The 245435-nt window shown below is 47.5% G+C and overlaps 4 protein-coding genes across 5 annotated transcripts; 2 read left to right on the top strand and 2 right to left on the bottom strand.

Annotated features, from left to right (window-relative positions):
* Window positions 1-62836: 62836 nt before the first annotated feature.
* LOC135810646 (uncharacterized) lies at window positions 62837-65188 on the bottom strand. The gene has a single exon (XM_065324137.1). The coding sequence runs from the start codon at window positions 65186-65188 to the stop codon at window positions 62837-62839; it is 2352 nt and encodes a 783-aa protein (XP_065180209.1).
* A 444-nt stretch (window positions 65189-65632) lies between these two features.
* On the bottom strand, window positions 65633-67402 carry LOC135810645 (uncharacterized). The gene has a single exon (XM_065324136.1). It carries the CDS (start codon window positions 67400-67402, stop codon window positions 65633-65635), a length of 1770 nt encoding a protein of 589 aa, XP_065180208.1.
* A 7376-nt stretch (window positions 67403-74778) lies between these two features.
* LOC135810644 (uncharacterized protein K02A2.6-like) lies at window positions 74779-78837 on the top strand. The gene has a single exon (XM_065324135.1). It carries the CDS (start codon window positions 74779-74781, stop codon window positions 78835-78837), a length of 4059 nt encoding a protein of 1352 aa, XP_065180207.1.
* Window positions 78838-80071: 1234 nt separating this feature from the next.
* On the top strand, window positions 80072-208586 carry LOC135810916 (fibrillin-3-like). Of its 2 annotated transcripts, XM_065324305.1 has the most exons (7): window positions 80072-80398; window positions 107518-107706; window positions 109957-110070; window positions 144926-145060; window positions 177526-177639; window positions 190914-191051; window positions 207433-208586. In XM_065324305.1, the coding sequence occupies exons 1-7, from the start codon at window positions 80368-80370 to the stop codon at window positions 207705-207707; spliced, it is 996 nt and encodes a 331-aa protein (XP_065180377.1). In that variant the 5' UTR covers window positions 80072-80367; the 3' UTR covers window positions 207708-208586. The 2 variants fall into 2 exon arrangements, 1 of the variants encoding a protein (XP_065180377.1); XR_010552458.1 differs by lacking the exons at window positions 144926-145060; window positions 177526-177639.
* The last annotated feature ends 36849 nt before the right edge of the window (window positions 208587-245435 follow it).

Genomic DNA, 245435 nt, shown 5'->3' with positions numbered 1-245435 from the left:
TGCACCATGGAACGGTTCTGTCATTGTCATGCGTTTCGTTTTGCTTTGTTGACGCGCATGCTCATGTGCTGCCATGATGTTTGTCATTTTCTTCAGTTTCCAGTTTCCCCTGTTGTGTCTGGACTTCTTTGTTTGTCCGTTGCCCGTCTCCGTCTTGTCGAATAATTAAATTATGTAAAACTTTAGTTCAGTTTTGTAACTTTTGTTGTTGTGTATGGCGGGTCGGATAAGCAGGGAGGCTGGGCACCTGACGCCTGGCAATATGTGCGGGAGCAAAAAAGTGCTTTATCATTCCAGTGACCCGTCAACGTCTCACAGCTCGTCTTCTTTATCCAAAATCCCATTGCTACATCACTGCTCTTGTCTATCATTATCTACGCAATACAACCAGCTTGGACAATCGACGCGCCATGATGCTCCTCTCAGTTACAACCCCTGTAATTCAACATAGTGTCATAGTTCCTTCTGCACACTAGTAGGGGTAAGCAGATTATGCTCAGAAAGTGACCGGATTATGCTGTAGGGGATGTTCGCAGGATGCTCGAGAAAACAGCTAATTATGCTTTTACGTGCTTCACCAAAAAGAACAAAAACAAAACAGATGACAATAATGAAAAAAGGACTCAGAAGAAAAAATGGATTCAGACCAAAAATATATAAAATAAAAGAAATTATTCCAAATCGACAAGAAGCGCTATGTACATGTATTGTCCTTCATTAGCAGGTGTGTATATAACAGCCTCATTGGGGATCTGCCCTGTTTTCGAATAACCCACATTATGGTATCATAAGTATATGTGTGGAAATAGAGGCGAACTATTCCACTTCATGAAGCTACTGGTGTCAAGTGCTTTTGACATGTCGAGGCCAAGGACGTGGCAATCCCACACAAAGTGGGTGGCTTTAGCTGAAATCCAGCGCTGTGTCCACACCACATCGGCAGTGCCACGGCCAGGCCTGAAACCAGACAATGACAGTGTTACCAAGTGCTCTCTACCCCCATGCGTATTGCCCAGTGCCATTTTGCAGAATTATCAGAGTTTTCCGTACTCGATTTTCAGGTCAACATTTTGACTGATTTACAGTAAGATCGGGCGCCGAAGAACGCAGGGGCTCGAGCGCAGCCTAGGAAAGTTCTTAAATTTTTGATTCTAGCCAGACCGTTCTTATTCACACGCGCGCGGCGAGTCGAGTGACGTCATGACGTTTGTCATGTACATGTACATGTACATGTAGTGCAATGTAGTTCTAAACTAGTGGGTATCGTAAATGGGAATGACTGTACATGTAGCAGTTACTGTTTACATGTGTACATGGCATGTACTCACCTCCCATACATGTACAATGTAGATCTACGTGCAAATTTTTAAATGTGTTCTTAAAATCTGATAATTCTAGCCTGGACTGTTCTTAAATTTTGCCGGTTTTCCAGCCTGGGTGTTCTTCGGCGAGGTGTTCTTCGGCGCCCGATCTTACTGTAGTTCACTTGTGAAGCCTACGTAAGAATTCAGTACAATTTTCAACTTCATCTGTTCATAACTTTGGTCTACTTCGCTTGATTTTCACCATCTAAAGCTCGTTGGAAAGCTCTAGGCAGGGTCAACGCCAGAACGCCAAGCTCCATTATGAAGCCATAACAAATCAGGCGCGGTAACACAGCAAAGTCGTCTCCAAGCCTAATATGCAAGCAAATCGTCCCTACAACACCACTCCACTCTCCTTCTTCACGGAACGCTCAAATGTTCGAGCCGATTAAAAAAAATCTTCAGCCGGCTACATCATTATAAAGTGTTCAGTTGCTCAAAGAGCATGCAAAAAGGGATCCCCCCCAAAAATGGCGAAGAGTTCGACCAAAAATTATATTTTGACAAGGTAAGAATGCCTGAATACGGCGCGCGATATCTCTTCAGCCATTGTTTCATTGGACAGTTTGGAGTTTTTGCTACCACTTAGACTCTTCGATTGTTGAATTTGCACAAGAAACGATGGAGTTACAATGGTTGTAGAAATCGTTCATATACATGATCGTTTGCGGGATATTCGATTGACATCCGTACTGCGGACAAAACTTCGTTTTCCGTACAAATACGGACAAACACGGGCGGTTAGCAACACTGCGAAGTGAATCGAAACGAAATACGTGGTGAAATAACTGAACACTTCTGTACCAGGATACGTTCGCGCCTTGTTAATGATAGGCTTACAATGTGCGGAATGAGGTTTTGGGTACAGTGAGTGGGAGAGCTAGAGGTGAGTTCAAACCGCACAAGGATATTGAGTATTGAAACAGTTTCCGATTCTTTGAAGTGATATGGCAAGAGCGAAGAAACTTGCTGTTGCCCCAAGGTGAAACGGAAAAAGACTAACTCAACAGAAAAGAACAAGATGGATGTCATGTCGTGGTCGACACGCGGTGGTCTGGGTGTGAGCCCAGAATGGCGAACTGGCGAGGTACTACGTATGGAACTGTAAGTGAAAAACGAGGAGAAAAAAAAGGTGAAGCCAGATAGCGACTCCTGTACATGTAGTAATATGATGACTTGTATTGCATTATGCGTATAGCTGGAATAGAATCACGACACGCGTCGTGACAATCCCCCCCAGAAAGACGGGAACGAAGTTACTACAGTACATGTAGATGAAAATAAGAAATTGGGAGACGGTAGATGGAAAGAGAAAGACAATAAATTTTTTAACCATGATGCTGGCAAACAAGTCATCTTCACAACTTGTCGCTGTTGATTAGCTGCTGGAGTTGCTGGCGTTGCCTTGCAGCAGCTGCACGCTTCGGACGACCAGGCGGCGGCGTGGCGGCGGGTGTGGCTGTGGCAGCGGGTGCGGCGGCGAGTGTATCTGCGGCTTCGGCGGGTGTGTCTGCGGTAGCGGGTGCGGCGGCGAGTGTATCTGCGGCAGCGGGTGCGGCTTCGGCGGCGGGTGCTACATCCTCGCATTCCAGAGGATACAGAAGACGCAATGGGCGTTTCAGCTGGCATTCGTCTGCAGTGATGATTGTCGCCGACCGGATGTGACCGTCGGCGCTAACCTTGAGATCAACAATCCTAGCGAGCCTCCAGGTAGCTTTGGGTGCGTCATCAGCCAGCAAGACAATTGAGCCGACTGCTGGAGCCGCTGTGGTGGCTCTACCACGCTTTTGAAGTCGCTGATGGCGGTCACGCAGTTCCGCCAAGTACTCATTGCGCCACTGTTGCCAGAAGGCATTCAGCAGGCGCTCACCCTTTGCCCAGAGGGTGACCAGGTCGTGTGCTGGGGTGGCGTTCGGAACGTACTCCGGGTCGTCCGAATTGTCCGGCGAGGGCAGTGGTAGAGCTGTCGTAGTCCGGTGACAGAGAAATGCCGATGGTGTCAGCACAGTCTCGATGTCGTCACCGACGTATGTCAGCGGTCTCGAATTCAGGACTGCCTCGACTTCGCTCAGCATCGTCACCAGCTGTGACAACTGAAGCCGGGCGTTGCCGAGGGTCTTGCGCAAGCAACGCTTTGCAAGCCCAACCATGCGCTCATAAAACCCGCCCATCCAGGGCGAGAGAGGCACGATAAACCGCCAGCGTATCCTGGCAGATGTCAGAAGGTGCTGAAGGTCGTCACTTCGCACCGACGTCTCGAATGCCGTGTCCAGGGCCGTTTGCGCCAGTGCGAACTGAGGCGCGTTGTCGCACACAATGAGTTTGGGTGCGCCACGTTTTGATATGAAGCGCCGGAGCGCTAGCAGGAACTCAGACGTTGTCATGTGTTCAACACACTCCATATGGACAGCTCGTGTCGTCATACATGTGAACAGTGCCACCCACACTTTCTGTGGCTCTGCTTGCCAGAAGACGTACAGGGGGCCAAAGTAGTCCAGGCCGGTATTGGTGAACGCAGTGGCTCTGGAGACTCGTTCCATTGGCAATGGCGGGAAGTCGGGCGTCGCAAACGGCAGTCCTTGAACGCGCTTACACGTCACACATTTGTGTATTGCTTTCCTTACCGCGGCGCGACCAGTGGGTATCCAGTGCTCCGTGCGGACTCGCGCGAGCGTGTGCGCGACACCGTTGTGTAGCACTTTCTGATGCGCTTGCCGGATGACAAGTAGCGTGACGTGGTGCGCGGGGGGCAGGAGAGCGGGAAACTTGGCGCTGTCTGCTAGGTCAGCGTTCTCCAAGCGCCCGCGGCAGCGGATGACGTCATCGGGGCCTTGGAAGAGCTTGAGCTGCTGGATAAGCTGTTGCTGCTTTCCTTGGCGTAGAGCGGTGAGGACATTGGCGTACTCTGATGCCTGCACGTGCTTGATCCACATGAGCTTGGCTTGTTCTTGCTCTTTGACAGTGATAGGACCAGACAGTGACTCGGCTTCACGCAACCTGCAAACAAAGCGCAGACACAGAACCGAGACACGCACTAAGGACCCGAGGGAGGAGAAATGAGTGCAATCAATGCCAAATGGGGGCAATACCTCTTTGTATGCATCAGATTTTTTGTTGTTTTGTGACATGTTCACCAGGCACCGGTCACCCGAACGTTTCGGAAACTCTGAAAGACACTCCCCAGGCGGCAGTGGTGGTACTTCATAGGCGCGGTGGAGCCAGTTGGGGCCATGCCACCAGAGAGACGACGCTTTGAGAGCTGCGGCAGGGATGCCACGGGACCGTAGGTCGGCAGGGTTGTCTGCCGAACGGATGTAGCCGATTGCCACATCAGGGACAGACTGAATGGCGGCAACTCGGTTGTGAATGAATGTTGGTGGGCATTGGGTTGATTGAAGCCAGTGTAGAACTGTTGATGAGTCGCTCCAAAGGACGGTGGTAGAGAAGTTGAGTGGCAACTCGGTCCGCAGAAAGGTGATCATCCTAGAGCCGATGACGGCAGCAAGAATGTCCAGACGGGGAATATTATGCGGCTTAGTAGGTGCAACTCTTGACTTGCTGAAGATGATATGAACGCTGGTATGTTGAGACGTTGTAATTCGTAGGTAGGCTGCCGTGGCATAGGCCGCTTCGGAAGCGTCCGCGAAGACATGAAGCTCGTACCGGACGTCAGCAGCGTCTGGCAGACAGCCGATGAAACGGGGAAGCAAAGCAGCACAGGTGGCATCGATGTCGCTGGCGATCGGGAGCCAGCGGGACAAGATATCAGGAGGAAGGAAATCGTCCCAATCGAGATTCAAGAGCCAAATGCTCTGGAAGAGAATCTTGGCGGCTACAGTTACAGGTGTGATGAGCCCAAGCGGGTCGAAACACTTCGCGATGATCTGTAGGAGCTGTCGCTTCGTGTTGATGAGTTGAATGCCAGCTTGAACTGGATTGATGGCCAGTGTGTCTCCATCGGGAGACCAGAGGAGGCCAAGACAGCGCTGACGTGATGTTGTGGACCGGTTGACACGGTCAACTGTCAGGAGAAATTCTGGGGAATTTGAAGACCACTCCCGCAGGTTCATTCCTGCTGATGCGAACAAAGACTTTGTATGTAGGTACAGCTGGGTTGCGGCCAAGACACACGTCGTGCCGGTGATGAGGTTGTCAACGTATGTGTTGTGGAGGGCCTGTAGTGCAGCCGGGCTACCATCTTGGCGCAAATGGTGGTCCAGGGTAGCAGCAAGAAGAAACGGGCTGGAAACAACAGCGAACGGTACGCGGCAGAAGCGAAGGCTACGGACATTGTCGGCTGTTACAGGCTGATTGATGTCATTGAGCCACAGAAACCTGGTGATGTCACGGTCGTCTTGGGCCAGGTTTAACTGAAGGAATGCCTTCTCCACGTCTGCGATAACAGCGATGGGGTGAATGCGGAAGCGGAGAAGTATGCCACACAGGTCCGGCAGAAGGCTAGGACCCGAATGTAGGCAGTCATTCAGACTGGGTGCGCGCGAGGAGGACTTCGCGCTGGCATCATATACAACACGGACCTTCGTTGTCGTATGTCCTGGCTTTATGACGCAGTGGTGTGGAAAGTAGTGGACCGGGCTGCCAGTCGGTGGGCCGGAAGGAGCGGACTCGATAATGCCAATGGCAAGCTGGTCCTGCAGCAGGGAGTGATACTGGAGCTTCCAGTCAGGATGAAGTTCTAGTCGCTTGACAAGGGAGCTGAGACGGCCTAACGCGAGAGGTTAGTTGCTCGGTAGAGGTCCACGTGCAGAGAGCCATGGCCAAGTGACAGTGTAGCGGCCGTTCTCAAATTGAATGGATCCGCGGAACATATCGAGAACGTGTGCGTCATCATCTAGTGGGGCGGCAATGCCGACTTCTTCTACTGCCCAGAACCGACTGATGTCTGGGGGCACCGGCTCGCAAGACAAAACAAGAGCGGTGTCGTCGGCTTCCTGTGCTGATTGCACAGGACCAGTCAGAAGGAAACCCACTAAGGATTGGAGAAGAAAAAAGGCCGTCAGCTAATTGTAGGCGTTGGTCGCCAACAATTTCGTAGTAGAAATCCAGTCCAACGAGGACGTCTATCGGTAAGCGGCCAGTCGCGGTAAGCGGTTTGGCAAGAGGTAAGGCACGGAGGATAGAGTCGAGCTGCGCGCTCACAGGCCACTGCTTCACTGGTGATGTAATGTTAGGCAGTGTCCGCGCGATTAGTGTACGAGTTGTGTCGTCGAGCTGGGTGAACTGGATCTCAACAATTGCGCATTTGTAAGACTGTTGTCGTTTGTCACCGAATCTGGCGACGGAGATGGTATCGTGTCCGATCACCGGAAAGTTGGCCCGCTGGTGGAGGGATTCAGTGACGAATGTCTTAGTGGATCCAGTGTCAAACAAGAACCGGGCTGCCAGTTGGTCGCCGGCGGTCAGTGGCACAAGCGCCGTCTGCATGACTGTCTCGCAGTGTCCGTGGTCGCTGGCGAGTTCAGATAGCTGGTGCTGCTCAGAAGCGAAACCTGGGGCGTCTGCCCGTAAGGAGGATAAAGATGGTGATGATGCCGACGTCGCTTCGGCGGCGTTGACGGACGCTTGCGGCGCTGGAAACTTGGTTGGGCAGAGACTACTGTGGTGGCGTTTGCTCTTGCAATAGTAGCAAGAAAAAGTGCTTTTGCAAGTGCGTGCATTGTGTCCGTTCCTCAGGCAGATGTAGCATCTGTCTTTGCTATGCTGTCTACGCGATACGGCATCTGGGTACTTTCGACATTCATAAGATGGATGTGATTTCCCGCAGAAGGCGCATGTCCGAGCGCTAGTGGACGTGGCGGCCAAAGAATGCGCGGATGATGCCGCGGCGGTGGATAGACTGTTGGTGGTGGTCGGATCGGCATGTGCATGCGACGACGTCTGTCGAACGGCAGCTTCATGCGCGACAACGTAGTCTCGTAGACTATCGCACAAGCTCGCGACGGACCAAGGCGTGTCGCCCTTCTTGAGCTCCAGCTGTGTCAGGGCGTGGCGCAGAAGTTTACAGGTGATGATGGAGACAAAGATGGCCTGGCCGTCGGATTCGCCAAGTGCATCAAGACTGCGTAGATGCATCGTAATGCGATCTAGTGTCGCGCGGAGGGATGACGGATCCTCTGTGGCCGTTGGCAGGTCGCGAAGCGCTGCGTAGTGCGCATCCACGCACTTCTACTTGTTGCCGAACTGGGTCTGCAGTGTTTTCCACGCGATTGCATAGTTTACATCGGTTATTTGGAGGCCGGTGGTGGAGGCAAGAGCAGCACCGGACAACAAAGATTTCAAATAAGAGAATTTGTCGACGGAAGACAGACACCGAGAGTCGTCAGCAGACACAAACATATCACAAAATTCAAACCATTTCAAAACATCACCATTGAATTTCGGAATGGACAGCTTTGGCAGCTTGGATACTTCCGCTTTGGGAGCCAGGGGTGCAGGATTGTGTGCAGGTTGTGTGGACTGCTGTTGTGTGGACTGCTGTTGTGAGGACTGCTGTTGTGTGGACTGCTGTTGTGTGGACTGCTGTTGTGCCTGTGCATGCTTCATGTACTGCTGTTGCTGTTGGTTGGCTGTGGAGATGTCGATGAGGGTTTTCAAATGCTCCTCCAAACGTGATTGGGAGCTGGACTCCACACTGACTTCCGATTTCACTGGAGCGGACGCCGGTGAGGGACTCTGGTGACCCGCAAGGACAGGAGATCGTTTCAAAAATGGAATTTGTTGGTTCCATTGGATGGAACGGTCCAGGTACTCCGATATCTCCTGCTCCTTGGCCTTATCAGAGTCCTCCACGTCCGGGTTACGCAATGCACTGGCAAATTCGTCACATGCATCTTCAAACGCACACAAATGATACTCTAACACGTGGAGTAGTGTACTTAGCTTTGAGTGCTGGTCACGGGGTTGCGCCGAGCCACGCTGGTCACTGCCACTGTGAGTGTCAGGGTCATCGGCCCCGTGGTCACTTGACGTAGCTGCGTTGGCGAGGGCTTGTGCTTCGGTGATACAAGCATCGATCACGGCGCCGAGTTTCTGTAGTCGGCTGCGCCGAAGGTACAGAGTACCAAGACACTTTTTCTTTGGCATGACTAATACGACTGTATACTAGTCTACGAAGTGGGTGTACTGAAAATCTACAGTCGACTGTCATTCGCCGGAATGACTCGAACTGTATGACTATGAGCACGAGCGGAGAAACTTCCTAAGGAGAGCTTCAACAAAAATACTAGAAGAGTTTGAAAGGTTTCGGCACCAGTTTGTGCGGAATGAAGTTTTGGGTACAGTGAGTGGGAGAGCTAGGCTGAGTTCAAACCGCACAAGGATATAGAGTATTGAAACAGTTTCCAATTCTTTGAAGTGATATGGCAAAAGCGAAGAAACTTGCTGTTGCCCCGAAGTGAAACAGAAAAAGACTAACTCAACAGAAAAGAACAAGATGGATGTCATGTCGTGGTCGACACGCGGTGGTCTGGGTGTGAGCCCAGAATGGCGAACTGGCGAGGTACTACGTATGGAACTGTAAGTGAAAAACGAGGAGAAAAAAAGGTGAAGCCAGATAGCGACTCCTGTACATGTAGTAATATGATGACTTGCATTGCATTATGTGTATAGCTGGAATAGAATCACTCCCCCTTCTTGGGAGACGATAGATTGAAAGAGAAAGACAATACAAATTTTAACTATGATGCTGGCAAACAAGTCATCTTCACAACCTGTCGCTGTTGAAGAAGCATGTAGGTCTTGTCTTTTTTGGTCTGTCAAAAGCGTTCGATACAGTCTGGCATCGAGGCCTACTTGCAAAGCTTGAGTACATTTTTCTAGTACGTGGTACAGCTCTGCAGTGGCTGTCGTCATATTTGTCGTCCCGTCATCAAACTGTCCGTGTCTCTGCTTCCTTGTCCGATCCTTTACCTGTAGTGTCTGGTGTTCCACAGGGGTCCATACTGGGTCCACTCCTTTTCCTAACTTATGTGAAAGATCTGCCCTCTCTAGTTCCAGACGTCAGCCTTTTTGCTGATGACACTGCACTGTTGTGCTCTGACAGCTCGCCGTCCAACCTCGTTCCCTCCGGGCAGACCGGCATTAACTCCACCATAGCATGGATGGAAGCTTGGAAGCTGAGGCCCAACATCGCGAAGACCGAAGCAATGTTCATCAGCCCATCGCCGCCTACTCAGCCGTTGCACTTTCCAGGAGCCAAAGCTAACGTTAAAATTGTTCATGAACACAAACACCTTGGTGTTATATTCGACAGCCATATGTCCTGGTCCCCACAGGTCCAGTCAGTATGCAAGCGAGCTAGCTCCTCCCTTGGCATGTTGCAACCTCACTGCCACCATTTAAATGACCATTGCCGAAAATTGTTCTTTACGTCGTATATTCTACCTATATTTGATTACTGTGACAAAGCGTGGTGCGGTCTGTCTCAGGCCATTGTTCAAACTTTGGAAATGCACCAACGTCTGGTTCTAAAAATCCTGTTTCAACAAAATCAAACACATGATCTTATTAGACCTCGCTCCAAAACACTTTGCTAAGTATAACTGGTTTGTGTCCACCAGATCAACACGTCATTCCTTCTCATTACCCCATGCCAATACCTCCCTGTTTCTGAAATCTCCTATCTTCTCTGCGTACACTCTCTGGTCTTCCCTGCCAACTAGCCTTAAAGCATGCACAGACATTAAGGAGTTCAAGCTTCAGCTTCTTCGTCCTAAATAATCTCACCATTTTTGTCATGCCTCCCCTTGCAGTACTCTCTTTGTTTCTCTCCTTATTATTCAGTTCACCGTGGTTGGCTACCACCCGACTTCTCATTATATTGTCAGTTTTCTGACGAGCGAGGAGATGTTGAATTAATAATAATAATAATAATAACACCTTTTGAGTTACATGTTTTTGCTTTTCTGGCTTTCTGAGTTTGCATTAAATTTGTATTACATTTTCATCCATCATGCTTCTTTTCCCCGTTAAAAAGGCTTCATACACTACTCCCGTGGTAACGGGGATTTCAAACAAACTCACGTTAAAGTCACTTTTTGTCTGATACAGAATGTTCCGGAAAACTCCATGGATTCACCTTGAATGTCCCGTTTTTTCTTCCAAAAATTACAGTGCGCAATCGCACTTCGAACTGTACATGGCACTTTCAAGACGGGACCAGCCTAGCCTGCAAGATCTGCACTTGCAGGCGCGGGCACTGACTGATTGAACTGCACTGCAGGGTTGAACAGTATTGTACGGATCTGCAGTTTATGCCGTCAAACCTTTTTTTGCCGTGAAAGCTTTTTTTCACTTGTTTTCGTGACATTCAGGGATTTTGAGAGAAATCCAGGGATTTTGTATGTCTTGTCAAGGGATAGAGATTTAGGTGGCTGGTCAGTATCGAGTTATATCCGCTTTATTATTTATTACTGCTTGTTCTTTGTGGTTTCTCCATGTGTTTCCTGTTGTCATTTCGTTTGACCTTTGTTTTCCATGCTCCTTCTGCGCCTTCGTCATTTTTTTGTTATAATATAAGAACATGTTGGACGAAAATCGAAGAATACTTCAATGACGTTCTCACCAGCAACGACCCGCGTAAGCTCACGATGAACGTCTGGCTCCCGGTATCCAGCCATTTCTGTTTACCAGGTGGTGAGCTGCAAGCCCGCCTGAAGAAGGATGATCTGGTCTTCTCCATGGTTGACGGAAAAGAGACCATTTCCATCGCAACTGAATTCATCACGAAGAACAGCCGTGGTGGTCTCGCTGGCAAGGGATTCCAGTCCAAAGGCGTTATTGACGATGAGCAGCAGGTTGCCACCGTGAACCGGTACGTCAGCAAGCTGCATCCTCACATAGATCGGCTGTTTCAGCGCGCCCGAGTTGCAAAAGGTGAGGTCTTACCCCTGATATGCCGTGCTGGTTTATCAAGAGCCCACTGTCTCACAATATGCTTGGAATGATGATGAAGATGATTTCCGAATCTGCTGGCTTGTCAACTGTGTATACTAATCATTGTGTACGCGCTACGAGCATTGTTAGGTTGCGTGAAGCTGGCTTTGAAGATCGCAAAATCATTTCTGTTACTGGCCACAGGAATGTACAATCACTGTCCTCTTATGATTCGCTCTGTACGAAGGACTGCACTAAGTTCGCTGCTGCTATTGACAAGAAGCCAATCTCAGCTTCCTTAGATTCTGCCTCTGCTAGCCCTGTGCAATCATTCACAGCTGTCGGAAAGGAAAATGCCGCTCCCGCTGGCTTTGTGCTGCATGCGCCTGGCGCTAACTTTAGCAATGTCACGTTCAATGTTGCTCCCCTTCAGCGTAAGCGCAAGCTTTGCTTATCTTTGAAAGAGCAGCGCAAGCTCAAGAGCCAAAAGGAGTGAATATAGCTTTCATTCTCTATTAGCGATATCGCTCATTTTTCTGCTTTTCTTTGGCTCAGTCGTTATTTTTTGGATGGTTTTCCTCAGTGGTGTATATACCTCCTTAGTGGTGTATATACCTCCTTAGTGGTGTATATTGAACAGTGTATATGGAAATATATAAACTTCATGTGAGATCTGGTATATGAGTGTGGGTGTATATGGAGTGAGGTATAAGTGGTCAATATAAGCGGTCAATATAGTTATGCTGATATTTGACCGCTTAGGCCTCGGTCACACTACGGCAAAAATGCTGCGTCAGCGTCAGAATCATGAGCTTTTCCATGGCAACTGACGCAAACGCGGCAAGTTTGAGCGTCAGACGCTGCTGCGTCTGACGTGGGGATATCGGCTGCGTTGCCACTGATGGGAGTGACGCTTGGCGGAAAAACAGTGTCTTTCAAGTAAAATTAGTTTCAAGACAGTTGCTCGAGTTGAGCAGTCATTCGACATTCGTCTCTTCAAGGCTTGTTTTGTTTCCTCTTTTTTTCGAGATGAGTCCGTGGACCTACGAGGCCGAGGCTGCTCTGCTCCGAACCTGGCGGAAGAGCGAGGCGTTTTCTGAGAAGAAAATGATGTCGAGAAAGGACCAGTTGTTTTTGAGTGGGTCATTGGCCAACTGGAGCCTGTTGACTTGTGAGTGTTGTGTTGTCGCCAAGAGCCCCAAAAAGGACAACCAGCATGACAAAGTCAGGAGAAACACAGCTGCGATGTGGACTTTTCTTGCCTGATCCATGACACTACAACTGAAAATGGCTTCAAATTCGGAAAGAAACAACAACGATCTTGCACGCGCATGGACCTTTCGTCTTCTTGTAATCAAAAATCAATGAAAAATTTGAAAACTTTGTCTGACATTTTTTTGTATAATAAGCAAAAGGCCAGTTTCCGTTGGAATCCGTGTCGTCATTGAGTCTCCCTGGTGATTTTGTGACGTGGACAAATGCGCCAGGCCGCGGCAGTCATGAGCTGCAAGAAGAACAAAACACTGTGTGACCCCGCGTCTGGGTCAAGTGCTGCGACTTGACGCTGCGTCCAGCTTCAAACTTGCCGTAGTGTGACCAAGGCCTTAGAAATCACAAGTTTCTGTGGGGGTCAATAATAAGAGTGTTATAATGCCGTATTATTACATGGCATGTGATTGTTGCCCGTACTCCAGCGAATCAGCACCTTTCGCGCCGCGGGCAATAATATGCGATATTGCCCCCCAAAAAAGTTTATTTGCCCGCAAAAAAATAGTTTATTTCAGTGATCGCGTGACTACGATGACTCTGTAGACTGTACCGAGTGTACGACTCTACGACGTGTCGCAGTGTGGCATTGAGACGATAGATGGAATTCTTTTTGGAGATGGACATCCCGGCAATGGACATGGCCTCGGGCGTCTGCCGTGTGCTGCTTGCAGGGATCATTTGTTCAGTCATGTTGGCAGCCAGACCGTCGGTAAGCTTGTGAATAAGATTCAGTTCTGCTCGAAGTGGTATTGTGATCACAAACAATTATTTGAAAAAACACAAATTCAACTCAGCGTCGTGCGTTTTCAGATCCTCGCAAAGACACTGCCTGTGTGTGGTCTTCATGTGCCACGCAAAACTCGTACCAGGCTCATCTATCCTCTGCCTTCACCTTTGCTTGAACAACAAACACAACAATTCAGGAATGTTTTGCAATGAAGAGTACATCTATATGGAGCTGGAAAAAAAGAAGAAAAATTGTCCTCAGAATTACACACCAGGGAGTCGTCAAATACTTGCACTTGTTGCAGTACTGTATTTGACAACTTCTTGATACACATGTAAACGAGAAAAAACTCTTTGTGGTAGCACTCTTAAAAAAAATTCAACTGGAATTATGATTCTGCTGTATTTTATTGTTGTTGCCATGTCTATTGCTATGACGATGCGGTGCCGGCACTTTTTTCTGTCTCCGTCTTTCAGTACTGTATACTCTCTGATGGCCTGTAGCAGACTTTTTGTTAGGGTGTAGGAGAAATATCTTCATTTTCCTGTTTTGATAATGATAGCACATCAATATACATCGTGGTCATAACGTGTTGGCATTTGTGCTAATTTCAACAGCAGCCCAATGGTCTGCTCTGTGGGCCATGTGATAAATTTGTTATCGCATGGTTGCTGCGGGCCTTATGGCATATTATTGCCCCTCGAGGTTAGCCCGAGGGCCGTAGGCCCGAGGGCTAACCTCTCGGGGCAAGAATATGCCATAAGGCACTTGCAACCATGCGATAACATAAACTTATCGCCTTCTTAGTATCTGACCCCACTAATTTCCCTGATACCTAAGCGGTCAAATATATCGCGTATTTGACTGCTTACAGTCCGTTTCAAAAAGATTTACAATCCTGGCGATCGCCCGCGGAGTTTGGCGTCTTACCGTATGAGCACTCGAGCGCTGCCTGGAAAAACTCACTGATGCAATTTACTCACCGTGTGACGAAAATGACATCGACACGGACACATTCCCAAGGCCATGACTTGGCAAAGCTATCCGTGTGACTTCAACGACATTTTGAGAAAAGCAGACGCTTGTGAACACTGATAGAAGACGGCGTTGACTGCTACATTCAAATAAATTGGTGATCTTGAATAACTAAAATAAATCTCAAGAAGCTACAGCGCGATGACTTCCATTATAATTCACTCACACCATTGCAGTGTTGTGGGTGTGTTCACATGGCATGAGCCAGTAAATTGTCAGTCAGTTCGGCAGGAAGCGCAAGCTCCAACAAGTCGTTTGGTGCAGCCATCTTCTTTGTCTTGTACCAGCTTGATCACCAAAACAATGAAAAAACGTTCGACTTGAGGATAGGTTGGGATTTGAACTCACAACTTCATGGTCAGCAGACAGCATTCATAACCACATGGCCAAAAAGGAAAGGATAAATCGTGGGTTTTGATTAAAAAAATCGATACTGGCTTCCTGGGCAAATTGTAAACCATGGGAGAAGGCCGGAAACCTGGCCGAAATTCTAACTCCTTAACGGTTGGTCCAATTGTTCCGAAACCTAACAAGCCATTCTATGTACTTTGTTGTCCAATTTTCCCTTATCTTCATACTTTTAAGACCCAAACCTGATTGTAAATCTTTTTGAAACAGACTATAGTCAAATATATCGCGTATTTGACTGCTTAGTCAAATACACAATAATTATGACTACTTATATTTGACTCCTTAGAATTTCTTGGACTTAGAAATTTTCTCTCCAACGTAGAAAAAGAAATTTTTGAAGTTGGAGCAGTAATACACAAGATGGGATTTGAACCCACAACCATGTGAATCTCAGTCACTCTTCCTTACCACCCAGCCACTGTGCTACCGATGCTGAACCTAGTTTTAACAATGACCTTGTTCCTGCAATGCCGTACAATGCGGTATAGGCTATAGTATAATACTAGAATTACAAGGATATGTCGTATATGAAGAGAAACTATTGCGTGGAGAACACGATAAATAGATTATAGACCGCATAGTTGTTCTATACAGGATTTAAAGACCTCGTAAAAGACCTCGGGGGACCTCGGTCTTTTACTCGGTCCATATTTAGTTAACATATTATTATTATTATTATTATTATTATTATTATTAGGAAAGGTTTGCTCCCCACACCGGAGCTCGCGCTATTCCGCCGACTTTACTTGACACTTGACTGACTCACGACTGCCATCCAGAGCACACGAGAAGTCCATTGAACCTTCGACTCGGCAACCACTACTTCGTATTATTATTATTATTATTTGTAAGAAAAGGGTTTGCTCCCCACACCGGAGCTCGCAGGGAGTGGTGCTTTCTTGCAGGTTTGCCGAGTCGAAGGTTCGATGGACTTCTCGTGTGCTCTGGATGGCAGTCGTGAGTCAGTCAAGTGTCAAGTAAAGTCGGCGGAATAGCGCGAGCTCCGGTGTGGGGAGCAAACCCTTTTCTTACAAATCATCGCCGAAGTCGCAACCACTACTTCGTATTATTATTATTATTATTATTTTAATATGGCAATAAGTAGGACGAGCTGAAGCGACATGTGGACTACTTTATTAACAATGTAAGCGATGGAGACGATGCAAGAAACAACCTAAAGGGTAAGGAAAAATACATGTAAGAAGAAAAAGGGCAATGGAAAAAAAAAGATGATTCGAACAAGTTTTCGTACAACACTCTTCAGGAATCACCGTTGTACTAAAGAACAAAATGAGAACAAAGGAAATAATAATAGCAATCAAGGTAGGGTGACACGATACAATGACAGCACTAGAATATCGAGGTGCGATTTCTCACAAAAGTGTGCAGAAAACAAGGGTATACAAGTAAGAACTAAGCGTGACAAGTGTGTATCAGCAACAAAAAACAAAAAAGTGAGAACGAACAGCCTGTTCAAGATTAACGCGGGAGGCCTAGGAAAAACCCATCGCCTAGACGGCAGGATAGTTCCCTGCCGCTGTCTGCCGCTCCCCCTCTGACATCTGTGTTGGACGGGCTGGAGCTTGGCAGCTCTTTGGAGGTGCGTGCGGAACCGCCACTGGTGCAGCCCTCGGGTGTGCCTAAGTCTGTGCCTCTGGGTGCTTTGCATGGGGCTGTGCCTCGAGTGGTGACAGCACCTCTGCCTCCCCCTTACCCTCCTCCTTCGAGGTCTGTGTTGGTGGGGAGCACCCGCGGCGGTCGATTTGTCCCACCGGAACCAGAGCTGGATTCAACAGAAAGACCAACAACCATGGCTGCAACAACAACACCAGCTTCACATCCAACAACAACACCAGGTTCACATCCAACAACAACAACAACAACTAATCCACAAAACAAAGCAGCAAATGACAGACCACGGAGATCTACAGCAGATTACAACCGGACCTATGAATTCACGGTAAAAATACAAAGGAAACAATCGGAAAGGACGACGACTGACGTGAAGGCAACGGCATTCAGGGTTGGCGTGGGTGGTGAAGGTGAGACGCAGGACGATGCAAGTGAGGAGGAGAGTCAAACCGCGGTGGATGACGGAGCAGGTTCTGATTCGGACAGTGAGGGAGAAGGTGAGCTGAGTGAGGGTGAGAGTGAGTGTGAGGGTGTGCGCGTGAGTCGAGATTGTGTGCGTCCGTCTCGTAATAACAAGTCTTCAGTATACAATCATTTGGTTTCTAGTACTGACTGTTGTCGTACTTATTCTGATTCCTGTTTTTCTGTTTTGTGCCGTGCTCGTCATGGTTATCTTTTGCAGTTACAAGTTTTGGAAGCTGTTTGTCAGCGCATTCATAAGCCGAATTTGTGTGTCCAGAAAGATAGTGTTATTACCCTAAAATTGTTCGAATAATGTTCTGTTGTGTAGTGTGGCAACGTTGTTGCCACTTGTGCCTAAATGTGTTTTGTCACCTTCTTGTTTATTATTGTTATTATTATCATTCGTTCTCACTTTTTTGTTTTTTGTTGCTGATACACACTTGTCACGCTTAGTTCTTACTTGTATACCCTTGTTTTCTGCACACTTTTGTGAGAAATCGCACCTCGATATTCTAGTGCTGTCATTGTATCGTGTCACCCTACCTTGATTGCTATTATTATTTCCTTTGTTCTCATTTTGTTCTTTAGTACAACGGTGATTCCTGAAGAGTGTTGTACGAAAACTTGTTCGAATCATCTTTTTTTTTTCCATTGCCCTTTTTCTTCTTACATGTATTTTTCCTTACCCTTTAGGTTGTTTCTTGCATCGTCTCCATCGCTTACATTGTTAATAAAGTAGTCCACATGTCGCTTTAGCTCGTCCTACTTATTGCCATATTAAAATTATTGTCTCCTCGTCGAATTTTTAATTATTATTATTTTTATTATTTGCCTGTGTGGATTCACAGGAAGTGTGAGTTACGAAGTCTGAAGAAAATGTTGAACGGCCTCTGCTGGGATGACGACTACACCATAGCTCAGTGGTTAGAGCATCGCTGGCTACAAGCGGGGGTCCCTGGTCCGAGTCCTGATGGTGACAGTCAATTTTTTCTTCAGACTTTTCCCGTTTGTCTCTTTCCCTCAAACCAGTTAATATTTTATGACTTGGGGCTCCCCGCGTGCTAGTTAGTACGTGAAGTGTGTGGGTTAAAGTGAGGGCTGCGTCCCACCCGCCTGTGTGGATTCACAGGAAGTGTGAGTTACGAAGTCTGAAGAAAATGTTGAACGGCCTCTGCTGGGATGACGACTACACCATAGCTCAGTGGTTAGAGCATCGCTGGCTACAAGCGAGGGTCCCTGGTTCGAGTCCTGGTGGTGACAGTCAATTTTTTCTTCAGACTTTTCCCGTTTGTCTCTTTCCCTCAAACCAGTTAATATTTTATGACTTGGGGCTCCCCGCGTGCTAGTTTGTACGTGAAGTGTGTGGGTTACAGTGAGGGCTGCGTCCCACCCGCCTGTGTGGATTCACAGGAAGTGTGAGTTACGAAGTCTGAAGAAAATGTTGAACGGCCTCTGCTGGGATGACGACTACACCATAGCTCAGTGGTTAGAGCATCGCTGGCTACAAGCGAGGGTCCCTGGTTCGAGTCCTGGTGGTGACAGTCAATTTTTTCTTCAGACTTTTCCCGTTTGTCTCTTTCCCTCAAACCAGTTAATATTTTATGACTTGGGGCTCCCCGCGTGCTAGTTTGTACGTGAAGTGTGTGGGTTACAGTGAGGGCTGCGTCCCACCCGCCTGTGTGGATTCACAGGAAGTGTGAGTTACGAAGTCTGAAGAAAATGTTGAACGGCCTCTGCTGGGATGACGACTACACCATAGCTCAGTGGTTAGAGCATCGCTGGCTACAAGCGAGGGTCCCTGGTTCGAGTCCTGGTGGTGACAGTCAATTTTTTCTTCAGACTTTTCCCGTTTGTCTCTTTCCCTCAAACCAGTTAATATTTTATGACTTGGGGCTCCCCGCGTGCTAGTTTGTACGTGAAGTGTGTGGGTTACAGTGAGGGCTGCGTCCTACCCGCCTGTGTGGATTCACAGGAAGTGTGAGTTACGAAGTCTGAAGAAAATGTTGAACGGCCTCTGCTGGGATGACGACTACACCATAGCTCAGTGGTTAGAGCATCGCTGGCTACAAGCGAGGGTCCCTGGTTCGAGTCCTGGTGGTGACAGTCAATTTTTTCTTCAGACTTTTCCCGTTTGTCTCTTTCCCTCAAACCAGTTAATATTTTATGACTTGGGGCTCCCCGCGTGCTAGTTTGTACGTGAAGTGTGTGGGTTACAGTGAGGGCTGCGTCCCACCCGCCTGTGTGGATTCACCGGAAGTGTGAGTTACGAAGTCTGAAGAAAATGTTGAACGGCCTCTGCTGGGATGACGACTACACCATAGCTCAGTGGTTAGAGCATCGCTGGCTACAAGCGAGGGTCCCTGGTTCGAGTCCTGGTGGTGACAGTCAATTTTTTCTTCAGACTTTTCCCGTTTGTCTCTTTCCCTCAAACCAGTTAATATTATTATTAATATTATTTTAATATGGCAATAAGTAGGACGAGCTGAAGCGACATGTGGACTACTTTATTAACAATGTAAGCGATGGAGACGATGCAAGAAACAACCTAAAGGGTAAGGAAAATACATGTAAGAAGAAAAAGGGCAATGGAAAAAAAAAAGATGATTCGAACAAGTTTTCGTACAACACTCTTCAGGAATCACCGTTGTACTAAAGAACAAAATGAGAACAAAGGAAATAATATAGCAATCAAGGTAGGGTGACACGATACAATGACAGCACTAGAATATCGAGGTGCGATTTCTCACAAAAGTGTGCAGAAAACAAGGGTATACAAGTAAGAACTAAGCGTGACAAATGTGTATCAGCAACAAAAAACAAAAAAGTGAGAACGAATGATAATAATAACAATAATAAACAAGAAGGTGACAAAACGCTGTCCCGTCTATCTATGTTTGCCATGGAAGGGGCAGGAATCGATCAAAGTGTGTCACGCAGTCAAGTCTATCGTCCGTCGTACTTATTATGCAGTACATTTTGTGCCAGTCTTCACAACAATGCGTGCGTTCACGGTGCGGAAGGACGTCCTACCAACCCTCCACCTCAGTCATGTTATCTACAACTTCGAATGCCGACATTGTGCTAGTCGGTATGTTGGTAGGACTGTTCAGCACCTGAACGCACGTATCAAACAACACACTCCACTTCACATCCTTCCACCCAGTGCGCAATCTGAGAGGCCCAAACGCGGGAGGCCTAGGAAAAACCCATCACCTAGACGGCAGGATAGTTCCCTGCCGCTGTCTGCCGCTCCCCCTCTGACATCTGTGTTGGACGGGCTGGAGCTTGGCAGCTCTTTGGAGGTGCGTGCGGAACCGCCACTGGTGCAGCCCTCGGGTGCTTTAGTCTGTGCCTCTGGGTGCTTTGCATGGGGCTGTGCCTCGAGTGGTGACAGCACCTCTGCCTCCCCCTGACCCTCCTCCTTCGAGGTCTGTGTTGGTGGGGAGCACCCGTGGTGGTCGATTTGTCCCACCGGAACCAGAGCTGGATTCAACAGAAAGACCAACAACCATGGCGGCAACAACAACACCAGTTTCACATCTAACAACAACACCAGGTTGACATCCAACAACAACAACAACAACTAATCCACAAAACAAAGCAGCAAATGACAGACCACGGAGATCTGCAGCAGATTACAACCGGACCTATGAATTCACGGTAAAAATACAAAGGAAACAATCGGAAAGGACGACAACTGACGTGAAGGCAACGGCATTCAGGGTTGGCGTGGGTGGTGAAGGTGAGACGCAGGACGATGCAAGTGAGGAGGAGAGTCAAACCGCGGTGGATGACGGAGCAGGTTCTGATTCGGACAGTGAGGGAGAAGGTGAGCTGAGTGAGGGTGAGAGGGAGTGTGAGGGTGTGCGCGTGAGTCGAGATTGTGTGCGTCCGTCTCGAAATAACAAGTCTTCAGTATACAATCATTTGGTTTCTAGTACTGACTGTTGTCGTACTTATTCTGATTCCTGTTTTTCTGTTTTGTGCCGTGCTCGTCATGGTTATCTTTTGCAGTTACAAGTTTTGGAAGCTGTTTGTCAGCGCATTCATAAGCCGAATTTGTGTGTCCAGAAAGATAGTGTTATTACCCTAAAATTGTTCAAATAATGTTCTGTTGTGTAGTGTGGCAACGTTGTTGCCACTTGTGCCTAAATGCGTTTTGTCACCTTCTTGTTTATTATTGTTATTATTATCATTCGTTCTCACTTTTTTGTTTTTTGTTGCTGATACACACTTGTCACGCTTAGTTCTTACTTGTATACCCTTGTTTTCTGCACACTTTAGTGAGAAATCGCACCTCGATATTCTAGTGCTGTCATTGTATCGTGTCACCCTACCTTGATTGCTATATTATTTCCTTTGTTCTCATTTTGTTCTTTAGTACAACGGTGATTCCTGAAGAGTGTTGTACGAAAACTTGTTCGAATCATCTTTTTTTTTTTTTTTTCCATTGCCCTTTTTCTTCTTACATGTATTTTTCCTTACCCTTTAGGTTGTTTCTTGCATCGTCTCCATCGCTTACATTGTTAATAAAGTAGTCCACATGTCGCTTCAGCTCGTCCTACTTATTGCCATATTAAAATTATTGTCTCCTCGTCGAATTTTTAAATTATTATTATTATTATTATTACTAACTGGTTTGAGGGAAAGAGACAAACGGGAAAAGTCTGAAGAAAAAATTGACTGTCACCACCAGGACTCGAACCAGGGACCCTCGCTTGTAGCCAGCGATGCTCTAACCACTGAGCTATGGTGTAGTCGTCATCCCAGCAGAGGCCGTTCAACATTTTCTTCAGACTTCGTAACTCACACTTCCTGTGAATCCACACAGGCGGGTGGGACGCAGCCCTCACTGTAACCCACACACTTCACGTACAAACTAGCACGCGGGGAGCCGCAAGTCATAAAATATTAACTGGTTTGAGGGAAAGATCATTATTATTATTATTTAAAAATTCGACGAGGAGACAATAATTTTAATATGGCAATAAGTAGGACGAGCTGAAGTGACATGTGGACTACTTTATTAACAATGTAAGCGATGGAGACGATGCAAGAAACAATCTAAAGGGTAAATAAAATACATGTAAGAAGAAAAAGGGCAATGGAAAAAAAGATTATTCGAACAAGTTTTCGTACAACACTCTTCAGGAATCACCGTTGTACTAAAGAACAAAATGAGAACAAAGGAAATAATATAGCAATCAAGGTAGGGTGACACGATACAATGACAGCACTGGAATATCGAGGTGCGATTTCTCACAAAAGTGTGTAGAACACAAGGGTATACAAGTAAGAACTAAGCGTGACAAGTGTGTATCAGCAACAAAAACAAAAAAGTGAGAACGAATGATAATAATAACAATAATAAACAAGAAGGTGACAAAACACATTGGCTAAGACAGAAAAGATATGGACATGTCACCATCGATCCTGATACCACCATAATTAACATGACATCACTAGAGCTGACCACTCTTCAGAAAGAACTCCTTTGTCGTGGAACCGATTTCGGGATTCCACCAAAATCAAACAAGAAGGAAGTCATCATGACCGAGTTTGAGCTCTTTTACCGCAAGTTATTACGCTTCAGACCGGTGTCCGAGTCACAACAGTCCATTTGCGCCGCAAAGATCCGGGCAGAGGCCGAGGAACACGCTGATGCATTACCGGATAGAAGAACGTTCTCATTGAAACGCGAACATCTCAAAGCCCTGCATGAGCTACGTAATAACAAAGACATTATTGTCACGCGCCCTGATAAGGGTCGTGCAACTGTTTTAATGAATAAAACTGACTACATCGAAAAGATGTCCGTTATCCTAAATGACACGTCAAAGTTCCGTACACTTGGTCCAGTCAAGACCTGTGATCGAACTGAAAAAGTAGAAAAGGATCTAGTAACTTATCTTAAGAAGCTAAAGAATGAAGAACAAATATCAAAACATGAATTCGATCGCATCAAACCGACTGGTACCCTTCGTCCTAGACTCTATGGCCTTCCAAAAATCCATAAACCTACATGCCCTGTTAGACCAATAGTATCCATGACCGCCTCCCCTCAATACTCTATCTCGAAATGGCTGTGCATCTACCTACAGCCTGTTCAAGATTACTATTGCAAACGCACTGTGAAGGATAGCTTCGACTTTGTTGCGAGGCTTCGTGATAGTCCGGTCCCTCTCAATGCACACATGTGTTCCTTCGATGTTGTAAGTCTCTTTACGAATGTTCCTATTGATGAGACTGTTGACATCTGTATGGATGTATTGTACCGTAACGATGATGTTGATACTCCATGGGTATCGGAAGCGGCGTTTCGTCATTTGATGCTGTCAGTTACAACTGGTGTCGAATTTTCGTTCAACGATGTGATGTACAAGCAAGTGGATGGTGTGGCGAGGGGATCTCCTCTTGGTCCCGTCCTCGCCAATATATTCGTTGGTTATTGTGAGTGCAAGATTGATGAGTCGCTTTGGCCCGCGTTCTACGTGCGTTTTGTTGACGATTCGTTCACGCATTTTGACAGTGTTGAGAGCAGTGAATTGTTTCTCGATGTGCTCAACAGCCTACATCCTTCCCTCCGCTTTACTTGTGAGCACGAGCAGTCTAGTAAGTTGTCATTTCTAGACGTGCTTGTAGAGAAGACTGGCTGTGAAATGTTGACTTCTGTGTATCGTAAGCCTACGTTCACTGGTCAGTACATTGCCTTCGATTCATATTGTTCGTCTCAATACAAGGTCAACTTAGTTCGTAACCTCGTGGACCGTGCGCAACGTATTTGTTCGCCCAGTAAGCTGCAGGCCGAGCTCGATTTTCTTCGACCTGTTTTCTTGAAGAATGGCTATCCGGAATTCTTGTTGCGTAAGTTTCTGTCCATAGAGCAGAAACCGAAATCGGTGCTGATTGGTCCACCTCGCTGTCCCGTCTATCTATGTTTGCCATGGAAGGGGCAGGAATCGATCAAAGTGTGTCGCGAAGTCAAGTCTATCGTCCGTCGTACTTATTATGCAGTACATTTTGTGCCAGTCTTCACAACAATGCGTGCGTTCACGGTGCGGAAGGACGTCCTACCAACCCTCCACCTCAGTCATGTTATCTACAACTTCGAATGCCGACATTGTGCTAGTCGGTATGTTGGTAGGACTGTTCAGCACCTGAACGCACGTATCAAACAACACACTCCACTTCACATCCTTCCACCCAGTGCGCAATCTGAGAGGCCCAAACGCGGGAGGCCTAGGAAAAACCCATCACCTACACGGCAGGATAGTTCCCTGCCGCTGTCTGCCGCTCCCCCTCTGACATCTGTGTTGGACGGGCTTGAGCTTGGCAGCTCTTTGGAGGTGCGTGCGGAACCGCCATTGGTGCAGCCCTCGGGTGTGCCTGAGTCTGTGCCTCTGGGTGCTTTGCATGGGGCTGTGCCTCGAGTGGTGACAGCACCTCTGCCTCCCCCTGACCCTCCTCCTTCGAGGTATGTGTTGGTGGAGAGCACCCGCGGCGGTCGATTTGTCCCACCGGAACTAGAGCTGGCTTCAACAAAAAGACCAACAACCATGGCTGCAACAACAACACCAGCTTCACATCCAACAACAACACCAGGTTCACATTCAACAACAACAACAACAACTAATCCACAAAACAAAGCAGCAAATGACAGACCACGGAGATCTACAGCAGATTACAACCGGACCTATGAATTCACGGTAAAAATACAAAGGAAACAATCGGAAAGGACGACGACTGACATGAAGGCAACGGCATTCACGGTTGGCGTGGGTGGTGAAGGTGAGACGCAGGACGATGCAAGTGAGGAGGAGAGTCGAACCGCTGTGGATGACGGAGCAGGTTCTGATTCGGACAGTGAGGGAGAAGGTGAGCTGAGTGAGGGTGAGAGTGAGTGTGAGGGTGTGCGCGTGAGTCGAGATTGTGTGCGTCCGTCTCGTAATAAGTCTTCAGTATACAATCATTTGGTTTCTAGTACTGACTGTTGTCGTACTTATTCTGATTCCTGTTTTTCTGTTTTGTGCCGTGCTCGTCATGGTTATCTTTTGCAGTTACAAGTTTTGGAAGCTGTTTGTCAGCGCATTCATAAGCCGAATTTGTGTGTCCAGAAAGATAGTGTTATTACCCTAAAATTGTTCAAATAATGTTCTTTTGTGTAGTGTGGCAACGTTGTTGCCACTTGTGCCTAAATGTGTTTTGTCACCTTCTTGTTTATTATTGTTATTTTTATCATTCGTTCTCACTTTTTTGTTTTTGTTGCTGATACACACTTGTCACGCTTAGTTCTTACTTGTATACCCTTGTGTTCTACACACTTTTGTGAGAAATCGCACCTCGATATTCCAGTGCTGTCATTGTATCGTGTCACCCTACCTTGATTGCTATATTATTTCCTTTGTTCTCATTTTGTTCTTTAGTACAACGGTGATTCCTGAAGAGTGTTGTACGAAAACTTGTTCGAATCATCTTTTTTTCCATTGCCCTTTTTCTTCTTACATGTATTTTATTTACCCTTTAGATTGTTTCTTGCATCGTCTCCATCGCTTACATTGTTAATAAAATAGTCCACATGTCACTTCAGCTCGTCCTACTTATTGCCATATTAAAATTATTATTATTATTATTATTGACTGGTTTGAGGGAAAGAGACAAACGGGAAAAGTCTGAAGAAAAAATTTTGACTGCCACCACCAGGACTCGAACCAGGGACCCTCGCTTGTAGCAGCTTATTATTATTAATTCAACATCTCCTGGCTCGTCAGAAGACTGCCAATATATATGAGAAGTCGGTCGGTAGCCAACCACGGCGAACTGAATAACAAGGAGAGAAACAAAGAGAGTACTGCAAGGGGAGGCATGACGAAAATGGTGAGATTATTTAGGACGAAGAAGCTGAAGCTTGAATTCGTTGTCTGTCCATGCTTTAAGGCTAGTTGGCAGGGAAGACCAGAGAGTGTACGCAGAGAAGATAGGAGATTTCAGAAACAGGGGAAGTATTGGCACGGGGTAATGAGAAGGAATGAGGTGTTGATCTGGTGGGCACAAAGCAGTTATACTTAGCAAAGTGTTTTGGAGCCAGGTCCAATAAGATCATGAGTACAAGGATGCAAAGATGTTGCTGGTGTCGCTCTAAGAGGGGAGATACTGAAGCTAAACTGTAGAGACGTTGGGAGGAGAATGTTTGATTTTTGCGAAACAGGATTTTTAGAAGCAGACGCTGGTGTATTTCCAGAGTTTGAACAAGGGCCTGAGACAGACCGCGCCACGCTGTGTCACAGTAATCAAATATAGGTAGAATATACGACGTAAAGAACAATTTTCGGCAATGGTCATTTAAATGGTGGCAGTGAGGTTGCAACATGCCAACATGCCTGTATAGACCTCCTAAGGGCCGTTTCACACGAGGTATACATGGCTTTTCACGAATGGGCGTTGTAGGCACAGTACACAGCGCGTGATTTCACACGAGTGTCGCAACATGCTTTTCAAGCAGCAGTTGCCATGGCAGCTTTGACCTGCATCGCACAGAAGTCGTAAAATACGGAATTCGCACGCGAACGCGGGAGTTTTGAACACAAAATAATAATAATTATTAATATTAGTTTGGCAAGGAGATGTTCTCTCCCTGATTCTCGATTTCTTTGATCGCCACAAGGAGAGAAAGATGAACGGACGAGAGAGGTTGCAAAGGATGGCGAGGCGTAGAAGGACTGCATTGCCCTCGCTTGTTCAAAGTGTAATTTCAAGTTTTTTCTCTGGATTCAACCATCCTGAGCGGAACGCAGCATTGAATTTTTCGGCGATCTCCCTTTCCCTCACAATACGCTTCACCATCTGGCCACTTTTTGACTTTTGATAGTCGGCCCACAACTCATTAAGTCTAGCCTCCAGGTCATCAGAGAATATTTGGCGAGGCATTGTCCGAAACGGAAGGCACAACCAGCAACCAGCAATGAAAGAAAACAGAAGCAAAAAAAGCAAACACGACGACAGATCACAATGCAAGGAAAACGAAGTTTGTCAGTAGAACGCTGGGTATATCCTGCTTTCTACACCCCTCCTGGTCTTGCTGAAAACGTACACGATGCGTTTCACATTTCGCGCCAAAAGTGCTCCATCTCCTAGGGAACATAACCGGAAACGTGACATGTACGCGGTTTTGTACCTCGTGTGAAACGGCCCTTACCGGTCTATAATCTATACGTCATGTCATATCGACCGCTTGTATCGACCACTTAGACATTGTAATCTTTCGATTTTGGATCGACTCCACTTCAAAAAGAAATTTGAAAGAAAGAAGACAAAGGAAGAGAACAAGCAAGATTCGAACCCACAATAGTATGAATCTCAAGCAACCCCTTATACCACCCAGCCACTGTGCTGCAGATGCTGAACCTTGTTGTTCTTACAGTCTTGTACCCAAAATAGGCAACATCCTATGTAGAGGCAACGGTTTCAAATAGGACACAGGTTGCAAACCGGAACGGACTCAATATTCACTTTCTCTCTTGGTATTTTGATTAGAAAACATAATATGTCACAGTGAGACTACGATGTGTTATACTCCGAGCCAAAATTTCATGGCTCTGCGATGGCCAGAAGCGCCATACCAAGCAAGTGAGTTTTTTTACGTGCTGCTTCGCACTGCGACTTGAGTTTTACGACTTTCGAAAAATCAACTTCTTGTCCCAGGTAAACAGCGGCTCGCCTCTCGCCAATAAAGCACCTCATACCAATCAAAACTAATGAAAGCACACACAAGTCTTATTGTTACTCTGTACTGGCCGTCGTGGAGCGATAGCAATTACCTAATTTCAGACCCAGAGTGAATTTGACGTGCACTCTAAAACGTGTCCGGTTTGGAGCCATCTCTGATTTGAACTTTTTTGAAGCGAAATATTGGGCAACTTGGAGGCAATGGGTCAACACAAAGGAGTGGCTCAGTTCGATTGACTCTGGCCCCAGAGCAAACTTCAACATGCCAGTTTCCTTCCACAAACATATTTCAAGTGAAAAATCAACGCTGATGATCGGTTTGGGTCTATACAAATTTGGCTGTCAAGGCGTTCCGGTATCGAACCGTCTACTCTACACTATAGTACAAATGCTATACTAAAAAGGTTAAAATAGCTCCTAGCGGTTCAAATTTTGGGGTTGTGGCAACGGAATCGTGATAAAAAGGATCTTGACCTCGACTTCGGTCTATATGGGAAATATAGGCCTCGTCAAAGACCTCGGCGGACCTCAGTCTTGTATTCCCCATATAGATCTCGTCTTGGTCAATATCCTATACATATCAACCAAAGTATCGTTTGAAATTGTGTGTTCTTAGTTTTGCAACACACCTCATGCTTGACAATAGAAGAACAATGACGGAGACTAAATTTTACAGTGTTATATGTGAACTGCGCAACCTAACCCAGTTGCATATGAATCATGTTGTGGGTTAGGAGTCTAAGTTATTTCTGAAAACAAGATCTTGATTCGGCCTTCTAGATTAGAACCACTATGCAGACTCGGTGTTTTGTGCACTACCCGGAACTAAGCAACAACACCATTTTCCTGGTGGCTTGTCGTTTGTAGAGACTTGAGAAATAATCAGATCCAGACTCTAAGTGACGGTGTGTTCTCTGGTCTACCAAACCTCCAACTACTGTAAGTATTCTCAACTGCACCACTGAACGCAGAGAATAGTAATTATAACTGTGTGTATATAGAGTACTGCTGGATACGTGATGAACAAACCTCTAATATCTGTGAGTATTATTATCTGCTGCACTGGATTGAAGGGAACAGTTGTAGACGCTGTGTGTGAAATGCTTTGTTATGAAGCCTCTGATTCTCGTAAGTGTCAGGAACGAACGACCACACGTCACGAGCACAACTACTTTTTCTTAACGGTATATTTCACTTGATCGAACATAATAACTCAGTCTAAGACCACATGATAATGTATAGCATGCAAATGACAGCGTATACACTAAATAGCACACAGCGCATATAGCGTATACCATGCATGATGCTTCAGCGGTAGGGCGGAGTCGAAATACGTAATTCCTTGGAGAAATGTTTGAGCTAGGTGTCAGGTCTCCGAATGTCTCAGTACTCCTAGTCAGTTTTGTTCCATTTTGTCGCAATCGCTGATCGTATTAGATCTGGTTACGTTGATGGACAGTTAGTCATAACTCGTAACATTTTCTCCTTATCCTTTTTCACCATAACTTAATTGGCTCACGATCCAAATTGAATTTGCACACCTGATGAGCCGCCATGACCTATACAGCCAAACGTACGTCGTTTGGAACTACTTGTTATTGTACGTAACTAGTCCATCATACATGATAGTGGAGTTCAGTAGAATGTTGACGTTTCGGTTTGTTACAATTTTTCTTCGGTTAGCTTCCCCTTTCTACGTTTGTTACATAAACTTGAGCCTACCAAGTTGGGTGGTCTGTTGCATGGCGTCGTCGAGTTGTAATAAGGCCTGTATGTCCAACAGTCTTATTAGTTTTGTCATCATCCAGTAACGTTCGGCATTCTTTGTTGCCGTGATGCGTAGCTCGTGCTCTTTGCGCTTTCCTTCCCCACTTGGACTTTTCCGAACCTGAGCCTTCCAAGGTGGAAGGTTGTTAGTTTGCGTCATGGAGAAGTGTTGGAGCAAGGTGTGAGGTCTCCGAATGTCTCAGTATTCCTTGTCAGTTTTGTTCCATTTTGTCGCACTCGCTGACCGTATAAAATCTGGTTACTTTGATGGACAGTTAGTCATAACTCGTAACATTTTTTCCTTATCCTTTTTTCACCCTACTTTAATTGGCTCACCATCCGAGTTGCATTTTTCCTTATTCTTTTCTTTTCTTGCAATGGTTGGCTACCGCCCCTCTCTCGCACTTTGCGTGCAAATATTAGTCATGGACCACGGGTTGTGTGAAAATAATAAAACGTTCCTCTTGTATTATTATTTTTTGATTTGTTTTAAATAATCGACTTGGAGACAGTTGATAAATAATGGTGGTGAAGACACACCCGGCAATATGGCGGTAAACACACGCCTGCCCACACACGCTCTATAGGCTGCAAAGTTCTAGCACAGAGCTCTCCTTCTCACCACCACCACCATCAGTTCGCGCCTGGCGCCTGGTCAATGCATGGTTGGCGGTATCCGGCATAGCAGGCTGGTACATCAAGTAGCGCATGGCACATAGAAGATGACACAGCAATGACATAGCTCGATTGCGACGAACGTCCACACTATACTTTTCGCTATAATTTTTTTCAATCTTTTTCTGTTTCTCTTCTTCTCCCGGTTTTCTGATGCGTGAAGTAGGCGCGGATGCCGAGACCATTGGTCGGCGGAGCCTGCAGCACCCCATCACCACCGCTGCGTTGCATTTGCAGCCCCATTCAGTCAATGTCTTGTTAGTCTGTTGTTTTGTCATTTCCTGCTTCTTTCTTCTTTTACGAATTGGGTGCGTGGTTTCAAGTAAATAAAAAATAAATAAAAAAAGAACGTTTCGTCCCCGCTGGATTCACAGGCAATCTTCTTCTTGGGTGTCTTCATACGGAGCTTGACTCGGGAGAATGAAGTTGAAGACACCATTGCAGCTGTACTTATGGTTGATAAATATGGTGGTAAAGACACACCCGGCAACATCGCCGTAAACACATGCCTGCCCACACACGCTCTCTAGGCTGCAATGTTCTAGCGCAGAGCTCTCCTTCTCACCACCACCACCATCAGTTCGCGCCTGGCGCCTGGTCGATGCATGGTCGGCGGCATCAGACAATCTTCTTCTCAGGTGGTGGTCAGACGGAGAGCTCTGTGCTAGAACTTTGCAGCCCAGAGAGCGTGTGTGGGCAGGCGTGTGTTTACCGCCATATTGTCGGGTGTGTCTTTACCACCATATTTATCAACCATAAGTACAGCTGCAATGGTGTCTTCAACTTCATTCTCCCGAGTCAAGCTCCGTATGAAGACACCCAAGAAGAAGATTGCCTGATGAGTCTAGCGGGGACGAAACGTACGTCGCAATCGAGCTATGTCGTTGTTGTGTCATCTTCTATGTGCCATGCGCTACTTGATGTACCAGCCTGCTATGCGAGATACCGCCAACCATGCATCGACCAGGCGCCAGGCGCGAACTGATGGTGGAGGCGATGAGAAGGAGAGCTCTGTGCTAGAACTTTGCAGCCCAGAGAGCGTGTGTGGGCAGGCGTGTGTTTACCGCCATATTGTCGGGTGTGTCTTTACCAACATATTTATCAACCATAAGTACAGCTGCAGTGGTGTCTTCAACTTCATTCTCCCGACTTGGAGACAGCAATTAAATAATAGCAATAAAGAGAACAAATTCTGTCATTGCCAAACTACAACGAAGTCATAAAAGTTTACCAAATTTTTTTGTCACATTCATCAGTGGAAAGTCGTGACTGAAGAGTAACCATGCTTAACAATGATTAAATATACATTCAATAATGTGTTACGAGAACAAAATAAAGTGCTAAAAAGGAACGAGGGAGGGTGAGACAATAGAAGTGAAGTGAGAGCTTAGTGCAACGGCGGGTGAGAAACTACTAATATTTGTAACGCTACAGTCCATTTCAAAACTATAGACGCGTACCTAGGCAAAAACCGTTATGCCAGCATCTATATCACATAAAATCTGTGATCACTTTGTGCATAAATTTTTCCAATTTGGGCGTCTGTTATCCAATCATTTAGAAACTACAGTGTATATGAGAGTAATTGTGGAGCGGTCCTGAGCAATATTTCGAAAACTATTCTCAAAAGGTTCCAGCCAAATTTGATATAATTATTTCAAAAACCCTACGCGTCTATAGTTTTGAAATGGACTGTAGAACTGTGTAGTGAGACAAATATTAATATTAATTATCATGCTGTGCACCTACGAAAACAATCTTAATGCAACTACATGTTTCTCTTCAAAGATCAGGCTTATGCAAACGAATACAAACAGCCTCAAGTACCTTCAGCTGACTAGCATACCGTGCACGACAAAGAACAGAAAAACTAAAATCATCATACACCTGCAGACACTTAGGGTGAGACAACAAATGAAGAACAACGGCAGACTTCTTACGATCACAATCACCATTCGATTCCTCGTCTCGAACAACCGCAACCTCGTCCTCCGTCTAATCTTCCAACTCGTCATCAGTGTCGTCCTCCGTGTCATTCTCCTTATCAACACCGATCGGTCCCAGGCTCGCTTCATGTTGCTTAACCTCTGTTCGTTGACTCCTCCTTTGACCTTGATGATAAATTGTTACCATTTTCAAATCTTTATTCTCACGATTGACAGTGGCTTATAAGGGACAACAGTGTAAGAAAGGAGAAAGAGTGAGGAAGAATTGGGTGGGCAGAGCCTAGGGGTTAATGACTACTTAAGTGTACGGGCAGGGGTGGTCGCCACACGAGCATGCAGAGTTGTGCAAAAGCAGGGATATCTGGGATTTGAAGAGAGTACGAGAAGGGATTTCGCGAAGCTGGGTGGGCAAGCAATTAAAGTATTGAAGGGCCTTGTACAGGGAGAATGAAGACAGCGATCAGTCTGCGGAGTTGTCAAGTGCCAAGTACGAGAGCGACGTACATTATACGAAGGTTGCACACTGCTAGCGGTATGCAGCGAGAGTATATGTGGTGGGGCATAGTTGTGGCGCAGAGAATGTGCGAAGAGTATATGTTTTAAAGCGTGAAAATAATGTTGGCCATTTGATGCGATGCAAAAGGTGGGAGTGTTCTTAGTGTGTGTAAAGAGAAAGGTGGAGAAAATCATATTCTTTCGGCTGGAGTCGTTCTAGCCTGTCAAGGGCAGTGTGTGACAACGGTGTGAGAGCATTGCTCGCATATGAGAATATAGGTAGTATGTTTGTCTGATAGATGTGAGATAAAGAATCACCGGTGAGTGTAGACCTCAGTCTAAAAAGAATAGTGAAAGACTTGAGTGATTTTTTGACTATGTATTCAACATGCTCCGTCCAACGGAGGTCATTCTGAAAGATTCCCATTGTTGTTGTTCCTGTTGTTGTTAAACCTTTATTCCCAGTGTCTTCGCCGGTGCTTGTCATCCAGCACTGTAATAATTCATTGAATAATTAGCCGTTGATCGTCTAGGTCTTTGAATGTTGATCGTGTTGCTTTCTTTGTTGAATTCCGTTCCCTTCAGCCTTCTATCTCCTTGTTCACGTTCAGTACAAAATGTACCGCGTAGTAAGTTTGTTGTACAATTTTCCGTACCACGTGACTCATTGATAATGAGAGGTTACCTTTCTAACTCACTACGCGGTACATTTTGTACCCGTTTTCACAACTGTACGTGCGTTCACGGTGAGGAAGGAGGTTCTACCAACCCAACTCGCATCTAAATTGGTATACCAATTTGAGTGCCGACAATGCGGTAGTCGATACGTTGGTAGGACTCTTCAACATCTGAACGCGTGTATCAAGCAACACGTCCCACTGCATGTGCTGACTGGCTCGGCACGGGCACTGTGGCCCAAACGTGGCAGGCCACCTCAGAACCCTGGGCCACAGCCGTCGTTAGCACAATTGCCGTCATCGGCAATAGTGCCTCCATTACCCGTATCGAGAGCTTTGGAGAATGATAATGTGCATATTGTCACCACAACAGAATGTACAATAACAACACAAGACAGCACACCACAACAACATTCAGCTCAAGACCAAAGTGGACGCTGCGATGAGGTGATGCCCCCATCGCCGTCGTTCGCCCTTGCCTCCCCCAGAACCGCCACCTGCATCTGTCATCGGCAGTGCTGGGGCTGAGTCTGTGATGTTGGTGGCACGTTAAAATATGGATGAGGCAAGCACTGAACGTGAACAAGGAGAAAGAAGGCTGAAGGGATTGGAATTCAACAAAGAAAGAAAACCCAATCAACATTCAAAGACCTAGACGATGAACGGCTAATTATTCAATGAATTATTACAGTACTGGATGTCAAGCACCGGCGAATACACTGGGAACACAATATTTAACAACAAAAGGAACAACAACAACAACAACAACAACAACAACAACAACAACAACAACAACAACAACATCAACAACAACAACAACAACAACAACAACAACAACAACAACAACAACAACAACAACAACAACAACAACAACAACAACAACAACAACAACTAGTTGAAAGACCCCAGGATGAGATACTTCTCCTTGGCGACTTCAACGCCAAGAACTGCTTGTGGCACCCCAGCGACACCACCGATGCCTTAGGTGAGGACCTGCATTGGCTGTGCGAGACTCGTGGCCTCACACAACACGTCTCCTTTGCCACCCACCTACGCCAACACACACCTACATCGTGCCTGGACCTGGCCATCTCTAGCCTCAGCCGCCATAACATCACCATCACAAGCCTGCCCCCTATGGGTGCCTCTGATCATGTTGTCATACAAGGCAACATACGACCCCAGCAGCACACCACCCACAGAAACAATAATACAAATAATAATAAAAATGAGAGCAGTACTACACAGCAAAGCACCTCCAGCACATACTGGTTGTGGAGCGAGGAACGCATTGCGTCCCTGCGTGAAGCTCTTGCTACCTGCAATCTGCAGTACGATCCACATTCCACTGACCCTTAGCCAGTAACCTCATTCTGGAACTTCTGGAGAGACCAGATACTGAAACTAGCCGTGCACCACTGCCAAGTGACCAGAAGCAAGTCCCGCAAAAATTCTACGCCCACTCGTCCCTGGATGACGAAGGATCTCCTCAGCCAGATCAAAACAAAGCACAAGCAGTTCCGCACCTACAAGGCGACCCAACTAGACTCAGATTGGAAACTGTACACAGCCCAGCGTAACCGAGTAACCGCTCTTTTGCGACAGGCTAAGTCCGACTTTGTCCAGCAAACAACGTCAACGGGTACAAACCTCCACCCTCTACTGAAACACCTGAAAAAACCGCCTAAGCAAACAATTCCCACACTATCGACAGCCAACTCCACTGCAGCCACGGCTATGGAGAAAGCAACAGCTCTCAACAAGTTCTTTATCTCCCAAAGCCAACAGTCCATCGACAAGACACCCTGCACTACACCAGACATCAACACTACCCCTGACATCAGTCATACTCTAAATACAATCGCAGCAACAGTAGAAGAGGTCGAGAAGCTTCTATGCAGTCTAGACACTAGCAACAGCCCAGGCTTTGACAGTATCCCAACTCGGCTCCTGAAAGAAACTGCAAAGGAAATCTCCCCATCTCTCACTAGTCTCTACAATCTGTCCTTCAGAACCGGAGAAATACCACAGGATTGGAAAGACACAACTATTACACCCATCCCCAAGTCGGGCAACCCCTCCCATCCTACCAACTACCGACCCATCTCCCTGCTCAGTATAATATCAAAAACACAAGAAAAAATTGTCCACTCTCGTCTGTACAATCACATAGCACCGCACTTACCCTCCAACCAATCCGGCTTCAGGAAACAAGACGGGACCGAACTGCAACTCGCACGGATCGTCCACCAGATATCCACAGCTAGGGATGCGGGGAAGCAAGTTGTAACGTGTTTCTTCGATCTCAGTAAAGCCTTTGATCGTGTATGGCATAAAGGCTTGCTGAAAAAGCTGAGCCACTATGGTGTCGACGGCAAGGCTCACAATTGGCTCGAAGCCTACTTGACAGGACGCAGACAGCGGGTGCAGGTTGAAGGCACAACATCCGCCTTCATACCAATACCAGCAGGAGTGCCCCAGGGCTCGGTCCTGGGACCACTTCTGTTCCTGGCGTACACCATTGACCTGCCCACTGCCTGTGAAAATGCTACAACCTCGTGTAGCCAGTTCGCGGACGACACCGCACTAATTGCCATTGCAGGCAGCTACATTGAGTGTGAGGCTGCGCTACAAAGAAGAGTCGATGCCGCAGCAGAATGGCTAGAGCGCTGGCACCTGCTAGTCAATAAAACGAAAACCGTCATCCTCCCGTTCTACCATGCTAACCGACCCCATCCACGACTACCCGAAATAAGACTTGGCCAAACCCTATTAGAAACAGTAACACAACATCGTCACCTCGGCATCATCTTTCGACCTAAGATGGTCAGCCCACCTTGACTTTGTGCTGAAGAAAGCCGTAAAATCTTTTAATATTCTCTTTAGGCTCAAATCAACTCTACACACTAAATCACTCTCTCTCATTTCCAAAACGTATATCCTGCCTATAATTAAATATGCATGCATTGCTGTCACCCCGCTCTCAATCGCAGCCCTTGACCGTCTTGAGCGAATCCAGCGCAAGGCGGCCAGAATCTGCCTCCGTCTCCCCCTTTACACTCCTCTGAATCATTCAACACTGCTCCATCGGCTCAAATGGCCGACAATGTTCTCTCGCCGCAAAGTGAAGCTCACCCTTCATGCTCACTCCATAAAATACCAATATGCCCCACAACACATACGCTTGCTCAACACCCCCGCTCAAGTTACGGCCCAGTACAGCCTTCGACACGCACGCACTTGGCACCTCCCACCTTCCAGAACCGATCGCTGTAAAGACTCCCCACTGTACAAGTCCCTAGAATACTACAATGCCCTCCCTGCTAGCATTCGTGACGTCTCCTCCCGACCTGCTTTCAAACAAGAAATCTGCTCACTGCTGATTAACTCAATCTGCTCCTGCAGCGCTCACCCTCTCCCATACTTGTAAAGTTCAAAGTGATGTAAATCACTTTCCAACTGTTTAACCCACAATCTCACCTTCTCATCAATTTATCTCTTATTGGCGATGGTGCCATCGTGAGAATAAAGAATTCAAATTCAACAACAACAACAACAACAACAACAACAACAACAACAACAACAACAGCAACAACAACAAGACAAAAACATAAAAAATAAAAAATAAAAAATAAAAATTCCCCCCAAAAAAAAAAAATACCAATGTCAGTGAATTTGAACTTTCTCAGCACCAATGTGCGTTGCATATTCAACAAAATGGACGAGTTACTTACCTTTACCCGTTCGTGCTCTGAATCTCAGAACGAACTATCAGTCATTGCAGTCCAGGAAACCCGGGCTGACACATCAGACCCTGACAGTCTCTATGCAATCCCAGGCTACAAGCTGATCAGAGCTGACAGACAGGACTATGGTGGTGGTGTTGCCTTGTACATAGCGGAACGTTTCAACACAAGGGTACTGACAATACCAATGACAGCAGCAGAATGCATATGGACGAGAATATCCACCGGTAACCTTTCCCTCGTTGTTGCAAACATTTACCGACCACCCCGTAGCGATGGCACCCTCTTCTGTGCGGAACTGGAAAGAAGCATCAAAACCGCTAGAGCCGAAGGTGACGACCTCCTACTACTTGGAGACTTCAATGCCAAGAACAGTGCATGGCTCACCACAGACAGAACAGATCGCCTTGGGGACGACATACAAACTCTGCTACACACATACGGCCTCACACAACATGTCAGATTCCCTACTTACATCCACCGACAAACACCTCTCTCATGTCTAGACCTTGTTATCTCCTCACTCCACACCAATGATATTCATATCCAATCACTTCCACCGTTTGGCGCATCCGATCACACTACTATCAGTGGCCACATCAATAATCAACTGCCCCCCATAATTAACAACTCCCCTCCACGATCCAGAAGCACCACATTCTGGTCATGGACAGACAGCACTATCCACCTTCTTCGAGAAGCCCTTTCACGCACAAATCTCAACCACCATCCAAACCAACACGACCCATGCCCAGTTGACACCTTCTGGCGATCCTGGCGTGACAATGTCATGAGCATCGCCCAAGAACACTGCCAAGTTAAAAAAAAATAAAATAAAAAATAAAAATTCCCCCCAAAAAAAAACAATACCAATGTCAGTGAATTTGAACTTTCTCAGCACCAATGTGCGTTGCATATTCAACAAAATGGACGAGGTACTTACCTTTACCCGTTCGTGCTCTGAATCTCAGAACGAACTATCAGTCATTGCAGTCCAGGAAACCTGGGCTGACACATCAGACCCTGACAGTCTCTATGCAATCCCAGGCTACAAGCTGATCAGAGCTGACAGACAGGACTATGGTGGTGGTGGTGACCCAACGCCGGAATCTGGTCAGGTAGGCTCTCGCGTTGTACGTTTCCTGCAAGTGCTTCACTTCCTGGAGATGTGAATCCAGGCTTTGTGCAAAACCACGTCACAACGGCGTTCTACAGGGTTCCACGATGCCTCCTTGCTTCGTGCAAGGAGGCAAGAATAACATGACATTGTATAACAATAGCTAAGTGCAAGAGAGGAGACGTGTGCAAGAACCAAAAATGTCACCACGCAAGAGGTCAGAGTATCACACAAGCAAGACCAAGAATGCAGCAGAACGTACCACAAGAAGCCGCTAGCGCTGAACTATGGCACGTTGAGTGAGCGAGCTCCCCACGTCCCAATTTGGTCTTTCTTCTCCATGTCTTTCTTTCTCTTTCTTCTCGAATGATTGCGTACGTACATTCTGCTTTTCTGCTGACTGACTGCTCATATTCCAGTTTTACCTGTTCAAGAAGTTCCTGGAAATACCTCGTATCATTCTAGGCAATGATCACGCCATATCTCTAAATTGCGCTATAAAAGAAGCTCCCGCTCTCTCTTTTACTGCAGTCGAGACTCAGTCTCAGCTCTCTGTCTTGGTTTACTTTGAGCTCGGATTTGAATGACTGCTCACAACGTAAAACTAACAGTCTTTGTCTGTTGATCGTGTGAGGTTGAACTTGGACCAAGCCGGCTATATTGGTTGGCCTCTGGGTTGTGCTGGGCTTGTTGTGAGGCCACACGTCTATTCAGTTGCCGCTCGTAGTGATTCCTGGGTCCGGTCACTGAGAGCCAGGGATGCGACACATTAAATTTGCATTGCATTTTCATCCATTGTGTTTCTTTCGACCGTAAAAGAGGTTTCATTCACTACTACCGGTCCCGGGGATTTCAAACCAAAACTGACGTGTTTTTGTTTGATACAGAATGTTCCTGAAAACTCCATGCATTACCCTCGAATGTCCATTTTTCTCTTAAAAAATTACGCTGCGCAATTGCACTTCCGACTATGCACAGCACTTTCAAGACCTGACCAGCCTAGGTGATACGCGAAGAGGAAAGGGCATGAAGGAGGAGCGCCATCAGTTCCTACACAGAGAGGTTGCGTCTACCTGCGTAACGAGCAAGACTTTGAAAGAAAGTCAGAGCCCATTGAGAGAATGGAAGACGGTGTCCAGATGTCCAGAGCAGTAACTGGGTGCCGTCAAGAGGTGAAACCCTAATAGTTGGATGTAAAGGGTTACGTGCATTGGATACCCTGACAGCAGCGCACAGTAAATGGAACAGCAAATTTTCCAATATTTTCAGAGCTGCCCTACAGTGTCTAATGCAAAAATGATGTATCCCTCTATAACTTACAGATGTTCTGAAGTTTTAGGAAACGCGGAACGAAGATTATAATTAAGTCCTTTAGACTAATTGAATCCATGCATCATTCGCCCTTTGTGGATTATTCTCTAAAAAAATGACAGATTCTACTTGAAAAGCATTGAAATTTCCAGAACCTTCAACTTTATATCACGCACTTCCGTTATTTCTGCTCCAGTTTTTCATGTACCTAACAAAAAAGGGGGTTGCCAACATAACAAAATATTAACTAAACGAACCATAAAACGGGTTTTCTTGTACCTTTTCTAACGCCAGTATACGCCAAAGACTATGATTCCCTGGTGAAGTCCCCATTTCGGTATACTGTTTAACGTCATATTCAGTTCTCACGCAATTTTAACAATTCAAGCCAGTATCTTTTTCATGCTTAGGTGGGTCGTTATTTTTCTGCAATGTCAAAGTTACTTTAGAAATTGCGTTTTCTTAGCTTTGCAACAAACCTCATGCTTGACAATAGAAGAAAAATTACGGGGACTATAATTATTAACAGTGGCGTATGTGAAGTGTGCAGCCTAACCCAGTTGCATATGAATCATGTTGTGATCAGGAGTCTAGGTTATTTCTGAAAACAGGGTCATGATTCGGCTTTATAGATTAGAACCCCTACACCTAGGCTCGGTGTTTTGTGCACTACCCGGAACTATGCAAGAACAACATTGTCTTTTTGCTTTTTCGTTTGTAGAGCTTTGAGCTATAATCAGATCCAGAATTTAAGTGATGGTGTGTTCTCTGGTCTACCAAACCTCGGAATACTGTAAGTATCATCAACTGCACCACTGAATGCAGGGAACAGTTGTATAACTGTGTGCATATAGAGTACTGCTGAACACGTGATGAACAAACCTCTAATATCTGTGAGTATTATTGGGCGCTTTCGATTACACGAAGTAGTGGTTGCGACTTCGGCGATAATTTGTAAGAAAGGGTTTGCTCCCCACACCGGAGCTCGCGCTATTCCGCCGACTTTACTTGACACTTGACTGACTCACGACTGCCATTCAGAGCACACGAGAAGTCCATCGAACCTTCGACTCGGCAAACCTGCAAGAAAGCACCACTCCCTGCTCAATACACAGTGTTTCGGGGAATTCACCCCTCATCAGTTGAGCTTGAGTAGGCTGAGGAAGATTGTGCCTGAAGAGCACCACTTATATAGTGCTCTCCAGGCACAAACATCACCAGGGGTACAAACTTACAGAGACGCTCCATTTCCAGCGCGACAAACACCTCGTGAACACCAGATAACAGCGTGAGTCAGTGTCGCTCCTGGACGGTGAGACAGACGTCGAGGACAAGCTCAACTGATGAAAAAAACTGCAAAGACAACACATTCTCCTTCTGAACACAAAGCTCAGGGTCTAACTTACGTATGTACAAAGCTTCCAACATGGCAAGATGTAACAAAGACCTACCACGCGACAAAACAGAGAATACATCATCGGAATACCACTCACGACAACTAGCACTGCCCGACAGGTGACACTTGATTGCCGAGGTAGACCACGGAAGCAGGACAGACTGGACGTGGAGCAGCACACTGATCTCGACCGAGGCAATCGGAATTGCAGGGACGCAGGGCGTAATGGGAGAGATTCGCAAGCGGCAATATCGGAGGTGACAACGGCCAAGTCGTCGGGTCAGGGAAACAGTACCTCAGCAATCAAGTGTCACCATCAAGTGTCACCTGTCGGGCAGTGCTAGTGCCAAACAGACAGACAAAACAAGCTGCTACTAAAACAATTTCAAACGAATAATGCTGTCCTTCTGGACACACAGATTAGAAAGTCATCAGTGTATAAGCATCTTGCATCTCATCCTGATTGCTGCAAGGTGTATTCTGATTCTTCTTTTTCTGTTTTGTGCCGTGCTCGTCATGGTTATAAGTTGCAGTTGAGTGTGTTAGAAGCTGTTTGTCAACGTATTCATAAGCCTAATCTGTGTGTCCAGAAGGACAGCATTATTCGTTTGAAATTGTTTTAGTAGCAGCTTGTTTTGTCTGTCTGTTTGGCTCTGGTTGGCCATGGTGTCATATCTTGTGTCACAGTATACTAGTAGTCCTTACAAGTTCGTTAAGTGCTTTCGCAGTTTTTCCTGTTATTACCTTAGTGCTAGGATTATCATTTTCATAGGTGTTGTTTCTTCTCACTCCATTTCTCTTTATTAGTATCTTTCTGGATTGTTTTTCATTAGTACAACGCAGCTTCCTGAGGAGTGTTGTGCGAAAACTAGTTCGAAGTACAATTTTTTGTTCATCATTTCTTCCATATCACATTTTTTCTTTCTTCCATGTTCTTCACTGCCTTCGTGTGCACTCGTTTTTTGAATACAATAAAAGCCTTTGTGAAGATGTCGGTTCAGCTTGTTCTGTTGATTGCAATAATACAGGTTGCATGTCTCCCAAATAATGGGTGCCACGTAGGGAGGGCCCAAATGTGCTCAAAATTTCGCATATTATGCTTTTCGCATATTGGCCACTTGCTTCAAAATATGCTTCGAAATCACACAAAATCAGAAAAATATGCTCGAAATATGCTCGGAATATGCTCGAAATATGAACTGTTATCAGTGATAATTATGCGAATTCTTTGCTCCTTCTAGCAAAATATGCTAGATTTGGTACAATATGCTAGATTTGCTACTTTACGCGACCTTGAGTCGCGGACACTCTCTTCTCGGGTCAAAATTTTCGCCCCGTGTCTGGATGAGCCTTTTTCCTTCCGGGCTAAGTTTGGAAGTGTTCCCTGACCGAGCGTGCCATGGTTAGTCTCCTTGTCCATTTCCGCAATCTGCCCTATAATTATGCGAATTATTTGCTCCTTGAAGCAAAATATGCTACATTTGGTACAATTTGCTACATTTGCTACTTCATGCGACCTTGTTCAAAAGGACCAAAATATGCGAAAATATGCGCAAGCTTATTCGGGCCCTCCCTTGTTCCACGCATCTGTCATTTGTTTCATCATGAGATTGCAGCAGGAAGAATAGCATACGAAAAAACCATATACAGGTTGTAGCACATGACAAGTACATGCCTTTTATGTTTTACACCGATGTACATTTGTCAATGAAGTCCAGCCATAGCTTTTTGTCTCGTGCAGTGTCGAGGCAATCCTCGAGCGTGTGTCCGAGAGGGGAGATGTCGGATTTCACCACATCAATCCACCGAAGCCTTGGTCGTCCTCGTGGACGCTTGATCTTTGACGTGTCAATAGCCATGGTTAGCGCGCCATAGGAAGCCGTGCCCGGACCTTCCCGAACAACATGGCCGAACCATAGGAGACGTCTTCTCTTGCAGACCCTGCTGATTGGTTGCTGTTTTGATTTTTCATACAGGATTTGGTTGGATATGCAGTGTGGGTAGTGGACTCCGAAGATATAACGGAGCTTTCTTCTCTGCCATACATCTAGCTGTTCATTCTGTCGCTTCGTGAGGGTCCACAGGCCGCAGTTATACAGCAGCACTGGAACAATGAGAACCGAGAACATGCAAAGCCGTGAGTCCAGGCAATGCCGCTTCCATGCTATCGAGCCGAATGCTCGGTTCGCTGCACCGATCCTGGCTGCCACATCCTCCGTGGAGTCCAGCAAGGAACCAAGGGGTTTGACCGTTTTCCACGATGCATCAGTGCGGGAAGCAGTTAAATATCCGGTTTTTTGTACGTCAAGGTTGAGGCTGTCTTCTTTGAAGATCGGCTCACAGGTGGCTACCATGGTCTCCACAGCACTCCTCTGTCATGCGTGCATAGTTGTATCATCTGCGTATTGTGTTGAAGGTGAGGGTACATCTTGAGTTCTTGCAAGGCTACTAACTGCATCGATCTTCCGCATGGCTCCTTCGCCATACATATTGAACATAGTGGGCGATAGCGGTTTACCTTGCACAACTCCAATGTTCGTGGGGAAGGCCTCTCCAAGCTGGCTGGAAATATTTACTCTGGTGTTTGAGATCAATGCTGATACAGTCGATGTCTGCGCCCCGCCACCGTCATCCTGTCCGGTGCTGTACTCCTAACCAGGGTGTCGAATGCACCACTAAAGTCCAGCAGCGCTGCTGAGTATGACCAATCACCAAGCGTTGCGCGTTCACACAGCATTCTAGAATAGAACACACCGTCTGCTGTTGAGAGGCCTGGTCTGAATCCTGCTTGAGACTCCCTTACGTAACTGTCTGCTGCTGTCCGCGTTCGACGGTTCAGAATACATGTCAGCACTTTCCTCGCCCCAGACAATAACGTGATGGGTCGGTAGCTCTTTGGTATTCCCATCTGCTTACCAGGCTTGTAAATTGGCACCAATACTCCGCATCTCAAATCGTTTGGGCAATGGCATAGGATCGGCACAGCATTGAAGAGGTTTGCTAACCATGTTCCGATGATGTCTATGGCGGATCTCAGCATCGCTGCACTTATCCCATCACACCCAGCGGCTCCCTTTCTTCGTTGACAGAATAGCTGCCTTGACCTCCTCAATTGTGAAGGGAGGTTCAGACACCACTTGTTCGGTTACTAGGTCCGTGGGCAGGTCAGAGTTGTAGAAAACTGATCAGAAACACTCCAGGAACTTGTCCAAGTTCCACTGTGGACCTGTTCCACTGTTTGGTATGGCAGGCTGAACTCCTGTCATCTCTCGTTGTATCCCCTTGAAGAGTTCTAACTGTTCCAAGACAACTGTTTCAGGATGAATGAATGAATGACGCAGGAAAGAGTCCTTCGACGACGAGGACCGGTATGCAGAGTAGCAACGTTCAACGTGCGCTCGCTGCGAAGCAGTAGCAAGAAAACATCAATTATTCTCGACTTTGAACAATACAAACTTGACGTGCTTGGCGCGACGGAGACTTGGATAAGTGGCTGTGGAGTCGATGTTCTAGAGAATGGCCATACCCTGTATCGTTCTGGTGGCCCGTCTGCTCGCGCAGGAGTCGCAGTCCTTGTAAGCAAGCGACTCGCGACAAATGTTGTATCGTACAAATTTATTTCCGACCGCTTGGTGGTTGTCCGCATGAGAGCAGGCCCGCGTTCTGACAGCAACTCGATAGTGGTGGTTTGTTGCTACGCTCCCACCCTACAACGCTCGACGACCCATCCAGCGGAGGGAGACGCCTTCTACTCCAGTCTGAAGCAGGTCATGGCAAAGGTGCACCATTGTGACGAAGTGTGGATCCTTGGCGACCTGAACGCGAGAGTTGGCAGTTCACAACCCGGTACATACAGTCCGGTTGGACATTTCTCCAAGCATCTCCAGAGTAATGACAACGGTGAGCGTCTCATTGAATGCTGTGAGGAAAATGATATTGTACTTACAAACACTTTCTTCAAGCACCGCATGTGTCACCGCTCAACTTGGTTTGCAGACGGGCTACTGCACGCCAATGGGAAACCAGGAAGAAACATGATCGACTTTATTATCATGCGGCGATCGAATGTGCTGAAAGTTGTAGACTCGAGATCTTATGGAGGTTTCGTGACACGATCAGACCACCACCCCGTGATAGCAGATATCAAGTTTGAGTTCTGGCGGTGCCAACATCAGCAAAAATCAGATGCGCTGTGTTTTGCTAAATGCAATGCTCCAACCTCGGACTCAGCGGTGCAATTCCAAAATGCGCTATCGGAGAAGCTACCAGAATTTGAATCCCTGCCCACGGGAGATGCCTCGGCTGTCGACTGTGCTTGGGCCGCATTCAAGACAGCATTGCATGAATCGGCCTCTCAGGAATCCGGCACATGCAGTCGCCCACAACAACTGATCAAGACATCTGATCCTACCATTTGGACACTATTCGAACAACAGAAGCAGCTGCACATTTCAACAGAGAAAACAATAAGGACAAGAGACAATTACTGAAATCAAATCGGAATAAGGTGCTGCACAAAATTCGATCTCTGCTAAAGACCCAAGAAGACCAGTTCTGGCAGGACAAAGCCAACACTGTTGACGCCAGGAGACCCGACGCCAGATCCTATTTCAGCGCAATCCGACCACTGCGTGATCTGCGTGGGGGCAAGAAGTCGCATCGTATTCAACTGGCCAATGAGGATGGAGAGATCGTAACTGGTCACAAATAGAACCGTACTAAATTCCTGTTACATGGTAGAATTAAGGTGCAGCTCAGTTATCTGCCACGATTATAGTGCAGCATTAGTGATGCCTCGAGGTGGTCAGCTAGTTGCGGCTGTTGCTGGCTGGAAGTAGTAGCTTGCAGTAGCGAGAACATGCGCTCAGCAGGGGCTGATGAGGGCAGCATCGAGTACACAACTCTGGCCGCATTCTGCCAAGCAGGCAAATTGCCATGTACTTTCCACCATGCCAAGGGTGAGTGCTCTTTGTCCATGACAGCATCTTGGGCAGCAGCAAGATAGGCTGGGAGCTCCTCTCGCAGCTCGTGTATAATGGCGTTGTCAGCAAGCAGAAGAACATGGCGCAACTGCTCCACACTTTCTCGGCTAATGTTCAGGTTGAATGCCTTTTTGGGGCAAAGCATTCAAACTGCCTTGAACATCTGCATGATCGGATAGAAATCACCATCCTGGTGGTTCATGCGTCGGCGGAAGTAGCGGATTGAACCGGCGACATAGCCACGTGACTCAGCAATTGGAACTTGCGCTTGGTTGGCACATGCCAGCTTCTTTGCGACAGCCAGGGTGTTGGGGTAGGACGGCTCAGCCACGGAAAAGGTCAATTCTTGCAAGTGGTCATAGGCGTCAGCGATCACTTCGCCATCTCCCTCCATAACATAAGTCTTCTGGACAAATGACTTGCCTACATCAACAGTGGCTGCAAGTCGAAGCTGAAGAACTTGGCTCTCTGCAGGGTTGTGTAGGATGTCTACGAGGTGCTGGCGTGCTGCAGGTGAGTAGGTGAGCTTCTCGATGAATGGCTGGACATCACTGAAGAACTCAAGGACTTGAGCCAACATCCCAGCTCCACCACCTTGTCGGGCAATACGACTTTACAGCGCATTCTGTGCGGGTGCGCCACTCCATCTTGGTGGCTGGGCTGTGAGCAAACAGAGACACCCATCACTGGAGGAACGTTTCCAGGAGCTTCACTTGGACATGTTTCCCAACATAATCCAACGTATGAGACACGCAGATGATGTCCATCGCTTGTGGGTACATGATATCACATACGTAGCGCATTGCAGCACCATTCACAGCAGCTCCATCCCTTATTTCAGCCACAAGAGAAGTATCTGGAAGATGGTATTCCGTCGACAGGCAGGTGATGATCTCTCGAGTCAGCTGCTAAGAGGTCAGACTCTTCGACAAAATGCGGAGTCAGACAAGGCGCTGAGCTGCCTCCCAATTGGTAGTGACAAACCGCAGGATGATGACAAGCGCCTTCCCCAAGTGGTTGCTCCCATCAAACACAACTTAGCAGACTGTGATGCCCTTGATTTCCTCCATTAGTGCCTTCCGTTCTTCATCCAAAATGAATGGAATGCACTGGCCAAGGTGTGTTGAACGGGTCAGGCGGTGTGGACCATGCTCCAGTATAGTGCGCAAGGAGTCAATCTTAGTCAATGGCACCGCAGCCTTGAGGAAGGATGTGACTACGTTGATTCTGTGCAGCGAGTGCTCCATTGGCACAGCACCTGTCAAGCCAGTATCAGCGAGTGCCCTGTCCTGCGTGTGGCTTTCCTGGTACTGCCGGAACTGCTCAGCCACGAGCTGTTGCCCTTTTCCTTGCTTCTGCATGTCCTGCTTCCCTTTCGTGTGACGGGTTGACGACACGAGGTCCTTGACGATGCTCCTTTTCAGGGACACTTTCGTCTTGCACGCAGTGCATACAAGTTTTCCAACATCAGCAAAGAGGCACTCGCCAGGAAACGCAGCCACTCTTTGCGCTGGGTTAATGTTTACGGTTGTGCTGCCGTCATGTGCACTCCGATTTCTCTTAGCTGATTGCGAAACGGCGCTTTTCTGCACCTGTGTACTTCGTACTGTTGTGCCCAGCGCGGGCGTGCGACTAGCTGGTTTGGAGGTGATAGCGTAGTGAATGACCTCTACGTCTGTTCTCACCGTCCAGGAGCGATAACTGACTCACCCTGCTATCTGGTGTTCACGAGGTGTTTGTCGCCCTGGAAACGGAGTTTCTCTGAAATTTTGCATCATTGGTGATGTTTGTGCCTGGAGAGCAGTATATAAGTGGTGCTCTTCAGGCACAATCTTCCACAGCCTACTCAAGCTCAACTGATGAGGGGTGGATTCCCCGAAACACTGTGTATTGAGCAGAGGGTGGTGCTTTCTTGCAGGTTTGCCGAGTCGAAGGTTCGATGGACTTCTCGTGTTCTCTGGATGGCAGTCGTGAGTCAGTCAAGTATCAAGTCGTCGGCGGAATAGCGCGAGCTCCATTGTGGGAGCAAACTCATTTCTAAACAAAATCATCGCTGAAGTCGCAACCTTTACTTCGTAATATTAGAGCCCTAAAAAGAAATACTAAAGAGCAAAAGCTGCCTCTGAAACCGCCAGAGTGGCGTGAGGCTCATGTTGATCAATTGTCTTCCCTGGCATCAGCGCTTGCCTTGACTGCAGTGGCCAGGTTCGATTTCTGGCATCCACAAACACCAGTGACATCTCGTTGGAAGTAGTTGTGCATTGCCTGATATGGCAGGGCGTCAGAGGGCATCCTCGGAACATGACCCAGCATCAGGAAACGGGGGACAGAAACGATGTGCGAGAGTGGCTGTGTGCGTGCTCTGGAGTACAGGTCTTTGTTGGAGATGATGGCGGGATACCTAATTCCGAAAAAGGCTCGTAGTTGACGTCTATGGAAGGCGTTCAGCTTCTCCAGTGCAGCCTCCATCAGTCCCTTGGTTTCGCAGTTGTGGAACAGCGTTGGTAGGACGATGGCATTGCATAGACAAAGCCTGCTTTCCTCGGATACAAGCTGACATCATATCCAGAGCGAATATATGCAGCCATACGATTATTGATGCTTGGTCCATTCGTGCACTCAAGTCTTCCTCTTCCCCCAAGAGAGAGCCAAGTTGCTTGGATCTTCGCCATTCGGTGGTGGAGGCAGAGATGTGAACCCCCTCTGTTTGGCTGAACCTCATTAGACTGTGAGTTTTACAGATACTTCTGTCGAACGGGTCCTTTTCACTCAGCTCCTGAAATCCTCAGAAGTCAACGCGATACGTTTGCAAATCACAAGCGAGTTGTCTCTGTTTTGAGTTAAAATACTCTCCTCGAAAATTGAACGTCGCTTTTCAAAAAGCAAGAGAGTTGGTGGGAGAAAGTTTGCTGAGTAGTCAACCCAACACCAAAAAAAATATGGTCTCAAGTGTACGTGCGAGTGTGGTGTGATGTGTGACGTTTATAGTATGTGGTGCATGCAAGAGTACGCGATGTCAGAGTGTGAGAATCTGTTTCCGTCGCTGTGAGAATGACTGTCAAGTGAATGCTGAACATGCGCAGTGTTTAATTTGGTCTGGGAATGATAGTCGTGTGTGATTGGTCATTTGTTCTGTACGTATTGGTCCCTGATTGGTCATCACAATTTCCATACAGGCGAACCCCCTGTAAAAAATCTAAAAAACCCTGGGAAATCAACTACTACTCTATAATGTTAATCACGCACTGTTTTTTTCTTTTGGCTTGAATTTTTCCTTTTATGATTTTCGGGGTTTGCATTTGTTACGTCCCTGAACGTGATGACTGTTGCCTGATAGTCCTGTGACAGCAGGATCTACATAGTGAGCATCTTTGTGCTGAGCTGTCACGCCCTTTTTGATTTAGAAAAGCGACCCTGTCTGCTTTTCTATTATTGTGTTCGTATGGTAAGACCTAACGACACAGCTATTCAGACACTTTGTCTACCTAGCTACGTAAGTTTCTACGTAAGATACTCGGTACCTGGACCAGGGCCAGGGAGCTACTCCATAGCTTCTACCATCGAATGGCTGGCCGCATGGGTGTGCATGGCAGACTTTTTGTTGTTGCCTTATCGGATGTGCATGCACGAGGAACTACCTTCTTTGGAACTGCTTCTTGCATGAGCTGTTTCGGATATTTCGTCTCCTGGCTGACTTATTTCGTTTCGGAGCTGCTGAGACCTCCTTTTGCGGAATATTACTCAATGACAGGTGAGTTGACCAGCTCCCTTTGATTCATTTGCTTGTGTTGACTCTTTCATTTCCGAAAAGTGTGCTGATTTTGGGTGGAATGCAATAAATACTGGAAAAGTTGACAGGATCTCTTTTCTAAATTAACTTTTCCGCTGCCAATGCCTCCTTTTACGGAATACTCGATGACAGGTGATCTCTGAGTTGACCGGTTTCCTTCGATTCATTCGTTTATGCTCACCCTTTCATTTACGTAAGTGTGTGCTGATTTTATTCGGGTTTAGATCCAGTCGAATTTCTTTGCCCTTGCCCACAGTGTGCGAAGAACGCGAGTTCACGTTTTTGACGGTAAGGCTTTGTTGCTGCTGAGGCTTAGATGTGTTGTTGAAATTCTCGTGTTCATTGTACATTGGTACGTTACAAGCAGGCGCGTACGCAGGGGGGGGGGGGGTTTCCCGTTGCCCGGAAACCCCCCAAATGTTCCAAACGAGCAACGTTTTTGGGCATTTTTTGGTATAGGGCGCATGATCGATCTGGCAAGAATGCAAAACTTCAAAAGATCGTAACTCAGTCAAATCTCGCTCAAATCCTACGATCCAAATATCCAGGTCAAATAGAAAACGCTGAGCTGTCGGTTGAAACAATTTGCGAAGCGCTGCGAGCTATGTATCGTGAGATAAATCATTCGTAAGTTGAGCCGCGATCTCGGCAATTTCAAAAGCGCGCAGTGCGACTTGAGTATCGAGAATTTGAGATTTTCGTCACGCTAATTTGCTCAAATTTGCAGGGGCTTCACTTGTGATATTTTCAAGAGTACACAGCAAAAAAATCGAAACTCTGCGATCAAACCGGTACCGATAGCCTATCGCGCTGGATATGTACATGACTGTACTGTGTTCTGGCTATCATGGTCGACCTCTCCAGCTCCCTGCATGGTACCTTTCCACTTCCAGGAAGCCCAAGATAATGAAGATTAAGATTGAGTGAGTAGAACTGAAGTTATGATCCAAGCAACACGAAAAAATGCATAATTTTGACAATTTCCTAGGGCTCTTTTAAAGGGTTAAAACTTTAAAAAACTCATTGTTTGGGTTTAGGTTGGAAACCCCCCTACAGGTGACCCTGCGTACGCGCCTGACAAGTAAGGCACTGGTATTGCTTCCGGCACTCCGTGCCCCGATCATAGGCTAGAATCTGAATTTTGCAGTGGCATAATAATTATCGTTGGAAGTTCCCAATCTGGAGGGAAAGGTTCAAGGACGCATTGACCGAGTATGCAGAATATATTCGCATATATGTATCAGGGGAAATCTCCATTATGGAGAGGTTCAGTGACTTGTTTGCTTCATACCAAATAAGCCAATGGGTGCAGTCTTGTCTCGTGAAAATCTCGTACTTGTATGATTGGATTTGTTTACTCGAGTCTGGGCTGTTTGATTTGTGAGTACCGCCGAGATTGCACTGCCCCAAATAAAGTTGCGTGCCGCCAAAGCAAGAACTACGATTTGAAATCTGTTTGTAGTACCTGCAAGAATGTGCTGTACATGTATCGTATTTTCTCTGTTGCTGTTTCAGTTGCCGTTATGTTGCTAAAGAAAGATTCAGTGGCTCATTTGTTTCATACGAGACGAGTCAATGAGTCGATGTGGCTTACCATCTTTCGCTGTAGAAGATATCGATTCGTATGTCTATTGGAGAAATAATTGTATTCACTGGTTATAAAATAGGTTAATACAAACTCACAGAATAAATACAATCGGTCCCTTGGTGTTTGTCCTTAAGAGGTTCGACTGGATGTCATTCATACCCACCAAAAGATGTGTAACATTTTATTATTATGGAGTGCCTTGTTTATCTCTCAGTCCCTCCAACCAAAGCCTTGCCCCTTTTATCCTCAGGATCAGTGTAGTTGTTGGAACGAGGTGTCTGACTCAACAATGTATTTGTTAACATTTTAATACATGTTTATTGTTCCTCCTTTGCTGTGTTGTTTTAGACAATCGTGGACTAACAGCTTGAAGTCATTAAACTACTTCCAAGAGTTGTATCGACATCAACAGGATTATGATTTCAGTGCAATATGATGCAGGATGACCTTATCACGATAACCCATGATTATAAACAATTATAAACACAGAATCAACAAAAACATCTGCGACGCGCCCCTGGCTACATTTCTCAAGTAAATCTGATCGAGGGTGGGGAAATCTGAAATATCTGAAAGGCAAGACAATTATATAGTCATGAACTTCTGCAACAGCAGCATGCACAGAATGACCTGCGTATAAAAAATGTATCACCACCACTACCCACATGTTTCCCCCACAGAAGAACATGCATTATGCTAGTGGCATTTTCTCAATGCATATAATACGGTATTGATATGATGTGAAGGCCATCATTTACATACATGTAGGGCATTCCATTGATTGGGGACAGAAAAAACTAAAGAAATTATAGCAATAAAAACTGCTTTATGGCAGCTTTGTAACAGTCCAACTAACTTCAGTAGTCATTCTTGGAATCAGCAATGATCCTTGCCATAATGCATTCTTATATACATGAACAAGCAATGATGGACATAACACCTAACAGCAGCAGCGTGATAATAGCAGGTGATAAGTGTATCCTATTCCTAGTGTTAGTAGTAACAGTGAATCTGTTACACCATTCCCCCCTCTCAACTGTCAGAACAGTACCAATTCGAAGGAACAGTTATGGTGACTAATGATCATGCATGGATATGTGGAATGCATGGTAGCCGAAAACAACACTGATGAACTCAAGATCCAGTGCATGTCCTCTGCAAATAACGCCTGGCTGGCAGGGAAGCACTATCCTAATCATGCAGAATGCTACATTTCTATTGCAACACGTAGAAACTAGCAATACACCTGTGGCTGCCAATTAAATAGCAATTTTATGAAAAACGGTCCAGGTAGGTTTTCAGCGGAATAATAGTGTTTCCTGCTTCATCCATCAAGTATTCCTCCGGCTCCCAGGTGGCATCTCGGTAGCCCTTCCATTTCACTAGGTACTGCGTGCGCCGTCCTCTCTTCTTGTGCGACAACACCTTTTCGACAATGTACCGCGTATGGCCATCCGCATCGGTTAGGGGTGGAGGTGCCGGCTGAGTACGGCCCGGTATCTCATTGCCATGGTACAGCTTGAGGGCAGCAATATTGAACACTGGATGGGCCCGAATGATTCTTGGAAGAGCTAATCTGTACGCATTCTGGGCCACTTTCTTCTGCACCTTGAACGACCCATACCACTTGAGCCTTAATTTGTGTGAAGGCCTGTCTCGTTCCTCGGGCGTCAGCAGGAAGTCCCTGAAGACCAACACCTCATCCCCCTCCTTCAGGGCGTCCTCCACCCGTCCTCGATCCACATACAATGATTGCCGGGCCTGCGCCGCCACGATGGCATCCTGTGCCTCACGTAGTGCCTCTACGCGGCCATCCAGCCATGACAGCGGACCATTCGTGTCCATGCCAGCTCCAGCTTTCTGCTTCATCAATAAGCTCGAGGGAGTAACTGGATGGCATCCATGGTTGAGGAAAAATGGCGTGTTACCTTGACGCTTGATCGGCATTGTTGATCGCAAACTCACATAGCGATAGGAGTTCATCCCAATTGTTTTGCCTATGGTTGACGAAAGCTCTTAGCGTATCCTCAATGACACGGTTCACACGCTCAGTCATGCCATCGGTCTGCGGGTGGTTGGCCGTGCTCATTTTTAGCTCCACGCCAAGAATACTGAAAACCTCCTTGAAGAACGCCGACGTGAATCGCGGATCTCGATCACAAACTATCGTTTTGCTCAAGCCATGGGCAGCAAACACATGATCCACGTACAATCGGGCTGCCTCCTTAGAGTCAACATGAACAGTCGTCGGGATCAGGTGCACATACTTCGTCAGACGGTCCACAAAGGTTAGAATGGCGCTATGTCCTCGGCAGGTCAGCGGCAGTGCCATGATGAAATCCATGCTGATGTCTGTCCAGGGCTGTTCGGGGACTGGAAGGGACTGCAACAGTCCTGCCTTGGTCTGGCTACCCTTTACGCGTTGGCACCGGTCGCAAGATTTAACGAAGTCCTTCACAGTACTTCTCATGCCTGGCCAATAGAAGTATCTGCTCAGCTTCAGGTAGGTCCTGTCTCTCCCCGGATGGCCGGCCGTCAGGCAATCATGATTCTGTTTGAGCAGTTGCAGCCATACCGGACCGCGAGGAATCCAGAGGCGAGCATCGCCCGATGTTACTAGGTACAGCCGCCGGTCCACACTGTTCCAGACGTATCGCTCATGCATGGCGTCTTCGCTGCAAGCCATCAAGCGCTTGATTACTGGCGAAAGCTCTGGGTCACTATCATACCCTGCTGAGATCTGATTCGCAATTCCTTGATTCACATCCAGAGAGAACTCGATTCCATTCAGTTCCAAGTCTGGTCGACGTGACAACGGGTCTGCTATGTTACACTTCCCTGGCTTGTGATGTACCGTGTAGTCATAGTCGGCCAGGAATTCAATCCATCGAGCCTCTCTCTTGGTTAAGTTTGGTTTGGTCCTGAGGTAGACAACTCCCATGTTGTCGGTGTAGAGTTGAAAGTGGCGAAATAGGTAGACTTGCCAGCACTGCAGGGCGTACACTACAGCCAAAGTTTCTCGCTCGGCGGCCGTGTAATTCCGTTCGCCAGAAGACAGCTTTCGGCTCACGTAAGCCACAGGATGCCAGGACTGGTCCTGTGCTTGCTGCGTTAAGACTCCTGCCACAGCAAAGTCACTTGCGTCAGTCTCAATGCGGAAATCCTGACTGACGTTTGCTAGTCGCAACACTGGTGCATCCAGCAGAGCAGACTTCAATCGCTCAAATGCCTCCTGTCGAGTCTGATTCCACTCGAAGCGCACATGTTTCCCTGTCAGTTCCTCCAGGGGTTTGGAGATGGCCGAGAAATGGTTAATGAACCTTCGAAAGTAATTAGCGAATCCCAGAAACTGTCTTACGTGCGTGACCGTCGTCGGGACAGGCCAGTTATGCACGGCCTTGATCTTCTCTGGATCTGGAGAAATGCATTGGCCGTCTATCCGGTGCCCAAGAAACAGAACGTCTGTCCGGCCGAATTCACATTTAGACGGTTTGCAATATAGCTCATTCCTCCTGAGGGTGTTTAAGATGGTTCTGACATGATCGAGGTGCTCCTCCCATGATTTGCTGAATAGGAGGATATCGTCTAGAAACACCACAACGAATTTACGCAGGTATGGCTGGAGGACACTGTTCATCAAGGTTTGGAATGTTGCCGGGGCATTTGTTAGGCCGAAACCCATCACTGTGAACTGAAAGTGACCGAATGGGGTATTTATTGCTGTCTTCGGAATATCTGTTTCTTCTATTCGAATCTGATTGTAACCGGACCTCAGATCTAGCTTGGTAAAATACGCACTGCCTTGGACGGTATCAAAGAGGTCGTCAATATTCGGTAGGCATGCCTTGTTCTTAATGGTTATGCGGTTTAGCTCACGCCAGTCGCATACCATTCGAAGTGTTCCATCCGCCTTCTTTACGAAGAACACAGGGGCTCCGTATGGGGATTTGCTGGGCTGGATGAATCCTCTACGGAGCAGCTCGGTGAGCTGAGCTTGAAGCTCATCCATCTCTGGTTTTGGTAAACGATATGCCGCACGAGATGGCGGTTTAGCTCCTTCTTCCGTTTTTATCTCGTGATCTGCGCCTCTTCTGGGTGGCAGCTTGTTTGGAAGCTCATCGGGAAAGACGCCCCCAAACTCCTTCAGCAGGTCCTTGAAATCCTTCTGATCCTCCCTACCCGGACTATCCACCGTCTGTGGCTCGTCCGGATCTGCTGTCACATACGCTAGGATTCCTTCTGCGCCACCTCTCATTGCATGCCTAGCCTGCTTCCCTGAGATGAGGAACGTCTCGATCGGTGGGTTGGATTTGTCCGTGCCATCACTTTCACTCGGTTGACAGATGATGGATCCACCCTCCAGCTTGATTTCATTGGTACGAAAATTGATCTGTGGGTTCGTCCGGGTCAGCCATGGCTTGCCGAGGATCACGTCATACCGCGTCATAGGGAATACTAGGAACTGTTGGTGCTCGCTAAAGTCGCCGACTACGGTCTTCAAGCTGTCCGTTTTCGTAATAGGCTGTGAGCGGACCGATCCATCAGCAAGTGTGACGTTCAGGACGTCGCTACCGGTTGTTGTGGAGATGTTGTGCTTCTTGACAAGGTCAGTGGAAATGAAGTCGTGGGTTGACCCAGAATCCAGTAGCATGGTAACGCGACGTCCATTTATCTTGCCCTGGACGCGCATTAGGTCGTGTTTGTTGTCGGCGGAAATGCTCCCTGTGCTGGCGGTTACTTCATTAGGCCGGCCAACAGTATCAGGTGACGAATGCTTGACAGGCGAGGCTTGAATTTCGGTCTCCTCGAGGCGTGGTTCCTCATTTGCTAAGGGGCTGAATTTGTTCTGAACTTTGATTCGTGGCCTATTCCTGGGTGCTCTCGTGTTCGCCAGTAGTCGCACTCTCTTCCTTACTGGCGTCCATCGTTTAAAGAAGGCTTGCTTGTGGCGTTCCTCCCTCCTTCTGGACAGAATCTGGCAATATGGCCGGGTTTCCTGCAGGTGAAACACAGCCTTGAACGACCCTCTGGCTCTCTGGTTTCTCTCCCACCGGATGGTGTTGGTTGGCTTGACCAGGGTCCAGGCTGGCGCCTCTGATGCCCTGGTGCGCGCACTGCCTTGGCGTAGCTTGCTTGGGCTAGCCGCATCGACTGGTCGGCTGAGACCGCAGCTCGTATGGCTTGGGCCAAATGTTGCGGATGCTACCTAAGTACCTCACCGCTTAGGCCCTGAGCCAGCCCACGCGTGAACAAGATAGCTCTGGAGTGGTCATCAAGCTCGGGAACTTGTAAGCTAAGCCGCGAAAATTTGTTGATGTATTCGTCAAGAGTCTCATCTTGGTGAAGAGCGAATAAGTCGATGCGCGCCTGTTCCCTGTCATAAACCGGGCCGTACACTTCTCCCAGCTTGCTCTTCAGGTCTGGCCAGTCGGAAAACAGCGTGTTTGCCTCCTGAGAGGCGATAAACCAAAGACGAGCGTTGCCCTCCAGAAAACTCGCCGCGTAGCTCAAGCGCTCCTCCGCGTTGTCCAGCTGCAGGGACTTCATGGCGAGTTCTATGGCGAAGGCCCACTCCTTGAACTCTCTTGTATCTCCACGAAACACAGGCGGAGACTTAACATGGCGCATGCGTGGCCTCTCTCCGCTGGGAGCTTGAGCACGTCTTGGCGTTTGATCTGATCCATCGCACTGACCGAGTGCGATAAGGTGATTCAGACGCTTCTGAATCTCGAATATACCGTAGGCGACTAATGCGGCCACTGCGCATAGCCCGAACATGACGAAAAGAAAAACCATCCTCTTGCTACCAGTGTAACAGTCCAACTAACTTCAGTAGTCATTCTTGGAATCAGCAATGATCCTTGCCATAATGCATTCTTATATACATGAACAAGCAATGATGGACATAACACCTAACAGCAGCAGCGTGATAATAGCAGGTGATAAGTGTATCCTATTCCTAGTGTTAGTAGTAACAGTGAATCTGTTACAAGCTTTCTGAAAAAAGTTATTGTTTTCTAGTCCTGAGTCTTTCCCCCAAAAAATAAATAATAATAAAGTCGCTTCCAAACTGCCTTGAACTCCGTCTAAAAAGTAAGAAATTAACGAAATGTGATTGCCGAAAATTAAAATTTCACACAAAACCTCACAATAATCACACACAGGATGAAACGCTAGAAGACCATTTCCACTCGTGATCCTCCTTCCCATGCATGCATGTTGGTCCAGTACAAGTACAAGTGTCAGACTAAGCAAGACTTGTTTAGTGTTGAAAGCAGTATTTGATTGGCAAGTGTTGTGATTATTGTGAGGTTTTGTGTGAAATTATAATTTTCGGCAATCACATTTCGTTAATTTCTTACTTTTTAGACGGAGTCCAAGGCAGTTTGGAAGCGAATTTATATTTTCTATTATATGGGAAGGACCCAGGACTAGAACACAATAAAAAAATTTCAGAAAGCTGCCATAAAGCAGTTTTTGTATAATATAATGTGGTTTGGCCAGTGTCTTGTCCCAAGTGCTTAGCATGTAGGTTGAGCCACATGCGCTTTCCCACGTAGGTGACATGCCTTCTTGGCATGGCACATCATGTGACCCAACGCCGGAATCTGGTCAGGTAGGCTCTCGCGTTGTACGTTTCCTGCAAGTGCTTCACTTCCTGGAGATGTGAATCCAGGCTTTGTGCAAAACCACGTCACAACGACGTTCTACAGGGTTCCACGATGCCTCCTTGCTTCGTGCAAGGAGGCAAGAATAACATGACATTGTATAACAATAGCTAAGTGCAAGAGAGGAGACGTGTGCAAGAACCAAAAATGTCACCACGCAAGAGGTCAGAGTATCACACAAGCAAGACCAAGAATGCAGCAGAACGTACCACAAGAAGCCGCTAGCGCTGAACTATGGCACGTTGAGTGAGCGAGCTCCCCACGTCCCAATTTGGTCTTTCTTCTCCATGTCTTTCTTTTTCTTCTCAAATGATTACGTACATGCATTCTGCTTTTCTGCTGACTGGCTGCTCATATTCCAGTTTTACCTGTTCTTGTAGTTCCTGGAAATACCTCGTATCATTCTAGGCAATGATCACGCCATATCTCTAAATTGCGCTATAAAAGAAGCTCTCGCTCACTCTATTACTGCAGTCGAGACTCGGTCTCAGCTCTCTGTCTTGGCTTACTTTGAGCTCGGATTGAATGACTACTCACAACGTAAAACTAACAGTCTTTGTCTGTTGATTGTGTGGGGTTGAACTTGGACCAAGCCAGCTATATTGGTTGGCCCCTGGGTTGTGCTGGACTGGTCGTGAGGCCACACGTCTATTCATCCGCCGCTCGTAGTGATTCCTGGGTCCGGTCACTGAGAGCCAGGGATGCGACACATCAAATTTGTATTTCATTTTCATCCATTGTGTTTCTTTCGACCATAAAGGAGGCTTCATACACTACTCTCGGGGTCCCGGGGGTTTCAAACAAAAACTCCCGGTAAAGTGACGTTCTTTTGTTTGATACAGAATGTTCCTGAAAACCCCATGCATTACCCTCGAATGTCCCTTTATTTCTTCAAAACATTACGCTGCGCACTTGCACTTCCGACTATGCACGGCACTTTCAAGACCTGACCAGCCTAGCCTGCAAGATCTGCACTGACTTTTCGTTTGGCCTTTGTTTTCCATTCTCCTCCTGCGCCCTCGTCATTTGTTGTTATAATAATAGGAATTGAGACACAAACAAGAGTTCGCGTTGCTGTGTGGCGGGGGCCAGTGGGACAACAACGCTATTTCCATTTCACTAAGTCCCCATTCAAATAGCAAAGGGATATCCTGCTACAGCCGACAATCACAGGTGATACGCAAAGAGGAAATAGCATGAAGGACGAGCGCAATCAGATCTTACACAGAGAAGTTGCGTCTACCTGAGCGTAACGAGCAAGACTTTGAAAGAAAGTCAGAGCCCATTGAGAGAATGGAAGACGGTGTCCAGATGTCCAGAGCAGTAACTGGGTACCGTCAAGAAGTGAAGCCCTAATAGTTGGATGTAAAGGGTTACATGCATTGGATACCTTGACAGCCACGCACAGTAAATGGAGCAGCAAAATGTCCTACGTTTTCAGAGCTGCCCTACAGTGTCTAAAGGAAAATCATGACTGTAGTTCTATAGTTAAGGAAACGCGGAACGAAGATAATAATTATGCCCTTTAGATTACTAATTGAATCCATGAGTCATTCGCCCTTTATGGATACTTCTCTAAAACAATGACAGATTCTACATTGAAAATTCCAGAACCTTCAACCTTAAAGCACACACTTCCGTTATTTCTGCTCCATTTCTTCATGTACCTAACAAAAATGGCGGTTGCCAACATAACAAAATACTAACTACACGAACCATAAAAACGGGTTTTGTACCTTTTCTACCGCCATGATCCGCCAAAGACTATGAGTCTATGAGTCCCTGGGGAAGTCCCCGTTTAGGTATACTGTTCAACGTCATATTCAGTTCTCACGCAATTTGTAACAATTCAAGCCAGGATATTTTTTTTTTTTTTTTTTTTTTTTACTGAATACCACAGTACCATCAGATGCTGCACAGCGGGGGCGGTGGCATATTGGATGGAAGTGGGGGCGGGGCAAAAGTAACTCCTCCGACCAAAGGTCTCGGAATCATTGTTACTCCTGTGCGCCGATACATAGGAGAAAAGAAACATGTGCATCCAAGAGGGGAGCACTGGCTTTGCAAACGATAATGGGGAGAATTTGAGATTGGGATAGGACAAAACAATAGTAAAAGCAGTGCACCGTAGGAAGATGGAGTGAACTGATAATCGGGTTTTAAGGCTGAGCGAAGGGGATCAAAGAGGGGTAGAAGGGAGCTGGAGTGCGGTCAGTATAATTAGGCTGGTGTGTTGGCAGAGATCATAGCCTGTCTGTGGCCCACTCCCACTTGCTGCGCCGCAAGTGGTCGTTGACGTTTTTCTTGAACGTGTGCATGCCTCTGCGAGAAGGGGGAGACTGCAGAAGGGTAGGTGGGAGCTGATTCCACGTTTCGATGAGGGAGTGGGGAAATGAGCGGAGCGTGTTGTTTCTTGCCTGAGGGGGAAGGATACTGGTGAGTTGCGATGGATGATGTGTTGCAGATCTGGTTGTTGCTCGAGTAGGCATGCGGTGTTGCGGTGCGGCTGCTGATATATTTTCATGCTTGGGTGGTTAGTTATTTTTCTGCAGTGTCAAATAAAGTAACTTCAGAAATTGCGTTTTCAATCGCCTGAATCGCAGCGTCTGCCTTCGGAATGTTCAACATCTTTGCGAAGGCCTCTGGCCACTGTTTTAATAAACACCTACAGGACGCCTGCATGCCTATAATTATGTCGACGGTGATTGCATCTTGTCGGAGGACGGAACAACCCAGGGAGACCCTCTGGCAATGTACATGTATGCCATTGGCATGATGCCACTCGTGCACAAACCTGAACAAGCCGGGACTATCCAGTCTTGGTTTGCAGATGATTCTGCAGCGGCTAGTGTGTTGTGTAGGCTCCGTCGTTGGTGGGACATCTTGGCAAGTGATGGCCCAGCTTATGGATAGTTCCTAAATACATCAAAATCGATTCTGGTGGTGAAGGAGCGTTGCTACCGTGAGGCAGTTGAGCTGTTCAGCGACACCAGTGTCGTCATTACGTGTAATGGAGCTCGGTACCAGGGGCCAGCCATCGGCTCAGCTGACTTCAAGGAGAACTTTGTATAGAGTGGGCTGATGAGCTAACTCGATTGGCTGATTTTGCTCGCTCGCAGCTCCAGGCAGCATATTATGCATATGTCTCGGGCTTGAGAAGTTGCTGGGCTTTCCTATGCCGCGTTCAGTCTATTTCTCCGTCCCAGTTCCAGCCACTGGAGGACGTGATAAGCACGAAGCTTATACCAGCAATGACGGGTCGGCCACCGCCTGGCACAGTGTTGAGGGAAGTACTCGCAATGCCCTGTCGTTTAGGTGGCCTGGGCCTGGTCAGCCCGATGACTTTGTGCTCCCAGTATGAGTCGTGTGTCGCCATCACAGCATCTCTCTCCCGGCGTATAATGGATCGTGTTTCTGATATTGGGAATTCTCTGATTGGCATCCAGCGGGAGAAGGCGAAGAGGAGAAAGGAAGTACGTCATAGCCAGGCGGAGTCGGCACGGCGTATCAGCAATGATGCGTTGGACGCCTTGCAACACACCATTGTCCCCGCCCGTGAACCTGGCGCCTCGAGTTGGCTGACTTGCTGTCCATTGAAAAAGTATGGCTTTTCACTGAGCAAAGCTGAGTTCATGGACGGCTTGTGCCTCCGTTATGGTTGGATGCCGCCGAGGTTACCAACTCATTGCTCTTGTGGACGGGACAATGGTATTGACCATGCCTTGTCATGTCCCCTTGGTGGTTTTACCATTATCCGCCATAATGAGATCCGGGATGTGACACCCTCTCTCCTTCAAGAGACCTGTCAAAATGTCTCCATCGAGCCACTGCTGCAGCCACTCACTGGAGAGAGAATGAGATACAGGTCTGCTATTGTGGAGGAGCATGCGCGGCTTGATGTAGCGGTCAGTGGTTTGTGGGGATGTCGTTTTGAGCGTACTTTACTTGATATACGGGTTTTTAATCCTCATGCACGCTTAAATCGATCTGCAACACACACACAACTGTCTATCGGCGCCATGAAAAAGAAAAGTGACGATGCTATGAAGAGAGAGTGAGAGAGGTGGAGCATGCGACGTTCATGCCTGTTGTGCTGTCGGGAAGTGGTGGCATGGGAAGAGCGGCGACATCACTCTATCGCCGAATCGCGTTATTGAGAGCGGAAAGGAGGAAGGAGCAATACTCCCACGTAATATCTTACATCAGATGCCGTCTCTCATTTGCCCTGGTGCGATCATGCATCATGTGTTTGCGGGGTTCACGGGGTCTTTTCCGTGAGCGATCGGTTCGGCATCCGGAGTCTGCTGAGCTGGTTGTTGCTGAGGCCCAGGTTGCTCGCATGTGAGAATCTATAAATTGCAGCAAATTATTTTTATTATATATACTGGACGTGGATATTGAATTAAACTGTACTCAGTGACTGTTTACATTTTTCAGGCTACGTTTTATTATTATTCTTGGTTCACCGGTTCCTTCGCAAACCCACACTTGCATCAGACACAACCATTGGAAGCATCGAACTATTTAGAAGACTGTATTACCAAACATGTTCTCAAAACACCATTGAAGAATCTAACTCAAAAAAGAACAAAGAACGGAGAGCTGGGGACGCACGTACCCGGCCCCGTACCGGACACACAGCCAAGAAGGACGACACCGTAGCGTCCCCACGCTTGACTGGCAAAGAAAACAGCAAGCAAAGAAAATCGGCCAGCGGGCGCAGTTCAAACATCTCGAACGACACGCTTAAAGCAAAACACGTGACGGAAAATAATGCATGATGTCATCTGTACTCACGCGGACATGCAAAAAGGTCAAATCTACACAAAAGCGAGTGCCGCAAGAAACAACACAAATAAATAATAATTCAAACAGCGAAGAACTAGAAAGGCAGATTTCTAATTAACGTAATGTATCGTAGAATCCCAGCGCAACTGCCGGAGGATGCTGGCACCCACCAGACGGGTGGTGGTTGCCCCTGCCAGAGAGATAGAACGAAAACTGAAGCAGAGGAGCCACGTTACAAATAGTAAAAAGCACAAGGTAAGAATAATCGAGCAGTGTCCAATTACGACATACTGAGTAATATACATGTTAAACGAAGACAAACACTAACAAATGGAGAAAGTTCCAACATTTCCCCTCTCACGAACAACTCCAGACTAATCGGAAGTCGTGAGATCATCATACTGACCGGTACCTTCATCGATGGGTTCAACTTCCAACGGCACCAACTGCGTTATCGGCCGCTTGGACTGCTTGGCGCCAATTCTGATGTTCACTACACAGACCAATCCATCAGATCCGGGGAACACTTCTATCACTTTTGCTAGCGGCCAACGCCCTCTTGGAGTAGACTTGTCCATGCAGAGGACAATGTCACCGGGCTTGATGTTGCGGCTGCGTCGAGACCATCGCTGAAGCACATTCAGCCGAGGCACTATTTCTCGAAGCCATCGCCGCCATACCTCGCGTAGGCGCTGTTGGAGGAGCCGCCAACGACGCTGTGGGTGCAACTGAGCAACTTCTCCGAGTGGCAGACTCAGCTCGCACTGTCCAGCTAGGAAGTGCATCGGTGTTAGCGGTGCGGCGTCATCCACGTCAGTCCGGACAGCGGTCAACGGACGCGAGTTGAGCAGGCCTTCCGCACTCACCACGGCAGTTACAAGTTCCTCATCAGTGAGATTGGCCTCGGACAGAGTTGCCATCATTGCGCGCTTTGCTGCCTTGACCACACACTCGAATACGCCGCCAAAGTGCGGAGCGAGAGGCGGATTGAAGCGCCAGTGAACTCCTTGGCTGGCCATACTTGCGGCCACTTCACCAGAACCTAGCGCTTGAACGGCTTCTCTTAGCTCGCGCTCTGCACCGACAAAGTTCGTCCCGTTGTCTGACACGACCTCAGCTGGCACGCTTCTGCGCTTGCAGAAACGGGTGAATGCTAGCAGAAACGACTCGGTGTCCAGGCCATACGCCATCTCGAAATGACAGGCTCGAGATTGCAAACAAGAGAAGACACAGAGGTACCTCTTGAGCTGGGTCTTGCCACGTCCTTGTTTTGTCCGGAACGGACCGGCATAGTCAACTCCCACTCTTGAAAATGCCCGGTACGGTGGAGCTGTTCGGAATAGCGGGAGCGGTGCTATCTGCTGCGAAGCCACAGTGGCCCACTTCTTCTTGCAGAGCACGCAGTGTGCACGGCGAGATCGTGTGACAACCTTGCCACGGATGATCCAAAACCGCAGCATCAGGTTTGCCAAGAGGTGGTTTGGGCCAACACTGTGATCACACTTGCAATCTTCGGCGTCGACTATCAGCTGAGTAATCCGATGGTGCTGTGGCAAGATTATCGGATGCCGGGTATGCTCAGGTAAGTGGCTGGCAGTCTTCAGACGACCTCCAACGCATAGCACACACGGGTAATCCTTGTCGAGCACTGGATTCAGCCGTAGCAGCGGGTCATTCGCTGCAAGGGACTTCCCTGACGTCAGCTGCCGATACGAAGCGGGATAGCTCACTGCTTGTGCGATCGCATACCAGTGACATTCGGCACGCTGGAGCTCATCAGACTTCAGCTCCACAGAGTCGACTGCTGCACTCGCTGCTTCCGGATCCCCTCTCGTGCTAGCATGACGTCGACGACACCGGTTGATGAAACGGTAGCACCAGGCCGTCACTCTTACTAGTCGTTTCCATGACGAGTAGTTGTCGGGGTGGAGACAAAAAACCTCCGCTGACACTTGCCGCACAGCGAACTCCATCACTTGCGCTCGCTTTACCATTCCGGGCAACTCTTTTGGCACGGTTATCTGACGAGACGGCCACTCAGTGTGCTGCTGGACGAGTAACTCAGGGCCGTTCCACCATACTGCATCACTGGCTAGCTGGGCTGCTGTCAAGCCTCTGGTGCCCTTGTCGGCTGGGTTTCCAGGAACGTGGTTCCACTGGCTGCCAGCTGAATACTCTTGTACTTCAGCTATCCGGTTGCCCACGTCGACTTTAAACTTTCTGGAATGTGCTCTCACCCAGTGAAGCACGTTCATCGAGTCGGACCAGTAGGTGGCATCAGCCTGCGGCAGATCTAGCGCGTCATTCACTGTCTGGGCCAGGCAAACACCAAGCACAGCACCCTTCAGCTCCAGCTTCGGGATCGACATCTTCTTAATGGGACATGGACTCGCCTTGGCGAGTGCTAGCGTCACTCGCACATTGCCGACTGGGTACTCAGCACGGACGTACACGTTAGCGGCGTAGGCGGCATCTGAAGCATCCGTGAACACGTGCAGCGACAATGTAGCGACAGATGACTCGCGACCCGGACACTTGAAACAGCGCGGCGCACGGATCAGCGCCGGATCTCCCAGCTCGCTAAACCAGGATGTCCATCTCCACGTGTGCTCAGCGTCCAGTGGATCCTCCCAGCCCATGCCGAGGATGCACAGCTCCTGGAACATGACACGAGAGCGAATCGTGAAGGGAGCTAGTTGTCCACGTGGGTCGAATATAGATGCCATCTTACTCAGCACGGCTCGCTTGGTCAGCTTCTCTGTTGCGGGCGGCTTGAACTCAAAGGCGAAGGTACCATCCTCTGCCTACCACATCACGCCTAGCGTCTTGACTGATGGTAGCGCACAGTGATCATGATCATTGATGCTAGCTACGAGCTGCGGTGAGCGGTCAGCTTCCGGTACGCCGTCCATCACCTCCGAGCTATTGCTGAGCCACTTGCGGAGGTGGAAGCTGCCCTGCTCAAGGATGTCCTGTACTGTCTGCTGTGTGCGGATGGCTTCCGGTACGGAGACAGCAGAGTGCAGCAGATCATCCACATACATGTCTCGGTCAACGATCTGCAACATGGCTGGGTCATACTTGTCGGCTGTCTCGCGGCACACCACTTGTAGCGCCTTGCAGGCCAAGTACGGAGACGCCTTCATGCCGAACACCAACCTCTGGAACTCTTATACGCGTGAGTCCCACACAAAGCGATGATATCGGCGGTCTTGCTCAGCCAGCACGACTTGCAGGAACATCTCGGTAATGTCCGCCGTGAGCGCTACTGGAACCTTGCAGAACCGCAGAAGCACTTTCACTAGGTCATTCTGCAGAGCGGGTCCAGGGTACATACACTCATTGATCAACAATTTCCCGTTATACTTGGCAGCAGCATCAAAGACGACACGTACCTTCGTGGTGGCCTTGTCGTCTCGTACAATGGCGAAGTGCGGCAGGAACCACTGGTCGTCGCCATCTGCCTCAACCTCTGCTGCCGACACTGTGCGCACATAGCCTTTGTCAATGTGGCTACGGATGACCTTGCCGTATGCTGCCTTCAGCTCTGGACGCTTGTCCAGCGATTTCTCTAGCATGCGCAGGCGATGGTCCGCCATGGCGCGATTAGCGGTGACACCAGGCTCGCCGTTGCTGTGGACCCATGGGATTGCCATGGTGACTCGCTGATCATGGAAGCTGATGGATTTCTCAACGATCTCCTCAGCCACCTTCTCTGCAGGGGTGATGTAGGTGCCTTCGTGCTTCATACCGACTGCCTCCAGATTCCAGAAATTCTGGACAAGGCTGTCTATGCTGCATTCGCCGTATAAAGCATGCACGAAGTTGACAGACAACTCGTCATCACTGGGTGCACTGGGCGTTGGGCCCATACACACCCATCCCAGTGGCGTCTTGCGGGCAATTGGTCCACCGCTGCTGCTTCTGTACTCCGCGAGTGATGCGTGGGCATCAATGACGTCTAGACCAATCAGGAGGTCGACCGTGGTGCTGGAGATTTCGGGAAAGTCTATGAACTTCAGATGTTCATAGCTGGACTTGTACCAGCTCCAGTCGACGACCTGCGTCTTCTTGGTCACACGATCATATACCCATGCCTTGAGCGGGTATGACACTGTTTCATCAATGGATTCCATCTGCACCTTGACCAGTTCCCGATAGCCGGAGGTCTGCTGCGCACCAATCGTGGATGTGTTCAACATGTGAACTTCACCTGCCATGTCCAACTCATGGGCTACATCCTCCCGTATGAAGCTTGCAGTCGAGCCTGAGTCCAGCATGGCCGTACAGATTGCCGACTTGCCAGTTGGGCCAATAATCTTCACTGGCACGGTAGCGAAAGCGGTAGTCTGCGGCACACTGACACTAGCATGGTGAGAACTTTCCTGCCGGGGTGCCGTAGCTGCTGGTCGCATCGTAGCGGGATTCTGCGCTGCAGCTTGTGGCTGCACTGACTTGCTGTAGTGCAGAAGTGAGTGGTGCCTCTCTCCACAGTGGCAACGTTCCAGCTTCTGGCACTCACACGCCCAGTGTCCATGCTCCAAACAACAGCTACACAGCTTGGCACGCTTGGCCAGGTCCCAGCGGCGCTTGGTTGTCAGCGCCCTGAATTCCGGACACTCTGCTGTGGCATGGCTCTTGCTGCATTTGGCACACTGCTGAGTACTGAGCTCCACAGCATACACAGCAGATGACCTAGGCTTTGGCGGGACCGCAGGAGGTGTCTTGTTCAACTTCTCTGTGCCGACTGTCGCCAAGATGTCATCGGCTTGCTTAGCGTTCTGGACCCGTTTTACCAGCCAGAACGACAACGTGGTTGCGTTGCATTTGCTGTCTGGATGTTGTTCGTAAAATCGTATAACTACACTTCTGGGTAGCTTCTCCAGCGCACTTAGGAATAGCTCCCTACCAGGGGTCTCTCCAGCCAAGTCCAGGTTCATGAGCACATTTCTGAGCTTGACAGCAAACTTCCGGACAGACTCGGTGTCCCTGTCAGAGGCAATGCGTGGGTGATTCAGAATCTCTCTCTCTTGCTAGGCAAGATGGCGATCGGAACCACCAAACCAGCGCTCAAGCTCCGTCCAGGCTGCAGTGTATGCACCCGGACCGTCGAACATATCCGCGATAATGTCTTCGGCCGAGCTACCCTGCAGCGCCTCCTTCAGTCGTGCCAGTTTATATTCGTCAGAGACGAAGCGGTCCTCGTCCACGAGGCGCTTAATGTTTGTTTCCACCGTACAAACTGCTGGGTCCTGCCACTAAATTTGGGCAGCTCTAGTGGCTTCAGATGGTGAAAAGCGCTTACTCCATGTGGCGGTTGCATACTGGCAAGCCAATCGCTAACATGGGGGTCGACAGCAGATTCCGGTTGAGGAGACCACTCAGAAAGTCTACTGGCAGGAGCACTATAACCAACTGACGTCACACTTAGTCTGCTGCTCAGACTACTTGGCTTTGGTGGTGGTGTTGGCCGTGTGCGTGGTGCTGGTAGAGGTGGCGCAGGCCGCATGTGCGGTGGTGTTAACGTTGGCACAGGGGTAACCTGTTCTGCGACTGCTGATTGTTGGCCTGATGCCACTTGGCCAGAAACCGACTCAACAGGCGAATCTAAGATCGCCTCAGAAGCAGCCATCACACCAACACTCTCCTTATCAAACTTCGCCTCCCACTCGTCCAACTCATTCAGCAGTTGCTCACTCTCTTGGGATTCCAACATGCTGCGCATAATTTCTAAAACCGAATTCAGCTCTGACCGTACAAATTCTAATTCACGGACATCAGGCTGCAAATATCGGCGAGACGGCGACGAGCAAGCAATCAGAGTTCGCAAGCGGTTACTGATCCGCGTGTGGCGTCTACGGAGGTTTGTTCTGCGACAAATCAACTCTTTCCAGCGGTCCTCAAGTTCCTCAACAGGAGTTTCACCCAAGCTCGTACCATAATGGCGTGTCGTAAAACTACGAGTCACAAAATCTGGTGGTGGCGGAAACGCCATTACCATCGCTGACACTACCAGTCGAAACCTGTCGGATCCGGCTCGAAGAACCAAATGGTTCACCGGTTCCCTCGCAAACCCACATTTGCATCAGACACAACCATTGGAAGCATCGAACTATTTAGAAGACTGTATTACCAAACATGTTCTCAAAACACCATTGAAGAATCTAACTCAAAAAAGAACAAAGAACGGAGAGCTGGGGACGCACGTACCCGGCCCCGTACCGGACACACAGCCAAGAAGGACGACACCGTTGCGTCCCCCCGCTTGACTGGCAAAGAAAACAGCAAGCAAAGAAAATCGGCCAGCGGGCGCAGTTCAAACATCTTGAACGACACGCTCAAAGCAAAACACGTGACAGAAAATAATGCATGATGTCATCTGTACTCACGCGGACATGCAAAAAGGTCAAATCTACACAAAAGCGAGTGCCGCAAGAAACAACACAAATAAAAAATAATTCAAACAGCGAAGAACTAGAAAGGCAGATTTCTAATTTATCGAAGAACAAGAATGTATCGTAGAATCCCAGCGCAACTGCCGGAGGATGCTGGCACCCACCAGACGGGTGGTGGTTGCCCCTGCCAGAGAGATAGAACGAAAACTGAAGCAGAGGAGCCACGTTACAAATAGTGAAACGCACAAGGTAAGAAAAATCGAGCAGTGTCCAATTACGACATACTGAGTAATATACATGTTAAACGAAGACAAACACTAACAAATGGAGAAAGTTCCAACAATTATTGTAAAGATTTCCTTTTCATCTTGTCTCTTAGTGTTGTGATCTTTCCACAATATTGTGTTGCATTGTTTATAAAAAAAAAGTTACCTAGAGTTAACCAGTTACCCAGAGTAACCCAGTTCAAGAGTACCCAGAGTCACCCAGTTACCCAGAGTCACCCAGTTACCCAGAGTCACCCAGTTACCCAGAGTCACCCAGTTACCCAGAGTCACCCAGTTACCCAGAGTCACCCAGTTACCCAGAGTCACCCAGTTACCCAGAGTCACCCAGGTACCCAGAGTCACCCAGTTGCCCAGAGTCACCCAGTTACCCAGAGTCACCCAGTTACCCAGAGTCACCCAGTTATAGGGGATTCACACACACGGGTAAACCTGAGGTCACGGGACAAGGTAAAAGTTCAGACCTTCGGTCAACGGAGTGGGGCCGTTCACACCCGTGGTCAGTTTTGCCTTGGCCGCACGTTTGGCCATGAACTTGTGGCGGGGCAACTCAAAAAATAATCCGTACTGCATTTTTGTAGTACATTCTGTACTGTATCTTGCATTCGCCATGCACGATATTCCGATGGGCACTGTGTGAAAATGCAAGTTGCGATGCACTCGTACAACTAGGGTTCAGAGTTCTCGCCAAAGACAAGATCTACGCATGCTCGTCTTATAGCCATGGGATTTTTCCCTTGACAAACGCCCTGAGGCCCACGGCCACGGCTTTGCCAATTTTTTCCCGAGAGGTTCTTCCTTTCCCCCAGTACCATAGTTTCCATAACAACTTTCCCATAACCGTGATTTTACCCGTGTGTGTGAATCCCCTATTACCCAGAGTCACCCAGTTACCCAGAGTCACCCAGTTACCCAGAGTCACCCAGGTACCCAGAGTCACCCAGTTACCCAGAGTCACCCAGTTACCCAGAGTCACCCAGGTACCCAGAGTCACCCAGTTACCCAGAGTCACCCAGTTACCCAGAGTCACCCAGTTACCCAGAGTCACCCAGAGTTCACCAGTTGCCCAGTTACCCAGAGTCACCCAGAGTTCACCAGTTACCCAGTTACCCAGTTGCCCAGTTACCCAGTTACCCAGTTACGCAGTCACCCAGTTACCCAGTTACCCAGTTACCCAGTTACCCAGAGTCACCCAGAGTCACGGAGTCACCGATTCACCCAGAGTCGCCCAGTCGCCCTGTTGCCCAGTTGCCCAGTTACCCAGTTACCCAGTCACCCAGTTACCCAGTAACCAGACTACCCAGTCACGGAGTCACCCCGTCAGCTAATGGGTCTCATCTCACCCAGTCAGGTAATGACAATGCATATCGCCTTAACCTGCCGACAACCTTACGCTGCCACCCTGTGTTCAATGGGACCGCGCTGAAATCATACAAAGTGAACGCAATTCCTGGGCGCCGCCAGCCGCCTCGGCCGCCTGCAACTGATTTGGACGGCAACACAGAGTAAATTGTTGAGGAAATCTTGGATCACCGAGTATGCAAAGGCACACCCGAGTTTTGGTTAAGTGGAAGGGTTATGTGGAGACAACTTGGGAGCCAGAGAATTTTCTCAAGGACGAGTCCGGAAGAAATATTGCTCCACTTGTGTTCTTAAGTATTTCATTCTATTGTGTTTTGCACAATGGAGAGGAGGGGATGGTGTAACCTTTACACCTTCTTCTGCCTTCCTATCACTGCACACCTATATACGCGCCTGTCACTGCACACCTATGTACACGCCTATCACTGCACACCTATGTACGCGCCTATCAGTTGCATACCTTGTGCAACTTCTAGTACTTACTGCTCACGGCTAACATTGGCACCTGTTATTCTACTTACTGTATAAAACTGCTTCTTTACTAATAAAGAGACGATTATTCCTCAACTGACTAAGTGAGACGTTTACAGGGATGGTCAAAGCAGCGGGAAGCGTGTATAAAACGGGAGTAGCGGAGACAGATGCGGCATGGACATGATCATTCTCGACATCCATGTCCGCCTGCTGCATGCTGGTCCAAGCCACACCCTCGCACAGCTTCACCTCAACTTCTGGGTTCGTCATGGTCGTCAGGCTGTTCACTATGAACTGAAGTTATGTCTTGTGTGCCTTCGGCAAGACTCACCACTGTATCGTCTTCCTTTGATGCCGCCTCTACCTTCCGAGCGTGTCAACCCTGCTCATCCATTTGAGTTCACCGGTCTGGACTACTTTGGACCATTGCTGATCAAGCAGTCCGACTCCTCCACGACCAAGGTGTGGGTCTGTTTATTCACCTGTTTCGCTGTCCGTGCAGTCCATCTCGAGTTTGTGGATGACTATGAGCGTACCTCTCTTCTTCTCTTGGTATGATCATCTCAAGAGCTAGGTGGAGGCTCTTTGGGCACGCCCTTCAGCTCTCGGCGAACTATTCACCATTACTGAGCATGGGAGCGTGCTTCGCAGAGCCTGGTCCAGGGGGCTGGAGGGGACGACGAAGAAATACGCTGGAAACGCTACTCGTGATGAGATGATGCCAACCAGAATGAATTTTCCTTGTCAAGCATAGTCGGTCTGGAGGCGTTATGGGCCCTTACTGTTGACCGAAGCGGTGGGTGGGCTTCTGTGCCCGTGTGGTGTCGGCACCTTAGTTTTGTCTTCTTTTCGTCTTTTTCTGTAACTGTTGTGGACTTGTGTATCTATTTGAAGTGGCTTATGCGAACACTTTCGGCTGGTTTGCATGATTTGCACCATCTCCACAATTCAATTGGCTGTCTTGAAATGCTATGAGGTACAGACATATATAAATAAATAAAAGTGTCGAGAACGCCCCGCAATTCGCAACGCTGCTACTTCCAAACCAGCTTGTCGCGCACAGTACAAAGTAGTGATAGCGACTTTGGCGATGGTATTTTAGGAAAGGATTTGCTCCCCACACTGGAGCTCGCGCCTCTGCGCCGACTTGACTTGACACTTGACTTAGACTCAGGACCGCTATAATACCAGCGAATCTTCGACTGGGCTAACCTGCAAGAAATTCTGTTGTGCCTGGAGGTGAGGGCATTGTGAATAAGAGAGGGTTGTCGACGTCTGTTTTCTCCGTCCCAGAGCGACACAAACTCAGACTGCTATTTGGTTTTCACTAAGCATTTGTTATGCTGAAAAGTGAGTGTCTGAACTAAGTTATACCCGTGGTGATGTTTGTACATGGAGAGCACTATATAAGTGATGCTCTTCAGCACAATATTCTTCAGCCTACTCATGCTCAACTGATGAGGTGTGATTTCCTCGAAACGTTGTATAGAGAGTGGCGCAGGGTTTCCGAAACGAATTAAATGGCCTTCTCAAAACGAATGTTAAATGGCCTTCGGAAGTGCTGTGGATGGCAGTCGTGGGTAAGTCAAGTATCAAGTCACTGGATAAGCCCGAGCTCCAGTGTGGCGTGAAAATCCTTCGTGCCAAGACAAGATCCTTCGTGCCAAGACAAGGTATACAAGTAAGAACTAAGCGTGACAAGTGTGTATCAGCAACAAAAACAAAAAGAGTGAGAACGAATGATAATAATAACAATAATAAACAAGAAGGTGACAAAACACATTTAGGCACAAGTGGCAACAACGTTGCCACACTACACAACAGAACATTATTTGAACAATTTTAGGGTAATAACACTATCTTTCTGGACACACAAATTCGGCTTATGAATGCGCTGACAAACAGCTTCCAAAACTTGTAACTGCAAAAGATAACCCTGACGAGCACGGCACAAAACAGAAAAACAGGAATCAGAATAAGTACGACAACAGTCAGTACTAGAAACCAAATGATTGTATACTGAAGACTTGTTATTACGAGACGGACGCACACAATCTCGACTCACGCGCACACCCTCACACTCACTCTCACCCTCACTCAGCTCACCTTCTCCCTCACTGTCGGAATCAGAACCTGCTCCGTCATCCACCGCGGTTTGACTCTCCTCCTCACTTGCATCATCCTGCGTCTCACCTTCACCACCCACGCCTACCCTGAATGCCGTTGCCTTCACGTCAGTCGTCGTCCTTTCCGATTGTTTCCTTTGTATTTTTACCGTGAATTCATAGGTCCGGTTGTAATCTGCTGTAGATCTCCGTGGTCTGTCATTTGCTGCTTTGTTTTGTGGATTAGTTGTTGTTGTTGTTGGATGTGAACCTGGTGTTGTTGTTGGATGTGAAGCTGGTGTTGTTGTTGCAGCCATGGTTGTTGGTCTTTCTGTTGAACCCAGCTCTGGTTCCGGTGGGACAAATCGACCGCCGCGGGTGCTCCCCACCAACACAGACCTCGAAGGAGGAGGATCAGGGGAGGCAGAGGTGCTGTCACCACTCGAGGCACAGCCCCATGCAAAGCACCCAGAGGCACAGACTCAGGCACACCCCAGGGCTGCACCAGTGGCGGTTCTGCACGCACCTCCAAAGAGCTGCCAAGCTCCAGCCCGTCCAACACAGATGTCAGAGGGGGAGCGGCAGACAGCAGCAGGGAACTATCCTGCCGTCTAGGTGATGGGTTTTTCCTAGGCCTTCCGCGTTTGGGCCTCTCAGATTGCGCACTGGGTGGAAGTATGTGAAGTGGAGTGTGTTGTTTGATACGTGCGTTCAGGTGCTGAACAGTCCTACCAACATACCGACTAGCACAATGTCGGCATTCGAAGTTGTAGATAACATGACTGAGGTTCTTGTTTATTATTGTTATTATTATCATTCGTTCTCACTTTTTTGTTTTTGTTGCTGATACACACTTGTCACGCTTAGTTCTTACTTGTATACCCTTGTTTTCTGCACACTTTTGTGAGAAATCGCACCTCGATATTCCAGTGCTGTCATTGTATCGTGTCACCCTACCTTGATTGCTATATTATTTCCTTTGTTCTCATTTTGTTCTTTAGTGCAACGGTGATTCCTGAAGAGTGTTGTACGAAAACTTGTTCGAATCATCTTTTTTTTCCATTGCCCTTTTTCTTCTTACATGTATTTTTCCTTACCCTTTAGGTTGTTTCTTGCATCGTCTCCATCGCTTACATTGTTAATAAAGTAGTCCACATGTCGCTTCAGCTCGTCCTACTTATTGCCGTATTAAAATTATTGTCTCCTCGTCGAATTTTTAAATAATAATAATAATGTAATGTAAAACTGTGAAGACAATGTGCAATAAAACAATGAAAATGTGAAGAAATGGTGTACAGTTGTGTGTACAGAAGGATGGTATAATTGGGTTGAAATTGTTCAAGTAAAGTGTCATATTTTGTGCGGCCAAGCTTGGCCGTTAATTTTCTAGGTGTAATGTACTGCTGTTATTTGTTATCACTTTGTCCCTTTCTCTTCTTTGTTCATTTTTCAGTTGCAAGTTGTGATATCCGTACTAGTGAGCTACCTCACGTGATAGATCATTATCTTTCTACTCCTCTACTCTAAGTTGTATCAGCCGCGCATGCTTTTCCGTTGTGCTGCTGAGCTTCTCTGTCGTTCTAGTTCGACGTTCTAGCTTTGATCTTGAAGTCAACAGTTCCCCTTTTGTCTTGTCCTGAACTGCTCTGGTGTGATCATAATATTTGGCGACGAAGTCCTTGATTCAGCTGCCACGATGAGCACAGTAAAATCATTGAACCCGTTTGATCTGGAACCGCCTGAGTCGGTTGGCCCTCGTTGGGAGAAATGGCTGGCTCGTTTCGATAATTATTTGATTGCAGCAAACATCACGGAAGACGAGCGGCAGAGAGCCCAGCTCTTGCACGGTGGCGGTGAGGACGTGTTTGACGTCTACCTCACCTTTGACAGCAGTAGCATTACAAGTTACGACGACTTGAAGGATGCTCTGACGGCTCACTTCAGTCCGAAGCGCAACAGGGAATACGAGGTCTACTTGTTCCGTCGTGAGAAACAATCTCAGTCGGAGACCCTTGATAGCTACGTAACTCGTCTTAGGCGTTTGGGCAAGCACTGTCAATTTGCAGATATGGACACAGAGCTAAAGTCTCAGGTCGTACAGCACTGTGTGTCGTCGAAGGTACGTGAAAAGGCTTTCATGGAGAGCAGCATGTCGTTGGCAGACCTCCTTACTTATGCACGTTCAGTGGAAGTCACGATGTCGTCTGTGGCAGCCATGGCCGGGGCCAGCAGCTTCAGCAAGCCTGAACATCCCCAAGTCCATAAAGTGGAGAGGCGACACCCATCAAGTCGTGACCAGCCCAGTCCTTCCAGTAAGGCCGTTCGCAAATGTAGCGGATGCGGGGGGAAATGGCACGACAACCGCTCGGATTGCCCAGCATGGGGCAAGACGTGCAAGTCCTGCAGCAGGTCGAATCATTTTGCAAAGGTATGCCGGTCGAAGGCTGTGCATCAGTTTTCCGAGCAGAGAGCCCCGGAGTTCGCATCACCTGACCAGACGGCGGAATACAGCGCGGAGCTGCACCACACCAGTTGCTCTGGTCATGTGCGTTCCAACGTGGATCCTTATATGTATAGTGTGAGTCTGGCTGGCACCCCTGTTGTGTTTGAGATAGACACCGGAGCGGCAGTAACAATAATCAACAAAGCGGAGTACCAGACACTGGCGTCGAAAGATACCAAGCAGCAACTCCCCAGTCTGGAGACGAATGACCTGCCGAGCCTTAGGTCGTATGCTGGCAAGATCATACCAGTTATTGGTCGTCTCATCTGCAATGCCCGTCATGCGAAGAACTCGGCTCAGCTGACCATGTTTGTCGTCGAGGGTTCTGGTCCGAATCTGTTGGGTAGAGACGCGCTGCAGACGCTAAAGCTCAACTGGAACCGAGTCTTCAATGTCACCGGAGATCTGAGCAGTGACCTCCTGAGCAAGCATCCTGATGTTTTCAAGCCCGGACTAGGCACCTGGAAGCACGGCAGTGTCAAGCTTGCAGTCGACCGCAATGCTAGACCTCGCTTCCTGAAAGCTCGCTCTGTGCCTTATGCTCTACAGTCTGCCGTGGAGAAGGAGCTGGACAAACTAGTCGACAACAATGTCATTCAGCCAGTCGAATTCGCTGAGTGGGCAGCACCGATTGTGCCAGTTCTCAAGAGCAATGGCCAAGTCCGCATCTGTGGTGATTACAAGTGCACTGTTAACCAGGCAGCCAAGACAGATAAGTACCCATTGCCGAACATAGAGGATTTGTACGTGAAACTTGCTAATGGCTGTTGCTTCACCAAGCTGGACCTCAGTCAAGCTTATCTCCAATTACCACTGGATGAACAGTCTAAACTTCTTACCACCATCAACACCACGAAGGGACTGTTTGTGTACAACCGACTGCCTTTTGGTGTGTCTTCGGCCCCGAGCATATTTCAACGTACGCTCGACCAATTGCTAGCTGGAATACCAATGGTCGTGATCTTCTTGGATGACATCCTTGTCTCTGGCACAACTCGTGAAGAACACGACAAACATCTGAACATGGTTCTGGAACGTCTCAACGCAGCTGGATTGCGTTTGAACCGCACCAAATGTTCATTTGCAAGGTCCTCTGTGACATTCTTAGGTCACATCATCGATGCATCTGGAATTAAGCCCACCAAGGAGAAAGTGCAAGATGTCATTGATGCAAGGGCTCCTACCGACGTCCAAGAGCTGAGAAGCTACCTCGGACTAATCAACTACTACCACAAGTTCATTCCTAACCTGAGCTCAGTACTTGCTCCGTTGTATGAACTATTGTCTTCCAAGAGTTGGGACTGGTCTCATCGTCAACAGTCCGCATTCGAGAGTAGCAAGAAGCTGCTCATTGACTCACCCGTCCGTGTGCATTACGACCCTAAACTACCAATTATTGTGAGCTGTGATGCCTCACCGTACGGCATTGGTGCAGTTTTGTCGCATGTTGTCAATGGCGAGGAGCATCCGGTAATCTTCGCATCGCGTACCCTGTCGTCAGCAGAACGAAACTACGCACAGATTGAGAAGGAAGGCCTCGCCATGGTTTTCGCTGTCAAGCGATTCCACAAGTACCTGTATGGCCAATCATTCACTCTTCAAACAGACCACAAACCTCTGCTGGGTTTGTTCAGCGAGTGTCGGCCCGTTCCTGCTATGGCCAGCGGTCGTATTCAGCGTTGGGCGCTGATGTTAGCCAACTATGACTATGAGCTACAGTACAAGCCCGGCAAATCGAATGGAAACGCTGATGGTCTCAGTCGTCTGCCGGCACCAATGCCCGAATTCCAGGTTCCCGTGCCGGCTGAAACAGTTTTGTCAATGACTGTTTTGGACGGAACTCCCGTAACATCATCGAGCGTTGCGCAATGGTCTCGCCGTGATCCAGTGCTTGCATTAGTTCTTAAGTACGTCCAGGAAGGCTGGCCTAACGACGTGCATAGTGATTACCAAGTGTACTACCGTCGTCGAAGTGAACTCTCCATCATCGATGGGTGCTTACTGTTGGGGTCTCGCGTTGTCATTCCGCCCCAAGGCCGAGAAAAGTTACTGGAAGAGTTACATTTCAGCCATCCCGGCATAACCAGAATGAAGTCGCTCGCCCGCAGCTACGTCTGGTGGCCATCGATCGATGCCGAAATTGAACTCAAGGTCCGCAGCTGTGAGCCATGTCAAGCAACCCAGAAGTCTCCAGCACTACAGCCATTGCATCCCTGGGAGTGGCCAGGCAAACCCTGGACCCGACTGCACATTGATTATGCAGGCCCTGTGGAAGGCAAGATGCTACTTGTGATCGTCGACAGCCACAGCAAGTACATCGACGTGCATGCCGTTCCATCTGCTACGTCGACAGCTACCATTGGCAAGCTTCGTGAGTGTTTCGCTACACATGGTCTTCCGCAACAGCTTGTCTCGGATAATGGCTCAGTGTTCACCAGCTCGGAGTTTCAACAATTCTGCTCAAGTAACGGTATCAAGCATACCTTGGTTTCACCCTACCACCCAGCAAGCAACGGTCTTGCTGAACGAGCAGTTCAAACAGTCAAATCCGGCTTGAAGAAATTGTCAGGTGCTGGTGGAGACCTAGCGTCACGGTTACACCGCTTTCTGTTTCATTATCGCTTAACGCCTCAGTCAACAACAGGCCAGTCACCATTTCAGCTGCTTATGAACCGCACGCCACGTTCTCGTCTTGACCTGACGTTTCCAGATATATCAGCACGTGTCTTGAACAGGCAAGGTGCTGCTGTTGACCGTCGCACAGCTCGGGCGTCGGATCTCTGTTGTGGTGATGCTGTTTGGGTGATTAACTTCACATCGACGCCTAAATGGATGCCTGGTGTGCTGGAAGAATGTCTTGGTCCAGCCACGTTTACTGTACGTCTGGATGATGGTCGCATATGGAAGCGCCATGCTGATCACATTAGACGCCGTCTTCCGTCCGAGGGAGGAGAAATGCTACCCGAGAGTGCAGGCATATCCGACCGGTCATCACCGCCATCAACTTCAACTTCAACTTTGGCAACTGCACAGCCGCCGTCACATGCAGATGCCGAATCACCACAGCCGTCACAGCCAGAGGTTGCCGCCAGCCGCCAGGATGTGGAATCAACATCGCTATCCTCTTCTGCATTTGCTGCACCTTCTGCTGAATCTTCTACTCAGTCTTCTGCTATCTCTGTTAATTCTCCTAGCTCTAATCTGCGCAGGTCTACACGCTCAAGGAAGTCCCCTGATCGTATGAACTTGTAACTGCAGACCTGCTGGGTTTTGCGTTCAGCTCTCTGTTGATATTTGCAGTTCCTTAGTGTGTTACATTGAACTCGCTTCTCGTATCAGCAACAAATTATAGTGAACTCATTTCTCATACTATTGCTTATGTGTTCCTCATCTAATGGTGGAGGGATGTGATATCCGTACTAGTGAGCTACCTCACGTGATAGATCATTATCTTTCTACTCCTCTACTCTAAGTTGTATCAGCCGCGCATGCTTTTCCGTTGTGCTGCTGAGCTTCTCTGTCGTTCTAGTTCGACGTTCTAGCTTTGATCTTGAAGTCAACAGTTCCCCTTTTGTCTTGTCCTGAACTGCTCTGGTGTGATCATAATATTTTGTAATGTACTGCTGTTATTTGTTATCACTTTGTCCCTTTCTCTTCTTTGTTCATTTTTCAGTTGCAAGTTTAGTGTTAGTACACGCATTCGTTATTGCTCTCGCCTTCATTGATAAAATTCACACTTGTAAATTTCACTGCTGTTGTTCTTAGTGTTATTTCTCTAACTTAGATTTTCTATAATCGTTCAATTTTGCTTTCATTGTCCTTTAGTACAACGAAGACTCCTGATGAGTGTTGTACGAAAACTTGTTTGAATCCTCATTTTCTCTACACCATTTGTTCACATTTTCATCGTTTTATTGCACATTGTCTCCGCAGTTTTACATTACATGAATATAGTGTACACAAATGTCGATCCAGCTTGTATTACTGATTGCGGTTATCAAATAAGAATAATAAGAATAATGTCTCAATATCCTTGTTGGTTTTGTTTTTTTTTTGTTTGTTTACTCTATAAGTTACCGTATATTTGACTAATATTCATAACTGGTGACTAATTTGTCTTTTCTCTTTTTAAACTTTGAAGTAGGACACACTTCACGCTCTTGAACATTTTTGAAAGTGTTCACTTGTATTCTTTCATGCCTTATCCTCAGATGAGATACAGGCAACATCAAATGATCATGGACAATGGATTAAATAAAGTAGAGAGGTGATAGAAACGGTGCAATGAGGAAAGGCAAAACAACATTTCTATTTAATCCATTGTCCATGGTTTGATGATCAGGCATGAAAATGTATTTCGTACTAGTGAAAACTTTCAAAATGTTCACGCGCCTGAAGGGCGTTCTACTTCTAAGTGTCAGGCAGTTATGTCTTGTCAGTGTAGTGTTAAATCAAATCTCGTATATTCATGTCTTATGCTATCCAGTGTCAAAGTCCTGTGCACCTGGGCATTTTCAGAAGTTCGTCAATAACGGAAGCGTTGACTACTACTGCCGTTGTAATGAGTTCGTTCCAGTTATTACGCCGAATTGTTCCTCACCTGGATACACATGCCTGGCAAATGGACAATTTCCAATTTGTTTTGGATACACACAATGCGAAAAAGAAGGTTCTACTTACATTTGCACTTGTGAGAACGAATTGAGCCTGAATCAATCCTACTGTTACATAGCTGAAGACTGCCAAAACACAGTGGAAGACTGCGGGAATGGAAACTGCACCATGGATTACCCACCTGAATCCCGAATAAATAGTGAGTACCATTTGAGGGAAAGTACCATACATGGATAATTTTGGACTAAAAGTCATTAATTCAGGGCACTGAATGGGATGTCCGCTGATAGTAAGACAAGCTAACTACCGGTACTATGACTGTGCTATTTTACTTTACTTCATCACATGACCAGGTACCGATGCCTTCTCACCTGGTCTGCCTACTAGAAAATGGCGATGAACTTTAATGAAACATTATGAAAGAACTTTTCTAAGCACTCGCAGACTCCATGACAAGGGAGGCTTTATGGTGGCCAAGGGACGGAAACCTTCAGACTGCCAAGAACACTTGTTGACTTTTCAGGAACTGAGCTACTGACTGACTCGGACATGGAACAGGAGCAAATGGGTAACAACAAGAGCACCGACCGGCACATGACAGTTGGCGAACTCACCATATCGTATTAGATCATGACCAGTGTAGCTTTCTTAAATGTCTGTAGCCGAATAGGCCATTCACACGACGTGCAAACTTTTGCACGCGTGTGACCGAGATAACACTGGAAAACCGTGATCCAGTTCACACGGTGCTGGGCAAACTTTGCAACCGTCAATGTATCCATAGTGACCCCCTGAAAATGCCGGGAAATGTTCAATTTTGAATTTTCCCTTGTTCAAGCACTGCATTTGCAGTACGCACTTTCAACAACCGACACTTTTCCTGGCGTGCAAAGATAATCGCGAGCAAAAGGGCCTCGGCCAAGATAAAAAATCACTTGCACGCGTGTGTCCAAGTTTATCGTATCGGAGTAAATATCCTAGGAAACGGTATGATAAAAGTAAGTTTGCCCGTCGTGTGAATGGCCTATTAGATATCCTTAGCTAAAAAAACGCTAACGTAAACGCAAACCTTTCCGTACTTCGGATCGTTCAAGCTGACTTTTCCCTTAGCTTAAAGTACGTTATAGTTGAGACGAAGTAGTCGTGACAACTATGGCGATATGAATTTTCGTGGAAACAGGTGCGGGAAATTCAAAATTTTGAACAGGGATTAGTTTGCTGTCGTTCCGAAAGAATACCTTGGCGAGGTCTTTTACTCTGGAATAGCAAAAGCACGGCGAAAATGAGTTTTCGCTGTTCCCAGGTCCTTGGAAACCCTTTCCTAAACGCAGCACCGAAGACTGTAAGGGTTCAACTTCTTCAGCTCCAGCACGTCTGGGAGAGGCCGATGAATTTCTTCCTCAGGAGTGCCGTGGAACTGGTCCTTTGTTTCCCAGATGTGATAGAGGGAGAAAGGCACGAAGCAGAGGACGCAGAAATTGTCAACTGAAAGGCAAAACTCGCCAAAAAAGCTAAATGTCACAAGAGGAAGCAATCTCGACTCTCGATCTCACCTCGATCTGCACGACGTGCTTTTTATCTCCCGCCAGTTACAAAACAATGCGAGTTTTTGCATTTTTTGCAGAATTTCCATAACGAACGTCGGCCCGTTATTTTGAGCTCTGTAACGTTTTTCCGTTATCCGATAACGTCTTTTGTCACGGCTGGGAGTGAGTACCGTAAAAGTTAGCGTTATCGTACTTTTGCTAAGGATGTCTATTAGGGCCGATTCCCACTGCGGTACCGTGAGTGCCGTGCCGACGATTCGGGTAGGTCATGTGTACCCCACGGTACGAGCTTGAAGCTGAGAGTGATTTACACCTGTGCACAGTCATTCCGTGCATTCCGTTGGCAGGCCGGATCACCATTTTTTTAATCAATTTCTGACTTTGGTCCTGAGGGAAAATAGCGGGGGCCGGGAGATGACTGGAAAAAGTTGAAGAATCAACCAATCGAAAAGCCAAAAGCCAAGAAAAAACTTCGTACCACAAATACAAAAGAAAGAAAAAACTTCCTTTCGGGGAGTAGTAAAATACCTACTACTACACGGAATGAACTCGCGCCAAAACTGCCTCTCACGTGAGCAAATCACCATGGTACCGTAGTGGGAATCGGAGAAAAGTAGCAGAAATTGAAGACTTTATCTCAACCCGTGGAGTACACATCCTAGGTGTTGCGGAAACTTGGCTGTCAGCCGATGTAACAGACGGAGAAGTAAACATTCCTCATTTCAGTGTGTTCCGCAAAGATCGGGAAGGCAGGCAAGGAGGCGGCGTTGCCTTCTACTGTCATACGTCCTTGCGAGTCCGTCGAAGATGTGACCTCGAGTGTGAGCTGGAGATGCTGTGGCTGGAGATTCTAGCCCCAGGTCGACCAGGCAATGAGACGGTCTTACTGGGCTGCTGCTATCGACCACCTAGTGAATCTGCGGGCTACTGGAATGGGCTGGAGTCAAACCTAGAGACTGCCTGCGGTGGACCGCAGACCACAACTGTGCTAGTAGGAGACTTCAACGTAAACTTTAATGATGCCCATGCTGTGACTCCTTTGCATCATGTACTTAACCAGTTTAGCAACCACATCACATCTCCTACCCGAGTGACCAGCAGTACTGCCACACTACTGGATCTATTCTTGTCTACCGCCCCGATCCAGGGATTTTGCGAGTAGTATAGGGGGGGGGGGGGTTCTGGCTCACCTCAAGGTGAGCCAAAATCGACTTTCTCGATTGGCCCTTCGGGCCGACCTCCCAAGACTCCCCCTCCCCCTATACTACTAGGGGAACAGGTGAGATAATGACTCTATTAGATAATGACTCTTACCAGGAGATAGGGCTCTCATACAGTTTCCCCCTCCCCTATTGTTATGAACCCTCTAAGATTCTCTAAATTGTCAGGATCGTACGACCACACGGCACGAGGACAACACTTTTCCTTTAGACAGTATATTTCACTTCATCGAATAATTAACAATGAACACTAATAACACCAGCTATTTATAGCATGCAAAAACAGCGTACATGCAAAAACATACGCATATAAAACTGGACATAACAGCGTATACAGCAAAACACACACAGCGCATATAGCGTATGCCATGCAGCAACATCAGCGGTACGGCGGAGTCGAAAGACAACATTGCGACGAATACAATGCCATAAGCGCGAAGGCCTTTCCCAATTGAGAACTGGTGGTTTGCAACATTCTCCCCACCAAAGGGCTTCTCACTGCCGTACAACAATGCACACAAGTCAAAAACGATCCGGCGCTCTGACTACGCGCCCAGAACGCGTCATCTCCTGCTGCCGTGGTGGTGGTAACGGTGCTGACGGTTCATACGCTGGCTGCTGAGGGACGATAGCAGGTTGAGCGATATCTGCAAGCCCAGGAGCAACGTCCTGTGACGATACTTCTAACGGCACTAACCTTTGGATCGGCCTCCACAGGGTACTGGTACTCAACTTAACCTTGGCAACACGACGCTTACCATCTCGACCAGGGAATTACTCGATGATCCGTCCCAAACGCCAGAACTGTTTGCGCTTGGTATCGTCGAGAACAAAGACCACATCACCCACAGCTAAAGGGCGCGACATGGTCTGTTGGTGTTTGTTCAGCTGACTTAGGTACTCCACCTCCCAACGATTCTTGACATGCCCCAGTGTCCGACTGAGGTAACGCAATCTCGATGACATCTGCGCAGCGTCCAGGGTACCTGCTGGCTTCTCTGACGACATCCAGATGTCACCCATCATCATTGCAGGGGTTACCGGTGGCTCATCCAGGCTATCAGACACATAAGTTAGCGGACGACTATTCACCACTGCTTCAACCTCATACAAGAGGGTCTCAAGCTCCTGGACCTTCAGAAACGCTGTTCCCATTACCTTTTTCAAGGCACTCTTCACTGTACCAACCATTCTCTCATAGAAGCCTCCATGCCATGTTGCGGCTGGAGGATTGAACATCCATGGCACACTCAGTTTGTCAGATGCCGCCTGGAACGTTGTAGCGTTGTCAGACCTGATCCGAGACGGCAAACTACGTCTCGCGACAAACTTCCGAAATGCTATCAAGAATGACTCAGTACTTAAACTATCGACCACCTCCAAGTGAACTGCTCTGGTGGTGGCACACACAAACAATGCTATCCATACCTTCGGAGATGACTCACCACGGCGCACGTACAACGGACCAGCATAGTCGATGCCGGTAGTTGCGAACGGCCTCTCGTGAACAACTCGGTCTTCCGGCAGCGGCGGGCAGACTTCTGAGGCAGCCTTAGCCTTGTAGCGGCGGCATGTAACACATCGCTGAGTAATGGTGCGTAGCGCCCGTCGACCACCGATAATCCAAAATTTCTGACGGATGAACGACAAGACTCCTTCTACACCTTGGTGCATCCTTTCAACATGCATTTTCTCCAACAGCAACTCGGTCAGATGATGTTTGCCTAACAGGACTGGGTGCTTGGCTCCATACGCCAACTCGCTGTGCTGAAGTCGTCCCCCGGCTCTGAGCACTCCATGCTCATCCAGAAACGGTGCAAGCTGATACACCTTCGACCCAGGCTTCACTGGTTGACCTTGCTTGATCAGCTCAAGATCCTCAGCGAAACATGCGGCTTGAACGATGCGGTACAATACGTTGTCTGCTGCAAAATAGAGTTCAGCACGAGGCTCAGTGTGCTTCCACTGCAACATCCGAGTCACCATGCCCTGTGCCCTCGACTATTTACTGAATCGGAGCCACCATTCCTTATCAGATTCTCGACTACAGGTGGTGGCTGACACTCGTACTTCTACACTGGACTCATCTGTAGCTGCGGTTGAGGATGCAGTGGGCCAGTCATTGGGCTCCGTGATCCAGGTTGGTCCGCCCCTCCAGAACGGACTACGGATCTGCTGTGCATTACTCCCATGCGACGGTAAATCTGCTGGGTTGTGAAGGCCCGGGCAATGGTTCCACACAATGCCGACCTTCTTCGATATCTCTTGGACTTGACTGACGCGGTTAGCCACAAATGTTTTCCATTTGTACGACGGATTACTGATCCAATGAACGGTAGTGAGACTGTCAGTCCAGCCATAGACTTGCGTGACGGTCACACGCAGCTCCTTCACCACAAACTCAGCGTAGCGAGCCGCTAGACATACTGCTTGTAACTCAAGGCGGGCTACCGTGGGTGGAGACACGGGTACCACTTTGGCCTTGGCAAATACCAAGTGCGACTGTCCATTGACGACTGCATACAAACAACATCCAAACGCTTTCTCACTGGCATCGGCGAAGGCATGAAGCGCAATCGGCGTGTCAAGATTGCAGCAAATCCAACGTGGTATGTCAATGCTCACCACTTCGGCCAACTCTCCCCACCATTGCACGGATGCGGCTGCGATGCCATCAGGCAACTTATCATCCCAGTCGCCTCCGACTTTCCAGGCTTGCTGTAGCAGTATCTTTCCCGGCACAACTGCCGGTGCTGCTAGACCTAGCGGATCAAATAATGCCGCAACACACTTGAGGAGGGATCGCCGGGTCCAAACAGACGGCCTATCGGACTCGCCTAGCGCTGCTATGCTGAGCAAGTCATCACTGGTTTTCCATTTCAGACCGAGAACTTTATCTCCGGCCTCTAGATCGCACGGGATTTCGTTGCCTCGCCACTTGCGTAACTCCATGCCAGCATCCGTAAGCACACGCACGCTGAACTCTTGCATCTCCTTAGCTTCCGAGGCATTTGAGACACTAGAGACCAAATCGTCAACGTAGAAACTCGTGAGCAAGAGATCAATACGATCTCGCTCCTTGGGTGCAGACAACGCCCGTAGCTCCTTCAAGTGATGCTGAATCATCGCAGTAAGCATGTATGGCGAGCAGTTTACGCAAAATGGCAGTTTCGTTAGCCTCCAGGTTAACAGTTCATCGCTGTCGCTTCGACCTGGCCACAAGAAACGCAGGTATGGACGGTCTTCGGGATTAACCGCGACCATGAAGAAAGCCTTGCGGATGTCCGCTTGCAGCGCGCTCTTATATTCACGAAACCGTAATAGCATACCTGCGAGACTCGGCAATAGCGACGGTCCAGGGTCAACCATGTCGTTCAACGACTTGCCATCTGGCGCCGTCGCCGAGGCATTGAACACCACTCTTAACTTCGTGGTTGCAGCGTGCTCGCGGAATACACCATGATGCGGTACATAGTACCCGGCATCGCTCTCACATGGCTCCAGCTCAATTGCTCCAAGCTCGCGGTATTCCCTGATCAGCACATCATCATAGAGCGCTCGCTTCCCATTCCTCTTCAGCTTTTCAAGAAGCCGCGTTGCGATGACTCTAGCTTGAGCATAGTTATCCGTTGGGCGACGGTCATTTCGCCACACGAGACCCACTTGGTACCCGCTGCCCTGGCGACATAGCGGGAAAGATGGCAGGTGCTGATGTTGCTCTGGAGGTTCATCCAACTGCCATAGTTTGTCGATGTGGGCTCGTGACACATGACACGGTCACCGGCTGACTGTTACGACTTGGTGCAGACGCTGGACCAGATAATACATTACCTATCTCTGTGTTCCACACCGTCTCACCATTAACTTCCTTCTTGCTGTGCAGTACCGCGTTGATATAGTCTGCACCAATCAGCATATGTATTTCGTCTGATGTCCCTTGTTGAGGCTTGTCACTCAGCTCTACTCCCCAACTGTGCCACTGCGCAATGGTCTGCGGACTTGCACACTTCAGATCCAGCTCTAGCGTTGGTTTCACGAACGCGCGTACCCGAATGCTAGCGGAGCTACCCTGGATCGTGATGGCGTACTTATCCATGCGCTGTTGGGTTGGTTCCGCGCCGAACGGCTTCACCTCTACATTTTCAACCCCAACGTGTTCTGCATCGATTGCTGACACCAACGCTGCAGTCACGAATGACGCCTCAGCACCCGAGTCCAGGAACACGCGAACCTTCGCGTTTCGAGTTCTTCCCTCAATTCGTGCCACTCCGGTCATCAGCCGCACACTTGGCGAGTGTAGACAGCACGATCCAACATTCTTCTCCGTTACTATCTCAGTCGGTTTCTCCCGGCTGTAACCTGCTCTATCCAACACATCATGTATTAGCAGGTGGTGTTTCCTCTGGCATTTCGTGCATCTCGCGCCTGACCGACATTCTCTGGCCATATGGCCATACTTAAGGCAGTTCCAGCAGAGTCTCTCTCGCTGCAGAAAACCCTTTCTCCCTTCCCGTGGCAGCGACTTTAGCTGCTTCTCTGCATCTGTGACCGATATCGCCATGCACTGTGCCGACGCCGTGGGCCTTGGCACGGATCGTTCTACTGGCTTCCTGGCAGTATCACGCTGTCGTCCGTGCGCGACCTGGTAAGACGCGCCGTGCTCCTGTACCTGGCGCAGTGACATCCCGTAGCACTGCCGTTCGACCAGGTACGTCTTCATCTCAGGTCCGCATTGCTCCAAGATTACCTGCTTTGCCATTGCTTGCAGCACCGGGGACATTTTTCCTATATCGGCGCTATACTTGGTGTCCACCTCGCCATCTTCTGTCATAGCGAGTGTGGCCCACACCTCTACCTCTCGGCAAACACGGACAACGTATTGATGAAACGACTCATCTGACCGCTGCTTGCCTGTCAGCAATGTCTTCCACGCTGTATCCGGAGTCTTTCCGAGCGATGCAAGCAACTCTCGTTTTGCCTCCTCGTAATTATTGCATCCAATACATATCCTCTCCACTTTGCTACCCGCTAGCGCGATGCGCAGTCGCAGCAGCCATTCGCTTTCTTCGAACTCGTTCTTGGAACAGATGTCCTCGAACAGGTCAAGATAACGCTCCAATGGCTGCGTTCCATCATATGAGGGGATTTTCATCAACGGTTGACGCCCACCGCTGTGACTGGGAGATTCTTCTGTACCTCCCATCGCGGCTTTACCCTCACCCTCATGCGCATTGGCGATGCGCTCGTTAATCTCCTTTAGTGTTTTGGCAAACTCGGTGCGGAGCGCCTCCTCTCGCCGTCTGGCACTGCGCTCCTCACGCTCCGCGTACTGTTGGAGCCTCTGCTCCACATGTACCTTCAACAACTCGCCTTCTAATCCTAACCGCTCTCCATTGTCGATAAAGCTGGCTTCCAAATTGTTCCATAGTTCCTCTGCCATGCTCGCTCCTATCCTGGCGTGGTCGCCAAATGTTATGAACCCTCTAAGATTCTCTAAATTGTCAGGATCGTACGACCACACGGCACGAGGACAACACTTTTCCTTTAGACAGTATATTTCACTTCATCGAATAATTAACAATGAACACTAATAACACCAGCTATTTATAGCATGCAAAAACAGCGTACATGCAAAAACATACGCATATAAAACTGGACATAACAGCGTATACAGCAAAACACACACAGCGCATATAGCGTATGCCATGCAGCAACATCAGCGGTACGGCGGAGTCGAAAGACAACATTGCGACGAATACAATGCCATAAGCGCGAAGGCCTTTCCCAATTGAGAACTGGTGGTTTGCAACACCTATACTACTGTATTAGAGGATAGACACTCCAAGTACTATGTAAATGATTTACCCTCTATAGACCCAGGTGTCTCGTTATTTGCTGATGATACAACCCTACTGTCAGCATCCTCGTCCTCAGCGGCTCTTGTACCTCGAGTGTCGGCTCAGATATGCAGTGTCCTACGCTGGATGCAAACATGGCGACTTAGACCCAACCTGACTAAAACCGAAATAATGTTCCTTCCCCCAATCTCATCCATGTCACTTTTACACCATCCTGATTTCCCAGAACCCATAAAGGTTGTTTCCAACCATAAGCACCTGGGAATAATGCTTGATGATCGTCTCTCTTGGTCTTTCCATATTGATGCTCTTTGCAGCCGTTCAAGCTCTGCCCTAGGTGTTATACGTCCCCATTGTTTCCATCTTCCTTTCAAATGTAAAATTTTGTTTTACAAACTGTACATCCTGCCTCTTTTCATGTACGCTGCTGTTAGCTGGTGTGGCTTGTCCTCGGTTCTCGCTGAGCGTCTCGAAATCCACCATAGAAAACTTCTTCGTATCCTGTTTAGTCTACCCCCTCTCTACTCTTCTGCTTCCCTGTATGTCCTTGCAAATGCTTGCCCACTGTCGACCCACCGTCAAAAATTAATTTGCACTTTTGCTCACAAATTTAAATTAGCTCTACACCCTCCTCATCTTAACGTGTATAACTGGTTCCGAATCACAGATGGCTCCCAGACAAGATGCTCTGTTGCCCTCCCCTTGGCTAAAACGTCCTCCCTTGTACGCTCTCCACTCTTTGTTGCTTACTCTGCTTGGCTTGCGCTGCCCGCTACTACGCGCAATGCCAGTACCCTGGACGCATTTAAATCTGCTCACTAGATTCACCATCACCTGTCCCTCCCATGCTTCTCCGTCTTGACCATTACTTTTCTTCTTTTATTCACCATGGTTGGTTAACACCCACATCTCCCGTACTGGCTGATTTTCTTCTCATGCCATGAGGTGTTGTCTATAATAATAATAATAATAATAATTTTACAACCCCAAGTACTAATGTTACAACTCCAAGTACTAATTTTACCACTCCAACCACTGATCCCATGTTGGCTCAACCCGATTCCAGAAAAGTGAGCCAACTTACTCCCTCCGAGAAATCAGACCGAAATCAGAAGTGAGCCAACTTGTGCTTTTTCACTTACCCAATCTTGGCTCACTTCAAGGACTGATGTGGAATCGGTTCCTGAGCCAACTTCGGGTGGGTCAGCTTTGGATGATTCACCACCATCAATCGGTAACTCATACCTATTTTCCATTTCATCATCAACAATATATTTCCCATCTTCTTGCTCTCGTGATATCTTTTCAGCATACTCAACTGTTTCCCGTTTTAGTTTTGCTAAGGGATGGATCGTTTCCATATATATCTTTTCTTGTTTTTCATTTGTAATCGATGGTCTCCATCCTGAGTTGAGTGCTGCTCTCACCTCAGCAAGGGTTTCTTCTGTGGGCATGAAAGTTGTATTTTCCAACTGATCATCTTTGCATGATGTGAGTGGTTTCGAAAGATGGGTCTTCATCTTTCTTTCTGATATATTTTTTTATTTGTCTGTGGAATACACCAGCAGTAATGGGGATGAGAAGAATAAGAAGGAAAAGGAGGTATCAAGTTGTTTGATTTTTCCGATGTTGTCGGTGTAATTCCCGATGTAATTCCTGATGTAACTCCCGAGGTTCCCGATGTAATTCCCGATGTTTCCGATGTAATTCCCAATGTTCCTGATGCCGATGTTTCCGATCTAATTCCCGATGTTTCCGGTGTAATTCCCGATGTTCCCGATGTTTTCGGTGGTGTCGATGTTGTTGGTGGTGTCGGTGGTATCGGTGGTGTCGGTGTTACATATGCTGCTGGTACATTAATAGGTTGACTAAGATGTGTAAGCCGAACACAAATCCAGAATGAATTTTCTTCCCAACATTTGTTTATTACCATCCCATCCACTTTGACAAAATGAGCTAGAAAAGCAATTCCTATAAAGATCATAAATTTGCTCATTTTTACTCTATCATAAACCGTTTACTTTTTTCCCATCAGACCACACAAGTTACATCATAGGGTGAGTGTAGTCTTGGTAGATTGTCCACACCAAGCACATCTGGTAATGACATTGGACCAAAATCTAACCTAGACTGATGACATTGTTGTAAGTTTCTTGGATCATTTTCAGGGTCAACACTCATCGAAAAGTTGGAACGTTTTATGAGATATACAACAGCACCAACTATAGGAATAACAATCAGAGATAAAAGGTAGAGTTTGGGGCCTGTCAAATGAGGGTTACCCCCGTTTCCTAGTTTCGTCTTATCGTAAGGTGGTTGTGTTGTGATATAGTCTGTTGGTGGTGATGTTTCACTGGGGATGTAAACCGGAGTCGGTCTTTCACTTTGGATGACAGTAGGAGGTTTTGTTGCCAAGCAGGGCCCATCCTTATCCAACGGATCACGAATACAACCAAGAGTAAATGGTAGCATGGTCAACAGTATTAACAAACGAGGTATTTCCATTTTTTATCTACATAGTTTTAAGATTTTCAGTACTCATGATAAACCAGCTCCCATTCATCAATGAGATTCTATCCACTCACAGTTGGTAATGTCAGTGTGTTGTTGATGAAGGTCAGATATGCCGTTGTTACATCATTTTCTGTGATATATCGGATTACTGCTTGTTTTCCTAACACAACTCGATACGGTTCATGGAAACGTCTTCTGTTACCACTTGTTTCTTGACCGACTATGAAGAGATCCTCAATTACAATCAGTTTGTTGGTTGGACCTTTGTAAATAGGAAAAGCATGAAGTGTGGCTTCTGGTGGAGTGGTTTATGAGCTCGGGATGATATTCTTCAATATATTGACTTTCACCTCTCCATCTTTTCTGTCCACATTCTCCTTTGTTGTTGCTGAGTCATCCTCTGTTGACTGTCGGGGATTGACGATGTAATTCAATCCCATGTTAAGATTTCCTACCATCTGGTTGAGTCCACTAGTCCAGAGAGTCTGTCTTTGTGCTGCGATATTCTGATGTCACCACACATGTTGCTGTTGATGGTTGCTTCACATTCACAATTTCCTTTCCACCCATGTCAAGATTTCCTTTCATTTTCAGTGTACCACTCACCATCAGTCGTGTTTGATCATCATCAACATGCTTCCTCAATGAAGTATCCATTTTTCCTATCTCACTTGTGACCCACCCCGTTGGTGCCGCACACGGGGAACTCACTCCATTATAACCAAGATGACAAATTCGATGATAGTTCATGTCAGTATGTCCATTCACTTCTCCACCAGCTTTATCCAGCTTTTCTTCACTGATGACAAAATTAATAACTCCCTCTTTTTGGCATAGGAATCAAGATTGATCGAATTAGCTTCCAAGCCTGTTCCAAATTTAGAACTCATCTTCCTTATCTCTCTATATATTTCCCTGAGAGTGTTGGAAAAATAAAATAAAAGATCCTCTATAGGTATAAACCATTGAAATGATTAACTTTGATGAGCACAAGGAGAAATCAACAAAGCACCACTATTTACTTCCTGATTGTCACTACATGATGATTGGACAAACGGGATGTGGGAAGACAAACACCCTGTGTAATATGCTTCTACAATCATGGCTGTACTGTTGTAGCGGGCCTGGAGGCAAAACAACCTAACAACTCGAAACTAACTAACGTGTTACTTTATTAACAATTCTACCATACGCAAATGCTGAGCTTGTAGCGTGACCAACGCGTGACCAACGCTACTCTGTGATAAGGTCATCCTTTATACTATAAATCCTCAGCAACCAAAATACCAACTTCCTGACAGGTTTTACAATGGAATATCTCCTGGTACTCTTATCATTAAACAACCAGACAAGGTTTGTCCAGTGGAGGATCTCGATGATCAGGAAAATAAGGTGATCATTTTTGATGACATCAAGATTGATAAAAAGAACATGGAAAAAATTATGGCAGAATTCATTTTTCATGCTTGATAAAACAGCTACATATCAGCCAGAGATGCACCGATGTGGATTCGATAAGTTCTTGGAGAAGTGAGAAGAAAATAGGTATTGGTAAATAAGAATGTAGAAAAGCAAGTAGAAAATCCTGAACATCGGAAGGAGATCATTGGCATCTTTCTCAAAATTCGAGAAATTCTCAAGCAACGTCAACTGGAAAAAGGATCGGCAAGCAGCAGCAGGAGGAGTTTATAGAAGAGTTCCAAAAACCTGTTGTTAAAAATGTTACCAAACAAAGTGAGGAATACGATAAACGGCAGGATGCGCTCCTTGGACAACTTCAGACTAACCAAGCAGCAATCACATGAGCCCTCCATCAAATTCCATCAGTTGTGGGTTCATTCATCAAACCCACCGTAGGTAGTACTCCTGAACCATTGGATGGTAGAACTTCTTCCTTCATCACTGACACTGATATATCATTCAACCAGAAAGATATTGACCTCATCAATGACTATACGGGAATTAATCATGAAATATCGGATGACGCAGAGAACAAAAGTGGTGAAGAATTGAAAGAAATGAGGGATATACTTGGAAGAATCAGGAGTGCGCAAAATCGATCTAACTCAAGAAGTGATAAAGATGGAAATCAGAAACTTGTGATAGATTCCATAGACAAAGTGAGGAAAAGGATAGACTTCATGATCAGTGCTAACAGTAGAATATTGAAAACAGTACAGGTTCCGAAAGCAGACCAAGCAGCTCAATCATCACCACAGTCCACTAAGAAAAAGAGAAGAGACAGAAATAAAGGTATCAATCCAAAAAGTCCAGAACTGTCAAGTTCCGCAAGCAAATCAAGCAACTCAACCTCAGACAATAAGAGTGTCATGAGAAAGAGCATCCGCGTATAGGCCTAGACCTATTGATTATGCTCCACCACAGTCCACTGTGAAAAGGAAAAGATACAGACAGAGAGGTAGGTTGACTACGTCAAGGGCTCCCTATTGGTAGAGCACTCTCGCTTTACTGTTCGTGTCGGACGATGGAGGCGCCAAAACGGGTGGACTTGAACTACTCGATGAAGAACATCCCCCTTCCGTCGCCAGCCCAGTACACAACCAGGCTTATCGAAATAGTGGAAAGCCTCATCAAGCGGATGCGTTGGCGGGCGATATTCTTTATGAAAGGCCAAGGCGACGAGGCTGAACAGCAACAGCAGGACAACTTCGGGTTCAAGTCCCGGAAATGTCCACCGCAGGTCGAGGAACTTGAGCCTTTCGAGAATGATCTGCTGAGAATGGTGGAGAGTGTAGACTTTAAAAGGACAACGGACAGTTTTCAGCGGCGGCTCGAGGATGACATCGCTCACATCCGGGAGTCAAGCAACATCTTCGTGGCGGCGGACAAGACAAGGAACATGTATGCCGTCAACAAGGACCGCTACGAGAAGATGATGCATGACAATGTAACCAAAAACTACAAGCAAGCACCGGAAGAGACATACGACGACATAAATGTGGAGGCTAGGAATATAGCCAATGCGCGTGGATTGGACGAGAGAATGGAATGTATGGCAAAAAAGGACGCGTACGTGACTCTAAAAGACCACAAAGACAACTTTAACGACAACCTCCCATGCCGCCTCATCAATCCGGCGAAGAGCGAGGTCGGAAGGTATCAAAGGCGATCCTGGAAAGGATAGTCCAGGATATCCGGCGCCAACTGCCAACAAATGCCTGGAAGAACACATCCGCCGTGATCGACTGGTTCGAGGGGCTGGAGGAAAAGCAAAACTGCGTTTTTGTATGTTTTGATGTCGTGGAGTTCTACCCGTCTATCTCGGAAGAACTATTAATAACGTTGTTGGAGTTTGCCAGAGGCTTCACGTCGGTGTCTTCGGAGGACCAGGAAGCTATCCTCCATGCACGGAAATCCCTGCTATTCGGCCGGCCTCAGGAAAGTGGTTGAAGAAGGGAAGCGGAGTATTCGATGTGACGATGGGATGCTATGACGGTGCTGAAGTCTGTGAGTTGGTCAGCACGCTGGCCCTGGCCAAACTATCCGAGGTGTACAACGGCATGGACATTGGACTCTACCGCGACGATGGGCTGGCAGTGTTCCGGAACGTATCGGGACCGGAAGTGGACAGGATCAGAAAGGACATGACCAAAGTTTTCAACAGCCTAGGACTAAAATTTACCATCCAGGCAAACCTGAAATCAGTCGACTTCCTAGACATCACGCTGGACCTACGCACTGGCAAATACCGTCCATATCGGAAGCCCAACGACCGGCCACTGTATGTCCATCACAAATCCAACCACCCACCAATCATCATCCAGAACTTGCCCTCTTCCATCAGCCGACGACTAACGGACATATCAACGGATCAAGAGACATTCCAGGATGCATCTCAAATGTACAACAATGCGCTCAGAGACAGCGGGTACAATGAGACCGTCCAGTTCTTGGAGGAACGGAAGAGTGGGAAAAGGAAGAGACAAAGGAAGAGACACCGGAATATCACATGGTTTAACCCACCGTTCAGTAAGAATGTGTCCACTAACATTGGTCAGCGATTCCTGCAACTCGTCAGCAAGCACTTCCACAAAGGTTGCAAATTATACAAGATATTTAACCGGAACACGCTAAAGTTCAGTTACAGTTGCATGCCAAATGTCGCCACCATCATCAAGCAACACAACAATAGTATCCTCCGCAGCGACCACCAGAATAAGACCAAGGATGTGAGAACCTGCAACTGTCGTGTCAAAAATGATTGCCCCTTGGAAGGAAACTGTCTAGCATCGAGCATTGTGTACAGGGCACATGTAACCGGCCGCGACATGAAGGAGTACACTGGATGAACGGAAGGGACATTCAAGACACGATTCAATTGTCATCAACATACTATTCGCCACAAGAAGCACGAGACCTCAACGAGACTGTCCAGACACATCTGGAGACTGAAGGATGAAAACAAACCTTACAGTATCAGGTGGTCCGTTGTGAGGAGAGCCGCACCATACTCTAACATCTCGAAGCGCTGCAACCTGCTTCTAGCCGAGAAGCTGTAGATTGCCTGGGCCGACAAGACCCGCTCCCTCAACAAGAGGTCAGAGTTTGTGTCCAAGTGTCGTCATGAAAACAAGTTCTACCTCTGTAACTTTGCGCGCAAGGTCAAGTGAATCTAGCTGGTAGTCCCGCTGCCAAGTGTGTGTGTGTGTGCGTGTGTGTGTGTGTGTGTGTGTGTGTGTGTGAGTGTGTGTGAGTGTGAGCGCGCATGTGTGTGTGTGTGTGTTTGTGTGCATTCGTGAGAAAGAGAGTGCGTGTGGGTGATTGGATAAGTGCGGGTGCAAGTATGTGTGCGGTAGGTGTGAGAATGAAAGGATGAGTATTGTGGCCGTGTGTGTGTGTGTGTGTGTGTGAGAGAGAGACAGAATGTTTGTGTGAGATTTGGAGAATGTGTGTGTATGTAAGATTTAGAGAATGGGTGTGTGAGATTTGGAGAATGCGTGTGTGTGTGAGATATACAGAATGAATGTGTGTGTGTGTGTGTGTGCATGTGTGAGATATAGAGAATGAATGTGTGTGTGTGTGTGAGAGAGAGATTTAGAGAATGTGTGTGCGGACGAGCGTGTGAGTTTATGTGTATGTGAGAAAAGGGAGAGAGTGTGGGTGTATGTTTGTGTAGCGGTGTGGACATGTGTGGATTTGGCATTTGTCCCCAGCTCTATTCTATATCATTCATGCCGGAACTACTGCTGCATACCCCAAGTCTGAAGACTTGGCAACTTCACGCCTGCACCTGACTCTTGCGCTATGATACGCGTCGCCTATGACACCCCTCGGAATTTCCCACCTTGCTCCCCCTTATGTTCTGGCTGCCCGTTTTGGACCCATCAGTTGCCTGATGATCGTAGAGATACGTGAAACTCGGAGTTGTGACAAAGCTTCCAAAATCTCTCTTGTGTACAAGGCTCTGCCCTACATGGGCATTGACCACTCTTCGGACAGTGAAGCACACCACTTGACTACAGACAGAGAGGTATCAATCTAAAAAGTCTAGAATCGTTTTCTGTTGTCTGATCGACAACCATCACCAGAATTAGATTTCACAGAAGGAGATGTTTGCTCCTTGGAAGGAAGTGGACTCAGATTTTACAAATCACCTGGTGAGTTAGTAGAAAGACTGGGTTTACTTTGCGCTTCCAGAGAGGCAGGAAATACATCAAAGAAAGTCATTAAAGGGGAAGTTCACCGTAAAATCAAAATCAGATATGGTATTGGGAAAAATCAGCTGAGTCGATTGGTGTATGTCTCGTCTTCATCCGGTGACTGTAACCGGAGATATACGCAACTGAAATATCACCTTGATCCCCGGTTTTTGGCGCCGCCATGGCATCATGGAGCTGTGACGTCAAAGAGATAGAGGAGCTCCTGGAGCTCGGAAGTTTTACCTTGAGTTGGACGGAGAAGAAAGTGAAGTCGTGAATGTCCAAGGCGGAAACAATATGAGCGGAGACGATTCAGACGGTAGGTCTAGCTCCTTGTCAGTAGATGACAGTGACTCCGACGAGAGCGAGTTGGACGCCAGTGATGTCCTCGCATACGCGAAGGAACCGGAGTATACCGAGGATGAGATCATACAGATGGCGAGTGCGGAGCAAGTTGGTGTAAATACTGACGAAGCTCCAGCGGCTGCTGCCGACACTGACCCTGCAACTTGCTTAGAGCACTGCTGGGCACCTGCCGATCGTGTTGGCAATACGTCGTGGTGTGAATGTGGCAAATGCGTCGTTCAGTTATTGCGGAACGACTGCATTTGCTGCAAAGATGTTCCGGAGTCGGCAGCGATTGGTGAGTCTGGCTGCATTTCTTGCACCTCACACTTCGAGGAAGGCTGCAGCAACCAGCACACGCTCTACATTGCACTGTTCGGCGTTTTGGACACCATCGGCATCCATCAGCCGGCCAGATCGAAGCCATCTGAATTTGAAAACCGGTACGTGCTAATACTGTAGTGTAATACTGTCGTTGATGTTGCATTGGAGAAATGTATTTCCTCATCAAAATAAATAGTGTTCCCTGGTGCAAAGATATATAGCCAGCATATTGGCTCGTATACTTCGTCAAAAATAATTGTGTTGTAGTGTGCTGCTGTTGCACTAAAATGTACGTCGACATGGGAGACTAAAAGCAGGAAAATCTACTCTCCTGTTCCCACTGCAGCGTACCGTTATGCAGCATACCGACAATAGTGATGATGATCGTGAGGATGACGAGCGGAACGAGGAAGAGGATGATGAGATGAACGAGGAGGAGTCGGGTGGGAAGGAGCGAGATGAGGCGGATGAATGTGTTGATCGTAAGAAGTCAGCTGTGTATCTACACTTGTTATCTCGTCCTGACTGTCTTAGTGTGTATGATGGCTCTTATTTTTCTGTACTGTGTCGTGCGCGTTATGTCCAACAGTTGAAAGTCCTTGAGGCAGTTTGTATACGTATTCATAAGCCTGTTTTGTGTAAGCAGAAGGAGAACGTTATTGCACTGAAGTTGTATTCGTAGGTTGACACTTCGTTTAGTGCCTTCTCGCCTTTGGTTATGTAATCTTGTTACCTTTTTGCGTTTCCTCTAGTGGTTTTGTTGCACTTGTATCTTGTTGTTATTTTCTAACACCCTTCTATTTACAGTACTTAACTTCAGTTTCTTTGGTTGTATCCTTAGTTCCGTATTTTTCCCACTGATGATAGGAACCAGAAAATCTATTACTGGTTTTCAATAATATTTTTGTTATAAAATACACAGTAAATACATGTCAAACAAGTAATGTAGTTGCGTGATGTCTGCGGCCTTCATCCTATTCATAGCTATATTAAAATTATTATCTCCACGTAGATTAGATGTTATGTTGTGTCATCCTACAGCAACATCAGCAAACGATGCAGCCTGTGCCTCACGGAGAAGTTTCACATCCTCACCACTCCAAATGCCATCTCACTTAACAAAAGGAGCGAGTTGGTATCAAAGTGCCGCCACCAGCGCAAGTTTTTGCTGGGTTATGAAGTGACATAACGTGTATGACGTGCTATGGGTTTGGCGTGTGTGTATGTGTGTATGTGTGTGTGTGTCTGTGTATGTGTGTGTGGTGCGTGTGTGTTTGGCGCGCGCGCGCGCGCGTGTGTGTGTGTGTGTGTTTAGGTGCAACAATGCGGGAGTGTGGAGAGTGTGAGAACGAGAGGCTGTGTGTAGGTATGTGTATGTGGTGCATGCGTGTGTGGTGCGTGTGTGTTTGGTGTGTGTGTGTGCGTGTGTGTGTGTTTAGGTGCGATAATGCAGGAGTGTGGAGTGTGTGAGAACGAGAGGCTGTGTGTATGTGTGTGTGTGTGGTGAATGTGTGTGTTTGGTGCGTGTGTGTGTTTGGTGCGTGTGTGTGTGTGTGTGTGCGTGCGCGTGTGTTTAGCCGTGATAATGCGGGAGTGTGGAGTGTGTGAGAACGAGAGGCTGTGTGTGGATTAGTGTGTGTGTGTGTGGATGAGTGTGCGTGTTCATGTTTCACCCAGCACCTGAGATGTTGATTCTGGCACGTCAGAGCGTACTGCCTCTGGGAGGTGTTGAATGATTATCATATTGTCTGCACTGAATTATTCTATCTCCTCTGCTTACTTTCATATACCTGCGTTTTTCTAATCTCCTTATGTTGCCTGATGATTGGTTTTTGCCATTAAACTCTGAGTTACAACAAAAAACTCCCCTATATACTTCCTTTTGTGTACCTCTTGCGTACTACGCTCTGCCCATTCCGGGGCATTTCAGCACTATTGCAGGTTTAGGTGCACACCTTCTGTGTAGATTAGATGTTATAAATTTTTCAATTTTCCTATTTTTTTTCAGGCATTACCTGGGATTTGAACCCGCACTATCGCCCTACATGCATTCCCCCATACACTTCGCATTCATACTCATTCTTCCAAGTTGCCTCACGTTATGATCTTGCGTTTGAAAGCCCTATTTGAATAGTGCGGCCAGCTGTATGTGGCCAGCTGCGTTTGATGGTACGGTACGGTACGGGACAGATACGGGATGGCGCCAGGCGTGACACAAACACACAAACAAACACCAAACGAGAGAGCTTGGAAGCTCAACGCCCTACGCTATGCTTTTTTGCCTTGATGACCTAGACAAAAAAAAGCATAGTAGTAGTAGTAGTAGATTTTATTATTTTACTAGGGGAGTCCCAACAGGCGTTGCCTTTTTACTGGGAACCCTAGATATATATAGCATAGGGATGTTATAAATTCTTATATAAGTTTCTACTTTTTGTTTTTAGACATAACCTGGGATTCGAACCCGCACTATCGCCCTGCATGCATCCCCCGATACACTTCGTGTAACAGGTTTAATCAAACTTGAAAAGTAAGAGGCCTGGTTGAGCGTGCCTCGACCAGTTATATGCAAAATGTGATAGTATACATGTGGCAATGGCGCCAATGAAGGTGCTAATAGACAGGCGTAAGACGCATGAGGTGCGAGGGAGTGTAAAGTTATAGAGAACAGGGGAAAACTGTTACATCATCCCCCTCCTATGGAGAGGAAGGAGCTTATAACCCAAATGCTCAAGTGGAATAGAGTACAATAAGCGCAAACACGTGCGAGACGAAAAAAGGCTTCGCACTGAAGTAACACAATAAGACGACTGAAACTCCATGCAAATAAAGTGTAATAAGCTCAACAAATGTGTAAGGTGAAACTAGAAGTTCAACTGCAAAACTCAGCGGGCAGAAGCCAAGGTTTTGTACTTCTGAAGTGGAACAATGTCATTACCAGATTCATCCAACAAATAATGTTCAGGCTCCCAAGTGGCATCAGAGTAGCCTTGCCACTTGACTAGGTACTGAAGCTGATTCTGCCGGCGGCGGTGACTGAGAATGTTCTCCACCACATAGCGGGCATGACCATCAAGGTCCGTGATAGGCGGAGGCGTAGGCTGTCTCCTATTAGGAATAGCGTTCTTCTCGTAGGCACGGAGTGCCGACACATTAAATACCGGGTGACAGCGGCTGGTATGAGGCAACTTGAGCTTGTAGGCATTCGGGCCGACCACATGGGTTATAGGAAAGGGGCCAAACCACTTGGGGCGTAATTTATGGGATGGTCGGTCCCGAGCTTCAGGAGTCAGGAGGAAATCCCGGTAGACCATTACCAAATCTCCCACCTTCAGCTTTCCCTCGACCCTTGTCCGATCTGCATAGAAGGCCTGACGAGCTTGAGCTGCCACTAGCGCATCTTGTGAGATCTTGACCGCGTCTTGTCTTGCTTGCAACCAATCAGCTGAATCTCTGCCTCCCTGAATAGGGTTGAGGAAGTCGGGTGGCGCTCTGGGATTTAGACCGTAATTTAAGAAGAACGGTGTGTTTCCTGTAGATGATTGAGTAGCGCTGTTGATAGAAAACTCACAGAGAGGTAGGAGCATATCCCAGTTATCTTGTTTATGATTTACAAAAGCCCTCAGCACATCCTCTACTATTCTGTTTACTCGTTCAGTTAGGCCATCTGTCTGAGGGTGATTGGCAGTACTAAATGCTAGTTTCGTTCCTAAGCGATCAAACAATTCCTGAAAAAATGCTGCCGTAAATCTTGGATCACGATCACATACAATACTAGAACTCAAACCATGAAGTCGAAATACATGTTGAATATACAGATCAGCACTTCCTTTAGCGTCAATAGTAGAGGAAGTAGGTGCTAAATGTACACACTTTGTCAAGCGGTCTACAAATACATATATAGCATCATGACCTGTATCGGTCCTAGGCAAACCCATGATAAAATCCATCGAGATATCCGCCCACGGCTGACTGGGCACTGGTAAATTCTGCAAGAGACCAGTTTTTAGCTGGCCGCCTTTAACTCGTTGGCAGACGTCACATGACTTGACAAACGCCTTTACATCCAGTCCCATTCTGGGCCAATAGAAATATCTAGAGAGTCTGAAATAGGTGCGATCTCGACCGGGATGCCCCGCAGTCACACAGTCATGGTATTCTTGAAGCAGGGCGAGTCGGAGTTTGCTACTCTTTGGAATGCATAACCTGTTCTGTGGTGAAGATCTGAGATAAAGATAACCGGGTGTTTCATTTAGAAGGTAACGGTCGTGCAGATTGTCATGGCTTGAATTTTTCAGTCTCCTGATAATGGGAGCAAGATCCTTGTCGCACTTGTAACCGCTGACAATTAACTGCGCTAAGTCTGGATTAATCTCTAGGGTATGCTCTATGGCATTCAACTGAATGTTAGGAGGATAGGATGACCCGCCTATTTCAGAATCACTGAACAGATCTGGACGGCGTGAAAGCGGGTCGGCAATGTTTTTCTTTCCTGGTTTGTGAAAGACCGTAAAGTCATAGTCAGCTAAAAACTCTACCCATCTTGCCTCACGCTTGGTGAGAGTCGGTTTGGTTCGTAAATAGACAACACCCATATTATCAGTCATCAGGTCAAAGTGGCGGAATAGATAGATTCTCCAGCACTTTAATGCAAATACCACAGCCAACGTTTCCCTCTCGGCCGCAGTATAGTTGCGTTCTGCAGCTGACAGTTTCCGACTACAATAGGCTACGGGATGCAAATCCATATCTTCTCCCTGCTGCAGGAGCACACCCGCCACGGCAAAGTCACTTGCGTCAGTTTCTACCATGAAGCTTTTCTCAACATCGGCCAGTTGCAACACTGGCGCCTCGAGTAATGCTGATTTTAGAGACTCGAATGCCTTCTGTCTAGCAGCGCTCCATTCAAAGCGTGAATTTTTTCCGGTGATTTCTTCTAATGGACGAGAGATGGTCGAGTGTCGATCTATGAACCTTCGGAAATAGTTTGCAAAGCCAAGAAACTTCCTCACATCAGTTACTGACGACGGAGTTGGCCATGTTTCCACAGCACTTATCTTCTTGGGATCAGGGGAAATTGATGTGCCGTTGATTTTATGCCCCAAGAAGAGAACTTCTCTCACGCCAAATTCGCATTTAGACTGTTTGCAATACAGCTCACTATTTCTAAGTGTTTCTAGAACTGTTTGAAGATGATGCTGATGATCTTCCCAGGTCTTGCTGAAAACTAGAATGTCATCCAAGAATACTACAACGAATTTTCGGAGATGCGGTTGCAGAATAGAGTTCATGAGTGACTGAAAGGTGGCCGGGGCATTAGTCAGCCCGAATCCCATGACTCTAAATTGGAAGTGGCCGAACGGCGTATTAATGGCCGTCTTAGAAACATCCGAGTCTTGAATTCTGATTTGATTGTAGCCTGACCGCAAGTCCAACTTGGAGAAATATGCACTGCCCTGGATCGTGTCGAATAAGTCATCAATATTAGGAAGACAAGCTTTGTTTTTGATCGTAATTCTATTCAATTCTCGCCAATCGCACACCATTCTCAGAGTACCATCCGACTTTTTCACAAAAAACACAGGTGCACCGTATGGCGACTTACTTGGCTCAATGAATCCCTTCTCAAGTAATTCTGATAGCTGTGACTGGAGCTCGTCCATCTCTGGTTTCGGCAGGCGGTAGGCGGGTCGAGACGGTGGTCTGGCTCCATCTTCTATCTGGATTTCATGGTCGACTGGTCTCTTCGGTGGAAGCTCATTCGGCAGCTCGTCTGGAAATAAATCCTGGTACCTCTTGAGCAGGTTCTGGATGTCTTGTTGCTCTGATTCCTGGAGTTGTGGCCCGGAACGATTCTCCTCGTTTGCAGCAGTGACCCATGCAAGAAACCCCTCGGCTCCACTCCTCAGGGCATGACGAGCTTGTCGGCCACTGATAAACATGCTTTCCACAGATGGCCGGTCGGCTGTCGGCGGGTTAGCTGAAGGCAATTTGGCAACAAAGGGCTCACCGTCCAACTGAACTTCGTTCGTACGGAAGTTGATGCTGGGGTTGTTCCTTGTAAGCCACGGCTTGCCAAGAATAGCGTCGTAGCGAGTCAGGGGATACACAGTAAAGTGCTGTTCCTCACTGAAGCCCCCGACTGTCACCCTTAGCGTGCGTGTGGAAATCTGCGGGACCTCGCTGGTCGAGCCGTCCGCCAATGTTACGCTCAGCACTGCTGAGCTTGCATCCGTGTCAAGATGATGCTTTCGAACAAAACTGTCTGCAATGAAGTCATGCGTCGAACCGGAATCTATCAGCATCACTGCACGGCGACCGCCGATCTTTCCCTGTATGCGCAGTAGGTCGTGTTCAGGTTCATTGCCGACGCTGACGTTGCTGACATGACACCTTTCTGCAACGGGACAATTTCCTACAGCTATGGGTGTCTCCGGCTCCGTAGGTTCCTGGAGAGCAACGTCTTCAACCTCCAGAGCTCCGAACCGGTTAGCGACTGGTACCGGCGTGGGCGCTTGGGTCGTCGCCAGTAAGCGCACCCCCTTTCTTACTGGCGACCAGCGTTTGGGTAGCGCTGTCCACCCTCAGTACAGTCTTTAGCGAGGTGGCCTGGCTTCCTGCAAGCAAAGCAGTGTCCCATTGCTCGCAGTTGGACACGCTCTTGGTCCGTCAGCTTGCGGAGGCCCTGACCACGGAAGCTGGGCACGGAACGCGACTCTCTACTGGCTGGTGGCCCCGACGCCGGTGGCCCTGACGACTGCTCCACGGTGTTTGCTGCCATGACAGCTTGCTCCAGGGTACGTGGATGCTCACGCATGACCTGTCGCTGGATGTGCGGCACTAGACCCCTGACGAACAGCAGCGCTCTGGTGTGGTGGTCGATTTCCGGCACTTGCAGGCTGAGGCGAGTGAAAGCAGCAATGTATGCGTCCAGCGACCCGCGCTGCGCTGCGGAAATTAGTCCCATACGCGATGTTTCCTCGTTGTGCCGTGGTCCGTACACATCGCCAAGTGCCGCTTTCAGAGCAGGCCAGTCGGAAAACACTTGGTTAGCTTCCAATGCCGCTATCAACCAAAGACGAGCGTTTCCAGTCAAAAATCCTGCCGCGTAGTCGACCCTCTGTGCCGCATTTGGGAGTGCCAACGACCGTAGGGCCATGTCCATTGCAAACGTCCATTCTTTGAATGTAGCGGAATCTCCTCCAAACACAGGCGGCTCTTTCGTAAGGCGGGGTGTTGGCTCCCACGGTTCCGAGTTCGGATGTATCGTTCGGTTTCCTTGGCTAACGCGCTGAGCGGTCTTGATATCGTTTATCAGCCGAACGACGAGTACGAGGAGCGTAAGCAGAGCGACCAGAACACCTGCCAAAAGCAGAGTAGGAACCATCCTCTGCTACCAGTGTAACAGGTTTAATCAAACTTGAAAAGTAAGAGGCCTGGTTGAGCGTGCCTCGACCAGTTATATGCAAAATGTGATAGTATACATGTGGCAATGGCGCCAATGAAGGTGCTAATAGACAGGCGTAAGACGCATGAGGTGCGAGGGAGTGTAAAGTTATAGAGAACAGGGGAAAACTGTTACACTTCGCATACATACTAATTCTTCCAAGTTGCTTCACGTTATGGTCTTGTATTTGAAAGCCCTATTTGAATATGCATTGTGGCCAGCCGTCTTTGAATGTACGGTACGGTACGGGATAGGTACGGGACAGGTACGGGACAGGTACGGGACAGGTACGGTCGAGGGTAATACGATACCGTCTACCGCCTTTATGACGGCAAAAAAAGAAAAGGGAGGTTATAAATTTTTCAATTCTCCTTTTTTTAAGGCATTACTTGGGATTCGAACCCGCACTATCGTCCTACTTGTACATGAATACCCCCATACACTTCGCATTCATAATCATTCTTCCAAGTTGCTTCACGTTATGATCTTGCGTTTTAAAGCCCTATTTGAATATTGCGGCCAGCTGTATGTGGCCAGCTGTGTTTGATGGTACGGTACGGTACGGGACAGATAAGGGATAGCGCCAGGCGTGACACAAACACACAAACACACACCAAATTAAAGCTTTGTGGACCCTGGCTAGCGCCAGACGTTACTGAAGTAATGTCTTCTGCATAGCTACGGGAATTAAAGCTGTGTGGACCCTGGCTAGCGCCAGACGTTAATGAAGTACAGGTCCTCTCTCGTTATAACGAGTCCGGTTAGTACATAAACCCCGCTAGTAAATAGAAATCTGAAATCTCCTGGCAAAACGTGGTCTATATAACTGTTTACAGGTCCGGTATAATCCGTCAGTACATAAAATCCGTTATAACGACCCTTTGCCCAGGTCCCTGGAGTGCCAAACCCTCAGTATAAGATAATATTGACCATGCAGGACCAAGGCCAAAACACGTAGGATAAAGCAGAAAGAGGAAACGTATTATGTCTATGGAAGGGTTATGTTGGAGATTTTCAATTATCTTATAACGAGTTGAAGCATCGAAATTTATGTTGTATCGAGGGAAGCCCCGGTGAGTACGAAGTACAGTAGTGCCTATTTTACCTTTAGCTGCAAGTCCTGCTACAAGATAAGTCTTGTTATAAGATACCTTTATCGATGGCCCAGAGATTATCTACTAACGGTGTGTGTGATTCAGCACTGGAGTGGATTACAGACTACCTATCCGATAGAACCCAAGTTGTCTTTGTAGGTGGACTTCTCTCAGGTGCTTCACCTGTTCTATCCGGATTGCCCCAGGGATCCATCCTAGGGCCTCTTCTTTTCGTAGTGTATATTAATGATCTTCCCAGTCATGTTGAAGGTGTGTCCTTATTTGCTGACGATACTGTACTGCTCCGGTTCAATGAGAGTCTAGACAGGCTGCGAGACAGTCTCCAGCGCAGTATCAACGAAGTCCATCAGTGGACGACTACCTGGAGGCTAAGACATAATATCGCCAAGCCAGAGATCGTATTCCTGCTGAACTCAGAGCCAACCCCTGCATTCACTCTTCCCGGATCCCTCACAGACCTCACAGTTGTAAAGCAACACAAGCATCTTGGTTTGGTCATTGACTCAGACTTATCCTTTAGTAGACAAGTGTCGACTATATCTGTAGCAAAGTCAATAAAGCTGTTGGCTACCTCGTGTCTTACTGCTCCCACCTGCCGCATGAATTCATTCGCCTTCTTTATTATTGCTATATTCTCCCCATTGTTCTCTATTGCTCAACCACCTGGTCATCTCTATTATTGGTGTTCAAGGCTTTGTGACTGTTCTCCTAGTCACAGGGGTCACAGGGGTCGTGATTGATCAGTGAGTTCTATACTTAATGTATGTTAAAAATGGGTTACCCATCTTGTGTAGCTTTCCACTACGCGCGTATACGCGGTTCGCGACCGTAGTTATTATCATGTATACTCTATTACTATGTCGTCATTTCGCCACTGCATTTACATGTATGTACCATCAGCTGTAATGATATCTGTATTATCATTTTCCTGTGTTATTCGTTGAAGTAAATAGTTGACATTTTGTAGTAACCCGTTTCCAGATATATTATTTTAACGCTGTTGAAGTAAATAGCTGACATTTCGTGTGTTTTGCCTGGATGATCCTTACTTATTCCCTTTTGCCTATCCTGCAGTGGAATGCGTGTGTGCTCCTCATTGGCTTCGCTCGTTCCCTTCGGGAACGGATACGATAATTTACTTACTTACTTAGGCAAGCTTGCTTGATGATGTCAACGCGAACAAGCAAAATGATTATAATAACCATTTCTTCCCATACTGATGTACATTGATCGAACACCGATGTTTGATGTAGTAGTAATTTTCCCTTTCCCTGGCTTTTATCTGTAGACAAACTCAATCAGCCATCAAATCCAATGAATGGAATATATTCGACAGATACTATTTCAGCAGAGAACACAACGTTGACTGTAAAGTGCAAGACTGATTTCCTGAAAGATCAAAGTGCAATACAGTCAACAATGAACTGTCAATTCCCAGGAACCTGGACAACCCTCCGTACTGAGCCTTGCCGCCTACGTGAGTCCATATGTTATAATGTTTTTCATTGACATCACAGGTTTCCAAAACAGTTGGCTGAGTTTGCGGGTGATAGTGACCAAGGAGTTTACTCCTGTCTACAGAATGTAGACTAGAACCATTGAGCACAGGTTGCATACATCAGGTTGCTGGCAGCTTCAGACAAAATTATTGTCTTCTTAACCACTTCAAAGTGTCCATCTAGCTTAGATTGTAGGTCAGTGTATTGATGATGGCTGGCAACCTCCTATTCAAGAATCACCACACCATTGTCTTCTTAAGGTTGTTGTGCGTACTTGAATTACAATCTACTGCGATAATGCAGCTAAAGGTCCAGCGGCTCTGAGGTGAAGAGACCTGGCTTTCTCGCGGGATGAGTTTCAGAGTGGCATAGAGCTGTTATCTAGCTGTATCCTACCCATTGGGACGCTGGTTCTGGCTGCAGTTTGAAAGAGCATTTAAAGAGTTCCACGTCAGGAACATCAGGAGCGGCTGCAATGCGAAGTCAAACGCAAAAAAATGAGTTTCACACCATAAAATGTTATGTGCATTTTTGTATTTGTATTTATATCATTATCTCATGGCACATCATGATGACGGCCAGTAAAACTGAGACAAGGGTGAAAGCCAACCACAGCAGTAAAACAGAGAAAAGAATACAAATAAAAGGCAAAGAAGGCAAAGGAGGAGGCAAACCAGCAGGATATACATGAAACCTATAATTGAGCAGAGATTGTAGCAACAAAATTATCCATCGACGTGCTGGTCTTGGCCTGCGTTGGTAATGTTGCCCAAAACACATAGCCAGCGAAGATCGGGGATCTAGTGAATAGGATGGAGGCAGCGCGTGGAAGACTGAATGAGTTCCGGGTATTCCGTGTTTCGGAGAACCAATTATAAGCCTGCATATGCAAGGGTATTCTATTTAGAATTTTTTTATGTATGAGAACACAGAGGTGGTACTTCTGTCGAGTGGAAAGGGGACTGATCTTGGCAATTTCGTAAAGACTAGCGGAGGGAAAGCGACGATCTTTGCTAAATAAGATTTTAAGGAGCATGCGGTTATGGGTTTCTAGCTTGTTCAATACAGTACATGCATCCAGGTTATAACCTTGCTAATGCTATCTTGCATGCCTTCGTGCAGTCTTATAGGGCAAGCATTGGAGCAAAGCAGAGCTGTGTCGTCAGCGAAAAGGCTGACACCAGGGGCAATATCGGGGAGGTCATTAATACACAGGAGAAATAGCAGTGGCCCAAGGATTGAACCCTGGGGGACTCCAGAAGTAACGGGTAAAGGCTCCGATAACACAGTTGAGAGGCGTACAAGCTGATGTCGGTTAGAGAGATACGATGAGAGCCAGCCGATAGCCTTGCCATCAGTGCGATATACTGTTCGCAGCTTAGCTAAGAGACCCCTGTGCCAAACAGTGTCGAAGGCCTTTGCAAGATCGAAGAAAACTAAACCAACATGATTATGGGCGTTCCGGGCGGTGTGGATGTCTTGCACGAGGCGGGTAACCTGGTACCTGGTGGAGTCACCCCGACAAAAGCTCGACTGTGCTGGCAAAAGTGAAATGCGAACATGATCATAAATGATGTCATATGCAACACGTTCGCACACTTTTGATAAAGTAGAGAGCAATGAGATAGGGCGATAGTTGCTGGGGGTGGTGCGTGGTCCTCTATTTTTGTAGGTGGCCACGACTACCGCAGTTTCCCACATGGCTGGGAATTTCCCTTCGCGAAATGACATATTTAAGATAATTGACACAGGATAGGCAACAGACGGAGCAAGAGCTCTCCAAACTTCGTTGGTAATTCCGTCTTGACCAGGGGACTTGCCAGTTTTCAGATTACGGAGATATTTCCTCACTTGGGCTGTACCAGTCGACAATGATAGGAGGGACGCAGGTACCGAGGGTGAAGGGATGAGTGGTGGTATAGGCATGAACGCCAATTTGGTCCCCGGCTACAGTCATGTTGCGATTCCTGAGAAGCACGTTACTATTGATCTTGGGAATTTTGGATGACTTGCGTCGAGTAGGCCATGTTTCAAGATTCCTTCTTTCAAGGGTTTTGAGCAATCAATCTACACCCAAAAGGAATTCTACCTGGAATTTGCAAGCGCAGTTGGAGAGACCAACTTGAACTTATACTTATGGTTTTGTCAGACATTCTCTCTCACTGTAACTTGTCTTTACCAATGCAGTGTATTATTGTGTGCTCTTGTATTTCAACATACTTCTGTAGCTTTCAATTGTTCAGATTCCCCTTGTGATCCAAAACGCCAAACATGCACAGATATTGAAAAAGGAGGTTTCGTCTGTAATTGTTCCACTGGATATGCAAAGAATTTCAGTACAGGTAAGCAGCTGTACACATTCGTCATACCTAGCAAGTCCATTATCTCTCTCTTCTTCTTCCTCCTCTTTTTCTCTCTCTATATATATTTATCGCCTTCTTAGTATTTGACCCCACTAATTTCCCTGATACCTAAGCGGTCAAATATATCGCGTATTTGACTGCTTAGTCAAATACACAATATATTTGACTACTTATATTTGACTCCTTAGAACTTCTTGGACTTCAAGAATTCAGTTAAAGCACAAGCAAGACTCCTACAGCCTGTACAGGAAATACCCCACTCCTGACAACCAGACCCATTACAAATCTGAGCGGAACAAGGCCCGTAATATGTCTCGCATAGCCCATCTTGAGTTAGTCTCCTCATTGACGTCCCTCAGCTCAGCCCACAGCAACCTTCTAGCACCCAACCTTTTTCCGTTTGTCCGTCAAGCACGATCAGGTACTACAGCCTCTTCGGATGGTAATGGCGTAGCCCAGCTCTGTGAGGGGAATACTGTTCATACGGATCCGGTTGCCATTGCTGATGCGCTAAATACGCAGTTTGTAAACTTCGGGACCAAAGATGATCCTTCTTGGTCTATGCCTGACTTTCTACAACACCACATACCTCCACTCACCTCTGTTTTCACAACCCCGTCCCGCATCAAGAATTATATTACTCAATTAAAGCTGAAGAAGGCCACGGGCGTTGATGGCACCAGTCATGAGCTTCTTCGACTTCTTTCTCCAACAATCGCGTACCCCCTTAGTCTCCTTTTCAACATTACATTTTCCACCAGCGTATTTCCCTCCCTTTGGAAGCACTCAATAGTCACACCCATAATTATAAGAACAAGGGCTCGCGCTTAAGTGCAACCAACTACCGGCCTATTTCTCTTTTATCAACTATATCCAAACTTTGAGAACGTGTAGTCTTTGATTATGTCTATACTCATGTGAACCCTCTCCTCAGCCCTTCCCAGTCCGGTTTACGTCGTGGGGACTCCACGTCTTTTCCAGCTGTTGCGTTTGGTACAGGCCTTAAATCAATCCAAGGACACTCGACAATTTAGCTTACTCTGCTTCTTTGATCTTAGCCAGACCTTCGACTCGGTATGGACTAGAGGTCTACTCTGTAAGCTAAGATTATTCGGGCTTTCTGGGAACTTTTACAATTGGCTCACTAGCTACTTGATTGGTGTGTTCGTGTCAGGGGACATCTAGAATGTGGTGGAGTGCATCAACTGGATGCCATCAATGATGGCACGTCGGTTTGGGATATACTGCAGCAGAAACATCCCGCAGCTGAGCCCGTGGGCGAGGATGCGATCATGGATGGACCGCCACTCCTTGAGCCCCATCCCATCTTTTTCAATGCAATTGATCAAAAGGTCATTAAGCAGGCCGCCATGGGCACAAGTGGTGCAGCTGAGCCTTCGGGGTTGCGTGACTGGTGGGATGTTCTTGTTGGAGATGGCCCTAAATATGGATATTTCCTCAATCCTGCAAAATCAGTGCTGGTTGTGAAAGAGCGGTGCATGGAGAAGGCCAAGTCTCTCTTCCAGGGTACTGATATATCAATAACATGTGAAGGATCACGCTACTTAGGGGCTGAGATAGGGACCTCCCAATTCTGCAAGGACTTTGTCCACAAAAAAGTTCGGCAGTGGACCGATGAAGTTTTGCGACTGGCCGAGATTGCTCAGAGTCAGCCCCATGCAGCATATTCCGCTTTGTGCCAAGCCATACGAAGCAAATGGTCTTTTGTGTGCCGGACTATGGAGGTCTCCGAGCACGCATAGGAGCCACTTGAAAGGGCCATCCACCACAAGCTGATACCAGCCATCTCTGGCCGCTCCTCACCAAATGACTCAATGACACGTCTTTTTGCATTGCCTTGTCGGCTGGGTGGTCTCGCAATCATGCAGCCTTCAAATCTAGTTTTACACTGATCCCATTGTGCAACTAATCAAGGGAGGCATCCACGCCCTCGAAGATGCATTGGATGTTGTCTGGAAGAGGAAGAACCAATCGAGGTCATCCAATCAAAGAGGCCAGTCAGATGCACTGTCGTCTGTTATCGTGGACTCTTCGCCAACGTTTGTCCGAACAATTGACCCGGCAAGGGAGAGGGTAGCTTCCAGTTGGCTGACCTGTAAGCCGTTACGTCGCTATGGGTTCAACCTAGCGAAAGGTGAATTCAGAGATGGACTTTGGTTACGGTATGGCTGGACACCCCAGCGGCTGACGTCATCATGTGTATGTGGGATAACCGCCTCTGTGAGCCATCTCTTATCATGCCCAGCTGGTGGTTTTCCATCGATAAGACAACGAGATTAGAGGTGTAATGGCTTCACTCTTGAAGAACATATGCAATAATGTGGCCATTGTGCCAAGTTTACAACCATTAACCGGAGAGCGCCTTCGCTACCGCACGGCAATCATGGAGGACCAGCCACGTCTTGACGTCGGTGTCAGTGGATTATATTATATATTTATTACAACATCTCAAGACTCGGTGGAAACACCGGCCAGTGTTAAGAGAGTGGGTGAATTGCCAACCACGGCGATAAATAAAAATAAGGGGAGGGGAAAGAAAGAGTAGCAAAATGAACTGCAACAACAACTCCGTAAAGAAAGATAATGTTTAATAAAAACAGTGAAAAACACAGATACGCAAAGGACATGTGGATATTGAGCTATTTATGTCGTAGGAAAATAGGGAGCGGCACGGATCTTAAACAGGCGGAGCGAGGTCAGATCCTTAACTTCTCTGGGTAGATTGAGCCAAACAGAATAAGCAATAAAGAGAGGGGAGCGCAAAAGAGTGGATGAGTTACACTTAGGGAGTAAGAGCGAGTTTCTAGGTCTTAGAGAAGAGAACCAATTAAAACACATGAGATGAGGTGGGCACAACTCAAGCTTAATAGAATGGACAAGAGGAGCCAGGTGTGCACTGCGTCAATGTGATAACGGGGTTTTGTGAGCGATTATATAAGGGGTCATATTCATCGGCACTATTGGACTTCAGCGGTGCATTTGACACTGTCATTCGTCAGGTTGCTCTGGAGAGGTTAGCCACTGCTGGCGCACCAACGTCCACCACTGCAGTCCTAGTATCAAACACAACAGCCCGCACGAAGCTTGGTAAACAACTAAGCAAACCATTTCCAACAAACATCGGCGTCGTCCAGGGTGACCCAATGTCACCAATAATGTTTATAACTTACGCCGAAGGTTCCATGCGTAAGATCCGAGAGCAAGCTCTACCCGCGTCAGACCTACCAGCAACTTTCACACAATACGCAGACGACACCACTGCCCATCAGAACGAGCGATCATCTGTGGAAGAAACCGTCACAGGGCCTGCTCTAGACATTCAACACAGCCCGGTCAGAGTGTACCTGGTGCATGCAGGCCAGCCGGGTCAGATCATCCGGCAGAAAAACAACTAAAAAGCCTGCTCAAAACGCAGGAAAATAGAAAGGCGAATTTATTACCGGAAATCGTTTAGAGAACAACAAGGCGAACTATCAAAGTCTGCAAATGTAGAAGGTAAACGACATTACGTGAAGAATGCAAAGCAGTTCCATTGGATTCTGATTTAACAATTTGAAAAATTGGAATTCTGTTTTCTAATTAGTGCTAGTAGCAGGACGAACATGTTCACATAATAGAGCACTGCAGCACCCAGGAGCCGAGCAGCATGCCGATAATTCGAAGCAGTGAGTTCTTACCTCTCAACCACGCATCGCGAGCAAATCCACCGCCGCTCGTGTTCCCGGAACACGAGCGGCGGTGGATTTCCAAAGTTTTTTTTTTAAATTTCGGCCAGTCTTGCACAAAGCACATGACATGGATAGACTGGCATGCTCGTATTCCAGCCAGGGTCGACCTTTCTTCCAAGAGTCTTGGAAAGCGTGAGTTCTTTTTCTCTTCGCTGCGAGCTCCATCGTCCAAATCACCAGTCGGATGAATGCAACTGTGTCAAAAGCTATAGCCAAAGTAATAGATACGCTTTTGACTGCATGACTGCCCCATCGACTTTGAATGTCCTGACTTCCTGCTCGCCGCTGGCCAGATCGCGCTGGAACCAGTTGACCCCAGTTGACCCTAGCCGAGTCTGTCGCTTGTAGACTGTAGTGTGTACCATGGTGTACGGTTGCGCTACAGATGGGGTCCGCGAGTCGGGAAATACCGGTATTTTAGGAATCCATTGTCAGTTTGAGACATTTTTCAGCCGGGTCAGACTGGACCCGGTGTTATCTATTCAGCCAGGTCGTGCAGTTCCCCAGCCGGGCGCGTGACCCGGCTGACCCGGCTCTCCAGCAGGCCCTGCGTCCGTGTGTGTGAACCCGTTTTCTCGGATGACAATCTGAAGCTGAACGTGGCAAAAACTCAATATTTCACTATGACCAAGGAAGATGATTCCTGGAAATCGGTGAAGCTGCTGGGGAGTATGCTAGGCACAGCAGAAGACATAGCAGCCAGAGTGTCTGCTGCAAATCGGGCATTTGCAGGCATTCCATGGAAACGCCACAACCTGAATTCCAGGCTGTGTATGTTTTCCTGCCTGATATTGCCTGTCTTGCTGTATAATTGTGCGCTTTGGACCTTATCGCAAACATTAACCGACGTCGTCAATGTATGGCACCGGAAGAAACTACGTACCATCATTGGTATCACATACCCACAACGAATCTCGACCACAGCGCTGTATGCCAGAACCGAGCAGACCCCACTATCCCAAGTCTGCAGGCAACGGAGACTGCTGTGGTTCGGCCATGTAGTGAGGGAAGGCGAAGAATCGTCCTCTTTCCAAGCCCTCCTGATGTCGATCAACACAACAGACATACGACGACCCCGAGGACGACCACGTCTGAGATGGATCGACGTTGTCAAGAAAGACTTACAATGCATTAATCTGTCGCTTCTGGATGCTGTGCAATCTGCTTCTGATAGAGCTGCTTGGCTCGAAATTGTTAACAGATGCGTTGACGTCATGCAATGAGTGAAATGCGAACTGTCATTATTATTATTATTATTATTATTATTATATAAAGGGCGGATGATGAGAGCATGCGGGGTTGACGGAGGAGAATTTTAAGGATTTTCTTGTGGTGTATTTCAAGCTTTTCAGCAGCGGAAGAGGATAACCCAACCCAAGACGTATCGGCATAATCAAATATTGGGCGAAGGTAGGCTAAATAAAAAAGGAGCTTGCAAGAAAGTGGGAGGTAGGAGCAGTGGGTAGAGAGAATTCCTAAGGATTTACTTGATTTTTTACAGATATATACGATGTGGGGTACCCAAGAGAGTGCAGAGTCAATCACAATGCCAAGGTGTTTGTGAGAAGACACTATGTCAATTGGATTTGGGAAAGTGGTATGGATGAGGGTTGTGAACTCCGGCTGGGGCGGGAAGAGCATGATCTTGGTTTTTGATAGATTTGGGGGCAACTTCCAGGACGACATCCAGGAAAGAACTTCCTGAATGCCAGCACGCAAGTTGTTTTCAGGCCAGTGAGGGAAGCTGATGAGGTGAGAAGCGTCGTGTCGTCAGCAAACAGAGATGTTCCAGGGAAGACTGCAGGTAAGTCGTTTACGTAAATTATAAATAGTAGGGGACCAATAATTGATCCTTGAGGAACGCCTGACAATACTGGCTCTGCCGCCGAGGATGTGCCCAGCACAGTTACGTACTGATAACGCCCAGAGAGATAAGATTTCAGCCAGGAGAGTGGTTGTTTGCGTACTCTGAATGCATCCACGAGCTTTGCCAAAAGTCCTCGATGCCAGACGGTATCAAACGCCTTGGCCAAGTCAAAGAAGCAAATGCCAGCAAGCGCTCTGTTATCCCTTATCCTAGCACACCAGATTGTGCGGGACTCAGAAACAGCGAAACACGTCTGTATTAGTGGTCATAAAAGATGCGTGCACATACTTTGGACACGCAGGGAAGAAGAGAGATAGGGCGGTAGTTTGCAGGTTCGAGGCGGGAACCTTTCTTGAATACAGGTATGACTTTCGCTGTTTTCCATGTCAAAGGGAATAGGCCCGTGGTAAATGACATGTTGAAATATGGCACAAAGGGAATGCTATGGATGGTGCCAGGGCCTTGAGGACCCGGTTGGGGATTCCGTCGGGACCAGATGCCTTGCACGCCGGAAGCTTCTTCAGATGACGCCGGACAGTGGCAGTTTTGGTGATGATGGACTTGAAAGAACCTGAGGGCTTCAAGGGGGTGAGAATAGGGTGAATAGAGAGCAGCGGGTCATCTGGCCGGGTCACAGAGGCAAACTGGGCGTTTAATGCTGTAGCTTTGGCCAAAGGGTCAGCCGCCTGCTGAGTCCCTGTGGTGAGTGACGGAATTTCCCGTGATACGTTTCGAATTCTTGCTTGTCTCACAGACTGGTGAAGCGATGGACGTGTCTACCCTGCAAAGTAGTTTACACTGAGCGGATATAAGCTCTGTACGTTTTCCGCGTCAGGGTTTTCACTATATTTCGCTGCTGTTGGTATGCTTGTTTGTTTTGTTGGGTTGGGTACTTCTTAAAAATCCTATAGAGATCATATTTCCACTTCATTGCTGTGCGGAGATGGGCATCAACCCAGGGTGGCTGACTGGGCCGTGGGCAGCGATGAGGATACAGCTGCTGTCCGAATGGCCAGAGGTGCTTCTCAAGGGCACTGTTGAGAATGGAAGAAAAGTGCGAAAGCGCATCATTGACGATGCTGGCACGCAGGTGCCAGCTCCAGTCAATATCAGCGAGCTCTGCATTCACACTATCCCAGACGGAAGATGGCACGGATTTAAAGTCATATTCCAGCTTTGCAGGAACATTCCTGAAATGGTATTAGGGTGTGCAGCGGGATGTCTGTTGGCAGCAGGTTCCTCACGATAAACAGCATCAGCAGGCAGTAGGAAGTGACTGAGGATCTGTGCGTGTTTGCGTGATTGTGGGGCAGTCGTTTCGAGCGCACACTCATTGATGTACGGGTGTTTAACCCTAATGCTGCCTCGAACCTTCACTGGCCACTGTCTATCACCGACATGAACAAGAAAAATGAAGCAAGTATGAGGAGCGGGTCCGGAACGTCGAAAATGCGTCGTTTGCCCCTGTGGTCATGACGGCGTCAAGTGGTTTTCGGCGTTCGGCAACCAGCCTGTATAAAAGAATCGCATCTCTGCTGGCTGACAGACGTAATGAACCATATTCACATGTGATGGCATTTGTCAGGTGCCTCATTTCCTTTGCCCTCCTAAGGACATGTATAGTGTGCCTTAAAGGGACTAGAACAGTATTTGGAAAATATCAACAAGGCATTGATCGACAAGTAGGGTCCAGCGGATAATGCTCCGAAAATGTTCATATAATGCCAACCATAATGCTCCAAAAACTGCCTTATATTGCTGATTATAATGCTTCAGTAAGGGATAGAATGCTCTTGGTTTGGGACAAAAAGAGAAGAAAGTCTGCACATTCTCAAACTTCCAGGAAATTATGCATATCGTCGACCCGCCTCTGAAGCTAGCACAATATCTCCCACGAGCTCCACCACTTTCTGTCATTATAAAACATGATCGCTTCTCCATTGGCTACTCTCCATTCCAACTTTGATGCAGGATTGTGGAAGAATAGTCGGTGCATTAAAACGTCCTTGCGAGATGAAACCATTTTTGCACATAGTCATTCATTGATGGGATGATGTTTGTTTGGCAAATAGTATTCCTGCCTGCATACAAGCTGTCACTGCTTCCATTCTGCAAATAGTGTCTTCATCTGAAACACCAGACGGGAGGTCAGCTCCTGAGACCCGATCTCAGATCGAGGTCCCTCCCATTTGCGGAAATACTGAAAGCACATGGTCAGAAGTTATTTTGCCACGCTACATACTGTGGTTGGTCTCTCATCTTCTCCTTGAGATTGTGTGTAGAGGTATGGTTTGTCACAACACTCTTCCTTTCTGATATTATTATTATTATTATTTTACAAGAAGTCGGAGGCGGATAATACTTTAATAACGAAGGTACGTGTTAGGTCGTAAGTATCCACGCAAACACACATCCAGTCAAAATAAGGCACTTGTCAAAGTATCCGAACGTTTTCGGTCCCTTCTCATCAAGGATTATACAGGGAATGGCTCAAGTTGGAAAGACTAAAACTTATATAGCGTAAAGATATGAGATAACAACACTCGTGACAAGGTGAAAAAAGTATCAAGTTCAGCACGACACAAAACTCGAAGGACATAATAATAGCGACAAGAACATAGTGAGCAAATTAAGTTACATTGTTAACACCTCGACGAGGAGTAACACCAAACAATTGTAGCGACAACACATTTTCTTTTTGTACGCAAAGTTCAGGATCTAACTTACGGATATACAAAGCTTCTAACACAGCCAGATGCAACGCACATCTACCACGTGACAATATTGAGAACACATTATCACTGTACAACTCACGACAATTGGTACGGGCTGACAGATGTTGCTTGATGGACGAAGTGCGATTCTTAGCTCCGTTGGGTGTAGTCTCCTCCAATGTCCCGTCATCTCGCCTCTTCGCGGCATCACCACTATCCGTCTCTTTGCTTTTCCGCGGCCTTCCACGTTTAGGCCGCGGAAAAGCAAAGAGACGGATAGTGGTGATGCCGCGAAGAGGCGAGATGACGGGACATTGGGGGAGACTACACCCAACGGAGCTAAGAATCGCACTTTGTCCATCAAGCAACATCTGTCAGCCCGTACCAATTGTCGTGAGTTGTACAGTGATAATGTGTTCTCAATATTGTCACGTGGTAGATGTGCGTTGCATCTGGCTGTGTTAGAAGCTTTGTATATCCGTAAGTTAGATCCTGAACTTTGCGTACAAAAAGAAAATGTGTTGTCGCTACAATTGTTTGGTGTTACTCCTCGTCGAGGTGTTAACAATGTAACTTAATTTGCTCACTATGTTCTTGTCGCTATTATTATGTCCTTCGAGTTTTGTGTCGTGCTGAACTTGATACTTTTTTTCACCTTGTCACGAGTGTTGTTATCTCATATCTTTACGCTATATAAGTTTTAGTCTTTCCAACTTGAGCCATTCCCTGTATAATCCTTGATGAGAAGGGACCGAAAACGTTCGGATACTTTGACAAGTGCCTTATTTTGACTGGATGTGTGTTTGCGTGGATACTTACGACCTAACACGTACCTTCGTTATTAAATTATTATTATTATTATTATTATTTATTTACAATCACGTGGCACTAGCCATTTGACCTTAGACCTGGCATTACAACCGTCCATAACAAACTGTACGTGCTTCATCAGGAAAGTAAGACACGCACTGTTGAGCTCTCCAATCGAGTTGGTACGGAGTCCATGAGACATTCTAGTTCTTTTCGAGCCTCCCAGGTCCTCAGCTGGACTCGGCAAACGCAGTTCTTTTGGAGCGAGCTCTTTCTCTCTATAGCCGCTTCTTCATCCTGGTCCAAATTTATCAATGCATCGATGTTTACTTCAGTATCGCTAGAGATGCTATCGCCAGATCCTATGGTACAACGAGAAAACTCTTCTTCGTCTGCTTGCTATTCACCTTGCGTATGTCTCCTCCATACGATTATAGTTCTCCAGTATTCTAAAAGAAACCTCGAACCGGTAAAAAAAGTTCCCCGGATTTGTCTAACTGCCTCGGTTGGGAATGCTTCATAAAATTAATGGCTTATAAGCTTGTATACATGATTTGACTGACCACATCAGTAGTATAGTGCCGTAGGGGTTCTGATCCAAAAGTGACCTTTGACCCCTGGCTGCCAAATAAGGAAGAATAGTCCATATATGGCAGATGACCTTTGACCTTTGAGTTGACCTTTGACCTTTGAGGTACCATATAAGGCAGAATAGTCCATATATGGAAGATGTCATTTGACCTTTGACCTTTGGTGTTGACCTTTGACCTTTCCATATAAGGATGAATAGTCCATATATGGAAGATGACCTTTGACCTTTGACCTTTGACCTTTCCATGTGACCTTTGACCTTTCCAAATACGGCTGATTGGTCCATAGAAGGAATGTGACCTTTGACCTTTGGGATTGGTCTATATATGGGGTGAAGTGTCCTTATAAGGAAGGTGCACGTGGTTCAGGTCATAGTAGGCATCTTCCATAGTGGGGAGAAGTGTCCTTTTAAGGAAGTTGTACACGGATGAGGTCATAGTAGGCATGTGCCATAAAGGGGTGAAGTGTCCTTATAGGGAAGGTGTACACGGATGATGTCATAGAAGGCATGTGCCATAAAGGGGTGAAGTGTCCTTATAGGGAAGGTGTACACGGATGAGGTCATAGTAGGCATATTCCATAGTAGGGTGAAGTGTCCTTATAGGGAAGGTGTATATGCTGTAGTTTTTAAATAAGGCATATTCCATAGTGGGTGGAAGATGCCTTATATGGCATGCGTATCCTGGCCAGGTCATAGTAGGCATGCAGTTGAAACAATCATTGAGGTCCTTTCTGTCTGAGGCTTTGAAGAAAAGAAGCATCATGTAACAAAGCTGGGTTCGTACCCGCAACCTCTCGTACGGAAGGCATGAACTGTACCAAACGACCAGGACGACTACACACAAGACCCAAGGCTCAAATCACCTATTTATACCCGGACCGTAAAGAAGAAGAAAAAACGCATCATGTAACAAAGCTGGATTCGTACCCGCAACCTCTCGTACTGAAAGCACCAACTGTACCAAACGACCAGGACGACTATGCATAAGAGGGAAGGCTCAAATTGACTATATGAGCCCCGGCCAGCGAAAACCAGCACTTGTGTACTTGATATCAATCATCAAAATGTGACGTCAAAGTTTGGGACGCGCAGTGAGCTGGCTTTTGAAGATTCTTTTTCGATCGAGTGGGTGTCTTTGTTGTCAAAGGAGTTTCAAGTGTCTTCAAATGTCTCTGGTCAATTGATTTTAGCGCTAGGTGAGAGCTCGCCACACGGAGGTTGAGTTTAGACACAGCGATGGCGACAGGTGTCCCGACAAAGACTTAGGTCCAGAGTTGTCAGCGCGAGACTCCCTGTACGGAGCGGCGCTGAAAGTTAGTTCGCGATCGGAATTATTTGTTTGGTGGCGATCTTGCTGAGCTTGTCCAGCAGTGGCGAGTCTCATATGCATAGCAACGAAGAGCCCTCATAAAATCGACACTGGATACTGGTGGTGACGATAGTCAGTGCTGGAGTAATAGCGACTGCGAGGAGAAGCAGAATGTCGTCCCGCTGAGCGATCCGTATTTCTACATCGACAACAATGATGCTGCAGACACTGATGGAGGGCTTCTCACGGCGCAAAACAGAGCGTAGTATTATCAGTGCTCTACCTTGCCAGATGACGCCAAGCTGGCTGCAGCCTGTGATGAGAAAGGGGATCCCTAAAAACTCAAACCGGCTGAACGCGTTGGGGCAACATCTTCACGTGCTACAAAACGCGAGTATTCGCTCATATCATTGAAATACAATTATGCTGAAATCATGGTCTGAGTGAAAGTGTGCAAGAGAGTGGATGTCTGTGGTATTGGTGAGCACATCTATCAGTATGGCAAGCTTTGTCACAACGCTCAAACTGCCAGCACAGAGGTCCCTGAACACAATTTGGAAGGCCAGCCACCAATCATCCGCGTTTTGCACTCTGGTGTTGTAAAGAAGGTAGTGATGTATACGGAATATCGTCACACTTCTGAACAACTCATGCCTGCAGCACCAAGAGGGCAAGCCTGATTTGCATTCTATTTACTTACATGTACTTGGTCCGACTTATTAAAATGTGCGCTTCGCTTCAAAACTCAAGCCTATGTCCAAAGGAGCACCTGTACTAAAAAATCGACCAAGAGACGATAGATAGATAACTATTGTGTCGTTTCTTGGCCTGACCTTCTAGTTTCCATCTCTGCTGGTGTCTCAGGGCGCTTCTTCAAATGCGTCAACCTGCAAAACGTCGACATTTTTTTCATCTCCTCCAAGCTACACTGCGCTTCCTTGATTTTTTCACTCCATAGGCACGATTTAGACGGTCGACTTCGCCTCCTCCTCGTGCAGTACGACTGCCAGAATGGTGGCTGTAGGTGTTTTCGCCTGACGCTCCCACGAGACTTTCAAATGAGGCGAACAAGTAAACCACCACGCAGAAAAAAATCACTTCTCATCGCCGTGAGCCGCGCGCGTAGAACTAGTACTGACTGATCTGTGTCGACATGACTGTCACACAGTCAGCTGCATCAGACCATGCGTGCTCTCCCCTGCCTGTTTCACGAATCCACTGGCCCCGGAGACTGGCGATCTTGTGACGCATCGATCGCGATCGCGGCTCCGAGGAGTCGGCGAGGACTCCGCACCATTCACGCACCGTATTCACCCTTTCTGCGCTTCAGTTTTCCAGCCAGGTTGTCGCCTGAAAGTCGACCTCAAGCTGCAAGGGCGGTTGTTTACATCGATCAACTTCTCGACGATCTCTTCTGTGATCTTGATTCGTCGGCCGCCACATCGTGAACGAATGCGAGTGAGATCAGCACAAACTGGACGGAGCGATGCAGGTGCTTTCTGCACGAGTTTCTGGATGACGCGTTTGCTGAACTTACTTGATTCTTCCAAGGAAACAGCGACTGCAGCGATTTCAATCCGCCAGGAAGCACTCGAGAACGATCGCTCAGGAGTTTCTGGCACTCCGTGACAATTCCTCATCGCAGTGGGGTGTTGATTTCAGCACCAGGCCTTCTCTGTGTTGCGCAAGAAGCAACAGGAGTCCTCTGACGACAAAATTTGCACGCAAAATTCTCGAGTCGACTAGGATCCTGAGGCGCTGCCTCCTTTGGGGTTGGAGTCATTTCTTCTTCAACATCACAAATCGACAACTGAAGGATAGTGTTAGGTAGCTGGAAAGTTTGTTCCGTCCTGAGATTATTTGAATTTGTTTGGCTGACGTTCGAAGCGAAACGCACATTTTAATAAGTCGGACCAAGTACCTGTTCCACATCACAATCAGAAACTGTAGGATCAACTTGCATGGAATCACTAGGCATGGATGCTGCGCCAACTGTACGGAATCTTGACCTGTGTGACTTCAAACTCTATTTTCCATGCTTTCGCTTATCAGATTGTGATCAAACTTGATAACTTGAATGATTAATAGTGTAGAAACAATTTCGAGGGAAAAAATAATTTTTGAAAAAATTACACATGTTCAGGTTTCTGCTGGCTGGGGCTCATATATACTGGGACCGAAGCTCACCAAGGTCTCGCTGGATGAGACATCAGCGACCTATCGACAATGTCATCGAGCATGGAAAGAAGGGTGGGTGGTGGTGGTGGTGGGATCAGCATGACATCCAACAGATGGACAGTCGCCAACAATCACTACCCGGTGAAAGGGAGGTGAAGGCCCCATTTTTGGGGTAAAAAAAAAACCGGGTGCTGTATTTTTATATTTAAAAATCATTTTTCGGGTGTTTGAGGTGGTTGAGGGGATATGACATCATGATTGGACCCCCAATCGTTGTACCTGTTAGTTGCCTCGGATGGGAGTCGGTATATAAAGTAGATACATTGTTGGATAATGTTTCATTATGAAGATGGTGATGATGTGGGGTGAAGATGGATTCTGATTTTGATATCTTACGGGCCTATGTACGTGAAAAGAGACTTCGTGAAGTAGAAGAACAAGCAAGAGAAGAAGAAGAACAACAACAACAACAACAACAAGAAGAAGAAGAAGAAGAGCAAGAAGGGGAGGAAAAACAGTGTCATCATCTTAATCATGTTGTTCATGAAGGAAGATACGTATGTTCTTCGTGTGGACTTGTCATGGATGTGGTTTACTTACCTGAAGTTGATGTGCATCAGAGATGTAGTTTGATGAAGAAGCCTTATGCTGCACATGAGCGGTTATGTGGTGTGGATCGTCATCTTTTGCATTTTCTTTCGAAAACTGAACTCTTATCCGATCAGCTTCGTGTACACCCTCTTCGAGAGCAGATAAGTGCGATGAAGAAGTCCTGTTTATACAAGAGTCTAAACTATTCTATAGCATTATCCTGTATAGTATACGATACGAATGTGGATGCATTACGTAAACTACATTCCTACTTACCTCGTAGCAATGTGTCCTGGTTGAGGTTCAGTCGAATCATGAAACCTCTTCCTCAGCATTTTCCACTCCTATACGTACTGCATCTCATGGAGTCGACTAGGATGGTGTCTTCATTGCAACTGTCCACGTTGCGTTCGAATTTGCTGCTTTTATCTCCATCTGATATATCTCTTATGACATCATTGATTGATGCTTATTGCTGGGAAACCTATTCACTTGATCACGTGATCCAGAACATGCACACGTTTGACTGTGATCTTCTTTCCATACTGTATCAATTCACCAAGGTGGCGGTATCGTGTAAGGAACCTTTAAAATGAGATGAATTTTAGCGTGCACGATGCTGATTGGTCAAATATTTTTGGCGGGCTTAATTGACTGTATACTACTTTCTACTCCAATATCTCATGATAATCATAAAAAAAAAAATGAAAAATAAAAAATTAAACTTCTAAAGAACAAGTATGGGTGGTGTTGTGTCGAGTAGTACGTCCACTGAAGAGTGCTGCCTTGCCTCTTCTGACTCTAGTATCCCCACTCCTACTAGTGGAGAATGGGTTGCAGGATGTGAAAAGAATGGAATTGGGAAAGATGAACCAGGGTGATCTCATGTGCACACCCATCAAGGAATACGATTTATTTGAGAAAGAAAATATTTCCTAACCTAATTAGTACAGTGTGTGCGTGTGCGAAGATGGCATACTGGGCTACGCATTTCCATAGGAGTGATGGTGACGAGGCCTCCCTCAAACACATGCAAAGCATGCGGAATGACATTGCCGAGATGCAATCGGTTGTGGGGAACGATGACACCGACAACACCTTGGTTCATGATGTGGAGAAACTGAAAGAGGAGAAAGCCGATGAGAGCAATGTGCAAGATGTGGAAAACAGATCTATGCGCTACACAGATCAAGCCATAGCAGCTGATGAGCTGCACGTTAAAACAGACGGATCCGTGCCCATGGATGCTAACCTCGACATGAACGAGCATTCGATCTGTAATTTGACGTACGACGATAGCTCTTTGACATGTGCTGTCCCTGCCGGTTGGGTGAAGAATGAAATCCGTCAATCATCATCAAGATTGCAACACGACATCGACGCTGTGCGCAAGATGAAAGGTCCTCGTGGTGATCGGGGATTGGGATGGCTTAGCGGAGGTGATATGCCACTGAACTCTGTAGGGAGAAACGGTGACTTCTATGTGGACGCAACCACGCTCATCTTGTACAAGAAATTCAGCTCGGAATGGAAGGCTTTCGGTCGGCTTCATAGATCAAGAGATGAAGCTGGTCCACGTGGAGAACGTGGATTGATCGGTCCTCAAGGTGAGACTGGACCTAGAGGAGCTGATGGACAAGGTGGTGAGCGCGGTCAAAAAGGTGATCAAGGAATACCTGGTCCAGAAGGTCCCAGAGGTAAAGTTGGACCACGTGGAGAACGTGGATTAGTGGGTCCTGAAGGTGAGATTGGACCTAGAGGACAAGATGGGCAAGACGGTTCACAAGGTGAACGTGGTGTCCAAGGTGATCAAGGAACCATAGGCCCCGTCGGTCCCCAAGGAACCATCGGTCCAACCGGTCCTCCAGGAAAAAGAGGTCCCGTGGGCCCCCAAGGAACCAGAGGTCCCGTGGGTCCGCAATCAAGTCAGAACCTATCCGATCCGTTTCATCTACTACCTTACATTCGGAGAAACGCCTACCTCTACATATACTCTCATCCTAGCAGATTTGAATCCGTCATCAGGGTGAGGAGAAACACGTACAGAGGTGGAAATCTCGTTGCCTTGAACGACAAGAGAATCATCGTGAACGGCATCGACATGTTCCGAGACGGTCACTTCTACCTCAACATTTCACAACACGAGCAAGTTTCCATTAGAGAACGATTCGTCAATCTGTTTCACGACAACATGTCTTTTGCAATGTTCCAAGTCATTCAAGTGGACGCACCTGACCCTAGAAACATGGCGTTGAAGGCATTCGACATCGATACTGTCGGAAATTTCACCTTGGATAGTTTGTATGTGTTGTTCACTGCCACCCACATAAGTGGCAACTACTTCACGGGTTCAGGCTCTTCATCATTCAACCTACCCGTTTCGTCTTTAACAAACCAATTATCGGTTGCTTTGGATAAGCCTGTGTCGAGCATGACGGATCTCTTGGGTACAAAGTGTGTCATAAGTTACGCTCGGAATTCAGAAGGCCTATTCACTCTATACGTAAACTCCATTTTGATACATTCCAACTTGGACACGGATCCATTTTCCAGAATCAATGGAATCGAAGATTGCGATTATCGCATTGGTGGTAGTCAATTCTTCAACGGCACTACGTCAAAGTTGTTCTGTCATTTGCACTTTGTCGAGAGTTTATCTTCTCACACAATCCAGGGCATCCACACAGAACTCATGGCACACTACAATATCTGAAAGTATTAAGTACTTCGATTGTACATATAATATATAGCGCACACATGCTACTCTACATTCTTGAGATGAAAATGAAAAATAAAACCTACCTATAGTGATTACCATCACAACATCAGAATGTCTGTGATACTGACGGTGGCGAACAACACGTCGGGGGTGAGCAGGGGATTGCACAAACCGAACTTTACTCTAAATGTGAAGGACCTGGATACGCGCGATAAAGTCCTGCATGTTGAATCGGCTCAGTTTGAAGTACACTTTGAGAACATAGACGAGGCAACGAACAAACTCTATGTGGTACATGGTGAAGAAGAAGAAGAAGAGGAGGATAGACTGTCCATCAAGACGGGAACATACAGCGATGTAGACGATTTGGTGTCTATAATCAATGCCACTCTGAAACGAGCGGGACACGGAGACATTGTGTTTTCCTACTCTCGTCACACCAGCCGCATAAGTGTCTCGGTACCCAGGAAGAAACGGTGCTTGTTGAAGAAGGACTCACCCGGATTGGTGCTGGGTGTGGGCACTATTCTCAAGCCATACACGATCGAGGGATCTCACACGTTCCCGTTCGCTGTGGATCTGACAAAAGACAGACGACTTGTCCTGCTCTACACCGACCTCATTGGACCTGCTGTGGAGTACGAAGACAACACTGATTCGAGGGTGTTGAAGACCTTTCTCATTCAAACCCTCAACGGTTTGAATAACTACGTGTTTGGAAAAGAAGACAAGCGATTGCTGCTTCCACACGAAAACGTGACTAGCATTTCGTTTTGGTTGAAATTCAACACCGGCGAACACATCACTTCGGGATATCCCGTCTACCTTGATCTTCGGATCACCAGCACGACTACTTAGATGGATCTTCCAGATGTTCGTGTCCGCCACGTGCGAGACATGGTGGAGGATATAGCAAAACGAAAGGAATTGGAGAGCGAAAAGGTGCGTTGCCTGGAGAAGTACGTGATTTACAACACCGCAATCTTGTCCTTTCTCATACTCACTCAAACCCTTCTCAATATTCTCCAAGGGAGTGGTGTCGTATCTGGAGAACATCGCATTCGAATCATCGCCATCAGTAGCACGATCATCGGCGTGATCATGGCATGCATAGGCAAACACGTTCTCGACACCAAACGTCAGCTCGTCACGTGTATCGAACAACTGCAGCAGATGGAGAGAGCTGAAGACGCGTTCATGTTGGAATTGGGCATCACTCTGGAAGATGGGAAGCTCACTAACGAGGAGCATCGACGATTGATAGCGATGATGAACGACTTTCGCAAGACACTGGATATTGGATCGTTGAAAAAAATTCGCCCCTATTATAATGCGACTGGCAAGAATGGCACAGGAAATCTACTCGCCGCAAGCTCCGGAGTCCTTCACCGGACTCCTGACCAACACGAAGATCGTTCAGAAGAACATACTCGACAGGACGGAGAAGAAACTCTCGTTGCTTGAGGGCAGACGCGGAGTACGACTCTTTTCCACAGCAGATCGATCACCACCATCCCTGAACAATGAACTGGACATCTCGTCACCGAATTTCATTGCTCTCGGGGAGAGCTATTTCATCGTGAAAATGCGCTATAGTGTCAAAAACAATCTCGATAATCAGCCTGGAGACTATACGCGATGGGTGTGCACCACGTCACCAGCCTTTTCGTGGTTCAAGAACATTCGAGTGGAGATCAACGGAACAGAGGTCACGCAATCGAGTAAAGTTGCCGATATGCAGATGGTTCAGCATATCCTCAGTCTAATGGAAAGCAGCAGCGAACGTCTTCAGTACGTTGACTCGGATCTCTACGGTCTACAGAAACTGGATCCGCAAAGAGCATTGAGAGGTGTGGATTTATCGCCCTATCAACTTGGTGTGAAGCGTAAGCATGGCTATGCCTTCGAAACAAACGCTGTACACGCTGATGCAGCACTAGCACCGGATTTCGACGCTAATTTCACACCCAAGCGTGCACCCACCGTCGAGCTTGTCACCAACGAAGGCTTCTCCAACACGGTACAGGAAAATGCACTTCGGGCAGCCGTTGGACGGTTTCAATACAAGCTGAGACCCTTCCTACCGTTTTTCAATCAGGACGATGCTTGGTTACCGCCGGGTACACAGATGAAGCTTCGCTTTGATCTACCCCAATCCGAGCTTTCCAGATACATCATGCTTAGCGATCAGGGCGGTGGTGGCAACAGTGCTCTGAGTGTCGGTGATATTAACATCGATCTACTCCAACTGGACTTTGTGTACACTACCTATCGCATGGAACCCAATCTTACCGATCGTGTACGCCTTCCCAAGCAACTCTATTTCCACACGTGGTGTCCTCGTCTCATACAAAAGAGCATTTCAGATGATGCTGGTACACTGGAACTGCTTCACAATGCAGACATACCACGCAGAATGATCCTGTTCTTCACGGATTTGACTCATGGTACACAACCAACATTGGCTGGAGGCCAAGCATCACATTCTTCGAACAGACTGGCCATGATTCATGCAAATCTCAGTCAACTTCGCGTCACTGTCAACGACGAGACGCTCTTTGACAACCCGCTCAAGTTCCAGTGGGATGTGAGTCGTAATACGGAAGGACAATACTTCTACGATTACAACAAATCCTCCTACCTGCGTGGCTACAATCTGGTTCAAGACTTTTTCGGCAAGACGTATGGAACGCAAATCCCCATCACTGCTGCAGATTACTGCAATCACTACTTTATGGTGCCTATCAACTTGAATCTGGATCGGATGACAGACAATCCAAGATCGAGAGGAAATCTGTCCATCGACTATCAATTTAACGACGTGACAAACGCTCCGTTGAGAAGACCTAGCGAAAATGGTGCCTCGATCAAAGTCAACCTTCTCTGCATGGACAAGTACCTGTACACCATGAGCAAGGACGAAGGCATCAAAGCCGAAGTTGTATAAATTAATTCCGATCTAGTACTAAAAGGGCATCATGGAAGGTGGTGACCTAGAGACCAGACATCGTGTCTACGGTGGTGATTTGAAATCGTCGAGTCGACAACACGGTGGTTTCTTCTGGAAAAAGAGCTTCTGGAAAAACCTTATTGGTGCTGGACCCGAGGAGATGGACAAGCAGATGGCGGAACCCATGACAAAACAAGATGATATGCAACGCGGTGGACTTGAACCCTTGGCTGCCATGGCAGGAATGACACTTCTTCCCATGCTTTTGGGGAGAGGAGAGTCCGGAGACATCGTGGAAGCACAAATGAAAACGGCTTACAACCCGTCCATGCACCGAGGTGGTCTAGCCATTCCACCAGGATTAGCCGCCAAGGCCATACCACTACTAACCAATCTGGCTGCTCCCTTAGCCATGGGTACCATGGCATCACTAGGTGACAACGTAATGGATAAAATATTCGGTAGGGGAGTAAGGAAGGGAAGATCAACAGGTACCACGAAGCGCGCTAAAAGTCGTCGTCGTCACGCTCCGAAGAACATTCGGCAACGAACACCTCGAAAAACCAAAAAGCCAGCTCGTCAAATTCTCTTCAAAGGTCGCAACAGACGAGGAATAAAGAAACAAGGAAGGGCCTTGTTCAAGCAATTAGGACATCGTGCCCTGAACGAAGCTTCATCATTCCTGTCTGCACCACCACCACCACAGAGATCACTGACCCGTCCTGAAACCCCATTTGCTCAAAAAATTCGACAGAACATTAACAGTGCAGGACCGTCTTCTCTGAGTTCCGCTCACATCGGCCCATCCTTCAACATCTGATCATGGACTTTATCTCGCTCCTTGGACAGGAAACCGAGAGGAAGAAAAAGGCTAGTCCCGTAAGGAATGACGATGTTCCATCCACGGTCACTGCTCGACACAAGCTGCACGTTCCTGGTCTTCAATTCGAGTCTAAGGATTGGTTCACGGAAATCATTCCTGCTCTGAAATCCTGGGGACAAAACGTATTGTTTCTGGGACAGAGCAACATGGGTAAATCCCACTTTCTCATCAAACTCCTGAAACGCGTGCAACCCGAGCGTATGGTGGTCATCTCCAACACGCCGGCCGATCAGTATCGTCTTCCAAACCTCAAATCCTTTAAGCATTACAGCATCATGCCCGAGTGCATCGAAGACATGGATCTCCAGCCTAATACCTATGTGATCATTGATGACATCAGAGTGATGGGTTTGAAGCATGGTAGTCAAAGAGAGTGTCTCTACAAGTTCTTCACCATGTACAGTCATCATCATAAGTTGAACGTGTTCTTTCTCTCTCAGAGCTTTGATAACATTAAGGACATGAAGATCAATGCAAACTTTATGTATCTGTTTCGCTTCACCGATAAAAGCAACATCAAACGTTATCTCAATACTCTGTTTGGTGGTCTGTGTACGAAGTCATTCATTATCTTTAGATTGTATGAGAAGTTATTGACGGTGTGTCGCAGGCCTATCCTAACCATTGATTGCTCTTCTAATCAGTACTACACGTATTGCGAAGACACTGCATTAAAGGTGTTTTTTGAATAAACCCCTCGTTGATGTGTGTGTGTGTGTGTGCGTGTGTGTGTGTGTGTATACGATCGCGATACATGTAGTCGATAACAGCTGAAATGTTAGCCTGAAAGCTAGCCGAAACATTAAAAAATAAAAAGAAAAAAAAGAAAATTAAAAAAAGAAAATAAAGAAAAAAAATAATAATAAAAAAATAAAAAAATAAAATAATAAAAAAATCCAATAATAGCCGAAAAGTTAGCCCAGAAGTTATCCGAAATGTTAGCCTGAAAGTTAGCCGAAATGTTAGCCTGAAAGTTAGCCGAAACATTAAAAAAAAAAATATATATATATATATATATATATATATATATAGAACAATAGAAGTATTTCTTGCGTCGGCAAAAAAGTGCTCAATGTCCTAAGACAGAGCGGGGTTATACACTCAGACACAAAGGATCTCCAAGTTTCTCACTGTTGCTACTCTGAGTTTCGTGCAAAAGCACTCTTCAGGCAACTTACTCTTCTCTCACATCAGTATCCCTTTACATACCAGAAAAGACGAAAAGAAGCACCCTAGGTGGGAATCACAGGTGGGGAAAAGAAGCACGCTAGCCAGTTTAGGTGGGAATCACAGGTGAAGATAAATGTGGCAAGTGTGGTAGTGTGAGCAATCGCGCAGGCCGGGTGGTGTGCATAAAGTGAAGTGTGGCAGTAGGATGCATGCACATTAGATAGCAGGAGTTCTGTATCTGTGTGACAGATAGCAAGCGCAGTCTACAGTTCAGGTCACCTCCGATAGGAGGTACTTGGTGCTGTGGCGACATTTTGTGACCAGGCTGCATCTGGTGTTGAGGAGCGATGCCTTGTCACTCTTCATTATGGCGATCTTCTCCGATAGGCATAGGTTGCACCGCTTCGAGGTTCTTTTGTAGGCGCTGGATCTCTGCCTGATTCTCCACGAGATGTTGACGCCTTCACCTGCCTCTTTCAATGCCCATGCATGCTTCGACAATTCTGTGCTGTTTCTGTGTGGGGCATTCCGGAACGATGACGTGTGGTTGTTGAACCGGAGTTTGAACGGGGTTTCGGAGATGCCGATATACTTCTTCCGGCTGAGATTGGAGTCCACTGTAGCTTCGTACACTATCTCGCTGGCGTTGCAGTCCCCGTTGAGTGGGCAGTTTGCTTTGACACGGCAGTTACATCTCTTTTCTTCCGGCTGTCTGAGGACTTTCGCGTTGTGGCCCTTGATTATTGAGGCTAAGTTAGGCGAACAGCTGTAGCTGACTTTGAGCGTGTTTTTGTTAAATATTTTTCTTAGAGCAGATCCTTCTGGGAAATGGCGCTTGACAAGTCTCAGGAATGTCGCGCCAACATCAGTCTTCACGGATTGGCTGTACGGTGGGTTAAACCAAATGATGGTCCTCTTTCGATTCTTTTTCCTCCTGGCTTGTCCTTCCGTGTTCGCCGGTTCCTCGTTATAGACGAGTGCGTAGTTGAAGCCACTTTTTGAGAGAGCTGCAGCGTACGTGGGGGCAGCCTCTTCAAAGACTTCTTGATTGGCAGAGACGCTCGTTAGGCGCTTGTTGATGGACTGCATCGCTCCTCAACACCAGATGCAGCCTGGTCACAAAATGTCGCCACAGCACCAAGTACCTCCTATCGGAGGTGACCTGAACTGTAGACTGCGCTTGCTATCTGTCACACAGATACAGAACTCCTGCTATCTAATGTGCATGCATCCTACTGCCACACTTCACTTTATGCACACCACCCGGCCTGCGCGATTGCTCACACTACCACACTTGCCACATTTATCTTCACCTGTGATTCCCACCTAAACTGGCTAGCGTGCTTCTTTTCCCCACCTGTGATTCCCACCTAGGGTGCTTCTTTTCGTCTTTTCTGGTATGTAAAGGGATACTGATGTGAGAGAAGAGTAAGTTGCCTGAAGAGTGCTTTTGCACGAAACTCAGAGTAGCAACAGTGAGAAACTTGGAGATCCTTTGTGTCTGAGTGTATATATATATATATATATATATATATATATATATATATATATAAAATAAAAAATATAAAAAAATGCTCAATCTGCGGACAGCATGCTGTTTCGTTCTAAAAAAATATATAATAATAAAAAATAAAAATCCAATAATAGCCGAAAAGTTAGCCCAGAAGTTAGCCGAAAATAATGTTAGCCCGAAAGTTAGCTGAAACGTTAAAAAAAAATTCCGACCATGAATAAGAATGGAGCATCTTACGGTGAAATTCTCCAATGGGCTACCGAGCAGTATACAAAGAGTGGGGCTCAGAAAGGGATCTTTCGTGATACCCAAGCGGAAAAGGTTGCAAACCTTACAGTTTATGTCAAAACATCCCCAGCACATCATCAAGAAGAGAGCAAATTCGTGGGAAGTTCTCGGTATACCACCACGGATGCGGCAAAAAGGAGGTAATAACTACAATAGCTACTTGAAAAGCGTCAAGAAAGTTCTTTCTCAAGTGCCAGATCACAGTTTGAACACCTCCACCCTGTTGGAACTGCAAGCCGATCCGCGTGTAAAGCGTCTATATGACACCCACTTCAAAAACAATCCCGATCACATCAGTTACCCGTCTGTGAGAAATGTGATTGCATCCAACATACTCAACTATGATTCCACTACCGATCAAGTTCGCGATTCCGTTGCAGATGTCAGGAAGAAGAGAAAGGCACCTTTAACATCGGTGCCTTTCAATCTACTACAAGATCATGAATTTGACCGATGGATCCTGCAAATCCTGGACAGTTTCCTCCGGCATACAAATATACCGGTAACCTTTTTGAAGAGCAACTATTTCACAAGCCGATCACAACTGCTGCAACTCTACGACGAAGATCGACTGAGGTTCAGGAGTCGGGTGGAAGCGGCTGCGGATGCCCTGAAGACGCAGACGCTGGACGACTACACTACTCTGGTGAACGAGACGAATCGCATCTACATGTCCAGGTACCCGTTTGCAGCCATAGCAGGTGCCATGGGAATCGACAAACACGTCGATGGGTTCCTTCGATCGGAACGAAAGATTCATGAACTAACCACCCTTGTGCTAGCTGTACCGGGATCACAGCTCAAGTTTCAAGATCTCAACGATATGACTTCCACCTATGGTAGAACAACAGAAGCAAAATTGATCCATCCCGAGCATTTCATGATCAGAGCACAAAAGGTGATGGTGGACGATGCATCATTCATTCAACAGGTGCTGAAGGACAAAAGCAGAATCACTCGTATCATCAAGGATATCCTGAGCGGACGCTCCATGTGATCACGTGCCAAATATTTTCAGGCTATGATCAAGAATGGACTATCCTCTCAGCAGTGCCGATATCAAAGGAAGATTGAATGGTGTCGAAGGGTTCGTGGGCTGTACGAGTTACGACCTCTTGCCACCCTTGAACAATGGAGACTTTTGTATCGTCAACACCGACAACGTTCTACCGGTGTACGATGCAACGGAAGGCGGACATCATTGGTTGACCGTGTGTCGCGAGCAAAACGTGATCTTGGTTTTCGACAGTTTCGGACGCAGTCTATACACTATGGAGCAAGATTACACTGAACCTGCACTGTGCGATTTCTTTAAAGAAGCCTACGCAGACTGTAAGATCATCACCAACACCCAAGCCGTTCAAGACAGAAGCACAGCAGTATGTGGATGGTATGCCATATTGATGGGAAAGCTATTTTCCAAATATGGTCTGGATGAAGCACTTCGAATTTTCCGAAGAGTCTTTGATGATGACGAAAAGCTGGAAAACGATAAACTGGTTCTCAGTTTAGGTGCCTTGCAAGGTGGTGGTGGAGTCTTGTGGGACACCAAAGTGCAAAGGGCAATTCATAATGGAAGACCGAAGAAGAAGAAGAAGAAGAAGATACAACCCGCACAGTTCCATACGAAACTGGCTAACGAATTGCACAAGCCCAGACGAGTGCATTTCAAAAGACGCAAGGTGAAGAGCAGAGCAATTGACCATATATGGAGTGCAGATCTCGTGGATATGCAACGGTTTGCCCGAAGCAATAAGAACATCAAATTCCTGCTAACAGTCATCGACTTATACAGCCGCTATGCCTGGGCAATGCCTTTGAAATCGAAGACGGGTATCGCCGTGAGAGATGCGTTCGATGAGATTGTCAGTACATCCGGAAGGACACCGTTAAAACTCTGGGTAGACGAAGGCTAGGAATTCTACAATGCCCCCATGAAACGATGGTTATCACAACACAACGTCATCATGTACAGCACCCATAACGAGGGTAAAGCGGTGGTGGTCGAGCGCTTCAATAGAACGTTGAAGTCAAGAATGTGGCGTCACTTTACAGAGAAATCCACGAACACGTACCTCAACGTCCTACCTCAACTACTAGACCGCTACAACCAGTCAAAGCATAGAAGCATTGGAATGACACCTACCGAAGCATCGAACGGTAGAATACCAAAAGATGCAGATCAACAAGACCCCCTGCAGTCGAAACCCAAGTTCAAAGTGGATGATGAGGTGCGCTTAACCGTATCTAAGCGTCATTTCGAGAAGGGCTACACTGCAAACTGGACGGAGGAAGTATTCAGGGTGGATGACATCCTACCAACATCACCACACACCTACAGGATTCGTGATCTGATGGGAGAACACATCATCGGATCGTTTTACGAAGCAGAACTGCAACACGCCAGAGAGACCGGTTTGAGATTCGATAAGGTGTTGAAATACAACAAGGATCAACGTCTTGTGCAATGGAAAGGCTACACGGATAATAAATTCAATACCTGGCTCACAAAGAAGGATGTGAACAGTCTTAGATCATGATTCACAATGTCATTCATATGAAAAAATAAAATATAAAATAAATGAAACGAGTGCTCTGTACGCGGGTTGACTTGCATCATGATCCTGCACGGGTAGTGATTGTTGGCGACTGTCCATCTGTTGGATGCCATGCTGATCCCACCACCACCACCACCATCACCATGACCACCACCATGACCACCACCACCACCACCCACCCTTCTTTCCATGCTCGATGACATTGTCGATAGGTCGCTGATGTCTCATCCAGCGAGACCTTGGTGAGCTTCGGTCCCAGTATATATAGTCAATTTGAGCCTTCCCTCTTATGCATAGTCGTCCTGGTCGTTTGGTACAGTTGGTGCTTTCAGTACGAGAGGTTGCGGGTACGAATCCAGCTTTGTTACATGATGCGTTTTTTCTTCTTCTTTACGGTCCGGGTATAAATAGGTGATTTGAGCCTTGGGTCTTGTGTGTAGTCGTCCTGGTCGTTTGGTACAGTTCATGCCTTCCGTACGAGAGGTTGCGGGTACGAACCCAGCTTTGTTACATGATGCTTCTTTTCTTCAAAGCCTCAGACAGAAAGGACCTCAATGATTGTTTCAACTGCATGCCTACTATGACCTGGCCAGGATACGCATGCCATATAAGGCATCTTCCACCCACTATGGAATATGCCTTATTTAAAAACTACAGCATGTACACCTTCCCTATAAGGACACTTCACCCTACTATGGAATATGCCTTATAGGACATCATCCGTGTACACCTTCCCTATAAGGACACTTCACCCCTTTATGGCACATGCCTTCTATGACATCATCCGTGTACACCTTCCCTATAAGGACACTTCACCCCTTTATGGCACATGCCTTCTATGACATCATCCGTGTACACCTTCCCTATAAGGACACTTCACCCCTTTATGGCACATGCCTTCTATGACCTGAACCACGTGCACCTTCCTTATAAGGACACTTCACCCCATATATAGACCAATCCCAAAGGTCAAAGGTCACATACCTTCTATGGACCAATCAGCCGTATTTGGAAAGGTCAAAGGTCACAGCAAAGGTCAAAGGTCAAAGGTCAAAAGTCATCTTCCATATATGGACTATTCATCCTTATATGGAAAGGTCAAAGGTCAACACCAAAGGTCAAAGGTCAAATGACATCTTCCATATATGGACTATTCTGCCTTATATGGTACCTCAAAGGTCAAATGTCAACTCAAAGGTCAAAGGTCATCTGCCATATATGGACTATTCTTCCTTATTTGGCAGCCAGGGGTCAAAGGTCACTTTTGGATCAGAACCCCTACGGCACTATACTACTCACATCGCTACATAACGTTTTGTATGTAGCAATGACTGATTATGTGGCCAGGTAAATGTACATGACTGTATAAAACTCAGAGTTACAACCAACCTGAACGTCCTCCGCTGAGTCTGCTATGACTGTATAATTATGTAGGCAGCATTAGTGCTAAAGGTGTTGCGTGTCTACACAATCACAAAGTCATGTACCGGTACTGTTCAATGCATAATGTCTGGTTGCACCTCATGATAATGATTGTTGCCGATTGTTGCCAAAAACCTGGGATTTTTCCTCACAATATCAATTTATGTCGGGTTTAGAAAAATAAAATAATATAAAAATAAAAAAGCAAAAAGAAGACTATACAACTAATGAAAAGTATAAATGCCGCAGACATCACCACTCAACATGACAATTTGTTCACGGTTTTAGATTGTGCGTCTCCAGAATTGATTTTCAAGCTCCGATCATCAGTGGAAATACGGAACTAAACTTTATCTTAGCCCTCACTTTTTGTAATACTTACGCGTCAAGTGTCACACTTCTTTGGATTTTTAACCTTTGTTTTTCCCTTGATCACTTTAGTTCCGTATTTCCACTGATGATCAGAGCTTGAAACTCGATTCAGGAAACACACAATCTAAAACCTTGAACAAATTGTCATGTTGAGTGGTGATGTCTGCGGCATTCATACTTTTCATAGTTATTATTAAACTTCTATCTCCACGTAGATTATTTGTACAACTAATGAGGATTAGATTTTAGGGTGTACTTCCCCTTTAAGTATTTAAACCCATGATGTCCCTGTCATAGCCCATCCTGCTCCATCTCCGCGATTTTCCAAAGGCATTGCCTTCCACTGCCACATTAAACTAATTGTTTTATTTTGAACAACCTAGCCCTGTGTTTATTGTTGTATTCTTTAGTGTTTAAAGAATATTATATACAAGAAATCAGCGTTAGCTACATCAACCTGCCTATCAGGGGAAGTCACCAATGTTGCTGACTGGCTCAAGCATAAGCATCTGCCTCTTAATGGCAAGTAGAGCCGGTTCCTGTCAATCCTACCACCATGCAGTGCGCGTGAGCATCGCTGTCCTAGCTTCTCCCCAGCCCAACCGCTACGTAACTCAGTGTCACCACTGATGCTGATGTGAAGTGAGACCCCAAGTCGACGGGATTGAAAAGAAAGTTGTGCAGAATATTGGAGCACTAGGTCAGTCCCCCAAATGCCTCTACCTCTGTAGTTGTATCCAGTGTATATTTTATGTATTCATTTATTTATTCATAGACTTAGGGGCCATCCGTAATTATCGATCTTTTTCACGAAACGAAAAAGTTTCGTTTATGGGTGGGTGGGTAACGACCGGTTTCGTTTTGAAAAAACATCGAAAGCGGAAAAATCAACACTCACTGGATGTAGATCTACATAATAAGAGGGGTCTACGCCGCGCGGATACACTGATACCACTCTGTACTCAGCGCAGTGAGTTCCTTTCGTCCCCGTCCTCGGATGACTTCTCCGACGAGGACCAAGCAGTCATCATGGTCATTCACTCTGGGACCGACGACAGATAGATGAATATTTTGTTCCAGCCGCCGATGCAAGAGAATTTCAAATTACGGAGCGGGGCGCACGCCAAGTAAACTCTCACGCAAATATGGGGAGCGCCAGCCGCTGAAGACGATGTCGTCGTAATGTACCTGGAAGAATCTGATCGTGCTTATGGTGGGGAAGCCATGGAGAGTGATCCCCGTGTCGACAGTCTTCCAGAGACGGAAATTTAGGCCATCGACTTTCTACGTACTGCAAGTACCTGATTGACGGCAGCGCAGCGCGGCGTGCGTGCGACCTTACGGAGCTTTCCGACAGCGATTCTGGGGCGATGCTGCTCTCATTTGCGAACGAGGCACGACCACTGAAGTCTGTGATAGCTATGGCGTTTGTTTCCGCTCCGAGGTCGACTTGTTTTGGTAGTATCATGTCAATGTCGGAACTGTGACGATTTGCAAGTGTACAATTCCCGTGTTTAGACGTAGAGGTGCTCATTTTGTGGTAGGTGAAAATAAATGTTTCCATGGTCAAGAAGTAGTACCAGACTTCCAAGAAAACATACTTGTAACTAAATACTTACTTGCACAATCACACAAAATTAAAATGTGGCATCACTGTGTACGTGTTGTAACAGCCAATCAAGATCATTTTCTGCACAAAGTCTCAAGTCAATTAATTTTTTCGTTTCAGGGGGGTGGGTGGGTGGGGGTGGGTCATAACTAAACTTTTTCGTTTCGTGAAAAAGATCGATAATTACGGATGGCCCCTAACCCTATCCCGAGTACTAGTAAGTGTGAACCCAACCAGAATGATTCACACAACCCATCAGCTGTGAAAAATGATTCTGCAATAACTACACATCTGATCATGTCCCCTTCTTGCCTGAATGCAGTTTGTAAGAATGCTCCAGAGCATTTCAACATTCACGCGCGGGCGCGCAGCAAATTTCACCTAGATGTGCTAGCGGCTGTTTACATTGCCAAGCTACAGCCTGAGCTGTGTAGACAGAAGGAGTTTGTTAGGAAGCTAGTGCTATTTTGACTTCCCACCTCCCTGTTACAGTGTGTGTACTCTTTGGCGCAACTCACACTATCATTCAGCCTTTGTTCGTTTCATCACAATTTTTCCGCCAATGCGCTGTATAATTAATTGACATCGTTGTGCTTCGTCACATGATCACCATGTACTGATTTTGAAGAGTTATGGTACGAAAGACCTCATCAGATTTTCAACTAGCTTCGTCTCTTCGTGTGCTGATTTATTTATTTATACCTATTCGCGTGGCACCAGCCAATGAAAAGGTGATGCAGGCGATAGCAATGCATGGCAGTAATAGAGGGGTAAAAGAAGTAAAGCGGAACTGAAAAGTAAGCGAAGAGGAGTTAGGGCAGGGCTGGACGCCAACTAGTATGTGGTATCCTGTGGTAGCTGTTTGAATGTCTTTTTCTTTTGGCAGTATGGCAACATTGTCATAACTCGTAACATTTTGCCCTTTTCCTCCCTTCATCCTAACTTTGGCAGGATTGTAGATTTTGTGGGATGAGAGACCAGTTGCTGTGAGCAAGGAACGGAGGAGATATTTGCAAAAAGACAGGCTACGCAAGAGGGAAGCGGAGAGAGTTTTTAGTTCGCATATCTTGAGATAGAACAAACCCGCTTAGGCAGGACAGAGCATAAGGAGGAGGAAAGCCCAACTCAGTTTTACGATTTGTTTGGTAGGACGAAACTCACGCGAACCGAGGGCAGCACAGCAGAAGGAAGGTGATGCCAATCTGTGCTTGGAGTAGGCCCTGGGGGATAATGCCGGCAGAATTTCGAGCAGAATCTGGGTTATTTTTGAAAAGGAGCAGAATGAGCAGAATTCGGCAGAAAAGACTTAGTGCAGAAAAATGAGCATATACTCTGCAGAACCAGGTACGAAGTGCGGAGAGGGCTGCTAGCGCCTATTTATGGCTCCATTGTGTTCACAAGCACGTGAACTCGCTGGTACATGGTGTAGTGGGTAGCCTAGTGGAGGCACGACAATCAACAGGAATTAACTGTAATTGGACTTTCTCAGGTCCAGACCTGGATTACATGTAAAAAGGCAATAGAGGAACTTTCTCCGGTGCACACCTCGAGGTCAGAACAGCTCTTCTGCTCGGCTCTGTTGTTGTTGCAGTTTTATAAATCAGTAAAACACTTCTTTTTAATCAGTAAAGCCCAGGAGCTTTTATAGGGCGGCAGACTCGATACGCTCACGTACAGGGATACGCTAAATATACGGTATAGTAGTAGTCAGCTACAATTCGGTACTAGCAAGGCAGGGATACTACACATGGTCCTTTTTTGATACCTTTAATATGGCCGCATTTGATAATGTCGCGTCGTCCGATGCTGCCGGGGGAATTTCGAGCAGAATATGGGTTATTTTAGAAAAGGAGCGGAATGAGCAGAATTCGGCAGAAAAGTGCAGAAGAAGGAGCAGATACTCTGCAGAACCAGCAACGAAGTGCGGTGAGGGCTGCCTGTGCCTCTTTACGGCTCCATTGTGTTCACAAGCACGTGAGAATACGGCAGAATACGAGCAGAATGGGGCAAAATACCGGATGAATATGAGCCGTATGTCGAGCAGAAACCGCTACTTTCCCAGCAATCAACCGCGAGGGCCTAGCTTGGAATCAGTCGAGGAAGCCGAAATATCCGACGACGCCTATGCATAACTTCGAGTCGGGCCATCAGTGTTTTAGAAATGGCAGCCCAAATTATGCATCAATAATCCAAAAATAGGCAGAATATAAGCTGTGTAAATAACATGACGACAGTCCGCGTGGAGGTGCATGATATGTGAGGAGAACCTCTAATACAGATCTAACTCCTTGACCTACTCCCTCCTGGCTTCATAGCTTGGGCGCCTTCCAGGCCTGCAGAGCAGAGAGAGCGGTATACTGTTTACCTCCTCACACCCCGGCCCAATCTCTGCTCGAACGGATGCCCCTGTATACAGTTTCCAAGTATTACGCCTTGGGGCGACTCATCCTGGTGTGGCGCTGTGTCTATGGGAGTGCCAGCAGTGTCCTCCAGGACCTATTCTCACGATCAGCTCAAGCACCACCAGTCACCAAGTTTCCAGGTGTCTCACTGTCCCCTTGGCACAATTAGATTTTGCTAGACCTCGCCTGTTCTTCCAGCCTTTCAGCCTTGGCCTGGAGTGCACTCATAAGGAGTATGAGGGCTTACCTCCAATCCATGCGCCTTACCTTGCAATGAATGCTCTGTCTGACTTTGCCTGTCCATACACTCCGTCATGTATTCCTGTCTGCGTGCCTGTGTACTTATGAACTCTTTATATTCACTATGTTGACGCTATAAAATCGCTTATCATATCTCCCGTACCAAATTAAATAGCAATCTGTTGTCCGCTGCAACCTCTACCAACATTTGAACCGCTCACCAGGCATCACCAAATCATATCCCCGATGCCCCTAACCTCATTGCTACCCTCACTGTATCTCTCTCTCCCGTTTTGAAATTCGCTACCACAAATTGGGCACCATTGCCCATTTTTCCATGCGAAGTAATATAAAAATCAACAACACTTCACCGTTCCTCTAGCCGCAAAATTCAAAAAATGCACGACAAACCTCACTCTCTTTTGCATCAACTGTCGTGGTGAAAGATGTTGGTGGCGCAAGGAGAAGCGTGTGGTTTGGAGTGACAAGTGACCACCGTTGCTGGTTCTTACCAAAGTCAAGAACAATACGCTTTGTTATGCAGGGTTTTGAGATGTGTTGGAGTAGAATGTCTGGACTAGACGCCGCGCAATGGCACGGTTTCCTGTGGAGGTATGAGTTTGAATGTATATGAGCATGGTGGAGTGGAAAAATTCAAAAATGTTTATTTCAAGAAAGTCCAAATGGATGACGGGGACATGGCCTCGGTGCTAGAAGACGTATATAGTTCTTGCGGACATAGCTCGCTGGTTTATCAGCGCATGTAATGTTTTTATTTTTCTAGACGATCATTTGTTTCGTCAGGGGTGATGGCCCTCGTCTTCTGGAATGCTGGCTGAGCTAAGCTGTGCTTCCCCAGGAACCCATCAAAGGTGGGGCAATGTAGGCTTATGGTTCGTAGCTTTTTCGCGTACGCTATGGTGTGGATCGTTTGTAGACGCCCTTAATCATGTGATTTTGCGACCATTTTTGGCGTACGCCAATTTCAAGATTCCCTTATGAACCTTTTCAAGGGTTTTGCACATGCAATGTACACCCCAAAGGAAACCTACTTGCCAAATTTGAGCGAACTCGGAGAGATCGACTTGCACGGCATAGACCGGTTTTCTAAGATATGCACTCTTAATTTTTTCATTTTCATTTTCATTTAGACTTTATTTGAAGGATTCTCCAAAAGTAAATGGATACTTATCGGGGGAGTTTCCTGGAAGGGTGGATGACACGAAAGGGAAGTGAAAAGGGTGAAGGGAAAATAGTACTTAGCAGAAACACTGTTCAGGGAAAACTACAGGTAAAATCACCAGGGAGAAACAGAATACATGTACATGACGAGAGCTAGATACGAAAATCAGAAATTCCAGTGGTGGAGAATTTGTACGTTAAATAATGGTCCTTCAGGAGAAACCGAAACTTAGCAGAAGATCGCTCCCTGCGTAGGCTCTCAGGAAGCTTGTTCCAGCAGACAACTGATAAACCGAAAAGAGGAGATTTGAAGAAATGAGTTCCAGAACGAGGCAAAACGATAAAGGAAGGGTGGCGGCAGCTGCTGGAAATGGTGAAACTAAACTGGCTCAGTAGTGCTGGAAATTGGTAGAATACATGATGAAAATAAACTAGAGAGAGAATTTGTCGACGCCATTGGAGCGATTCCCATTCAAACAGATGATTCAGAACATTCTTGGATGTTGTCAAAGTAGGAAGCTGTCGGGTCTTACGTATTAGGTAGGATCAGGCAGCAGTAGCTTGTAGTCGATCCAATGTGCAGGATTGCGTAGACAACATGGCGAACAGCCCAACAGGGACAGCATACTCCAGCAAGGGTCTCACGTAACATTTATACAGTAAATTGATGGTTGGTGCGGGGAGACAGCGGGTCATGTGGCATAATAGACATACTCTACTGCGATACTTACTAGTGATTTTAGTAATACATGTATGGTCAGAGAAACTAAGGTTCGGAGAAAGGGTAATACCAAGGTGACAGTGCCTGTCAGCCGTCGTAACCTCAGTGTCATCCATTTTGAAGGGGGATGGACAGGGAGTCACGGCATGTTTCCGAAAGGACACATGAACACACTTGCTGGTGTTAAACCTCATGGCAGTGGTTCTTGACCATTTGAGGCAATGTTCAATATCAGCTTTAAAGCTGGCATGGTGAGCGGGCACTGACGTTTTAGGCGGGGAAACGAGGATTAAATTGGAGTCGTCAGCAAAAAGAGAGAGAGTACTGGAGACAGGGGCATCAGGAAAAGAGTTTATGCATAGATTTAAGAGGAGGGGGCCGAGATGAGACCCGATTATCACGAACGAATTGTTTTAAAGGGTAAACGTGCCGTTTGTTGCGTTATTAATATAATTATATTAATATTTTGAGTGCAATAAAGAGTATATTAAATGCAGACATGGCCAGACAACAACCAGTTGATTGAATTTTAAAGGATTTTTTATTATTCAAAATCGATTTTCGTGTTCCGCTCTTCAGTGAATATTATCGGTACTGAGGGTAAAGTATACTTCACACCTTTAATTACCGGTATGCTGTTATAAAATGTTCTTTTTGTACACACTGTACATTACCCTCAGCTCCAATACATGAAAATCGATTTTGAACAATAAAAAATCCTTTAAAATTCTATTAACTCGTTGTTGTCTGGCCATGTCTGCATCTAATATATACTCTTTATTGCCCTCATAAATTTGCATTCTCCACGCCGACTCTTTATTGATATTACTTTTCCTAAATTAAAAGGGGGTTTGCCGACTGACAATCGCTCTATCAAGTTGCTATTCACTCTTTAGATAAAAATTCTTCTATGATGTCGAAATATTATTGATGTTGCGGGCCAGTCTCCCATCGTCAGAACAATTTTATTATTTTTTTCCTTTTCTTACCCTCAGAATTATGCGAGGACATAAATGAATGTGACATACCTGATGTCTGTAATCCTAGTAGCAGCTATTGTGACAACCAGCCAGGAAGCTACAGGTGTGAGTGCAAGAACGGGTTCATTAAACAGGATAATGTCTGTACCGGTAAGAATCTTAGTCTTATCCGTTGCGCTCAGATAACCATGGTATATCTAATTTTGAATTCACAGCACCTTCATTCGCTTCTGTAAACAACAATAGAGAGGTTTCATAGAACGTAATCACGTGAACATTTCACGTCACATATGCTGTGTATGCTTTTCTGAAATACGTCGTGGTTTCATGCTTTAAATAGTTGGCGATACTGCATTTTTTTTAAGGATTAGGAGAACTTCTAATTCAAAGAACAGTCGGGGAAGTGAACTGCCTGAAAAGAGAAAAAAGCCAGACCCACCAGGACTCGAAACCGGGACCTTGTTTGTCATGAGCAATGTCTTAACTACTGAGCTATGGGACCAGGCTGAACCTAAAAGGCGCTGACAAGATTTTCACTCCAAAGCCAACTCACAACACATGCCACACATACTGATAGCACTTGGGTCCTTGTCCCTCCCCTAGGGGACCAACCACGGTCAGTTTCTGGAACGTACTATGAGAGGTGAAAGAAAATGATTAGTTTTTGAAATGAATAGGAAAGGCCTTCTAGGTTCAGCCTGGTCCCATAACTCAGTGGCATTGCTCATGACAAGCAAGGTCCCAGGTTCGAGTCCTGGTGGGCTATGCAAATGGTTGACTGCCGCTTGCAGGATATGCACCTGAACAGCGTTTTCGCACTCCGTCGATGAGGCTCCCAGAAGAGGAGCGTCCGCGGCAACTGAAGATTGTTGGATGTTTCAGGTGCCGCGCTGTGGGTCACTTGGCCAGAAACTGCTTTCAACAGCGCCAGGATGCTCATCAGGGGCACCAGCACAGGTCAATACCACCCAAACGCTGTTCGCCAGTCGCGAAGGTGGTGACTGGCGACCCACTGCAGCGCTCCAAGTGCAGAGCCATCTTCTTTCCCTTGCCGGACTCATTTCCATGCCTCGTTCTAAGAAGACCCATGTTTGCTAGATGAAACGCATCAGATGCAAAGCCATTGCATCACGTGCACGGGAGCTTGGTCAGTTACTTCAGTTTGACGGCCACCACGGAGCACGACTTGAGGCCATCGAAACGTATGCCTTCAACACCGGGGGCATCCCCAGGCAGCATGGCTTCAGAAGGTGGTAGCCGAGCCTCCGGATGCTTGTCCAGTAATGCCTCTTTGACAGGAATAGAGGAACCATCCCGGAGAGGTACGGTATCGTTGATGTTCAGCACACCACCCGCTTCACCACATCTGCCTGGATCCAGGCATCTAAGTGCATCATGCACACGGCCCTGGCACATGAGGTCGGAGAAGTGGCGAGCCTCATCTTCCTCACCTCGCTTGCGGCCTCCCTTACGAGGCCGAAACAGCAAGTCTTGCAGGCAGCGGACTTCGCTCATTAATGACGTCAAATTCCCCGCTTGCCACAATGCCATTCGCCGCTGCAAATGCAGAGTATTCTCTTTTGGTTTGCTATTGCTACGGGTTGACTGCAACATCAGGGAAGGAAGCACGGAGAACCGGTAGAGAGCGATGCAGTCAGTGCCAGCAGAGTCAGTGAACCGTCGAAGCTCTGCAACTAATAGATTGACAAAAGCCTTGCCAATGGACCCCGTCGGGATACGAAAGAACTGCTTCCGCCAATGAACGATCTCATCATAGCACGACGTTATGGAGAGTTGTCCCTGATCCTCTCGCCCGATGCTCTGCACTGGTAGTATCTCCTGTTCGTCTCCAGGAGTAGGAGCAAATCGAGAGTTGGCGCTTTCCCGAGCGGGACTAGGCTCAGCATTGTCCTGGTTCACCGCCAAGTGTACTGGAGGCGCTGTAGGAACCAGCGGTGGCATGTCCTGGCTTTGTGTGTTGGCTGGTGAAGATGATGGTGCCGCTGCTAAAGACGCATCCCGGGCTCCAGCGCGAGTTCGACGTTGCGTGGAAATCTCACTTGGGTAAACTCTTCTCAACCAGGCAGGGGGTTGATCGCGCCAATCCACGCTTGGGTGAAGGTCGGCGCCAGACATAGTTGCGCTGTGTACAGGACCATCCCGACTGGCAGCCTGAGATGTAATGCCGTTGACAACTACACCATCCACCTGGCTGTTGGTAACGCGAGTTCCGGAACTACATGTAGCGCCGTCACCCACACCAGTGCTGTGGCCACAGGACGCCCCAGTCCCAACGCCTGGAGTGCTATTTCTGCAGGTTGATGGGTTGTTGCGACTCGGGTAGCAGTCAACACATGGGGTGTCAGCAGCCTTGCAAGCACATCGCTGACACTTCCCCGTGAGCTGGCACTGGCAGCAGGGCATTGCCGCTACTGGAAACAACAGTTGGAGACGCGATGTCGGCTCGACATGGAGGTGTGACGACTGGTGACTGCGGGCAGAACCCGACTCCAGAAAGTGGTGAGAATCTGCTAACACAAAATATGAACAGTAACCAAAGAAACCAAGGAAAAAAAGAACAAAACCCAACACAACACGGTAAAACAACAGCAGAGTAGCGTTCTCATCAAGGTCTCCTTCTTCTCCAGCCTCCAAGCAAATCGAGCAGTCACCAGCACCTCCAGAGCTCCAGAATCACCAGAATCACCAGCACCTCCAGAGCTCCAGAATCTCCAACCGACCTCCACCAGCGCAACTCTGAAGCGTGTGCTCCTCGTTGGAGCAACCAATTTCATGACTATTACTGCCGTAGTCGCAACTTCTAAGTTCGTATTGTTGTCCCTCACGCGGACGTGCGCCTAGTTGTTGGAGGTGACATCGTTGTGAATAGCTATACTGGCTCTCAATGTCTGTTTAGCACAACTCCATGAGCGACTCTGACTCACGCTGCTACCTGGGGCTTCACAAGGTGTTTGTCGCGCTGGAAACAAAGCGTCTCTGTAAGTTTGTATCCCTGGTGATGGTTTGGCCTGGAGAGCAGTATAACTTTAAGTGGTGCTTTTCAGGCACAATTTTCCTCAACCTACTCAAGCTCAAGTGATGAGGGCTGAATTCCCCGAAACACTGTGTATTGAGCAGGGAGTGGTGCTTTCTTTCAGGTTTGCTGAGCGGAAGGTTGGATGTGCTCCTGGTGTGCTCCGGATGGCAGTCGTGAGTCAGTCAAGTGTCAAGTTCGGCAAGAAGCGTGTGCTCCTAGTTGGAGCAACCAACTTCATTATGTTTTTTATTTTATTTATTCAACATCTTAAAGCTTCCGATGGCAGCCAAAACGGGAAGATGTGGGTGATAGCCAACCATGGAAAAAGAAGGAAATGATTATACATGAAAAGGAAAAAGCGGAAAAGCTATATTTAGTAGTTTATTATTATTATGGTGCACTCGGTCATCAGCAGGCCCTCAGATTCACTTTAAATTCCTGCAATGATGCAGAAGTCTTCACTGAGTTTGGAAGTTGTAGCCACGCACAGTAGCCCTGGAAGAATGGCGATCTTGTGAATTGCGTTGCCTTGACCTTGGGAAGAGACACTTTGTTTCTGGTTGAGCGGCCCGAAACAAACCAGTTATAAAGCTGTATATGTTCAGGAACACAACCCAAGAGCATTCGAAGAACCAATATGCAGAGGCAAGTTAGTCGGCGTTGCTCTAACGGAGTAGTCTGAGCTAATAACTCATTGGAGGGAAAGGAAGGTTTCTTCGAGAACAAAAATGTTTTACCTGATAATTGTCCAGAGTACCTTGGACTATTCCAGCACAGGTTATGTTCACTGCTTGTCTGCTAAACTCAGAGACAAACTTGAGTCAACCAGCAATAGGTGCCTAAGGCGAGTGTTTGTCCATGATCAGTATACTTCTATCGATTTCATTCTCACCAAATATCACCTGTATACTTTCTCTAACTTGAAGCTGTTTGTGTTTGTTTTTAGGTGTCTATCTCGTTGCACCACTCCTCTTTTAAGCACGATATTTACCCCCCGCTCTGCATCATGCCGCACAAATGCTGCTACCCGCGGTCAAGCTTCAGCCGCTCTGAACCTACCCAGAACTACGTCTCGTCACGGCCTGAATGCTATTTAATTTTTGGCAGCAGACAGATGGAACATGCTTCGACCTGGATGTCGTCATTCCTAGGGTTCCCAGTAAAACGGCAACGCCTGTTGGGAGTTCCCTAGTAAAATAATAAATTCTACTACTACTACTACTGCTACTACTACTACTACTTCTACTACTACTATCGCGGCAGGTCGCTTAAAGTGCTTAACTAAGGTTTTAGGAGCGGCTTCTACGAAGCTTGGGAGCAAGCACTGCACGAGAGAACTCAATACCTTGCGGCTGAGCAATAATATGAGAAGGAAAACAATGGTTGCCAGGAAAACATCAGTTCTTGGTACATCCATTGCATCGCGGCAGGTCGCTTAAAGTGCTCAACTAAGATTTTAGGATCAGCTTCTGCGAAGCTTGGGAGCTAGCACTGCACGAGAGAGCTCAATACTTTGCGGCAGAGCTATAATATCCGGAGGAAAACAATGGTCACCAAGAAAACATCATTTCTTGGTACATTCATTGTATCGCGGCAGATCGCTTGAAGTGCTCAACTAAGGTTTTAGGAGCGGCTTCTGATGGTGCGGAAGTCTGCGAGTTGTTGGGGGTGCTGGTCCTAGACAAACTTGCGGAGATTCTTGATAGGAGCGGCGTTGGATTATACCGCGATGATGGCCTAGCTGTGCTGAGAAATGCCTCTGGTGCTGCGGCCGACAAAGTGTGCAAGGATATCACCTATGCCTTTGCGTCGTTTGGCCTCAGAGTAACCATTGACGCCAACCTAAAAGTCGTCAACTACCTGGACGTTACGCTTAACCTCTACCAGCCTTACAGAAAGCCAAATGATAACCCACTCTACCTCAACATCCAATCCAATCACCTTATTATTATTTTTTTCTGTTTCTGTTTTAATGACAGTCCACTGCACGCCTGAAAAAAGTACTAAGTTTATTAGGCGGGTTACAGAACTATTGACGTATCGTTCGCTGGCTTACTTGTAGTTTGATAACGCCTCGCTCTTCATTGAGATATCTACCATTCTCTCTTGTTTCTCCTTATTTTCTCCACAACCCTCCTTCCCTGTAACATAATAACATATTCGCTGCCTTGTCATTGAGCATATGTGCTCGTTTGGATTTGCGAATTCAAATAAAGTATACAAACAAACAAACAAACCACCCGCCTAACATCCTCAGTAACCTGCCGAAGGCAGTGGGGAGACGTATCGCCAGCATCTTGGCTGATGAGGCAGTGTTCGACAGTGCTGCCCCCTCTTCAACGACGCACTGGACGCAAGTGGACATGCGGGTAATATAGAATACGTCCAGGCAGAGGAGAAGCAAAGGAAGCACCAGCGAAAGCGAAACATCATCTGGTTCAACCCACCCTTCTCCAAAAGCGTGTCCACGAATGTTGTTGCTGGTATCCTCCGCCTAGTCACCAAGCATTTTCCCAAGACATCGAGACTCCACACAATATTTAACCGAAACTCGGTCAAGGTGAGCTACTGTTGCTTTCCTAATATGGCGTCTTTGATAAGCTCGCACAACCGCAAGCAGATGACAAAGCCCGCAGAACAAAAGCCGTGCAATTGCAGGTCGCCGCCAAGTTGCCCGCTGTGAGGATAATGCCAGGCAGAAGCTATAGTGTATGAGGCAGTGGTGACCACGCAGCACGATACGAGAGGCTACTTCGGATCGACTGCGCCCCCGTTCAAGCTTTGACTGGCAAACCATAAAACATCTATGCGCGTCGCCACTCACAGTAGTGACTTTACTCCCTCGCACCCAGACGCTGATTTTTTGGAAACAAGTTGCTATACTTCCGATGGGAGAATCCGACATGGCAGTGCATTTCGGCATGGCCAGGTCAAATTGTAGAATATCGCATCGAGTGAATTGCTTTATCTGAGAGAGGAGATGTTCCTGCCCTTGAGACCCGAAGTCAAGTTTCCATACGACAAAATTTAGGAGCTCTGCGCTCAGCGCCTTTTCAGGGTATGAATTTCGGGTTGTTCTGGTCGGGTCGCAGCGTCGCGGACTATTCCATCGTCTTCAGCGTCGAAAAACTACTGGCCATGTGAAATTACAAGGCGGTGAGACGCTTTCGTCTTCCTCTACGAGCGAATTTGTTCTGCGCCAGCATACCTAAGTATGCAATTTCGTACGCGCAGTTCGAGTGACGAGGCGTGTGCACTGTACACTGTACTGCATGCACGGACTGTGCGGTCGTTCTCGATTCTCCCATCGCTCCCATTCATTTCTGTTTCCAGCAAAAGTCCAACTTGGCGCACTTCAACTCACTGTAACTCAAGAATGGCAGGGCCGATTCGAATAATACTTACAGATTCTATGTACTACGCCTGGGAGAATGGAATGAGACCAAAATCGAAGTGATCGGAGCAAGTTTTGGAAATTGGGTGTAGTCACTACTTACAGGAATAGCACCGAGCTATCGAAGCATGTCTGGGGATTAAAGTCCACAAATGTAGCGTGTGAAATCAGGTGGAGGATCTGCGAAAGGTCCAGGGCTTATAGCAACTTAACCAAGAGATGCCCGCTATGTACAGCAGAGAAGACCTGGATAGTGCTGAGCAACCGAGACTATGCTCTGAACAAGAGGAGTTAGATGGTCTCGAAGTGCCAACACGCCAGCAGATACTGCCTAAAAGACTACGCAGGAGCAGCTATCACCTGAAGCACCTATAGCCACCTGGAAAATCAGCGCAGTCTACACATCCCATAATTATTATCCCTCATGGGGCTGATTTCCCTAGTGTGTGCTTACACGCGCATCAACTGGCTTTGCACTAGCCCAAATTGCTCTTTCCTTTGACTGGCACTAATTTTCTATAGGCTCTGATCTTGGCTCCTATCATTCTCACCTCACCCCACCAGGCCCTGTTATAAGACCCCTTGTTCTGGCTAGTCCACTATTGTTGCTTTTTGCCTGCCTGATGATTGCACCCGCTTGTGCATGAAACTCTTGAGTCGCAAAAGTGAAATGATGTTTTCTTGGTAACCATTGTTTTCCTTCGGATATGAGCCCCAGCCAGCAGAAACCTGAACATGTGTAATTTTTTCAAAAATTATTTTTCGCTCGAAATCGATTCTACACTATTAACCATTCAAGTTATCAAGTTTGGTGACAATCTGATAAGCGAAAGCATGGAAAATAGAGTTTGAAGTCACACAGGTCAAGATTCGGTACAGTTGGCGCAGCATCCATGCCCAGTGACTCCATGCAAGTTGATGCTACAGTTTCTGATTGTGATGTGGAACAGGTACATGTTAGTAAATAGAATGCAAGTCAGGCTTGCCCTCTTGATGCTGCAGGCATGAGTAGTTCAGAAGTGTGACGATATTCCGTATACACCACTACCTTCTTTACAACACCAGAGTGCAAAACGATGATTGGTGGCTGGCCTTCCAAATTGTGTTCAGGGACCTCTGTGCTGGCAGTTTGAGCATTATCCCAAAGCTTGCCATACTGATAGATGAACTGACCAATACCACTGACATCCACTCCCTTGCACACTTTCACTCAGACCATGATTTCAGCATAATTGCATTTCAATGATATGAGCGAATACTCGCGTTTTGTAGCACGTGAAGATGTTGCCCCAAAGCATTCAGCCAGTTTGACTTTTAGGAATCCCCTTTCTCAGCACAGGCAGCAGCCAGCTTGGCGTCGTCTGGCAAGGTAGAGTACTGATAATACTACGCTCTGTTTTGCGCCGTGAGAAGCCCTCCATGAGTGTCTGCAACATCATTGTTGTCGATGTAGAAATACGGATCGCTCAGCGGGTCGACATTCAGCTTCTCCTCGCAGTCGCTATTACTCCAGCACTGACTAGCGTCGCCACCAGTATCCAGTGTCGATTTTATGAGGGCTCTTCGTTGCTATGAATATGAGACTCACCACTGCTGGACAAACTCAGCGAGATCGCCACCAAAGAAATAATTCCGATCGCGAACTAACTTTCAGCGTCGCTTCGTACAGGGAGTCTCACGCTGACAACTCTGGACCTAAGTCCTTGTCGCGACACCTGTCGCCATCGCTGTGTCTAAACTCAACCTCCGTTTGACGAGCTCTCACCTAGGGCTAAAATCAATTGACCAGACTCATTTGAAGACATTTGAAACTCCTTTGACAACAAAGACACCCACTCGATCGAAAAGGAATCTTCAAAAGCCAGCTCACTGCGCGTCCCAAACTTTGACGTCACATTTTGATGATTGATATCAAGTACACAAGTGCTGGTTTTCGCAGGCCGGGGCTCATATATATATATATATATATACGCAGATTGAGTATATATATATATATATATAGAACAATAGAAGTATTTCTTGCGTCGGCAAAAAGTGCTCAATGTCCTAAGACAGAGCGGGGTTATACACTCAGACACAAAGGATCTCCAAGTTTCTCACTGTTGCTACTCTGAGTTTCGTGCAAAAGCACTCTTCAGGAAACTTACTCTTCTCTCACATCAGTATCCCTTTACATACCAGAAAAGACGAAAAGAAGCACCCTAGGTGGGAATCACAGGTGGGGAAAAGAAGCACGCTAGCCAGTCTAGGTGGGAATCACAGGTGAAGATAAATGTGGCAAGTGTGGTAGTGTGAGCAATCGCGCAGGCCGGGTGGTGTGCATAAAGTGAAGTGTGGCAGTAGGATGCATGCACATTAGATAGCAGGAGTTCTGTATATGTGTAACAGATAGCAAGCACAGTCTACAGTTCAGGTCACCTCCGATAGGAGGTACTTGGTGCTGTGGCGACATTTTGTGACCAGGCTGCATCTGGTGTTGAGGAGCGATGCCTTGTCACTCTTCATTATGGCGATATTCTCCGATAGGCATAGGTTGCACCGCTTCGAGGTTCTTTTGTAGGCGCTGGATCTCTGCCTGATTCTCCACGAGATGTTGACGCCTTCACCTGCCTCTTTCAATGCCCATGCATGCTTCGACAATTCTGTGCTGTTTCTGTGTGGGGCATTCCGGAACGATGACGTGTGGTTGTTGAACCGGAGTTTGAACGGGGTTTCGGAGATGCCGATATACTTCGTCCGGCTGAGATTGGAGTCCACTGTAGCTTCGTATACTATCTCGCTGGCGTTGCAGTCCCCGTTGAGTGGGCAGTTTGCTTTGACACGGCAGTTACATCTCTTTTCTTCCGGCTGTCTGAGGACTTTCGCGTTGTGGCCCTTGATTATTGAGGCTAAGTTAGGCGAACAGCTGTAGCTGACTTTGAGCGTGTTTTTGTTAAATATTTTTCTTAGAGCAGATTCCTCTGGGAAATGGCGCTTGACAAGTCTCAGGAATGTCGCGCCAACATCAGTCTTCACGGATTGGCTGTACGGTGGGTTAAACCAAATGATGGTCCTCTTTCGATTCTTTTTCCTCCTGGCTTGTCCTTCCGTGTTCGCCGGTTCCTCGTTATAGACGAGTAGCAACAGTGAGAAACTTGGAGATCCTTTGTGTCTGAGTGTATATATATATATATATATATATATACTCAATCTGTACTCAATCTGCGGACAATCTGTATATATATATATATGAGCCCCGGCCAGCGAAAACCAGCACTTGTGTACTTGATATCAATCATCAAAATGTGACGTCAAAGTTTGGGACGCGCAGTGAGCTGGCTTTTGAAGATTCTTTTTCGATCGAGTGGGTGTCTTCGTTGTCAAAGGAGTTTCAAGTGTCTTCAAATGAGTCTGGTCAATTGATTTTAGCGCTAGGTGAGAGCTCGTCAAACGGAGGTTGAGTTTAGACACAGCGATGGCAACAGGTGTCGCGACAAGGACTTAGGTCCAGAGTTGTCAGCGTGAGACTCCCTGTACGAAGCGGCGCTGAAAGTTAATTCGCGATCGGAATTATTTCTTTGGTGGCGATCTCGCTGAGTTTGTTCAGCAGTGGCGAGTCTCATATGCATAGCAACGAAGAGCCCTCATAAAATCGACACTGGATACTGGTGGTGACGATAGTCAGTGCGGGAGTAATAGCGACTGCGAGGAGAAGCTGAATGTCGACCCGCTGAGCGATCCGTATTTCTACATCGACAACAATGATGTTGCAGAGACTGATGGAGGGCTTCTCACGGCGCAAAACAGAGCGTAGTATTATCAGTACTCTACCTTGCCAGACGACGCCAAGCTGGCTGCTTCCTGTGCTGAGAAAGGGGATTCCTACAAAGTCAAACCGGCTGAACGCTTTGGGGCAACATCTTCACGTGCTACAAAACGAGAGTATTCGCTCATATCATTGAAATACAACTATGCTGAAATCATGGTCTGAGTGAAAGTGTGCAAGGGAGTGGATGTCAGTGGTATTGGTCAGTACATCTATCAGTATGGCAAGCTTTGGGACAACGCTCAAACTGCCAGCACAGAGGTCCCTGAACACAATTTGGAAGGCCAGCCACCAATCATCGTTTTGCACTCTGGTGTTGTTAAGAAGGTAGTGATGTATACGGAATATCGTCACACTTCTGAACTACTCATGCCTGAAGCACCAAGAGGGCAATCCTGACTTCCATTCTATTTACTTACTTCAGTACATGTACCTGTTCCACATCGCAATCAGAAACTGTAGGATCAACTTGCATGGAGTCACTGGGCATGGATGCTGCGCCAACTGTACTGGATCTGGACCTGTGTGACTTCAAACTCTATTTTCCATGCTTTCGCTTATCAGATTGTCACCAAACTTGATACCTTGAATGATTAATAGTGTAGAATCAACTTCCAGCGAAAAAATAATTTTTGAAAAAATTACACATGTTCAGGTTTTTGCTGGCTGGCTGGCTGGCTGGCTCATCAAAAACTTACCAAAGTCGATCAACAAGCGCCTGACATCAATCTCGGCCAGTGAGGACATATTTGAAGAGGCCAAACCAATATACGCAGCCGCACTTTCCAAGAGTGGATTCCTGCTGGCCATGCAGTACCGCGCCGATGAAGGTGAAGACATGGCACGGGCCGAGGAGAAGGAGAGAAAGAAGAGAAAGAGAAACATCATATGGTTCAACCCACCATACAGCAAAAATGTCAAGACAAATATTGGGGCAGTCTTCCTAAAACTCATCAAGCGACATTTCCCTGCAGGTTCCCGCCTCGGCAAAATCTTCAACAAGAATTCAATCAAGATTAGCTACAGCTGCCTCCCGAACGTCTCTGCCATCATCGAGGGACACAACCAAGCTAAGCTGCACCCCACCCCTCCAGAAAAGCCGTGCAACTGCCGTGACAAGGCCAACTGCCCGCTGCGTGGAGCATGCCAGACCGATTGTGTTGTGTACGAAGCAGCCGTGGGCGGCGCAAAAGACCCTGAGTACTACATTGGGTCGGCTGAGACGCCCTTCAAACTTCGTCACGCCAATCACAAGACCTCAATGCGGCACGAAAAATACCGCAACTCCACCGAGCTGTCAAGCTACCAGGGTCAGGAGTACAACGTGTCATGGAACGTCAAGCGCAGAGCCAAGTCGTACAGCCCAACAACTAAGCGCTGTAACCTCCGTCTAACAGAGAAGCTAGAAATTATCACGGCCGACAAAGCAACCCTCCTGAACACAAGGTGTGACCTTATCGCCAAATGCCGGTACAGCACTAGATACCAGCTGAGCAAGTATTCAGGTGTGACTTAGCCAAATAGCGCATACTGGCTCTGCTGTAGTACAGGCATCCAGTATGCTTTGCTAAGCAAGGCATGTCCTGGTGTGGCACTGGCTCTGCTGTAGTACAGGCATCCAGTATGCTTTGCTAATCAAGGCATGTCCTGGTGTGGTACTGGCTCTGCTGTAGTACAGGCATTCAGCACGCACCTGAATTTTCACTTCTGAAAGACTAGTGCAACCATCGCACCCAGCTGTAACTCCTCAGACTTCACTGGCTCTGCTGTAGTACAGGCATCCAGCACCCAACACCTGAATCCTAACACCACCAAGGAGGCAAGTGCCGGCATTGCACCTAACTGTAACTCGTCGGACTTAATTGGCTCTGCTGTAGTACAGGCATCCAACAGATAGCGCCTTGGCAAATTGGCTCTGCTGTAGTACAGGCATCCAACAGCAAGCACCCCCCCCCCCCCCCCCACTGCAAATTGGCTCTGCTGTAGTACAGGAATCCAACAGCTAGCGCCTTGACAAATTGCACTGCCCCACTATTTTATAGTCATCTAGCACTCAGCTTCACACACTTCTCAGCCGGCAAGTAAGCCCATTGATTACGTATCAGGGGTCCCACTAAGCCGTAAACTTGTTTCCGCCTGCATCCACCTTAAATTCCCATTATGCTTTGACCAGTCCGCATTGAATATTTTTTGCCTGATGATTGCACACGGTGCATGAAACTCGGAGTAGGGAAATATTACGAGAGATCCATTGTTTGTTGACATGTGTCATTGCTCCCCCAAAGAAATTGGATCTTGAGCACTTTTTCTGAAGCTGCAGGCATAGTCTAACTGAGTATATTTATATAATTATATATACACTCAGACACTACAGAACAACAAGGACAATCAAGGCTTGTTTGCTGCTACTTTAAGTTTCATGCTTACGCAATCATCAGGCAACATGAAGATTGGGTGCCGACCATGCCGGTATATATGCCAGGAGAGGGAACTCCAATCACCCACCGCAAGTCCTTAAGAACATCCCAGCTGGAATTAACAACCGACTGGCAAGCATCTCCTGCTCAGAGGCGGTGTTCCGTGATGCTATCCCCATCTACGCGGAGGCCCTCAACGCCAGCGGCCACCCTAGCACGCTAGAGTTCAAACAGAAAACAAGCAAAAAGAAGAAAAGGAAGAGGAAGGTGATTTGGTACAACCCGCCCTACAGCCGTAATGTGAAAACAAACATCGGTGGAAGATTCCTCGCGCTCATTAAGAAGCACTTCCCCCCGCAGTCGAAGCTCGGAAAAATATTCACAAAAAATACCATCAAGATAAGCTACAGTTGCATGCCAAATATGGCTGCACGCATCAAAAGCCACAACAAAGCGGTCCTCTGCCCGCAAACGAAAAAACCGGAAAAGCCCTGCAACTGCCGAGACAAGCCATCTTGTCCACTCAACGGTGAATGCCAAACGACGGAGCTGATATATGTGGCATCCATAACGTCAGGCCCCACCAAAAAGGAATACACCGGTATGTCGGCGCCACCATTCAAGTCACGCCATGCCAACCACATGACTACAACAAGATACGAGAAGTACTCCAGCTGCACTGAGTTCTCCAACTACATCTGGAAGCTGAAGAAATCCAACGCCCAATACGAAGTCGAATGGAGGATAAAAGATCGCGCCCGGGCATACTCCAACATCACGAAGCGGTGTTCCCTCTGTAGCAGAGAAAAGTATCACATCCTGAACACGCTAGGGTCACCGTCCAGCCTCAACAAGCGCTCCGAAATGGTGTCCAAGTGCCGACACGAGAACAAGTATCTCCTAAAAAACCACGGTGTCACCTAAACATGTCTCCACAGCCTCCTGCCCACACCATTCACGTTCACACACCTTGCTCATAACACCCTGCCCACACCAGACATATCCATTTACATTGCGCTATTATCACACTGCTAGCTCTACAGCCTCCTGCCTACAACATCCACACGCATTGTTCACCACCTCCTGCCCACACCAGCCACACACTTCGCGCTCACACTGCACTGCTAGCCCCTGCCTTCAACAACCACACACTCTGCACACAGCCCCCTGCCTAAAACATCACCGCTACTGCGCTAGCCCCCACAGTCTCACACAGCTTTTTATACCACCCTCTCCTGGCATATATACCGGCATGGTCGGCACCCGATCTTCATGTTGCCTGATGATTGCGTAAGCATGAAACTTAAAGTAGCAGCAAACAAGCCTTGATTGTCCTTGTTGTTCTGTAGTGTATTACGCTCTGCCTTTGTGGTGTTGAGCACTGTCAAGCACTCTGGGTACATCCTTCGGTATACACTCAGACACAAACACCGCTCTGTCTTAGGACATTGAGCACTTTTTTGCCGACGCAAGAAATACTTCTGATGTTCTATATATATATACCCATATATATATACAGGAGATGTGAGTTACGAAGTCTGAAGAAAACGTTGAACGGTCTCTGCTTGGATCTCGACTACACCATAGCTCAGCGGTTAGAGCATCGCTGGCTACAAGCGAGGGTCCCTGGTTCGAGTCCTGGTGGTGACAGTCAATTTTTTCTTCAGACTTTTCCCGTTTGTCTCTTTCCCTCAAAACCAGTCAATATATATATATATATATATATATATATATATATATACTCAATCTGCGGACAGCATGCTGTTTCGTTCTTTTTGAACTCATCAGCGCAGCACAGAGAAAATGAGGCCGAACCCGATAGCAATGGAAATAAAAATTTCCAATCAGGCCCGAACGTGCCTTGCCAGAGTGCTCAAACTGACAAGTCAGTGAGCTCTGCATAACGCAAACAGCAAAGGCACTACCCCACGCAAGAGTGCTCAACTGCTACAAGAGCAGGAGCGAAATACTCAATCTGCGGACAGCATGCTGTTTCGTTCTTTTTGAACTCATCAGCGCAGCACAGAGAAAATGAGGCCGAACCCGATAGCAATGGAAATAAAAATTTCCAATCAGGCCCGAACGTGCCTTGCCAGAGTGCTCAAACTGACAAGTCAGTGAGCTCTGCATAACGCAAACAGCAAAGGCACTACCCCACGCAAGAGTGCTCAACTGCTACAAGAGCAGGAGCGAAATACTCAATCTGCGGACAGCATGCTGTTTCGTTCTTTTTGAACTCATCAGCGCAGCACAGAGAAAATGAGGCCGAACCCGATAGCAATGGAAATAAAAATTTCCAATCAGGCCCGAACGTGCCTTGCCAGAGTGCTCAAACTGACAAGTCAGTGAGCTCTGCATAACGCAAACAGCAAAGGCACTACCCCACGCAATAGTGCTCAACTGCTACAAGAGCAGGAGCGAAATACTCAATCTGCGGACAGCATGCTGTTTCGTTCTTTTTGAACTCATCAGCGCAGCACAGAGAAAATGAGGCCGAACCCGATAGCAATGGAAATAAAAATTTCCAATCAGGCCCGAACGTGCCTTGCCAGAGTGCTCAAACTGACAAGTCAGTGAGCTCTGCATAACGCAAACAGCAAAGGCACTACCCCACGCAAGAGTGCTCAACTGCTACAAGAGCAGGAGCGAAATACTCAATCTGCGGACAGCATGCTGTTTCGTTCTTTTTGAACTCATCAGCGCAGCACAGAGAAAATGAGGCCGAACCCGATAGCAATGGAAATAAAAATTTCCAATCAGGCCCGAACGTGCCTTGCCAAAGTGCTCAAACTGACAAGTCAGTGAGCTCTGCATAACGCAAACAGCAAAGGCACTACCCCACGCAAGAGTGCTCAACTGCTACAAGAGCAGGAGCGAAATACTCAATCTGCGGACAGCATGCTGTTTCGTTCTTTTTGAACTCATCAGCGCAGCACAGAGAAAATGAGGCCGAACCCGATAGCAATGGAAATAAAAATTTCCAATCAGGCCCGAACGTGCCTTGCCAGAGTGCTCAAACTGACAAGTCAGTGAGCTCTGCATAACGCAAACAGCAAAGGCACTACCCCACGCAAGAGTGCTCAACTGCTACAAGAGCAGGAGCGAAATACTCAATCTGCGGACAGCATGCTGTTTCGTTCTTTTTGAACTCATCAGCGCAGCACAGAGAAAATGAGGCCGAACCCGATAGCAATGGAAATAAAAATTTCCAATCAGGCCCGAACGTGCCTTGCCAGAGTGCTCAAACTGACAAGTCAGTGAGCTCTGCATAACGCAAACAGCATATAAATATATAAATAGAGACGTAGGCGAACAAAATTTATATACACACAACAACAAGGTTGTCAATTTCATAATACTAAAAGCTTTTCACCAATTTTCATCAGTAGTTACATGGGAATGAGCAAGAACGAAAACGAAGCCAGAATTTATACTGGGGGTAGAGAATCAGCAAGAACATTCTTATGGTAGTGTAGTGTGAATTTGAGGCGCGTAAGAATATTCTATATAAATATATAAATAGAGACGTAGGCGAACAAAATTTATATACACACAACAACAAGGTTGTCAATTTCATAATACTAAAAGCTTTTCACCAATTTTCATCAGTAGTTACATGGGAATGAGCAAGAACGAAAACGAAGCCAGAATTTATACTGGGGGTAGAGAATAAGCAAGAACATTCTTATGGTAGTGTAGTGTGAATTTGAGGCGCGTAAGAATATTCTTGCTGATTCTCTACCCCCAGTATAAATTCTGGCTTCGTTTTCGTTCTTGCTCATTCCCATGTATCTACTGATGAAAATGGGTGAAAAGCTTTTAGTATTATGAAATTGACAACCTTGTTGTTGTGTGTATATATATATATATATTTATTTAAATAGAGACGTAGGCGAACAAAATTTGTATACACACAACAACAAGGTTGTCAGTTTCATAACACTAAAAGCTTTTCACACATTTTCATCAGTAGATACATGGGAATGAGCAAGAACGAAAACGAAGCCAGATGTACGGGAATTTGGCCAGCAGCAGGCAGAGAACTCTGGATCGCTGTTCCTGTGCTCTTTCGATGTAGTCAGCCTCTTTACAAACGTGCCTCTCAAGGAAACAATAGATATCTGCATACAGTCGCTATACCATGATGATGAAATATCAGCCCCGCAAATACCCCAAGATCTTTTCAAGAAGCTGCTTTTCAAAGCCACATCAGACGTGCAGTTCAATTTCAATGGCAATATGTACGCACAGAGGGACGGAGTAGCCATGGGTTCACCCTTGGGCCCCGTGCTAGCCAATATCTTTGTTGGATATTTTGAGAACACAATTCCAGACAGTCATTGGCCCCAATTCTATAGGCGTTATGTGGATGACACATTCGCAGCATTTCACAACCGGAAACTGGCATTGGAATTCTCTGAGCGTTTAAATAATCTTCACCCAGCTCTCCAGTTTACAATGGAGGAGGAGAATAATGGGGAATTGCCGTTTCTTGATGTATTGATTAAGCATTCTTCCACAGAATTGCTCACCCCAGTATATAGAAAGCCGAAGTTCACAGGTCTTTACACCCGCTGGGACTCGTTTTGTGACACTAGAAACAAAATCAATTTGATCAGATCATTAACTTTCAGAGCTAAAACCATCTGCTCACCATCACTATTATCAGCTGAAATTGCTAAGCTAGAGGATATTCTGTGTTCTAACGGTTACCCACTCAAAGTACTCAAGCGAGTCATGACAAGCGTTCTTGAACCTAGCCCAGATACAGCTTCTGCACAACTTGAACCTGCAACGCGTATTATCACAAAATTGCCGTGGAAAGGGCAAAATTGCATTGCCTTCCGCAAAAAGATTAAAGCTGCGATTTTGAACTGCTATCCTACAGTATCCCCCATTGTAATTTATACAACCAGGCCCGCATTCAGGTCTATCGCGAAGGATGTTTCACCAACTCTTGAAAATAGTAATTTTATTTACAAATATGCGTGTCGCTGTGAGCGAACGTACGTTGGTGAGACATGTCAGCGATTCTCGGAAAGGATCAAGCAGCATATCCCAGACAAGCTGTACAAGAAGCCGCCTGACAAACGTGTGGCAACAAGTGATAGCGCCATCATAAAGCATTTGCAGGCGCAACCTGAATGCATCCCGCAAGAACGCAACAGCAGCTTCAGTGTGATCACACCAGCCCGGAACAGCGCGCACAGATTCACACTGGAGGCGCTGTACATTCGCAGTTTGAGGCCAGAGCTGTGTCGACAAAAGAAGCACATCAAGGTGCTGCGGCTGTTCAAGCTGCAACCGGACTGACAACTTTATCACGTGTTTGTTCTGGTACTGCATCCCCCTCATGTGTTGTTTCCCGCATTTTTCCACTGCTCCATACATTCTTATGGTAGTGTAGTGTGGACTTGAGGCGCGTAAGAATATTCTTGCTGATTCTCTACCCCCAGTATAAATTCTGGCTTCGTTTTCGTTCTTGCTCATTCCCATGTATCTACTGATGAAAATGGGTGAAAAGCTTTTAGTGTTATGAAACTGACAACCTTGTTGTTGTGTGTATATATATATATATATACCCAATGCTGTAGACAGCAAGCTGTTTCGGCCATAAAGGCCTCATCAGCACAGCTACGAGCTAAATAGGCCGAGCTACCAGCCATGGTGCAAAGGAGGCACCTAAGACATTAAGGTAGCTCGTCGCTCTAGCGCCAGAGTGCTCAAACTACACAAAGTAGCGGGCATTGCGCGATATATAAATAGAGAGGTAGGCGAACAAAATTTATATACACACAACAACAAGGTTGTCAGTTTCATAATACCAAAAGCTTTTCACCCATTTTCATCAGTGGTTACATGGGAATGAGCAAGAACGGAAACGAAGCCAGAATTAATACTGGGGGTAGAGAATCAGCAAGAATATTCTTACGTGCATCAAGTTCACACTACACTACCATAAGAATGTATGGAGCAGTGGAAAAATGCGGGAAACAACACGTGAGGGGAATGCAGTACCAGAACAAACACGTGATAAAGTTGTCAGTCCGGTTGCAGCTTGAACAGCCGTAGCACCTTGATGTGCTTCTTTTGTCGACACAGTTCTGGCCTCAAACTGCGAATGTACAGCGCCTCCAGTGTGAATCCGTGCGCGCTGTTCTGGGCTGGTGTGATGACACTGAAGCTGTTGTTGCATTCCTGCGGGATGCATTCAGGTTGCGCCTGAAACTGACAACCTTGTTGTTGTGTGTATATAAATTTTCATCGCCTACCTCTCTGTTTAAATATATATTCCTCTGTGCTGCGCTGACGAGTCCACAAAGGACGAAACAGTTCTGTCCGCAGATTGAGTATTTCGCTCCTGCTCTTGTAGCAGTTGAGCACTCTTGCGTGGGGTAGTGCCTTTGCTGTTAGCGTTATGCAGAACTCACTGACTTGTCAGTTTGAGCACTCTGTTTCGTCCTTTGTGGACTCGTCAGCGCAGCACAGAGGAAATGAGGCCGAACCTGATAGCAATGGAAATAAAAATTTCCAATCAGCCCCGAACGTACCTTCCCAGAGTGCTCAAACTGACAAGTCAGTGAGCTCTGCATAACGCAAACAGCAAAGGCACTTCCCCACGCAAAAGTGCTCAACTGCTACAAGAGCAGGAGCGAAATACTCAATCTGCGGACAGAACTGTTTCGTCCTTTGTGGACTAGTCAGCGCAGCACAGAGGAAATGAGGCCGAACCTGATAGCAATGGAAATAAAAATTTCCAATCAGGCCCGAACGTACCTTGCCAGAGTGCTCAAACTGACAAGTCAGTGAACTCTGCATAACGCAAACAGCAAAGGCACTTCCCCACGCAAAAGTGCTCAACTGCTACAAGAGCCGGAGCGAAATACTCAATCTGCGGACAGAACTGTTTCGTCCTTTGTGGACTCGTCAGCGCAGCACAGAGGAAATGAGGCCGAACCTGATAGCAATGGAAATAAAAATTTCCAATCAGGCCCGAACGTACCTTGCCAGAGTGCTCAAACTGACAAGTCAGTGAGCTCTGCATAACGCAAACAGCAAAGGCACTTCCCCACGCAAAAGTGCTCAACTGCTATAAGAGCAGGAGCGAAATACTCAATCTGCGGACAGAACTGTTTCGTCCTTTGTGGACTCGTCAGCGCAGCACAGAGGAAATGAGGCCGAACCTGATAGCAATGGAAATAAAAATTTCTAATCAGGCCCGAACGTACCTTGCCAGAGTGCTCAAACTGACAAGTCAGTGAGCTCTGCATAACGCAAACAGCAAAGGCACTTCCCCACGCAAAAGTGCTCAACTGCTATAAGAGCAGGAGCGAAATACTCAATCTGCGGACAGAACTGTTTCGTCCTTTGTGGACTCGTCAGCGCAGCACAGAGGAAATGAGGCCGAACCTGATAGCAATGGAAATAAAAATTTCTAATCAGGCCCGAACGTACCTTGCCAGAGTGCTCAAACTGACAAGTCAGTGAGCTCTGCATAACGCAAACAGCAAAGGCACTTCCCCACGCAAAAGTGCTCAACTGCTACAAGAGCAGGAGCGAAATACTCAATCTGCGGACAGAACTGTTTCGTCCTTTGTGGACTCGTCAGCGCAGCATATTACATGTATATACAATGATGCAGACAGCGTGACTGTTTCTGCCAATGAGGCCTCATCAGTGCAACCCCGAGCTTAGGATTGAACTGTCAGCCATGGCTACGAGAACCACAGACATAAGGACAGCTCGATGTACTAGCGCTGAGAGTGCTCAAACTACCAGAAGTAGCGGCCAAAGCATAAAGCTAACCAGCGCAAGTGCGTCATATTGAGAGTGCTCTACAAGATCGAAATCGAGGACTGAAAGACTCAATGATGCAGACAGCCAGACTGTTTCGGCCAATGAGGGTATTATGTTATAATAGAGGAGGAGATCCCTGTTATTATATATAATATAATATCTTGACTAGTTTGAAGGAAAGACACAAACGGGACAGTCTGAAGAAAAAATTGACTGTCACCACCAGGAATCGAACCAGGGACCCTCGCTTGTAGCTAGCGATGATCAAACCATTGAGCTATGGTATAGTCGTCATCCCAGCGGAGGCCGTTCAGCATTCTCTTCAGACTTCTTAACTGACACTTCCTGTGAGTCCACACAGGCGGGTTGGACGCAGCCCCCACTGTACCCACACACTTCACGCACCCACAGCACGGGGGAGCCCCAGGTCATAAAATCTTGACTAGTTTGAGGGAAAGACACAAGCGGGAAATGTCTGTAGAAAAAATTGACTGTCACCACAAGGACTCGAACCAGGGACCCTCGCTTGTAGCTAGTGATGCTCTAACCACTGAGGTATGGTATAGTCATCATCCCAGCAGAGACTGTTCAACATTTTCTTCAGACTTCGTAACTGACACTTCCTGTGAATCCACACAGGTGGGTGGGACGCAGCTCTCACTTTACCCACACACTTCACGCACCCACAGCACTCGGGGAGCCCCAGGTCATAAAATCTTGACTAGTTTCAGGGAAAGACACAAGCGGGAAAAGTCTGAAGAAAATTGACTGTTATTATATATATATATATGAGCCGCAATCAGCGAAAACGACCCTTTGAGATTTCGTAATTTTTCGAGAGAAAGGTCGATTTGTGACGTTCAACGATTTTTGATCGCGCTGCGAACAGCGCGACGACTTCTTGAACTCCTTGCTTGAAGTAATTTATTTTGAAGTTGAAGTGGTGTCGAGTGGTGATTCCAGTGTTCCTTGATCTTGTTGCGATGGCTGCGGACGCCAGAGCTGTTCGCAGAGCACACACGGCAGTCATTGCCTACAGCTAGCTCGAGCCTGGTGGGGAGTGGATGTTGAAGTAGCCGCTTAAGTTCAGAATGAGGATGAAACGTGTTTTGGTTCCGACATCGATGTCGACAGCAAGGCGGAATCGCAGCCGTCAGCTCCTGCTTCGATGCGGCTCAAGGTGGCCGATGACTCGTCAGAGTCGGAAGATGAGGAGTCGTCAAGTGAGATAAATTCTGAGTCTGGGGCTAGTGACGGTAGCGACGTCGTGTCTTCAGCTGCGGAGGAAGAAATGGAAGACGAGATTGGGGAACGACTCGACGCGGGCTGCAGCTGCGAATGTGTCGATCATTTCTCCGCAATCATCAGCTATTCTTTGTCATTATAGCTGCTTACTTCACTAGTTCAAAAGTATTCAAGCTGCCCACCCACCTTCGAATGCTGAATATTCATTGTACACATACATCGTATACGTAAATTGCACCAATTTGGAGTACATATTGTGTATTGGTGTCTATACCGACCTAATATACACCCCCACTCACCACCCTACAGGGCACCAGGTATGTACTGGTACATATTGTACCAGTGATTGATTGATTGATTGGATTGATTGGATTTTTATTTATAGTGGTGACTATAACAGACAATTGCCTAATAACAATAGACCCACTCGAGGGAAAGATGCAAAAAGATATGAATAATTAACATAGTAGACTACCGGTATTGGATAGGTGATCATGTTCGCATTTTGCATAGCTGAAAGTCATAATTACTAGCGTGAAAAAGCAAGGCATTGGGGTAACAGTTTCTTAAAACGGGCGGAGTTATCCACACAGCGAGCTAGAGGGTGCAAATCATTCCACAGCTTAGCACATTGGAAGGAAGCGCCATGACGGGCAAAGGCAGTTCTGAGCATGGGCAACTTAAGAGTGCGTGATACAAGGCTGCGCGTTGCAAGACCATTATTTAAACGCTCGAACATTTGACTTAATGTGACACTACAGCGGCCTTCCAAACAGCGCCACGTCAGATACAGTAATTTCTTGCAATACATGGTTGCCAAACGATCTAGACCAAGTCTCGCAAATAAAGGGCTTGATGGGCTACAAAAACCAGTATCATACACTGAACGCAAAGCTCGCTTTAGCATTCGTTCAAGCCTACCTAACTGGGTTAAGGAAAGGCCAGCAGAAAAACAATTTGATGCATATAGAAAATCTGGCAACACTAGGCACTTTACGAAGGTTTCTCGGCAAGTCATCGGAATATTGTGTCGATTTCGGAACAGAATACCAATTTTACTGGCTAGTTTGGAGACCATAGAATCAACTTGAGTGCTCCAAGAAAGATCCTGGTCCAAATGTATTCCAAGGTACTTTGCACATGTCACATTCTTGAGCTGCACTCCATGGCAGTAGACTGCAAATTGAATATTCCACTTCATATTATACCAGTGAACCAATAATATACCTGATATTATACCAGTGAACCAATAAAATACTTGATATTATACTGCTTTTTTAGGAGTGGAAATAGCCACAGCAAAAACCAGCAAAATGAGACAGGGAAATTTAGACTCAGGAGCTCAAAACAGCAGCAAAACCGAACAAATCCATAAGCAAAATTTAGGCAAAGAGACCAGCATCAAAGAAAACAAAAATGCAGGCAATCAAGACTCATTCTCTGGCTTGACCTTCTTCTTCAGTTTCAAAGGTAAGCGAGGGTTTCTGGGAGGAGCAGCACGTGCAGGAGGATAGAGTGATAAGCTGATGGTTACATTCGATGAGCCATAAACACAAATTCCACCAGGGGACACAGGTGGCACAAAAGACTCAGCAGCAGCACTAGTTTCTGACGAAGCACAAAGTACAGTATTTTCTTTGCCAGGAGCTGATTTGGTAGTGGCAGGCTTACAATCAATGGCGGAAGCTGCAGCACTGGCATCAGCGAGAGTAGGCCTATCATAAGCTTGTAAAGATTGAACTTTCTTATGTCCGCTGACAGCCATAATCTGCCTATCCTCTATTCCTGCAAATTTCATCAAAGTGATGGAAGTCGCTCTAAGACAGTGATTCGTGTACGACTGTGACAAATTGCTAGCTTCTGAGAGCCTTCTCATCATGACGGACAAAAGATTATGAGAAATGGGAGCATTCATGTATCAACAAGAATCTGCCATACCTTTGGTGGTGCGAGCCCGTTGAAATAGCCTGTCACATTCGGGATGGAGATGGGAGAGGTACTTCTTGATGACACGGATTTGACGCAGGTCCTCGATACACCCAATTGAGGAGAAGCTGCTTCCCTTCAGACCGCCGGTGTGATTCTTGCTCATGAAGTCAGTTGCAAGCGCCACCCTTTCTCTTCCGTCTGGGCTCGTCAGGCGAAATTACTGGTCAGTCGGCGACACGCATTTTTCACAAAAATTTGCGTTTCACCTGCTGGGAGAGTATGCGTGTACTCGAATCTCATCCTGAGCACGTTTTTTTCTTCTTTTTTTAGCTCCAGTATAGCTGTAATTTTCATTGCAAAGCCGTCCTCGATTGTTGTGTTCGTTGTTCAAACGAAGTGGACATTCAATCATGAAGGCAGAGGACATAGGAGCCTGATTGGAGTTTATCGTGGCATAGGACGGCCACACAGAGACACTTTGGGATTTTCTGAATATAAAATACCGTACGCACGATGCTGAGATCAATTTGTGCGATATCAAATTGTTTGTGATCTACCACATCGAGCAGAACGGGATCCAAACACAAGCTTACCGACGGTTAGGCTGCCGACCTGACTGGACAAATGATCCCTGGCTTCACCAGACGCCAGAAGTCGGACACCATGTCCTTTGCCGCGACGTCCATCTCCAAAAAGAACTCCATCTTCGTCGTGAAAAGGCTTGAAATACTCAATATTCAACCGAGATTCGCGGTCTTTTGGAGGATAGCGGCTCCAATTACTATACTAATTCACCCACGAACACCAAGACTGTGAGAGTAGAAAATAGAGTACTTGTTGTTGTCAATCGAGTGGGGAAGAAGCCGAAAGGCAACGGCAGAGGAGAAAAATAAACAAGTCGGATAACTCAGTGTGTACAAATGCATGCCGTACGGGACTGGGTTGTACCGCAGAGTTCAAGGTTCATACGAACGCGCGGCATGTGCAAGAAAATCGTATACGGGAATACAACGTGAGTTACAAACATGGTGTACGCTGTGCTGTACACCTCCGCAAAAGCAAGTGTGACGCAAAAGGGAAAAACCTGAAAATCTATGGTAAACCAGACGAAACACAAATAATCCATAAAGCGCGCAGCGGGTTGCTACATCACTCCCCCGCCAGTGGACGAGAGGCACGATACGAACACGATAAACTCAGAGAATAGAGAGAAAACGAAAGAAGAAAACCAGAGGTACTAAGTACGACTGGGTAGTGAGCAATGACACAAAGAGAGTCAGGAGAGCAAGTGAGCAGGCTTAAGACGGTCTACAGAGACAACCTGCTCCTTGCCTTTCACCAGCACTTTGAAATATTTAGCACTGCGGCGAACAACAGGGTAGGGACCATCATAGGGTGGCTGAAGTGGCTTTCGAACTGCATCGCAGCGGATAAACACTTTAGCAGCAGATTGCAGATCAGCGGGCAGATGGATAGGAGTAGAGTCGGACACCTGGCGAACAGGCAGTGGTTGCAAGCGGTGCAGGGCGTTAGCAAGACGAGCGACATAATCGGCTCCACCCGAGCGGATGGGAGCAGACGTGCCAGGGAAGAATTCACCTGGGAGCCGGAGACTAGTCCCATACACAAGCTCAGCGGCGGAACAATCAGTGTCAGTCTTCGTGGAGGAGCGGATACTGAGGAGGATCAACGGTAGTGATGTCAGCCAGTGGGTTGGACCATTGAGAGCTTTCAGTGACGACTTCAAGTGGCGGTGAAAGCGTTCCACCATACCATTCGATTGGGGATGGTAGGAGGTGGTGCGGGAGCGGTGACATCCAAGTAACTTCATCAGTTCTGACCAGAGATTGGACTCGAACTGAGCGCCACGGTCCGACACAAGGGAGGACGGAACGCCAAATCGGGAAACCCAGCCATAGACGAAGGCAGCGGCTACTGTAGCGGCAGTTGAATCAGCAATAGGGAAGGCTTCTGGCCAGCGGGTGAAGCGGTCGATGCAGGTTAGCAGGTATGTATAACCCTGGCAGGTAGGCAGAGGGCCAACTAGGTCAACATGTACCTGTGCAAAGCGGTCGTCGGGTGGCAGAAACTGGCCAACCGGGCTTTTCACATGACGGAACACTTTGGCGCGCTGACACTGCTCACACGTGCGGGTCCAGGTGGTGATATCACGGTGCATGTGCGGCCAAACAAAACGAGCGGCAATGAGGCGGTTGCTGGCGCGGATCCCAGGGTGACTAAGGCCATGAAGCGAGTCAAAGACAGCACGGCGGAACTGCAGCGGTACAAACGGACGGGCGGGCAATGTTGCAGCATCGCACAGCACAGGAGCAGCAGAGCCAGGCAGAGCAAGAGACTGAAGACGCAAGGCAGAGTCAGGATGATTGAGATAAGACTGAGTTTCAGCATCAGCTTGTTGCGCAGCAGCGAGACTAGCAAAGTCAACAGTGGCAGGCGGCGAGACAACTGAGACAGCAGAGACAGCAATACGAGACAAAGCATCCGCAACCGGATTGTGCTCACCCTTAACGAAACGAATGTCCGTGGTAAATTCTGCGATGAATGACAGCTGACGGAGGACACGGGGCGAGTGTGATGCTGTGGTGGTCTGATTCAGAGCAAACGTCAACGGCTTGTGGTCCGTTAAGACGCGGAACACACGACCTTCGATGTAGTAGCGGAAGTGTTTGACAGCCAGATACACCGACAATAGCTCTCGGCCGAAGGTGCTATATCGGCGCTCGGTGTCAGACAACTTCTTGCTGAAGAAGGCCAGCGGTTGCCAGGAGCTGTGCACGTATTGTTGCAGTACAGCGCCCACACACAGGTCAGATGCGTCAGCCATTATGCAAATCGGCGCTCGCACACAGGGATGACAGAGCAGGGTAGCGGAGGCCAGAGCAGCTTTAGCGGCGAGAAATGCATCAGCAGCAGCTGGTGGCCAGACAAAATCAGGCGGCTTACGTGGCGGACGAGCAGACTGTTTGCCGACCTTGGTGCATAGCAGACCCGTTAGGGGCTGAACAATCTCCGCACAATGCGGGATGAAGCGTCGATAGTAGTTCAGCATCCCCAAGAACTTACGGAGCTGGGTCAGCGAGGTGGGTGCACAGAACTGCTGGATGGCGTCGACCCGACTGGCAGGAGGGCAGATTCCATCGGCAGACACAGTGTGGCTCAGGAATTCCACGGTGGGCACGGCAAATACGGACTTGGTGACATTAATAACGAGCCCATGCTTATCGAGGCGTTGCAGAACCTGCTCCACGTGGCTGAGGTGGGTGGACAGGTCTGGGCTGCCGACGAGCAAGTCATCAATATAGTCGAAGCTGCAGTCGAGGCCGGCGAGCACCTGATCCATAAATCGCTGGAAGGATTGTGCAGCGTTGCAAAGGCCAAACGGCATGCGCACAAACTCGAAGAGGCCAAATGGCGTCGTGACAGCAGTTTTTGCAATATCGGCGGGATCGACAGGGATTTGGTGGTACGCCCGGACCAGGTCGATCTTGGTGAAAACCTTGCAGCCGGCGAGTCGTACCGTAAAATCCTGTATGTGAGGAATTGGGTACCGATCTGGTTGAGTGGCCAGATTGAGGGCGCGGTAGTCGCCGCAAGGTCGCCAATCTCCGTTGGGTGTGGGGACCATGTGGAGTGGGCTGGCCCAGGGTGACTCGGATGGCCGGATGATGCCAAGGTCAAGCATGTGCTGAAATTCCTGCTTCGCCGCTGCCAAGCGTTCAGGAGCGAGGCGGCGTGGCTTGGCGAAAACAGGAGGTCCACTGGTGACAATGTGATGCGCCACGTTATGCAGAACGGGCCGATCAAACGCAGGAGGTTGCGTGACAGACTGATAGCGAGCCAGCATGGAGCGAATAGGCGGCGGTAAAGAGTCAGGCATTAACGCATGTGCAGACGGCTGAGCGGAGGCAGAAACAGGCACAGAGATATGCAGTGAGGTGCGGGCGTCCAGCAAGCGGCGGCTGTGCAGATCAACCTGCAGCTGGAAATTAGCGAGGAAATCTGCACCGAGAATGGGCTGCATAATGTCGGCCACGACAAACACCCACTGAAAACGGCGACGGAGACCAATGTCAATAGTCAGGGATCGCATCCCATAGGTGACAATGGTGCTGCCATTAGCTGCTCGTAGTGGTGGAGTGCCACGGCAACGGTGACGCTCCTGGGAGGTCGGCGGCACTACACTGACAGCGGCTCCGGTGTCCACCAAGAACTGCATCTTGGAGAGCCGATCACGGACGTGCAGGCGGCGACTTCCAGCTAGGCCAGACAAGGGTGCCACTACTTGCTGGCCTGCGCGTTTTCCTGCCGCTTGAAAGAGCAGGGGCTCCGGCAATGGCGAGCACGATCGCCGAATCGGTGGTGATAAAAGCACACGTCACGTGTTGGTGTGCTGGACCGGGAGTGCGAAGGTGTGCTGCTCCGACTTGTAGAACGACCACGGAAACGAGGCTCAGCAAGGGCTGACACTGCTGCAGTCAGTTCAGCAATTTGCCGCTCCAGGCGTGCCACAGTACTGTCCGGCATACTTGCTGCCGCGGGACGAAGAGCCATGATTGCGTTCGCTTCGGGCGAAACTGCCAAAATCCGGTCGGCCATGGTGGCCAGATCCTCCAGGGGCAGTGCCTCTGAGCTTGACGCGAGGATCAGGCGGGCTTTCTCTGGCAGCCGCTGGATGAACAACTCGCGGAACAGTCCGTCGTCCATTGTGTGGTCGTCCAGGAGTTGTTGCATCCGCCGCAACAGCTGTGTGGGCTTCCTGTCACCCAATTCTTCTTCGGAGAGGAGCAGGCGTATGCGGCGCTGCTCACTCAGCTGCGTACGCTGTATCAAGCGAGCTTTCAGCTGGTCAAACGGTGCATCCTCAGGCGGGTTGAGGATGAGGTCGCGTACCTCGGTGGCGAAGTCAGCGCTCAAACTGCTGATGACATGGTGGAATTTCGTGGACTGCCTGCTGATATTCCTAGTCCGGAACAAACTTTCCACCACGCCGAACCAGACTTGTGGGTCGCTCGCGTAGTAAGGCGGTAGCTTCACCGCAGTAATGGCTGACACATCGGGACTGCCAGCACGGTGTGCGGGCGGGTCGGCGTTGGCAGCGACAAGAGTACCTGTGCCTTGTTCTGTCTCTGTGGACGAAGGCGCCTGCTTAGCGGCCAACCTGCTCGGTGTCCCTGTGCTCTTGGCGGCCAGCGCGGTCTCGGTGCGAGCTAGCAATTTGCTGCTACCGATAGGTGTGCTGGGCATGGGAGTGCCTTTAGCATGGGCTGAGGTATCGCGCTCCATTACTACTACTAGTACTAGGCAGGGTCTTCAACCACACACGAACGAAAATTACTTGCAGCGAGAGTTCGGGATACCGGCACTTGGGCTACACAACGCGGTAGCCTGATGCTGACCGGTTGTACGGGGTCACCAATTTGGAGGATAGCGGCTCCAATTACTATACTAATTCACCCACGAACACCAAGACTGTGAGAGTAGAAAATAGAGTACTTGTTGTTGTCAATCGAGTGGGGAAGAAGCCGAAAGGCAACGGCGGAGGAGAAAAATAAACAAGTCGGATAACTCAGTGTGTACAAATGCATGCCGTACGGGACTGGGTTGTACCGCAGAGTTCAAGGTTCATACGAACGCGCGGCATGTGCAAGAAAATCGTATACGGGAATACAACGTGAGTTACAAACATGGTGTACGCTGTGCTGTACACCTCCGCAAAAGCAAGTGTGACGCAAAAGGGAAAAACCTGAAAATCTATGGTAAACCAGACGAAACACAAATAATCCATAAAGCGCGCAGCGGGTTGCTACAGTCTCACCCTTTCTCAGATCGAATCATTTTTTGTTGTAGCAGTTGCAGGGCAGATCCCCGCCACTACTTCAACAGAAGATGGCTCCAAAGCATGCCTGGAACAAGCCATATCGAGGTTGCAAGCCACCCCTCTCAGCACTTTTTTGGAAGAAATTCGAAATTTCAATGGTGGAAGATATACTATGAAGAGATTTTCAAAAAGTATGTTTCGCGGAGCGATCGCTCAACCTACGTCATTCAAACTTTGCAGGATGGTTCAGACGTACATGCTAGGCATGGAACCACAGAAGATGATATCATAGCTGACACACAGAGTCACACACACAGCAGATTCGTGTGCACAGATACGAAATTAGTGGACGTCGTCATCTTCTTCCCGCTGATCTCAAATGTACTATGACGTGCTATTTCGCCTGACGTGCTGAAGACAAGGTCACTTTTCACAAGTGTCGCCTGGACCTCGCCACCTCGGAGACAAAAGTGGGTTGTACTGATGAACCACACATACATGGACAACTTGATTGGGTCCTGTGTGTCCTGAACATCGGCGAAATGTTCCTTCAATTTTTCCAAATCTCTAGGACTAATGGCGGATTTGTGCTCCACGGCTGGTTCTTGGCCCGACCTTTTCCGTTCCTTCAGTACACCGTCCAGTACATTGTTGGATTGCTTGAATTCCGCATCGTTGAATATATTGACAGTGGGCCGCAGAGAAATCAAATGGCGACTAATCGCAGCTCGGCCTGCCACCAAACTGTTCCGCTTGTACGGCTCGCCGTTCTTCCGCTTCGCATCAGCGTAAAAGCCTTCCAGAAGCTTGGCAAGCTCAGGTACAAGTGTCAATTTAAAGTCCAAAGGAACAGATTTTTCCTCGGCATAATCTTCCAGAGCCCTGATCCACGTGCTGGTGGCCTTCTTCGTTGAAACGGGTACGGCATCATCAACAAATTTAGTTCTTTCTTCCTCAGTGGAGGAAGCAAACCTCTTCGCACGTGGCTCCATCTCAGAAATTTGTTTTCTCTACAAAATCCACATATCTCCAGACACTGGGGTGAATGATGGAGTGTGGTGGTGGGAATGAACGTGGTCATGGGGAGCATGCGCAGTTGAACACCGGCATGCATGCGCAGTTGAACACCGGCATCAGAGCAGCTTTTTCGAAATTTTCTTGTAAAAACATAAAAAAATCAGCGTGTACGTGTACGTGTCGGTACGTGTAGCCTGTAGGTACGGAACGTGTGGTGATGCCAGTGGATTTTGAAGAATTTTATCAGCGAAGGAAATTGTTGTATTATGCCTTCCACAATCTCTCCCAGGAAGTGTGGTGAGTGTGTGGTGTATATATAGGTCGGTATAAGTAGGATAAACCCTTCAGCTTCGTGTTTATTGGGAATATATTTCTTTCATAAACACCTCGCCTACGGCTCGGTGTTTATTCTGAAATATATTCCCAATAAACACTCAGCTTCAGGGTTTATCCTATACATCCACCCATTTAGAATCGGAATATTGAACTTTTTCTTGGCTGAGCTCCTTCAGTAGATGAGGTTCAACAAATTTCTAACCAAAAATGAATTTTGAAAATGTTGACCCTAAGGGCTGTTTTCGCTGGTTGAGGCCCATATATATATATATACTGTATACCCAATGCTGTAGACAGCAAGCTGTTTCGGCCATAAAGGCCTCATCAGTACAGCTACGAGCTAAATAGGCCGAGCTACCAGCCATGGTGGAGGAGGCACCACAGACATTAAGGTAGCTCGTCGCTCTAGCGCCAGAGTGCTCAAACTACAAAATGTAGCGGGCATTGCGTGATGCAGCAGCACTAGAGCAGCCTACTATACTGTATATATATTTAAAGGGGAAATTAAGGCAAAAATTAAAATTTCACCAGTTGTAGTCTTCGGGGTGCTGAGTCGAATGGTCTTGGTCCGAGGAAGCTGAGACGCTCCCTTCCTACTTGAATCCCAATCGAACTCGTGCACTTCCACCGAAACTGGGTGACTGCGCCCTACTAGATGGGGATTTGTATGCAAAATGTCACTAAAAGCGTCATTTCGTTCTTATAAAAGCACGGATGACCGCGATTGGCCCATATGTTGTAGTCTTTTGGACGCTGAGTCGACTGGTTTTGGTCCGAAAAGGCTGCGATGCAGCGTTCCTCCTTTATTCCCAATTAAACATGGTTGAAGAAGCGGTCACGTGCTCCTGCGTACACCAGTCACCTGGTCACCGTGCCTGCAGGGTACAACTTACTAGCCTGTTTGACCTTTTTTGGGTGCAGTCCTGTCACTCGAGTTGAACTCGAGTTGAACCTTGGTGTTCTTCAGATTTTTTCCGTTTGTGTCTTTCCCTCAAAATAGTGAAGGTATTATTATATTAACTGGTTTGAGGGAAAGAGACAAACGGGAAAAGTCTGAAGAAAAAATTGACTGTCACCACCAGGACTCGAACCAGGGACCCTCGCTTGTAGCCAGCGATGCTCTAACCACTGAGCTATTATTATATGCAATGAATATAACTAAATGCGCACTCATATCACAACCATGGGGACGAATCATGCATTCCAGAACGTTTTCTTGTCACAATTATCAATGGAATTCGTGACTAAAGAGAATGATGAAACTACAATAGGATTTATACACTTGCAGTGGAACAGCGAGGATACAAGCATAGTAAGAAAAATAGCACAAACCTAGGAACAATTTGCACAGATAATAAACTATGGTGAGGTGAGAAATGATAGGAAATTCAGCAAGTGCAGTGTGACAATGGACATGCATGTGCAAGTGTGTGTGAGTGCGAATTTACTGGAATAGCGCTTGCTGAATTTCCTATCATTTCTCACCTCACCATAGATTATTACCTGTGCAAATTGTTCCTAGATTTGTGCTATTTTTCTTACTATGCTTGTATCCTCGCTGTACCACTCCAAGTGTATAAATCCTATTATAGTTTCATCATTCTCTTTAGTCACGAATTCCATTGATAATTGTGACAAGAACACGTTCTGGAACACATGATTCATCCCCATGGTTGTGATATGAGTGCGCATTTAGTTATATTCATTGCATTATTAGGATTATTGTCTCCACGTCGCCTTTTTGTATATTATATGCTTTGTGCTGCTTTTTGCTCCTGTAATTCGTCGATATTGGTCAGGGCTCAATTGTTCACATGCTTCGTGTGATAATACAACCCAACAATGCACTGATATTAAAGGAGGAAGTTTCATCTGTAATTGCATAACCACGTATACACAAAATGTAACAACAGGTAAGAAGCTGTGACGGGGCCTCTTCATTTCAAACACTTTTTAGTAGCGGGATTTTTTGAAAACTTGTTCGGATTGGCTCTCCGGGGTGGAGATAATCGTCGAAAAATATATGTAGGACTCAGTGACCAGTCAAGGCCCCATGACCAATCACGATCCCCGTGACCAGTCAAACAGTCACAAACCCCCCGTGACCAGTCACAAATTAGTTTACCAGTCACAAAACCCCATGACCAGTCACAAATCACCATACATGTACATGTGTAGACACAGTTCATGACTGCTCACTGAGTGATTTGTACTGCAGGATTTGTTTTGGCAACTATAATTCACTGTGAGTAGTCACAGGCAGAATGTACAGTTGTCTGTCCCTCCAGAAACTTGCGGGGACATTTCGGAAATATCGCGGAAAAAGTTGCGAGGTAAAATGCCACAAATTGCGGAGAATATTGCGGGTTTTGTCAAATATTGCTGGATTATTGTGGAAAAATTGCGGAAATTGCGGCCGATTTTGGTACTTGTACTGTAGTGCTGTACGGTGTACGAGTCGCTCAGCATAAATCATGCACGACAAAACAGACTGTGTGCTGCGCTGACTGTGTTCAACTACCTGATTGGAGCTTGCAAGACAGCTTTCCTCATATCCTCGGACAACACTCGACGCGAGCCTTATTTTGTGACTTGTCAGCCGCTGATTTTCCCAGAAACTTCTCCATTCTGGTGTCGATCTCACAAGTAAACTACTGATGAGCTTGAAGAACTAAACGACATGGAAGAAAGACTCGAATATCGCGGTTGCTTTTCGAAATATCGTGGTGATTTTCAAGTATCAAGTACAGTTTTCTATAATAACGTGGATGATTTTTCAAATATCGCGGATATCACGGACTTTTGTTCAAATCGCGGAAAACAACGCGGCCGCGGAATCGCAAGTACCTGGAGGACAGAGTTGTGTAGAGCAGACAGGTCCCTGATTGCTCACTGAGTGCTTTGTAGTACAGGATTTGGGGTGGGAATTATAATTATAATTCCCTGTGAGCAGTCACAGACAAAGTGTACACTTGTGACCACTACATTTCCCTGAAAGCAGTCACAAGCAGAATGCTACGTACAGTTGTGATCTCTGTATTAAAGTGCATGATTTGTTGTGCTAACTATTATCCCCTTTGAGTTTTTCCCCGTGAGCAGTCACAGGTAGTCCAGCCAACTCAGTTGTATGCACTATGTAGGAATCATACATTCATGTTCAGCCCCAAAATGTAATAAGACTCATTTACACTGCACCCCATAGACACCAGCACAAACACAGACACAGGGTTCCGCGACGAGATCATGTCAATTCCTCGAATTGCACACACTGACACACTCATGAGCAACGGAGTTAGTATCGCCTTCTCTTCCATCGGGGGGTGAGTGGGGTAGCCTTGTTCACCCAGTCAGATGGCATGGGGTATTCTCATTGGCTGCACCACACTTTCGCTGGCGATGTCGATCGGGCTTTACATGCGCTGCAGCAAAGGAGGATTTAAATAAGCCGTCCTCCGTCTCCACTTCATATAGCATGAAGTTGCCAGGCTCCACAAAGTGACGGAGCACAGTTCCCTCACGCCACTTGCCAAGAAGTGCTGCTGTACCAGCTGCTCCGCCAAGATTGGGTGCACGGAAAACCCACACTGTTTGACCGATGTGATGCTCGTAGATCAGAAGAATGTGTAAAAACCAGGCAATACAAGGTTTAAAAGGGTTTTTGAAATGGCTGCAATAGGTAGAAATCACACTAAATAATGTTACTAGATTGACATGGTTGAAACTTCAATAAATTCTCAACAGTCAGTTTCGCGAGATGAATCCCGGCCACGTTCGGTTCTTGAGACAGAAGAGCTGGTGGTTGAAGGTCTTGAAACAGACGACCTAGCAGCAATACTTGGAGTGGCGGCCGTACTTGAACTGCAGAAACTTTAACAGTACAAACAGAGTTACATTAATTGCATTGTATCGGGTTATTGTCCACATAAGTTGGTAGAAATCACGCTGAAATGATGTTACTAGATTGAGTAAGTTGAAACTTCAATAAATTCTCACCAGTCGGTTTTGCGAGATGAATCTCTGCCACGTGCGGTTCTTGAGACAGAAGAGCTGGTGGCTGTAGGTCTTAAAACAGGCGACCTAGCAGCAATACTTGAAGTGGCGGCCGTACTTGAACTGCAGGAAATGTAACAATACAAAACAGAGCTATATTAATTGCATCTTATTGAGTTATTGTCCACAAAAGAAGAATCTGTTCTGTCCGCAGATTGAGGTATAGTCACCGGTATGTTTGTCACCATTTAAAGGTGATTTCGCACGGAACATGTTCAATCTTCCAGAATATAATACCTGCAGAAACTAACCTGGTCGATTGGTGTGATGCTGTGGTTCTTGAAACTGAAGAACTGGCAGCAGCACGTCCTGAAACCGAAGACCTGGCGGCTGTACTGAAACTGCAGGAATAATTAACACAAACACTGATTTATTACGAAGTAGTGGTTGCGACTTCGGCGATGATTTGTAAGAAAGGTTTGCTCCCCACACCGGAGCTCGCGCTATTCCGCCGACTTTACTTGACACTTGACTGACTCACGACTGCCATCCAGAGCACACGAGAAGTCCATCGAACTTTCGACTCGGCAAACCTGCAAGAAAGCACCACTCCCTGCTCAATACACAGTGTTTCGGGGAATTCACCCCTCATCAGTTGAGCTTGAGTAGGCTGAGGAAGATTGTGCCTGAAGAGCACCACTTATATAGTGCTCTCCAGGCACAAACATCACCAGGGATACAAACTTACAGAGACGCTCCGCTTCCAGCGCGATAACCACTGCTATCTGGTGTTCACGAGGTGGTTATCGCGCTGGAAGCGGAGCGTCTCTGTAAGTTTGTATCCCTGGTGATGTTTGTGCCTGGAGAGCACTATATAAGTGGTGCTCTTCAGGCACAATCTTCCTCAGCCTACTCAAGCTCAACTGATGAGGGGTGAATTCCCCGAAACACTGTGTATTGAGCAGGGAGTGGTGCTTTCTTGCAGGTTTGCCGAGTCGAAGGTTCGATGGACTTCTCGTGTGCTCTAGATGGCAGTCGTGAGTCAGTCAAGTGTCAAGTAAAGTCGGCGGAATAGCGCGAGCTCCGGTGTGGGGAGCAAACCTTTCTTACTGATTTATTGTAACCCATATGTTCGATTTTATGTTCCATTTAATTATTGTAGCCCATATGTTTGCCAATTGCATACACAATTTCAAATTGAATCATTTTAGTACAGTCCTCTTCATGAAAATAACGTAATAATAATAATAAACACAAACCAACCTGGTCGCTCCATGCGATGGTGTGCACGACGTGGCAGTACTTTCCCGAGTCACATCTGATAGCGGACTCATCCTGCAACAGACCGGAAAATCATTGTAAGCAACACCAGCAAATAGCAGAACTGGAATGATTTGTTAATGACAGACATGCAAATAATCAATACCGGTATGATAAGCATTGGTTGAATATTAACCTGTTTTCGGCTTGAAGAGATGCTGATGAATCATGTGTAGAAAATACATGGGAGCTTGAAGTCACACAAGGAGTTGTGGTGGTACTGGAAAATAGATTCGGATAAAAACACAGACATGAGTGAACTGGTGTGCACTGTGCACCGAAGATAAATGGATAAATGTTTACAAAAGTAGGTATAGTAAACTGCAGGGAGCATCAGAAACACTTACCGCCTAGTAGCCTGATTCAACTGTCCAAGCCTGCCTGCGTTGACTGGTGGCGACGCTACTGGAGAAAACGACTGACTGTGTTTCACCCGCACAGTCACTTGAAGGCGAACTGAAATGCACATCATTGGATGAAAAATACATGAAGAGGCAGCCAGTGACCTTGAGTTACAACAAAATTCATCATAATGATAAAATAGTATAAGTATTCACGTTCCACACAGTGAAGCAAGAAGACACTAACCTAGTATACCAAACGTTTCTTTACCAGCTCATGAGGAGAGTATGAATCTTTGAGGCTACATGCAATTTCCAGGTGAAGAATATGAAGCATCGAAAGGGTTGTTACTACTCGCCTACTGCCATGCGCAGACACCGCACGTCTGGTGTCACTTAGTCCAAAGGAGAGCACAACGTCAGGAAGACCAGGACTTGTGGGAGAAGGACTGAGAAACATGACAGCAAAAAGAGAAAAAACCAACAACAGACACGATAAACACGGTTGACTCCCAAGACAATGACTGATGGATTGCACAGTTTATCAGAACATTATAAAAATAAGAGAAAATAAAGATCTTTAGCCAAGGACAGCAAACGCTAATTTTGGCAGCACTCACTCCCAGCCGTGACCAAAGATGTTGCGCAGTAACGGAACAAACTTTATAGTGCTGAGAATCTCGGCCCGACATTCAGTCTGGTCATTTTTTTCAAAAAAGGAAGAAAAAACACGCCCATATTGAGAACAGAGCCGAGATTGCTTGTGAGTTTAACTTCTTTTGGTGACTTTTGGGTTTGAGTTGAAAATGTTTGCGTCTTCTGTTCGTGTCCTTCTCCCTCTATCCCATCTGGGAAACAAAGAACCGGTTCCGCGGACCTCCTGAGGAAGACATTCACAGGCCTCTCGCAGACGTGCTGAATCTGGAGAACCCTTACCGTCGTGGCTGTTGCGTGTAAGAAAAGGGTTTCAAGAATATGCGCACAGCGAAACCTCATCTTCGCCGTGCCCTTGCCATTCCCTCGTAAAAGATTTACCCAAGGTATTCATCAGGAACGGCAACAGAATAATGCCTTTTTACTTTTGCATTTCTCGCACTTGTTTCCACAAACACTCATATCGCCATGGTTATCACTACTACCGCATGCGGCAGGAAGGACAATGCGCTCCTCACTTAACCAATCTTCTCACCCATTTCGTCCACCAAAGCGAACACTTCAACTAAATGCTAACGCCCGCTCTTCAATACCAAGCGCACAGAAAAATAGCGCTGCAAACCACATTTTGTGAACTTAGACTCTATAAATATCAGCAGCATTCTCCATAGGTCATTTTACTAAGCTCAACTGCACCAGGGTTCTCAGCCAGATATCATCTCAACATCGGAAACCTGGCTAGATCCAACCATGCTAAGCACAGAAGTATCCATTCACCATTTTTCCGTGCACCGTCTGGACCTTGGGGAAACTAGAGATGGTTGTGTTTGTTTGTATGTGAACAATAAACTGTGTTGCTGGATAGAAGTTGCTTCACCTCTCAAACCCTGTCTTGTTGGATAACTTTACCGACCAACTGGGCGTCCCGTTGCTTACTAGCAATCTCTTGAGGCTGCAATTACTGAAGCTTCTAGCGATCGAAAGGGTAGTGTGATGTGTGGTGATTTTGATGTTGATTTATCGTGTTCTGGCTCTTTCCAAACTTGCCTTCTTGACATAATGTCTAGTCAAGGTCTCCAGTAGACCTCCAGTTGTTCTACCCAACGTCAGCTTTCGAGGTTCATGAGGTATTTGCCTTGTGCAGTTAGCAACTTTCTAATGCGACGTTAGACGTCCAACATGATTTTGTTTGCTATCACTCGGCTTCTACTTTACATTCATCATTGTCACCACGCCAGTATACTTTGTGACATGTAGTTATTTAACGCAACCTTTTCTGTTTTTATCTTTTCCTCCTTGTGATTGACTAAGCACCTGTGATAGTTGTGTCGGTAGAGTTCAAAACACCTTCGTTCGACATTATTTCATTCGTGTTGATTTATCACACACAATAGCTCGTTGAATGCACGCACGTTGCGCCAATATCTTCCATAAAACAATATCATGTAGTTCAACCCATTTCATTCAACTTCTAACTCTCCTCTGATGAGTTCCCAATATCATAATGGAACGAAACAAGGCTAGTGAGGAGCAACTTCTAGCTGTTGTGGAGTGTGACTGGTGCAGTGTTCGTGCTGATGTCTGCAAGCGTCGTCTGGTCTCCTCTGGTCAAAAGAAAATCTACCACTACTTTTTGACGGACCTACTGAAGATGGCATCACCAAATTCTATTTCCTATGGATATGCAAGGCCGTGGCGGCTGGGGCGGCTGAGGCCGCCCACCTTTTTGGGTTTTTTTTGGAGCATACCACAACAAAGCGTGATGATAGCAGCTCAGCGCAAATGTAGCAAATTCTAGTCCGCGATCGTGATTTGCTGCAGAAAAGTCTCTCATTGCTGTTACACTGATATTGCACCAAATGCCTGGTAATGCTTGCAATTGGCTTCAATTTTTGAATTTTTTCCGGTGGAGGCTAATGCTTGTCCCCGATCGTACCGTCTTCTTGGTTTGCTGCAGAATCAAAAAGAATTCCATTTTAGTAGTAGTAGTAGTATTCTTTTATTTATAGTGGAGAAACCAAAACAGGCAGATGCCTAATAACAATGGACCCACTGTCTAGGGTGAAGGAGGGGGCAGACATTGCTAATGGTAAATAGTGGCAGCGAAATACAGCAGACCCAGCACAGCTACAGAAACATGGGCGTAAAGCTAAAAGCAGGCAATAATGTGTTGCAAAGCGCTTGACTTGAAGCCGGCCAGTTTGGTGATGGCTCGGATATCCGCATGAAGGGAATTCCAGAGAACTGCGCCAGCATGTGTCACCAATTTAGTAAAATGTGCAGTAGCAGCTGCAGGGACGATAAGCAGGTTAATGTTGCCTCCTGGAGTTCTTCGTGACGGAACAGGTCGAAAAAAAGTTTCAAACAAGCAACTTCCTGAAGAATTTAGACAACGCCATATAAAGCAGAGCAAGTTTAAAGTTGAATGGTAGCGCGCAAGGGAGAGACATGTACACGCTCAAGCAGCGTAACAGTGGGAGTCCATGGGGGCACTTTACATACAGCATGCAGTGCGCGCTTGAAGAGCCTTTCCAGACGGAGCTCCTGGTGAACAGATAGATATGGGGCATAAGCATTGGATGCATACAGAATCTTAGGCAGCACAAAGCATTTGAAGTAGCAGACACGACTTCAGAGGGGCAAAGATGCAGCATGGTGGACTAAGACAGCTATTTGAGCAGACACCCTGATAACAACATGTGGAACCATTGTCTGCCAGCACATTGACGTGTCGAAATGTAATCTAGATACTTGGGCGATGGTACCACCGGCAGATCTTGACTATTGCATGTCACGCGTAGGGCAAAGGGTGGTGCTTTGGGAGGAGGGATTGGTAGGATTTTTGTTTTCGTTTCATTCAGAATTAAGCCACGCTGTCGTAGCCAGTCACCCAGGGGTTGTACTGCACCCGACAGTCGCTGAGCAACATTTGCCTGTGTCTTGGCACTGGCTCGTAATGACATGTCATCTGCAAACTGTGTTGGGGTGACACCGCATGGCCTCACCATATGAGGTATATCTTGAACATATACGACGAAGAGCAATGGACCCAGCACTGATCCTTTCGGAACACCACAGCTACTTGCGTAGGCAGCACTTTTGCTTGGGCCAATCTGGACGTACTGTTGACGATCGGTCAGGTAGGGGGCCATCCACTGTAGAGCAACGCCGCCTATGCCGAGAGTGTAGAGGTCTCTAACTAGAATCTGATGCGGCACTTTGTCGAAGGCTTTCAATATGTCTACAAAAGCGACCCCAGTGTAGAGGCGAGCCACTTGTGCCTGTTTAATTTGCTCTACCGTTAACACTAGGGCATCAGAGGTGGAATAGTGGGTACGAAAACCAAATTGTTCCATTGGTAGCAGATCTTGGCTCTCCAGAAAATCAGACAGTTGCTCATGAACAATCCGTTCAAGGATCTTGGAGACCACTGGGAGTAGGGAAACTGGTCTATAGTTCTTAGGTTGGTTGGGGTCACCGGCTTTGAACAGTGGGCACATGCATGCCACTTTCATTAATTCTGGGAATTTCCCCTCCCTCATTGATCTGTTGAACAGCAAAGTCAGCGATGGGGCCAGCATATCCCCACACAAATGGAGAAGGACAGTTGGCATACCATCGCTTCCAATTGCTTTAGTTGCAGCAGCTTTCTGACCTTGGCTATAGATATTGGCTGAAACGAGTTCAAGTTCTTTCGCGGGGCAGCACCATAGTAACACTGAATGGCAACAAATGACCCGAAATGCTTGCAATTGGCTTCATTGTGTGAAATTTTTCCCGGGGAGGACCCCACCCCCCCTTCCAAGTTGGTGGAGCTTGTACACAATGCTGTAAAAAGTGGGTTTTTTGAACTTTACTTCCTGTTCTGCCTTTCGTGGACCCATAAATGGAAGAGTGCGTATTCATTTCTCAGCTTGGGTTCATGTCTGGACATGTATCCTGGCTATGCTTCACAAAAAGAGCATTTTTTGCCTGTTTTCACTGAAAAAAGAGCACTTTTTTCAGCATATTTTGAGGGACGCGAAAAGCACTAAGTGCGAATTAAAAAAAGCACCTTTGGGAAAGAGCTAGTTGCTGCCGTCGAGGCAGGCTGAAGGAATGAGCTGGATCCTTGCGGCACTGATGGTTTGCCAAGCCCCCACGAGATAGGAGTCAGCGGCCGCAGGCATTACACTGAACAGACCCAGACTGCTCTCTAACCGGCTTTGCTCGCTCCACTGTGCACTCGTGACGCGCCATGCAGCGGGGCTGAGAGAAACTCCGGCCGCAGGTGTCTCACAGGACCGGCTTGATCTTGTGCTCAGTCCTGGCGTGGTGCGCGCAAGCAACATCTTCACAGCATGCTGACCTCCAGGTACTCCGGCAGCTGATTGCATCACACCAGTCTCTCTCCTTGACAATCGCAATCTTGAGGTCAGCACGGATTGCATGTTTCCACCGCTTCTTGGGCTTGTGTTGAGGTCGGGTCTGGGTCAGTGAACCGAACAGGAGTAGCCGGGGCAAGCGTTTGGGCGACATGCGGATAACATGGCCAAGCCAAGTCAGTCTGCGAAACATAATCTTCTCTGTAACTAGCTCGGTATCACCCCACCACATTCGGCCTGTGGATTAGGGCAAGGGTTCCTCTTGCTGCCTCTTTCCGCTGATGCCAAATAAAGTCCGCAAGCATTGGTTGTGGATTACTTCCAAACGACGCACATCCCGCTGCAGGGTGTCCAGGTTTCAGAGCCATACAGCAATGCTGAGAGAACAGTGGCTGTGTATACATTACGTTTCGTGGTAAATCTCTGTTCTTAAAGACTGGCTTACGGAGTCGTCCGAAAGCTTTGGAGACTGCAGCTATGCGATGAGTGACGTCTGCAGATTATGAGCGATCAGGTGTTATGAGGCAACCAAAGTAGGTAAACTCAGTGACATGCTGCACGTCACCTGCTGCTGAGCGCAGGGGTGCCACATCCGTTTCGTGTACTCCAGTCCCAACCGCCATGAATTTAGTCTTCATTGCGTTGACCCTGAGCCCGAATGAGGTGGCAACATCAATGAACAGCTGGAGAGCAGATTGGGCGCCATTCCAATTTTTGGCTAGGAGGGCACCATCATCGGCAAACTGGAATTATGTTGCACATGTGGAGCTGGTTGCGCTAAGTCTTGCATTAAAGAGTTGATCACTGCGGTGACTCCTCACGTCAATGCCGACTTCCGGGTTGGTCAAAGCAACATTCCGCCACTGGTCCACGACTGCACACATGTAAATGTTGAACAACACCGGTGCCATTGTGCAGCCTTGCCGGAGACCCTTTTCCACAGGGAAACCATCAAGGAGCTGATCGCCAATTCGCAGCTGTGCCACCATTCCAGTGTGGAAGGCTTCAATCAAGAACACCATCTGAGCAGGCACTCCCAAACGGTGCAGAGCGATCCAAAGGCCAGCACGAGGCACAGAATCATATGCCTTGCGTAGATCAATGTACACAGAAAACCTTTGGCTTGATGTTCACGGAGTTTTTCGAGGACTTGCTGCAGTGAGAAGACACTGGTCACAATGCCTCTCCCAGGACGGAATCCACATTGGGAATCGAGAAGAAGGGAGTCCGCGAACTTCTACAACCTGTTAGCAATAAGCCGTGCATTTACTTTGCCAGCAACGTCGAGGAGTGATATCCCACGCCAGATAGCGCATAACGTCAAATTGCCATTCTTGGGAATCTGAACCAAAACGGCATCATTCCACTTCTGTGGAACTTCACCCGCCTGAGAGCAGTCTACCGCAAGCTCATGAAGCTTGGAGACGAGCATCGGGCCACCATATTTCAGTATTTCGGGCAAAATACCAGAGTATCCAGGTGCCTTCCTTGCGGACTTCCTCAATTGTTGGTGGCATAGCGAGTTCTGCATCGGTATTCCGTTGGGGGATGCTGATAAGCGCATCATTGTCAACATCATTGATGACGTTCAGCACAGTCTGAAAGTGCTCGCCCCAGCGCTCATGGGTCTCCGCGATAAAGACACACTCGTCACCATTGGCTTTCTTGATTCTAGTTGAGACAGTTGATATCAGTCCTTTCGCGGCATGATGTATGTTGTGAATGCACTCCCACGGACCCCGTTCACCATGACACCAGCGCATAGCAGCTTCAGCATTGAGTTCAAGGAATTTGCGCTTGGCCTGTCGAACAACTGCACGAGATTCACTACGTGCGCGCTGGTACGCTGTCCGGTCAGATTTGCGCTTTGATGACTGCCACTTTTTATACAATGTATCACGGTTGCGAAGAAGAGGCTCGATGTCTCCCTTCGCCAATTCAAACCAGTCTTTCTTTGCACGGCGCGCGGCTCCAAGGCAATCGCCCGCAATGTCTAATGTGCAGGACTTTAGCTGCGTCCACTCCTCCTCAATATTACTGGTGGCCCCCCACGATTCCTCCAGCCTGTCATCCAAAGCATCGCTTAGCTGCTGTCGGGCTTGGTCAGTGGTTTCACGGGCGCAATCAGCACAGGGGCGTAGAGATGTTACATCAAGGAGCACGCGTTTTGGAGCAGTTCTTGGAAACTGGACAACGCATTTTAGACGAGACTTCATAGACAACAACGAATGGTCCGTATTGCACTCTGCACTGGTGATGACACCGCAGTCGATGCAGTTGGCGCTGTGGTGAGCAGGCACTATGCAATAATCAATGCAGAGGCGTGCCTTTGTGCCGGGATGCTGCCAGGTGTACTTAGCGCAGCGGACTTTCTGGAACCAGGTGTTGCAAGCCAAACATTCATTTCTAGCAAGAAATGAAAGCAGCTCCTCTCCAGAGGAATTGAGCTGGCCGACCCCATGAGCGCCACGAACATTCCACCACAGGTCTTGTGAGGCACCAGTGCCGATACGAGAATTGAAGACACCGATTAGTACAAACTGATGCGAGTCTGGCACGTGAGAAATATATTCCTGCAACTGATCATAAAACTTATTCTTCTCAGCACGGGGTCTTGAGAACGTAGGTGCACACGCGGATGCAACATGCAGCCACTGAACACGCTTGCCACAAACAAGCGCCAAACGAGCTAGGATGAATCAGGATCCAAGGGCTGTCCACCGGCAGCCAGCAGCCTCGAACGCACGACGACACAATCCACGGAGCACCAGAGCAACACCTGGAGCCTGAGCGCAAACGAAAACGGCCGTGCTTATTGATAACTACAAGTACTTGACACGAAGCTCCGTAGCTCCATCGCCGACATCCAGCAAACCAAAATGGAAAATACAAAACGTTCAAACTATTCAAGGACTCCAGTTTCTTTGATTTCTCGTGTTTGATAGTTCGCGTGTGTATGCGAGGGTAAGTACATGGTTTTCTCGTTAGTTGCATGCAAGAGAGACGATGCGACAGAAAGCAAAGCCCTTTGTAGTTTTCTCTCTCGCACTGGTAATGGTCTGCTGTTGGAGTTGAAATGCTAAGACATAATCCTTGTTTCACTCTTCTGTGTAGTGTGAAGAGGTCAACGAACATGTAGAGCTCACTTTTATGAAGCAGGCAAGGCTGTGAGCGCTGTGGCTTAGAGCGATAGGCCTTAAATCTTACGAGATATTTCGAGTGCTATTGTTTGTTGCGAGCGCTTCGTCTTCGATGTGTCCTGCCTCTTTCCTGGCAGCTGCCCTCCTATAGGACCAACCACGAAGTGACTGTACTCATCTGCAGCCGATCAATGTTATATTGCACAAGAAGATAGCGTTTTCGCCAAGCCAGTGCCCCGCCAAAGACCATCGCCGTGTCACACCGTCGGAACGAGTTCATGATGAGAAACATCATTCGCGCGAGCGTGGTGAAGAACGATTTCGAAAGACAACATAGTCTTTACCCCCGAGACGACAACTATGCGCACGTCCTGCAAGGGGAGAATGTCACCAGCGACATCAACGAAGACGACGGCAGTATTTCGGAAACCTGGAGTCAGCGGAGGTCCTCAAGCTCCTCCGCGACCCCGTCCATGTACAGTATAGGTGACATGTCGACACGAGCGTGCGGAACACAGCATACACTGTAGTAATGTTGCGCGAGTTTGCGGAAGGAGTCCAAGTCGGGAAATCCATCAGCTCCAAAAGCTACCTGTACCTGCGATGAGACTCCAGCTTCAGACTACAACAGTCAGGACTTGTAAATAGTTGAACTTTGTGAAGCAGCAGATCGAGAAGTTAGCTGTTGCAGTATGTCGGCGCTATGTAGCTTGCATTTTTTACGGAGAGTCGATCGCCACGCGAAAGTTTCTCTCCTCAACGAGAGCTAGCTGGCCTCCAAACTCCGTCAGGGTCTGCCTAAGGTACCGAAGGTCCTTTGACTAGCTGCTGGCAGGACTCCATCAAATCCTTCAGCTTCAGCTCGGCGAGCAAAAGTCTCTCTCTCCTCCGCCATGAGCGTCATGACACACACAAACTGAATACAAAACGATGCACTTCACACGTGCTGGCTTGCACGCGTGCCCCCTTTCACGAACCCAGACAATCTTTTCGGGATTGGTCTATTAAAGTTCGCGGAGCAACATATCACACCACTTGTGTGGTTCTAAAAGCGCCATCTCCGTTCGCCGGTGTCGAGCAATGTCATCGCATGAGCTGATTGAGAAGGAACTGGTGTTGTTAGTGGATATTATAGCGTAACTTGTAGCTCTTTGGTCCTCTTTTCCTCATATAAATTACTGATATTTCTTTGCTTTGCTTTTCATCCTGGTCCATGCTGTGCATTTCGTTATACATTGCGTTGCGTTGCACCCTTTTTCTGTTCCACCTTTGTGCTCTTTCCAATAAAGGTTTTAGATAATTCGGAGTATGTTTCATATTTTTTGGGGTCCGGGATCGAGAAGTTTATTTGATTGCGCTTTTGTGTTGTTACGTCCAGGTTTATGCGACGACATTGATGAATGTAGCACAGGTGATGTCTGTGGATCTAGCACAAGCGATTGTGTAAACCAGCCGGGAAAATATACATGCACATGCAAAGTTGGGTACATCAAAAAAGGAGATAATGACTGCACCGGTAAGGGCCCTTACACACTACGTACATGTAAAACTTAACTAACGTTGCCCATGCGCCAGCCTGATCAATTGCAGTTGCACACTGACAGGTGATCTGCTTTTTACGTACATGTAGTGCGGTTCGGATGAAAAGTTCTGCTCTCAGAACGAGTGCTGTGTGTGCTTCTTTGATTTCGTTCTGCATCTTGTGTTGGAGCCATGCCCATGGAGCTCAGGTTGACTCCGGCAATGAGAAAGCGGCGACGTAAAATTGTTGCCGCCATGATATTGTAGGGCATGCAGAAGCTAGTGAAGTCGTCTGATGGCAGTCCTGTTCTTGATATTTTCTAGATGACGGATCACAGTTGCTCACATTTCATGGTCACGACGATGCTCAGCATGCGGATGCGGTGTTGTGAAACCACAATCTCTCGAGAGTGAAAGGCCTTCTCGCTTGTGACATTGTGTTCGTTCCAATGCAGTTGTATCCCGACTCTGCCGTCCCGCTGATGTTAACGACGTGGTATACGCTACAGGCGCTATGTGTGGTTTGCTGTGTGCGCTGTAGTTTTTATTTATTTATTTATTTCACTCAACTCGTGGTTCATGACCAATTGGCACGCAAAGTGCGAGAGAGGGGTGATAGCCAGCCACGGGAAGAAAAGAAAAGAAAGGAATAATAGAAAAAGAGAAGAAAGAAGGATAGACAAGAATCCAGCAATGAAATCCTATCGTACTACATTATGCGATCGGAGTGCATTTTTAAAGCTAGAAAGACATTTTGATGTCTTAACATGCTGGGGAAGTTGCAGCCAAAGGCCGTAGGACAAAAACAGAGGAGAGTTGGTAAATGCGGCTGAATTAGCACGGGGAAGTGAGAAACTATTACGAGTGGACCGGGACAGAGAAAACCAATCAGTGAATACGGAGAGATGAATGGGAATTTTACCTAGGCGAATTCTGTGGATCAAAACGCAAAGCTGCTGTTTGCGATTATCTTGCAGTGGCTGAGTATTGCTGATACAATAGAGCTCAAGACTAGGAAATAAACGCTGCTTGTTAAACAATATTTCAAGAAGAGATCTATGTTGGATTTCAAGTTTGTTCACAAGATGTTGACTTAGACTACACCAAGACTGACATGCATACTGGAAAATAGGTAATAGATACGAGCGATAAAACATAGAACGGCATGTATTTGGCAAATGAGAACGATGAGGATATAGTATGCCGAGAACACTACTAGTTTTCTTGCAAATATAGTCTACATGAGGAGCCCATGTTAGACAGTCGTCAATAATTATACCAAGGTGATTATGTTCATGGAAGATTTCTATTGTCGATGAGCTGCCAGGACATGATAAAGACACATTACAGAACTGATCACTAGCACCGGAACAGAAAAACATCACTTTGGTCTTACAAGTGTTTGGTCTCAGCTCCCAAGTCGACATCCAAAAAATGGTGGAGCTTATCTTTTTCTGGAGGTCATTAACTAGCAATTGCTTGCAACTACTTGAAGCGGAAACTGTGGTGTCATCGGCGAACAGTGAAACATTAGGGACAGACATCAGTAGATCATTGACGTAGACTAAAAAGAATAGTGGCCCCAGGATTGACCCCTGTGGCACACCAGAGTTAATTGCCTGGGGAGACGAGAGGGGGTTGCCTAAGCTTACAGCCTGTAACCTGTCGGTTAGGTAGCTTTCAAAGAAACAAAGCAGGTTGCCACCAATGCCATAGGCACCCAACTTGGCAATCAGGCCTCTATGCCAAACAGTGTCAAAGGCTTTCGCCAGGTCAAAGAAGCACATGCTAGTATGTTCTTTAAAATGTCGGGACTGCTTGATGTTTTGGATTAGGTGGACTAGATGCAGAGCTGTGGGGTCTCCTCGCCGGAAACCAGACTGCATGGTATGCAAGTACGGGGACAAGTGTCGATATGGCTGATCGTACACAATGCGCTCAAACAGCTTTGAAATACAGTACAGTAGGGAGATGGGTCTGTAGTTCGTTGCATCCGACCGGTAGCCTTTGCGCTTATAAATTGGGACCACTAATGCGTATTTCCATGCAGAGGGAAAGATTCCAGACGACAGAGAGATGTTAAAGAGCAGCGATAACGGATATGCTAGGCTGTCTTGGAGGTGTTTCAGGATTTCGTTTGGTATACCATCGTAACCAGGAGACTTCTTATTGGGGAGACTGCGTATGTATCTGGTTACAGTACGGGATGAAATCGTCAGCGATGTAAACGTTGACTCTACAGGTATTTGGTGGATAAGAGGAACTAACCGTCAGGTCTATCCTTAACGCAGAAGCTGGTAAACTGCTCATTCAGAGCAGCCGCAATATCAAGAGGCGCAGCGGCGGAACTTTGGTCAGACCGTGTGATTGCTGTTGGACTAGAGCCCAATGACGATGCTGATTTACGAAGAGTTCTTATAAATGAGTGAAGTGATGGACGCTGGCTGTCGGTGAGAGAAGTAGTAATGGACTGGATGTATTCTTTATGGGCTACACGTGATAACGTTTTTGCTATATTCCGCTGACGTTTGTACTGCGTTGCATTGGACGGGGTAGGGTATTTTTGGTAGATGGTGTAGAGGTCATGCTTTCTCTTAATGCCTGCCCTGAGCACTGGTGTCATCCATGGTGGATCCTGGCGTGAAGGGCGGCTTCGGTTTCTGGTGGTTGACTGGTGATCGCGGTGAGAAGAGCAGCCTGAGAGAGACGATTCGAGGACAGACGAGAAGTTAGAAACGGCTGTATCAATATCAAGGCCGCATAAAAAGTCACTCCAGTGAGTTGCGGCAATTTCAGCATTGACGCCTTCCCATTGCGATTGAGTGAGCAAGTAATGGCTGAAGCAAGGCAGTGCAGTGTCAGATATGGACTCTGGAGACTGTGCTATGTCTTTAGCTATGGAGAGCCTTCCGAGGACGATTAAGTGATCGGAGGCACCGAGGGGGCTCAGGGATTCAATGGATGTGAACTTCTCGGGAATGTTTGTGGCAACCAGGTCCAGGCAGCCACGGGACCCATTGGATGTAAGATGGGTGGGGAACGTAACAAGTTGAGACAGTGCTATGGAGCGAAAAAGGTTACACAAGGCAGAGCCTGCAGCAGATGTTGAGTCGGAGGCACACCAGCTCTGGCAATGGGCAATCAAATCACCAGTTACAATGGTAGATGATGGAGCAGGTAGCTTAATGAGAGCAGTCCGCATAGTGTCTACAAAATATTGTAGGTCAGCAGCGTGCTGGTTTGGGGGTCTATACAAGCAGGCAAACGACAGTGGTTGGGATGAACCTATGGGAGTAGCTTCAACAGCAAATGCTTCAACGTTCTGTTGGCGAAATGAGTGAATCTCTCTCACTTTGCTGAAGGCGGTAGTGAGCACCAGGATGGCGGCACCCCCATAGCCTCGGAAGGGTTCAAGGTTAGAGGGAGTTTGCGGTCGGTTACGCCGGAATACTGCATAGTTCGGCAAGTGTTAAGGTATGGTTGGCGGTGAGCCCAGTCTCGGTGATGCAGATAATGATTTTTTTATCCCATCCCAACTTCTCTGTACTCGGTCCTCTGATGCCGCTTGGTGGACGCCAGCTTGCAGCAAGGCCGTGAAGGCGAAACAGAGTGCCTGGAAGTCCCTCAAGAGACGACCAGACTCGCCCCAATGTCAAGCTAACTGTACTCTCGCTGTCCACCAGTCTTCTGAGTGCCTACGTGATGCCCTGAATCACCATCTAGCAATAGTCCGTGCACGACTCCAGACCGGCAGTCTTCGCGACAAACAGTGGCGGGTAACCATCAAGCAGTCCATCGGAACCTCCCGAAATAGCTCCATCCTGATTCTTGTCGAAACTGCTGGCAAAGAACATGCCACGAACATCGAGAAAGCAAACTGCCTCGGTCACTACTTTGCGGAGAAATGTAGCCTTGGTGCCAATGACCTGCCAGACACACCTCTGCCCCCTATTCGCCAACGCACAGGCAATAGGCTGAAGACCGTACACTTCCGCCCTGCCACAGTCCAGCGAGCTCTCAAGAACCTGGACACTTCTAAAGCAACTGGCCCTGATGGCATTCCGGCGCAAGTGCTCAGGAAGTCAGCACAGTCACTCGCCAGCCCTCTGGCAAAGCTATTCACCCAGTGCTTCCGGGACGGGGTGCAACCTGCATCCTGGAAGATCGCGAACGTTGTCCCTATTTTCAAGAAAGGCTCCAAGTCTACCCCGAAGAACTCCCGTCCAATTGCCCTCCTCTCTATACTCTCTAAGGTGATGGAGGCCATCATCAATCGCAGCATCACTAACTTACTGGAAAGCAATCAGGTCCTCTCGGGACGGCAATTCGGGTTCTGACGCGGCCTGGGCACGACTGATCTTCTCCTCTCACTGCAGCATGAGTGGAGTCGATCGTCCAATGCCGGGGGTGTGATCCAAGTTATTGCTGTCGACGTGGCCGGCGCATTTGACAAAGTGTCGCACCGCGGTGTAGTTCACAAGGCCAGATGTCTGGGGCTAACTGGCCACCTGCTTTCATGGTTGAAAAACTACCTAGAGAGCCGCCAGATCCGTAGTTGGTGGACAAACATCAGCCACACACGCCATCCGAGCAGGTGTGCCTCAAGGAAGCATCCTGGGGCCCACTCTCTTCTTGATCTTCATTAATGACGCTGAGGATCACCTTCCCCAATCGACTAGCCTTGCCACGTACGCAGACGACACAACACTCTACAAGTGTATTCGGTATCTCGGCAACCTCGCAGCTGACTGTGATGATCTCCAGACCGCCGTCAATGCCCTCCCTGCCTGGGGTGCGACCTGGCGAGTGACATTCGAGCACGCCAAGTCATACCTACTCCACGTCAGCCACCACCGTCAGCCCTGGGACTGCCCTCCGGTCACATTCCAAGGTGAAATGGTTCCTTAAACCCAGTGCCTGAAGCTACTTGGGATAGCCTTCGACAGTCAACTGACATTCTGCCAGCAGATTCGACAGTCAGCCCTGCGCGACACACAGCGACTGGGCGCATATCTGCCAAGCCGCTAACTCCGGCGCAAAGTGACTGCTCTCTGCTATCTCTACAAAATCCACTACCTGACAGGCGCACAGATGCTAACCCGAATGCTGCCCCCCCCCAAGCAATACCAGACCACGGCCAACATCCTGCCAACACCAGGCAGCAGGCGCGGGTGGTGGCCGGCCACCGCTACCAGCTCCAGTCTGATATCCCAACCAATTCTCGCAACAACGTCCGCCGCTCGTTCCCTGAAGGAGTGCTGGACACCTGGAACCAGTTGCCTCGCCAACACCTCCTGGATCAGCCCGACCAGAAGAGGTTGCAGTCCTTCAAGTGCAGCGTCCACCGATTCCTGCGCTCGAGCCACTGAGACTGGGCGACCGACCGGCTGTAGGGACTTGGCGTGGTGGTTTTCTAGACGGTACTGTGAGAGAGTGAGTCTGTGCACAAATATTATGTATGATTACGCTTCTGCGTGAATGTGCACGTGTGTGTCTGTGGGTGCGTGTGTGTGTGTGGTGTGTGTATCTGTGTGTGTGGTGTGTGTGTGTGTGTCCGTGCGAGCATGTGTGTGTGTGTGTGCGCGCGCGCGCGTGTGTGTGTGGGGGGGGGAGGGGGGGGGGGGGGAGGGGGGGGGGGGGTGCACATGGTTAGTATGTGGCGTTTATGTGAGCGTATGATAATAATCTCTTCAATAATAATTAATATCTTTATTTCAAGATTACCCAACGCCGGCGAACGCCTATCAGGTTGATCTCCTATTTGAACATGCGCATATGTGTGTGTATGATGTGCCCTAGCTCACTTAAAATTATTATTATGTTATACACGTAGATCATGTCCATGATGCCTTTCCTCTGCGCAGGTCGACCGCACTATTGTTTTTAAGATTAACATAATTATTACTTCTGCATAAGCATTACATACTATGATCATGCTGGCTCCATCCCTTATCTCCTAAGCTACCACCCCCCATCCCCGGTGCGTCTGCCCAGTGTTGACTCCGAGACCCACGGTCGGACCAGCTGCCCAGGCCTCACCACCACTGCCGTTTCTGTGCTGCCTTCTCGATACATACGTATGTACACTGTATATCATGTGCACATTCACATGTCTTAAGGTTTGTGGTTTTTCAATAAAAAAATAAATAAATAAAAACATGGTCTGTTGGTGCTTGTTATAAGCTGACTTAGATACTCTATCTCCCAACGATTCTTGACATGCTTCAGTATCCGACTGAGGAAGCGCAATCTCGATGACATCTGCGTAGCGTTCAGGGTACCCGCTGGCGTCTCTGACGACATCCATATGTTCACCCATCCTCATTGCAGGGGTTGCTGGAGGCTCATCCAGGCTATCAGACACATAAGTTAGCGGACGACTATTCACCACTGCTTCAACCTCATACAAGAGGGTTTCAAGCTCCTGGACCCTCAAAAACGCTGCTCCCATTACCTTCTTCAAGGCACTCTTCACCGTACCAACCCTTCGCTCATAGAAGCCTCCATGCCATGGTGCAGCTGGAGGATTGAACATCCATGGCACACTTAGTTTGTCAGATGTCGCCTTGAACGGGTTAGCGTTGTGAGACCGGATACGAGACGGCAAACCACGTCTCGCCTCAAACTTCCAAAACACATTCAAGAATGACTCAGTACTTACTGCCGACAAAATGAGTTTCGCAGAATACACAATCCCGGGTTATGCAGCAGCAATGCGCTGTGATCACACAGGTGAAGGTGGTGGAATTGCAGTGTGGATAAAGTCAGGCCTGTGTTTCCGCCATTTGGACTCCATTGACTGCAAAGTCTTCGAAGTCATATGGCTTCTTCTTCGGACCTCTTCTTGTGGAAAGATCATAGTCTGTGCAGTATACAGCTCTGGGAGCACCAGTTGCTCTGACTGCAGTCTCGTGGAGTACCTGCAGGACACATTGCAGGATACTCGACTCCTAGAAGACTACTTGCTGATCACTTGGGATTTGAATGTCAACAGCACCGCCTGGCTCAACAGCAACATGTGGCTGCCAGGATGGCTGGTCATCAATGGTTACGCCAAGGTAGTAGTAGTAGTAGTAGTAGCAGTAGAATATATTATTTTACTAGGGAACTCCCAACAGGCGTTGCCTTTTTACTGGGAACCCTAGGAATGACTTGGTGCTTGTGACAAATGCAGAAATGGGCTTAGCTTGCCGACATCCAGGTGGAAGCATGTTCCATCTGTCTGCTGCCAAAAATTAAATAGCATTCAAGCCGTAACGAGACGTAGCTCTGGGTGGGTTCAGAGCGGCTGAAGCTTGACCGCGGGTAGCAGCATTTGTGCGGCATGATGCAGAGCGGGGGTAAATATCGTGCTTCACAGAGGACTGGTGCAACGAGATAGACACTTAAAACACAAACAGCTTCAAGTTTACACGGCGAGAAAAAGTATACAGGTTATATTTGGTGAGAATTAAATCGATAGAAGTATACTGATCATGGCCGAACACTCGCCTTTGGCACCTATTGCTGGTTGACTCAAGTTTGTCCCCGAGTTAAGCAGACAAGCAAGGAACATAACATGTGCTGGCATAGTCCAAGGTACTCTGGACAATTGTCAGGTAAAACATGCGGCGGCCGGTCATGGAGACATCGCGGCGCCCGTGGCGGAATGAGGCAACCTTGCACTGTGCCTTTGCGCACACACGCTCAACCTGCTGCTCGAAGCTGAGCGACGAGTCCAATAAGAGGCCAAGGTACAGAACATGGCTGGACTCGGGGATAACGGTGCCTTTGCAGGTGATGCTGGGGATCACGTCCAGGTGCGCAGCAGGTCTTCTGAGCAGCAGTAGCTGAGACTTTTTTGGGATTCAGCACCAGTCCCCAGGTATTTGGCAGCGGAGGTAACAGTTAAGGCTTTATCCTTACATTTCACGACTGGCATGTTGCCAGTGGAACTGTTTTCGTTGCCTATGTCCTCATCTCTCTTCGTTTTGTTTTCGCTGTTTGGGCTCTCATTAATTTATCTTTGCTTGCTTGTATTGCTGAGGGAACATATGCTGGTTTGTATTCGTGGGTCCCCATGGTGCATGGGCCACGCGTACTCATCCGGCGGATAGGTGTACAAAATAATGTTGCCAGTGAGTCCCCGAGGTTGAATTACCATGACTTGGATTTGCCGGTATTCAGCAGAAGCCCAATTTCGGAGAGCCAGTCAGACAGAAGTGTCACAGCGTAGTCAAAGTCTTGCAAACAGTGTCCAGATCTGAATCAGAATATTCTAGGATAATGTCGTCCGCGAACTCCTGATTGACAACAATGCAAGGTATGACGTCGGCAATGTCACTCGTGTAAAGGACAAAGAGAAGCGGCCCAAGAACACTGCCTTGGGGCGCTCTTCTTGAGCATGGGACTGCATCAGAGAGAGCCTCAAACACCTTGACACCCTGAGAACGACCAGACAGATAGCTAGCCAACCATAACAATACCCTGCCATTGACTCCCAGGGTGAATAGTTTATTAATCAGACGTTGATGTTGGACACGGTCAAGCGCTTTTGACAGGTCATCCGCTCATCTAATCCCAAATGATGGACCCCTGAGTGCACACAAGTTATTCGTATCAAGGACAGAGAATGGAGAAAATGGTGGCACAACCTCGGCCATGACATCAAGAAGCAATCATGCATCTTCTCTGTTACCCGCGCTACCACCACACTTAAAAACTCCAGGCAGGAGAAGGAACGGCACCTTCGGGCCCGACTCACCTGCAGCTCGCTTCGCGACAAGGCATGGTTGTGCAACCTGAAAGGAGCTTGTGGTCTTGCCCGAAACTCTGACATCCCCCTCCTCCTCGACAATGCCGGGAAGGAACACATCACCAGCAAGGAGAAGGCTGACTGCTTTGGTCACTTCTTTGCTGGCAAGTGCAGCCTGGGTGACAGGGACCTACATCGTGCCTCCCTTGGAACCCCAGCGCCTGCTCACCCACATCCACCACTCACCCACGTCCACTTCTGCATCCAGAATGTTCACCACCTCCTGCGCCGTCTCGACGCATCGAAAGCCACGGGGCCGGACAGCGCCTCCCCCGTGTCCTGAAATAATGCGCTTCTGTGCTCGCACCGGTCCTGACCAAGCTTTTCTCATCGTGCTTCCGGCATGGATACCAACCTCAGGCCTGGAAGCTCGCCAATGTTGTTCCTGTGCATAAACGCTCATCTCGCTCACAGCTCAAGAACTACGGCCCCGTATCTGTCCTTAGGGTGATATCCAAGGTAATGGAGACCATTATCAACATGAAATTGCGAACTACCTCGAGGGTAACTCACTGCTAGCAGCGAATCAGTTTGGCTTAAGACGGAATCTGGGTACAGCCGACGCTCTTACTGCGCTACACCACTCCCGGGCATCCTCTATCGGACGCGGGGGCGCAGCACGCATACTTGCAATTGACATTGCTGGAGCCTTCGACAAGGTCTCTCGCGCAGGTGTCCTCTGCAAGCTACAGCAATGTGGTATCCAAGGAATCCTCCTTGCATGGCTGACATCGTACCTGTCTAACTGAAGAATACAGTGTGTTGTCAGTGGTGCAACCTCCCGTCCATACCCCATTAAGCCGGGAGTCCCACAAGGCAGGATATTGGGGCCGACCATGTTTCTCATATACATTAACGACGTATCAAAATGCCTTGCTGGGAACACGCAGCTCAAAGCCTATGCTGACAATACGACAATATACACTCTTCTCCTTAACGACCTCCCCACTGCTGCTGCATTGCTTCAGGACACCGTCAATCGTATGTCAGTCTGTCGTCTGTCAGACTGGGGCAAGGAATGGCGTGTAGCGTTTGAGCCATCGAAATCCCAGGCTATGACAGTCACGCTGCAAAGAGCGCAGCTAGCCTTGCCCTCTCTCTCCTCTTTGGAGGCAACCTTGTGCCAGAGTCATCCACAATAAAGCTCTTGGGGTGACTTTTGATGCGAAGCTGTCTTTCGCAGAGCATATCCGCGTTGTGTCTATACGTGGCAAACAGCGTTTGGGCCTCCTGCGGCGAGCTGCACCCTATCTCTCCCGAGAAGGCCGCCTCACGGTGTACAAGGGGTTTGTACGGCCCGTTTTGGAGTATGCTCCGCTCGTCTGGATGGGAGCTGCTCCCTCCCATCTTGCACGCCTAGATAGCATAAAACGCCTTGCATTGCGCATCATTGGTCCGGGGACGGAGCTCCAGAGCCTCAACGGCGATACGTTCTGGTACTGCATTCCCCTCATATGTTGTTTCCCGCATTTTACCACTGCTCCATACATTCTTATGGTAGTGTAGTGTGAACTTGAGGTGCGTAGGAATATTCTTGCTGATTCTCTATCCCCAGTATAAATTCTGGCTTCTTTTTCGTTCTTGCTCATTCCCATGTACCTACTGATGAAAATGGGTGAAAAGCTTTTAGAATTATGAAATTGACAACCTTGTTGTAATGTGTATATAAACTTTGTTCGCCTACGTCTCTATTTAAATATATATATATATATATACTCAATCTGCGGACAGAACTGTTTCGTCCTTTGTGGACTCGTCAGCGCAGCACAGAGGAAATGAGGCCGAACCTGATAGCAATGGAAATAAAAATTTCCAATCAGGCCCGAACGTACCTTGCCAGAGTGCTCAAACTGACAAGTCAGTGAGCTCTGCATAACGCAAACAGCAAAGGCACTACCCCACGCAAGAGTGCTCAACTGCTACAAGAGCAGGAGCGAAATACTCAATCTGCGGACAGAACTGTTTCGTCCTTCGTGGACTCGTCAGCGCAGCACAGAGGAAATGAGGCCGAACCTGATAGCAATGGAAATAAAAATTTCCAATCAGGCCCGAACGTACCTTGCCAGAGTGCTCAAACTGACAAGTCAGTGAGCTCTGCATAACGCAAACAGCAAAGGCACTACCCCACGCAAGAGTGCTCAACTGCTACAAGAGCAGGAGCGAAATACTCAATCTGCGGACAGAACTGTTTCGTCCTTTGTGGACTCGTCAGCGCAGCACAGAGGAAATGAGGCCGAACCTGATAGCAATGGAAATAAAAATTTCCAATCAGGCCCGAACGTACCTTGCCAGAGTGCTCAAACTGACAAGTCAGTGAGCTCTGCATAACGCAAACAGCAAAGGCACTACCCCACGCAAGAGTGCTCAACTGCTACAAGAGCAGGAGCGAAATACACAATCTGCGGACAGAACTGTTTCGTCTATTGTGGACTCGTCAGCGCAGCACAGAGGAAATGAGGCCGAACCTGATAGCAATGGAAATAAAAATTTCCAATCAGGTCCGAACGTATATATATATATATATATAGAACAATAGAAGTATTTCTTGCGTCGGCAAAAAGTGCTCAATGTCCTAAGACAGAGCGGGGTTATACACTCAGACACAAAGGATCTCCAAGTTTCTCACTGTTGCTACTCTGAGTTTCGTGCAAAAGCACTCTTCAGGCAACTTACTCTTCTCTCACATCAGTATCCTTTTACATACCAGAAAAGACGAAAAGAAGCACCCTAGGTGGGCATCACAGGTGGGGAAAAGAAGCACGCTAGCCAGTCTAGGTGGGAATCACAGGTGAAGATAAATGTGGCAAGTGTGGTAGTGTGAGCAATCGCGCAGGCCGGGTGGTGTGCATAAAGTGAAGTGTGGCAGTAGGATGCATGCACATTAGATAGCAGGAGTTCTGTATATGTGTAACAGATAGCAAGCGCAGTCTACAGTTCAGGTCACCTCCGATAGGAGGTACTTGGTGCTGTGGCGACATTTTGTGACCAGGCTGCATCTGGTGTTGAGGAGCGATGCCTTGTCACTCTTCATTATGGCGATCTTCTCCGATAGGCATAGGTTGCACCGCTTCGAGGTTCTTTTGTAGGCGCTGGATCTCTGCCTGATTCTCCACGAGATGTTGACGCCTTCACCTGCCTCTTTCAATGCCCATGCATGCTTCGACAATTCTGTGCTGTTTCTGTGTGGGGCATTCCGGAACGATGACGTGTGGTTGTTGAACCGGAGTTTGAACGGGGTTTCGGAGATGCCGATATACTTCTTCCGGCTGAGATTGGAGTCCACTGTAGCTTCGTATACTATCTCGCTGGCGTTGCAGTCCCCGTTGAGTGGGCAGTTTGCTTTGACACGGCAGTTACATCTCTTTTCTTCCGGCTGTCTGAGGACTTTCGCGTTGTGGCCCTTGATTATTGAGGCTAAGTTAGGCGAACAGCTGTAGCTGACTTTGAGCGTGTTTTTGTTAAATATTTTTCTTAGAGCAGATCAGAGAAGCTAAAGGGATACTGATGTGAGAGAAGAGTAAGTTGCCTGAAGAGTGCTTTTGCACGAAACTCAGAGTAGCAACAGTGAGAAACTTGGAGATCCTTTGTGTCTGAGTGTATATATATAATTATATATATATATATTGGGTATCACGCTCCTCGGCTTTCGCCTTGTTGAGCACTCTCAGTAGGCTGCTCTAGTGCTGCTGCATCGCGCAATGCCCCCTACATTTTGTAGTTTGAGCACTCTGGCGCTAGAGCAACGAGCTGTGCTGCTGCATCGCGCAATGCCCACTACATTTTGTAGTTTGAGCACTCTGGCGCTAGAGCGACGAGCTACCTTAATGTCTGTGGTGCCTCCTTTGCACCATGGCATTGGGTACTATACTCTATTTTCAGAAATTTTCGGTGCTCAATATTTTCGTTATGAGGGCAATAAGCTAGGCTAGGTGAACAGCAATTTTCGGTACAGTCTAGCAGTTCCCTATTGGATTATGTGTTAAGAGAGCATGTCTGAGAATACCAAAGTATGTGTGCAAGTGGATCTCTCCGATTTCGCTCAAAATTTGCAGGTAGGTTCCCTTTGGTGTGTGGATCGATTGTGCAAAGCCCTTGAAAAAGTTTCTGAAGGGAACCTTGAAATTTGCATACCCCTCAAAAATGGCCGAAATATCACATTATTTATGGGTCTAGAAACGAGTCACGCCACAGCGTATACGAACAAGCTATGAACAAAACTCCATCAAGCCAACATTGCCTCACCTTAGAAGAGTTCCTGGAGCAGTACCGCTTAGCCACGCCAGCATCCCAGAAGACGAGGTCCATCACCCCCTGACGCCACAAATGATCGTCTTGAAAATAGCCAATTTACAAGCGCTGGAAAAACAGCCAGCTACGTCCTCAATTGGCCAGAACTATACACCGGCAGATAGTAGAACACCTCTTCTAGCGCTGAGGACATGTCCCCCATCTTCCTTTTGGGGTTTTCTTGAAATAAACTTTTTTGAATTTTTCCACTCGACAATGCTGAAATACGGCCAAAGTCATACCTGCGCAGGAAACCTCGCCCCTCCGCGACGTCTCCTCAGCAATTTCTACTCCAACACTACTCCCAAGGCCGCAGAAAAAAGTGTAGTGTTGACTCTGACAAGGAAAAGCAGCGGTGATCACTTGTCACTCCCAACGACAAGCTTCTCCTTGCGCCACCAATAATTTTTTGTGCGACTGTTGATGCAAAAGTGACTGAAGGCCTGAGCGCAGTTTTTGAATTTTATTGCAAGAGGCACGGTGAAATCACGTGCCTTGTGACGCAAGAATGCCAAGTCGCGTGGCCCACGGCTCACGAGATTTCAGAGTCGCCTTTGTCAAGTGTGCTTGTTTACGCACGCCTTGAACGCCCGTTGGTCTGGAAGTGATCACAATTGTGTTGTTACTGCGCTCAAGAACACGCTGACCGTGTTGTAGGCCTACGAACCGGGACTTTCCCTGACCATGTAGGTCGAAGACCAGTGAAATGATGATGAAAATTAATCACATTCTTTATGACGTAAGAAATCTCTCATGCAGTTCACGCGACAAGTGCGTGCAGCCAGTGCTGCTCGCGTGCCAGTCAACACAAAGGGACCGAGCTAGCCGCTTTTGTCGAGCATCGACATGAAAACAAGGGACTTTTACTGTTGGGCTACGTTCGGGATTGCAGGAGGTAAGTGTGAAAGACGAAATAACTCTCCATGCTGTACGGGGCATATTGCAACGGCTTGCTGCCATTGCAACACTCCTAGGACAGTTTGTGGGGGTTCTCAGCATTTCAAGCAGGAAATGAAGCTCATCTTACCTCTGCCATCACGGTCTGTTCCGAGTAGCGTTCCAGGCACATTCGCGATCGATGGCCGCGTACCGTGATGCAGGAAGCGTCAACCTACGTCACAGAGCACGCGATCTCACCGTGCATCTTGCAATAAAATTCAAAAACTGCGCTCAGGCCTTCAGTCACTTTTGCATGAACAGTCGCACAAAAAATTATTGGTGGCGCAAGGAGAAGCTTGTCGTTTGGAGTGACAAGTGATCACCGCTGCTTTTCCTTGTCAGAGTCAACACTACACTTTGTTCTGCGGCCTTGGGAGTAGTGTTGGAGTAGAAATTGCTGAGGAGACGTCGCGGAGTGGCGAGGTTTCCTGCGCAGGTATGACTTTGGCCGTATTTCAGCATGGTCGAGTGGAAAAATTCAAAAAAGCTTATTTCAAGAAAACCCCGAAAGGAAGATGGGGGACATGTCCTCAGCGCTAGAAGAGGTGTTCTACTATCTGCCGGTGTATAGTTCTGACCAATTGAGGACGTAGCTGGCTGTTTTGCCAGCGCTTGAAAATTGGCTATTTTCAAGACGATCATTTGTGGCGTCAGGGGGTGATGGACCTCGTCTTCTGGGATGCTGGCGTGGCTAAGCGGTACTGCTCCAGGAACTCTTCTAAGGTGAGGCAATGTTGGCTTGATGGAGTTTTGTTCATAGCTTGTTCGTATACGCTGTGGTGTGACTCGTTTCTAGACCCATAAATAATGTGATATTTCGGCCATTTTTGATAAGTACAGCTGCAGTGGTGTCTTCAAATTCATTCTCCATTTTTGAGGGGTATGCAAATTTCAAGGTTCCCTTCAGAAACTTTTTCAAGGGCTTTGCACAATCGATCCACACCCCAAAGGCAACCTACCTGCAAATTTTGAGCGAAATCGGAGAGATCCACTTGCACACATACTTTGGTATTCTCAGACATGCTCTCTTAAAGTGTTTGTTCGGTGTATTAAAAGTTTAGGTGTGAAACAGACGCAACGAAAGTACTGAAAATAAAAGTACACCGAAAATTTGTGAAATTACAGTATATTATATTATTTAGTATATGGGAAGTGGTTGCGATGGCTAAACTGGTTGAGTACATGATGCAAAGGAGTCACAGCATGGCCATCATTAAAGTTTACGTTGAAGTCTCCTACTAGCACAGTTGTGGTCTGCGGTCCACTGCAGGTAGTCTCAAGGTTTGACTCCAGCCCATCCCTGGACCCTGCAGATTCACTAGGTGGTCGATAGCAGCAGCCCAGTAAGACCGTCTCATTGCCTGGGTGACCTGGTCCTACAGTCTCCAGCCACACCATCTCCAGCTCACACTCGAGGTCACGTCTTCGACTTACTTGCAAGGAAGTATGACAGTAGAAGGCAACACCGCCTCCTTGCCTGCCTTCCCGATCTTTGCGGAACACACTGAAATGAGGAATGTTTACTTCTCCGTCTGTTACATCGGCTGACATCCAAGTTTACGCAACGCCTAGGAATATAATACCAGTTGTGAAGGTGCAGCCTTCCACAGCCTTTGTTTCCCGCTTCGGAACACCAATGACGGATCCACATTTCTCCATCGCGGACGTAATGGCGGACAGTCGGGTGTCATCCGCCACACCAAATATAAGCACGGACACAACTGCTCCATCACCAAATACTATTACTAACTGTTTTCCTCCAAATTCTAACCCTCTGGACAACACCTCGTCCCTAACGGCAGTGCAGGAAGAAGAAAATCTGCAGAATCCGCACCCTCCACTCAGATCCACCTGCTTGATAATTATCATCAGGTCTTACACCATCTGACAGAAAAAGTCTGAGGAAAAAGGCATGATCCTTCGAGGACCACCCTTCATTCAGCGGAATCGAACAGATTCTAGACATCTTTAGAACAATTCTACGCGCACTTTAGTCAGTTTCGGCAGAAAAAGGGTTAGGCACATTTTACCAATGCAGATCAACTTGAAATTTTGTTTTGAGCACATTACCATACCATACCAACATTTTGAGAGAAAACAAATGTTTTGCCAAAAAGCGCCATAGGGTGGTAGTCCCTGGCTCACATCTACGAAGCGCAACCCATAAACCGTCCAACCTGGAAGGCTCATCTGCGGAAAGTTCCGATAAGAGGAAGTGATGCGCTAAGAAGATGTGCACCAGCTACATGTATGTCCCTATGCAATATAAACATGTCGAACGTTACAGGATAATGTATTCGCTAGTTCATTTCCACTTTACTTAATAATGCCTTTCTTTTTATTTCTTCCATTTCAGGGCACGAGTTGTCGATCGGTTTAGGGGGAGGTGCTGGAGTGATTTTCGTTATTATCGCAGTCATAGTCATCATCTGGTCACGACGTGAATACAAAGCTAGTCGTTCTAGAAGGGAAGACAAAACACGGAGCAAATTTCATCAAGATGTTTTCTTCTCCGACTTCAAGCAGACGACGGGTATGACGTACTTGTCCAATAATCCAGCTTACAGCACCAAACAGGAGCCTATATATGAAGAAATTGATATCCCAGATGAAATCAACACGAAGTCGTAGTAAATTGTCAACGTTAACCCTTGTTATTGACATGTTCTAAAAATCAGCATCATGAAATGTAAATGTACGTGGGGCTATTGCTCACCTCTCCACGTCTCATCATTGTCAATTCCAAGTAAACCTATGTAGTAGAATAGCAGCATTATTAGTACTAGTAGTAGTAGCCATGTTCTTCTTTTACTCTACCCCTCCCTCACTCCTTTTCACAACTACATCCTTCTTATATCATAAATGTGTGTATTGTTTTTCCGTCTGGCATGGATTTTCTCCCTTTTTTGCTAGCATAAAGTATTGTTAGTCATGCATGCCAACATTGAGCCAAATGCAATTGACACGAACCCACTCGAGTCTTACAACATTCACACATATGGAGGAGTCTGCTTTTAAAGCAAATCCGCCTTTTTAGCGCACCTACTGCTATTGGATATGTATCCAAACTCACGTGCCATACGCGGCACCCCACCTTCTGCCACTGCTGGTAATTTAAACATCACTAAGTTCTCATTTTTGCTACATGGAAATTGTGGGCACACATTATGCGAATGAGTCACCCAACTAAACCAGTCCCTGAACAGTCAGACGTGCACAATGTAGTACAGAACTGACAAGGAGTACGGAGCAACTCCACTGCAAGAAAGTGTGGAGGTTTTGTGCTAGGTTGTGCATGTACGGCTGTTCAAAGTCTTGTTTCTTTGGGAGACTCAATTGTGTAACTTGTGCCCACACATACCACGTTACAATGTTTTTCTTGGCCCACCACCCGAGTTCTTTTTCTTTTTTGTTGCACCTTTTCCCGATTTCATTTCTATGTGCATATGACACCCATGCTTTCTTGTTATTATAGCTCTACTCTCCTGAACTGTTACTATCACCTCTCTACTGTACATTGTCCATTGACCTTGTTCATTTCACTTTGGATGTGCTTCACCTGATGACAAATCTTGAACAGTATTCTAGTGAAACCGAAAACCTCCAAAATGTTCCTGAATTGCGTACTAATTTTTAGTAATGTCGCTAGGCACCGGTGGATTATGCCGGCATAATAGACCCTTTGCACAATAAGCGGTAGGGGTCGAGACAGGGCATGCTGTACGCGCGCTGCACACTTTTCATGCAACCAGCATGCATGGTTTGCTGCGAGACGTGATCAAGTTGCTTGTGACAGGTTGTGTTTTCACGGTCCCCACGCGATGTTCATGTATGTACTCCCCAGCCTTTTTCATTTTGAATTTTTTTTAATTCTGAAGGAAGAAGTTCCGAAATGCTTTCCAAGGACTACTGTTGGGTTCTTGTTTGCAGCCACCGTCATCCCGAGTCTAAGAAACCCATTTTTTTTCCATGAGTGCCCTGGTGATGCTGGCATTCCATTCTCTTGGATCCTGGCTATACGGCGAGAAGAGGGCAGCAGTTTGTTGCGACATCGTTCACAGTGTTTTGCTCGGAACGCTGTGTCGATGACGAATTTCTTCCTTCCTTTACCGAAGGCGCGGAACGCCCTGCCAAGAGACTCTGTGGCTTGCATGACCCATCCCTGTCTTCGCTATTCCAGGAAGATCGACTGCTTGCTGGCGCTGCTCGAGCTGCTGATGTTGAAGTGCAGAGAGACGCAGCCTCGTCGCTGAGGCGTGCGGAGAAAGCCATCTGAGTTCGAGCGGTGGCTGTGTGCTCGATATGGCAGACTTTCACATTATGCACATAGCCACCAAATTAAAACTCATGGACACTATCCACGGGCTTCTTCACTAGTACTACTCCGTCAGCTCCCTCTTCTGTCGTCCGCGACTTGCCCTGCGTTGGAGATGAGCAAGCCTGGTTGTTGTTGTTGTTGTTGTTGTAGAAGTTTATTTAACGTCGCACCACAAACAGGCGATTGCGCCTCCTTTGATACATGTGGACGACAGAAGGAATGAGAGAGAGGGGGGGGGACAGAAGTATGGAGAGAGGAAGGGTAGAAATAAATAAGCAATCCACCTCAGGGCTACACCAAAGCAAAAACGGAATGGGAACATACTATATACAAAAAAACTTCATACATAATTATTGCAAAACACGTTTACTATTCTTCAGTCCGCTATACCACAGAAAGCCACTAGCCGAAAAGCATTTAAACGGAGCCATGATGCGCTTTTAGCAGGGCACAGAACTGAAGGTGGCTGGGCTCGGAACGGAGATCAGGCGGGAGCTGGTTCCACAGGACTGCGCCGATGAACTGCATGGTCGCTCGACCCGCAAGACCGGGCCAGAATGGTACTCGAACGAGGTGATGTGCTGCTCCCCGAGTGCGGTCACCAGTAACTCTCACGAAGAAGCTGGTGAAGAGGGAGCTAGCTCGGGAGAACAGACAACGACGGACGAAGATGAGGAGCTTAATGTAAAACATGTCCTCCAGGGTGGTGAGGCGGAGCTGTTCAAAGATCAGGCTCGTGCGCGACCACGGTGGCAGACTGAAGAAGCCGCGGATAGTGCACTTCGTTAGACGTGTGAGGGACTCCATGTTGCCAATTTGAAGTGACGGATAAAAGGCGTTGGAAGCGTACGACAACCTACCCTGGATCATCGACCTGTAAAACAGGATCTTTGACGCCAGGGTGAGGCTTCGGCGGCTCCGCCACAGCGCACCTACTGACTTCCGCACCTGCTGGATTGTGTGATTGACGTGAGGCTCCCAGGAGAGCTGCCCATCTACCATTACGCCCAGGTACCCCGCTTGTTCCACAACTGCAAGGGCTGCGAATTCGAATGCTATCTGTGTCAGGGGCTGGGCCTCTTGGGGTAATCAATAGAGCTTGCGTTTTCTTTTGGTTCAGCATTAGTCTGCGGTCCTCCAACCACTGCGACAGGCCGGTGATGGCTGTGCTTAGAGAAGAGCACACTTGTTCGCAACTGCCCGAGGCTTCAATTGCAATGTCGTCTGCAATTTCCTGGTTTGTGACCTGCTGGGGCAAGCAGCATCGAAGGTTACGGATGTATAGTGTGAATAGGAGGGGGCCGAGGACCGGGATCCTTGCGGCACCCCTCGATTGCATGCGATGTATTCCGAGAAATTTCCGCCCACGACTACGCGTTGAAGCCGCTCACTCAGGTAACTAGTGAACCATAGGTGGACAGTACCGCCGACCCCAATGTCGGATAGCTCCTGTGCCAAGATGGTGTGTTTGAGCCTGGTGTGACACTCACTCATTCTGGGAAACAAAGGTTCATCACTCTTCCACTAGGACGCATGAAAATTGATGTTGGTCACGAAAATGTCGGTTCAGCTCCTTCTGTTGATCGCAATTCTAAAATAGTACAAGTAATAGTGATAATAATAGCGCGGGCTTGCGACTAGTTGGTTTGGAGGTGACAGCGCTGCGAATGACCGAGGGTCCTCGACGTCTGACTCACCGTCCAGGAGCGACACTGACTCACACTGCTATCTGGTGTTCACGAGGTGTTTGTCGCGCTGGAAATGGAGCGTCTCTGTAAGTTTGTACCCCTGGTGGTGTTTGTGCCTGGAGAGCACTATATAAGTGGTGCTCTTCAGGCACAATCTTCCTCAGCCTACTCAAGCTCAACTGTTGAGGGGTGAATTCCCTGAAACACTGTGTATTGAGCAGGGAGTGGTGCTTTCTTGCAGGTTTGCCGAGTCGAAGGTTCGATGGACTTCTTGTGTGCTCTGCATGGCAGTCGTGAGTCAGTCAAGTGTTAAGTAAAGTCGGCGGAATAGCGCGAGCTCCGGTGTGGGGAGCAAACACTTTCTTAATAATAATAATAATTGTTTTTCGGTCATTACCAGTGCGCTCATTGCTAGAGGACCATCACCCATTGCTATATTTAGACGTGGTCATTCCGATGCTTCGGGAATACTTGCTCTAGGTTAAAATATGGAAAATAATGAGGGGCTTTTTATACCATAACTCGACAAATGGTGACATTTCGGAAATGATGGTGGGCTGTCTGCAAATAATCAGGGGTCACACACGTCCAACTGACGGGCATTCTTTCGATGTTTGTTCCACTGGATGACTTTTCATGCATGAAGACATTCTTGTACTTCGAAGTATAATTATTATGTTCCGAGCCGACAAGAATAGCAAGTTGTTGAGTCGAAGCGCAAGTATGGCTGTGTGGGTTGTGTAGATTCATCGGTGTTCCCTGTTCATCACACACAGAGCTGCAGCAGTCTTTAGTAGCCCGGAACGTCATGTACCTGGCATGCATTATAAATGTATGACCACCGTCAGCCCTTGTACAATATTAACAGGGAAGCCATGCAAGCATTTGGGTGCCATCTTGGCCTTGGGTCAGTCGTAGTTCAACTACAGTCGTAGTTCAACTACTTCAGTACAATAATGCTTTAGTCTGGTTCATTTGGAACCGTGATGCAATAGTCTGTACTTGACAGCATCTGTGATTTCGTCAATAGCACATCTTTGGTAGGCCGTGTAAGGGATGTCAAGTGTAGTTGCTCTGCACGTTTCACGATGGCATGCAGGTTGTACGAAGGCATGTTGCTGACAAGTGACAGAACTCTCTTGGCTTTCCTCCAGTACATGAAGGTAAGTAGCAGAGCACTAAGACGTATACAGTCATTGAAGAAACTTAGAATATCAGCTGATTCTACCCTAAACAGGTGTAGGTGGGCCTTGAGAACAGCACTTGGAGCACTTTGCGAGTATTGGTAGCAGCGGCGTGCTGCTTGTTGCATTAACACGACAGGTATATTGTGTCGTGCAATCTGGTTAGAGATAGATATGATGACCGCATGACATTTTAGATAACGAATGTGATGTTAAACCTGTCTATAGCAGGTCTCTTGCCGACCACCTGTGAGCCATTCCTCATGTATATTACACGCCCGTCTTCTTTTCACACATGATCCATTGACGCACTTGCATTGTTACACCTGAGCACAGTAGTCTTTTGTGAGTAATTTTGGCGTAGTCGAAATAGAACAAGCACGCGTACGCTGATGCAGCAGCCAGCGCCCGGAAGGGTGCTCAGGCCAGTCAGGGCCAGGCCCAGGGGGCACTGGATTACACAGTGGGTGCAAATTCAGAACCAACAGTGATTACAAGCCAGTCAGCAAGAAGTACAGCTTCAGCACCTGAAATTGGGACACCTCAAGTTTCTTCACCTAGTCAGGAATCAGCCAAACCAGACCAGCCTAACAAGGAGCTGGGAACTGCTCACTGCCCTCCAGATGACAAGGGAGGCTTTATGGTGGCCAAAGGACGGAAAACCTTCAGAGTGCCAAAAAGCTTGTTGACTTTTCAGGAAATGAGCTACTGACCGAATCGGACATGGAACAGGAGGACATGGGTAACAACGAGAGCAACGATTGGCATATGACAGTTGGCGAACTCACCATATCGTATTATATCATGACCAGTGTAGCTTTTTTAAATGTCTGTAGCCTTAGGAGAAAAGTAGCAGGAATTGAAGACTTTATCTCGACCCGTGGAGTACACATCCTAGGCGTTGCGGAAACTTGGCTGTCAGCCGATGTAACAGACAGAGAAGTAAACATTCCTCATTTCAATGTGTTCCGCAAAGATCGGGAAGGCAGGCAAGGAGGCGGTGTTGCCTTCTACTGTCAAACGTCCTTGCAAGTCCGTGGACGACGTGACCTCAAGTGTGAGCTGGAGATTCTAGTCCCAGGTCGACCAGGCAATGAGACGGTCTTACTGGGCTGCTGCTATCGACCACCTAGTGAATCTGCGGGCTACTGAGATGGGCTGGAGTCAAACCTAGAGATTGGCTGCAGTGGACCGCAGACCACAACTGTGCTAGTAGGAGACTTCAACGTAAACTTTAATGATGCCCATGCTGTGACTCCTTTGCATCATGTACTCAACCAGTTTAACCTTCGCAACCACGTCACATCTCCTGCCCGAGTGACCAGCAGTACTGCCACACCACTGGATCTATTCTTGTCTACCACCCCGATCCAGGGTGTTTGCAAGACTATTTTTATATTTTATTTTTTATATTTTTCTATTTCACTCCACTCGTGGTTCATGATCAATTGGCACGCAAAGTGCTAGAGAGGGGTGATAGCCAACCACGGCTAGAAAAGGAAAGAAAGAAATATAAAAAAGAGAGGAAAGAAGGATAGACAAGAATCCAGCAATGAGATCCTATCGTACTACATTATGCGATCGGAGTGCATTTTTAAAGCTGGAAAGACATTTTGATGTCTTAACATGCTGGGGAAGTTGCAGCCAAAGGCTGTAGGACAAAAACAGAGGAGAGTTGGTAAATGGGGCTGAATTAGCACGGGGAAGTGAGAGACTATTACGAGTGGACCGGGACAGAGAAAACCAATTGAATACAGAGAGATGAATGAGAAGTTTACCCAGGCGAATTCTGTGGGTCAAAACGAAAAGCTGCTGTTTGCGATTATCTTGCAGTGGCTGAGTATTGCTGATACAATAGAGCTCAAGACTAGGAAATAAACGCTGCTTGTTGAACAATATTTTAAGAAGAGATTTATGTTGGATTTCAAGTTTGTTCACAAGATGTTGACTTAGACTACACCAAGACTGACATGCATACTGGAAAATAGGTAATAAATACGAGCGATAAAACATAGAATGGCATGTATTTGGCAAATGAGAACGATGAGGATATAGTATGCCGAGAACACTACTAGTTTTCTTGCAAATATAGTCTACATTTGGAGCCCATGCTAGACAGTCGTCAATAAATATACCAAGGTGCTTATGTTCATGGACAATTTCTATGGTCGATGAGCTGCCAGGGCATGATAAAGACACATTACAGAACTGATCACTAGCACCGCTACAGAAGAACATCACTTTGGTCTTACTAGTGTTCGGTCTCAGCTTCCAAGTCGACATCCAAGAAATGGTGGAGTTTATCTTTTTCTGGAGGTCATTGACTAGCAATTGCTTGCAACTACTTGAAGCGGAAACTGTGGTGTCATTGGCGAACAGTGAAACATTAGGGACAGACAGCGGTAGATCAGTGACGTAGACTAAAAAGAATAGTGGCCCCAGGATTGACCCCTGTGGCACACCAGAATTAATTGCCTGGGGAGACGAGAGGGTGTTGCCGACGCGTACAGCCTGTAACCTGTCAGTTAGGTAGCTTTCAAAGAAACAAAGCAGGTTGCCACCAATGCCATAGGCACCCAACTTGGCAATCAGGCCTCTATGCCAAACAGTGTCAAAAGCTTTCGCCAGGTCAAAGAAGCACATACCAGTATGTTCTTTCAAATGTCGGGACTGCATGGTGTTTTGGATTAGGTGGACTAGGTGCAGAGCTGTGGAGTCCCCTCGCCGGAAACCAGACTGCATGGTATGCAAGTACGGGGACAAGGGTCAATATAGCCGATCGTACACAATGCGCTCAAACAGCTTTGAAATACAGCACAGTAGGGAGATGGGTCTGTAGTTCGTTGCATCCGACCGGCAGCCTTTGCGCTTATAAATTGGGACCACTTATGCGTATTTCCATGCGGAGGGAAAGATTCTAGACGATAGAGAGCAGCGATAACGGATATGCTAGGCTGTCTTGGAGGTGTTTCAGGATTTCGTTTGGTATACCATCGTAACCAGGAGACTTCTTATTGGGGAGACTGCGTATGTATCTGGTTACAGTACGGGATGAAATCGCCAGCGATGTAAACGTTGACTCTACAGGCATTTCGTGGATCGGAGGAACTAACCATTCAGGTCTATCCTTAACGCAGAAGCTGGTAAACTGCTCATTCAGAGCAGCCGCAATATCAAGAGGCGCAGTGGCGGAACTTTGGTCAGACCGTGTGATTGCTGTTGGACTAGAGCCCAATGACGATGCTGATTTACGAAGACTTCTTATAAATGAGTGAAGTGATGGACGCTGGCTGTCGGTGAGAGAAGTAGTAATGGACTGGATGTATTCTTTATGGGCTACACGTGATAACGCTTTTGCTATATTCCGCTGACGTTTGTACTGCGTTGCATTGGACGGGGTAGAGTAATTTTTATAGATGCTGTTGACGTCATGCTTTCTCTTAATGCCTGCCCTGAGCACTGGTATCATCCATGGTGGATCCTGGCGTGAAGGGCGGCTTCGGTTTCTGGTGGTTGACTGGTGATCGCGGTGAGAAGAGCAGAGTGAGAGAGACAATTCGAGGACAGACGAGAAGTTAGAAACGGCTGTATCAATATCAAGGCCGCATAAAAAGTCACTCCAGTGAGTTGCGGCAATTTCAGCATTGACGCCTTCCCATTGCGATTGAGTGAGCAAGTGATGGCTGAAACGAGGCGGTGCAGTGTCAGATGTGGACTCTCGAGACTGTGCTATGTCTTTAGCTATGGAGAGCCTGCCGAGGACTATTAAGTGATCGGAGGCACCCAGGGGGCTCAGGGATTCAATGGATGTGAACCTCTCGGGAATGTTTGTGGCGACCAGGTCCAGGCAGCCACGGGGCCCATTGGATGTAAGATGGGTGGGCAACGTAACAAGTTGAGACAGTGCTATGGAGCGAAAAAGGTTACACAAGGCAGAGCCTGTAGCAGATGTTGAGTCGGAGCCACACCAGCTCTGGCAATGGGCATGAAAATCACCAGTTACAATGGTAGATGATGGAGCAGGTAGCTTAATGAGAGCAGTCCGCAGAGTGTCTACAAAATATTGTAGGTCAGCAGCGTGCTGGTTAGGGGGTCTATACAAGCAGGCAAACGACAGTGGTTGGGATGAACCTATGGGGGTAGCTTCAACAGCAATTGCTTCAAAGTTCTGTTGGCGAAATAAGTGAATCTCTCTCACTTTACTGAAGGCGGTAGTGAGCACCAGGATGGCAACACCCCCATAGCCTCTGAATGGGTCAGGGTTAGAGGGAGTTTGCGGTCGGTCACGGCGGAATACTGCATAGTTCGGCAAGTGTAAGGTATGGTTGGTGGTGAGCCAAGTTTCGGTGATGCAGATAATGTCAGGCTTCTTGGAATTACAAAGGATGGAGAGTTCCCCGAGTTTGTTGTTTAGTGAGCGTGCATTTATCACCGCAACAGACACGTGGGAAGAAGATTGAGTAGAATGGTTAGAGGAGCTGGAGATAGGATAGATTGGCTGTGCAAAAACATTAAGTGTAGAGTCCAGGCTCGATGAAACGGTTGAAGTAGTTGGAGGGTGTGGGTTGAAGGGGAGAGCGTTGGGATTTAGGATGCATGTACTGCCCATTTTCGTACACTGTCAGAGGAGAAGCGCCATTCGCGAACACGTACGGAGGCAGGTCAGAAATCATCACGTTGGACCGTGGTGAAGTGCTCTTCAGGAATCACAACATGGGCATAAGCCAGTCCAAGATAGCGTGTTTCAGCCACGGAGCATTTGATGATGTGAACATCTTTGTTTGCGCACCACTTAGCTATTGCCTCAGCATGGCAGCCGCTGTCTATGTTGCTGACGTGGAGCGCTGTGGACCTTACACGGGAACCACCGCGTAGGAGACCCTGTGTTGACTTCGTTGTCTTGTGGAAGTATGATGTGACTGAACTGTGCCTGTACGGTGGGGGTGTTTGGTCAGCTGGACGTTGGAATGATGGCGGTTGAGTACTACGGTGTGGCAGGCTCATCAGTTGGGCGCTGTAGAGCGGACGAGTGTTTGTGAGCCTCTGTTCAAACTGTACGGGTGCGTTGGGATTCAAATGCTGCTGCTGTGAACGTGGGGCTGGTGCTACGGTGGAATTCAAATGCTGTGGATCGGACTCGTACATGTAGGTTCATGGTGATCAAAAGGCATACCGGTAGGTTGGGTGGGCGGGATAGGTTCGTGGGTTTGTGATTTTAAACTAACGTCTGCTAGCTGGCAACGGAGAGACTCAACTTCCGCTTTCAGGTCTACAATGGCGGACAGCTGGCGAACTAGTTCCTGCACTGTCTTGGCCAACTCATCAATGCCAGCACTTGCTTGACTATTACTACTAGTATGTACATCTTTTGCCGACAAATGCGTTAGCCCCATGGGTGATCTCACCTATGGGGTACATGCGAGCTGTTATTATTATTATTATTATTATTACTCAATCTGCGGACAGCATGCTGTTTCGTTCTTTTTGAACTCATCAGCGCAGCACAGAGAAATGAGGCCGAACCTGATAGCAATGGAAATAAAAATTTCCAATCAGGCCCGAACGTACCTTGCCAGAGTGCTCAAACTGACAAGTCAGTGAGCTCTGCATAACGCAAACAGCAAAGGCACTACCCCACGCAAGAGTGCTCAACTGCTACAAGAGCAGGAGCGAAATACTCAATCTGCGGACAGCATGCTGTTTCGTTCTTTTTGAACTCATCAGCGCAGCACAGAGAAATGAGGCCGAATATATACTCAATCTGCGGACAGAACTGTTTCGTCCTTTGTGGACTCGTCAGCGCAGCACAGAGGAAATGAGGCCGAACCTGATAGCAATGGAAATAAAAATTTCCAATCAGGCCCGAACGTACCTTGCCAGAGTGCTCAAATGGCAAAGTCAGTGAGCTCTGCATAACGCAAACAGCAAAGGCACTACCCCACGCAAGAGTGCTCAACTGCTACAAGAGCAGGAGCGAAATACTCAATCTGCGGACAGCATGCTGTTTCGTTCTTTTTGAACTCATCAGCGCAGCACAGCGAAATGAGGCCGAACCTGATAGCAATGGAAATAAAAATTTCCAATCAGGCCCGAACGTACCTTGCCAGAGTACTCAAACTGACAAGTCAGTGAGCTCTGCACAACGCAAACAGCAAAGGCACTACCCCACGCAAGAGTGCTCAACTGCTACAAGAGCAGGAGCGAAATACTCAATCTGCGGACAGCATGCTGTTTCGTTCTTTTTGAACTCATCAGCGCAGCACAGCGAAATGAGGCCGAACCTGATAGCAATGGAAATAAAAATTTCCAATCAGGCCCGAACGTACCTTGCCAGAGTATTATTATTATTATGTACATGTGACTGACCTGCATTACCGATTCCGTGTTGGCGTAGCAGGCGGCCTATGGCAGCACGGTTCATTTTGCTGGTGACCGAGATTTCATTTTTCTTGGCCAGGTCACGAAGTTCGTCAAAGCCGAGGATGACAAGGTGGGCATTAGATAGATCCTCAGACAACTATGTCCACTACTTCAGAATTACCATACGTGGAAACTAGTGGAAAACAACAGCTTAGTCATGCTCTGAAAGTCCGATTAATGAGGAGCAACGGGATTTGCATCCATGCAGTTCGGAACTACTACTGTTTCGCGAACGGCTGTGATTGGCTGAGAGAACATGAACACGACTGTTTTGATTGGATTTCTGACAAGAACATGCACTTCGATCTTCCTGTCGCGCTTCAAAGCACGCCTCTCAACCTTCTCGAGCACGAGCCGAGTCTATAGTCTATACATTTGGATATCAGTGACCACTCTGCAATACTTGCCAGGCTGCCAAGTTCAGCAAGTCACCACTTGAAGGGACAGCATCTGCGCAAGACTCGCTGTTTGCCCAAAGTGAATTGGAATATGTTTACATGTGACCTGGAGAAAACGCTAACTACCTGTGACTCTGTCTGTGTGGATGTGCTTGCGTTGTCACTCACTGCGGGAATCCAGACCACTCTAGACAAACATGCTCCACTTCGGGAACAGCGCCGCAAATCTCGACGTCATTGCGCCTGGATTACAGATGAGTTAGTGGCAAGTGTTCGTGAACGGAACAGGGCGCATCGGCTCTGGCTCCGAGACAAAACCGATCAGAACCTTAAAGAACCACACCGATCAGCTCGCTCCAAAGCACGGAAGTTGGACAGGAGTCTCCGCAACGTGTACTTCACTAAGAGATGTGATACATCAGATCATCGGCAACTTTGGGCTGTCATGAACGATGTCACAGGCCAACAGAAGACACGGAAAGAACCTGAAGCGTCGCTTGAGTCACTCAGTAAATTGTTTGGAGACATTGTGCATGACCCTATAGTAGTATAAGTAGTAGTAGTATTAATTATTAGACTAGGGGAGTCCCAACAGGCATGGCCTTGTTACAGGGAACCCTAGGTGAATCTTTGCAAGGTGAGCAAAGGTACCAGCAGATTGTGCCTGACGACAGTTTGGAGGAAGAGTGTTCCACCGACCTTCCGCCAGAAAAGAAACTGAGCGCAGTCCATACCCAATATGTACAGTAGGTAATACTAAGGCAGCTGCATCCTGGCCACGAGTACGAGCATTTGTGTGCGAGCCAACTGAACGCAGGAGAAACAGTGACTGAAGGAGGGGCTAACAGTTGATGACAAGCAGCGATAGACCACAACGTATAGTTTCAATTTAACTCTCTGCTCAAACAAATACAGATGACACTGTTGTAAAACTAATGCAGTTGGGGTCATTCTATCTAAACCAAATGCCATCTTTATCGCAATATGGCTGACCGTTACAAGCCTGTTATATAGGGTAGTTTTCAAACAGTGCACATACGCATTACTTGCATATTCTAGAGTAGACTGTATAATTGACAAGTAGAAAGTTCTCCGAGCTGTAGCTGATAAATTGCGACGGCCATGAGCAAAACAGGTTAGTTTAGCGAAGACCGCTGAACACACCTTTTCTACTTGTGGGCGGAACGTTAGATGCTCATCGATTAGTATACCGAGGTATTTCACAGTAGAGACAGGGGAAATGACAATACCTTTACAGGGCTGGGCTCAGTGCAGGCAGGGCAGGACGCCGTATCAACATGAACTGTGTTTTATTGGGGTTGAGCAGAAGGCCTTTCTCATCAAGGTATGGCTCTAGCAACCGCATACTATCCTGCAAGCGTAGCATAATTGTAGCCACATCGGAGCCGAATACGTAGAACGCAATATCATCAGCGTACAGCTGCACGACACTCTGGTGAAATATATCGAGTACCCGGCGAATGTAGACGCAAAAACTACTCTGCATTGGTCACCGTTGTCAAGTGCTCTGTTCTATCTGTCTATGCAAAGTGTCAGGGCATCCTCACAGCTATCGTGTGTGAGCGGTACGCAAATTGTTCAGCTGGTATGGCTGACAGGTCTGGATTCTGGGTGAAATACGAAGTGACTTGCTTGTGGACAACCTTCTCTAGGATCTTGGCAGCGATAGGCAACAGTGAGATTGGCCTGTAGTTGGTGGCTGAGATCTTATCACCAGATTTGTAAACAGGGCAGACATGGGCATGTTTGTAGGCAGCAGGAAAGATGCCAGAGCGAAGGGACTGGTTGACGATAACAGTTAGCGGATACTTGTTTGTTTGTTTGTATTCTTTATTTAGAGTGGGAAGTCCAAAACAGGCCCTAGCCTAATAACAATGGTCCCACTAGTGAGGGAATGCTGTATATCTGTGCATAAGGATCAGTGAGTGTAACAGCAACTTGTAGGGAAAGAAAAAGAGAGAAGAAAAACAACTCAAAACAGGAGTTGCGACTTGCATAGGGAGAAAATAACGTAAAGAGCAGTGCATACAGCATTTGTAAAAAGGCTTATTTATCTGGTAAGCAAAAATCCAAGAGCCATTGACTTAAAGCGATTGCGTTTTCTTTCTTGCCTGACCGCAGCGGGGAGCCGGTTCCATAAGATGGTCCCAGCATAGGTAACACGTTTGGCAAGATATGCAGTTGGGCTGGCTGGGACAATCAGTAAATTGCTGTGCCCACTACGAGTTTGAGTGGAATTACTGCGGCTGAAAAAGTTAGCGAACAACATGCTGATGTTAGAGGAGTCATGGAGACAACGCCGGATAAAAACCAGAAGGTGCATGTTGGCGTATGTGGTCAATGTTTGGATGTTCATGCGTGTAAGATTATTGCTTGTGGGCGTCCCGGGACGTACCCGACAGACTGTGCGTACAGCACGCTTGAAAAGCCCATGAAGCCGTCTACTTTGATACGCCGTGAGAAATGGTAAGTAAGCAGAAGCGGCATACATAAAGTGTGATAAAATGAAAGAACGAAAATAGGCTATGCGACATTGAAAAGGCAGGAATGTAACGTATCGTCTGAGCACGCCAACTTTCGACGCGACGCCCATGCGACGTGGTCGACCATTGTGTTCCAGCTCATGTCCGCATAAAAGTGGAGACCTAAATATTTTGCAGAGCGAACAGTTGGCAGAGGCAGTTCATTACATTGCACTTGCAAGTCAAATGTTTGAGATCGTACTGGCGATATCGACATGATCTGTGTCTTCGTTTCATTCAAGATGAGACCGCGGTTCCTAAGCCAGTCGGCGAGGTGCTGGACAGCACTTGAGAGATTTTGGGACACCTCATCCGTGCTCATGCTGCTGGATCTAATTGAGATATCGTCCGCAAACTGCAGGGTCGCAACGTTGTAAGGGAACAGCTCTTTCGCAATGTCACGGACGTAGAGAACAAACAACAGGGGCCTGAGAACTGACCCCTGTGGTACTCCGGAGAAGCTGGCGTATGGTGAGCGCTGTACCTGACCGACTTTGACAGACTGTGTCCGATCTGAGAGGTAGTCTGCAAGCCATTGCAGCACCGTTCCACCAATTCCGACCTCGAATAGGTCCTGAATAAGGGTTTGGTGCTTCACCTTATCAAATGCTTTTGACATATCTACGACAGCAATCCCCGTAAAGTACTTTTTGGTCTGGGCTTGGCATATGCCCTCAACGGCTAATACAAGGGCATCACGTGTGGAATGATGTGAACGATAGCCGAACTGGGTTGGTGGAAATAGACCATGTCGGCACAAACGGGTCTGTGATTCTTTGCTATGCTGGGATCACCACCTTTAAACAGAGGTGAAATGCTGGCCACCTTCATAGGAGCTGAGAAATGCCCCTCCCTCATGGATTTGTTGAACAGTAAGGCCAATGACGGCGCAAGAACATCTGCATGAGCTCGAAGAAGGGCTGCAGGGATGCCGTCACTGCCAGTTGCCTTCGTCGGATTCTGTTGCTCTAAAAGCTTCCGGACTCTTGCATAGGTACAGGAACAAATTCCTCAAAACTCGTTGCCGTTCGTGGCGCTTGGGGTAGGTGAAGATGAACTGGGCGGCTGGGATCTTCCACGATCTTGGCGAAAGCACTTCGAATTGCCTCAGCTGAGCACTGAAGCGGTGCCGATTTTCTTTGTTTCCCCGTCAACTGGTTGATGATTCGCCAGGTTTGTTTTACATCACAAGTCGCAAGCTGAAATTTTGTACTGTAGTACGCTTCTTTCAATTTCCGGTTACAGGTAGTGGCCTCCCTTCTCGCCGCTTTGAATGTGGCGTACCTTTGCTCAGATCTGTCTGACAGCCACCTTCTTTGAAGCCGGTTGCGCTTACTCAAAAGGTGCAAGAGCTGGCTGTCCATCCACGGTACCGATTGTCGCCTGTACTGCTTTCAAGATCTAAGAGAGGCATGAGTGTCAAGCACCTGCAGGAAGCGATTATTCCACTCCGTCAACATGTCTGTTGGGCTGCCTTCGATGCTGCAAAAATTCTGCTGAATCAAGTCAGCTTTGAAGCGTTCATGATTGATCCTTCGGTAGTTCCGGCCCAACATTGATGTCTCGGGACTCCTTGTCGGGTCAAGGTAGAATTCACTTATGACCGCTGCATGGTTGCTGAAAGCCACGGGATGGATCGTTGCCACATTGTGCTGGTCAACTGAATCTCTGCAGGATTTCAGGATGCAGGACGGAATATCATCGGAGCCGGTGGCTTTGTTGGATACCAGAGATTCAAGCAACTTGGAGATGGTCTCGATGCTGACGGTATCAAACTCCAAAAGAGTAGTGCTATTTGGGTCTGCAACGGGTAGGGGCAGCTCGACTGGTCTGGCAGGGTCATGGACGATCTCGGCGAAGGCAGTTGTCAGATCGGCGAGTGTGGCTGCTGGGGCAGCCCTCACTGCTGTTCTACCAGACAAGCTATTGATAATGGCCCATTGGCCTCGTGGGTCATGGTGACGATTTTTGAACTCTCAGATGTAATACTGTGACTTCAGCTGCCTGTTGAGGAGAGTGCCTTCTCGCCGTATTGCACGATACCTCTGCAGAAGCTGTTGATCTGACGGGTGAGTGGGTACTTTTCTATGTAGGTGGATTCGTTGCTGGAGGAGGTGTTTCAACTGAGGTGTCACCAATGGCTGAGGCGTCGGCTTACTGAAAGCTGATGAGACCACGGGGCAGATAGGTGAAGGTTTGTCTAAAACTCAAGTAATACAGTCTGAAAGCTGGGTGACTTGTGCATTGATATCAGCGGACTTGGGGAGAGGCTCCAGAGTGCTGTCGATATCATCACAGAGTGCAGCGGGATCAATTGCATGTGGGAGCGGTTTGCGCACGAATTTGAGGCGAGAGTTAGCTTGCTGCCTGGCTTTGTAGGATAAGTTAGTCAGAACGAGATCATGGTCGCTCACGCCGTCTACAGATACTACGGTTGTCTTAACATGTGGTGCGGCAGCAGAAACGAGTATTAGGTCCAGACATGTCTTGGCAAGTCGCGTTGGTGAAGTCACGACATTGCGGAGGTGAAACTCCTCACACAGATTGGGCAGGTGCTTGTAATGGTGGTTATTTGATGTTTGCTGTAGCACATAAGTGTTTAAGTCCCCTAGTACAATAATCCTGTTAAATTTACGGCTGATGACGTCAAGATGCTGACTGCACAGGTTCCAGAAGTCGACAGTTGTACTCGGTGGACGATATAAACTGCACACAGCCAGCTCAATAGCCTTAGGTGTGGTACGCAGGCGAAGACGAACAGAGGCAACCTCCACTCCTAGCTCAGTGGTGGGAATTCTGTGAATATCAGAATGGACATAAATGCATACCCCTCCACCAAACAATAGGAGGACAGAGGAAGTGTTTTTACTCAGAGTTTCACGCACTAAGCGATCATCAGAAAACAGTAATTGGAAATCTGGATCAGTATTGGTTTATATCCTCACAAAGCAAAGTGTAAATAGGGGCAGTGCAAAGCGTGAATGACAGCAAGTGGTGAAAGGTGACAACCACTGGAGCTGGTTGTCTCTTACTCAATTAGGTGATGGCTGTAGCTGGTTTAAAGTTCCGAAGGTAGTACCTATTCTCATGGCGACACTTCGACACAAGCTCACTCCTTTTGTTTAGAGAGAGGTGCTTGGGTGCTTGCGCGATTGCCAATTTTTCCGCCAGGCACAGGTTGCACCTTTTGCTTTTGTTGCTGTAGGCCGCTGCTCTGCGGTGTACCGCCCATTGAATGCTGCATGCCTTCCCTTCATCCTTTTTCGTCCAGACGTACTGCGATAGGCGGGTGTCCTTCTCGTGTTGTCTGTGGCAGAATGAGGATTGGTGGTTATAGTAGCGTTGTTTGAATGTTGTTGCTGTTAATCCAGTATATTCCTTCTTCTCCATACCTGCGGTGACTCTTGCCTTATATACGATACTCTCCGTTAGACACGCTCCGTCCAGTGGACACGAGTCTTTCGCCCGGCAGTTACAAGTCCTGGTATCGTTGTCACCTCCGTTAGCTTGTTTCTTGGGTCGTAGAATCGTGTTATTGTGTTGCTTGATGATAGTGGCCATATTCTGCATGCAACTGTAGCTAACCTTTACAGAGTTCCGGTTGAAGATTTTGTTGAGGCTTGAGCCTTTGGGGAAGTGTTTGGCCACTAGCTGGAGGAAGCGATGTCCAACGTTGGTGGCGACGTTCTTGCTAAATGGTGGGTTGAACCATATGATGTTCCGAGGGCGATTCCTTTTCTTCTTCTTCTTTGTCTCGTCCGTTTTACGCTCGTCAAAATACTGTACGTTCTCCCGGTATCCACTCTTCCTCAGCGCGTCACTGTAGATCGGAGTCGCATCTATGAAGACGTCTTCATCATTGGAAATATCTGTTAGTCTTCTGCTGATCGATGCAGGTAGGTTCTGGATGATTGTAGGTGGATGGTTTGACTGGCAGTTGATGTACATCGGCTTGTCGTTCGGTTTCCGGTAAGGGCAGTACTTTCCGGTGGTGAGGTCCAATGTCACGTCCAGAAAGTCGACTCTCTTCAGGTTTGTCTGTATCGTTATCTTCAGTCCGAGGTTCTGGAATATTTTGGTCATCTCCTTTCTTATTCGGTCAGCTTCATGTCCTGATGCATTCCTGAACACAGCCAGGCCGTCGTCGCGATACAACCCGACGTCTCGGCCGTTGAACACGTCCGCTATCATGGCGAGGGCGAAGGCTCCAACAAGCTCACACACCTCAGCCCCATCATAGCACCCCATTGTGACGTCAAAGTGCTCGTTGTGTCTCTTCACCCAGTGCCTCTCCAAGCCGAACAGCAGAGATCGCCTGGCGTGGAATATTATGTCACCCTCCTCCTGGGAGATGTCCGTGTAGCGGCGGGCGAATTCGACGGATCTCTGGAGGAGGTCTTCGGAGATTGAGGGGTAGAAATCTACGATGTCAAAGCACACGAATATGCAGTTTTCTTTCTCTGGTATTCTTGAGAACCACTCTATCACCGCTGCCGTGTTCCTCCATGCATTAATCTGCAGCTGGGGACGGAGTTGTTTTAGAGCGGTATCCAGTATAGACTTCGAGACTATGCCGATTTCACTCTTTGAGGGATTAATGAGCCGGCATGGCAGGGACCGGGAAAAGTTGTCTTTATGGTCCTTCAGCGTGATGTATGCGTCCTTCTTCGCCATTGCATCCATTCTGTCGTCCAGCTCCAGCGTCGCAGCAATTGTCTGAGCTTCCGAGTTGATCTGGTCGTAAGTCTCTGCCGGTGTAGGTTTGTAATGCTTGGTGATGTTGTTGCTCAGCAGTTTTGTGTACTGCTCTTTGTTGACTTCGTAGAGGTTTCTGGTCTTGTCAGCTGGCACGATGATGTCCGGTGATGCTCTGATTTTCTGGATGTCGCTTCGGAGTCGTTGCTGAAAGGGATCAGCGACTCTACGAAACTCAATCATCTCAATCATTTTTAACGCATCGTCCTCGAACGCCTTCAGTTCGTCGACTTGGGGCGGACATTTCCGGGATTTGAGGCCATAGGTTTCTTTTGGATCGTCGGTTGTCGGTCCTTTCAGGTAGAAAAACGCCTTCCACCGCATCCGCTTCAACACGCTTTCAACCTTCTCGATCAGCCTCGTAGTGTAGGCGTCTTCTGAAGGGATGGGAATGTTCTTCAGTGAGTAATCCAGATGTAGCGGTCTTGGGTTGTCCATCCTCGAGTTTGAACAGCCAGGGAGAGTGCTCAACCCTGGGAACAGGGGAGCGACCTGTAAAACAGAGAGGTTCCAGGCTGTCCAGGAGAGTGCTCAATACCGAGTGGTAGAGCTGAGGATATAAACCAATACTGATCCAGATTTCCAATTACTGTTTTCTGATGATCGCTTAGTGCGTGAAACTCTGAGTAAAAACACTTCCTCTGTCCTCCTATTGTTTGAACCAGCTCTACCACTCGGTATTGAGCACTCTCTTGGACAGCCTGGAACCTCTCTGTTTTACCCCTCCACCATGTAGATCTCTATCCTTGCGATATAGATCGTAGCCTGGGATATGAACACTAGAATCGGGTATGCTGCTGATTAGGCGGGTTTCATTCACTGATAGTACGTGGATCTTATGGTGGTGCAGGAGATGGTGAATGTGACGGACCTTGCTTCTGAGACTACATTATATAAATGTGAGATATGGTAAGTTGGCTTATTGGAATGATGACGTCTGGCTCTTCGGGTAGCAGCACAGGTACGCGTATTGGTTTAGGTGTTCTGGTTTGTTTCACGAAAGTACCACGGGTGAATGTGTATTGGAGCTGGCCAGAACCCATCCTTCTCGATCAGTGCACATGGATCCTCTCGGATCGTAAGTCGTGTAGCCTTTGTACCAATATTCTTACGAGAGGGAAATGTGCAGCATGCTGTTGGTGTGATACCATTGTGCGTGCAGTGACCTATTATAGTATCCGCGGCGCAGCTGCTGTCAATGTTACCAACAAAGTATACTTTTCGGAGTGAGCCAAGTGATCCCTTCAATTTGCGGTTAGTAACCTCAGTCCATTCCTCATCGTTTGGCTGCTGCTGCTGCTGCTGCTGTTGTTGTTGTTGTTGTTGTTGTTGTTGTTGTTGTTGTTGTTGTTGTTGTTGTTGTTGTTGTTGTTGTTGCTGTTGTTGTTGTTGTTGTTGTTGTTGTTGTTGTTGTTGTTGTTGTTGTTGTTGTTGTTGTTGTTGTTGTTGTTGTTGTTGTTGTTGTTGTTGTTGTTGTTGTTGTTGTTGTTGTTGTTGCTGCTGCTGCTGTGGTGGCTGTTGTTAGCACTGCTTCTGCTTCTCTTGGTGTTGTAGGTGCTTTTGCGGTGGTCTTCTTTGGTGCTTGTGGGTTTGTATATCGTGTGCGTGGTCGCGGGTAGGCATCGTGCTGGCTGATCTCTCGGAGGTGGGGTGTGATGTTCTTGCGTAGCTCTGGTTGTTGGCCAAGAGTGCTCCATTGGGTGGTGCTGTCCATACAGATTGCTTGACCTTACGTGTGTCTGTGGGGTACATGGGGTCCACGTGGTTAGCTGTTTGCATATGCGCAGGCAGTGTATCTGGTACGGTAGTACGAGTAGTACTGGAGCTGAAGCGGGCCAGTTCAGATTCAAAAGACTCGAGGCGCGCTTCTACGTCGTTCGATTTGCGGTGTAATGCAGAAATACGGGACTCAGAGTTCAAACATGTAGATGTACTCATTTTGTCCTCTTGCTGGCCTTGTTGCTTTCGAATCTGGAGGACTAGGACTACTTCCTTTACAACCGACAATGATTTCGATATCTCGGAAATAGCTTGTTTGAACGTCGCCAGTTCTGATTTAACAGTACGTACAATCTCGGTCTTAACTGTAGTGATAAGACTCTCAAGATCTACGACAGATTCCGTGGCCGGGGAGATAATCCGGAAATCACCTTCTGGCGATTCGTTGATGTCGTCCTCTTGTGGATGCACCATTCTGCCAGCAGAATGTTCGCAGTTTCCTGTCGAGTCAACGTCAGAATCCAGGGAGAGGTCAAAGCACGGCACTCTAAAGGCTTGATTTGGGGTTACTGTTCCGTATTTGTAACTTTCGTTCGGGTAACAATACTCAAATAAAGGCATACTTCAGAGCACGAGCAGGTCGGTGCATCACAATGGCCACCTGAGCTGCATATACCACATGGTGCAGCCTCTGCATCTAGCTTCTCAACATTTCAGCCGGTAAGCGTGTCTGATGTTGCACAATGCTTGCAAACTTTGAGTCCTCACAAAGCATCTGGGAGTGACAACATTCCTGGAATTGTACTGCAGCAGTGTTCAGACGTCCTGGCACCTCCATTTACCACCCTAGTCAATGCATCCTTGACATCAGGTACTGTGCCAGTGTGTTTTAAAACATCACACATTAGTCCACTGTTCAAGAGTGGCGATGCAACATCCCCTACTAACTATAGACCAGTGTCATTGCTCCCTATTCTGTCCCGGATTTTGGAGTTCTTTGTAAAGAAGCAACTCACAGCATACCTCACGCAACATAGCATATTACCTAGCAGTCAGTTTGCCTGCAGGAAATGCACTCTACAGAAGATGCAATAGTTCTAGCCGCGAACCGTTGGCTGCTGGCCAAACAAGAGCGAAAATACACAGCTATTGTGATGGTTGACATGTCAAAAGCCTTTTACCGTGTCCAACATCAACGTCTGATTGATAAACTATTCACCCTGGGAGTCAATGGCAGAGTATTGTTATGGTTGGCTAGCTATCTGTCTGGTTGTACTCAGCGTGTCAAGGTGTGTGAGGCTCTCTCTGATGCAGTCCCATGCTCAAGAGGTTTGCCCCAAGGCAGTGTTCTTGGGCTGCTTCTCTTTGTCCTTTACACGAGTGACATTTCCGATGTCATACCTTGCACTGTTGTTCATGAGGAGTTCGCGGACGACATCATCCTAGATTATTCTGATTCGGATCTGAACACTGTTTGCAAGACGTTTACTACGGCTGTGACACGTCTGTCTGACTGGCTCTCCGAAATTGGGCTTCTGCTGAATACCGGCAAAACCCAAGTCATGGGAATTCAACCTCGGGAACTCACTGGCGACATACCAGTCGTGAAATGTAAGGATCAAACCTTAACTGTTACCTCCACTGCCAAATACCTTGGCGTAACCATTGATGACCAGCTATCCTTGCAGCCACATGTCTCCAGTGTTGTGCAGAAGGCGTCAGTCGCCATCAGCCAGCTATGGCGCCATGGGCGATCTCTGCCCATGAGACCCCGCAGACTTTCGTACATTGGCATTGTGCAAGCACGGCTAACGTACGCATCCAATGCATTCTTCCCGTCGCTGACACAGCAGCTGCAGAGTCGTTTAATCAAATCCAGCAAATCCGGAATTCGTTCAATTTTCGACTCTCCAGCCGTGCATCCACAGCCCCCCTCCTTGAGCGCGTATCTGTTCGATCCCTAACTCACATTTTTAACTGCAAGGTTTTGTTTTTTGTTTTCCGTTGCCTACATGATCTTGCAAGTCCTCTTTTCTGCACCTACTTTCAGTTGATGGCTAATACAGGCCAAGCATCCCGGGATGATCGCCGAATTACTCGAGGACAGGAACAGCGGCTACTGCAAGTGCCTTTCCTTCCTGGACCTTCCGGTCGTCAGTCATTCACATTAAATTTTTTGTGGGAAGCACTCTTTGGAATGCCCTTCCCAGCGATATTCGCATCCACAGTGCGGCGTTTGCCTTTAAACTGGCTCTGAACAGAATTAATTGTAATTTGTAACCACCTTGCTCGGCATCCCTACACATTCCTGCATGTTTTCTCTGTCTTTTCTTCACTGCATGCTTACACAGTGATACACACACCCATTTGAATTATATACAAACTTTGTGCTTTGGAATTATCATGTTATGATTCTTTTTAATATTTCCTTCTCTCATAATATTATGAAAAGGCGACGAGGAGACAACAACTTTATTAATGCTATTAATAGTATAAGTGAAGCGGACATTACAAAATGATGAATGAGAATACATGTATCTAAAATGGTTGTTCCTAATCGATTTTCTTGAGACTATCATCAGGGAAAATCGTCTCACAATAGAGGCTATACGGAGAAACAAACTACTTATAGGTTATCGGATAGTGGGAAGTATACAAGGTGAGGTGTGAAAAAAAACAGAAAAGAAAGAAAATGTCACAAAACTGAGACTCTTCACCTAGCATTCACACACGTATTCATTCGCATACACCTACACCTCACAGTTCCTCACTCTATCACTTTCACCTGCTTCCACGCCTTCATTTCACTCACCTTTTGTAGTAGCTCACACCGTCAGAACACTCTCACATCTTTTCTTCTAATTTCTTTCGTCTTCTCTCCCACTTTATTTTTTTTCACACCTCACCTTGTATACTTCCCACTATCCGATAACCTATAAGTAGTTTGTTTCTCCGTATAGCCTCTATTGTGAGACGATTTTCCCTGATGATAGTCTCAAGAAAATCGATTAGGAACAACCATTTTAGATACATGTATTCTCATTCATCATTTTGTAATGTCCGCTTCACTTATACTATTAATCGCATTCATAATATTATATTCGTTCTTACCAGGAACCAGAGGTTTTTCCTCTGGTGAGAAGGCAGAATTGCCTGTGCTCTAAACGAATTCAAATAAAAGAAAGAAACAAACAAACAAACGAACGCGTACATGTACAAAAGCCAAAACTCGACTCCTTTGACGCAGACTTCTGGTGGTTCAGATTCGTATGGTGGCCATTCACCCATGTAAAGTTGGGAAACATATCAGGGGCATGTTGTTGTATGCGTTTGCTGCCTGGACCCCGAATGGATGTCCCCCCCCCCCCCCCAACACAAATCCAGCGTCTACCTGTCGTCGGTGTTATGCACCACTCAGGCTAGGGGGATTGTGTGAGGTTTTCAAAAGCACACTTTTTCATGATGGACAATGCAAAGCTGAGTATAAGAGTCCATGGACATATCCAGCATATAGAGTGGCTGGGACATGTGAGCAGACATAGTGAGTTGGACACGTGAGGGTCAGACGACCTGCAGGTCTTGGCGCCAAGTCTCACCAGATGGGTGTGGTTGCGTATGAAGCCTGCCAGACGTCTAGCTGAATGTCAAGTCGCACATTGAATCGAAAAATCTATAGAGAAATCGACTGTTCCAGCCAGGTCAGGAACTGTTGCGACCGACCAGAGATACTATATCCACTAAGGTCATGGCAAAGTGTATCATAGATGCTCCTCTGTTCGGGCCCCTCCCCCTCCTCCCCCCCCCCCCCTCCGCCCCCCCCCTCCGCCCAAGCCCTCAATACCTACATGTACATGTACCTGCCCTGCAGTTGTACTTGCACTTTGCAGATAACAAACTTACAAACACTGCACAAAAGTGAAACCAGTTTTGCTCATTGGGCATCGTCAGCGCATTGATCGGGATGGTGTGATGGTCTAACGCATCTCTTGATGTACCAATATTACCTTCTGAAATTCCATACCGGCAGCATGCCTCGATCGTGGAATAATGATAACAACGAAAATAATGGTGTTCCCAAATGTAGTGAAGGTTCTAGATAGTGGTCAGAGCGAAGAGGGGAAGGTGGACTAAGCGAACATGTGCACCAGCTATGTCCCAAACTATGTTGTGCGAAGATAATGCACCGGATTGATGTAGGCTAGGAGCTCAGATGTCTCTCTCCCTCTCTCTATACATTCGACACCACCCTGCAGGTATCTGAGCGCCCCAGGAAAACTTGCCTTCACTGGGTTATGTCTGGCTCATTCGGGCTTTAGTACATCGCCTATACAGTACGCACATGTACATCACATGTACGCACATGCACGCACATGTAGCGACTGCTGTATGTGTAGCGCTGGCAGTGGTAGAGGCCCGGGTACCGGCTTAACGTGTACGAGCGGGAACAGTGACTGGAATATTGACTTGAAGTTGAACTTGCTGCTGTTTACCTAAGTAGGTATAATTATACATTATTATGTTTTTTTGCGTGTTTTTTCCTTCTTTTTTCTTTTTAGAACTTTGAGTTGAAGTTTTTGGGAAAAAATATTCATTGTGTTTCTTTTGCCGGTAAAAGAGGCTGAGTCGACTGTATCAAGAATGTGTTTGGCACGTTCCACAATGTCATGCTGTTCAACTTATGACATCTTGATGACAAGCAGTGATAAGCGGGTTTGCCGCAGGCGCAATGTAAAAGTCATGTGAGGCTGAGTTCATCCGACTAAGAGCTATTTTCGACTACTGTCTGTGTAGCAGCCTGCCATGTTCTCTGATTGGCGTCATATCGCGTCTTATCCTTTCCCATGTATAGTTAGGAAATATTCCTGTGACATGTCACGTTATCGATAAGCTTGTGTGTTTGAGCTCATGACATGTCCAACATACATGCACAGTAGTATTTTTTTTCAAGCCTCTTATACGGGCAATCACAGAACATAATTTCACTGGCCTGACCGCGGCAACAACTGCAAAGCAAAACAAAACAAAAATGTAAAAAAAAAAGAAAATGAAACTTTACAATCTGCACACAATGACAACTTCATTTTAAAGGTCGTCTCTGTCGATCAGTCGGTATCCGTTACCCGTGTTAGCTAGTTGCCAACAAGGCGGGCTTCGGCAACAGGAACATCTGGAGAGGCGTCATCCATCCCCCTCTGCCAGGGAAATGGCGAGCGAGCCCCCCGCAGACACATGATGTTAGCACGCAGCAAAGCAAAGGCCAGCCGGCTCCGGATAAGCGAGATATGGGTATGATACCCAACTGATCCCCGCTCCTCCATAAGGACAGCCAGCCGCCGATAGAATGCAGGAGCAGCGCGGCCCATACCACCAGTCGTTGCCAGGACAAGTGGAGTGAAACTCGACATCTCCACCACATGTAATAAGGCAACACTGCCTGTTTGTAACTCGACGTTAAATAAACCAATCCAATCCAATTCAAAATCCACCTCTCGTACTCGTTCAGCATAATGGCGTCGCTTCTCAGCTTCGTGCTTGTTGAAGGCAGATTGGATGAGGGCCAAACCGTTCGAAGCTGCATATGGGTTGAATACCCTTACATCAAAAAAGCAGCGTTCAAACCGTCCGCCCCACACCCCGCCTGCCACAATGTCAAGCCGTGCCTGGTCAGTTGCAGTAGCACTGGCATGAGACCAATGCGTGCCACTCATAGCCCTGGTATACATTAGCCATCTAGTTACGGTTGCATGTACATGTACATGTACATGTACGTGTAGCTCATTTTCTAGCAGCGGCGGATCCAGCGATCTCTACGTATATTATATTACCTGAAGCCGAGTGAATATGGGCGAATATTCACTAGTCGACAAACCGAGGCGAAGCCGCGGTTTGTATAACTATATAACTATACTTGTATAACTATTGAATATTCGCCCATATTCACGAGGCTGAAGGTAACATTAGACTTATACCTCTCCATATTTACCCTCTCGTCCCTAAAACCCAACAAACGAGTCCTGTTGGTCATACATGCACATGTAGTGATGTACGCATGACTAACGTAAGTCGTTGTTGCTTCACTGAGCCTTCAGACCGACTGGCGTGTTCTTGCCTGAATCGGAGGGCGGTGTGTCCAGAATCCTGTTCAATCAAATCGTGTACACGCACTGGTGCATATGGCATTGGAGGTGACGACCTTGGAGAACACGCTCGTGCCAATCACAATGGGGAACACGCTCGTGCAGCTTTGTGGCGGGAGCCAATCATTAGAGAGGTTTATTTTCACGCGAAGATTAGACCAATCAGAGAGAGGTTTCATTTCACGCGAAGATTTGACCAATCACAGAGAGGTTTCGTTTCACGCGAAGATTTGACCAATCAGAGAGAGGTTTCGTTTCACGCGAAGATTTGAAAAAATCCGTGATCATCGCGCCAATTCGGGAGTCGGTTTATAACAGCGAGCCAAGCGGTTCTACCCTCATTTCTTTCTTGTTAGGCAGCGTGTCGGAGCTGTTGTGTGCCCTAGGAAAATTCTACGCTAACGTCCTTGAACAGGGCTGTTCTGAGTACAAACGAAATAGTTCCTGGCTTGCCGCTTGATCCGCAATCATCGGGCCATTGACATGTTGAGCGTCCAAAACCTTGTTTGCTCGCTGGAACGCTATGTCTGTGAAGATACTCACTGGCAGCACCTGGTCACACGTAGCCACCCGTGCACGCCAACGGCTTAGGGTCCTAAACAGAGCCGCCCACCTACTCACCCTCGCCGGCCGGGCGACCGTATACAAGGCGTTCGTACGACCAGTCATGGAGTATGCGCCAACACTCAACCCATTGGCTCCACCTTTCCGTCCTGCACTGACAACCACGCACACAACTTCACACGCAAATGCTGATCTATACCCGGGTAGATTGCTAAATCCCGAAGCGAAAACATTCCAGCCCCTGCCATTACCGGCTACCAGTCACCCATTTGTCTGCTTTAACGCTAGATCAATACGGAACAAGGTCGCGGAATTAACTGACTTCTGCTCGACGTGGGACCCGCTGTTCGTTTCTATTACTGAAACATGGCTGCACGGAGCTCAAATTTTCTCTATCCCAGGATACGACTCTTATCGAAGAGACAGACCTACAACCGAAAACAAAACAAACAGCTCCGAACTTTTGGCGTATGGTGGAGTTGCTCTTCTGGTGAAGTCTGGTGTATTTCCTTCTGTTGAACATCGTTCGGACCTTCACGCTCCAAATTTCGAAGCTACGTTTGTAGAGATTGAGTTTCCGCCGAAGGGTACCGGAACAAAGACATTTGGATCCGGGAAGTCCCTGCTAATTGGATCCCTCTACCGCCCACCCTCGAACACCGCTGCCGCCATTGATAAATTTTGTAACTCTCTCCAACGCTGTCTGACTGTTGTCAAAGCTACAACATCTGCAGTAGTGTTGATGGGTGATTTCAACGCTAGGTGTTCAGACTGGGAGGGGGACATTACCGACACAGCAGGTCACCAATTGCGATGTTTGCTTAAGATGTTTTCTTTGGAGCAATAGTCCTTATGCACATTGTACAGATGCACGAAGTTCTGTACTATGGCCGTAGGTGTGTACATACCCGGGTGGGTGTTCATTGTGTGCTATACATGCGCGTTTGACCCATTTAGCCTCACAATTCATGGCAAACGATCACTTTTCAAGCCTTCTTCACTTTGGGATTGAACTAACGACTAGCTAGATCTCTGCCGGAAAAAGATTTCGTATGAAATGCCTTCATGGCCCATTTCATAGTGGAAATAGCCGTAAACACAATAGGGTCCTGCACATTCAACACCCAACCGGGTCTACGGGATTCTACAAGATTATAGGATTTCGTGCATCTGTACAATGTGCATAAGGCCTATTGGTAAACTTCCCCACTCACGAGTCCGCCTCGGGCCCTGCAGCGGCTCTGGATCTTGGAAAAACGGATATTCCCCACGCCATTGACGACCTCCATGCTGAAGCAACTATGGGCCAATCTGACCACTGTATTGTTGTTGGTAAAATTAAAATGTCACAGTCCTCGCGGTCTCCTGTCTCTGAGCAGAAACAGCTTCCACATCGAAGTAACCTTGCTTCATTGAACATCTCATCCGTGCCGAATGAAACTGCAGTTGCGCTCAATGAGCGTCTATTCCATATTGACTGGGAGGCTGTGCTCCAACTACATCGGGGTGATCCATCCCTATCTGCAGATATGCTGGACGACACTTTGGAGGAGATACTGCAGTCCTATCTAGAGCGACGCAAATCGACAATCCGATGCACACCCTCGAAATCTGCGCGACCACCTTGGCTAACACCTGCATTAAGAGAACAAATCAAACGGAAGCGTGACTCGTACAGTGTGTACAGGAAGTATCAAACCCCTAAACATCAAGCTGTGTATAAGGCGGAACGGATTAAGACCCGTAACCTCTCGCGGCTGGAGCACCGCAGATTTCTCCGCACTCTCAATTCATTCTCCCAAAAGGCCCAAACAAAATCTCCGAATCTACACAATTTTATCCGAAGTTTGCGGTCGGACTCCACCGGAAAACCCACTGTATCACGCCTCACCGTCCGAGGAGCTGACATCAAATCACCTGACGACATTGCAAATGCCCTAAATAAGCAGTTTATTGCATTTGGTACTCCGGATAACCCTCAGTGGACGTTCCCGCCTTTGCAGGACGCCTTGACTGCGCCGTCGCTCACCTCTATCTTCACCACGCCTTATTCCGTGCATAAATGCATCAAGCGTCTAACCTGATGGAGTTACACACGAGCTGCTGAAATTGATCGGCCCGTCGATATCGCTTCCTTTGAGTCTGCTATTCAATCTGTCTTTCTCCATCAATCACAGTCCGGATTCCGTCGAGGTGATTCAACAGCCTGGCAGCTACTTCGATATGAGCAAGGCCTTCGATAAGGTCAAACACCAAATTTTGGTTACAGATCTATTTCAGCTTGGTATTACCTCAACGGCTCTCAGTTGGTTCATGAGCTACCTAACTGACCGCCGTCAGCGAGTCGTCCTGAGCAATGGCCAGTCGTCCGCCCTCTCTCCCTGTGAGTGTGGTGTTCCTCAGGGAAGTGTGCTGGGTCCTCTTTTGTTCTCCATCTACACAATGGAAATAGAACAGATCACAGCTCCAGCCCACTCACAGCTGTTTGCTGATGATATCCTGCTAGACGCCATCAGTCAATCCGTCGAATTCTTGAATTTAACCCTCTCCCGTTCAATGTCCAACCTGGCCAACTTTCTGGAAGAAAGAGGCTTAATACTAAATCCCTCCAAAACCCACGTTCTAGCCCTTCATGCGTCTCGCAGGCAGCCCTTGTTACTTAACATAGAATGCAATGGAAATCCCCTAGCGCAGACCACAAATGCTCGATATCTAGGTCTACATCTCGACACCCAGCTTCGGTGGGAGACTCAAGTTGCAACTATTACACGGAAGACCTCCCAGAAACTGACGGCGCTGCGAGCCATTCGCTCCTGCTTAACTGAGCAACAAGCCCTGCTATTTTACAGATCGTTAATACTACCGGACATGTTGTATGGATCTAATGCCTTCTTCTCGGTTCTCTCTGCGCACCAACGGCATCAGCTTTCGGTCCTCGACAAGCGATGTATCCGCTGCGTTGCCAACCAGCCATTCCCCTCCCACACAGATCCCATCTACACTCGTCTAGGCCTCATCCCCATCATCCAAAACGCCCACTGTAAACTCCGCCTCCTCATGCTTCGTATCCACACCGCCAGAATTAGTAATCTCCTGTCCAAGCGCCTACGTCGCCAGACTGAAGGCGTCACTCGGATCAATGATCCAAATGCGTATGTTGTCCCTGCCACCAGGCGAGTCTCTGGTGACTGTCGGCCGCTCGTTTCTGCTGTTAAATTATGGAACGCCCTGCCCCAGGAGTTCAAGTCCCTCGCCTGCCATAGATCATTCAAGAGACTTTTAAAGGTTTATTTTTATGGTTAGCCAGGATCTCAACTGTGACTCAACTGTGCTTTCTTCTTCTTTCTTTTTCTTTTTTTTCCCTTTCTCTTTTTTCTTTTTGAGTATTTGCAGTCTGTGTTTTCTGTGTTTTTCTCTCTTTCGTGGAGGCTTGCTTGTTGTATCCTTGGCTCTCGGCCGTTATTTTATCGCCATCATAATATTGGGCACCATTGCCCGTTTGGTCTGCGATACAAAATAAAATTTCAACAACAACAACAACTTCGAGTTGTTCAATCCCTGCATGACAATCGCCATCGCAGCGAGTACAGCCTAGTCTGCTTCTTCGATTTATCTAAAGCCTTTGATATTGTGTGGCACCGTGGGCTGATGGCTGAGATAGCATCATTCTCGATTCAAGGACGCATACTGCGGTGGCTGGAGAGTTACCTGTGTGGTCGCTCACAGCAAGTAAATATCTCGGGTCAATTGTCCCACCCTGAACGCGTGTGTTCTGGTGTCCCCCAGGGATCAATTATGGGGCCCCTGCTTTTTCTAATGTATGTGAATGATATCGGTGCAGTTCCCAACACATCGCTATATGCGGACGACACCACTCTGCTGGCTAGTCACCGGTCGCTCCCCGTCGCGTGTCAAGACCTGCACGTAGGAATAGACTGTGTGGTCAAGTGGATGCGAAGGTGGAAACTCCGGCCGAACTCCGCCAAGACCGAGATCATGTGTGTCGTCCCCAACGCGTCATCAGATGTTGCACATCTTCAAACTTTTATTTTCCATTTCCCCGATGATCCTACCCCGATACCTATAACCTCTCGTCACAAGCACCTTGGCGTTACACTTGATAGCAAATTGGACTGGTCCCACCATTTCCAGAACCTGGAAAAGCGGGCAAGCTCAGTCGTCGGTATTCTTTATGGCCATCTCCCCCACATTACACCAGAATGCCGAAAGACCTTTTATCATACATACGTTTTGCCTATTTTCTTGTATTGCTGTGTGGTGTGGATTCTCCGGGCAATACTTCGTTTGCCGCCCGAGACCAACATAGCCGTTCACTATGAAAATTGCTGTACATTTTCTCTGAAATATTACATTGACCGATCCTCCTGCGTATACATTCACAAAATCAAACTAATCACTGCCCCTCAGCATGTGCAGCATTCCTTAAACTGGTTCAATGAATCCTCAACAAGCCGGAACTCGCTTCGTTTCCCGATTGCAAGAAACAATTCCATGACCAAATCGCCTGTATTCCCAGCATACCATTTATGGGATTCTCTTTCTCTGCAATTAAAGTCCAGCAACACCCTCAATGCGTTTTTAAGCTTGATAAATATACACGTACGTCGATCTTCATTTACTAATCATTGATTTTCATTCTCTTTGTGTATTACTTCAAGCTCCAAAGTAAATCACACACGCTACCTGTACAATTCATTAGGGTTTTGGATTGATTTTTATAATTGATTTTGGTTTTGGATTGATTTACTTTTTATTTCTTTTTCATTTTCATTTAACTTGCCATATTTTGCGTGTGCATTTTTGCCTCTTCTTGTTCTTTTATTCCATGGCTGGTAGCCCTCATTCATAATATTGGTTGAAACCATGTCATCCATGAATTGAGAATAATAGTAATAATAATGAATTTTCCTAACGATGTGAACGTTTGCACTTTCTGAGCTCTGATGAGCAGAGCTTCCTTAGCGTGGCTCAATGGCTCGTCCGCTAAGAAAATTGAACGTTTTGTTCATACTTATTTCAATAATGGATGGAAATGGGGGCCAGAGGGCCCGGAGAAAGCGCTGGTCGGAGGAAGAAGTGAGAGTGTTGGCTGAGTGCTACGCAATTGCGACGCCTGGAGGTGTCCAATCTCGTGGGTACATGAGACGGATGCACGATCCTTGGTGTGGCAGGGGCCTGGAGAGACAGGTAAGCGAGGTGAATTTGGCCAACCAGTTGCGAGAAATTCGGAAGAGCGGACGACTCTCCTCCGCCAATGTCGAGGCCATTCGTCAGCAGTGCACGGCAGAAGAACCAGCAAGGACGGAGACCAGTCCAGAGGCGTCTCGGGATGCGCTATGTGAGGAAGCCATGGTGACTGGAGCGCTAGGTGACCGTGGCCTGGCGGGGTGCAGTGGTGGTGCCAGTGCTTCTACTAATAGTACTGCTACTACTAGTACTGGTATTACAGCTAGTACAGTTGCTGCTGCTGCTGACATGACACTGCGTGGCCAGGCTGTGCGCGCTTGTGCATGTGGAAGCAGTTTTACCCGCGGTACTTGTACATGTGAGTTTCCTAGTACTAGTGATGACAGTGATGACAGTGATGATGTGGCGTGTGGTGTTGAACCCAATCTACCGACTGTAGAAAACGCCACCAACACTGATGCTGAGCAGTACAACCTGGAAGATGAGATGCTGCCCGGGGAGATTAGTGATGTAACGGGGGACTTGGAGAAGAGGTATCGTGCAGAGGTCGTGGCCGACATGGCACAGCGATAATGCCTCCCTAATCCAACAAAAAAGCATGTACAAAATCAATTATTATACAGTGTAACCGCCATGGTCAACTCTCAGCTCAAGCTTGTGTGTCGCCGGCTATTTCCTGATGGTGAGGCGTCGCTCCATGAGATCAATTGCCTCGTGTATGCTGGTGCTTGCCTTTGCATATCGACTATCCAAGGCAGTCAGAATCATCCGACTGGCAATGCCAAGCGAAACGGAAGTGACAAGGACCTTCCGCCGCAGTGGCAGATCCGATTGACAAAGGAAATCGATCAACTCCGCTCGGATGTTTCCCGACTCACCAGCATGCTACGATATCCATCGGAGAAACATCGTGACTTCTGGAGGAGATATGAAGTTGAAGTCGGAAACACAGACGAGTTGGAAATGAAGCTACAGGGAATTAAAGATCGACTTCTTGCGCTAGCAGCCAGGATGCGTCGATACCGAGAAAATGAAAAGGCCAAAAATGCCAACAAAATGTTCCAAATGAATGAGCGTGCTTTGTACCGGACGCTTCGGGAGCCTGCACACTCTGTTAGTGGTGCTTCAAATCGATTGGAGACGCCGCAATTTCCAGAGGCGGGTGAAGCCACCGAATTCTGGAGTGATCTTTTGTCTACACCTGCTCCGTTCACCACTGGTGAGTGGTATGTAAGGCAAGCAGAATATTATGAAGAACACGTCCCTGTGCAGAGTAGCGCAGTTATCACCCAGGACATCCTGGCTGACTGCCTGCGCAAACTAGCCTTGTGGAGGGCTCCGGCCCATGACAAGTTGCATGGGTAATGGTGGAAGAGGCTGACAAGCCTGCATTCTTACCTACCTTCGGAGAGCCTTCCAGAGGGTTATAGATGGCCACAGTGACATTCCGGGATGGTTGACGTCTGGTGCTACTACTCTCCTTCCGAAGACTTCTCCACCTTCGGTAATGCCCAAAGATTATAGACCAATTATGTGTCTTCCGATACTCTACAGGCTCTTTACCGCCGCCATATCGAAGATTATGTGGCAGCACATCAATCAACATGAAATACTTGCAACTCAGCAGCGCGGTTGTGCAGCAGCTGGTCTTGGTTGCAAGGAGCACCTGATGGTGGATAAGATGATTCTGGAGGATGCCCATACGAAAGGGCGAAATTTGGCCATGGCATACCTGGACTTCAAAAAGGCGTTTGATAGTGTGTCGCATTAAATTAATGGATTCTACATGCTTTGACGATGTATCGATTCCACCCGTCTTTGGTCACAACTATTGCTCGTAGCATGCAGAACTGGAGAACGACAATGCACATATGCGACCAGGGAAGATGCAGGGTCACTACCGGCAACATTTCTATAAGAAGAGGCATATTTCAAGGTGACACATTACCCCCCTTACTGTTTTGCCTGGCGCTAAACCCAATCAGTTTTGAGCTCAACCGATTGCCTTTGGGATACAGAGTCAGCTGCAGAGACGCCGAGTTGACTATCAATCACTCTTGGTACATGGACGACATTAAACTCTACGGGAAAACTACAAAGGATGTGACTACCCTCGTGTCTACCGTGTGTGGCGTTGGTGATGACATCGGCATGAATCTCAACCCGGCCAAGTGTGCCGTGCTGCACGTCAGGAGAGGAAAACCAGATGAAGGATGCTCTATCCAGGTTGGTGATGAGACCATTGCAGAGTCGCTACGACTCAATGAAACATACAAGTACCTTGGAGTAGTGCAAGCAGCCATGATACCTCACCCGCAGCTCAAGACGCAACTCACTGCAGAATACAAAAAGAGATTGTATTTGCTTCTTAACAGTGGATTGAATGCGCGAAACATGATCAAGGCCATCAATACGTATGCTCTGCCGGTTATGACATATAGTTATGGAATTTTTTTATATTTTTTTTTATACGAAAGTCCACTATATTCCCGAATATGTGCGAGAAGTGGTGGCGGGGCCAGGCTGCTCTGCCGACCTCAAAGGTGTCGGCGTCTACGCAGACAAAGCGCGCCATAATGCAGTAAAACCATGTAGAGAGGAGGAGGAGGGGAAATGAATAATAGTGAGAAACAAGGACAATGGGTAGATGGTCGTAAGAGAAGCAGAGTGAAAGATAACGTCACATTGTGGTAAGGGGGGGGGGGGATGCTAGTGAGGCACTGGTCTAAACCGTTTCATAGGGCGTCGGTGGCTGCTTGCCAGTTCAGGTGCAGCAGATACTTGTTGCATTTTTCTTTGAATGATTGGAGCTGGCTGGGTTGCGGCCGTGTTGGTAGAATGGTCGCTGGTAGGCTGTTCCACAAGCGAATAATGCAGTCTGGGTAGGAACCCTGGAGGCTGCTACGAATGCGCACGGGCAGCGTCGACTTGAGCTGTAGCGGGTGGCAGTGGGCAGTCTCCGTGGCTAACCTAGTGGATCGACCACCCACTGGGCGGGGATTGGCTGGAGGTGGGAGGATGGGCTTCAGGGGGCTTGTTGTTGGAAGGTAAGACAGCTTGAACGTGAACGAAAGCGCAGCAACCATTCGGCGGTGTTTCAGGCTGGGAAGCCAGGCTCCTGGGCCAATCACCTTCAGTGCCTTGTGCTGGATTTAGTCCAGTCTGGATGTACCTGACCCCATCCACACCAGGCAGCAGTATTCCATTGTTGGCCGCACGAAGCCTTTGTAGACTGCCGTGCGGCCGCTGGAGTCCAACAGGGGCGCAACCTTTCTCAGGAAGTGTAGGCGTTGGGCAGCCTTTGAGGCCACGGCCCGGAGGTGTGCTGCGTAGGACAGTTGCGAGTCGAATGCTATGCCCAGAAGTATGATTTCCTTCTCTTCAGGAACAGTCACTCCATTGAAGAGCACTGGTGGGAACGCTGGGGGAGGCTTGCGGTGGTCGATGATGAGGGCCTGAGATTTGGATGGCTCGTAGGTGACCTTCCACTTGGAACCCCAGTGGGAGACGGCGTCCACTGCTTCCTGGAGTTGTGCTGCAGAGTCGGATATGCTGGCGGTGGCAGAGATGCACTGATACAGTGTCGTGTCATCTGCATACGTGGCAAGCTCAGCACCAGCAGGCAAGGTGTCCTCGCAGTCATTTACGTACAGGAGGAATAACGTTGGTCCAAAGATGCTACCTTGTGGTACCCCTGCTTGGATATGGTGCAGGGAGGACTCTTGGCCGCCCACAACAGCCTGCAGGCGCCGGTTGTGCAGGTACCTTTCCAGCCATCCGAGAAGCGGGCCGTCTAGACCGTACACGGAAGCCTTATGCAGCAGGCCAGCATGGCTGACTTTATCAAAGGCGACTGCTATGTCTATCGCCAAAACATGGGCGGCTCCTCCTAGGCCGGCTGCTCGGGACCATTCACAGTGGAGCTTGGTTAAGACGTCGGCTGTGCTCAGGCCCTTTCTGAACCCGAACTGTTTCGCAGAGATGACATTGTGGGACTCCACGAAACTGGTTATCTGACGATTGACAATTGTTTCCATCACTTTGGATATGATAGACAGCAGAGACACAGGTCTGTAGTGTTGAGGCAGGTTCTTGGATTTCTTCTTGTGAATGGGTGTGACTCTAGCTGTCTTCCAGGATGTCGGCATAACCATGCTGTAGAAGCTAAGGGAGAACAGTTTGGAGAGTGGCTTACTTAGGGGGTCGGCACACACCTTCAGAACTCGCGCGGGAATGCAATCCGGTCCAGTAGCTTTCGATGCATTTAGGCGCCGTAGTTCTCTCTTGACAGTGGCAGGGTGGAACCGAACCGTTGAGAGCTTTTCAGCCGTGCGCTGAGCAACGTGGGGAAATCAGTCGCTGGTTGGTTGGCGGGGAAGTCGTCGGCGCCCAGGCTGCACTTTGAGGCGAAATACTGCCCAAAACACTCACCTTTTTCGGCATTCCAAACGCATTCCAAACCAGGCTGCGGCGTAAGAGTTGGGATGGACGTGTTTCTGCTGCTGCCACCTGCTTGCTTGATGGTAGACCACCACGAGCGGTCACTCAGGCTAGCTTTGGAGAGCTTAGTAAGCAGGGTAGCCAGGCGGGCCACCTTGGCATGCTGGAGGATGTCATTACAACGTAGAGTGGCTGCTGAGGCTATCTGGCGCGCTGCTGTTGACTTCTGCCGTCTGGCAGTAGCCCAAGCCCTCTCTTTTGCTTTTATGGCATCCGTGCACTCAGGGGTTCACCAAGCTGGATCCGTCGGCCGGGATGTGAGTTGCCGGGATAGGATGAAACGTGACATACCCTGGAGGATAACTTCGGTGATGTTGGCGCACGACTCATCAGCGCTGGTGGTGAAGGCAGTTGACCAGTCATAGGCTGGGAAAAAGTGACAGAGGCGGTTCCAGTCTGCTTGGTTGTACCGCCAGACAGTGCGTGTGGTTTTTGGTTCACGGAACGCAGAGATAGGGAAGTCCATGGTGAGGACAGCGGTGTCAGAGGACCCCAGTGGGGCATGGCATTTCACCTGAACCGGTTCACTGAAGTGAGACATCACAAGGTCCAGGGTGTTGTCTCCACGTGTGGGGATGTTGACATGTTGCTCCAGGCCATGAACATAGCAGAGTTCCTCGGCTGCTTCTCCTGCTGAGGTAGAAGCAGGTGCTCCCTAGCCATGCCAGCCATGCTGCATTGTGGACATTGAAGTCCCCTGCGAGGATAACATAGTCACCGTGGCTGCGGGCCTCATATAGGTGGGTATCAAGGTATTCGATCAGCTCCGTGTCTGTCCCGGCTGTGGAGCCTGATCGGTAGAGTGCACAGATAACAATCTTGGACCGGCTAGCTGTTGATACAGATATCCATATCACTTCGTGGTGTTCCGTGCTGAACCGGTCCAGGTGCTGGAAGGTCATGTTTGATTTCACCCAGATGGCAA

The sequence above is a fragment of the Sycon ciliatum genome, chromosome 2 (assembly GCF_964019385.1).
Source record: "Sycon ciliatum chromosome 2, ocSycCili1.1, whole genome shotgun sequence".
Classification (NCBI taxonomy): domain Eukaryota; kingdom Metazoa; phylum Porifera; class Calcarea; order Leucosolenida; family Sycettidae; genus Sycon; species Sycon ciliatum.
The sequence above is the reverse complement of the archived record's forward strand: the minus strand, read 5'-3'. Positions and strand labels throughout refer to the sequence as shown.

Bases quoted from the DNA above. Each gene is read 5' to 3' on its own strand.
- LOC135810644 (XM_065324135.1), top strand. From the start codon at position 74,779: ATGAGCACAGTAAAATCATTGAACCCGTTTGATCTGGAACCGCCTGAG.
- LOC135810646 (XM_065324137.1), bottom strand. From the start codon at position 65,188: ATGGCATCTATATTCGACCCACGTGGACAACTAGCTCCCTTCACGATT.
- LOC135810916 (XM_065324305.1), top strand. From the start codon at position 80,368: ATGGATTACCCACCTGAATCCCGAATAAATA. The intron at 80,399-107,517 runs GTGAGTACCATT...TTTTATCTGTAG, and splicing joins ACCTGAATCCCGAATAAATA to ACAAACTCAATCAGCCATCA. The intron at 145,061-177,525 runs GTAAGAATCTTA...GATATTGGTCAG, and splicing joins ACAGGATAATGTCTGTACCG to GGCTCAATTGTTCACATGCT.
- LOC135810645 (XM_065324136.1), bottom strand. From the start codon at position 67,402: ATGAACCTGGACTTGGCTGGAGAGACCCCTGGTAGGGAGCTATTCCTA.